The sequence below is a fragment of the Chelonia mydas genome, chromosome 13 (assembly GCF_015237465.2).
Source record: "Chelonia mydas isolate rCheMyd1 chromosome 13, rCheMyd1.pri.v2, whole genome shotgun sequence".
NCBI classification, from domain to species: domain Eukaryota; kingdom Metazoa; phylum Chordata; order Testudines; family Cheloniidae; genus Chelonia; species Chelonia mydas.
Window position 1 is genome coordinate 20,295,616 of NC_051253.2, and position 277,056 is coordinate 20,572,671.

Sequence of the window (277,056 nt, forward strand, 5' to 3'; positions counted from 1 at the left end):
TCTGAATTCTAAGTATTGTTATATTGCAACCTCCCAGCCAGTGTATTTATGTTTTCATCCAGTTTCTTTGTATGTATGCCATGAAACATAACTAGAACAAGCTTGTGTCCAGTCAAATCAAGGCTAGAACCAAGGGTGATGATGTCACGTCAGCTGAGGCAGGATAGGGAGAAGGGCAGGGGAGCTGCTGCAGCACACTGTGGCTGTGGGTTTTGTTAACATCAGTATCCACATTGACCAGGACTCTGGACTCTGGCTGGCCAATTGCCAGGCATCTTTGCTGCTGAGCACTGGAACAGGCTGCCTGGAGGGCTCAGAGAAGCTGCTACAGAAAGGACTGGAAAAGACTTGGCTCAGGATTCTTCAGTTCAGGCTCCTCTTTCCACAGGGGAAAGCGAGTAGCTGCTGCCAGGGGTTGGGTTTAGGGGAGTTTGCCAGGACAAGGGTGGCTCAGTCACCACCAATATTTAGGTAGCACCAGGGTGGCACAGGGCACTTAATGAAATGGACCAGACTGTGTTGTGTTAATACAGAGTCCTTACCCCAGAGATCCCTCTGTTGACCTTGGGCCCAAAGAGGCAGTCATGATAGAACAGGATGAGGCTTTCTTAGACTGCTTTAAAAATCTGCTCTGGTCCATAAAACACCCTCCCACCCCCGCCCCCAGGCTCACCAGACACAGCCCTGGATCCTGTCACTGTTTAGTGTAGCCCCGACATACCCCTGCTGCTGTGTTTACCTGTGAGGGTGCAGGTTTGTGCTCCTGTCACGTCCGATTGATTAAGTTGTGTACAAGGCGGCTCTGTAAGATGGGCTGGCGACAGGCCGGCTGACTGCTGCAGGGAGCGTAGAAGGGCCTGAGAGAGAGGGGAAGGGGAAAAGCAAATGCCTGTCTTTGAGTGGACAGAGATGGGCCCTGTTGGCTCAGCTGGACGAAGGGGCAGGAGGCTAGAGAGACCAGTCCTATTTGTGTGGGGACGGGTCCCTCCCAATTTGGCAGAAGGTGAAAAGGGGCCAGCTTGAGAGTGCCGTAGGCTAAAAAGCCCAGTTTAATCAACAGAGCAGGGACAACACAGAGAATGGCAGACCAGCCTCTGCCAGATCGCTCAGCCTCGCCTGCCAAGGGCAAGGCCCATTCAATCCTTCCCCCAGCAGAACCCGCCAGCAATGGGTCCACTTGGTTCCAGTTGTGGTGGCAAGTTGTTTTTGAGACGTGTCCACCTGGAACTGGACTGAGACCCACCAGCTCATCCCACATATGGAGACTAATTGTCACTGGGCCAATCTCCTGAGCAAAGGGGCTTTCTGGGTCCCTCTGGACACGAGAGACGCTCTCATTGATTTAAACAGAGGTTCTCATGCCCTCTCCAAAGGCAGGTACTCAGTCCTTCTGGATCAGACAAAGGCCTACAGTGGGGTGGAGGGAGAACACCAGGACCCTCCAGAGCCAATGAACAATGGTGCCAGCAGGGATCTGGAGTCAGATTTGTGACACGTGCGATTCAGGTATCTCAACTGAAAGGTGGGCTGGATGAAAGTGAGCAAGGAAATGTTCTCCTTGTTTGAATAAGGAGCCCAGGAACTGGCTGGACTTACTAGCCTTAGTATAAGACAAGTGCTCTGGTTTCCTAGGTAAACCCTCTGGAGGCTTCCGGAGAGCCGACTGGTGCTAAAAGAGCCACATCACCACAGGCAGAAAATCCACAGATTGGAGGCCCTACAAGGGCCTGGTGGAGCCGGAAAGGCCCAAACTAGTCCCAGGCGCCTGTTTCCAGAATCTGGGCTGCCCTTTATACATGACTGGAGCCATCTTTGTATGTAGTGTAGTTGTAGCCATGTCGGTCCCAGGATATTAGAGAGACAAAGTGGGCGAGGTAACATCTTTTATTGGACCAATTTCTGTTGGTGAGAGAGACAAGCTTTTGAGCCACACAGAACGCTCCTTCAAGGCTGGGAAAGATGCTCCCAGTATCACAGGGAAATGCGAGGCGGAACAGCCTTCTTTAGCAAACAAACACTTTTCTCCAGTTCACACCACTGAGCCCAGGAGTAGCCCTGCAATAAACTGCCTCCAAGAGCGTGGGATCTTCAGGGCAGGGTCTGGCTTTGTTCATGTCTCCTACTGCACCAAGAACATCCTCAGTGCTTGTCATCAGTAACAAGCCAGAGCATGCACACAGCACAGAGCTCGCAAATGACTCCACGCTTGAGAGCAACCCTTTAATAAGAAAGCAGGGTGCAGCCCCAGTACTCAGGATTGATCTTCAGTGACAAACCAGTGTGTGTCGCCCAGGGCTCAGCAGTAACCCTACAATAACAAATTAGGGAATGTATGCACAGTCTCGGGAAGTCTATTGCTGCACAAAGTCATATTGCAGTACCACGCTCTTATAAAGAGTGAATTGTTTTTTGGGAGTTTTTTGAAACTTTTTTTATTTGATCATCATTAATATGCATGGACTTTCCATACGAGTAGTAACAAATCTTTTTCATAACCTGTACTTTTATCTGTAAAAGACACATTTGTCTGTGGTCATCCACTTCTCATTATTTGTGCACTGATTTTGGTAACCATATATTATAAAACCGACCTTCTTCCTGGTATAAGTCTGTCATCTTTGCCCATTTGAAACACTTCCCGTACTCTATTTCTCCATGTCACTAATGTCTAACTCTCCCAGTTAATATTTCAGTGCACAAAGCATCAAATCATAGAAATGTAGGGCTGGAATGGACTTTGAGAGGTCCTCCGGTCCATCCCCTGTGCAGAGGCAGAAGCATGCTAACCTTCAGATTCTCTATGATTTCAAGAGCTGCTCAGCAGCAGCAGATCCTCACGGAAGGTCTTTTCAAAGTGATTTCTCGATGCACAAAGTGACTTTTATAAAATGTTGATTACTTTTTTTTTTTCAACTCACACCCAGTCGCCCAATCAGATACAGTTTAACTTCTTTCAGGCATGGGCCTAACTGGCATCAGCCAATTAGATGCTTCCTTTCATAAGACCTCCGTAATGCCTTTTGCAAACACATGGCACCTCACAGAACTATTGTGCGACATTTGGTTCCATAGCAACGGTTGGAATGCTCCATTTTGAAAGGGACGCTGTGAGGACAAATCATGTGGTTTTAAAATGCAGTTTCCTCCCCCGAGTTACTGCCACCAGAGGTTACTAGAACCGAGAGATTTTTGAAAATCGAATGTGGGCTTCTTTCTGCTTCTGCTGTTTGTTTTTCTTTTTGCCTTTCACTCAGCCAGGGAGGAGGAAAAAGACCAGGCCATGCCCCTTTGTGGTCTCAGATATTAGCACAACATTGGAAGGTGTGGTTGCACTCAGGGCAGGATATGTTTGAATTCAGGCAAAATAACACCTCGATCCGTAGGCGTCTACTTAGGTTGAATGATTCCTAAACTCCCTGGCATTGACCTCTAAGGTCAAACTGGGAGGGAACAGCCCTTTCCATTTCAATTTCTCCATCATCTCATTCACGCGTGAGACTGTAAGCTCTTCAGGGCACGGCCCTTGGAAATGCCCCAGGTGTTTTTGGGTGCTGTAAAAGTCATAAGATCATAATTTGGGAGCGATGTAAGTGGGGAAGGAGCTGTGAGGGGGGTGGGGGCAAGGTGGTGATGGCTTGGAGCAGGTGTGGGAGGCGCAGAGGGAGTGGGAAAGGGGCCAGAGGCAACATGTGGGTCGGTCACATGCCCCATCACCCCCAAACCTTTAAATTGCGGCCCCCCCACCATCACCATCAAGAGTTATGGGTCGTCTCTGTACCACTGTGCTGTTGCATCTAAGTATTGAGGCTCTTTAAAATTCCATTTGCCAGCTGGTCATTGATTATTGGCACTATGTACCTGCAAAATAGTTAGACTGCCAAGTCTTGGTAACACCACGACTTCCACTGCTCTCTGCTGATGCAAGTGGAAGCCACATTGAATGAGATGAGATTATCACCAGCTGCTGGTACTCAGGGCTTTACTGAGAATATACACTAGAAGGAATAACGTGCTCTGTGACATATAATGCCGCTAATCCCAAGAATGACCCTGCCCCTAAGTGGCCATGTCTGGGACAGTCCTTGTTCAGGCAAGGTGATGTGGCCTATCATGATCTGTGCAGACAAAAGCTTGCCAAGACTGGGCATTTGCTCTGACTCCCACCATCAGAACAGCTGCACCCATGTAAACCCATAGTGTAGCCAGGCAAAGCCCCTCATTTGCACTGGCAGAGCTTACCCTGGTTTCAAAGATGGCCACCAATGGCTGCAATGAGGGCAAATGCTTTGCCTAGACAAGGCCGCTGGTTCCCTTACAGCACTGCAGATTTTGATGAAGAGGTGGTAGCAGAAGCAATTAGGGGGTGCCCTGGGCTCAGCACATGAACAGCTGGGATCAAGTAAAAAAGTGAGATGGGGAGTAGAGGGGAGAGTCAGAGTGGCTGGGGAGGGATTGAGGTGGGTGTCTGTTCAGCAGCTGATTCTATTGCCATCCAGTGAACTGGTCACTGTCTAGAGGAGTAGCCCCTTTGCCAAGGCGAGCTGGTGGACTGCAGGTGTGTCCGTGTGGAAACTATTCCCCTTCCGCCTGCCCTTTTCCATTTCACCCTGGGTGGAAAATCAGCACCATTGACTTGCAAAGCATGCAGAAGAGAGCGATCTGAATGTGGCGGCAGGCGTAGGCTGCACACCGAGTGCTTATCTTGCCCCATCACGCACGCTCCAGGGTCAAACGAGTGTGCCCGGGTCCACACTTGGAAAAAGCTCCCTGCTGATTTCCTTTTCACTGTGACGTCATGGACACAGAACGAAACTGTTCCCAGAGCAGCTTGGGGCACTCGGTGGTTTGAGGGCCCAGGGACGCAGGGAGAGGGTTAGCCCAGCAGATGGCAGTAGACTACAAAACGAGCAGGGAGTTATTTATGTACTGGGGATTTTAAATATTACCCTTGGTTCAGGGGTTTAGCTAGGTGCATGCAGCAATTCATCGTCCACATTTCACTGACATTTCACCGGTGTTAACGTGCTTGCAACTGGAGCCATGGCTTGTCCCTCCCTCAGGAGAATGGCCAGTCCCTCTGCCCTCTTTTCCACTCCGGATTTGTAAACTCATTACATTCCCAGCTTTTCTTCTGACTGGGTCTCTTCACCTTTCCTCCTAGGTCCCCTCTTATAAGGGAACTATAGACAGGTCCAAGCTGGAAAACCAGATCCAAATCCCAGACTTTAGGATCCAGGTCCAAACTTCATGGCTCAGGCCCAGCTTTATCAAGAACAGAAACATCACTGCTTTCAAATGTTCATCTAATGTCAGACAGGGACCTGTATAGAGATTTAAACCTCCATAATGCACTTATTTGTGTAACACTCACATGGCATGGGGGAAGGTGGTATTCTTACCAACACTCCACCCCCACTGCTGATCAACTACTGACCTAAAGCAGGAAACTCTAGAGCCCTTATGCCAGTGAGTCACTGCAGATGTGATTTAGACATAATAAAAGCTGCTCCCTAAATCCTATTCATCTACGTGTTTAAATATGATATTTTATCATGCAACAGTGAGTTCTGCAGGTTAATTATGGTTCTACTAACAGCACTATCTTTCTCTTGGTGTCTTGGACTCTGTTTTAAATTTGGTGCAATTAATAGCCCTGTAGGGCAATGTGTCTGTAAAGATCCCAAACCTTCTCTCCTTTTGGTCCCTCTTCTTTGAATGCTCCGGTTTGTCTCTGGCTTTTTATTTTCAATGTGCGGCCCCAAACAGCGCAATGACTGACACCACCCCTGTGCCAAGTAGAGCAGAATAACTACCTGGTGTGGTGTACACATGATGCTCCTATTAATACAGCTCGATAGAGCATTTGCCCTTTTGGCAACAGCCTCCTGTTGATTCACATTCAATTCACCATCTGCAAGGAGGCAGCAGGTGTCCAGGGAGGTTCAGAGAGGCGCAACTCAGAAGGACGGGTTCCAAATGGGCAGAGGAAAGTTTTTAGACTGGACTCCAGGAAAAAAATGTCCTGACAAGAAGGGCCACGTGCACCCTGGGATGACAGAGAACACCAAGAACAAAGGCATTTAATTGATGGTTGCCTCATGCCCAAAGGCAACCTGCCTGATTTCCTCCCTCGGACTCTCCTAATCCCCATCATTACAGATGCCCAAGGCTCAGACTAGTCACCAGCTAACAGGGATAATGAAGCCAGCCCTGCTGTGATACTGGGGAGTGGACTGCGTGGCCTAGGGCAGGCTTCCGCTGACCCAAAGCATTCTCTGGTGAATGTTCCAGATAGAAACAGGCTGGCCTAATCTCCAGTTCCACTTCCTGTTAGCCAAGCTGCCCACATTCACGTCCCTGTGCCTCTCCAAGTACCCAGTCCCTTCTGACGATCTACCCTGAATGTGTTGACATCTCTCTTATACTGGGAGGGCCCAAAATTGCATGCAAGTTTCCTGAAATGGTCTGAGCAGGACTGCTGCTGCTCATCCCAGAGCTCAGCACATTGGTTATCATTTGTATTATGGTAGCACCGAGAGGCCCCAGCAGAGCTCAAGGTCCCATTGTGCTAGGTGTGATACAAACACCGTGAGAGATGGTCCCTGTCCCAAGGAGCTTACCATCCAAATAGGCAAGACAAAGCAAAGGTGAGAAGAGAAAGGGGCACAGAGAGAAGCAAGTGACTTGCTCAAGGTTACCCAGCAGGCCAGTGACACAGCCAGGCAGCCTGAGTCCCAGGCCAGTGCCTTACCATATTGCTCTCTTCCCTTTAGGTGACTGTGGAGGTAGGGAGAAGATGCGTGAGCACCCACGGGGCATGGCCAAGGGGTCTTAATTCCCTTTGCTTGCTGCTTCCCTTAAAACTTCCCAGCTCTGCCTGCAATTGGAAAGCTACACACATGAGCCTCCCCTTCTGCCACCCACCTCAGGGACGGGCCCTCTGCTATTTGTGTGGGAAGTGCTGACAGGAAATACATTGTTTCTCAATTCAGGAAAATACCATTCCCTCCAGCTGACTGTGGGGCTACAGGACTGATGCAGTGCCCGCACAAGGCCCTATTCTGCTCCTCTCATGTCCCTGTGCCTCTCCCCACTGAGATGCTATGGCCAGAGTGTAGCCAAAAGTCCTGAGACTGTGGAGGCCATTCCGCTCACACCCTATCCCCAAAGCTAGGCAACTGTTGGTGTTTGGGGGAGGCAGGGGGACTCTTTTCTACTATAGAATTACAGGCTGATAGGGAAGAGATCAGTAGCTCGGTGCTTTAGCTGGCCAGGGTGGAGGGTTGTTTCTGTGCTGGGGAGGAGAGGAGGATGTGTATTGGTTTGGCTGGTGTGACCTTAGTTTGCAAAGCCCTGGGCTGGCACTTGAGGTTAAGCACATGGGACCTGTGCTGGCAGCGGTAGCAGTCAGAGATCCCCAGCAGGAGCATTCAGCACAGGCCCTTCAGCTGCATAGCCAGTGCCATGGTGATGTCTACACTAAAGCCCTGGAAGGTTAGAGCCCCTCTGGCCCAGGGGCTGTTCAGAGGTCACATATTTAGCCTCCAGAACCTCCTTCCTCTTTGCCATCTCTGAGTCCATCTACACTTACTGCAGCACGTACAGACACTGTTTGCCCAAACAACATGGATATAAACAGCAGTGTAGATAGTGAGGCATGGCTTAGGTGAGTGTATATACTCCACAGGGCTCTCTGCATGCTTAAGCAGTGCCTCCCACATCTATGCTGTTCTCTTTAGAAGTGCAGTGGCCTGCTCCCTCCCCGCTCCAAGGAGCCTGTACCCACTACAGTGAAAGGCTCCAGCAGTGGGAAAGACTCTGGCAGCAGGAAAACAACACTCTGCCATCTCCCTGCTGTAGGAGCTTTTCCCCATGGCTGAAGCTTTTTGATGCAATGTATAGCTACACATCAAAGTGCCAAGTGTAGACACAGCCGACCTGTCCCTGCAGCGTTTAGCTATGCATGTAGTGCCTAAGTGTAGACATAGCTGCTACCCTCCTTCTCTGGAGGGGAAAGCCCAGCCTGGGTTCTCTTTGGGCCCAGGGCTAACTCAACTGCTCCTCTCTTGCTTGAGATCTCTGTTCCCAGGCAGCAGGGTCCTGGTAAATCTTCTGCCTGGAGCTGAAATCCTCTCTGCTGTGATCAGCAGCACATCCCTAGAGTCTCTGCCAGGTTTTCTTTTGACCCGTAAGGGCTTTTTGTTTTCACTTGAACTTTGTTACAAAAAGTCTCCTAGCTACCCTTTGGGTCTGGTCAAGCAATCTGTCTCCTCCCTCTGTGGAATGTCCCTGCAGCTCCCTGAGGGAGCCGCTCCCTCCCAGGGCCAGAGCTCACTCCCTTAAGGTAGAATGGCAGCCAGTTTCATCTGTCTCCAAGGGATGGTACTGGCTTCCCACCCCAACCTTTTCAGATTTCATCCCAATAATACTGGCTTTTGAAAACCTGCTCAGCCCAAGAGAAGGGACTGGCAGAGTGCAGTGACTGGACTGCAGCTCATTCACTCACGGAAGCAGAAATTGGGAGCAAAAAGAACAGTTCTGCTGCGGGTCTCTCATAACTCTGCCAATATCTATCCACCTAGTGCTGTCTACACAGGGACTTAGGTCTGGTTAGCTACGCTGCTGAGGAATGTGGATTTTTCACATCGATGAAGTTAAACTGACCTAATTTTCTAGCATAGATCAGGCCTCAAGTAGGGGCAGGTGTGCGTGTGTCCCACCTCCTGTTAGCTTACACAGAGCCGAGCCAACCCCACATGGTCAAAAATCATGAGTGACACCCAACTCCCCCCCCATCATGGTTAGCATAAAAATGAGATTTTAAACAAATTTTTGGTGCCCCCCCCCTTTTTTTTTTGGCCTTGAAGTGGCCCATGGGCATAGCCAGTCCTGCTGAATGCAATGCAGGCCTTGCATACACCAACACCATACCACTGGGAGTTAGGTGCCTACATTTTATTTATTTATTTTTAAGTGGGCCTTACCCTCTCAGTTTCCCCTGCTTTAGCAGTCAGGCACAATTCACTAGCAGTGTTGCAAGGATGAAAATAGATACAATACATGTTAATGGAAGCTCAAAAAGTACTAAGACAGTCAAAATAGAATATTGATTTACCTGAAGTTACATTGGCACAACTGGTGCGTAGACAAGCCCTTAGATGCCAAAATAGAAACATTTTTGAAAAATGGGACACCCCCCCCCCCCATGAGATATACAGTCATTTCACTTGTGTATATTTAGGGTCATCTGGGGAAGCACACTAACAGATTTTTCTTTTTGATTAAAAGAAGTTACCTTTAGCTCAGAATACAAGAGAGCTCATTAAGAGGATAAAAATAGTTATGCTGATTCCAATTGGTGGGGCAGATGGGCATGCCTCTGAACTTTGTCCTCCTTGCAGCTTTGTTTTTATGACAGGTTTCAGAGTAACAGCCGTGTTAGTCTGTATTCACAAAAAGAAAAGGAGTACTTATGGCACCTTAGAGACTAACCAATTTATTTGAGCATAAGCTGTCCTGAGCTACACCTCACTTCATCGGATGCATACTGTGGAAAGTGTAGAAGATCTTTTTATACACACAAAGCATGAAAAAATACCTCCCCCCACCCCACTCTCCTGCTGGTAATAGCTTATCTAAAGTGATCACTCGCCTTACAATGTGTATGATGGAAATGGCCCAACTTGATTATCATACACATTGTAAGGCGAGTGATCACTTTAGATAAGCTATTACCAGCAGGAGAGTGGGGTGGGGGGAGGTATTTTTTCATGCTTTGTGTGTATAAAAAGATCTTCTACACTTTCCACAGTATGCATCCGATGAAGTGAGCTGTAGCTCACGAAAGCTTATGCTCAAATAAATTGGTTAGTCTCTAAGGTGCCACAAGTACTCCTTTTCTTTGTTTTTATGTAAGTCAGAGCTGCCCAAAGCCATGTGACTTGGCTGGACTAGAATCTGGGAGGGTTTGGGGTTAGTAGTAGCTGAGTGAAGTGGGACTTTAAGATTTATTTTTAAGTGCACCGTATTTATACCACCTCATGTGCCAGCAGGTGAAATGACAAACTTACATCTCATAGGTCAGAGCTGTAGTATAATCAGCCTTTTTTCTAAAGTCTGTTATGCACAGAGTCCCTGTGCTGTAAACTCGGGAGGGCAGTGAATGCTGGAACTGAACAGTTGAGTCCGAAGAGGAGTTCTGCTACTCTGCTCAACAAGATGTTGCAAATTCAACCCAGTGGCTCAGAAAGCCCTTTCCCCAGAAACTGGGGAAACCGAGCAGAGCTCAGGTTCCTGATGTGGGCAAAAGCCACCAAGCTCCCTTAAATAAGAATGCAAATGTTTATTGTTTTCCAGTTTCATCTGTGGGAATATTGTGGTAGAAACTTTGGAAAGCTCAGGCAATTTCCTCAGCTCAGAAGAGGAAGTCTGGGCAGAAGAGCTTACTCAGAAAAGTAAATCCACCCACCCCTCATGACTGTAGCAAGAGGCAAATGAACACTGAGAACCTAGGAATAAATCAGCCTCAGTTCCCTCTGCAAACAGCAAGTCCCAGAGGAGTAAAGGTCAGACATGATTCAGAGAAGTTGGCTGATACATTGGCCTTATAGAAGAAGCAAATTGCTCAAGAGCCCAGTAGACAGGACATGAAACATTAGCAAACAATGAGGAATGAAGTAAACATTTCTGCTACAACCATGTAGGAGTCTGAATGTTTGAGCCCCATCCCATTTCCCTAGCCATCTGCTAATTCTGCCCACTAAGCACCTGGGGCAGGTGTTCTGCTTCTAACACCAGCTACAAGGGAATAAGACTCTCACATGGGCTCTAATCCAGAGAAATACAGCACCTCGTAGAAGGCTCGGCACTTTTCATAGCGAGCAGTCTTGCTGTACCCCCTGTGCCAGGCAGTTTTGCAGCTTTCCCTTACCATATGGTCATGGAGTAGCTGTGTTTAAGCAGCCTCACACTATTAGAAAGCAGGCAATGAAGTTCTGAGAGGCTGACTGGGTGCACTGGATCCTGAAGGCAACAGTAGCTCTGAGGTTCTGGTGTATACCTGGAGTTGCACCAGTTTAATTTCTATGTGTAGACAAGCACTTAGTGTGAATCTAAAGTGAACTCATTTGGATTAAGCTAATTTAGACTAAAGTGCTCATTCTGGAATAAGAGCATCCACACATGGAGTTATTCCAGAATAGCTGCTCCTGATTAACTCCTCATGTAGACAAGCTCTAAAAGTGTGGTTTTAAACCTATTCAGTTAGCTTGTCAGTAGACTTGCATGCAGTAAACCCACATAAACAGTTTTAAACCAGTGTGCATCTCCACACAACACTTTGCATGGATTTAAACTAGCTTACTCACAAATCTGAATCAGGTAAGGCCTAAGTGCCATGCGTCATTTATGTAAAAAAACCCCAAAAGAACGTTTTTAGAAAGTACCAGTTTATTTGATAAAGTACCAGTGGGGGAAAACCCAAACAAAAAAACAAACAAACAAAAAAAAGCACAATTACATGAGAGAATCTCTTCCAAACATCAAAAGAACGACAATTCATGTTTCACAGGTGGCACGGTCTGTAGACAACGGTTGCAAATGGGTTATTTCCATAACAGCAGAATTAAAAAAATATTAAGTTTCCACATATTAATTCATTCCAGAGCTAGGCCCTGGGATGGGCTGGTCTTTGAATTGAAAGGTACCCATTTAAAAAAAAAGAGTGGGGGGGAGAGACAGGACTTCTGCTAGAGACTTCATTGCAGGGGTTCTTAAGCTACAGGATCAAGCCTTAGCATGGAGTCCACAGAGAGGAGACCCCTTGCCCACAGCTATAGAACACAGAAGAGATCCTCTTCCTTACACCAGTCTAGAATCAGGTGTAACTGCACTGATTTCAGTTAAGTTATAACAGGTGCATAACTACAAATGGAAAGAGAATCAGGTCTAAAGTCTATGAAAAGATTCTCCAGGGCCTTCAGAACCAGTATAATTTTTATGAGCTACACTGTATGTAGTTGCCCCCACTCTCCACACACAAAAAGCCACCCCACAGTCAGCTATTCTGTAATCTTCATTGTATCTGGAAAGGTAGAGACTCAGATCTAGCAAGTAAGACTGATGCAACAGGACCAAGATAAGTGGGTGTTTTATATACCAATTCTGGAACTAGCCAAAGACTGCCAGAAAACCCTGTAGGACAGGAATGCATCTTCTATTCACTCTATGAATGTTTTGTGGAACTGGACCAACTCTGACAGAGGTAGGATCTGCTTAAATGATGCATTAAAACCCCTTAAAAAAAAGTTAACAGCAAGTGGCTTGAGGAAGTCAGTGTTCCCATACAGCCACCCTTAGCAAGAGACATGATCAAACAATATTTTAAATACTGAAAGCCATCCTTCTGAAGGCAAAAGGGACCAAAGGAGACTAGTTCAAAATCTCTTAAATAGCTTAGCCTATAAACTGAACAACAATTTTGCAAGAGAAAAGGTAAAGGTTACTTCCTTTGAACAGTGAGCTTCCAACTTTTGTTTGCAGCTCTACTGCAAATTAGAAGTGTCACTTTGAAATAAGGGGAAAGGATCTCAGCTCCACCTCCTGAATATGAAGGAGCAAGGCTGGCATTTTCAACACAGCAACTGTTTCTAATTCATGGAAGTTAATGTGATGGCCGCTGCATTCAGGGGGCACACAGAGCGTTAGTGACCTGGCTAGTTCAGCAACCATTAGCCTGACCCCCAGCTGTGATGAACAAAACAAGGAAAATATTACTGCATTCAACATAAACAAGACATTGCACAAAGAGCAGCATATAAACAGACCAATACGCCCTTCCCTTACACACAGTAAGGCTGCACAAGCCCCAGAACCTCTAGCCTTTTTATTCTTAACATTTGTACACTTTGCTGGAAAAAATATATATATATATATAAAATATATAGCTCTATAGGACTGATTACAATATATTACAGGATAAAAATTCCCATCTTTCCCTATAATATACTTTAATCATGTTTTAAGAATCCAATTTTGCATACAGAGTAATTCTAGCAGAAGTTATTGCCTTCAGTTTATAATTAAAAATTCACAGAATAAAGCTTAAATAGTTTTCACAATCATAAGAGATTCATTATATTAGTGTTTTATATATAAAAATGAAAAAATAACCAAAAAACCAAAACATGAGAAGGAACCATAAATAATCCTATAAAAATCAAATCAAAAAATTATGGAAAATCCCCATAAATATATCAATTGCATACAGTAGCTGCTATATAGAAAGGGAAACCTGTAACATACTGTAGCCAATCCTGCTTCAGTTCAGAATATGAATTGTATAAAACACAATATATACATCTAGAGAAATGCCCAGCCAAAGGAAACAAAGGATTTAAAAATTAAAAAAAAAAAAAAAAAAGTCTTAGGAATTTTTTAAAAAGTATGTTTTTTTTTATTTCAGTACTATTTCTACAAACATAACACATTAGGCTATTTTTCCTACTTAAAAAAATTATAAAATCCTACATTAAAAGGTAATTCTCCAACTTGTAAGAGGCTAGGTGCAGGGAAAGGTTAGTCTCAGAGTCAAGCAAGCCAAGAGGCTTTCCTGATTTTGCAGATTGTGACCCTACCAAGGGCCAAAAAGGAATAGGAAACTTCTCCCTAAGAGCCATTTAGGCCACATAGTTATTTCTCCCATGGGCCCTTTAGGGCATATGGGCATCCTGAGCCAAGGGCACAGCTACTCCCTGATAAGGCAATGGTACGCTGTAGTGTAAGAGATTCATAGATAATTCTCTATAAAATGCTTTATATGATTGGCCTGCTGCAGGACAGGCACAATACTACAGGGGAAATAGAATAAAAAACCTTCTACAAAACAAGGCAAATTGGAGAGTTGCACACCAGATGCAAACACACATGTATACACCCTCCCCTAAACCAAAAATAAGGAATTTGACAATCATTTGCACTCCCCCTCCCCCCAATATAGCCATGACAATGTTCCACTCCCAGATGCTTTACATTTGTTGTGCCCTTGTTAGTTTAGCAGGATGGAAGGGTCGCACAGAAAGATTTTTTTTTTTTTTTTAATCGCTTTGAAATTAGATCCAAGAGAGCATTTGTTGGAAGCATCTTAGCTTAGGTCCAAATGCTTTAACAATCAGTTTTTGTCCCTAGAGGGGCACAAGGTGCTGGTGGCTTTAAGCGTAGAATTCATTTGTAGGCGCTTTCTTGTAGATTGGTTTTTTGCCAAGATCATAACTGCCCTCATCCTTTTTCTTCATGCGATAGACCAACAGGAGGATCAGGAAGACAGCAAACAGCAGCCCAACTGCCCCACCTGCAATAAGAGCTGGAAGAGAATATGGAATGAATATAGCATTTAGGAGGAAACGGCTACCCTCACCAGTCATAAACCTATGAAATCTATCCCAGAGTTCCAGCATTTCAGGGCTTTCTACTGGCAGCTTCCATGTTGCTGAAAGTGACATTTTCAGTCCAAACAGCATCTAGAGACCAGAACTCACTTTCCACACAGTTTATCCATAATTAAAAAAAAAAAAAAACAGAGTTTAATAAAAAAGTTTCTTTTGATTAACACAGGAAAGAAGCTTCCCTAATACTCTGTGCCTCCCAGCTTACCTGAACAAAGCCAGCTGGCTCAGTTTCAAGTGACCTGTGGGTTGTGTGTTTTTGGTCATTCTTGCCCTCTAAAATATGGGAACAATCATACGACCCCATTTTTGGCATCCCCATTTCCCCTTCCTCCCTCATTTACAGTGTGGCTGATGAGTCACTAGACTTTGGGGACAGTGAAGTTACCTGCAAGGACTTCTGTTCTTTCAAAGAGGCTGCCATTGGCTGTGCTGGCCATGGAAATCTTGTTGGACGGATCCATTTTCTCAGCGGGCAAGACTTTACGTGGAGTTATTTCATTGTCTACCACCAGGTTTTCATCCACATCCTTTGTCCCCTTACCGGTATCTTCAGGGATATAGTTGTCACTCGAGAACTGAATAAAGCAGAGACAAACCACACCTGTCATGAGCAGCTACAAAACACTTCAAAACAGGAGAGACAGGACAGACACCATTTAATGGCAGGACAGTTGAAGTCATTCAAGAGTTCGGTGCATCGTAAGCACCTTATTCCGGTGGACTGGATATGGAAGCCAGTTTGGGGGGGGAGGGGGGGAGGGAGTGGGTTAAGGCAACAAGAGCTTTCACAGGCAGATACCACACAGAGAAGGGCTGTTGGGCTAGGTTTTTCTGAGAGTGCTCAAACACCACCTACCATAGGACTCTCTTCAGTGGTTGAAGCAATGTCATCTTCAGCATCTAGATAACATGCAAACATACAATACAGAATTAGTTTCCCTTTGCTTTCAGAGTGTTTTCCCAAAGCCCAGGCACACTCTATAGCAGCACTAGCTGCTATAGTCTAACTAGGGCTCTGCTTTGATTAAAGTGCCCTCTTATCTGTAAGTACTTTCACCAGTTAAATATAGTTTTGATTACACAAAGCCACATGATGCAAGCTCCAGATTACCTCATTCAGAGAAGAAATCTTCAGCTCCATCAAGTGGCTCTTGCTGCAGGGTACCAGGATTTGCTCAGAAAGCTAATATGCTCTTGTGTGCTATGCTGGCTTCAGGAGGGCACTCTTTTGAACACCCATCCCTAGAGGATAATTTGCTACGGTACTAACCACCAGATCTGCCTGAACATGCCACGTACTAATTTCAGAGCTTGTTCTTTACCTTTTGAGAACACAATGTGAACATAAAAAGGGAACAAGGAGCTGTTTAAACTAGTTTATGCTGGGAGTTTTGAAAGCCAAGAAGAGTTCTCTGAAAACATTGAATTAACTAGCTTTCACTACTACACTGGTTTTAGGGACAAAGCTGGAAGATTCAGAAATGCTGGGGCTGGAGGAAGATGAGATTTAACAAAACTAGTTAAACTTTACAGCCCCATGGTATTAGGGTGTGTGTGTGGGGGGGAATGATTTGAGTAATGCATTGTCTACCCATTGAAGATAGCATGTAATCTCATTACAGGGGTGACCTACTTGGATGCCCCTATAGAGAGGGAAGACAGAATGAGTCCCACATCATGGCATGGTGCCCTATTGCTGTTCCTATCAGTGTACTGCCTCCAAGCAAGCCTCCACATAGGAGATATTTGATTAGGCTGCTCTACTGATTCTTCTGAATGACTTGCTGAGCTTAGCTTTACAGACTGTGTAGCCCATTGCAAGTCCCGTTAAAAGCCTGTGAGACTCAGGGGACTATGTAGCTTTTCCAGGTCACAGCTACGAAGATGTCAGTCAGAGAAAGACTCCAATTTAAAGGCTATTTCTTTCTTGCCTACATACCATCATCTCCAGAACCAGAAAACCAGTCACTCTCCTTGCTCAAGTCAGGCCTGGGGTCACTGATATCTTCATCATCTGGCAAAGCTCCAGAAGAGAAATAGTCCTCTCCATACCTCTCTGGGTCCATGGTCTCAGTTTCTCTCACCTGAGAAGGGAAAACCAGCATTAGACAGCGGAGCCAGTACAGTAATATTTCACCATCTAACTGGTGAAGTTCAATTCAGCCCAGCTAAAAGCACCATCTTTACCTTCTTGAAAACAGCTGAATTCCCCTAGTATTTGAGAGCAGGAACCCAGATCAGCCTGAGTGGGGATTTCCAGAAGGACTATGGGTTCAGAAGGTTCCCATGAAGTGACTAGGGTCTGAATTTACTGAAAATAGCTTTCTGGGCAAGAGCTCATGGCAGAACTCCTTGAGGTAGAAGGGAGGAATAAAGTTCAGTGTGATAGGCAGGAGAGTAGTAGTGGGACTTATGCCTAAAGAATCTTTTCCAAGCCTGTGTCAAGAGCTAGATTGAGGTTTCAATGCTACAGTGAGAACCCAAACCCAGTATGTTTAATAGCATCATTATTTCATTTACAATTCAGATACTTTATCATACAAAAGGTTAAAACTGAGATTTGTTTGCTCCTCCCCCCCCCCATCTGTATATTCTGGGGAACAATACAAGGAGATCAAAAGCATTATAAACACTAACTCATTTGTATCAAGTGTCCCCTCAACAACACACACAATTCAAAAAGCAGATACCTTAGCAGTTCCCTTCTCAAAATAAAACCAGGATACTGGGATCTGACAAACAGTCAGACATGTGTATTAGCGTGGCAGCAGTAGCCCAGATAAGCCAGTCTGCAGGGGCATACAAAGGAGCCAAGCCAAAGAATTGGATGTTAAACTGCCTGACAATGGTTTAAATCAGACCCCATTTTTGCTTGTGCCTCTGAAGAGTAGGGGGTGAAGGCAGAAGATTTAGACCAAGATTATATAAGTTCCCATAACTATTCTGTATAACTCTAGTGACCCTTTAGGGCCAGTCCAGGCGAGGATTCCATAACTCTGAGATCATGGACCGTCCACACTTCCAAACTGGCAGAATCCAGTGTTTGCTGTGGAATTCCAGCAGCAATTCACAATTCCACAGCCATTAAGTCATTTGCTTGTTAAGAAATTTAACCCTTTCCTTATAGTTGGAAGTACAATGCAAACTGAATGGACAGCTGCTGCTGCCGCCACCACCACCAGTTTCACTAGCCTTGTTTTGCTAACGATTCCCATTGCTATCACCAGTTCTGCTCCACTAGCGATAGAAATGCTGGGAGCACTAGTGTGGCTGGTGGTGCCTAGCCACCTGTTACAAGCATGGAGATGCAGGGTTAACTGGAGAGGAGGGAAGTGGAGACTTGGGGGTGAGGAGGGGAACACAAAATATTGGTTCTCCACCAAAGCAGCTCACCCTCCCTTCCCCAAGATGGAATGCCACCTTATCTGGTAGCTACTGGAACCATTTAATCGGTGTTAAGTGCTCCCAGTGCTTCAAGGGGGTGGGGGGTGTTCAGAGAGCAGCCTGTCTGCTGCCTTGCCCCAGGCATGGTCCCACTGCAATAGAAGACCCGTGGCATTGCCACAGCTAGCCCTGCTCAACTTGTGGGGCACAGGCTGCAGAGCTAAAAACTGCAGCACAAGTATATCCATAAAAACTGTATTACAGTGCCAGATACAAGTGGTCTTTTCCCCTCACACCAACAATCCACTTCCACATCCGTAGATATTGCAGTTGCCCCAGCCACCAGGCTCTGCAATCAGGCTATGAGAAGCTTCTCCTCATCCTGAATTCGAGGGGCTAGAACAGTGACGCAATAGCTTTTCCGGCAGCTCTGGTTCATTCTACCCCTTCAGAGTCAAAAGGGACCAGAAAACACTCAACTGAGCATCCTGAAAAACCAAGAAGAGCCTGATTCTGCCAGACTCCTCACCTCCCATTATGCCCCAACTAAGACAGCTAGAAATACAGCCTGGAACAAATATTCCCAGCATCACTGGTCATTTATAGGACAACTTTTATACATTTATAGCGCCAACCTTAATTAGAAAGGAGGCATCTGAAGCTAGCCAAGACACCAGGGCTCCCTAAAATGGTACTGCAGCATAGGCCACAGCTGGAATGAGGAGGCTGCTGCTCCCATCCCAGACTGCGGATGTTTTATTAAGATACAGAAAGGGTTTGATTTCCATTTGCTACCAGGCCGCTATTCAGCAAGTCAGGGTGTGTCCCCCAGACAGTAGCTTTCATGTAGTGCAATGGCAACAGGTTGAGGAGGTTTTCCCTTGAAGAGCAAACAAATATTGACAGGTGTCAGTACTACATTACATCTTTGTGCCAGCTCACCCAGACTGTACACTCATGACTGGTGAATCACAACCATCAGGCAGACACAAAGCAAATGCCTAACAAGGGAGGCTCAACAGAGAAAACTAGGCTGGATCAGTGAGTCTGAAGGGACTGAGTAACCTGCCTTATTCGATCAAACCAAGGATGAGTAAGAATGGTAGACATTTGCTATTATTGGATACTTTGGAATACACCAGGTTCAGATATCACAGGGGGCTTATTCATCAAAATACACACTGTCTGCGTGTATGAGTAAGGGAGGTCCAATACTAACGAAGTTACTGACTCACAGCAGTAGATACGATTATATGGAGTTTTCCATGCCGTTGCTCATTTGGCCCTGGGCCCAGGAGAAAGTAAGTGGGAAGTTCACTCTCCATCTACAGTAACTTTCTGGAAAACATCCAGACAGCTACTGGGGGAGGTGAGCAGCAGCAGAGGGACCTACACTCCTACACACTTACTCTCAGAAGATTAATTGTGTATCCTTAGGGGCTGGGAGTTGAGACTATTTGAGGTACTGGGGTGCTGTTGGGCATCTCACTTCCTTCCTGTATGGGTAAATGTGGTGACATTCATTCCATGTTTCTCCCTACACAAACTCAAAACACACCCACGTAACAAGCAGGCACCTCCCTGGAGCTAGGTGTAAATCCCACCTTGCAGAGCATTCTGAATGGGAAGAGTTAACAGTGAAGCATCTGTGCTCTGTGCCGGGTGGATCTGGAACAGTGACATTCCTCACATACACACCTGCAAAGGGCACACAGGAGCAGTTCAGAGACTCCAATGGGGTTTGTGGGCTCAGGGAGAGGCTTAGTGCAATGTTACAGTTTCTTTTAATATTGTCTACTAGGGACATTGCATTTCTAAAGCAGGAGGAAAGTCTCCCCGCTTCCCCATATATATTCTACAGGCTTCCCTAGGAGGCAGTTTCCGGGTATGCAGACTCCCTCCCAAATGGGAATTTGTAGTCCATGGGGCGCAGAGTCAATAACACAGTGGTTTTCAACCTGTGGCCCATGTGACATCCTCAGGGCCATATAGGTAGTATTGGATGCAGCACACAACACGTTGGTAAATAGGGTGAGAACCACTTCCCCTTTTCAAAAATATCTGGCACTTGCCAAATGTCCTCCACAGCCGCATTCAGCCTAACACTTTTGGCAGTCACCAGCTGGAGGCTGGCATCGGATCGAAACTGCTTGTGGCCAGTTGTTCTGCCACCTGCTATTATTGTGCTGGAACTGCCTCAGGGCTGAGTCCAGCCACTCTTATGATGGGAGAAAGACTAAATGACTGTGCAGCCTCACCTACTTCTGGCAGCTGAAGTCAAGCCTTCCTGCTAATATGCTTTAGCAAATAGAATCCTTTGACTACAGAAGGATGTCGCTTCTGCTAAAGTCCAGCTCCAGGATTTCTTCTGGATGTTAAGCAGCTTTTACCCACAGTGACGTGAATGCCAAGTAAGATTAACAAACATCATTGGGGGGAGGGGAATAGAAGGGAGGAGAAAGAGGGCAGGAGCTTTCCCTGCTTAGCAGGAGCAAAAAAAGAGGCTTACTTCTTAGCTGCCAGCCAGAGTGTGTGCAGGTATGCATACTCTGCCTTTACCGTCACATGCTGCTTCAGTAGGATCCACGCAGGGGAAGTGAATGTTTAGGCACTACAGGGATTAGCACACTAGACGTGCCAAGATGCAGAGGTAGCAGCCTCCTGTGTATGGATCATTCATGTAGAAGAAGCCTATGGCTCCAGGCAGAGGAGCTGGCAGGGCTGCGATACCTGATCCCCTCTCCGGCTGAGGAGTCCGATTTCAGAGTGGCTTTGGCTCTATTTCAGAAACCCAGATCAGCACTAGCTGCTTCTCACAGTGAAGTCTGCTCACACTGCAGCACACAGAATTCCTATCTAACATGTGACTTTCCACAGCCACTGACTAGTTCTGAGAAGGAAAAACGGTAAACTCTAACCAAGCCTGCCTCCTCCAGCCCACACACCACTGCCATAGCTTATGTGCCCTTTCACAGCAGCCGAAAACAAGTAACATTCTCTAGGGCAAGGGCATGAAATGCACATGATCAACTTTTAGTGCTGGCCATTGTCTCTGATCAAACACACCAATGTTTGAATTCACTCCACGCTTCTTTGAAGCCTGGTAGAAAGTGAGTTGGACAGGGGTTGCACATGCCGAGTCCCAGGCATCTGAAGTGCAGGGAGCTCTTTACAGGGTTTCCAACAAGCCAGATAATGGAGCCCTATAATTTGCTTCAGAGTCTCTGCTTCCCAGCACTGTGTACACAAGCCCAGGAGTAAACAGGAGTGAGGTGAAAGTCAAAAGAACATGGACAAAAGAACATGGACCTGAGCCAAATTTGAGAGGGCGGGAAGTGACAAGAGAGGCAAATCAGCACTTAGTTAACTATTTGCACCCTGCAAAGACAGAGGTATGGGGAGTTGGTCTGACAGCTCCTTTGCAGATAATGTTTACTGATAGTAAAAATTCTGACAGGTTTCAGAGTAACAGCCGTGTTACTCTGTATTCGCAAAAAGAAAAGGAGTACTTGTGGCACCTTAGAGACTAACCAATTTATTTGAGCATAAGCTTCAGTTCACTGTAGCTCACGGAAGCTTATGCTCAAATAAATTGGTTAGTCTCTAAGGTGCCACAAGTACTCCTTTTCTTTTTAGTAAAAATTCTATTCTTAATTTCAACACCTAGGATATCAAGAACTGATTTTCATCAGAGAGACTCAACAGAATGTGTGTCTCACCTGCACATCCATTCATATGACCACTGGAAAGTGACTCAAACCCAGACAAGTCCTGCTGCAAGTTTCCCCTTCCGCACAGTGAATTTGAGAACGGTCACACAGGATCAGACTAGGGATCCATCTAGTCCAGTATTCTGTCTGACAGAGGAAGATGTGAGAAGTTCCATACTGGAACAGTCATGGACTAGCCTGCCCAAATGGGAAGTTTCTTCCAAATCTTGTCAGCAGTTGATTTGTGCTCTGAAGTAGTCATCCTGCTCAGTACAGTCAGTTGTTCACAATATAGATATCTAATTCTTTTGAATTCTACTTTGATCTTTGTGTCTCTCTTCTAGCAAGAAGTTCCACACGGTAATGGTGCATTGAGTGAAAATATTTCCTAGTTTTGAATTTGCCACCTTTCAGTTTCATTGAATGTCCTTTTGTTCTTGTGTTATGAGACATGGGGGAAGTTAGAAATTCCTGATCTACCTTCTCTATATACCATTCTATATGGAGAACCATCTTGTCCCCTCATTAAACTCAGTAGTCCTGATCTTTTCAGTCTCTTAATGCGGCACTGTTCCTCTAGTCATTTCCATTGCTATCCCTGAACACACACTGGTGTTCTGAGGTTTGAACACTGTACTCCAAGTGAGGGTATACCACTGATTTAAAATAATGGTATTGAATCTTTTCAGTATTCTTCTCCAGCCAATTCCTTGCTTCGTGTAGTTCTGCTGCACACTGAGCAGAAATTTTCCATTGAGCTGTCCACAGCAAGGCCTAGGGCTTTTAAGCTGTAACCACTCAAGGAAAAACTACTCACCCACAACTTAGTTGTAGGGAGGATTGTTGGATCCCCAGTTACCCAGACAGGCTGGAATGGTTTCGAGAATATGCTAAAGTTCGTCCAGCCAGTGAGTATTTGGGACTTCCTCCAAGATGCAGCTCATAGCCTAGAGACCTTCAGCGTGTGCACTTCTGGATTTAGGGAGTAGCACAGAGTCATTGTGGGCTATTGTATTAGTGGAGTATTCATGAAAGAGACAAGAGCCATTACAACATAGCCAACCTAAAACTCAATCATTTAGTATGCATCCGATGAAGTGAGCTGTGGCTCACGAAAGCTTATGCTCAAATAAATTGGTTAGTCTCTAAGGTGCCACAAGTACTCCTTTTCTTTTTGCGAATACAGACTAACAGAGCTGTTACTCTGAAACCTATCATTTAGTGTGTTTGTTGTTGGTGTCACTTCAGAGGCTTCAACTGGGCACTTGGAAAGGAGTGGCATGTGTTTATCTTGACACCAGAGCATCCTCCCATCCTCCCCAGGCATATACATAATGTCACATGCAGCAGAAGTCATATTACTAAAATGCACATCTAGATTTCAAGTTAAAGGATTCTTAGAATGGGGCTTACACAATACTGAAGTCAGCCCTAGAGTCTGTACTCTAAGAATCTGTGTTTAAAAGAAGCATGCCTATACGAAAGCCATCACAACTGACACTAATTAGCCCTCCTGCTGGATGTCTCAGCAGAGAGGCCAAGGACCAACTACTAGACCATGGAAAGTGAACTGTGTCAGCACCAGATGTAACCCCTCCAGGGCAGGGACGTGAGGCATACTGGTAGAGTACGTACATGTTGCTTCACTGCTTATGCTTGTGATGTGACTGACTGAAAGCTCCATGGCTGTCCTGACATTAGCACTGAATTCACTTAAATACTTCATTTCTGCCCCTTTGCCCTTAGTTCCAGGCCACCAAAGAGTTGTCATTCTTGTATCAGGCGATCCCAGAAACTAAGCCATTGTTGAAGTAATCTTGGCCAAAATGGATTTGTCCTACCATGGTACATGGCTGGGATCCAGCTTGTCAAACTAAGTGTAAACCACTGGAAATCTGATGCTATAACGGAAGTGCTGAGGCCAGCAAGCTGCAGACCATGTGCTAGGAGAGCTGTGAAAATAAGGTAGGCAAAAGAGCAAAAACTGTGATCTTAGAAACAAAGGAGCTAAGCCTGAGACAGGAGGGAATTTCCACCCACTGCCCTTTGTTCTATCTGATTTATTTACATGAGACTCCTGTCTATTCCTAGCTGTTGGAAGGGATTTTAAATAAATCTGTTCTTAAAAAAACAGCAACAACGAGGAGTCCTTGTGGCACCTTAGAGACTAACAAATTTATTTGGGCATAAGCTTTGTTAGTCTCTAAGGTGCCACAAGGACTCCTCGTTGTTTTTGCTGATACAGACTAACATGGCTACCACTCTAACTTTGTCGTAGACAGTTACTTTAACACGCACTCAAGAAGAGTCTTCCAGAGAACTCAGTGACCTTCAGATACCGAGCCTCAGACCATTTTAGCATATTTTACAATATCCACCAGACAGCTCTCTACTATAGATGCTTTGGAGTCACATCAGACTCAAAACACCTCCAAAACAAGAGCCACTTGTTCCCTTCTGGCTTCTCTAACACGGACGCACTGTAGCGCCACGGGGTATGCCACCATCCATCTGCCCCTTTAAAGCAGAGACAATATCCTCCTCTCCCATGAAGAGCTCTATTAGAAGGAAATTACTGCTTCAGAAGCAAGAGTTTCCAGAGACTTCTGTCTTATGTGACTGCTTACTACTGTGGAAAAAAGTTGGATAGTACCAAGCCAGTCACATATGACTGAACTCTACCTGTGAGGGGTCCTGCATGCTGAGGTAGTAGTTATCCCCATGTTAACAAGCATTTCTGTATGTGGTGAGCACAAAGGCCTGGTCTACACCTAAAATGTAGATTGACATAGTTATGTCGTTCAGGGGTGTGAAAAATGATGGAAAATGGTGGAAAAACCACTTCTATCACTGTAGAAAGGATCTGCAGTACAGCATTGCTGCTGTGCCACTGTAGCACCCAGAGAGTAGACAAGCCCAAATCTCACCAGCAGAAAATGGGTTGCTTCTTTTCCTAACTCCAAAACTCCTCCTCTTTAGATGCATAAACTCCTTAGCACAGACACTGAAGAAATCTCTTCTATGCCTGGGAGCAGAGCAAATAACCTTATTTCAATCTAGGTCACACCTTATATCAGCATTCCTCTGCATAACAAGTACTGTAACAAATCCACATTAGCTGGCTCACTGTGCCCTCTGATCATCTTTGGTGACTGCTTGCTAGTCAGCTTGCTCCAAATTATTGACAGGATAGATGGCCCCTTCTGGCTTTAGTGCCAAGGAAGAGAGTTTAATCAAGGCTTCCCTGCATGTGCATGCACTTAAATAGGCTGGAGCCTACTGAGCCAATTGTGCTAGGAGCTTTCAGAGACAAAGTGCTACTGTGCATTTCCTCCAATATACTTTAAAGTATCAAGTGATTGGTCATATTGATGAGCAGCAACAGCTCTCACTAGGCAAAACTACCTTTACACCCAAACTATCACATAACTACTTGGCTAGGGTGTCCTCAGGTCAACATAAATTGCCAAAATAAACCCAAAACTTTAGGTTAGATCCTGAAGCCTGTGCTGAGTAGGAAGTGGCAAGAGAGAACAGCAGGCCAGGATTTCTGCAGACAGTTACCGTCCAGCTGTCTGGGTGGCAGTGAGACTGGAGCAAGAAGAACAAGTCTGTCGGCAAGCATATTCTAGTTGTCTGAGACTGGGAGAGTCACTTTCAAATTACAGTGCAGTCCTTCTGCATTTCCACCTCGGGTTCCCTACCAAGAACCTTAGCAGGTAGATAGCGGTAAGAGTAGAATCACTTGTCATTCCTCCTATACATTCCTATTGTGATGTTTTAAATACTGTGGCAATGAGGGGCTTCCACCTACCCCTGCCATCAGACAACCCTGCAGTGAAAGGATAATCTCATAGCAATAGATTATAATGTACTAAGCAGAGAAGTCAATTTGCCATCACCAGTTCAGCAAGAGGGCTTTACTGTAGCCAGAACCCAAGGAGAGTGAGTTCCAATATGTAATCCAGAGCAAGCTCTAGGTACCATTGTATTCCAAGTTTCATGCTCTCTGGAATCAGTTAGCTTTTGACCCATGTGCATTTGCCTAACAGAGCCCACACTTATTTAAGACTAGGTGTGTGTGTCACTTAAAAACAAACAAACAAAAACAAACAAACAAACAAAAAAACCCTGAAGAAGATGTAAAGAGGAAGAGAAAGAATTGACTGGGAGGAATTTCTTGTTTAAATAATCTGATAATTAGCAAACAGAGCCATAAAAGAGGTTGTACAGTTCCCATGACAGACGGTCACATGCAGGGATCTATTTACAGCAAGTGGACTCATTAACTAGCATCATAAACTTTTCTGATGAACCAGCTATAGGTGTTTGGAATCTTAAGTATCTATTGGTTACAAAGTCTAATTTCAGCATCTTCACCACAGGGATCTACTCATGTTTTAAAGAGCGATTCAGTTAAGCAGCTCAAGGCAGGATAAATAAAGCCAGCCACTGACAGCCACAGTGTCCAAATTCAGAGTACGGGTGGGAAGAGTCCATTATGCCTGTTCTCCCAGGGAGGTGAAGGCACAATGGGTTCTCAACAGGAGATGATCCTCTTATCATGGGATTTTCATTCAAACATCAAAGTTTGGTATACAAAAGACCAGAGGCAAAGAATGCAATGTAATTTACCTGTTTTCCAAAATTTAGTCTTCTCCTTCCCTCACCCGAGGGAGGCATATGGAGATCCTTCCTAGAGCATAACTCAATCCTCCAACCATTTGCAGAATTGCTATGGTGTTTTTTTTGTGGTGGTGGTTTTGGGTTGTTTTTTTTTTTTTTTAAACTTTTTACATGTGTATTACATTACTAGCTTGTGTGTCTTGCACCTTTAAATTCCTTTGTAACAGTGTTAGCAAGATCAGACTTCAAAGAGAATAAGGCACACAGCAGAAGTTTTGGTGCCTTTCCTAGCTGGCCCAATACAGAGCTAAAATGGCCTGACAAGCAACTAATCTAGGCTTGCTTGTACAGTTGAGATCCTGATACTGCATCTTGAAAATGTTTCAATTCCCCACAATCTATGCAAGTTTAATCATATCAAGAGACTAGAGATTTAGGTTTGATTTACACTTAGCTATGTTAGTTTAGGAAGGTTTTGCTGGCATAGATGTGATTTAAAAAACAAATGTGTAGTTAAACCAGAAAAGCCTTTAAGCGTAGTTCAGAAAGGCTCCATTAAGGTCTTGTCCATGCCCAGGAAGCTAATGCCCACGTCTTAACTATTTCCAGATACTCACACCTTCCCAGAATCATGCAAGTCATGCAATCATGCTACTAAAGTTAAACATGCTTACAGCACCCCAGCATTCTAGGGCTTGGTTTTTTTCCCCCTCCTCCGACAAAGGAATATTTCAGCTTCTCTCACACACAAACACACACACCCTCCTTAACCCCCCATCTGGGTGCCAGGGTGTCTTTCTAAATGTATGCTAGCAATCTAGAAGACCATAACATTCTCTTATTCACCCCTTCTTTGGCTTCTGAAATCCATAGACCCCCAGCAATATCAAGGCATTTAGTTACCAGCATGCAATGACAAGGCCCATTAACAGTAGTAATGTTTATATGACAGTGTTTCTGATGCTTGACCTTTGTTTAGTAGAATTAGTGCCAAGACAGAGTGTATAAACAGCCTCCTGTATAAGAGGCTTCAGAGCATGAGAGAGAATATTCTAGATCCAGTGTGCATTTCTATTTGCAATAAAAATTTCTTTTCTTGGAAAAAATCCTCTCATAAATTAATTAGTAAATGAAGTCTCCTCCACCTACCACCACAAATAGAAACAGTCTTTTTAAATGAGCTCAGAAATAAAATTGGAATCCTTACCACCTTAAGAAAAGGTACCTGCTCTAACAAGACTGGGGACTCTAATCACAGTGCCAGGAGGGCTTGCTGTACTGACCAAATTCCTAATTCCATAAGGTCAGACAGGGAGAAGAAATCCCATTTAGGAGTTGCAGTTTAGCCTTACCAAATTTGAACAATGGTCCATCATGCGAGATATGGTTTGAGCATTGGCTTGCTAAACCCAGGGTTGTGAGTTCAATCCTTGTGGGGGCCATTTAGGGATCGGAGCAAAAATTGGGGATTGATCCTGCTTTGAGCAGGGGGTTGGACTAGATGACCTCCTGAGGTTCCTTCCAACCCTGATATTCTATGATTCCTCCCACCACACTATATCAGGTCACTGGTCCAATAATTCAGTCTCTGGTCATCAGAAGTAGCTAGACCCTGATGTTCTAGACTGAAAAAAAGAACTCATAATACATCTGTCCAGCTGTGATCGCCTTAGATACAAGGGGTCTTCACTGTGCCAAAAAGAAAAAAAAAGTGGGATGGGGGGGTGTTTAATTAAAGAATTGCTACCTCTCTAGAAAATTGCAGAACTGCAACATCAAGGAAAGTTTGAGTCACTGATTCTCAGAAGAGAAACAAAACTATTACACAAGTGCTGACAAGAGGTTTACAGAACCACAACAAACTTCTGTCTTAGAAAAAGTAATTTTCAGACTCCAGCAAGCTTCTGTTTTAGAAGTGTGACTTCCACAAGTCCAAATCAGAATGTAATCTCTATATTACTATTAGTAAGAAGTTCTTGGAGAAGTTCTGAGCAGAGGCAGCTATGGCTTTAATGATTCGCAAAAAGAAAAGGAGTACTTGTGGCACCTTAGAGACTAACAAATTTATTTGAGCATAAGCTTTTGTGAGCTACAGCTGACTTCATCGGATGCATTCAATGAAGTGAGCTGTAGCTCACGAAAGCTTATGCTCAAATAAATTTGTTAGTCTCTAAGGTGCCACAAGTACTCCTTTTCTTTTTGCGAATACAGATTAACACGGCTGCTACTCTGAAACCTTTAATGATTCAGCAACTCATCTGTATGACGAAAAGGCACTGGATTCTAAATGTGTAACTTAAGCTATGTATCTAACAAGAAGTGAAAATTCTCACCCACTCGGTCCTAACTGGAAATGGGAGTCTGAAGTATTTAATCCAATAAAAAGCCAAGGCAGCTGCATTCAAGTAGAATCTTTTATGGCCCAGCAATGCAATAACTTACCACATCTTGTGTTAAATATTTAGCACACTGCCCCCATCCCATTCACTAACAATGAACTCAGCCCTGCCTCACCACAACAGCTCTATTCTAGTGCAAATCATTTCACGCCTTAATCTAAAGGGCCTGCATTCCACCAGGTTTCAGCAAGCAGCCATTCGCTCACTGATAGAAACAGTTTAGAGGTCAGATATACTCACAGCTGGCCTACACAATTTTTGACTGCTTTAACTATATTGTAGTTAGGGAAGTGTACAACCCTCTATTGTTTGACACAGTTATAGCAGTAGAAGGATGATGACAGAAATAAGGTATACCATATAGTTTATTTCTGTCAGCACCTGTACACTGGTATAACTGTTTCAACCTAAGGGAGTCTACTTCCCTAACTACAATCCATTGCTAAACCAACATGGTTAAAGTGGTACCCAAAAGGAATAAAAATCTTTTTCAGATCAGTCAGGAAAGCAAGCCTCCTGTAGGGACAGGATAAAGCTAACATGAAGTCACATACATCTCTGCACTGCTGTGGTGAAGATATTTTCCAGTTTGGGGGAGTCCATTATATGCAGGGTTATGCACCAGAGAATTGCCCAGCAGTCAGTTACAACACAAAAATGTAATTCTACTCATCTAGGTGTGAAAACAGGGGCTACCTTGACAATAGGGGTCACTTATTTTACAGACACTATACCACACTATTCCCAGAGATGCAGTTCCAGCCCAAATCACACCAGGCATTTAGTGAGCACCATGTACAGAGCAAAACAAAGATTCTCCCATTTGAGGACAAGCCCTTTTTTTTTTTTTTTAAAGCAATAGAGAGAATCAAACCAAGTGAGGATTCAGAGTCAGCCAAGTGGATTCTAGCAGCAAGCAAGATTTCAGTAGCGTATTCAGCAGCAACAAGAGTTTGAAGTGAGGTAAAAACAGGCTGTGGGAATTCTGCAGAAGTCTGCACTGTGATGGCAGACAGACTCTCCTCCCCATTGTTAGGCTAGAAGTCAAGTTAATAGAGCTCAGCCTTACAGTTGAGAAATAGGGCAAAACAAGACACCAGACACTATGCAGGAACAGCAGGATAAGAGAGCAGAGTCATATCCTGAAATGGATTCAAGTCATGCACATTGGAAGGGCCTTGTCCTCTCTCCCCACCCAAAAACCAGAAAGAAGAGTCCATGGTATCCTAGCCATAAACAACAGTTTTCACAGCTGCTGGACTGGAGGTGGATTTCAGCAGACAAATAGTCCGCACATCTTTGCCAAGCCACTGCCAGCCACCTCAAGGGCCTGGTGCACTAGCAGTAATGTGGCAGAGGTAGAACGAGGTAGAGCATTAGGATAACAAACATGTTTAACTCCTTGTCTTCTTATACATCGTGGGTTTGGGAGTCTCTAATATTAGAATTCTCTGGAAAAAGTGAAGAGTTCAGCCCTGGGCTGCCTCCACTTGTTCAGAATGCAAGAGTTCTCTTGACCTCTTCTCAAATAGGGGACTCAGAAAGGTGACTTATGCAAGGGATTTGTTCCTCAGCTTCCATTGTGGAGACTACTTCATGAGAAAAAAGAAAAGGAGGACTTGTGGCACCTTAGAGACTAACCAATTTATTTGAGCATGAGCTTTCGTGAGCTACAGCTCACTTCATATGCATCCGATGAAGTGAGCTGTAGCTCACGAAAGCTCATGCTCAAATAAATTGGTTAGTCTCTAAGGTGCCACAAGTCCTCCTTTTCTTTTTGCGAATACAGACTAACACGGCTGTTACTCTGAATACTTCATGAGAGAAGTTCCTCTCAGGGACTCGTCTTGCCAATCCTTAGTTTCCAAAGGATTTCATTCTCTGGGACACAAGGAAGGGCTCTGGGGATTCCTGCTTAAAAGCTACCTATGAAGATCTTGTTCTTAGTATTCAGAGTACTGAACTGAGGGGACTATACAGATATCACTCCCACCCTATTGGGTGTAACCAATTTGCATATTAGAAACATTTCTGTGAAGTGCTAGAAACTAACCTTTTTTCATTTGTAGACCGCCTAAAAAATTTCAAATGGAGGTGCAGACCTCTTTGGAAATTCAACCTGTGGTCCAACAACCCCTACCATAAAAGTCTTAGACTAAAAACTGACTGAACAGAATTCAACTGTAAATGCTGCACATGCTCTGCATGGCATTTGCTGCACTGTGAAAAGGGCACTAAACTGTGGGCATCTATGGTAACGACAACACTTCTGATGGACCACAGGTTGAAAGTCACTAATCTATTCCCTCCAATACAGCTGCTAGTTTGAGAAGATGCATTAAAAAGCATTTGATTTAGTGACAAGAGCCATCATCTCCTCTTTTTCCTTCAAAACTCTGTTCCAGGTACATTAGTCTTTGTAATACAGTCTGCTGCTCTATGTTGGACAGGTAATGCTCTGGCCAAGTTAAAAATCACACCCTGGCTGAACACATCCACCCACTCCATGAGCCTCCCCAAGTCAGAAGGTGAAGCAGATGGAAAATAAAGTTATACATACAGATAGCAATATCTTGATTTGATTGGGAGGGACAGATGAGAAACTGGGCAAAGAGCAGAAAGAACAGGCCTCGGGGAATGATGGTAGCAGGACAAGCCAAACCGGTTTAAACATTAATAATGCAGCACTACTTTCCAAATACCATCATGAACAACAAAACATCAACTCAGCCAGTCAGATGCCCAGTGAGTTCTAGGAAGTGTTGACACTTTTTTGAAGCGTTAATAATAAAACAGACAGGTGCTGCAGCAGAAAAGCAGGGCCTACCTACCTGCTTCACTCAGACCCCTTCTCTCCCCTCACATCTCCCATTTAAAAGAGCTTGATTAGAGATACTCTGGATGTCATAAGTTCAGGACTAGTATATGAAATGATGCTACGATCTGGCATGCCAACCTCTAAAAGGCAGAAGCACAGCACCTCAAAGATTGATTCTACATACCTAAAACCAATGGAGCTCATAGGAACGGTCTCACATTTAAATATTACATCACGTTAACATGATCCAGTCTGTTACCTAACTAACAGAGCATAGAAATCATGCCTTGGAGCTTTCACGAATATTTTCAGTCCTTTTACATGTGGTAAGGCTGCCTCAGTGAGAGAAAACCTGGCTGCAGTGAGAGCCACATGGGGCATCACAAGCCACTTGAAAGAAGTAGAGCTTGCTCCAAAGAATTTCTGGCTCTTGCATTGTACAGGCTCTGTCGGAACATCACCATACAGGATCACGTAACCCTCAAGGCCCCGCCCTTACACAAACACAAAATAGACTCCATGTCCTGTGGAGTTCCAACAATATGTCTGCACCCTCTCCATATCTTGGGTGTACAAAAATTACAAGCCACATGCTGTGTAATCCAGCATGTTGTACCAACACTACAAAAAGGGACCCACTCCTCCCACACTAACCTAGATGCTGCATCACCAGAGACCACTCCTCAGTGGGGGTTAGGCCCATTACCAGCACTTCTACTAAAGTAAACTTGGTGGCGTAAATCAATTCAATATTGCAACACTAGAATACAGCCACACTAATTAAGCATAGGGCAATAAGTTGTATTGAGTGTACTGTAAACTCAGCAGGAGGAGTTATAGATGCAGCTACGCAGAAATGTTGTCTTTGGAGGCATCAGAACTCTTTAGGACACAGCCTACCAAACCCACAACCCATTATATTCCCCAAGCACACTAGGTTGCAATGTTAATTTCATACCAGATGTGGTCAGAGAGCATCCAAAAGCTGTACTGACCCAAGACGTCTTTGCCCAGACACTTCCTGCATTTTGGCCTGAGAGCTTTCTTGCTAAACCACTAGCATCTTGGATTGGAACTTCAGGACAGACTGAACAAAAAGTAATAAGTGGTGACCTACCTACAGAGCCTCAGGCTGCAAGTGAAACAACGTGGACGATTAAACCTAGTTTGGGGATACTCTAATCTCTTGCAATTGCCCCAGTCCCAATGCAATCCCTACTAACCAGTACCAAAGCAGGAGTCAGAGATGGATGCCTTCTGATTTGAGCATAGACACTTGTTAAAATAAAAGTTAAAAGCCAGAAACCCCTCTGAGTTACATACATGCCTGGTGTTTGTACAGGGTCCAGGATCATTTTGAAAGGTAGAGGGGGTCTAATGCCCATAAAAATGAGAGGTACCAGTAGAACTTCATTTAAAGATGCTTGTAAAACTTCGGGATTACATTTTACAGCACTCACTGTATCTGAGCACCATACAAGTTTAAAAAATCCCTCAGCATCATCATATTTTGAATTCCTTTCCATCCTCCTCAGACTTTTGATCTCCATACACCTTTGCTCCCCAATCCTAATCTATATCCTTGTTATGCAAATTCTATTCCCCCTCTTTCTTAAACTCTACAATTGCACCTCAAGCCTAACGTGCAGCATTCCTGTTAGCCCACTCCTGAGCCTCTTTGAGAACTACTGGGGTACAGACAAGCAAGAAGAGCAGGGCCCATCCAAGGGCACAGTAGTCACAGAGGCAGAATCAGAAGGGGAGAGCAAAGGCGTAAAGGAGCACAAAAGAAAGAGCATATATTGTGGTAGATTAATTGCAGAGTGAGAGGAAGGCTGTAAGGCATGGGTAAGGCAAATGCTGATAAAATAGAACCCGCAGGGCAAGCAGGTGGGTAGGTAAGAAAGTCGGGCCAACATCAGAAGAGGTATCACCTGATGGGAGGAGAAAAGAGGAAGATTTGTGAATAATCAGAAGGAGGTGGCACAGAGAAGGGAGAGGAAAGGAGTCTCTGACCCAGAAGAGGAAAAGAATGTGATAGGGATTGAGAAGAGAACAAGGAACTTGGTGTAGAGACAGGCAAGTGGTGAGCAAGATAGGAGTTTAGCCGGGGTGGGGTGGGGGGGAAAGAGTCAGTTAGACAGGAAAATGATATTTGGAAGCATAGCAGTGCACAGGCAGGCAGGCAGCAGATCCATTTGAATGGCAAGCCAAGTAAGTGTTAGTCAGTTAAAAGATAGAAATCCATCATCAATACATAAATAATGGTGAGTAGTTCAGTATCCATCAAGCCACACAGTCCTATCACCAGCATATTTTCAGATGGAAACCAGCTACTCTTCTCCTTCATCCCACTCCATTCAATACACAAGCTGTCAAAACCAGAGATAGTTTAAAACCACAAGACAGGGACAGCCTTAGATAGCTCTGCCCCTTTCACCTACCCAAAGTTTATGGAAGTTGGAAAAATCGTGGCCATATTTACTTCAAAGCCTGCTACCAAGTAGCATATTCCCTCCCTGGATAATAGATATATATTGCTTCAGGAGCAGGCACAAAATCATCTGGAAAAAAAGGCTGTTCTGTTCTCCCTCAGAAAAACCTGCTTCCCTCCTGATGGGAAAAGCCAGGTTTCTGCCACTAGCACATATAATATTAAGTCAGGTAAGGACAAAGTCACACAGAATATTTGGGGGAGCTAAACCTGGAGTCCTGGCTCCACAGCTAAAACATTCAGAAAGATGGCGGGGACGGTGACAGTAGAGAGAGGAATCAGGTAACCAGATGTCCCGATTTTATAGGGACAGTTCCGATTTTGGGTCTCTCTTATACAGGCTCCTATTACCCCCCACCAGATTTTTCCCACTTGCTGTCTGGTCATCCTGGGGAGGAATGGGATGTTTGAGCTCTGGTACAAGTCTGCATAACACGTCTCTTCCCCTCCAAGGCTGGTTATAATCCATTACTCCCCCTGAGGACGAGTTAGATCGAGTTCGAGATCATGAGGCGAGGATGGAATTGGAGCAATGCCGCTCTTACCCCAGCTGGAGTATGGGTGCGGGAAGCCTCTGGTGAGGGAAACTCAGCCGCTTACCTGGGTTTCCCCTCAGCAGCCCAGTATTCTCAGCCCGGGGAAATCGGGGGTTGGCACACGGTAAAGGAAAACCGCAGCTGCGGGGCGTGCCGTAGGAGGGGGATTTCAACAGGTCCCTGTGACAGGAGGCGACTGCCGCAGAGCCGGGCTTTGGGGCAGCCTTACTCATGCCCCAGCTATGAGGGCTGGGCACTATCTGCGCCATGTGCTGATGCTGGAGCCCGGGGGCGGCCGCAGGAGCAGGGGGGCAGGCACGAAGCAACGTCCGGCCAAGGGCTGTCGCTGTCCACCCCCGGGACGGGGCGGCCCTTTGCCCTACAGACCCACCCGTCAGCAAGGGACGGAGACAGGCAGAGACTCCGAGGAGAGCTGTCCCGCTTGCGGCCGGCCTGAGTGCGGCCGCTCCCCAGCCCTTCCCTGGCGACTGGCACCACCTGGGACACGGCGAGTCTCAGGAGGCCGAGCCGGCCCCGGCGCCCTGCAAAGAGCGGAGTCCGGGTCCGGACCCGGACCCGAGCCCGCCCCCTGCCCTCAAGCGGGCCCGAACGCGGCCCCCCTCGCTCGGGGCCCCGCGACGCCCCCCGGCGCAGGCACGGAGCCCGGACACCCCGCGGCGCGGGCGGGCACTCACCGACTCGGCAGCGCTGGCGGCCACCAGGAGAAGCAGAGCGGCGCAGAGCGCCCCGGGGTGCCTCGCTGACAGGCGCTGCATGGTGCTCGGGTGTGATAGTGGCGGTAGGATGATCAAGCGGCTAGCACAAGCCCCCCGGCCGCGCATTTTATAAGCGGCCCGGCCCCGCCTCAGCTGGCCCGGCCCCGGGGAGGCGGAGCCGCAGGCCCAAAGCGGGAGGGGAATGCCCGGAGCTGCTGGGAGTCCGGGACGTGCCGCTCTCCTAGTCCTCTCAGGAAGGCAGGGGCATTCCTGGGCTATGGGTAAACCGGCAGCCCCCTCTCACCACCATTCTCCTCACAGCCCCTTCCCCTTCTGCTCCCATACAATCCCCTTCCCAGTCCCTGGGGCGTGACGCCACCCTGTCCCCCCCACCTAACAGCCCCCTCCCCCATCTCCTGGGGCCGGACGCCACCCTGTCATCCCCCCCTCCACCTAACAGCCCCCTTCCCAACCTCCTGGGGCCCAGCACCATCCTGTCCCCCTCCTAACAACTCCCTCCCCAAGCTCCTGGGGCCTGACACCACTCTGTTCTCCCCCCTCCACCTAACTGCGCCCCCCCCCAGCCTTCTGGGGTGTGACATCCTCCTGTTCCCCCTTCCCAGCTCCTTCCCTGGTGCCCTGTATTCCAGCCCCTCACCACTCCCTACATTTTACCACCACTTTACAGCCCCTTTACATCCCCTTCCCAAATGCCCCCATGTGCAACTCTAACACTTCACCTTCACCCTTGAAGGCCCTGCCACCCCTTACACCCTGCTTCCTGAACTCCCCTCACGTTCCCACCATCCCCCTTACACCCCCAACCCAGTCCTATACCACCTTCCCATACACCCCCACCCTCTTACACCAATAAGAACTTTATGAACACATAGGAAGAGAGGGAAATGGTAAGTCAAATTTTGGGCCATGTTACCTTGACTCTCTTAAAAATCAAGGTATGAGAGAAACCAGCATATGAAAATACCATTCTAAATATGATTTTTTATATATATATATTTATAGCTATAGGATTTTTTTTTAAATCCTCCTCTTGTCCTCCCCTCCAGATTTGCCATTTCTGCCCATCTTCTCTGGGTCTCTCCTGTGGATTATAAATCCTTCTAGGTAACGCCTGGCTGTACTTCTGGGTGTTATACAATATTTATCCTACTATTGGCTATTAACAAATAATAGATTATTGCAAAAGGGGCCAATGGGAATTACTGTTAACAAAAGTGCACCATGAAATTAACAAAGACTGGTCACTTTAGTTTTCTGGAAAAAAATAAATTTTAAAATAAAATAAAGAAGGTTGTATTTTAAGGGTACCAAAAATATTCTACTGGACATTCTACTGAAACAAGCAGGGCACATGTTTTATGACAGGAACGAGGCCCTGATCCTGTAATCTGATTCATGCACTTGGACCCCTATGCCTGTGAGGAGCCCTGTTGATTTCAATAAGACACCACTCCAGTATAAGGGTCTGCCACAAGGATGTAATTACAGGATTCAGGCCAATATCTAAATCCAGAACAACATTACAATCAACACAGACCATGATGACAATGTTCTCTCCAACATTTAAGACTAAGCTGTGAAGGCTGGTGATGTTTCCAGGGCAAGTTTTCATAATCAGGCAATCTTTATGCAAAATAACTTCCAGGAAAATCTATTTTGCCCCTGAATACTGACTGCAACTACAACCAGCTTTTTAACACTGTGCTTAGATACTATGGTGCCTAGATACAATATCTTTGATAAACATGGAAATAATCTGTTACTCATGTATGATAGGAGCAAACAGATATTTTAATTTTTTTTCTGGAAGCTTCACAGTAAGGCATTTAAAATCCATATCTGTTTTTGATTAATGCAATAGAATTTTAAGGAATATTTCCAGCCTTCATGTCAGATATTTAAAAACAACAGAAGTGTTTCAATGTTGTTAATATCTGGGACAGGCAGCAATCCCGATCCTTCTATGAATCTCATGCAAGTGTATGGCTCTGCTTGCATGGAGCTCATTGCAGGACTGGGGTTTTAGGTAGCTTTTGTTTTTAATATTTTAAGCTGCAACAAATATTACCATAAATAAGTGGAATCCATAAAAGAACATTAATAGGTAATGTAGGTCCAAAAGGTAGGTTTTGTAACTTTTACATGAATACAAATGTTTGTTACATTTGATGAAAAAATGAAAATAGTTTTCTGTTTACATTTAAAACTGCCACTGCTGTTTTTGGAAACTGGGACATTACATCACTGTGTTCCTGAATGAGACCCTGAAAGCAAAACTGCTTGGTCTGTTTTCTGTATCTAAGCAGAGGCAAGTGCACAGACCAAATAGCCATCACAGATGGTAAAAAGAAAGACTTTTAAATATTTCAATTTTAATCAACTCAAGGTATTCATAACACAAGTAAGGGAATTTGTTTATGCTTTTTAACCTGACAAGGTCCCTTTACACAAGAACCTCAGCTCTTTGTAACCAAACTGATAAAATCTTTGGCTCAGGCTCAGTCATAAATATAGTGGGAAATGAGACTTGCCTGTAATGTGTTTTCCAACATTTAGAGTAAATTTGCATAAATCCAGTAATGACAGACTTCCTGAGCACATTTTGTAGATTATCTTTCCTCATTTTGAAATGTAAGTTTTCTCTCTACTGTCACAAAAAGAAACTGCATGTTAGGAAATACAACCCTAAAAATTTAACACTATGCTGTGAATTCATTTTGCCCTTCAAATGTCCATATTTTACTCTCACTAGAACAATGCAAGAGAAATCTTATGTACATGACACTCACTGAGATTGACAGGATAAAATGGGCACAGAGAGAATTAGTAATTGAAATTTTCTCTGCTGAAATCCACTACCATCAAGTAGCATAAAAAGTCACATCTCAATGTTGTGATTTGATCAGACTTTTGAATTACGACATTTTTAGGTATACATCAGCCCTTGTAAAATATAAGATTACAGCTTTCAAGGAAACTGCACAAAAGTCAGCTTGGCTCAGCCTCTGCTGTTCCAGTCCCATTACTTAATAATAACGCCCTGTTCATTAAATCTTAAAATCAAACCATAACTGGGTAAAAAAAAAAAAATCTTGAAAAGTTAATTAACTTGTAATTGTGAATCTGTGACAAAAACCATCCAGGAAGAGGAACTATGATTCCGGATAGATTTTAGTTCTAAAACCACATTTTTCTTTTGTCATATATAAAGCACAGACTTTGTTATCTTCGGGAGGCCACGCATAAAGCCAACAAAGACTAACTTCTAGTCAAATCCATCATAGTTCCTACTGGACTGGCCAGGGAAAGACAACTTCCAGCCAAGACTTGCTTAGCACAATTTCTAGGGTCCGAATTTTAAAAGAGCACAGGCCTGGATTTTGAAGTAGTCAGAACCCATTACTGAGTATTTTCAAAAAACCTCACACCTAACATGCATCCAGCATGCTGAGCTCTTTTGAAAATCTGACCACTTGCTTTGGTGCCTAAATGGGAGCTGAGCTCTTCTTAAAATCTGGCCTCAGTTGTGGATACTGAGCTTTTTGAAAATCTACCCTTTACTTTCTCCCTGCCAAGATCACCTTAGTGGTCTATTACTTCCTGCTTGACCAGGGGGTGGTGAATCCCAACAGTGACCAGTTCAGCAAGTAAGGCTTCCATCACCTGGTAAAACATGCCTAATGTATGTGTAGGCTAATAGGTCAGAGTATTAGTGTTTGTCTACACTGGCAATTTACAGCGCTGCAACTTTCTTGCTCAGTGGTGTGAAAAAACACCCCCCTGATCGCAGCAAGTTTCAGCACTGTAAAGCGCCAGTGTAAACAGTGCACCGGTGCTGATAGCTATGCCCCTTGTGGAGGTGGGTTTTTTAGAGTGCTGGGAGAGCTCTCTCCAAGCACTGTGCCGCGACCACACAAGCCACGTTAAAGCACTGCCGTGGCAGCACTTTAATATTGCCAGTGTAGACTAGCCCTTAGATAGCAAGCCATTACTAGGGAAAATTACTAGGGACTGAATTGGCCTGGTCAACACTGGTTCTCCACTTGTAATTCCCTTCTGTTCATGTGTCAGTATATTTATGCCTGCATCTGTAATTTTCACTCCGTACATCTGAAGTGGGGTTCTTTTTACCCATGAAAGCTTATGCCCAACTAAATCTGTTATTCTTTAAGGTGCCACCCGACTCCTCATTGTTTTTGTGGATACAAACTAACATGGCTACCCCTCTGATACTTATTACTAGGGAAACAATATTATCTCATATAGCCATTTCTTATCAAAAGAATCACTAGCTAACTAGGAAATTCTTAGTCCACACCAGTGATAGAGAAATGACTCTGAGAAGTGCAGGTGACCCTGGGTAATCTCCACTGAAACACATTCTCAGGGCATCTAATGTGTCCTGGGCACACTGCAACTTCTTCTCACATCTGCTGCTCTTCATGAGCCAGGGGTATAACCATAAAACTGGCTGCTGTTTAGGAAAATAAAGGATTTTGATTCAGGCGAAAATAACTGTCTCCCATCAGAAAGTGGCATTGTTTCTATGTGGCCTTATCTCCCAACCCACATTCCCTGAAAGCTGCCTCCTCCTTTAGCTGGGGCTAGGAGAAAGAAAGTATTTAAAATGTATTGTGAATTTCCCCCCAAATTTCTGCTTTTGAAGCTCACATTAGTCCTCTCTGTGGACTTGTCCTCCTCATCCTTCCTTAAAATCCTGGGGGCAAATTAGGTGCACATTTTCCCTTCTGTTCCCTGACATTTTCTCCAAATATGTGGAGAGAATGTAACAGTGAGTTATCCTCCTAACACAGAGTGGGAGCAAGTGTCTGGAGTCTGTACTCTTCTGCTTCCGAGGTGACTGCTGCTTGGTTGGCTCCTTCAACCACTGTCCAGTAGCCAGGCAAGTCTCGTGATTTATCAGGGATTCAAATTCTGTAACTCTCAGAAATCTCAGACAGTATCACATGGTTTTATGTCACAAGTTGAGTCAGAGAGCTGGTTGCTAAGAGTTCTAGCTGGGTTTTCTATAGTGAATTGATGGGAGATTATTATTATACAAGCATTTCTAAAGTCACCACTATCATAGTATTTGAGTGCTTCATTTTGTACTTAAAAACTGCGTAATTAAAGGGAAAGTCAGTCTGTAAAGACTGAAAACGAAATTAGGAAGTGGAAGTTAAAGTCTAGCCGTTGGCTTTCAGTTCCCACTGTACTGCAGAGCCAGAAACTGAAAACTAATGTGTACAAAGTACTAAATGAGGCAGTGCTGTGGCTTTCAATTCTCTGTGATATGCAGGCAGCAGAGAAACTATGTCAGACTCCATGTCAGAATCTGGGACTTTCCCACAGTCATTTTGTAAGATCTAGAAATTACATCAGAATCAAGCTATATCAAGGGCACTGAGCCAGGTTTTTGAAAATGGTGCAGTCATAAAGAGCTTCCTCTTCCTTGCACAAGCCTTTCTGAGGGAGGAGGGAAGCAGCTGGCTTCTGAGGGCGGAAACTTGTCAAGAGCTGAGCTTGCATCATTGCAGTGACGTTACCCAGAATGGTGAAGGAAAGGCAAGCATCAAGACTATACAAGGAACTTCCCAGCTGGGTCAATGGGAAAAACCAAGCGTCACGGGAGAATCTACCAGAGAGAATGAAACTTAATTTCTTATTACCAGGAACATTCCCCCCGCTCTCAAAGACCTTCTCACACCACAGAGACCTGGCCTTCTTCATCCTTCTCCATCTCACTTGGACCTAGAATTCCTCTGTTACCTCCTACATGCCGCAAAGACCTGGGATTCTTCCTCTCCCCTGTCCCACAGAGAACCTGAAGTGTCTCCACCATCTCACTGATGGGCATTAGCTAATGAACTAACTACTCATGGTCCACAGGAAATGAACAAATAGTGACGGGTAGGATAATTGAACTATTGAATTATTTTTATGTACAGCATCCAGGTTTCCTTTTGGCCTGACAGCTCAATATATTATTTAAATAAATATCACGCTATTCAGGAAGAGGACAAATAAAAAACTCTGGAAAAACTAGCAAAAAGAAAAGGAGGACTTGTGGCACCTTAGAGACTAACCAATTTATTTGAGCATGAGCTTTCGTGAGCTACAGCTCACTTCATCGGATGCATCCGATGAAGTGAGCTGTAGCTCACGAAAGCTCATGCTCAAATAAATTGGTTAGTCTCTAAGGTGCCACAAGTCCTCCTTTTCTTTTTGCGAATACAGACTAACACGGCTGTTACTCTGAAACCTGGAAAAACTAGGTCACTCACCTGACCAGAGAAAAACAAATTTAACTGGGGAATTTCCCATCGGGAGTAAATCACCTTCCCTAGGAAAATCCAGTATTCCATACTGCCTTGAATGCTTGGTACACCCTCTCTCATGAGGCTCCTTGTATTTAAGTCCTTGCTGAACACCCATTTCTGCTGCGATGCCTATGGGGAATCTAATGGACATATACTATCTACTCCTAGGTGCAGTCAAGCACAAACTGGACCTACATATATGTTGTACCCCTTTCTTCTAATCTCTGTCTGTTCTTTTGTCATACTTTAGAGTGGCAGGTACTTGAGCAGGAATTGTGACTTATTTCTGTTTAGAAAGTTCCTGTTGGAATTCCCCACTGGTAGTGCCCACTTCTTGGGCACTACCAGCAATAAATAATGAAAAGCCAGGAAGCTTCAAGTAACTGCTATATATCTCCATTTAACATTTCACAGTAAACCCGGTATAAATTCTTAAAGGCCATATTTACCCAAACACTGAGGATAGCGAGGGTAGTGGGAGGAAGCTGCCAGGTCCCCTCAATCATCATATGCAGGGCAGTGACTACCCAGGTCTGATGACAGCTTCCAAATGAACTTTTGGAATGTGGAAGATGATCAAAACAAGCCTTAAGAATCAAACCCCAGAATGGAGAGGGTGAGACTAGGATCTTAACTATAATGGGGACAATATTCTAAACCAAAATATAGCATTTACCTTCCCACATAGATTGGCTCAGCAGAATTACCTGGCGGATGGGATGCCATCAGTAGAGAGCATGATGGAATACTATGTCATCCAAGACAGCTCTGAGTATTGTAGATCACAAATCCAGCACAAAATCAAGATTTGACATTAAAATGTGTGCAGTACCCCTCCTCAGTTTGGTTATTTTGGGCCATTCAGATCAGCATGGAATTCTACATCTATAGTCCCTCAAGATATCTAAATCATTAGATGATATAGATATATATGTACACACACACAGTATGTGTCAGTCACCTTTAAGGAAAACTTGCTTTATTGAAACCAAACCACCAAATACATAACAAAAGATAACTGCCACCTAGTGACTACCTGGCAGTAGTGCACCAAGACAAATAGCTCCATAGCTCTCTGGTCAGAAATTCAGCCCCAAGTATAAGCAAACATTTCTGGAAAACTGAATTGTTTAAAATGTCCAAAGTGAGGAAAATTCCCACATTTCCTTGGGAAACTGTTCCACAGTCTGATACATCTCATTGACAGAAGATTTCCCTGAAATTCAGCCTCAATTTTCCCTTTCTTAATTCCATGTTATTAATCTTAGTTATAACCCAGTGTAACACATGGAACAGTTTACCTCCCTCATTGTTTTTCCCTTCAGATCTTGCAGACAGTTATTTTGTCACCATGTCCCATCTGTCTCCTGTTAGCCCTCCAGCTCCCTGATCGTTTTTGTAACGGTTCTTCAAACAACCTCCAGTTTGTCTATATCTCTGGTAACAAGGTGACCAGAACTGAATCAATAGTCCAGGTCTGGTCTTCCATCAGTAAGGAGAGGGGCTGCCTTGTCCACTTTGCCTTGTGACAGAATGCCTCTGTGAATGCATACAGAAATTGTACTTGCCTTTTAAACTTGTATTTATATCTAACTTGCTGTCCATTATCACCCTGGTACAGTATCACCTTTTGATTAAAAAAAACTAGAACAATACAAAATTAATATGGCACACATTAAATGGATTAAAAGCTGGCTAAATGATAGGTCTCAAAATGTAATTGTAAATGGGGAAATCATCAAGTAGCTGTGTTTCTAGTGTGGTCCCACAGGGATCAGTTTGTGCCTGTATGCTATTTAATATTTTTATCACTGACCTAGAAGAAAACATAAAATCATCTCTGAAAAAGATGGCAGATGACACAAAAATTGGGGGAGCAGCAAATAATGAAGAGGACAGGTTGCTGATACAGAACAATCTGGATCACGTGGCACAAACAAACAATATGTGTCTTAATATGGATGAATATAAATGTATACATCTAGGAACAAAGATGTATCTGGGAAGCAGCAATTTTGAAAAAAGATTTGGGGGTTGTGATGGATAATCAACTGAACATGAGCTCCCAGTAGTCGAAAGGATTAATGTGATCCTTGAATGCATAAATAGGGGAATCTCAAGTAGGCAAAGAGAGGTTATTTTACCTCTGCATTTGGCACTGGTACAACCACTGCTGGAATACTGGGTCCAGTTCTGGTGTCCACAATTTAAGAATGCTGTTGATGAACTGGAGAGGGTTCAGAAAAAAGCCTTGAGAATGATTAAAGGATTAGAAAATGTGCCAACAATGATAGATTCAAGGAGCTCAATCTAGTTAGTTTAACAGAGATGGTCAAGGGGTGACTTGATCACAGCCTGTAAGTACCTACATGGGGAACAAATATTTAATAATGGGTTCTTCAGTCTGGCAGAAAAAGGTATAACAAGATGTAATAGCTAGAAATTGAAGCTAGACAAAATAAGACAGTGAGAGTAATTAACCAATGGGACAACTTACTGAGCATGGTGGTGGATTCTCCATTGCTGACAATTTTTAAATCAAGATTGGAAGTTTTTTCTAAACGGTATTGCTCTAGGAATTATTTTGGGGAAGTTCTATGGTCTGTGTTATACAGGAGGTCAAAGATGATCACAGTAGGCCCTTCTGGCCTTGGACTCTACGAAGCCGTTGGTCTACCAAGGCTGCTAACTTGTAGGTCATCATTTGTTTGACCCTAATCATGTTACCAGCGAGGTCATTTCCCCTTGATTCTACCCCTCAGTTCCACCTTCTGATCCTGGGGAGCCTTGTCCGGGTCAACAGCCAGGACATCACTAAGATACCCCATGTCCCTCATGTTGGCAGCACCTGGGCTAGGCAGGTGAGGTCAGAAGGCCGCCATCCTCCTCCTGCAGAGTGTCAAAGTGAGCCCAGGCCTGATCGGCAGCCGGGGTCAGAGGTCACACCACCGTGCCCAGCGGAGCCGCACCGGAGCCAAAGTTCACAAGGTCACGCCTCATTTCGTACACAGCCCTGACGAGGTCAGAGGTCACCGGTTTCCCGATCCCTTGAGAGGGCGCCGAGCACTGTACGCTGCTGCCCATGCGCCGCGGCTGCCTGGTCGGAGAGGCCCCTCTAGGCCCGAGCGCCGTCTCCGTGGTATTTCCGGAAATCCGGTCCCGGTGATGCTGCTCTAGGCGTCGGGCGCTTTTTCTATGGTAACTGGCCGAGATGTTGGTGCCGCTCTAGGCGAGCGTTGCGGCCTCCGTGGTCCGTGCTGTTAAGCCGAGCCCGGCCTGGCTGTGAGGTGGCCTGTGCTGTCTCGTCCCGAGTGAGCCAGAGCGTCGCGCGGGGCTGAGCCGGGGGACTTTTTCCGGGTGGGGTTGGGTCGGGAATCGGAAGCTGCGGCTCGTGAGTGCGATGGGAGACTGGAGGGGGGGAGGGTTCGTGAGCTGAGAGAGATGCTGGCGGGGGAGGGTTCGTGAGCTGAGAGAGATGGGGGGGGCGGGAGGAGTTGATGAGGAAGATGCTTGGAGGGGGGGAGGGTTCGTGAGCTGAGAGAGATGGGGGGGCGGGAGGAGTTGATGAGGAAGATGCTTGGGGGGGGGGAGGGTTCGTGAGCTGAGAGAGATGTTGGCGGGGGAGGGTTCGTGAGCTGAGGGAGATCGGGGCGGGGGCGGGAGGAGTTGATGAGGAAGATGCTTGGAGGGGGGGAGGGTTCGTGAGCTGAGGGAGATGCTGGTGGGGGAGGGTTCGTGAGCTGAGGGAGATGGGGGGGCGGGAGGAATTGATGAGGAAGATGCTTTCGGGGGTTGGAAGAGGAGATGCTAAGGCGGATTGGGGGGGGAGGGCTCATGAGCTGAGGAAGATGCAGGGGGGAGGGGAGAAGAGGGTTGTGGGGGTTGGAGGAGGAGATGCTGGGGCGGGTGGGGGGGTTGGAGGGAGGGCAGGAGATGTTCTGGGTGGGTTGGAGGGGGGAAGGGTTGGTGAGCTGAGGGAGATGCTCCGGGCGGGTTGGCGGGGGAGGGTTCGTGAGCTGAGGAAGATGCAGGGGGGAGGGGAGAAGAGGGTTGTGGGGGTTGGAGGAGGAGATGCTGGGGCGGGTGGGGGGGTTGGAGGGAGGGCAGGAGATGTTCTGGGTGGGTTGGAGGGGGGAAGGGTTGGTGAGCTGAGGGAGATGCTCCGGGCGGGTTGGCGGGGGAGGGTTCGTGAGCTGAGGAAGATGCAGGGGGGAGGGGAGGAGATGGTTGTGGGGGTTCGAGGAGAGGTTCGTGAGCTGAGGGAGATCGGGGGGGGCGCGGGAGGAGTTGATGAGGAAGATGCTTGGGGGGGTTGGAGGAGGGGAGGAGATGTTCTGGGCTGGTTGGAGGGGGAGGGTTCATGAGCTGAGGGAGATGCTGGGGAAGGGGGGCTGACTCCGTGTCATAGCGGAGACTCCTTGGGGCTAGGCTCAGATGGGTGCCTGTGTGGCTGGGCCGAGGGAGTGAGCTGGACGCTGCTGTTGGCATTACCCCTGCCCTTCTCTTCTAGGTGCTGAGGAAATCACCCAGTGTCTCCTTTTGCGGCAGATGTGCATCAGCTTTCCCCTGGTTGTGTGTGAGCTGCCGTGGGAATGGCAGGACAGTTCCGTAGCTATGTCTGGGACCCTGTCCTCATTCTGACGCAGATTGTCCTCATGCAGGCAGTCTATTACAGCTCCTTGGGGCTCTGGCTAGCTCTGGTCGATAGCCTGGTGCAGAATAGCCCTTCTCTTGACCAGATTTTCAATTATGAGGTAAGAGTTTTTCCTTAGCTCGAGCATGGAGAAGGTCTCACAAATTCAGAGACTAAAACACTGCAGTCTTACTTGGAAATGCGGAGTCCTCAGACCACTTTGGATCTTGAGTCTCCTGCACCACTGAGCACAGAATTAGGGTGATTCCACAGTGGAAATCTGGGTTCAGTCTAACAAAAAATTCATGCATGAAAATATTTAGCTGCTGATTGTGGCTTCAGACCTAATCTTCTGGCAGTACCGTTGCTAGAAAGAGGACCACAGCAATCCATACAGCATTTCTATTTGCTGTGCGCACGCTGACAGTGCTTCCACAACTCAAACCTCACGTGCTCTGTGTGCTCCAGAAGAGTCAGTATCTCAGAGAGCAACTGAGATTTTACATTTAGTTATCACATGCAACAATCATGGGAATTCTCATAAGAGAGATCCCTGCTCTGAAACCTAACGAGAGCTTTGTTGCAGAGATGGGATCTAGTCTTATCATTGTTGTTCTCCAGACCCTCCTTAGACCTACAGGGCCAAACTCAGCCCTGAAATAAGTTTACTGAAGTCAGTGCAGTTCCATCCAGGGTGAATTTCTCCCTTGTGTGTTTTGACATACAAGCTCTAAAATTCCCAGATACCCAGGTGGAGTTAACCTTATAAATACAAATCCACAACTTAGCAACAACAAAAACATTTTATTTTCCTATCTTTGACTTTTTTGTTGTTTTTTAAAATCTAGAAATATTAGTTTGTGAGCTTTGTAGGTAGCAAATAAAATGGAACTGGGCCACTGGGAAGAGCCTGAGTTGAGTAGGGTCCTAGCTAAAGCAATTTTGAATTTATTTGGGTGTCTGTCTTATTTATAACCCTATATAGATCTTGGGATTCTCTACCCCACCTGGAAGACTTTCCATGATTGCTTTCATCCTCAATGCACTCACCTGGTAAGTCAGCTCTCCAGTGATCAGTTGTGAGATTTTGAGCTTCTGTTTATCCATACTGGGACTGGACATCTTCTATCTGGGATTAGCCATCATTGTCTTGAAATTAGAATTTAAAGCTGTGATGTTAGCGTGTGCTAGCTAACACCTTGTAAAGGCTACTGACTGTATACAAGACATACTGCCTTTAACACAGCAGGGAATCTAGGCTTTAACTCAACAAGTTTAGCACATGTTAAAGTCTACCCTGCTGCCTTGTCTATGCTAGACTTTTCAAATGTATTAGTACACAGTAGCTAACATGCTAACAACACAGCTTGTTACCCTGCTCTGGATGAGGCTCATACTGTGCTGATGGTAGGAATGTGGACTGGGTTCAGAACTAGCCGAAGCCTCTTACTCCGCCTGAAACGTGATATCTGAGTCTGGTGAACCTTGCAAACTCTGTGGGAAATTGTGTTTCTTGCAGTGTGAAGGGAAATGATGTAAGTGCCTCTGTTGCATATCCACAGTGTGAGCCTGGTGCTTTGTAAGTTAAATTTGTCCCAGTGAGAGAGTCTGTTTTTATTATTTTTTTGTTCATAGCACTTGCAGTGTGCTAGGTATCCTACACTTACAAAGCATACAGAGCCACAAGTTCCCTGCTTGAAGAGCTTTCAGGCTAATGGTAGACATGATGCAACAAGTGAAAGCTACAAACAATAGGTTGTGAAATAGGAGGATGGGCTATAAATGAAAACTGTAAAAACCAGATCACACATTTATGCGCATATTGTATCCCCAATTTCCTCCATTCCAATTTACTAAAATGCTCTTCTAGGGGAAAGTGCCCCCTTAGGACAGTCATCTTCTCCTGAGCCTTCCTTGCCATCCAGTCACTCTCTATTCTTTCTTCATACGTCAGTCCCAGGCACATCATCCTGTGAAGAGTTTTACATCTCTCTGGAACAATTGCCCTCTTTCCTTAGCACAAGTTTCTTATCACTCTGCATTGGTCCTGCTCTCAAAAGCTGTTCCTATTCCCTGCCCCTTTGCCAAGCTGTCCAAGCAGACAGCTGGTATTGTGTCTGATTATGTCTTGTGTGCTAGAACTAGCCCACAGTAGCAAGGATCTTGCCCCATAAGGTGCCAGCCAGGAGGTCATTTGGGCCTGGTGATTTGAGTGTCTCCTTGATCGTTCTTTTGTTTTAGGTAGAGGTGTGTGCATTAAGGTCACTTGAACTATGTTGTTGCAGAACAAATGTATCTTGTTCTTGTTGGCTGAGATCTGAGAATTCCTTCCATTTATCCATAATGACTCCTGAATGGGACAGTTGGCAATTAGGAGGTCTAAGCACAGGACTGGGAATGAGGAACCCCTGAGTTCTAATCCTGACTCTGATGCTGATTCTTCTGAACCCTCAACAAGTCATTTAACCTCACTGCCTCAGTTTCCCCATCTTTTAGCTGGGGATAAAATCTGTACCTGAGGTATTTTGTGAAAATTAATTAATATTTGTAAATAATTGTTTATCTATAAGGTGCTAAAAAGGTGCAAAGTATTTAGTCTCAGCCAGTGGCCAAAGAGTGTAGATACAATGCAGAGAGCCAGCCAGGAATTTTTAAACTAAAAGCTCATTCCTCTGCCATCACATAATTAAAATTCTACAAGCTACTTAAGTTTTACTGCAGTAACATTGAGCAAGGTCAGAATAGTCCTGACTTCAGAACAGTTAAGATTTATTTTTAATGGATAAATAATCAGTACAGATAATTCCTGGTGGCTGCTGCTAGATTCCTCGCTCTGTGGCCACTCCAGTTTAAGGCAGTTTGCATATAGTTACAGTTACATCTGTTTCTCCTTTCTTTTTGCAGTGCTTTGGGCTTGTTGTACTTTATCCGGCGAGGAAAGCAGTGTTTGGATTTCACAGTCACAGTTCACTTTTTCCATTTGCTGGGTTGCTGGATTTATAATGCACATTTTCCCACAGCTCTAACATGGTGGCTAGTGCATGTTGTGTGCACCGCACTCATGGCTGTGATTGGGGAGTATCTCTGTATGAGAACAGAACTCAAAGAAATCCCATTGAATTCAGTCCCCAAGTCCAGCGTATAAACTTGTTCTGGGGATGCGTTGCATCAGGCCATCGTTTCCAGCACCTCGGCAGTGACACAAATCAATGTCAGAAAACTTCATTAAATAAGCACAGCAGGTCTGTTTGGACTTTTTTAGATCTTGGTGGCTGCATGAGTGTGACGATCTCTGCTGTTGCCAGAAGATAGTGAACAAAGCAGAAGTTTTATTTTAATAACACAAGACATTTAACATGACTATTCTATGTGAGCCCTTTCACTATTCATTCGAGTGATACGGCCCAGGAAAAAGTCAGGCAACAAAACCTAGAGCATGAGAAGCAACTGGAATTTAACCCATGTGCAAGGTCTTTGGAGTGCACGTTGGAGCTGGGATGATCACACCTTCTGGGAGAAACGCACAGGGATTGACTAGGAGCTGCTTCTTACATCTTCTAATGCATTTTTCCTTTGGTTGGTTTTTGTTTTAAAATCAAGGAGCTAAACTGATGTAGTATTAAAAATAATTGTGTTTGTCTCAGTCACCAGTTGTGAACCTATAAGGCCTGTACGCTCATATGGGCTTGGTTATTGTTCCTGTGTTTAGTTCCTAGAGTAGGTGTAAGGCAACATATGTTGCTGGATTGAAGACACTTTTTTAACAAAATAGGAAAAATGGTATTAAGTTGCCTTCAGTGTGTTACAAGCCTTCTGGTGAGCTGAGCACTTTGAGCTACGCAATGAATGTCCACATCACAGCAATGGAGTAAGGTCTGGCCAGAAGGGAACACCAATGGTCACTTTCTAGGGTTTGTAAAACTTCCCACAATGAATGTTAAACACCACAATCCAGGAGCCAGTGAACATGAATCAGTTTATTCTCATCTTGCATGGAGGGTTGGCCATAACATTCACCAAACGTTGAATCTTACGTTGAGTTGGTTGAGGGGAGCTTTCTGCTGTGTGTTACAAGCACCATTTCATTATTCCCACTCTGTAGTAACCTGCGTCTTCCTACCAATCATCAGCTTCCAGTACTTACTCCTGCCTGAAGGCTGCCACCAAAGACTGGTTTCCAAAATTGGTAGGTGGACTTGCTGCAGGACGCCATACTTGGGACTGTTATTTGTCTCTTATTTTATTAACGAGATGGTGCCTTTGACTGATAGGCAATTTAAATAGAACCTCCCTTCTCATAAGGCACCGACCCCAGTATTCCCAATGAAAGGAGTAGGCCAAATGGTTTCCTAGAGTCCTGCATTCCAAGTGGTCAGACTTACCTCTAGTTGTGTAGTTTCCTCTAAGGGATGTTAAGTCTGTGCTGTCTGTGTGTCATTCTAATTTAGTGACAAACTATGATTTTAACGTTGAAATTCCTTTTTTCCTGTGTGGCTTGCTGCTGCCAATCTCCTTCCTTTGTACATTAATATTGGTGAACATTATTAGTTTGAATAAATTATATTTGCTAAATTAATGTGCAGTTTGTAAAGAATTGGAATTGCTGGGATGATTTGACGCAGAGTTTGATAAACTCTCTCTAAAATGGGTCTCTTGATTTTGTTATTTTGTTAATTTCAAAGCCAAATTTCAACTGTTCATCTCATATGTTCATATAAAGTGTTTTCATCCAGGATAAAATATTTGTTTGAAACTCTCCTGAGGTATTACGGAGTGGAGAGAATCTCTCTGTACTATCAGTGAACAGAATGCTGCTGATTTCATGAGCAGAGCATCATGGCATTCTGCGGGCTGCTGTCTCTTGATTTTCATCTGTACTGTGTGAGTAGGGACAATGTGAGACTTGAGCCTATCCTATTGGACCTTGATTGAATGCTGTCTGGAGAACACAAACTGTTTCTGTTTAAGCACAATTCTGCTAATTTATATTTTTCTCCTTACTACTTTGGGGGCATAGGGAGGGGAAGCATTTGTACGATGACAGGGTCCTAGTTTCCTCAGAGTTCAACTGCTCCCTGCTGCTCCAGTAAAGTCAGAATCTTCTATTTGGAGTTATTTGGAAAGGCTTGTAATGCATTCTGATTTAGGAAACCAAGAATCTGTTTCCATTAAATGATCCTAGGAAAGAAAGGAGGAAGGGAATATGCAAAACAATTGTGGTACAGCAGTCTTTCCCGAGGAAATAGTTTAGGCAGTTTTTTCCTAAATAGAGCAAAGAGCTCTTTAGAAGGCCTTTTCCTGCTGTTTACAGTGCAACACTGCGGTAGCTAACCAGCCTTAATCCCCCTTATCCTGTTTTACCTAGGCCAAAATTCTACTCCTTCCGGGTCTGTTTAGGGATGTGTCTGTTCCTTTAGGCATGTTCAATCCTGGGTGTGAATTACCATTTCTTCCAGGAGGTGGCACTGTTTCCTCTCCTAGAAAGGAAGGTAAGTGCCCAGATGCAGATTGGAACAGACAATGCTGTAGCCTTGGGTTGTCAAACTTTTTAGTGTAGATAACATATGAAGAGAGACTATCTCCCAGCCACCTCCCTTCTCATTCACAGGAGGATGAATTTCCCCTCTGAATATGATGACATCATAATACTGTACTTGCTTACAGGGAAATCTAATATCAGTACAATATGTAATAGCTAAAAATATCTCCTATTGCAGTTTAGCAGCTGAAAATAAGAAATGCTAGCACTATGTGACCATACGCTCTGAAGACCACCAGCAACTGCTGAACGGACCACAGTATGGGAACCTTTGCTGTAGCCTTATTAAACACCATCACTGCAGGCTCAGCTGACCTGGCATATGTTCAGAACAATTCTAATCCCATTCGTAGTGGTTTCAGGGCTGAAGCATGTAACCAGAATGATCTGTTACAATTTTCTCCAGTGTACATTATCCCATACAGTTTGTGAAGAGCCTGCTGCATATATGTGACCCCAACTTCAGTAGTAATCTCATTAAACCATAGTTATTAGTTCAGATCTAGGATGAATAAACTATCTTTCCACTCTTAGAATATTGGTAATTTGGGACAGTCCACATCCAAGTGAGCCTCTAGATGAAAGGCTGTTTGTGATATTCAACCTAATGTCTCCTTTCTGTCAGTACTAGTATGAGGGAAGGCTGAGTCCCATATGCACAAAGAACTGCAGGGTCTTGTAGGTTTGATTAGTGGGTCGGTAACATGCTGCCAGGAGAGTGACTTCACAATGGCTCTCAATCACATTTTTAACAGTCGATCTTCTTGAGGAAAATATCAGAGCCTCCTTGACTAGAATAGATATAAGGGAGAAGCAATGGAGGGCTGCAGTAGTCCCACTCATTAAAGAGGAAAGAGCTGCTGGCTACAGATACATATTTGTGAGACCACCTGATCTAAGTGTTACTGTTATGTTTCCCATTCTCGTTCTTATCTGGAAACAGTACCACTTATCTCTTTATGGACTAGACCAGCAATTCTCAGATTGTGGGTTGGGACTCCAGAGTGGTCCGGGGACCCATTTTAATAGGATTACCAGGGCCAGCATTAGACTTGCTGAGGCCCGGGATTAAAGCTGAAGCCCAGGCCCCAGAAGCCAAAACTTGAGGGCTTCAGCTCAGGGCAGTGGGGCTTCGGCTTTGCCTTCCTCTTCCCCCTGTCCCCCGGGAGGGGGGGTGTCATGTAATTTTTGTTGTCAGAAGGGGGTTGCAGTGCAATGAAGTTTGAGAACTGCTGGACTAGACCATGCTGCATTGGTATGGAATGCTGTAAAGTGGGATTTGAAATATGTTTGTTGACAGGTCTGGATTCTTTGCCTCTGAGCACTTGAATTTATACTATACGTCAGTGCCTTTTATAGGAAAATTCAGTGCCTATCTGTCCTTGGTTGAGGGGAGCAGAGTCTTTTTAAATCAAAAATTGAGTTGGAAACTCTGAGACCCTCCACTCCCATGTTCTAAAGCCTAATTTTCACTTACGCATAGTTGATGAATTCTCAGCAGTTCTTTGGCTTTGGAACTTTTACAACTCCACACCAGAGCAATGGTAGATGGTCTATTTCTTAATGAACCTTTTCTTTTGTACATTGGAGCTGAGGGGTTTTGCTCCCAGGGAGATTTTCTCCAACACCTGCTCCCTTTTGGTGGTTGCAGTAGTGTCAGCAAACTGGATATTTTAATCCAGGCTCTGTAAGGTTTGGCAGGAAGGAGGCTTTGCAGAGAGTACTTATTGTTAAGACATCATTCTGTCTTCTAGAACTGTTTAAAAGCTTGAAAGTTTAACATTTGGAAAGATACCGATCTGTTAAAGCAGCTAAGAAGAGGAAGCCTGTTAAAGCATGAGATAATTATCTACTCTAAACCATACTATTGCTTCCTTTAAAGCAGAATTAAATAGGTGTGGCCACAAAGCAGTCTCTACCTTGGCCGTTGGCACTGTCCAGCTACTCCAGCTTTCCCGCACAGGAGAATGTGTAGGGAATAGGCAGGGACACTGATAGTGGGGAGAGGAGAGAATGGAATGAAGCCACAGTCTGTACTGCATTTTGTATCAGAGCAGAAAGTAGAACCAAGCTGAATATAGAGTTGAGATTAGTTCATCTAATCCTACAATGATCCTTGTTAACCGCTTCACCTGCCAGCTACCATTGTGCCCAGTGCCAGAGATGTTTGTCTCCCTGAAATCCATATGCCACCATTAAGAGTGTGTTATTAATGTCTTCCTCATCAGCAAAATCTCTGAATGCCCCACTTGGAAGTGGAGTTTAAATACCTGCTTCTCCTCCCCTGAGCTGTTTAAGATTTCTTGGGAGCTGCCACTTCATTAATTTTGTAGAGGACTCCCTCCCTGCTGAAAATGAGAGCAGGGTTGCTTAGCAGTGCTGTGGTGAGCAGGTTGGTAAATAGTAACTCGGGCAGCAGGCAGAGTGCAAGAAGTTACACAGGAAGGAACTTGACTTGTCAAGGGTGGCACTAATGGACCTCTTGTCTGCAGTATCAGCAGAAAGACCAAAAGATGTTCCTTGCTGAAGGAGAAGCTTGCGTACATGCCTGTAATATACTTGGCTAAATCCCAAGGGCCAGCAGTGCCTCGCTGAGTGGCCCACTAAAGTCATTGTTCATACTCTAAAACATGTTCCCAGATTTGCAAATGTTGTTAGAACCTTTATACCTATTGTTTCTAATTCATACTTGCTGGTTTGAACCAATCTGTGGATGTGAGAGAGACTAACCATAAACACAGGCTTCTCATTTGGGATAACTAACAATTTCTTCCCTACTGTGGTAATGGGAATCCTCAGAACTGTGCAACTCATCCATACTGTACAATGCGAGCTGCTGCTTCCCGCTATTCAAAATGGAATGAGTGCCCTGCTCAATGGTCATGAGTGTCATAATAAAAGTATATACAATTAACGCTACAGAGAAAGTAGAGCAGGAGCTTCTGTTCTCCCTGTCTCGTAATACAAAAACAAGGGGACCTTCAATACCATTAAATGATGCAAAATTAAAAACTGATCAAAGGAAAGACCTTTTTACCCAGCGCATAATTAAACTGTGGAACTCATTGCCACAGGAAGTTGGTGAGACCAAGTAAATCGCAAGATTCAGAAACAGATTGGAGTAATATCAATGACAAGAGCATCCCTAGTTGTTATACTTAAAGCTAACAAACGTTTTGGAAAGGATATAAAACAATATGCTAAGGCGTTGAACCAATCTCCAACTATTAGGGATCAAGCTGAGACCTTCAATGGGCACAGATTATTCCACATCTGCCTACTGCAGATTTCTTGTACCTTCCTCTGAAGCATTTGGTACTGTCAAGGGATAGGTTACCGGACTAGATGGACCTTGGGTTTGATCCATTCTGGAAATTCCTGTTCTCTTTGAAATGCTATAATAGGTGTGGAAGAGCAGGCCTGCATTGATGCACATTACTGTCTTTGACCCCCTTGTTTGCCCAGGTGGGGCATCTAGGGTCCAGGAGATAGTTCTTAGTGCCCTGCTTTCAACTGCCAAATAATACAGTTGAGTTTTTCAACATATCCTGAAATCACTTGCAAGACTCTCCTAGTATTGAAAATATATTTAATGGCAGTGTTGAAGCCGTGACATGAACAACTATCTGGGCTGCGCAAGAAGAGACAGGGAGTGACTGTGCTATAGACCAAGAAAGCAGGACAAATGATTTCCAATTTGACAGGTTTAGGTTATACAATAGACATTATTTGATATTCTTGAATTACACAATCAGTCACAGTGCTGCTCACAGTACCTCCTGGGATACTTTTAAAGCAAAAGAGTTATTAGAAATCTTTACTTTGCCACTAGCCCAACCCTGCCCCTTTTCCCCATTACGTTTTTCCCTCTTGTTTCCTTATGAAAGGGATTTACACATACCGCAGGAGTCACTCAGGTAGCCAGGTGCATCTCACAAGAAACAGACACATCCGAGATTGTTCTGCAAGGGGAGGCTTCACCATCCCCACAGGGGAGGATTCTACTAGCAACATGACAAGGAATCCTTCCTGTCTTTGACGGGCTCAGTACATTCTTCCTGCATTTCAAAAACACCACCACCAATTGCTTCCTCCCGCCCATCACCACTGAAAAAACATCAAGAATTTGTCTGGCAGAAACAGGCAGCTGAATAAACAGATTCACTTCCAGTGACTATAGATAGAAAAGATTGCAAAAGAATCTAGTATTTAGCACTAATCCTGAATTTCTCCACAGTCCTTTGGCCCTCAGGCTACAGCCTCCGGCACTCTGCACCATCATTTGGAGCTGTGGGTGCACTTCCAGTTGAACTATGTCAAGTTATAGCAAGTGCTGAATTTATGATTAATCATGTAAGTCACTTAGAGACAGTGCAACCAAGGCGATGCTGCCAAGCTCTTCTGAAGCTCACAGATCTGGAATAATAAAATCAAGTGTCCATCAAGCACCATACACAGCATTTCTCAAAGATTTGGAAATACTACATTTCTGATCATAACTACACTTATGACACTGATAATACCTCTTCATTCCAATACTTTCAGAGCTGCTCCATTTACAAATTAAGCCAAGTGACCATCAGAGAGATGCTTAAGACAACAAAATTTGAAACTTTTGTCAAACTGAAGCTCTGGGAGCTATTGGGACTGCAGAGATCAAACAAGCTGCCTTGGAATTTGATTTTTCTAGATTCCTTTTTCAAAGTCTCCCAGATACTGGCTGCCTCCTTCTGGCATTCCCAAAGAGCAGTCATGGTGCACATGTGAAATTCATCCCAATACCTGTAGCCGAGGGAAGAAAGGAAGCTGTTAGTTCATTTAAAACACTACAGATCAGAAAGACCCAAGACAAAACCTTTCTCCCCACTAGAAACTCTCAATTCAATTGGCCCCAACATTTACGTTTGGTGCACTTGTTTGGCATGTGATGTCTATGTGTTCAGCATTGTATAATGCCTCAAGATACAGAAAGTCTTAGTCCTGAATTGCTTATAGTTTAAGGCCCCAATCCTGCAATGAGCTCCTCCAGTGAGAACTCCTATACCTCCTTGAGTTCAGTTGGATTCTGCACAGGCTTATGGCTCTACCTGCACTGAGAGAATATCAAGATCAAAGCCCTAAAGAGAGGCAGAAGCCAGATGCACTGGTAAATCTGAGGGAGACTGACCCAGTCGTGGTTTTTGTTAGTGGAATCATAGTGTTAGAAGGGACCGCAAGGGTGATCTAGTCCAACCCCCTGCCAAAATGCAGGATTAGTTGGATTTGGACCATCCAAGATAGATGGTGACCCAGTCTCCTTTTGAAAACCTCCAATGAAGGAGCTTCCACAACCTCCTTAGGCAGTCTGTTCCATTGTCCTACTCTTCTTACAGGAAGTTTAGTTTTCTACCTCCCTGCTCTGGCATCATTAATCCCCCTTTGTGGGTCTCTCAGAGCTCATTTGCTAAAAACTAAAACCCCAAACTTGTTGAAGTGTTTCTACGATTTTTTTGCAAGCCAATAAAATCTATTGTTTTTCATAAAGTGATGTCCCCCTTCAGTGCTTGGAATTCCAATTCTGAGTCCCTGAAAGTGAAACAGATTAAGAGCAAATGTCTGACTGACTTCATTGCTCTTCTTTGTCCAAGCTGAATGATGGGCACAATGTAATCACAGACTGGGGGTAAGGACACTGGCTCCTGAAAACTTTCAGTTCTCTAATCCGGTGTCTATACAGAATGAAGGAAGAGTCTACATTATTTTTTTTATGTGCCTCAGTTTATTTGCTTGATATTGTACCTGAGTGAAAGGAGTTAAATCAAAGGAGGCTGTTAATGAGGTGTGGGGTGAGGGGAAGAAACAGGAAATTAAACAATGACAAAAATAAGATACGCTAGAGAGAATACCAAGGGTCCTGGATAAAACTATGGAGAATGTATTGGAGAATGCCTCTTCCTGGCTCCAACTAGACCAGCAAGGTTTATTCTTCCTATGCTGGAACCTAGAATCAAAGGGGGTTCTAAAGCCTTAAAGACCCTGGCCTAGGGAGGAAGGAGGGGTGAGCAGGCAGCAGTGGCTGGGGAGGAATCTCTGACAGGGAGAGACAGAGGATGCTCAGGGGCTGTCTGTCGCTCCCAGTGCTGGAGTAGGGAGTTCTGGGCTGAGTGAAACTTACCCAACATTGGGAAGGTTAGTTAAGACCTATATGGGCCTTTTGTTGTTTTACCCCTTCTTTCGGCATACTGTGTGCCTTTGGTGAATGCATAATGCTGTTTTGAAGAAGCTGGTTTTGAGTCACTTTAATTGGCTGCTGTTACTGGCCTCTGGAGGAAAAGGGTTTACAGGGCCCAGATATAACTGACATGTCAATACAGTTGGGAAACTGGGGGCTCCCACCAGGAGATCCAGCCCAAGAATGGTTGGACTGTGGGGTTCCACCCTTTGAGAGAGGTGCAGGAAGCCAAGCCTGTCATCTGAAGGGTGCCCTCAAGAGGAACTGAAAGGGGTCCAAAGTGCATCTCGCCCTGTAACTGTGACAGTGTCATTTGTAGATAGGGTTGCCAACTGTCTAATCGCACAAACCCAAACACCCTTGCCCTACCCCCTGCCCTGCCCAAATGCCCCGCCCTGCCCTGCCCCTTCTACAAGGCCCAGCCCCCACTCACTCCAGCCCCACTCCCTCCATCACTCGCTTTCCCTCACCCTCACTCACTTTCACTGGGCTGGGGCACGGGGTTGGAGTGCAGGAGGGGGCTCCGGGTTGAGCCTGGGGAAGGGGGTTGAGGTGCAGGAGGGGGTGAGGGATGCAGCCTCTGGGAGGGAGTTTGGGTGCGGGAGGGTGCTCAAGGCTGGGGCAGGGGGTTGGAGTGTGGGCAGAGGTGCGGGCTCTAGGAGGGAGTTTGGGGGCAGGGGGTTAGGGTGCGGGAGGGGGTTCAGGGTGCGGACTCTGGGAGGGAGTTTGTGTGTGGGCTGGGGCAGGGGGTTGGGGTGCAGGTTCCGGCCAGGTGGTGCTTACCTTGGGTGGCTCCCGGAAGTGGCAGCATGTCCAGCAGCAGCTCCTAGACTCAGGGGCAGCCAGGCAGCTCTGCGCGGTGCATACTGCCCCTGACTGCAGGCACCGCCCCCGCAGCTCCCATTGGCCGTGGTCCCCGTTCACGGCCAATGGGAGCTGCGGAGTCAGCGCTCGGGGCGGATGCAGCACATGGAGACCCTCTGGCCACACATCCGCCTAGGAGCTGCTGCCAAACATGCTGGCCGTTTCTGGGAGTGGCCTGGAGCCAGGGCAGGTAGGGAGCCTGCCCTCGCCCCACTGCACTGCTGGACTTTTATCAGCCTAAACTCTCCCAGATTGGCTTCAGTAGCCTCTGGGAGATGAAGCCCAATTCCAGGAGACACCCAACCAAACCTGGAGGGTTGGCAACCCTATCTGTCGAAGAGGTGAAGAGAATTTTTCATAACACGTGGGGCCCAATTCTCAGTTACATTATGGCTCCTTTATGCCTCTTGGACAACATAAAGGAGTAGGGGAATGCCCCCCTGAGAAAACCCTCTGTGCAGAGAGCCTCGCAGGCCAGTACAGGGGATCTGTTCTGCAGGTCACTGCAGGTAAATAGGTACATCCACAGTCTCTTGAGCTATTAGACTGACGGTGAATTTTCCTCTGTCATTTTACTGGGTTTGCTGGCCATATTCTTCAAGGAGGGATTTGATGCACACATCTAGCTGTCCCATGTCAATCTGGGAGATTGAGCAGACCATCTGGCTGGGGTCAGCCCCCCAAGCATGGGAAGACATCTTTTTACTTTTGTCCAAACCTTCCTTTCCTGGAGATGACACTATTTCTTCTTGAAGTATGGACATTAGTGCTTTTCTTTTTTACTAGGATTTATGTCAGAACACCAGCTGCATAGAGTTCATTAAATAGAGCCAGTGTGGCAGAATAAATGTCCTGAGATCATAATCAGAAACATTGGTGCCAACCAAGGCAAGCTCTTGTGTTCATTAGAGCGCTGCACTCAGTACCCTGCAACAGCTGAACAGGGAAACACAGCTTGGTCAGGTAGGGGTTAAAAATGCTCTCTCTCTTCAGGCAAAAGATTAAGTGGGGCAGGGGAGAGAGAATGTCAACTTTTAGTGGTGGTTCTACTTTCAGCTGGGTGATCACAATTCTCACAATGCTTCACTCTTCACAGCCTCCATCTGTTCAGCCAGACAGGCTATGATCAAATGACTTGTCAGTGTTGGACTCTGGGGAAATACTGCACAAGCAGAACTGAAAAACAAATGCTGCTGATTTCATACTAGGCTGCCTTCCAAGGCATCAATTATTCTGATCTCCATATCTGTCACTGACCTGTGTACCTCACTCCTGGAGAGAACATGGCACAGGAGGGGCTTGAGAAAACCATCCTCCATCAGCGGAATTGTAGATGGCATAGGGAGAGTTAAGGGTTAAAGGCCAATAACTGCCCAGGATATTCTTTGACAGGAAAGGGGATCATTACTTTTTTCCTTCAATCACAATAGCCCTGGTTGTCTTGCAGGGTTGGCCATTCACCAGGACCTACGCAAGAATCCCTGGTAGTGTGGTCAGGATTCCGCTGCTACATAGCACTGTCCACAGTTCCAGTGTTTTACTGATTTTCTGTATTTGTTTTCAGCCCTGTGCCCTGTAACTTCCTAGAAAATCAGGCTTTATTGCAAATTGGAGCAGAAATCAGTTGTTTCTTTAGAAATGAAACAAACAAACTTTGTTTTTTAAAAACACTGAAAAGCTGGTCAGTAAAACAGTCAAATACAGGCAATTGTTTGCATCCACAAAAAGGTCAGTAGTATGATATGCTGTTGTGTGCTGCCAGGAAGAGATACAGGCTACGATTCACAGCATGATACATAGACTCCTCTGAAAGCCCCTTTAAAGGAACCTGGCCATTTTTTACTGCTAGCGAAGATGCCATTTGTCTTCTGTTCCCAATTCAAACCAGAATCTCTGCCCAGCATTATCAGTCCAGGAGGCTTTTCCTTCTAACCTTGCTGGAAGTTCTAATTTGTACATGGGATTCGCCATTAAGACATTTTTAAAATGGAAAATGTACAAAATTTTATATTTTCAAAATTAAATAGTTTGTTTAATGCCAGATGGACCCAGCACAAAACATTTTGGTTTGTCAAAACAAATTGAAACATTTCATTCAGTTTGACGTTAATCTGTGTCTGTTTGCGTTGCCGTGGTACGTCATGGGAGTTGCAGTTCAGGTGCTCCATGCCCCTTTTCTTCTCTATGGGCTGGGCTCCCTGGCTGGACAAGATCTCCTATGGTTAAGGCTGCATGTCTGTCATGGAAGTCAGGGACTCCGTTACTCTCCGTGACCTCCATGACTTCTGCAGCAGCTGGTGCTGGCTCAGGGGCTGCCCAGCTGGTCAGCCCCTGGGCCATCAGCAGCAGTCTGGGTGTGTGGGAGGGGGCTCAGGGCTGGGGCAGGGAGTTGGGGTGCAGGGCGTCACTTATCTGGAGGGGGTCCCCGGCTCCCACCAGCATGTCCATGTAGCTCCTAGGCCAAGGGGCCACGGGGCTCCGTGCTGACCGGGGCACCGCCCCCGAAGCTCCCATTGGCTGCAGTTCACGGCCAATGGGAGCTGCGCAGCTGGCACTTGTAGCGGGAGCAGCAGGCAGAGCCCCCCTGGCCGCCCCTACCTCTAGGAGCTGCAAGGACACGCGCAGCCAGGTAGGGAGCCTGTGAGCCCCACCAACCCTCCCCTCCCAGCACCAGCAGAGGTCCAGGGCCACGCGCTGCTGCCCACCACCCCCGAGCACCAGCAGGGGTCCCGGCCACCCCCCGATTACATGTGGCAGCCCCGGAATGTCCCCCCAGAGCACTGTGGCCCCACAGCCCAAGTTTTAGTTAGGGGTATATAGTATAAGTCAGGGAGAGGTCATGGGCTGTGAATTTATGTTTACTGACTGTGACCTGTCCATGACTTTTATTAAAAATACCTGTGACTAAAACGTAGCCTCACCCATGATGCACCAGTTCAACACAAAAGCAAGTGTGAAAATATTGGAATTTTCCATGGCATGGAAATTCTGATTTGTGACCAGCTTTACTGGCTTGGGCCTGATATTTCTCCTCCTCAGAGCTGGTCTGCATTAGAAAAGATGCACAGGTTCAACTAGATGGATTTAAAATCAGTCTCGTAAAACTGGCACAAACCTCAAATGTACACACACTTGAAACAGTTTAACCCTTGCCTAAGTTGGTATAGCTTAATTCCACACAAGCTAAAACCCACTTGGATTAAACTGGTTAGCGTGTGTCTACATTAAAGCTCTGCACTAGTTTAAGTAGATCAATTTAAAATTAATGTAGCTAAACCCGTGCAGCGTTACTAATCTATGAATTTCAGATTTGGTTCACACTACAGACCTAGGAAAGTTCATGTGTGCAATGGTGATGGGGAAGATATGTCAGAAAACAAGAGCACATAGGTCAGCTTTACATTACAGCATACACCTGGGAGTGGGGGAGTGTTTACTTCACACCTGGTGGCTGGATCAGGTTATATTATTGTGTAAAGCTGGGGCTGGAGGAAGGGTTACTCCAAAGATCCCCTAGGAAAATAGAAAGGCAGCTTTTTCTCCAGGGTACCTACTCTCTGGAACTCCAATCTGTTCCCTGAACCAACCCAGTAAAGTAAGAGTGTTTAACAAAGGTCTTTCCTCCTTTCTAATCCATTGGGAGGCCCAATGTTAGATTTCAGGACATTCCAATGAAGTGGTTAAAGCCAATAGAAACAGGAGGGCACAGCTCTCACTGACTAGCCAAAGAGGGTGGGGTTTGTGGGGGAGCACTGCTCACTCAATCCAGGGACAAGTGCGGGAGCTCCCCCTCTACTTTTAGCCTAGAGGAAGCTGTGTTCACCCTAATCCACCCCCCTGCACAGCTTCCACCTCCCCTTCCCCGTTACTATGTCCATTGTTACGTTGGTTATAAGGCAGCAGCCCTATCCCAGAAAAAGACCTTGTGAACTCAGTGGTGTCAGCTAAACAGACACCTCACCCCCTATGAAGCTGGAGATACATACATAAATATTGGCTCCTGGATTGCATTACTTCCCTTAGAGCTAGCTTAAATGATCCGTAACCCCTGTTACTTAAATCCGACGCTGACTTGTCTTGTGGCCGTGGCCATGGCCATATCACCTCCCTCCTCTGTGCTTCAGGTACACCTTCTGTAAACTGGGGATAGGGACTCTTCTCTGCATGGGGAAATGGAGTGGAGTGTGAAGCTAAAAGGTCAATGTTTGGGAATCACTCAGATCCCTGGGTAGAAGGTGACAGGAAGAAGAGAGAAGCAATCTGTACCCCTTTCTAAGCAATGCCCCCCTTTGCTCCACACAGCAATAGTGAGGTTGGCTTCTCTCCACCAGGGGCAAATGGATCCTGCACTCAGTGTCAGGGATCCTGCAGAGTGCTGGCAAGAATCTCCACTGGTGCTGGAATTCTGTTGTGTTCTCCTTTCCAATCACTTGGGCTGGTGGGCTTCTCAGCTCAGTCCCGGTATCTTTCTTCCCTGGCAAATTGTTGCCTGTTGCATCTCGTTCCTGTTCCGGTGCAAGGCTAGGAATTCATTTCCATTTTCAGCAGCCCCATCAATCCCACCGCTTGTCCCTTTCACTAACCCCTAACCCTGAGGTGTAAGAGAAATGCCTTCATTTGGATCCTGCCTGTCATTTCCACTCCTCCCCCTTCGCTTTTGATTCCTTATTAGTTCAGATGCTCTTACTCCTCTAATCTTCTTAGCACTCCTCCTTGGGCTCGAAGGTTTACACCTCCCCAGTGCATCTGTCTTTCCCTTGATTGCTTTCTGCATCTCCTTATTCCCCCCGTGGCCTTTTCACTCCTGTGGATTCATTGCTGGGGCTGCTCAGAACCCTCAGCCACCTTCATTTATCTCTGCCAACTTTTCATTTCCTCCTTGTGTCTCCCTTCCCTCACTTGCTTTAGCTCATTCTCTTTTAATCAGACCTTTCCCCGAACATGCTCTGTGGTGAACTCCAGCAACTTTACTATTTTACCCCCTTCCTTGTTTTCCCCTTGGTCCTGATTAGGTTATCACCCCTGGTAACTGAATGGCTCCTCCACCTTTCAAACTCAGCTGTGAAGCTCACCTGCTCATTGAGGGGCCTGAAATCAATGGACTTTCACCAGGAATGAATGGGGCCCTGAGCCTGCAGCAAGGACCCTTGAGTTCAGCTTGCTTTTAGGCTGCTGATACCTGATTAAATGCAGTTTGCAGGCTGGCTCCAACTGCTATTGTGTGCTTAGTCCTCGGCATGGTCTAGCCTGGCAGGATTTGCTTGACACCTTTCTTCCTGTGTGCCTCATGCAGCCCTAAAGGCTAGAGCTATGCTTAGTGGGGGCAGTTATCTCTATCTCCACCTACAGTAGCTGGGTGCAGGAGTCTTCTTCTCCACTGATCTCCTGAGGACAGGGAAAGAGTCATGATCAGGGATTGGCAAACTGTAGCCTTTTTCCCAGCTCCTGCCTGAGGTGGGAAGCAGGAGGGTGAGGAGAGCCGGCTTCTATTTGAAAGAAACCTTTTTTTTTTTTTTTTTTTTGTCAGAGAGAGCAAGTGGGGGCCTGGGAGGCTGAGTGGAAGGTGAGGTTAGAGCACAGTAACCCAGAGGGATGGATTACCTAAATCTTCAAGACCCCCATTCTGTCGCTAAAAATGCACAATAATAATAATACTACCCCAAACTACTCTCCATGGGTTTGTTGGATCATATTAAAGAAGTTCTGTATTAAAATCACAAATGAGTTTGATTCCCCATAGTTTAAATTCCAAGGTATTACTAATTAAGAGGTCTCTTGGTTTTTGGTACTGTTTCTCTCCCTCTATGTGTGAAACTTGCAAGCTGCTAATTGTGTTAGTACATTCTAAGACAGAGTCTGTTCTCAAAGCAATTCACAGAGAGAGAGACTCAAAGCAATACTCTAACAACAGAAACAGCACCCAGAGACTCCCCGCCCTTTTGTTGTATTAACAATTGTGATTAAAATAGAGATAGAGGATGTATGTGGATGGATGCTTGGTGTGGATAATAACTGAATGATCAGGGAGGTGCCAGCCTAAGAATCCAGTCTCCATCGGCTGAAGAAGGCATCAAGTGGAAATAACCAGAGGACCCCCCGGAGGGCAGACTGGAATCCACCCAACAGCCTCAAGAATGGGAGAACCAAAGAACAAGATAACATCTAGCAGCACGGAGCCGTCAGGAATGTGCTATCTGCTGATTGATTCAGCAACAGCATGATGAAGCAATTCCCATAGACTGGCATAGGAAGAAATTCCTATAAAAATAGACTCTAAAAAGTGAGAACTTTGGGGTCTGATTCTGCAAAGCAACTTCCAGGAGCAGCAGATGAGCATCTGCCAAGGCCCTGCTCCCTCCTCATGTCCAGGCCACCTGGCCAGTGGCTTGGCATGAGCAATTCTAAGGCTGGTAACTATGATAACAACCTTGCAGAACCTGTGTGTGTGTGTATGAATGTGTGAATAAATATGAGATTGAATGGAATGTTATAGCTGTAACTAACTGCTTACTATGATTCTTTCTGTATTCACAATAAATGTGGTATTTTGCCTTTTCCCCTTTAATAAGATCCTGCTGGTTTTTAATTTATTGGTATAACAGGTTGCGTCCTCAGCTTTGATTGTGAGTCCTTGGAGGGACTGCTCTGCAGTCTCTGTGGTGCTCTGCTGTCTCGACCTGCGTGACACTGTATGTGTGAGGGTGTGTGTCTGCCTGGGTGTGTGTTCTGCATCTCAGGAGGTTGGGGTGAGCACAGCAGTGTGTGCATTTGCCATGTGTTTGTAGGGAAGAAGGGCCAGAACTGGGGGGTTACTACTCACCCGCAAACAGTGTTCAGCCCCTGCACCTTATCCCTGTTGTCCTCCTCGTAGCTGGCCATGTTTTCCCCCATTTTTAAGACGCAGTCGGAGAAGCCTTGGTAAATGTTTTCACATTTAGTTTCTGTGGCCAGTGACCTGACCAAATACCCTATAAACCAAAAAGGGGATTTATGTAACAGCGTAGCAACCCAGCAAGGTCACCTCCCATAGACTTCCTCACAACTGCTAGCATGGGCTGTGGGAAAGGAGGCCACGTTCTCTGAAGGGCTACATACATGGAAACACCTGCATAAACCAGTGGGCAAACTGGGCGAGCTTACGGCAGCTATTTCATGGGCGCTGCCATCTTGTGCTTCACAGTCTCAGCATAAAACAAGCCTCTTGAGCCCTCATCACTGCAAAGAAACTTGTTTCAACACATGAACCATGTGTAAACAATGCAGTGATATGTGCCGGGGTTTGCAGGCAGCCTGCAGTAGTAGCTATGAAAAGGGGAACTGCTCATATTCATTGTGGTGGGACTTTAGCAGTGAAGCCTAACAATGATGATTTAAATAGCAATGTTGTTAACTCTTTCACTGCTGATCACAGCTGGAAAAAAAAGAGGGAGAATCATATTAGGAAGCTTGGCATAAGCTACAGCAACACCTCATTTTAGTGCTTTAGGTGGGCAGGGCTTGGTTTGTGGGAAGAGCTAGGGAGAGTGCCCTCCCCTACACAGATATCGTTCCATCCCTGGAATAAATGTGAAAAAAAGGAATCATTAACATTCTCTGCTCTGCTGGGAAGGGGACAAATGCACTTTTTAGCCCTTAGTAAACAGAGTCTCTTCTTGTTAAAAATCAGTGGACTCAGTGATGACACAAAGTGGGGATCTGTTCCCATTCCAGCCCCCAGTGAATCCCATTCTGCCCAAAGGGGGGATAGCAAGAAGAATGGCCAAGAATTCAAATCTGCACTGCCCCTTTTTTTGATCCCTGTGGGATATTTCCCAAGCCCTCTGTGCCCAGGATTTCAGGAAGAAGGTTTCTCATGGATGACTACTGAGATAAAGTTTGCAAACAACACAATAACTGGGGGTGTGGTAAATAATAAAGAGGACAGCTCTCTAATACAGAGCAATCTAGATCACTTGGTAAAATGGACGCAAGCAAACAGTATGCATGTGAATATGGCTAAATGTAAAGGTATTCATCTAGGAACAAAAAATGTAGGTCATACTTATAGGATGAGGGAATCTACTCTGAGAGGTCGCGACTGAAAAATATTTGGGGGGGTGTGGTGGATAATCAGCTGAACATGAGCTCCCAGTGTGACACCATGATCAAAAGGACTAATGCAATCCTTAGATGCATAAGAGTACAGAGGTTATTTTACCATTCTTTTTGTTAACTTAACAAATTGAGGATTAAGGGGTGACTTAATTAGTCTAATCTATAAGTACCAATATGAGGAACAAATATTTAATAATGGGCTCTTCTGTCTAGCAGAGAAAGGTCTAACAGGATCCAATGGCTGGAAGTTGTAGCTAGACCAATTCAGACAGGAAATAAGGCACACTTTTAACAGTGAGAGTAACTAACCATTGGGACCATTTACCAAGGTATGTGGTAGATTCTCCATCCCTGACCATTTTTTAATTGATTGGATGTTTTCCTAAAAGCTCTGCTCTGGGAACTCTTTAGGGGAAGTTCTCTGGTCTGTGCTATACAGGAGGTCAGATAATGATCCCAATGGTCCCTTCTGGCCTTGGAATCTAGGATTCATGGGAGCGAAGAGGCTGCTCTGGTGACAGATGCTTAGTTTATTGTGTCTCTATTGTGTGCCCGTCCCTCTGTGACCCGTGAGAGGAGATCCTATTCCTGGCTACCCAACCAGCCGGGCTCAGAGCCAATTGCAGTGCATGCAGAGGGGAATGGCATCCTCCGTGCCCAGTCCCATGGAAAGGGGACTTCCGTGCCCTAGCTCAGAGCGGCTGAAATGCAGCCAGCTCCGCACTCCACGGCAATTGCAACCCACTCACTCCCCCCGCAGGAAGGGCCCGGGGGAGGTTCCCGCCCCCTCTGCTCCCCTGCCCAGGATGGGCTCGGGTTTAAGATGGGAAGGGCCATCGGCTGCCCCCGGAGGTTGGGCCCGTCACATCCAAGGATGAGCTCGGGAAAGCTGCAGCCAGAGTTTGGGCAATGGATGTAACTCGCGGGCCACTCGTCCCCCTATCCCCCTCCCAGGCGGAAGCCGAGGGAAAAGCCGCCCCCGAGGTCATCCTGGGCTGGGGACGCCTCCGGGCTCCGGGCGCGCCGGGGCAGCCCCGCAGCTCAGCGCCAGGGGGCGCCACCCCGTCGGGGCGGTGCCGGCCCCTGGCTCGGCTGCCCCCCAGCGGGACCCTGCCCTATTGCTGGGGGCCCGGTCCCTGCCCTGGCTCCCCCGTGTCTCCTGGGCGACCCGGGCTGCCCGTTCCTTACCTAGCGTGAGGAGCAGCAGCACCGTGCCCAGCCTCTGGCCCATCGCCTCCTCCGGCGGCCTCGCTCCTCAGGGGCTCCGGCGCGGCTCCGTGCCCGGGGTCAGCGGCAGCCCCCCGCTGCCAGGGCAGTTCATGGTCCTGGAGACTCCGCGATCGCTCTTCCCGCTTCCCCGAGCCCCGCCCGGCTCCAGCTGCCTCTCAAGCCCTTTGCATTTCCCCGGGGGTTCTCCCCCTGGCCGCTCGGTCCCTGCAGTGTGGTGCCCCCGCCCCCCAGGGCAGCTTCCAGGGGGTTGGGGTACCCCGCGGGGAGTCCCCTTAACACCTAGCCATGGGAAGCCCCCTTCCTCCTGGTCCTGCAGAGCTGGGCGGCTCAGGCATCTGGAGAGTTCAGCTCCTTCCCCAACCCCTTCTCCTCCCCCAGCTCCCTGCCCCTCCCATAGCCCCGCCATCCCCACACCTGTCTCCGGATGGAGAGGAATAGCCAGAGCCCGTGTGAGCGCTGAGCTCAAGGGATGGGGCGGGGGTGTAGGAAATACTGGGGGGGGGTATTAATAGTCTCACGCACATACGCCCCCCAAAATCGATCCTGGGTGAAGCGCAGGTGGAAGTGGCTTCGTGCAGGTTCTGTAGAGAGGGACTTGGCATCAAAAGACCCTGGAAAGTGCATTAGTTCCCAGCCTTGGGCGTTCTTAACAATCCTCCCCCTTTCTTCTGCCCCTGCCCAGACTGATGTGGCCCCTCCTGGCGTCTCCAGCGGGTGGCATGTTGGGCTCTGGCTTCCAGAGGATGGGCAGCAGGAAACTTCTCTAAAGATCAGCACTGGGAGCCGCCTAAGAATGGTCCAGAGGAGAGACTCAGGAGAAAGGTATTGAATATAGAGGTCTTCTGTGGTCATGCGACCTAGCACTCGGGTATACACCCTTACAAACCTGGTGTAAGGTGTAACCTGGTGTACAAACACCTGGTGGCACACAGAAACACCCCCCATGTACACACATGCTGACACTCCCTTACAAACATACAGATCCCGTCTCTCTCTCACACACACACACACACAAACACTCCCCTACAAACATACAGATCCCATCTCTCTCTCTCTCTCACACACACACAAACACTCCCTTACAAACATACAGACCCCATCACACACACACATTCCCAAGCACACACACACACTCACACTCCCTTACAAACATACAGATCCCATTATGCACACACACTCCCAAACACACGCCCGCACACACAGAAACACCCGAGTCACGCACACCCACCCTACTTCTCCCTCCCATGCAGCCTTCCCCTCACGTTCACAGGTGGGCAAATGGGGCTTCATGCAGATTGTGGAAGGAATTTTTCGAGCCACCAACTGTTGTATGAAAGGAGAAGAGGAGCTCCCTGTAAACATGTGCAAAACCACTTCTGTCCTCCTTCAGATCTTTCCTTAAAACTCTCATTTGCCCTGATGCATACAACATATTTGACAAAAGTTAGGGTGCTGGTGTGCCGAGACCACTGCCTGCCATGCTGACCAGTATTGTAGGTCTCATTGTCCGTACCGCCCTGTCTGTCTGTATCCATCTGATGGCTCTCATTTTAGTCTTATATTGTAAGCTCTTTGGAGCAGGAACTTTTTGTACTGTGCTTGTACAGCACCAAGCACAATGGGATTCTGGCCCATGTTTGCAGCTCCTTGGTTGTACTGCAATACAAATACATAGAAACAGTAATAATTATGAACCGAAGAAATCTGAACACTCAGCAGCAGCAGGGAACTGCCATGTGAGGTTCTCAGTTAAGTATACAGGGCAGCAAAGCCAGAGGCAGGAAAGGGAGCTAGAGGGAGCAGCAGTGATTGAAGCATGGAGGTGGCAAGGGGTATAGGAGACTAAGGGCATGATCCGAAGGGAGTCTAGTGACTTCAACACACTTCAGGTCAGACCCTACTAGAAAAACCATCCGGGCTGATAACCTGCCACCTGATCTAGAATGACCAATGGACACAAGGATCAAACTCCAAACACACTGTGTGACCCAGCGTGCGCAGGCGGTGCCCACTCCAACCTCCACCTGAGGTGGCTTGTCTTTTTTCCTTAGGCTTGGCCACTCTTGGGTAACTTACCACGCCAATTGAATTGAATTGCAATGTAAAGTCTTAGCGCCACCTGCTGGCCTCTTCTCATATGTTTAATGTTGAAAGGGATTAGAAAATTGAGGAAATGCAAGTGCCCGTTTTCTATGGAGATTGTCACTGTTTTAAAAGCCTCTGCAAATGTTTATGTAAAACAAAAACAATGGAAGTGGGTCTGCACTCATAAGCAACCTACAGTAACAAACTTCTGCTTTCCCTTGATGCCAATAGCATGGGCTAGGCAGCTGTGACCACTGTTTATCATGCTGACCAGTACTGTTGCATTGTTTCCTTGGGCTCACCCTGTTTATCACATCCACCTGTTGTCTCTTGTCTTAAACTTAGATTCTAAACTCTTTGGGCAGGGACCACTTCTTTGTACAGCGCCTAGCACAAAGGGGCCCTGATCCATGGCTGGGGTCCCCAGGAGCTAACTCAATACAAACACAAACAAATAATAATTAATAATAAACTAGTGTGTGCAGCCCAGCCCTTATAAGCAACTCTACAATAACAAATTGTTTATGTATTTATTTGTTAAAAATGATTCTTTAGCACCCCAAGTTTTATACACAATCATTCATAATGATTCATAATTCATATATTCATAACTCAGTGATTTCTCAGGGTCTAGGTGATTTTCCTGGAGACCTGTGGGTTAGGTCCCAATCCTGAAAAAACTTATGCACATGCTTAACTTTATGCACTGTAAGTAGTTCCATTAACTTAATTGAAGTAAATGAGGTTAAGCACATGTGCTTAAAGTCTTCGCAGGATCAAGGCCTTAGCTGTTATCACAGAAATAAATCTTCCCGTGCTAAACCTGCCCACAGTTGTTTCCATCACCCTAACCTGTGTGTGTTGGGGGATTACACACCATTTTGCATATCTAGGGCCTGCTTCTGCATCTGCTCTTGCTTACATTAGGCTCTATTGATGTGAGTGGGGGTCACTTTCCAGTTACACTGGTGGAAATGAGAGCAGAATCTAACCTTTGCCCACACGAGCTCTTTCCTGCCCACTTTGATGACATCACTTGATGGTCTGGGAGTGTCACAGGTCAGCCTCTGTGACATCACATTGCTGTATGTTTCACTTGTTACTATAACCACATTAACCCTGCCTGTGACCAGTGTCAAGGCCTTCTGGAAGTTGAAGATGGACACAGGATTGTGTCGTTTTCTATTCCCTCCTGGATCTGTGGATTAGGGAAAATGAAAGTTCTTCGGGCCAAGGATGTCCCAGGAAATGCCCTTCCTCCTGACCCAGACTGAAGAACCCTCCGTGAATGGAGATCATAAAAATGACCTTCTGCTAGGACTGTTCGTTTAGGAGAAGGAACTCATTTGCTGGTAAACTATTGAGCTCCTCTTTGGGTTTCATTTAAAGGTAGCATAATGAGCTAAATCCATCCCTGAAATAATGCCACTGACTTTAGTGGAGTTACAAAGTTACAACGGGGATTAAAGTGACCTATTATAGTGAGTAGATGTTCAAGTGATTGTACAAAAGAGGCAAAATCAAATTCCTTGTCCACATGCAAGTATCCTCAATAACCAGAGTGTCCATTGCAGCCCACTCTTCAGAGATCTGCATTGCTGTGAATGCAAGTGAGGTGGAAACTACAGCTTTGGCCACCTTTGGCAAACTCAATCCAATCGGCTCCAACTTTGACACATGCCAGAGACACATTTCGTGTCTGAAGGATGCAGATTATTCCCTTTATTTGTAGAATTATGGATCAGTGCATCACTCAGCTGATCTTTCTCTTGAAACCTCATTTCAGTCTCTGCCCAGCTCAGAACATCTGCAAGCCCTGAAAGGAAAACAAACATCAGTGCTGTTTCTCTAGAGAGAAGTATCATCGAGTGCAGTGATTGGGGCTTCTCGAGGCTGAAACACCAACCCACAGCAAGAGGGTAGCTGTTTATCTGCCTTGGAATCTGCATGCTTCATGCTGGGACTGAGCTAATGTGGCTGATAATTATATACGTCATAATCCTATTAGTGTCGATGGGAATGATGGGACTTCATCAAAGGGGGGAAGGTCCTGTTAATGAGTGGTGACCTCCTCCATGGGGAAGGAATGTATTATGTTAGGCGCGATGTGTTACCCACAATCAAGGAGAACAGACTTCGAATGTGAGCCCTTCATGGCAGGGATTGTCTTTACTAGACTGGCAAAGTGCCCTGTGTATGTACGGTTCATAGAATCATAGAATATCAGGGTTGGAAGGGACTTCAGGAGGTCATCTAGTCCAACCCCTTGCTCAGAGCAGGACCAATCACCAACTAAATCATCCCAGCCAGGGATTTGTCAAGCCTGACCTTAAAAACCTCTCCGTTTTTTTTTCTTCCACCACCTCCCTAGGTAACGCATTCCAGTGTTTCACCACCCTCCTAGTGAAAAAGTTTTTCCTAATATCCAACCTAAACCTCCCCCATGCAACTTGAGACCATTACTCTTTGTTTTGTCATCTGGTACCACTGAGAACAGTCTAGATCCATCCTCTTTGGAACCCCTTTCAGGTAGTTGAAAGCAGCTATCAAAAAGTTGAAAGCAGTTATCATATATAATGAATACTCAGTTAAGAATAGGCCCAACTGGTGACCTGGATCAGGCACTGCTGTTATTGGGAATAACCTCATCAAAGAATTCATGGAGACACCTACAAGCTCTGCACTGGATTAACCCAATTTGTCCTGCCCCGTCTGTGCTGAGTGGCTGAGACAAAAGTGTCTAGCTATGGAAGGAAAACAGGAAAGTATTACAAGTGGCTTCGGGGCACAGGCTCTTGCTTGTATTGCTAGCATGGCTGGGTTCAAATCCCTCTGGCACCATGGCTGGGGGAGTGAAAATTCTAGGTGCTTCAATACTGTGGTGAGGAGTGGGGTATAAGAACCTATAGAAGAGGGGGCCCTGCATGCTAGTCCCCCTGCCGCTTGTTTTGCTGCTACATAGATGTTTCCAGGTTAGGTCCCTCATTCAATCTCCAGCTTCCCAGGGCCAGCAAGGACTAGGAATTGTGGCAGTGCCAAGGCAGCAAGGTGGGGGTGGGAAGCACCTCTGGCCATTGACAGGGTTTAGAAGGATCCAGCCTGGCTAGGGGAGAGAAAGTCGCAGTGACTCAATGTCTAGGAGAGAAAATTACAGGGGGATGCCAGAGATTTTCTCTTCAGTCGAAAGCCAGAGCCAGGAAGCTTACAGGGAGCAGACACTGTCACTCCTGGTACTGGATGGTGAGAGTGTGCTCCAGAGTCTCGCCACAGGACCGAGTGCAGCAGGGTTTGATCCATCGCTGGGTCGCAGGTCTACAGAGCACTTTGGGAGCTGGTACGTGGAGCCGCTTGGGCAGGCCTTCGAACCAGCACTTCTCATGTAGATCAGGAGGCTGGGTTTTCAAGGGCAGCTCAAGGTTACTCTGCACAGCTGCAGCATCTGTATCCATGTCCTCAGGATCGGTGACAGGATTAGCACCAGCATCTGTTTGAGGCTTGTCTGGGTCCTTGGAGGAGACACTTGTCCTAAAACGAAATCCAAAACAAAACACGATTGTTTTCCATTCCAGTCATCTGCAGATTCCAAAACAGCTTGTAAAACAGTCCTCTTAACCCAGCTCTCCTGGAACTGGCCACAGAGACAAGCCTTTTGACTGAGCATGCAGCCCACAGGGAATGGTAACGATCATTCTGGCAATAAGGTGCAGGAGTGAGAGAAGCCAAAAGGAAACATGCAGGGGCCATTCACACAAGACACCCCCCTCCCCAATACAAAAAGGAGGAGGAACAGTCTGAGTGGCTCAGAGACAGAGGGCAGGGTGCAAGCATTGAAAAGGAGTTACTGCAAAGAAAGAAGGATGTGGTCCTGCTAGATGGCTGGAGTGAGGGACCTGGCTACTTTGGTGTGTTGCCTCTCACGTGCCCAGACAAAGGGTTGAGGTGGGAACAATGACGTGAGTGAAAGGAAAACAATGTTTTAGAGATGATCACGATGATCCGGGCTGTGACTGCCCTCACGTACCTCCATTATTTCAAACACGTGGCATTTTCATCATGCTTTCTGTGTTCAGAGCAATGGACAGAAATTAACTAATTAATCTGGCTCACAGCACCCCATGAGTCCGGGAGAGAACTCATATGATCTTCCTTTGACAGACAGGGATACTGAGACAGAGAGCTGAAATGACTAGACAATTGAATTGTAGGACTGGAAGGGACCTCGGGAGGTCATCTAGTCAGTCTCTGCACTCATGGCAGGACTAAGTATTATCTAGACCAGAGGTTCTCAACCTTTTTCTTTCGGAGGCCCCCCTCAGCACGCTATAAAACCTCCACGGCCCATCTGTTGCTCAACTACTGATTTTCTGCCTATAAAAGCCAGGGCCAGCGTTAGGGAGCAGCAAACAGGGAAATTGCTTGTGGCCCCATACCACAGGTAGCCCCATGAAGCTAAGATGCTCAGGCTTTGGCTTCAGCCCCAGGTGGTGGGGCTCAGGGCCTCAGGCTTTACCCCATGCAGTGGGGCTTCCACTTTCTGCCCTGGGCCCCAGTGGCCCTGCTTGACGGACCCCCTGAAACCTGCTCGCAGCCCCCCAGGGGACCCCAGATCCCTGGTTGAGAACCACTGATTTAGACCATCCCTGACAGGTGTTTGTCTAATCTGCTCTTATAAATCTCCAATGATGGAGATTCCGCAACCTCTCTAGGCAATTTATTCCAGTGCTTAACCACCCTGACAATTAGGAAGTTTTTCCTAATGTCCAACCTAAACCACCCTTGCTGCAATTTAAGCCCATTGCTTCTTGTCCTATCCTCAGAGGTGAAGGAGAACAATTTTTCTCCCTCCTCCTTGTAACAACCTTTTAACAACTTGAAAACGGTTACCATGTCCCCTCTCAGTCTTCTCTTCTCCAAACTAAATAAACCCAATTTTTTCAATCTTCCCTCAGAGGTCATGTTTTCTAGACCTTTAATCCTTTTTGTTGCTCTTCTCTGGATTTTCTCCAATTTGTCCACATCTTTCCTGACATGTGGCACCCAGAACTGGACACAATACTCCAGCTGAGGCCTAATCAGCATGAAGTAGAGCAGAAGAATTAATTTTTGGGTCTTGCTTACAACACCTGCTAATACATCCCAGAATGAAATTTAGTTTTTTTGAAACATAGTTACACTGTTGACTCATATTTAGCTTGGGATCCACTATGATCCCCAGATCCCATTCCACAGTACTCCTTCCTAGGCAGTCATTTGCCATTTTGTATACTGATTGTTTCTTCCTATGTGGAGTACTTTGCATTTGTCCCTATTGAATTTCATCCTATTTACTTCAGACTATTTCTCCTGTTTGTCCAGATCATTCTGTTTCGGAATGCCTGATTTAGAAGGGGAAATAGCCCAAGGCCACCCCCTGAGTCAGTGGCAGAGCCAGGATTAGAACTTGGGACAGTCTGACTCCCAGCCTCTTCCCGACTGTCATCTCATCCTGCTTCAACAATTGTACCTCCCTTGTCCACCACCCAGCTCTCCAGACTCCAGCCTGTGCAGGATGGGCTGCTGCTGCTGCTGCCCTTGCCAAGCATACAAAGTACAAGCGCATCTCTCCCACCTCCAGGCAGCTCTCTTGCCTTAGGGTCGTTACAGGATACAGCTCAAAATTGCGTTCTTTGATTTGAAATTCCTCTGTTCCACTTCTGTAGGTCATATCTCCTCTAGTACCTTCGCTGATCACTCCAGCCCTCCGGCACTAGCCTCTTGGAGAAATCTGGGCATGACACCACTTCCCCCTTTTTAAATCAGGCATTTGGCAGCAGAAATCACAATGTCTGTGGCCCCATGGAATCATGGCTGAGAGGTGGCCTAAAATATTCTGAATGAGCTAATTTCACCATCTGCCACCTTTCACTTCCCCCATGCCCCCAGTCACACTTCCTGGCCCAGCCTGCAAAGACTCTCCATCTCACAATGTACTCTCACAAAGCTCACCATCATGTAACCATCCTCAGGTTCATGTATCGTGCCCATTAGACGGAGTCACAGGGACACAAAGAGCCTGGGATTCCGTTATACAGTGACTCACCCAGAGGGGGCAGCAGTGAGGGTGGGAGGCTCCTGGAATGCCAGTGACTTCCAGTAGCTGACAGCTAATGCACGTAGCCGGAGGATCCTGTGATCAGCGTTCTTCAGCAGCTTCAGCAGTGACAGCTTCTTGAGTATCTGCCAGATTGGGTACAATGGGAATGAAAGGCTGAAATACTTTATTGCCTTCCCTGATCTCATGAGGTTGTCACAGCCAGAGAAGGAAGCAGAAGCTACAAGCCAGTCACATCCTTTCCAGCCCCTTGGGCCAGCCTGTCAGACAGATCCCCAGTTGTGCATCCCTTCTGGGCCCTTGGCCCATAGAAGAAAGAGATGCTGAGATGTTGACGTGCACACCATTGCCCTCCCTTTAAATTCCAGCCAAGAACCAGGGAGAGTTTGAGACGAACAAACACACAAGTACTGGAAGACTCCATGCACTACAGCTCGGCCTGCAGAGGGGTAGGGAACAAGGTGCCTGACATGCACAGACCCCACACTACTGTCCAGTTTTACAGTGTCCACTGCCTCGTAGTGAGGGCGACACCTATCTACCAGGGGCTGGTACATGTAAAAAAAACAGGGTGGGTCCTTACTGTCTTTAGATGGTTCTTCTCTTGTTCCATGTCGCTCAGCTGACATGTTCCAGTCTCCCCATCTTCAGTCTGTGAAAGGGAAAGACCAGGCACACTTGAGGCAATAGATTTAAAACTAGAGTGGACAAAGCACTAGCAAATGCATTGTAGGGGACAATCCTGCCCTGTCCTCTGGGGGACCAGGGTCTAGATGGGACCTGATAGGTCTTTTTCTTATCTCTAATGTCTCTGAGCCTATGAGTCAGTGCCACATTTAAAAGGCCACTGCTGGATAACCCTAGTATGTGTTCAGCATCGCTTTCGACGTCTTTAAATCCATGGCCTTGCTGGGACTTTCCCCACTGGATGTGTTTGTTATTGCTTTAGTGGTTGAGCCCCACCAAGGTGCTCCGCATTATACAGAACACGTAGGAAAACCAGGTCCCAGCCCCAAAGGCCTCACAGTCTATATCATTCTAGTCTAAGGGCAAATTCTCTCTCCCCCCAACCAATTCAGTCCCTTTGCCAGTTTCAGAGGTTCAGGGAGGAGGATCACTACAACTCATCACAGGGTCTGAAGAAGGACTGACTGTACCTGGTGAATGAGGGCTTTCTTCTTCCCTGGGGCCTTCATTGTCATTCAGGGATCGTTCTGTAAGGGCTTTGATGAGAGGTTCTGTGGCAGACAGGCAAGATAGCTGAGAGGTACCTGGGAGCTCCCTCTCTCTGAAATGCCACTGGTCCTCCCTAGGGTCTGAGGTCTTGAGGTGATGTCAATTCAGACAGAGGCTGTGACCTCATTTATCTGTGACACCAGAAACCACATGTCAATATTGAGGGTGACAGGGCCTGCTGGGGAGTTGCAGATGGGGTGGGGGGTAATGCACACTGTGGGAAGAATAAAGAGAAGGATGTAACATCAGTAGTGAGGGATTCTATCTTCCCGAGATAGGAGAGTTTCCAATTTAACATAGGAAACCAAGAAATGGAACAGCACAGCAAACGTTCAGGGAAGGGGACTGGCAGTCAGGACTCCTGGGGTCCACTCCCAATCTACCATCAGCTCACTGTGTGACCTTGAGAAAGTCAGTCTGTGCCTTCGTTTCCTCACCCATAAAATGAGAATAGTCCTGAAGCTTTGTTAATTAATGTTTATAAAGCCGCTGAGATCCTGAGATGAAAGGGATTGTAGCAGTGCAAATTTAATTATTATTAAGAATAAATAAATAAATAACTATCAGGAGGTCTCATGATTCCTGGCACAATACCTGGGGCTCTGGATATTGCCGTAGAGAGCTGCTCTGGATATTGCTGCGGAGAGCTGTCCTTCTCATGGTGAGAAAAGTTGGGGAAATGTGAAAGGAACCGGCTTTGGATTTATTACATACAGAATGTTTCTGGTGTCCTCTCTCCTGAGCCAGTATTTGTGATACTAATAATTCATAATAAAGACGAATAGGTTTGAGGGAAGGGAAGTAAAAGTGTGTATAACAGAGCAATCTGCCCCTTTAATAGTCTAGGGGGGCAGGGAAAAAAGAGTACAAACCCTGTCCCAGAGAGAAGACCAGCAGGCAGGTGCTGGGAAGCAGTTGACACAGCTGATCAGCATCTCATGATTGGCCCACACTCTCAGCGGGACAACATAAAGGAGAACTCAACCCATGAAGAAGGGGGTGGCTAGGACTGATGTTTTCTTTAGTAACCAGAGCTGGCTGGTTGGCCCTGAGGAGCCTTCAGGGGTTGGAAAGGATCCTCCCTGGTAGCTACTGAAGCTCAGAGGACCCCAGTCTGAATGCTGTCTAGGCTGATGTTTGTATTATTTTTTGCACACCTTTCCCCTCCCCCCTTACTTTCTTTGTGAAGGTGATATAAACAGGGCTCTGAAGAAAGAAGCAGCAAACTAACCTGGGTGTGTGATTGTTTCTCCTCAGCTGGTGACTAGGGCCACAACGTAGAGTGGGTCTAAAGTGAGAGTCAAGTTCACAGACCTGAGCGTTGTGACTTACAGGCCTACTCCCAGCAGACTGGGGCATTCTGAGCTTCCAGAGCTCCTGGCCTGATTTCTTCGTGTCTATAGAGCAGTGATACTCACTCCTCAGTTGTTCAGGAGTCAAATTACCCAAAAGAGCCACAGGAGTGTGAATTCATTGCTTCATTTACTATAGTTCTATTTGTATTAAACAATATGATGGGAAATAGTGTGTGTATATATTCACCAGAGCAAATAAGCTAATAACTTAGTGCAAGTTGATAACTTAATTGGCTAATAACATAATAGAAGCATCCTGACTGGTTAATAACAGAGTGTTTTAATATCATGTCCTGCAAAGAGCCACAGGAGACTCATTAAAGAGCCACTTGGTCTCGTGAGCCACAGTCTGAGTATCACTGATCTAGAGTGTAGATGACTCCAGCTGTGATGTTGTGACTTGCTGACTGTAACCAGCACCAGCTACCTGGAGTGATCTGACACAGGGAGCTCCAAGTCCAGTAGAGACTGGCGAGGAACTGCCCTACAGACCTCTTTCTACAGCTCCTGTGTAAGCACACCTGGAATATCATGTCCAGTTCTGGGCTGCTCACTACTTGATAGAAGGGCATTTAGGGGCTGGAGGGGCTGATTTCTGGGAGAGGTAAGAAGAGCTAAACAAACTGTGGGATGATTCAGTGTCATACACAGGGGTGCACCTGAGATGAGTGGGATGAAATTCAGAAAAGGACAGTGTAGTCTGAATACCCGAGGCAAGCTTCCTGTCAAGGGGAATGATTAGAGCAGCAGTTCTCAGCCCCTGTGAAGCTACATTGCTCAGGCTTTGGCTGCAGCCCCAGGTGGCGGGGCTCAGGGCCCCGGACTTCAGCCCCATGCGGTGGGGCTTCAGCTTTCTGCCCTGGGCCCCAGCAAGTCTAATGCTGGCCCTGCTTGGTGACCCCCCCTGAAACCTGCTCATGGCCCCCCCAGATCCCTGGTTGAGAACCACTGGATTAGAACAGCTACCAGAGCAAAGGCTGTGAGTCTCATCACTTGGGGCATTTAACAATGGACTAACAAATCTACTGGCAGAGAACAATCTTGCACCTTTCCCCACCCCAGGAGAGAGTAGAGAGAATAGGCCTTCTCCATCTCCAGTTTCTACAAATATCAAATCGGTGCCCAGAAAGCAGGCAGGTGAAATCAAGCCTGGGATGCAAAGAACATGAGGGAAAGGAGGGAAACCTGCCAAAGAGAGAGAGAGAACACAAGGCAGGAAAGCTGAAACTGCATGTGCCTTTCAGTAGATTGATCTCCAAGAGAGTGGAGCTGCCCCAATGGGGCTGGAAACACAGAGCCCGTGATTAAATATACAGTACAAGGAGAGTGCTAGCTTCTCCTTTTAATACCAGGATGGCTAGCTGAACAAAGATTGTTACTATTGCTACTGTCCCTGTTACTCCTGGGGATGGTGGACCTGTGTGTGCGAGTGTGTGTGCCTGCAATGCTGCTGGGTTGAAGGCACTGTTGTATGTGGACATGGGTGTGAGTGTGTATTGACCTGTGTATGTATATGCATGTGTTTTAAAATGGGTATCTATATCCAGCAATGCATCTGCATCCATGTCAGCGTATTAGTAGCATGTCTCTGTGTGTAAAACACTGCTGTATTCAAAAGTGCTTTACCAGTGTGTGTATGTATCCCATGTGTGTATGTTTGTGTGTGCATGCAGGCACATGTACCTGTGTATGCATCTAGCAATGCTGCTCTGTTTGAAACTGCTGCTGGTATTTTCCTGTTCGAAGCTCTCCCTCTTTTCTCCCAACTCTCTCTGCCTCCGCCCTCCTTTCAGTGGGGTCAAAGTGTATGATCGATTAATCAGTACGGCATAGAAGAGACAGGCGCTGCAGCACAAAGGCTGAATTCTGCAGGTTTGGGGTGGAGGGGGACCCGGTTCTGCTTTAGATATGTCCTTTCAAGATAAACAAATCAGCAGCTCTGATCTCATCTGTGAAAGTTGCCTTGCTAACATGCTGCGTAAAGCTCGGAGGTGTTGGCACTGGGTCCCTGCACCTCAGGCCATGGGGCACTGTCCTGTTCGGTAGATGGGCAGTCAAGAAGGGATTGAAGTTCCTGCTTTGTTCGTGGGATCTCTGGATCAACCACTTCGAGAATTTGTGGAGCATTTTCTGATGCTTTTAACAATAGCTGGGGCAAAGGAAGGACAAATGCTCGCAGTGCAGACTCCACAGCTGAGTGGAACTAGCTGATGAGGAGGGTTATGAAGGAATCAAGGGGTCCCCCACCATCCATTTGGGAATCTGGCTCTGAGTTTCCTCTCCTTAGTGATTATGATAGTGTCCAGGGGACCATGTCTGGTGTCTGACTGTTCTTGAAAGTGATGTGGGCAGAGCACTGTAAAGCAGGTATGTACAAAGGCACAGCGGTGATGAACTCTCATGCTTCACAGTGTAGAGGGATTGGTTGGCAAGGGGTAGGGGGAAATCCCTATCAGTCCTGATATGCAGCATTGCAGAGTTGGTCAGGGACATCGAGTATACAGGCAGGATAGTGGACTAAATAGACCACCAGTGGCTGGCTCACAGACCGTCCTCTCTGCGTTTCAGTTCTTTGAATGTTTAAAATGAAGGGATTAGTGTACCCAGGGCAAGGACTGTCTTTTTGTTCTGTGTTTGTACAGCAGCTGGAACAATGGGCTCCTGGTCCATGACAAAGGCTGCAGGTGCTACAGTAATAATGTGTTTAACTGAGATGGACTAGGTGGCTCAGGGATTGAGGAAGGCAGCCCTTTTTATATAGACCATCAGTTCCTCACTAGCCCTGAGAAGTCACTGCCATCTGGTGGTTGATGATGGCCCCTGAGTGAAGGGACTTGGTGGCTCTGGGCAGCTGCCTACATCACAAAATCCATCCTCCCCTATGGCATAGGCTGGTGCTCTCAGCAGAGGAGAGGCTAAGGTGTGAAGGGGCCATGGACACAGAACTCATTTCTTATCCCTGTGGGCCATTCATGCAGAACAAAGATTACACCCATCCCCGGGTAACTGGTGCTGAATTCACACTTTAAAAATGTGAACTGAATGTTCATGCTGATGTGAAAACAGGGGGGAAATAAAAGCTCCTGAATGTCAGGGCTCTGGCTAGTCATTAGCCTTGATTTATTTGTTTAACATCAACAATGAGCTTAGCATTGTACCAACACCCTAATATAAAGACAGTCCCTGCCCCAAGCCTAAAAGACACACACAAGATGGGAAATCTAGCAGTAAGGAAGACTTATAATTGGGGGTGGAGGGCATTTTCAGATGTATCCAAGTGACTTAGGAGTACAGTTAGACCAGACAGAATGGCCTCTGGTTTGAGGGATGTGGGCTATGGCCAGGTGATGGTGGGGAAAACCTGACAAGTAGAGCAGGTAAGAAGAACCTGGCTGGAACAGTTTTCCAGCTGAAAATGCAATTCCATCAAAAATGAAACGCTTCATGAAATTGTATTGATTTTGCTGAAATTTCATTTAGGAAAATAAAATGGGTGGGGGAAGGAGAGGGAAATAGTTCAGATAGTGTTGAAACACTCCCACTTCAACATTTTCAGAATGAAACATTTTGATTTTTCTTTTTGAAATAACCTTTCCTTTTTATTTTTTAATTTGTTTTATATTCTATATTAGAATTATTGTCATACTATAAAATAAAGTCAAAATGAAACATTTTGATTTGAAATGAAACTGTTTTGGAATTCTCTTTTGCAGAAGATTTCAGATTTTGTTCAGAAAAAAAAAATTAGAAATCTCAAAATCCTCCATGAAACGGAATTTCTGTTCTCTGCAGAGCTCTACTGACAAGTCAAAGTGTCCTTTGCTCTGGTGGCCGTATTGCTTATTGTTTGGACCCCAAATAAAGCAGCTTGTCAGAGTCATAGAAAACAAAGTTCTCACGAGGGTAAAAACATTTCCCTTTCTCCACTTCACACCCACCAGGGGGCAGATGTTAACTGTGGAGTGCGAGGTGGCTCCTTGGCGGAGATGCATGGGACAGCATTTCAGGGGCAGTTGAGATGCCTAGTTCAACAACTTTCTGTTAGCTGAGCCCCAAGTCCCAAAACATCTACGCTTTAGGCACATTTTGCTGCCAGCAGAAGAGCGCGGGGGGGGGGGGGGGAGACAATAAAGATGCTACTTCCTGCTATGAGCCTCCTCCTCAGTTCTGGCAAACACTAACTAGGCCAGTGATGTATCTGTGCAGTGATTTTCACCTGCCCCAAGACAGGAGCTACCTGCTCTGAAACTTTAGCAGGTGACTTGCATGGGGGTTTGAACAGGTCAGAGTGGTGCATCCATCTAGTGAAGCAGCACAAACAGGAGACAGCCTAATTTACCCCATTGTATAACCTCCCATCACATCACTGACATTGCCTCAGAAGCCGCATTAATGGACCTGGAATCATCCACCATTTCCAGCCCTGCCATTGTCTCTGTGCTTCTCCTCCAAGCTTCCTAGCTCCACGTGAGACACGTTCACTTCACAGCAGCCATATTTCTTCAATAGATGGGAACTTTTCAGGCTCCCATCTATCCTGGACCAAAATCTCCCTTTTAAGGGACCTGCAAGATTGCAGGGATCAGAGATGGCATTTCAGCCTGGATGGGCTGCACTCTGGCTCAGCTGTAATTTGTTAGGAAAGAAACCCTGGACGTCCATGGCAAAAAGCCAATTTCCATCTTTACTCCTGCAACTTACTGAACAAATCAAGCCACATCTCATGTACAGCCTCTTACACATGGTGCTTGCAAAGAATAAGATCTATTTTCACTGCTTTATGATTCAGTGCCTGGCTGGGGCTTGTTCACCTTTCACTTGGCAGCTGATTTATTCCATAATCCTCCCACCCTGTCCCAGTGGTCAGGGACCTGAGTAACCTCCTGTTTTCTGCAAACCTATAATAGAAGAAAGAAACCTGAGCAGGAAATGCAGGAGGAACAAGTCACGTTGCATTTTATTCTGATGATCAGAGTGCTCAGATTACCAGCTTGCCTCAGGAGCTCTGGCAGGAACTGAACTTTGTGCCATGGTGATGGAAGAGCCATTTTCCCCCTAGGTTTGCAATGAGGGCTCGCAGCTGACCTGTGACTATGATATCATCTTAGTAATTTTGGGCACTAGTTACTGTGATGACCTGGAGAGAGACAGTTCAATTCAAGGAGATCTGATTGGCCCCGCAAGTGATGCTGGTGTAAAGAAAAGAGCCAGGCCCTTCAGGTACCTGTCAGAGAGAAGTAGGATTCCACCTGAGCAGGGCTACATGCTGTTGGCCCCTTGTGTCCATTCCTGATGGATTGCTGTGTAGTGCGATTCCACCTCTGCCTCTCTCCTTTCTCCCCAGGCCAGGCATTCATGGCCAAGAGCAGAGGGGACCAAGCTGGAACTTGCAGGGCTGGTTTACGTTAACTTAATTTGAGTAAAACTGATACTCAACAGGCAGTGGGGCTCTATGATAAAATGCCAGGATGCTTCAATGTATGCTACATGCAGGGGGCGATGTTGCTTAATTCTAAGAATTAAGATACTTTTTGCCATGGAAACAGTAAAGAGTGAGACAGCAGAGCAGTGCATGTTTGTTGTGTTGTTATTTATTATTTGCCAGATTATGCCTCTCGTATTCCCACTGAGTAGTATCTTAGTCTTCAATTAGCTCTAATGAAAATCAACAGGACTACTCAGACTAAGGGACTACTCACTGTGAATCAGGGTGGCAGAGTCTGGCCTTATATCTCACGTTAGTGACTGGTGCCAATTTAGAAAAAGAGCTGTGCTATAGCAGAGATCTGGGCTGAGGCCCTGGCCCTGGCCTCTAGCTCTCATAGCTGAGAGTGTATATCAGGGAGATCAGAAAGGAAGGTGTGGGACAGGAATTTGAGGAAGTGATGCTACTGGCTAAAACCCCTCATAATACTGATGGGGCAGTGCAAGAGGTTTTTGTACATTACCAATATACCTCAATCCAGATCTGCAGTGGCCCTCTTATTCTAACCTTGAGCCGCTCACAAACACTCTACTGGGACCCCATAATATTGACCTGCAGTCCCTCTGCTCTTCCAGTCCTGTGCCCCTACCAATGCTCTTTAATCCTGACCCCAGGCTATGGACAGAAATAGTCGTGGAACTCTGGGGTGGGTTTTGGAAGTGGATAAATAATCATGTGGGCTAAACTGAAACCTCAGAATTAATTTAACTTGCATCAGATGGAACCAGTGGCATCAGATCTGCACAAATAAACCTCCATGCATGAGCTGTGAATCATCTCCCTCCCTCAAACCAGCCTCCTAACATAGCAGGTTAACTACCATTGGTGGCAAGGGGTTTCTGTTACAACTACCATGTCAAGGGGCCAAAGTCAGGAGGGCAGCAAAGCAACAGTGTCCAAGTCAGGAACAGCTGATGCAAACAAGTCCAACCTCTCCACTTGTCTGATAATGTGGTGATGCAAACCCTCTGAGGCAGTTGGCTGGGTGGGACTGACACTGGTTGTGGGAAACTCCCTTTCATGCAGAGGAGGGAGAGCAAATCATGCTCTGAGGAGTTGTGAATCCTGGCTGTAATCAGATCCTGTCTGTCCAGAGCAGGGACTGGCACTACGGAGGGACTGAGTCACTCTGTGGAGACGGAGGAAGGAAATAGAGGCCCTGCTCCTGAGAGCTCTGCCATTGACTCCTCTAGGAGCAGAATCAAGCCTAGCATGTTTCAGTGATAGCCAAAGAGCTAATGAGGAAAACATGCTGGATATGAGGCTGACAGAGGCCTCTAAGGGAATCTATGTACTGGAGACGCAGGGAATCAGTTATGATAAGAATGGAGTCTGCAACCCATTGCCTGCTTGATGATCATATGAGCAGTGCATATAGAGAAGCATAAGACATTAATTATTAACATTAGCACCAAGTAGGCAGGGAGAGGCAGTTTTCCAGATGCGCCAGTTCTTGCGCTCTGTATATATGAGCTTTCTCCACAGCAATTGCAGCCTGTTGCACTGGGATGGAGGGAAGCTGATATCCTATCCACCCCCTTCTGCCATAAGTGCAGCAAGGATGCTGGCTTTTCCCAGCTGGTGTCATTTCTTTGGCTCCCTTTGCTGGCAGGCCTCAGGCTGCAGTGCTGAGTGCAACCCCAGCTCCATGCTGCGGCCCAGGGAGGGGTGAGAAAAGGGCCCTGACTTGCTTCCCCTGGGTCTCCCGGGCAGGTCACCTCTCCTCCCCCTGCTCCCAGTGCCATGGTTCACGGTGCCCCCTTACTGCACGGTTCCCCAGTGCCTGCCAGAGCCACTCAGCTCAGGGTGACACTGTGTCCCTGGCGAGAACCCATCCTGTGCAAACAGGGCCAGCCTGCCGGCGCTGCAGTGCCTGGAAGGGGGCAGAGGGTTTGCAGGGTCAGAGCTGAGAAGCTCGCCATAGACACCCCCCTTGCAGCCCGGTGCAGGCTGTCTTGGGTCCCGCCTGCACCTGCTTCCCAGCCGCCCTAACGGGGACCTCCGCATCTCCTGCTCCCTCTCCCGCCCCGCTGCCCCTGCAGCCACAGGCGATTGCCCGCGCGCTCCCTCGCAGGCAGCCCCCGCCCCAGGCTCCAGCGCCTGGCTTTGGTACAGCCAGCGGGAGCCCGCAGCCCGTGCGAGCCGCACTCCCACCCCCTTTGCGGATCACGCAGTTGGTACAGTCTGCCGAGCCCCAGCCAGCCCGGCCCGGGAGGCAGCCCCAGTTGCACTCTCGGCCGGGCCAGCCCCGCTGGAGCGCTGCCTGCCCTGCCTGGAGGGATGAGCAGCGTGCTCCGGGCTGCAGCGCCCCCTGCACCCGCCCAGCCCTGAGCGCGCCCTGGGCTGCCTGCAGCAGACAGCGCCCGCCCGCCCGTCCGCTGCTGGCCATGTCCGGACCCGGAGCTCACAGCCAGAGCAGGAGGCTGCCCTGTAAGTCCCGTCTCGGGAAGGCTGGTGCGGGGGTGGGTTATTTGTCCGGTGGCTTCCCAGCGAGGGTCCCCCCGGCTCGGTGGGTGGGATCACCCTGCCGCTGACTGTCCGGGAGCAGGCATGGAGGGACATGTGCAGGACCGGGCAGGAGGCGCCCGCTTCCCCTCCCGTGCAACGCCTGCTCCGGGCTCTAACGCTCCCCGCCGCAGGGACCCTCCCTGGCCCGGACAGCGCCCCGGGGTTGAGACCCACGTGAGGCTGAGGGCAGGCTCCTGATGCCCGCTGCACCGAGCGGGGCTTGGACCAGCCCCCTGTATCCCAGCTGCACCCCGGGCACAGTCACCACCGCCAGCCGGAGGCCAGTGCCCGCTCACCCAGGCGCGCAGACAGCAGCTGCCTCCCGCCTGGGCAGCCTCCCGCAGGAGGGGGGCACGCTGCTGCACTGCAGCTCTTACGTGGGCCCAGCTCAGGGGGACAGGGTCGCCATGGGTCACAGTCCTGGCAAAAAAAGAATTAAAACTGAGTCGGATCACTAAGGGTGCAAGTGCTGCCCTACCAGTGCATGACATTTATTGCAGCTGGGATTGTCATAAACAGCCCCCACCCCTGGGCTTTTTCCAGGCCACTTAAAACACGGAGTTTAGGGATTCACAATTATCTTGCAGTGGTCAACAGCCCAGAACAATCCTGACTATTGTACAGAAAGCGGCTGATTCACCCCCGTCCCCAAAGTGTCATATATCATGGGCACTGGCACTGGCCGTCACCCGTGACTCACACACACTTCCCGTCTGTTTCACACAACTTTCACCTACACCCACTCGCTCCTTCTCTCACACACTTACGTTGCACACCCACTCAGCCACACCTGGATCAGCCTTGCACTGTGTGCATCTCTCTCAGCCAAATGTTTGCTCTGTAAATTTAGTCAGACGAGCAATTTCTGCTCAGCCACATACCCGTGTTGTCTAGCCGCCTCCCTGCCTTCTGTCAGTCAGTCCCCTCTGTGTGTGCCTGTGTGTGCCCATGTACAGGGAGGTACTGACTGAGAGGGTAAGGGAGTGAGCTGTGTGTCTTGGGCTGACGGGGGGAGTTGGGCTTTTGTCCGTGTGGAAGTGCTAGCCCAGTGGGGCTGTGCTGCCCCATGCCTTGCCCCTGGCACACGGCTCTCTGAACCCTTTCCTTTTTTAGTGAATTCTTTAGCTCTGGCCCCGGCTATAGCAGCATAGACTCCACAGGCAGCAGCCGCAAAACGTGCTCTCAACAGGCACCAGGCAGAGCACCACCCACCAGTGGTCCCATGGACACTGCAGCCCTCTCCTCCCACGGGCATAGCCCTTCTCTGTCCTTCCCCAGACAATTCAGCCCATACTCCAGTGCCCTCCCACATCCCTCCACACACCCTATAGGGCTCTTCCGCCAGCGCCTTCCCACATCCCTCCACTAACCCCACGCCCTTCTACCAGCGCCTTCCCACATCCCTCCATGCACCCCAAACAACCCGCCCACCAGCTCCTCTCCGTCCCCTCCCCGTGCAGTGCACCTCTTCACCCGACCAAGCAGCAGCTCCCTCACCAAAGCCCTCAGCTCTACAATCCCTATTTCCTGGCTGCTCACCTCTGCACAGCCACCAACCCCCCTGCCTCCATCTTGCAGTCACCATGCACCAGCCTCCCCTGAAGTCTCTTTGCCCTTATGCCCCATGGTGATTGGCTCCTCCATCCTTTTCATCCTTCCATCCATTGTAATATCATTAGTAGTTCTACATGCTGAGATCCAGGCAGTCACATCCAGGGGAGGAATAGCTCAGTGGTTTGAGCATTGGCCTGCTAAACTCAGTGTTGTGAGTTCAATCCTTGAGGGGGCGATTTAGGGAACTGGGGCAAAAACTGGGGATTGGTCCTGCTTTGAGCAGGGCGTTGGACTAGATGACCTCCTGGGGTCCCTTCCAACTGTGATATTCTATGATCTCTCAAGCTGCTGGGTGGCAGGAAGGGCTGGCCCTATCCTGGCATGGATAGCTCTGTGCCCTCAGCTGGGGGCATTCCTTTTGGTGGGGGTGCAGGCTGCTTTCCTGTGAAGCACCAGGCACTGGCCTTTCCCAGAAGCTGGGCCCAGGGCTGGCTGGACCATTGTCTGATCCGGAACGGCAAATCTCTTCTTGTCACCTGTGGAACCTAAGGACAGGAGCAAACCCCTGAAGCAGCAAGTAACCCGGATAGAGAAGCTCCATGGAGCCGAGCAGACAGCGGGTCAGTGAAGGTCTCTGCACAGCCAGGCCAGCTCCAGGCCAAGCTAGGGAGGAGAGACGGGGTGGTATCCCAGCTCCTTTAACGAGTCTCTCTGCAGGACTTGGAAGAGCTCCGGTGTGTGGGGCAGAACATGGTGCCCAGGCTGCCTGCCCACGCAGCCCGCAGCAGCGAGCCTCCCAGCCCGGGTCGACAGACGCAGAATAGCAGGACTCACCTTAGCACTCTAAAAACAGCTGTGTGGGCAGCGCTTTGAAGTTGTGGCTTGGGCTGGAGCTCAGGCTGTAAAGCCCACCCCCATCCTTAGGCTTCAGAGCCCGAGCTCCAACTTCACAGCGCTGTCTACACCGCTATTGTTAGAGCACTAGCGCAAGCTCCTGTAGCCCGAGTCTGTCGACCTGGGCGGGGAGGTTCGCTGCCATGGGCTATGTAGACGTCCCCTGTGTGGCTTATGAGCCTCCCCACCTCCTCTTATCCTCCCTAATGCTCTCCTGGCTTTATCCTGCTCAGGGTTCTATGTCAAGTGAATCAGGCCCTGTAAATAGCAGGGTCTTGTGACGCGGACTCTCCTAGGGAGAGAGCTCTGGGCTGTGGGGATATTTTTAGTGTGGAGTCACGGAGGAGTTGAAGATTGGCTGGAATACCGTTCACGAAGAATCCATGTCAGAAACCAGGATCACAAGGTGCCACCTCCTCACCCTACTGACACTCTTGCTCTCCGCCCTCCTGTTTTTTCCTGCTCTGTCTCTGCTAAAACCACTTCCCTCCCTCTCCCCGCCTTCTGTGCACTCCCTCTCACCCAGCGGGTTTGGGTTTAACTTTTTCCTTTTGCCGCAATCAGAATCTGAGAGGGAGGCTGGGCAGAGAGTTTGTACAGGAGCATTCGGCAGGTTCCAGGCATCCAGTTTATGGTCAGCTCATTGCCACAGGCCTCTTCTAGGTCATTGCAAGGGTTCTGCTCTAGCTGCCTCTCCCCAAGACTGAAGGAAGTTGCAAATTCTTAGGGTGGCTTTACTCTTTATCCTGCAATGTTCTTGCTGAGAGGGGCTGAGACTGGAGTAGCTGCGAGCTCCCCAAAACGTCACTGCCCCGGCCTGTTCACTGTAATGCCCCCTTCTGGCAGGGGTTGGGAGTTCACCTCTATAGATAGGACTCCAATCAAAGGGAGCCCAGGGTACTGTGATTTCCTCCACCACTAGTGTGAACCGGGTCAGTGTGTCCCTGTTCCGGTTCACAGGACCTGGGGTGATGCTTTTGAGGGAATGCCCAGGCATGGCATGGCCAGATCGGGTGTGAAGCTGTGCTCCTTGGAGTTGTTCCCTAGAGAAATGATCCACACCCTGCAGAGTGTACCCCCTTCCCTCATTTATACTCTGTTAACCTCCCCTTTCCCCCTGACCGTACCCCATTAATGGCTTACTCTGTTTCTTTAATCTCTTGGGGAGTTTTCAAGGGATTTAAAGAGACATCAATAAAAGAAAACCCTCTCTCCATCTCCTCTTGGATTGTGCCTCCTTTAACAAGCCAGCCCGCCCCCCCCCTCACCCCCCCCCCCCCCCCCGCCATTCATACTGCCTGGTGCACAGAGTGGGGTTTGTACTAGGATCCAGCAGGACAATGGAAAATGACAAACGTGTCCACTCCCAGCGGAAACACGGCCAGACAAGCTGCCGTGTGCTCAGCTCTGAGCCCAAGAAATCAATGAAAAGATCTCACTGTGTCCCAAAGAATCCATTCAGCCATATCACCCCCAGGGCTCATGTCACCCTCAGTCGCTGGGAGCTACTCACAGCCAGCGCTCGGCACCATTCCCTGCTGGTGTGGAATAGCTGGGAGCTCCTTGCGGCTGGCACTCCTGCGCCGTTCACTGTTATGTTTCCTGCAGGAAGATGGGGAATAGAGGAGCTATGAGCACCTTCCATGTCTGGCCTTCCTGCAGTCACCCTACAGGGTCTCATGCTGAGAGACAGAGAATCCCAGCTGTGCAACCCAGCCAGCAAATCTGCCCTGTTTCTTTTAGTACCTCTTGCTAAGGCAGGGTGGCACTGGAGTCTCTGGAACCAGAACACCTCCCCTGGCTCCTTACATTGCTTCCTGCTGCTGGGAGAGGCTGGGACAGAAGAAACTGAGCAATGGCAGTAGAAGGAAATCCCCATATATGTTTCCTTCTCATGGGCCTGTGGTAGGCTGGCTCCTTTTCCTTCAGTCCCCACACTTGCATTCAGGTCCAGTTCTTCTGTAGGCTTTGGTGCCTAATGAGCAGCAAGAGCCGGAAGGATTTGAAGGCAGCAGGGAGCCTGGTGCCATTTCACACTCTTGGGAAGTGACAACCTGATGTGTTGGGGGGTCAGCGATCCAGGGAAGGCAGTGCTGTGTCCCAGCTGCGAATGTGCATAAGCCTCAGCCTGTTGGTTGAGTGCCTTGTAAGAAAGACCACCAGCAGGTATTTAAACCTCAGAATGAATTCCCTGCAGCGCACAGGGGCTGCATTGTGTGAGTGTGTGTGTCACTTGCTGGGAACATGCCATCCCGATGAGACAATCACAGCAACTGACAGCGAGGAAAATGTGACCATCAGTCACATGGCGAAGGGCAGAGACAGGGAATGTTACTCTCTTTTATTTCCTCCATGGCGGTTATTTAGCTGTAAATACATGAGCAGAGCTCTTGACCTCCTAGAGTGCCTGAGATACAGGAACAGAGCGAGGGGGAGGGGAGAGAGGGAGCTGAGATGAGGGAGTGGGAAGAAGGCTCCATCTCAGTTTCTCACTGTAGTCACCAGTCAGTCACCCCGCTGCACATCTTGCTTGATGCCTGCCTTAGTTACATAATGGTATTTCAGTGCCGGCTGCCTAGCTCGCTAAGAAAAGCTTGCCAAGGAATTTACAGACAAGTTTGCTAATACATCCAGGCACATCTTCCCCATTGAGGCTCTAGCACAACTCGTGAGTGAGAGTAACACACCAGCACCAACTGTTAGTGTACCAGCCCATGCCACCTCCCTGCATCTCCTCCTGGGGGCCTGGAACATCCCATGGTTGTAATTGTCATGTCTTGGGAGAGAGATGTATGACGTGTGCATTAACAGTGTAGAAAATTGCAGACTTAGGATGGCCTTATCCTTTATCCTGCAATGTTCTTGGAGAGAGGGGCTGAGACTGGAATAGCTGCGCGTTCCCCGCCCCATACAGACAGTGCCTCCTTCTGGCAGAGGTTGGAAGCTCACCTCTACAGACAGGGTTCAAATCAAAGGGAACCCAGGGCACTGTGCTTTCCTCCAACACTAGAGTGACTGGGGTCAGCGTGTCCCTGTTTCCACTGTGTCCCCTGTTCCACTGGAATAGGTGCACCGAGTAGATCACATGGTGCTTGTTGCTCTACGGAAAAGTGAAGTTGTAACACATTGGCTCTTGGGCCCCCAACGGCAGTGTTTTTGATCTCTTAGGTTCGTATTGATAGTGCAATAGTATCTAGGGACCCTGACTGAGGACAGGCCCTGCTGTGCTAGGCACTGTACAAACACATAGTAAGAGTCATGCTGTGGTTTTGGAACTCGCAGCACAAAGCGATGAACTAGAAGCCAGCCTGTGGTTGTGGACGCTGTTGATGCCAAGGATATGGGGAACGAGGGACCTTGGGATGAAGTGTGATGTGCAAGAACTTCCAGATCACCTTCTCCAAAGTGTCCCCAGCTCTCAGGGGTTTCACTATAGCTGCTTAATGCCCTCAGTACCTGAACCTTGACTTCTCCACACCATATTGTTGGTACTTGAATTTGCTGGCCACTTTCCCTGGGAAAATTGTGACAAGCCACTGGATGGTCCAGCCTGTTAGCCATGGATTCCAACAATGCTATAGCTGCAGCTTTCCTGGAGCAGTGGGAAGCTGGTGACTCTGCCCTGGTGGGAAAGCACAATAGGGCAGGCTCCATGCAGCTGGGCTGTGTCATTAGTAAGGCTAAGATTTGATCATGGTTATTTTTAGTAAAAGTCACAGACAGCTCACAGGCAATAAACAAAAATTCACGGAGCCGGTGACCTGTCTGTGACTTTACTAAAAATAACCTGGGGGCAGGGCTAGGTAGGGGGGAAGACTGAAGTCCCATGTGGGGGGACTGACAGGCCAAGCCCCCCGCAAGCTGGTCACAGCTGTGGGAAAGGGGTGCGTGGCCCTGGCTGCAGCTCCCACCAAGCCTCAGCTGCAGCCGGGGGTGGCACATGGCCCTGGGAAGCTGCGAGGGGGACGCACTGCCCCCGGCTGCAGCCCCTGCCAAGCCCAGAACACCGCAGGGTTTGGGCGCGTGGCCCCACCTGCAGCCCCAGCCAAGCCCACAGAGCTGGGGCATGCATCTCTGGCTGCAGCCTCCCGGGGGAAGGTGCGGGGCTGGGGCTGCAGGGTCCTGGTTCCAGCCAGCCCCTGTTTTAGGGCAGGGGCGCTCAGTCCCGCTTCCTGAAGCCCTAGACGTCACGGAAGTCCGGGAAAGTCACGGAATCCATGACTGCCGTGGCCTCCATAACTAAATTGTAGCCTTAGTCATTAGCTACCCTGCAGGGGCTGCCAAAGGGGCCCAGAGTTACCTCAATGCTAATTGAGGGAGACACAATCCTTCAGGGTTAACCTGTTCTTTGTGCAGCCCAGAGCTTTGTAATTAGACCACCCCAGTCTCCTCCCTTCCTCTGTGCCGTAGCTGTTCCCCCAGCCCTTCTCTGCCTCCCAGGCTTTCTCTGACACAGCTCTGGAGTTGCCAATGGATTAGCGAGTATGTGTGGGGGCGAAGGGGTGGGGGGTGGGGGCCTGGATTCTGTGTGGCCCTGCACCAGGATAAGGAGGAGAATGAGCTCCTGGCCACTGCAGCAGCAGATGGTGAGACCAGCAAGGAAAGTAAAATGGGCTTAATCTCGACATGTTGTTAAGGTGCTTTCAACATGGGGTTTAGTCTTTTGGCAAAGTGTGTGAGATCCTGGCTGCATGGGCACCTTGCCAACCCAGCCCTTGGCAATGGACAAGGAGACAGACAGCAGCAGGGGCTTGCACTGAGCTCTCGGGTTGCAGTAAGTGGGGAGGCCTAGATCTGTGCTGGGCATCTTGGAACCAGAACTTATGCCAGGCAGGTTGGAGCCTGGAAATGGGCCCAGCAGTTATGGGACAAGCAGAACCAGAAATGAATACAGAATCCCAGGGGAAATGTGCAGGTCACCAGGAGCCATAAGTCACACAGCATTGGCAGCTGGTTCCTGTTTGGTATATTTCAGATGGAGGAGTTTAGCCCTGCTGGGTTTCCCTGGGGCAGGTGTCTGGGCAGGGAGTTTAGCCCTGAGGGGTTTCCCTGGGGCAGGTGTTGGGGGGTGGGAGGGGAAGGAAGAAGAAGTTTGTTTCCTCTGGGGTCCTGTGTTATAACATTCTGGTCCTGATACAGACACGGCCCCTGCCAGCCAGGGTGGGGATCCCAGGCAATTGCTGCCCTTTGCTGGGATCCCCCCGCCCCCTCTTCCAGCAGCAGGAGGTGGGTTTGGTCAGTGCTAGGATGTCTGGGGACACGCTAGGATGTTTGTTTGGTTTCCTTGGTTTCTGCCCTGGCCGGCTGGGTTGTCACATTTTCCTTGCCTGGCCAAGAGCAGCAGAGACGGACCCTGGAATGAGACTCCAGTCTGGGAGCATCCAGGCAGCTGCTGGGATACACCAGCAAGGCCCAGTTTCTCAAAGGTATTTAGGCTCCTAAATTCCATTGAACTCAAACACCTTAGTGGTTCTGGGCCCAGGAAACCAATTGGCCAAGCTAGAAGGGCTGCTGGTTCTTTGCTCCTCTGGGTTCCTAAAGCAGGAGGGACAGAGACAGGCCCTGCTGTGCTTAGGAGGAACTGGCCCTCCATTGCCTTGTTCCCTGTGGAGGGCTCAGCCTTCTTCCCTCAGTGGCTCCTCATTGCTCTTGGGAGCAGAGTTAAACCATGGGAGGGATGAAAGAAATGCAAATGCAAAGATCCAGGCTGGCTGTGTGTGAAGGGGAGTGGGGCGAATGGAGGAGCCTGTTTGTGTGTGTGTGTGGTGAGGGGAGTGGGGACTGGGATTATAGACTGGTGTATGGAGGGGAGTGTTTGCAGGTGGGGGTGGGGGTGTTAATGCCATTTTTTTACTGTCACATTTCTCAGTCCAGTATCCCTGGCACTCAGGGTCAGTTCCTGTTCCTGGGAGAATTTCTGCTGTATTAATATTCAAAGGCAACTCTCTGATTAAGCCTTTGTTAGGCAGCAGGAAAACCAGTGTGAGACAGGCTGGAGCTGAGACTACCCCATATCACACACACCTGAGCTCTCTGGTTACACAGTCCTGAATGTTCAACATCTGGGATGCCATGTTTCTTCTCTGCCAAGAAAGGCAGGTGTGTCATCTAGTGCAGGGGTTCTTAAACTTCATTGTACCGCGACCCCTTTCTGACAACAAAATTACTACATGACCCCGGGGGTGGAGGGCCGGAGCCTGAGCCCTTTTGCCCCAGGTGGGGGAAGAGAGGGGGCTGGAGCCTGAGCCCCACTGCCCTGGGTGGCAGGGACAGTGGGCTGGAGCCCAAACCTTGGGACTTAGCAAGTCTAATGCTGGCCCTGGCGACCCCATTAAAATGGGGTTGCGACCCACTTCGGGGTCCCGACCCACAGTTTGAGAACCAGTGAATAGTGGTTAGAGCAGAGGTCTATGATTCAGGAGGACCTGGTTCTATTCCTGGCTCTAATACTGGGTGACCCTGGGTAAGTCACTTCTGCTTTCTGTGCCTCAGTTTCCCTCTCTGGAAAGTGGGGATAACAGAACATTAAGCCCCTCTCACAGAGGGGGTGAGCGTTAAAGTTTGTAGAGTGCTTTGAGAACCGTGGGAGAAAGGTGGTAAAGCCCAAAGCATGGGACGATCATTGCAGCTGTGGACACCAGGCTGGGCTGTATCACAGGAGAAGAGTCAGTAGCAGTGGCCCCCAGCACAGATTGCACTGCTGGAGCAAGCTCCATGGCTTGTAATACCTCTTCCATTGCTACCAAATCACAATGCACCCCCATAGGTAAAGTAGAGCAGGAGAGAAATACCTATCCTGCAGGACACTGACAGAAGGAATAGGGCGGACTTATGCAGCCCTTCTTGGCCTTGGCTGATCTCCCGTGCCCCATCTGGCTGCATCTAGCCTGTGCCTGATCTTCCATCTTGTTCCTCTACAGCTGACATGGAGCATGGGCAGCGGGGAATGGAGCCAGAGCAGATGCAGCAGCAGCTCAAATTACGTGACAGGCAGAAGTTCTTTGAGGAGGTTTTCCAGCATGATGTGGATTTCTTCTTCCCCATGTCCCACCTTCAGATAGAGCACAGAAGACGTAAGTGCCACCCACCTGGGGTTAGGGGGAGATGTTTGTCACACACAGAAGGGGATGGAAGGCAGTATGGAGGGGATGACCTGTTATTTAATGAGCCCTGAACAGGCCATAAAGATATAAAGATAAGGTCCCTGAATTGCTCACACTGTAAACAAGCCAGTAGGCTAGTCCCACATGCTGGCTTCCCCTGGCATCGCTTTCTCAGTGCTTCTGGTCCAGGGCTAATAGGTTCTCATCTGGCTGGCATTAGTGATGGCCCTCCCTGGTTTTCTGGCCCATGTCTCTGCAGCTCCGCTGGGCAGCATTTCCTCCATGGAGGTGAATGTGGACATGCTGGAGCAGATGGACATGATGGACCTTTCTGACCAGGACACCATGGACGTGTTTCTCAGCTGTGGGACAGAGGATAACAATGTTGCCGGTCTCCTGCCAGGTACATACACAACCCTCCCTGTTAGCTCCCTGCTGTCCCCGCAACCTTCACGCCAGCTGGTCAGTTCTTCGATCCAGTCCAAGCCCTGCTGTGACTCTCTCCAGTCCTAAAGGGCAACAAACTTGGGGCTTGGGCCTGTGGGGTTGGAAAAGTTCACACCAGCACGGCTCTGCTAATGCAGCTCCATTGGCGATACGGCCAATGGAGGCTGCCCTGCAGAAAGGGCACAGGCATTTTCAGCATCATGACATCTAACCTTAGGGAAGGATGCTGTTGTACAAACACCTGTCCCCTGTCTACACTACAGCCACCATTGCTGGGAGCAGAGAATTATGGATCCGTGATTTTCCAGGGCTGATATGCAGTCTTAGCTTTTTAGGGTTTGTAGGACTGAATTCTTGTCCCCCCAAACTGCTCTAGAGCAGCCCCTGCCCCGTCACACCCTGCCACACTCCTCACCACACTCACTTTCCCCTGGGTCCTGATTGCCCATGCTGAGCTCTCTGCACAAAATGTGGGGTGTGCCAAGACCCTGACTGTCTTGCATTGAGCTCCCTCTTGGGAGCGGTGTCAGCACCATGGTGGCCCTAGGCTGGGGCTCCCCACATGGGGAGTGGGGAGCCAGGCAGACCCAGTTACCCTGTGTTGAGCTCATTGCCTGGGGAGGGGAACCCCAATGGGGGAGGAGGAGTCATCAGGAGCCTGATCACCCCGTGCTGCACTCCTTGCAGTGACTCTGAGTATGAGTCACTCTGAGAATGAGTCAAGCCATTTAGCGGCAGATTCTTCTCTGTTTCAGTTAAACAGCCTCACACGTGAAGGCCCCAAGCTGGAATTTTACAAGCGAGACAGAAAAGGCTCCACTGCCAAAAATGGAGAAGGAATGTGAGGCACATGCCCTGCTGCCAAAGTCTGGGACTGGGGAAGGAGACCGGGCTCCAGCAGTAGCCTGGCTCGTGCTGGGGATCAAAGTCGGACTAGGGGACCGGTAGCTCAGCTTGTGCTGGAGGTCAGTGGGTCTGCAGCTCAGTCCTGCTTACGGCCAGCTCGTGTCTCTCGGCTCATGGACAATAAGAATGTTGAGCCCAGTAACTGCCACGCAAATCCCTCCTACCCCCCACCTCTCCTGACAGGGGTAGTTCCAGCCCATTGCCTCATCTCCTTTCCTCCTAAAGGGCCTAGAAACCTTTTGTGCCAGAGTCGCTGGCTCTGCTGAAATGGCGCCCTGCACATATGGAGCCCCTGCAATGGGCTGGGAAAGGGATGAAGGCACAGCCTGCCTGCGGAGGGGTACGGTGGAGGTGAAGGGGGCTGGGCACAAGGCCAGCAAAGATGCTAGCATGTTGTTTTTTTCTGCTAATCTTGCCTTTCTCCTTGGGCAGAGCCCAGCCACTACCAGGAGGAAATCACCCTGCAAGTGCCCAATGCGTCCGAGATCAAATCCCGGATCTCGTCCACATCCTCCGTCTCCACAGACCTGAACAGCCTGGACACCAGCGAGGAGGGGGCCGAGACGCCCGTGGTGCAGTCAGATGAGGAGGAGCCCCAGGAGGACAGCCCTGAAGCGCAGGCGGCCAGAAGCTAGCAGCAGGTTCCCTGCTCTCTCCTCATCCACCCTCCGCATGGACCTGCCAGCATCAGAGGAAGGAAGGCTGCTGGTTGTTTGACTCCTGCTCAGTACACCCCGAGCCGTCTCCCCATCCCAAGGAGCGGAGAGACGGCTTCCCCCAGTGCGTTCTTCAGTCAGCCACAGGAGAAGGAGAGTGGGGCAGAAACAGAGGGGTAGTGTAGTGCTTCAGACATTAACTCTTCAGGCTTTGCTACTAACTCTCCTGCTTCACTCACCTGAACTGCTACCCGAGCCATGGCCTCAGCTGTGCCCATTCCTGGCAAGGCCTCCCCGCAGGATTTCAGCCCCCCAGTCCCAGGGGGACCCCCAAAGGCAAATGTGTAACAAGAGCCTACAGAGAAATTACACTCCTGTCAAATAAGCCGTCAGGGTGGTGTGTGTTATTGGAGAACCACGAAAGCCCAGTGCTTGGTGGGGATGAGAGGCTGGCTAGGAAAGGGTTGCAGAAGGAGGACAAGGAGAGCCTTAGGGAGGGGAGACAGGCTTAAGGCATGGGATGAAGCAATTGCAGCCACACTACCAAGGACAAGACCTCAGTGGTAGATGAGTCAAAATTTCTCAGTCGCCGGAGAACAAGGGTCTTATCGTCATTCCCAGACCAGGCGCCAGCCCAATCCAGTGGCCATTCCTCTGCCCAACATAAATACAAGTGGCATAGTCCTCATTACCCACCCCTGAGGAGAACTATGGGGGTTAATGGGGCAAATCACCAACCCATCCCAATAATAATACTGAGCACTTCTATGGTGCTTTGCATTTTCAAAGGGCTTTGATTGCATTTGTGCTTACAGTGGAGACAGCCTGAGACAGCAGTGAGAATGTACTGATTCCCACACTAAACCCACAGGGCTGGTGGGCGTGGGAGCACTGTGATCTGTAACATGACCCCATGAGTGTGTTAATGCAATTCCCCATGAATTGTACGACCCTTCTAGCACTGCAGACTAGCCCCCTAAGCACAGCATACCCAGCACGGCTGCTGGAGCTCTGGCTTACAAGGACAGATTGTCACTTTGACTCCTCCTTGCTGGCTATTTGTCTTGCCCTCTTCCTACTCCCAGGAATGAGCATAGCCGTAGCCACACACAGATCCGGCTGCATCACCATTTTAGAGAGGTGTGCAACTGCCACCAACTGTTCAATATGGGAAAGCTTTGGCCACCAGGAGACTATGTAACAGAGAAAACAAAGTCACTGCTGTGATGAAAGTGGAGCAGCCTCAAGGAGAGGGAGTCTGGTACATAAATAACAGAGGCCGGGTATTGCTCTAGAGCCAGGCCATTTCCCAGGGGCACTCAGAGCTGCAGAATAGCTAGACACATACTAGTAGACGCTGTTGGACGCTGGCTGCAGCATTTACATCCCAGGTACCATCAAATGACAAGCCAGGTGCAGATGAGTCACATTCTGTCCACAATACTGCCTCATAAAGCATTCTCCAGAGAAAGAGGTTAAAGGGAAAAGAAAGGTCTGAAAAGAGGAAGTGACTCAGCAGATTGGCAACTCCCGAGAGATGGGGGCAGCACAAATGTAGTCCTAGCAATAAGCTAAACTCATGGAAAAATCCAAGAAGTGAATGACCACTGCTGAGCAAGGACTGCCCCCAGGACCCCGATTTCAGAGCCGGTTTGCAGCAGTCTGTGGACAGCGTGGTGCAGGGAGTTCCCTAAGCCCAGAGAATTTGTGTCCAGTGCCCCTGGCTATCCTGGCTCATGCATAGCTGAAGCATTCCAGCACTGCAAGTCTCCACTCCTGTGCTGAGAAGCTTGGCACGTTCATTACAGGAGTGCTCTTCCAGGCCTCAGCTGTTTAGGGATAGGGCTGGGCATACATTGTGAGTTTTGGGGTGTTGCTTGGGGCTGCATTGAGTTCTTGTTTGCGGCTTTGCAAGTCAGAATGGTGGCAGGTGTTCTCCAGCTGTTGGGTTTGGTTCAAAACATTCTCGAGCAAGACCTTCTGTTGTGCAGCATCTGCAGCTCCCATCCAATCTCCTAGGCCTGGAGTCCCTCACGTTCTCTTACAAAGTCCTGGCACGGCGCTCATGTGTCTAGATTCCCTATGGGCTTCTGAGCAAGCACTTGTTCCTGCAAGGTGTGGAGCACTCTGGCCCTGATGTAGAGAAGCATAAACATTTAAGCAGGTGGCTAGCCAATTGAAGTTAATGGGCTTACTCACAAGCATGTGTTTAACCTTAAACGTAAGTGTTTCACTGGATCAGAGCCAGCGTGCTCTGCACGTTGCAGGATCACGCGGAACTTCTCCTATACTCCCATCAGTACTTAGGGAGCACTTCCAACGTAGGTTTCAGAGTAACAGCCGTGTTAGTCTGTATTGGCAAAAAGAAAAGGAGTACTTGTGGCACCTTAGAGCTACAGCTCACGAAAGCTTATGCTCTAAGGTGCCACAAGTACTCCTTTTCTACTTCCAACATAGGAGACTTGTCTCTGAACATTTTGTGTGGATCATAGTATTCATTATTAAGGCTACGTTTTAGTCATGGGTATTTTTAGTAAAAGTCATGGACAGGTCCCGGGCAGTAAACAAAAATTCACGGCCTGTGACCTGTCCATGACTTTTACTATATTCCCCTAACTAAAACTTGGGACGGGGGCTGCTGGTGCTCGGGGTGGGGGTGGTCCAGGGGTGCCGTGGGTGCTGGGGGTGGGCAGCGATGCGCAGCCTGGGACCCCCCTGCTCATGCTGGGGGGGTTGAGGGTTGGGCTTGCAGGCTCCCTACCCAGCTCCGCATGTCCCTGCAGCTCCTAGGCGGCCGAGGGGCCAGGGAGCTCCGCACGCTGCTCCCGGCACTAGCGCTGGCTGTGCTGCTCCCATTGGCTAGGAACTGTAGCCAATGGGAGCTGCGGGGGCAGGACCTGCGGGCAAGGGCAGCGTGCGGAGCACCCTGGCTCTTCCATCGCCTAGGAGCTGCAGGGCCATGCCAGTTGGAGCCGGGGAGCCCTCCCACCCCAAGGTAAGCACCCCCCACTCCTCCCAACGCCTGTCTCTAGCCCTGAGCCCCCTCCCACACACCCAAACTGCTGCTGCTGGCCCAGGGGCTGCCCGGCTCGGGAAGCCCCTGAGCCAGCACCAGCTGCTGCAGAAGTCACAGAGAGTCATGGAATCCGTGACCGACGAGACAGACTCTCAGCCTTATTCATTATCTTTGTACATTTGGGAACTCTGGAATTCAGCATACGCCCCAGACATTGGAAATGGCAGAAATGATACAAGTTTGGACTGTGGTATTTTAGGAATGATTTTTTGCATACACAGCTACCGGGAAAAACAACAGCACTTTGTCTTGGTTGCTTGTCTGGCTGAGAGACTGAGCTATAAACTGATGTGCGTAGCTTTTATATCTAGTTAAGGATAAGCAGGGCAGGACCGGGGGTCCCTTGCACGGCTAGCTCTTTGCACTGTGTCTACCCTATAATATAAGATCCTGCTCTTTGGCATATGTTAAAGCTTTGCTGAAAGGCTGCACTGTGCTCCGGTAGGCAGGTCAGACTATTCTTAGTGAGATGCTAAACCTGCCCTGTGTGGTATAATCCATTAACTCTGAGGAGATTGCAATGTAGTCCTGAGGTTAATGGTTCAATAAAATTTCAGGTTCAAATGTGTGTCGTGTCTGCCCTCTAGTGGGGAATGTAATTAGACATTAGAAATGAGTGCAGGAATTAGACATGATTGCCTGCACAGCCCCTGTAGAAAATAAGAACTTGTTCTCGCAGAGTAGACCTGGTGAGATGTTGTTGTTTCACACTGGCACAGAGAGCAAAAACAACTGCCAGCACTTGTACAGTGCAACAAACTCAACATCCTAGCTCCACAAGAAATTAAATAACTGCTAACAAGCCTTTTAACCAAGCCCTTCAAACAAGAGAAAGTTTGCCAGGGTCAGAATCTGCTTTATCACTCCATCTGTTCAGTGCTGAGGGAAGTGGTCAGGCCCGCTGTCATCCATACTGACAGCTCCAGGATCAGATTTCAACAGACCTCAAAACCCAGGAACATGGTGCCTGGAGGATATTCATTAGACAAGTAATCCCAGTGCTAAACCACAGATATACTGGCCACAGCAGCAAGCAGTAGAATGTTAGAGACAGCAAGTGACAAAGGCCCTAAAAGCCCAAACACACTCCTGGAACTGGAATTTCCATGCCATCAGGTTCATGTAGAAGAATTTTATAAGAAAGCAAGGCGAAGTGGAGAGATCAGTACACCCTGCTCCCACTGATCTGCACTCAGTTACCGACACAGCTTTCAGAGGTGCTTGGCTGGATGTATATCCAGATTAATATTAAGGTAAACATGTCTATATAATATAAATCTTCCTGTTTCACAGCATACACCATGATTAGCTTTCAGTATTAGGAAGAAAATTCCTCTTTGGGCAAATTATTACATAACTGTCTATTGTGTGTTTTTAGCAACTTCTGCTAAAGTATCTATTACAGCGGAGGTGGGCAAACTACGGCCGATGGGCCACATCTGGCCCGCGGGACCGTCCTGCCCAGCCCTTGAGCTCCTGTCCCCCCCTCTCCGCAGCCATGCCGCCAACGCTCTGGGCGGTGGGGCTGTGAGCTCCTGCAGGGCAGTGCGTCTGGCTCCGGCCAGGTGTCGTGGTGCGGCTGCCGAACATGCTGCTCTGAGCGGCATGGTAAGGGGGCCAGGGCCAGGGGACTTGATAAGGGGCAGGGGGTCCTGAGCGGCATTCAGGGGACAGGGAGCAGTTGGATGGGGCGGAGGTTCTGGGGGGGGGCGGTTGGGGGAGAACGGAGGGGTTGGATAAGTGTGGGAGTCCCGGGGGGCCGGTCAGGGGGTGGAGTGTGGACAGGGGTCGGGGCAAGCAGGGAGCAGGGGGGGTTGGATAGAGGGTGGGGTCCTGGGGGGCAGTTAGGGGCTGGTGTTTCCAGGAGGGGGCGGTCAGGGGACAAGGAGCAGGGGGGTTGGATGGGTCAGAGGTTCTGAGGGGGGCAGGAAGTGGGAGGGGTCAGATAGAAGGCAGGGGCCAAGCTGTTTGGGGAGGCACGGCCTTTCCTACCCGGCCCTCCATACAGTTTTGCAGCCCTGATGTGGCCCTCGGGCCAAAAAGTTTGCCCACCCCTGTTCTACAGGCCAACGTCAGAGACAAGCCACTGGTTTAGATGGACCCCAGTTGGATCTGATATGATAATTCCTCTGTTCACAGAAATACTCATTTTCCCAGGATAATCCATGTTCTATCACCTTGAAAAACAGATGTTGATCTATATCCCCCCCCGCCCCCAAAAACCCCATATCTAAGAAAGGTGACAACTCCACAGGCCAGAGAAGTTGTCTTTGCAGTCAGAGAGTGGGGTACAGAGGCCTTCACCTCTAGGGTACAAGTTCCAGCTCGTGACCCTAGGTTAGGGCCACTAGCTAGCTTGGGGCAGGCCCCAGGGAACAGGATAAGGAGCATTCTGCACCCAAGGCACCGACCGCATCAGATCCAGTCCCAGAGCAGGTTGGAGGTGACCCAAAGGCCCCCCTCCGCCGCTGCCCCCTGGCCTGCGGGAGGCCAGCTGGCGGGCCGCGGTCCTGTCAGTTCTCGGTGCACATGTCCCATTGCAAGCAGCACGAAGCGGGCTCCCCGGCCCCGGGGCCGATCCGGCCAGAGCGGGGACTCCCCGCTGCGGAGAGCGGCGCGGCGCAGACCCGGAGCTGCCCCGGCGACGGGACCAGAGCTCCCAGCGACCCCCCCGTGTTGGTGTGTATGGGGGCGGGGGGGCTGCGAAAGGGACGAGCCACGTGGGTGCAACTCCCTGAGCCAGAGGCCAAGCCCAGGGGTTGCGGCGGCGGCGCGCGCGCCCCGCGACAGGCACGCGCCTGTGCCCCCCGCGGCCGCGCCGGACCCCGCCACGCGCGCCGCGGAACTCAGGGTCACCGCGGCAACGGGGACGCTGCTGGGGCGGGGCCGAACGAAAGCCCCGCCGCGTGTCTGCTCGAAGTCCCCGATCACGCCCCTCCACCCGCCCCCGCCAGGCTGTGCCGGAAGTGCCTCCCCATTGGGTGAGCGGGCCGGAAGCGGAAGTGCCGAGGATGGCGGGGGCTGCTGCGGCTGGGGTGCTGGGGCTCTTGCTGCTGCTGGGGTCTCCGGGCGGCTGTGGGGGCTCGACGGCGGCCCCCCGGGACAGCCTGCGCGAAGAGCTGCTGCTCAGCCCGCTCCCTTCCGGGGACCTCGCCGCCACCTTCCAGTTCCGGGCCCGCTGGGACTCGGAGCTGCACCGGGCGGGAGGTGAGAGCGGGGCCTGGGGGGGCGGGTCTGGAGTATGGTGAGCGAGCCCCGGGGCGGGGCTGGGGCTGATCCGTTACCGTCCTGCCTCAGTGGCTGGGGCCGCGCCGCGCCGGGGAGCCGCGGGGCGGGGTGAATGGTGGGCTGAGGCGGGGTGCAGGGCTGTGGGGGCGCTGGGTGGTACGGGCTGACTGGGCACACGACCTCCTGGCCTCGCCCTGCAGGTGTGCCGCTCACTCTGCTCCCCGCAGTCTCTCACTACAGGCTCTTCCCCAAGGCTCTGGGTCAGCTCCTCTCCAAGTACTTGGTGCGAGAGCTGCACCTGTCCCTCACCCAGGGCTTCTGGCGAACACGGACCTGGGGACAACCCTACTTGCAAGCTCCAGCCGGGGCCGAGCTCTGGGTCTGGTTCCAGGACTCTGTGACTGAGTAAGTGTCTCGGGTGGTACCACAATAACCATTCTAAAATAAAAGTATTACAGCTTGGAAATGCCCAAGCTTCACTCACCCAGTGGTGTGGCATTGGCCTCTTCCCAGCAGCCCAAGGGCCACACCTAACTGGCACCCAACGGACTATATTGCAGTTACTCAAGTTTTTAATACTGATCGGTAGCCTCTAAACATTGTGGGGTGATTCATCTGCTGGCATAAATGGGCATGCTTGGATATTATGGCAGTGAGGGCATAGAAATACCAATAAATAAACTGCATTGCATCTATTTATCTTATTGGTGAATTTGGCCCTATAGGTCCCAACATATAGTTCTCCATCATCTGCTGTCACCTATAGTCTGGCTGTTAGCTGCACTGTAGATTGGGCTGCAGTGTGGTCTCCCTTGGGTTAGAGAACTGCACTCACAAGGGAGAATTTGCAATGTTATAGATTTCTAGAAGAAAGTGTGGAATAAGTTGCTATTCTAAGGGTGCCAGGATCTGGCCTTGTGTTTGCAATGTACTGTGCACATCTGTGATGTTCTGTAAACAATATTTGTGTTTACTATTGGAGCAAGTGTAATTATTTTGTGGGCTGTACATTGACAAGATTCCATTTCTCCTCTTTCCACCCCAACCGCGATACCCTTGTAATCTGTGTGCTGTGAAATACCATCTATAGCTTACTTTCATGGACATCCTTCCAATGTCAGTGCTCAATAACCTAATTTCTGTCTGTCTGTCTCCCATGCCCTTGTTTTATTATTGTCTGGTTAAGACTCCAGTAGCGATATTTACACATTTATTAACAGCCCTCTCTTTGCAATGATCTATTCATTTATCAAATACGCTTTACAAACTTTTAATTTCAAATAGACCCCTATAGATTTGGGGGAGAGAGACAGTTGTGTAATTTGTTGCCTCTTATGTTTCTCATTCAGTGTTGATAAAGCCTGGAAAGAACTTAGTAACATCCTCTCAGGGATATTCTGTGCCTCTCTGAACTTCATAGATTCCACCAACACCGTCACTCCAACAGCATCATTCAAACCTCTGGGTTTGGCCAATGGTGAGGCAGGACCTGTATGGAAGGGCTGGCTTTGCTCTGTGGGGGAACGCTTATTGATTGTTGACGGTTCACTTCACTGTTGCTGTGGTACTGAGGGCAGGGTTTGGATGCAGGTCCTGGGAGAACTCTTGGGTTATGCTAACATCCTAAGTATAGGTCTTCTAAGTGAATTTGGAAGTGGTGAGGTATCAGAGAGCTCTAGAAACTGAAACCACCTATGTTCACAGGACTTACACAGCATGGGCAGCAGGCAGGCTAGATTCACCCCCACCAGGGTCTCATTCCTCACCTGAAGGGACCACTTTTAGGGGAAAGGGGGGGAATTTAAGTGCTCTGGCTCATTCGGTCCTCTTCTCTGAGACAAGAGGGTCAATTAGTGCCAGTTGTGATGATTATTGTGATGCGGATACCTGCACACTAGGAACTGGACGGAAATGTCAAACTAACTTCATACGGGCCGCTGGCAGTATGAAGCATCTTCTAGTCCCCACCAAACTCAGCTTGATTTGAACCAGTGACCTAAAGGCCCTCTGATAAGAACCTGAATAGAATAGCTTCCATACCTCAAGTTATTCAGGCCCTTCTGTGCAAAGAACTGTAGAAAGTAAGAGGACTGGAAGCTTGCAGGCTGTTCTTCCAGAAACTAGATCAGAGGGTTTTTTCCTTTATGTTGGAGATACACATAGCTGTCCCCTCAGATCCACTGTTTGATAAAGTGGCCGCGCAGTAGTCTCCTCCCTTTTCCACAGAGCTCATGGGATTCTAGACCCCTTCAGAGACTGATCAGCTTTGGGGAGTGAGGAGTGTTGCTTTGGTGCATGTGGTCAGACTAACACCCGGTTCCTAACCCTCCACTCCCCCATTCCAGTTACAGATCACCATCTCCTGAGATATGCCGTCTTGCCCCGGGAGGTCGTCTGTACTGAGAACCTCACGCCTTGGAAAAAGCTGCTACCATGCGGTTCAAAGGTGAGGGCAAATCCCAGGCTTTCCATTGCCTGATTAGGTCATAGCCAGAGTCTTTGGAGCGGGGTTCCCAAAGAGCAAATGTTTCTACATCGCTATAGCTCCCATTGGAGTCCCGCTCCGATCTCAGTAGGAGCAGGTGGAGTTGGGTTACTTGGTGAGCAGTGAAGCCTCTGCTGGGCTCTTTGAAAGTTTGAGGTGCCTGATAGCTTGTTGGTGGTTACCTATGTGGCTGGTGATTCAATCATGTTTTCTCTTTCACTGTCTGCAGGCTGGTCTTGCTGTTTTGCTGAAGGCAGAACGTTTGTTCCACACCAGTTACCACTCCCAGGCAGTGCATATCCGCCCCATCTGCAGGGTGAGTACCATCACTAGTGTCCAAAATCTGGTGAGCAGGGTGGCATTTCTGAACAAGTTGATAAGACCCTTCATGGGTCTTGTAATGAATGAACATGTAGACTGAACACTAAGAAGCATTTCCTAATCATTTGGGTTGTTAAACTGTACCAGACAAAGCCCTGGAGAATACACTGTAGGGAACAGCTCTGCCCTGGCCCTTGTGAAATAGGCTGGCTGGGACCTAATCCACACACATTTAACTCGTATGTTGTCCTTCTCCACTCTTATGAGTCCCATCTGGGCCTTGCAGTGTGTCTCATGACCCTTTTATAGCCCCATCTCCCTCTTCTGATGAGTCTTACCCTTCTGGAAGGTGGGTTTGTGTTGAACACAGTCTCTGGTTTGTCTTGTCCTCCAGGATGCTTCGTGTCTGAGTGTCTCTTGGGAACTTAGACAGACCCTCACCGTGGTCTTTGACACCTTCTCCATTGGTCAAGGAAAGAGAGGTATCTGGAATAACCTGTAGTATGTTGTGTTCTGTGGGCTTACTGAGCCTCATTCACTCACATCCTGGCTGACCTCTCTTTGTGTCTGTCTTCTCCAGACTGGTCCCTTTTTAAGATGTTCTCACGCACTGTCACTGAAGCTTGTCCTCTTGCATCTGAGAGCAAAATCTATGTTGATATTTCCAGTAAGACCCAGGTAACACTTTCTGTTCATTGTCCTGCCTAGTACCCTGACATAGCATCTTGTTAGAAGGAATTTGGATTCCCTGCAGCATTGTCTGCTGTCTCCAGTCGCACCAGAATGCAGAGATGGAACTGCCCTGGCATGCCGTCACCCAGAGCTCCCTGCAGGGATGGGATTCTTGATGAAAGGATTCCTATTGTGATTTGGGCGGATGTGTCTATTTATTGAAAGAGTAAAATTACTATAGTACTGTCCAGAAATGGAGATGCTGCAGTAGTGTTATGGAAGGTCCTGAGCTGGCCCTGTTCCAGGGGGAGCATTCCTAGACAGAGTACAGGCCAGTCACTTCCATGCAGGGGAATGCTAAGGACCGTCTTTCTGTCTACTGGTTAATGCAGGAGTTGCCTTTCCCTCCTATGTGCTCTGCTTACATTCGCAGGAGAATGAACTGCTGGAGGTGACCCCACCTCCACTGTCTGTGCATGAAGCATCTGTCCAAGGAGACAGGAGAACCTATGCAGTCTATGACTTACTGAGCCCCTTCCTCTTTAATGTGTCTCGCAGCCTCAACGTGCAGCTGAAATGGAAACGGCCCCAGGACAGCTGTGAGTGACTAGTGGCTTCATTTTACCTGCACAGTGCATAACTCCAGCTCCTCCCCGCCCAACCAGTTCTTAATATGCCAACCTGGAATGTGGATTCTCAGACTCCTGCTGCTGGTAGTCACTGTGTGGGCCTTGAGAAGGAGGAGAGGACTGCATGCTTCTTGCTGGGGAGAGACTTATAGCAGCAACATTCAGGAGACCCTTCCTGCATCCCACTCTGTGCCAGGGTGTGAGGCAGAATCTGCCCCCTGTCCCCTCTTCTGCTCCATGTGAGGTGGGAGGCAGTAGGAACCATGTGAAAGGGGAATGCCCCTGGCCTCTCAGCTCCTTGCTGGGTGGATAGCACTATTCTTGTGTTCAGAGTTACAGCTGGGCTTTGGTGTTACTAGCTCCTGTTTGATTTCCCTGTTGCAGTGGATCTGTCAACACCTGTGCTCCATGCTCAGCGCTATGTGAGTGGATATGGCCTGCAGACAGGAGAAATCAGCACCCTGATTTATAACACCCACCCATACCGGGCTTTCCCTGTGATACTACTGGAGACCGTGCCCTGGTACCTGAGACTCTACGTTCATACTTTGGTCATCACCACCAAGGGAAAGGAAAACAAACCAAGTAAGGAATACACACTGTGCAGACTCCCCTGGCCCCAGGGTCTCATTCCAGAGACCGGTCAGTCCCTGCCCAGGTTCCCAGGGATTCAGTGTGAGCTCCTTATATACACTGTGCTATTGTGGAAAGCTAACTTCAGAAACACACCCTCAAGTTTAGCACTAACAGCAGCGTCTGCTCAGGAGAGTCCCGGGGCTGGAATAACTGCAAGCCAGCATTGGGGTGTCTGAGCAGAGTTGTGTGTTCAGGAAACTTGCACATGTCAGTTCAGTTACAGCCTTGCTCTTATGAGCATTACACTTTAAGAGTAAAGGGGTTGGGTTGATAATGGACACACACAGAATAGTCTGTGGGTGTTCCATTATCCTCCATGGTGATGTGTAGCAGGGGTGGATGAGAACTTCTTCCCTTACAGTGGTGTCTGAGTAGATGGGGAGAGGCATCCTGGGTATTCATCACAGAGCCTCTCTCTGACATGAGAATCGTGTTGATCTTTGTGTGTCGTTTTGGGTTAGTGAAAACTGGTCAACTTGAGCATCTTTTGCTTTTTAATGTTGTCCCTGTGAATTACATGCTGAACCCTGACTGTCCAAAACAGAGCATAGCACAGTCCCTGCCCTGAGGAGCTCATGCTCTAAGTGGGGAGAGCAGAAGCCATATGGGAAGGGTTGTGTGAGGTGTGTGTCATCCTGTGCCCTCTCTTGTAGGGGAAAGTGGAGGCAACAGTATCTATCAGTGCCGTCTGTGTTAGTGGGGAAAGTTCCCAGCAGGGTGACAAGTGACTGTCTTTGGTGTTAGGTTATATCCATTACCAGCCGGCTCAGGACCGAAGGCGGCCCCATCTGCTGGAGATGTTGATCCAGCTCCCAGCAAACTCTGTCACCAAGATCACCATCCAGTTCGAGAGAGCCTTACTGAAGTGGACAGAGTATACCCCTGACCCCAACCACGGCTTTTATGTGAGGTAAAGCCATGTGCCCCTGCTATGGGGTAACTTACGTACTGTGGGCCAGACTTCTGCAGGGCTTTCCCTTTCTAGACCCATCACGGGTTCTGGGCCCAATGCCGCACATAACGCTGGGCTCCTGGTGTGTGTGTTGTTTGCCATTTGTTTTCTAGCATGACTGAAGACTGCATCTTTCAGACTCTCTTGCTGCTTTTGTCTCCTTAGTCCATCTGTCCTGAGTGCCCTGGTGCCAAGTGTCATAGCAATGAAGGCAGAGGATGCAGAGCAGAGTCCTCTCTTCATTTCGCTGTAAGTGCATCTTTTCTCTGGCCATGGGGGAAAGGGAGGGGTTGCTTGTTTTGGGCTGCAGTTCCTAGGCACTTGCTGCACACGGGTCTCACACGTGGTAGGGGCTAATCTACATTTGCCAGCACTCCGTTTCCTGTAGAGTTACTCAGTAGTCTTCTCAGTGACATGTTCAGAATCTGAGCCACGCACTCCACCCCTTAGGAGCCCATGTGAGGGGAATGGCCACTTCCTGGAGTGGGAGGAATGAGAAGGCCGCGTACAACCATCTCTGTGTGCTTGTTCTCATGCAGGGCAGCCACAGTTTCAATGTGAACCTGCAGAGTTTGTAGAGTGGCTTCCCCTGTAAGCCCTCCACTTGGTCTGGGATAGTCCTGTGCCCAAATGAATATTCCTCCTGTGTGTGCTTTTCCCTCGGGTGCTGTCAGCTTCTCCCAAGGGGCTCAGGTTCATGATGGGTCTTCAGAGATGACCAGGCAGGAGTGTCTAATGCTGGCTGGAGAGTGGGGCCCAGGTTCTAAGCGGGGTGTAACAAGTGCACCTTTGGGGTGACTGTCAGAGCCAGGTGGGCAGCATTGCTCACCATCACACTAGAAAGGATCCTGCTGGAATGTTTTGCATGGGATGATGTTCCCCACCCCCCCACTTCCATCTCCAGATTTCCTTCTTCCGATGGCTCCAGCTACTTTGTGCGTCTGTACACCGAGCCGCTGCTGGTGAACTTGCCAACGCCTGACTTCAGCATGCCATATAACGTCATCTGCCTGACCTGCACTGTGGTGGCTGTGTGCTACGGCTCCTTCTACAACCTACTGACCAGAACCTTCCATGTGGAAGAGCCAAGCAGGGGAGGCCTGGCCAAGCGACTGGCCAACATCATCCGCAAAGTCAGAGGGGTTCCACCCCTCTGAGAGAATCCAATGCAGCCAGTGCAGTGGGCATGTAATGTGGGCTTCAATGGGACGGCTACAGCCAGGGCTTGCAGGGAGACTGTGAGAGGACAGGAAAACATTGCTGCCTTATCTCCTGCTGCCTCATGTACCTCTGTTTCTTGAAGCCAAGAGGGCTGGGATAACTTCCACCAGTTAAGAGGCTGCTGGGAATTGTAGTCCCGAAGCTCCATGATCACAGAGAAGTGCAGAGCCAAGTGATCAGGAAAGAGGTGTGATAGTCCTGTTCTGAGGAGGGGTAATTTATGTTCTGTAAAAAGATACCAGAAATAAATCTGAGCTGTTCTGTAGGCCTGTGCTGTTCTTTTTTTGTAGCTGAAAGGCAGATGGTTCCAGCTTCTTCTGTCCCCTGGTTTAGCCTCCCACGTCAGCCCTGCCCCTGTAGGGACACTCATTCACACTCCTGACTCCTTTCCTGGGCCAGCTGTGTTGCTGGGCATCTCAGTTAAGTACTCTTACCCCCTTGCCTGGAAATATTCCACTTTAATGGCAGATCTGTTTTTGTTGCTCTGGCAACCACCATAAGTGAACAGTTGCCCACCCTTCTTGGTACTGACACTGCAGGAGTAGGTCAGCATAAAAGTTGCAGGGGCTGGAGTAAGCAGGGAACTCAAAGTCCAGCTGGAGAGTGAACATAGGGGAGTGTGGAGACAAAATTGAAGAACTGCACAAAGTTGCGTAGAGCACTGATCCTATCTACTCCAATATCTCACTGCCTGCCATTTTGAACCAGGCCATGAGTATGCCCCACATGCAGCAGTGGTCAGTGCCTGTCAGTGAGACTTCAGGAGAAGCTAACAATTCCTCATTGTGTCCCTTGCTGATGAGGCAATGCTGCACATAGATATAATAATTTTATTAAGATAATGTTGAAGTAAAAAGAAAACGGTACAGAGTTTAGGCATAAGTTTCTGGTTATCAGGGAATAAGGTACAGATTATCAAGGGGTGCGAAATTCGGTTTAGGAATGGGTGGCATAAGGAATACATAATCTGCAATCTCCCCGATTGGGGGTAAAAGTTTAACCGGTCAAAGTACAGACATTGAGATATGGGGGTATGTTGTCCATATAATGGCTATGTTCAGGTGTGGAGTATAGTATGGTTCCAGTTCATATGGTCCAATGGGAAAAGCCTCTCGGTCCCTTTCCCATAAGTCTTGCCTGACCCCTGCTTGAATCAGTTTACGTTCTGAAGTATGAGATTTAATTATATTTCACTTAGCATGGAGAACTGCAGTGAGGTGGTGGTGGTGGGGGGGGGGCTCTGTTCCCCAGGGGCTGAAAGATTTGACCTCTCCCAGAGCATGAGGACCAAATGGGTGCAAAGGTACAATGATCTGATTTGTGCACAGACAGCTCATGTGAACGTGTGAATGCAGATGTGTGCATCTTTCAGTTTTTGGCATTTGTTATCCAAGGCAAAGTACTGAAAAAGCTTTCCCAAATACTTCTTTGAAGTTTTCCATGTGTTTTCTTGGAGGTTGGATTCACTCCTTTGGTGTTCGCTTGCCAGGAGTATGATAACTGATCTGGAGTGTTGCTAAAACTGAATTTTAATGGAATCTTGGAGAATATTTGTGGAAAGAAAATGTAAGTGTAATTGTGGTGATTTACCCTGGATCCTGATTCCAAGAGTTGCTCTCGTCCAGTTGGAACAGAAATGTATCACTTGATGTGTAACTGATCTTGAATTTCCACAGTGATACTCGGAGAATCAGCAACAGACCAAAATTTATTCATAGAAAGAGAACAAAGTTATGAATGATTCATTTAGCTCTACACGGGAAGCAGGTTCTGATTTGCGACGTAGTGTTGGGTTTTATGCGGGGGAGGGCGGGTTGGGTCACATTCAGTAGCCTGCATTGGCCTGGAGACTTTCCTCTGGCAGCATGAAGCTGTTACTGTTACCTTTGTAGCCTCTCTTGTATAATCATCAGAGGACTTGAACGTAGAATTATAGAAATCTCTTGGGAACACTACCCTACAGGGGCCAACTTTGGGGTTGAGCTGGCAAAATTCTGAAGACAGAACAAAGAAGGGGGTTAACGAGAGACGCAACAGCCACAACCCCACATGGCCACAAGTCCTACACTCTGGTGCTCTGGTCTGGGGTTTGTGGCACCCCCCATCTCCCCATGCAGCAACAGGTATAGCAGTGGTAGGGCTGGAGCCTTGGCCTTACTTTGAGGTTTAGCCAGAAACTGTTTACAGCCTCTTCTCCCTGGGAATATTCTCTCCCGCAGCTGCTGTAGTGATGCTAAACAGACATTGAGGAGAGGAATCCTGCTCTAGTTGGAGCCAGGGCCATGAAAGTGCACAGCCCCTAAGTGGCAGAGCAAATAAGAGCTGGGAGTGGTGGATGGGTGGCATCATAGTACATTGAAGAGAACCAAACTTGGAGGCTGGTGATTTCTTCCTGCTCACAGTGACACGAAGGGACCTGCTAGGGGCCCACATCCATGTTTCCCTTTTCACCATAAATCCAGTTTAGTGACATGGAGGAAAATGATCAGGATTTCAGAGTGCTGAGCAGTCATCTGGAGCATACTGTGGAAACTGCAGAAGACATATACACATAGAGACCATGAAACAATACCTCCTCCCACCCCACTCTCCTGCTGGTAATAGCTTATCTAAAGTGATCATCAAGTTGGGCCATTTCCAGCACAAATCCAGGTTTTCTCACCCCCCCCCCCCCCCCCCCCAAACTGGATTTGTGCAGGAAATGGCCCACCTTGATTATCATACACATTGTGAAGAGAGTGGTCACTTTGGATGGGCTATTACCAACTGTAGCTCACGAAAGCTCATGCTCAAATGAATTGGTTAGTCTCTAAGGTGCCACAAGTACTCCTTTTCTAGAGAGGATCTGCATCTCCCCAGCCCAGATCTGGGATCAGTGTCGTTAGCAGGGCTTCCCATGAGCCTTGCCCAGTTCCTCAGGGGCTACTCCCTATGTCTGTCATTGCCAGGAATGTTTATCTGTTAAAAGACAGTATGTCCTTGCCAACTTTTTATCCTTTAAGAGTAACAAAAGAACAGCTGCACAGTGTTAGCCTAGAGCTCCATCTCCTCCTCCATGCTGTTTCCCAGTGGCCAGAACTAGCTGCTTTAGAGAAAGAAATGCTGCTGTGGGCAATTATTTCTTCCCAACTCTGAGCAATTGGAGGCATGAGGATTCAGATCCCTTATCTTTGTTGCCCTCTCTAGTGTAACTGAGGATGCTCTCATTATCCATGGGTCTGACACTGTTTTGTGTCCTTGAGATCTTGTGGCAATGAGTTCCATGGATTAAATATGGGGGGTTGAGGGGAGATGTCTTTATATCGGTTTTAAATAGATTGCCTTATTTCATTAACTGTCCCCTAGCAAAATGGAAAGATAAATAGGAGCACCTCCTGACCTTCTCTATACCTGTTGCTTATATTTTCCTCTGCCATGTTCCCTTTCCAAACTAGACAATCACAGTCTCTTCTGTCTCTCTATCTATGAAGTCTCTGCAGGCCTCTAGACATTTTTTGTACCTCTCTCAGAATTCCCTTTATTTCTGTTACTTCTGATTTCTAGAAATGGGGTGACCAGAACTGAACCCAGTATTCCATGTGAGGGTGAGCCACTTCTAACCTAATTGTAGTAGGAGTCTCTATCCCATCCTTTTTATCCGTTTAACAGTTTGTTTGCTTTTTTTCATTTGCTTATTGAGCAGAGGTCTTCACCAGCTCTGTTTTCTGAGTGACGCTTAAATCCCAGCAAAGTGCATGAATGGCTCAGATTATTCCTTGTAGTGTGCATCACTTTGCATTTGTCAGCAATTAATTTCATCTGCTTTCATGCTGCGTTCTCATTGTTCTCTCATCTTGACTAACCCAACTAGTTGTGCTATCTGGACTTCTTGCTACCTCCTTGCTCACTCTCTTTGCCAGATCATAATAATGATCCTAATGCAGATCCTTGGGCACTCTGCTATGTTGAAAACTGGCCATTTATCCCTACTCTGTTCTCTATTACTTAGTTTTTAATCCATGACCATACTTTGCCTGTCATCCCATGACTACTTTACTTCCTTAATAGGCTTTTGTGAGGGACTGTCAAAGGCTCCTTGAGTGCCCAGATAAACTATTCCAACCTGTTCTCCTTTATCCACTATTGTGTGATTATGCTTAAAAGAGTATAACAGATTGGAGAGGCACAGCGTTTTCTGGCAGTAGCAGTGCTGAACAAACTCTTGTGCAATTAAAGACACACAAGCCATGTGGCTCACCTTTTGTTCCAGATATGCAGCTTCCCATCAGCCTCTCTTTTTCTCATTTTTAAAAAGTAATATCTGGCCCTAGGGAGAGTAATTAGTAGCAAACAGTACATTTGTTTTGAAACCTGTCTGCTATATAGTGGCAGGTTTGAGGCCAGGCAGGGCCTCTTTAACGTCATGCACTACACTGCGGGCAGCATCTCTCTGGGTTGTGTACATCTACCCTAAATAACAGATTGTGTGCATTTCCCCTAAATTCAGCGTCCTGCCTCAGTGGCTTCCCCCATTTCTACAGAACCACAGCAAACACAGGTGAGAGAACATTACCAAGATTTCTTCACTGCTTCCATCCCAATGAAACCCCAGCAGCAGGACCAGATAGTATGAAAGTGTCAGTGTTTCACCACTGGAATACTCCCCCTGTGATGGATCTCATGAGATTCCAGATTCACTCAGCCTCTGCTTCTCTACCTCCTCTATTTAAGGCACCCTGCAAACTAAACCTGAAAACCTATCAAGTCCAGACTGAAATGCTGCAGTGCACCTTGTTGCTATTTTTCTTCCCATCAAGAAAACCCCGCTTGCCCTAGGCTACTGAGTCAGGAGAATTTTACAAGACCCACCTGGGATGTTTCACATTTGAAGGCTGGTGTCATCACTCGTCTAGGAGCATCATCCCACTCAATGCAGAAAAAGCATTAGTTGCCCACAACCATCGTTTCATTCTACTTTTCTTTCCTTTCCCTTCTCTCTATCCAAGTTTTAACTACGTCCATTTCTGCAGTGGCTCCTTCCAGCCACAAGGTGTCCCCAAAGCACTAAACTAGAAACTCGGAGGCCAAGACAGTAAGATTTTGTTAGGTTTCAGAGTAGCAGCCGTGTTAGTCTGTATTCACAAAAAGAAAAGGAGTACTTGTGGCACCTTAGAGACTAACCAATTCTCTAAGGTGCCACAAGTACTCCTTTTCTTTTTAAGATTTTGTTGTGTTTCCAGGACTATGTCCTGAGGTAACCCTGTTGTGGCATGCACAGATGACAGTGGCCAGGGATGATGGAACAATTTTTGAGAGAGGTGTTGAGAGCCATTGAACCAAACTGTAAACCCTGTATAGGACGGAAACCACTTCAAGCCAGGGGGTGCTGCAGTACCCCCCGTACCCCTAGTTCTAGCACCTATGGCAGTGACCAGCAACTGTCTACAGTAAAAGTGATGAAGGTGGTTAAATGGGCACAAGGAAATTATTAGAAGCAGATATTTGCAAAGACCAGTTTGTTGATGAAATCCAACCTGTGAGGGTGGAGAATAATGCAAAAGATAGGTAAAGGGACATGACCATCCAGATTAGAATTGAAAAACAGAAAGATTTTAAAAATCTAACACAACCACACAGCCTTAATTCTGTCCTTTATGGCAATGGGAACATCATGCTGCCTCCCCTGCCCCTAACAATAATGTGTCTTTCTTTATGCCCATCACAATTCCAGATCAGGGCCCCTATTAATGCAGTCCTACAGGACCCTCGGTGCAGCAGCTTTGACACAAGGATTGTCAACTCCTGGAGCCAGGGACTGTCTCTTTATTAGGCTTTGTAGAGTACAAAGGGTTCAGGAGTAATTGCAGCTAGCTGGCAGACATCATGCAGGGCACATAGAGCTGCCTCTCCTCTTCGTTTCAACCACACAATCACCATTCAAATGGCTAACAACCAGAGCTGTGCACTGAACGGAAATTTTGTTGTGTGAAGGATTTTGAAATTTTAAAATTTGTTTTCATTCTGATTCAAAATGTTCAGGTTTCAGTCTGTAATTCTCTGAAAATTGCCCCGAACCCCATTTCATTTTGGATTGATCAAAGGGCTTCATTTTGATTTTGATTTGCTATTAGTATCTTCTTTGTCCTCCTGTACCCTCAGGTGCCTAGACATTCACCAGTTTCTGCCATTTATTTCAGACTCGTGCTGGTCTGTTCAGGCTTCTGAGTGTCACGTTGATGAGTTTGGTTTCTTTCTCTAGGGTTCTGTGTTATGGTTCTCTAGGTTACCCGCATTTTCCTGGTGGTGTCCATATTATCGTTTCCCATGGAAGTCGTGTTGGTGGCATCCTTAAAGTGTGTCCTAAACAAGTCCATTATTGTTGTCTTACCCCACTCCCACAAGAGCGAGACTATAAGGTGCTGGCATCCCTAGGGGGCAGAGTTAAGGTTGTGTTGTGTGTTAAGCAGCAGCTTAACTGAGCACTTCCTGTGTTTGGTGAGCCTGTGGCTTGCTTTTTCCTGTCACACTACCGTCCCTTCTGGGGAGATCTTACCTGAACATTTCTTGGTTTGCTACTGTTTGAGCCTGGGGCTCTGAAGTCCCACGGTTCAGAAGGGGATAGAGAGGAGGCAGCCCTATTGTGACGCTGCAACCATCTTTGCACCATCTCAGTGAAGTTGTTAATGAATTCAGGCTGGTAGAGGGCTGTGGTTTCACACCCACTCACCTATGTATCATCTGTGCAAGCACAGGTGGGCAGATGTTACAGGTGAACACACGCATTCACCCTCTGACACTGCATTGCAACATGGAAGAAGAGCCCTGGCACAAGTTTAGGGCTATTGTAACCCACTAGTGAGCATGTGTTACAGGCCCTGGGTCAGACTAGCATCAACGGGCTGGTGAGCATGCCCCAGACCTTAGGTTGCAGGTGAGCACAAATAGTCTGTAAGGGGCCATGAGGATTCCTGAAGCCAGCTTGATCCCTACCTTTTTTCAGCACTGTTTCAAACACACTGTCCCATTTCTGGCAGCAGTTGCTGGGAGTGATGGAGCCAGTTCAGGTTTGTGGAGTTCCCCAGCCTTGCACAGAACCAGCAGGGAACTACCTAATTTGCCATTAGTCCCCAAATAGAGCTAAAGAGGATTCATAGCGGGACCTGTGATGTTAGTGCTGACAGCAGCATGGCTCCTACTGGGATAAGAGACCCGCATATGAGACAATAATGGAATATGTCATTTTGCATGGCACCACAGTAGCACAGCTGTAATTAAACTGACATTGATAACTACCTGCCGTATCGATTGGCAGAGGTCTCAGGTATGTAAATACAGACATCCTTGCTTTGTGCTGATGCCGAACAGCAGGTGTACAGACATTGATGGGGGAGGCTGGATCAAGTGCCTCCAATGCTTCCTTTTGGAGCGGGGAACCACATTAGAATATTGGCAATTTACCTGGGGGCAGTGAAACAGAGCTTCGTGCTCCACAAAGTCCTCTCTGTCCTTTCACCCCAGAGTCTCACTACGCCATGTTTATACTCAGGTCCTCTCAGAGGTCCAGAGAGGCCCAGGCCACTTCAAGCTTTGGAGGCCCCTAGCCATAATAAAAATAAAAAAGGTACCAAAAAAAGTGACAGGTTTCAGAGTAACAGCCATGTTAGTCTGTATTCGCAAAAAGAAAAGGAGTACTTGTGGCACCTTAGAGACTAACCAATTTATTTGAGCATAAGCTTTCGTGAGCTACAGCTCACTTCATCGGATGCATACGATGAAGTATGCATCCGATGAAGTGAGCTGTAGCTCACGAAAGCTTATGCTCAAATAAATTGGTTAGTCTCTAAGGTGCCACAAGTACTCATTTTCTTTTTGCAAAAATAGTGAGACTTTTTTTATTTAACAAATGCTTTTCTAGCCTTTTTCTGGTCAAATGCACTAATTATTGGGGAAAAATCTAGCTTTCGTGCAATGTCGCAATTGATATTAAGCATGGCGAGCCCATTCAAAAGCTCATAGTTGAACAGTGATAGCTCTTTACCTGCTTAAATTTGCAGCTCTAAGCTGAAAGAGTGTGTCACATTTTGGTCCGATAGGGATACGCATAAAAACAAATTTAGAAACGTATCAAATGCCAAAAAATTAACAAGTGTCTAAATTTGAGGCCCCCTTTGAGCTTGAGGCCTGGGCCAAGTGGTCCTCCTGCCCCTCCACCCCCCGATTGGCCCTGTCTATACTACAGCTCTGACCTCATCAGCAGCACACAGTTATCTGATAGAGACATCAGCACTCTAACATGGAGGTTTGTTTGCGATGTCACTAAGACAGCATAGTTATGAGTTTGTATCGGGAAACTGCACTACAGTCTAGGTCATATTAGGGTTTTGACTTGCATTACAGAAGCTCCTAACAGCCCTGTTATGTTCATAGCGTGCACACAAAGTGTTAGGAAACCCCCCTCCCCCAAATACCCTTCCTGGAAGGTTGCAACATAACACAACTTTATTTCTAAGAATCCAGAACTCTTCCCCACAACAACAAAACACAGAGAGAAAACAGGCTGTTCCCTAAGGCAGAGAGGCACCACTCGCCTCACCTTGCTCCAGATCGCACACTTCACAACAGAGCCCCCTTGCCTGCAAGCAGGGCCAGGAAACCCCTTAAAATGTAAAGTGAGAGCCTGTAATTGTAACACAGTTTTCATTACACCACAGGCCCTAACTGAGATCAGGACCCAACGTGCTAGGCACTGTACATACATGTAGTGAGAGAGAGTCCCTGCCCCAGAGCACATACACTCTAAATATCCGAGACCCACAAAAGGGTGGGGGAAAGGAAGTATTATTACCACCATTTATGGAGAACTGATCAACAGAAGATCAAGTGATTGCCCAAAGTCAAACAGGAACTCTCTGTGGTATTAGGGCTGACTTTAAGGGCTGAGCTTCCTAGACAGAGAGTCTGGGTAAGGCACTGTGAAGTTCTTGCTGTTATTCAACACCTGTGCATAGCAGAAAGTGCTACCATGCTGATTTGATACTGTTCGACCCCCCCCTTTGCACAGGTGTCAATGAAGACACAAGGTGCAATGCAGGGGACAGGAACACAGGGCTGCAGAGAGCCTGAAAGAGCAGTTGAAAGCACAGTGCCTGACCCTGAAAGAAACCTGAGGAGAGGTCAGGGATGCAGGCTGAAAAGAGTACCCTTGGTGCTGTGAACAAAAGAAGCTGTTTCCTTCTATTTGATTCCTTCTGCATTCAGAGACACAGGGCTTTGTACATTCTTTGTAAATAGACAAAACTGCTTCCAAGAAAATACATCACTGTCACCGATTTCTCCTCCTAACTGGAAAACCCTACTAGGTCCCCCTCCCCCCTCCGTGTTGGCTAGTTATTCAGGTCAAAGGGGCAACACTGGTTTCTCACAGTGTGATCAGACACGAATGACACATTGCAGTCATTAGAGTAGCAGCCGTGTTAGTCTGTATCCGCAAAAAGAACAGAAGGGCTTGTGGCACCTTAGAGACTAACAAATTTATTTGAGCATAAGCTTTCGTGAGCTACAGCTCACTTCATCGGATGCATTCAGTGGACTGCATCCAATGAAGAGAGCTGTAGCTCACGAAAGCTTATGCTCAAATAAATGTTAGTCTCTAAGGTGCCACAAGTCCTCCTTTTCACATTGCAGTCATGTTACAATGGAGGCTGCTACACAGAATGAGATATACATCAACAAACAACATTTCCACTACAGTACAAAGGCACAGGAAGCCTATAATTCTGGAAACATTAGCAATGTGTTCTCTACCTCTCTTTGCTATGCACATTATATGATGCTTCTCCACCACAGACAGATGACAAACCAGCCACGTGGCTCTCCAGTTGCTACCTAGCTCTGGAGATGGGTCAAAGCCATTAAAACTGAAGTGCAAGGGTGTTTGGTTCTAGTGTTTTCATTTAATCTGCTATGAAGATAAAGGTATAAGATAGTTATAATGACTTCTAAGACAGTTTAATGAACTGGGGGGCCTAATTCATGATTTTTGAATATTTGAAATTGGCAACACTGTCTCAGCTGGTGTAAATTGGTGTGCCTTCATTAAAGTCAATTAAGTTATGCCAATTTGCATCAACTGAGAATCCATCCCCATATCTATTATGCAAGCTATGCGACCATAGTCAACGCTCATATTTCTGGCTATAAACTATTTTGGATTTTTCCCATGTACTGCATTGCATGAGTGATATGAATTGTGTGTATGGGGGGTGGGGGTGGGAGGGATTGTGTATGAGGTTTTCTAAAGCCTGGAGATCCCTGGGGACAGGATATCAAGAGATGCTCCAGTTGAGCTGACTCGATATTAGCCACCAACACCGCACGCACGACTGCATGCTCCATTGCAGGGCATGCACAAGGGCAGCCTGCGGCCTCCAGCCTTCCAAAATCGGACCTTTAACATCCCTAGACAAATGTGTTTATTAATTTAAAAAAAATGCACCATTGCAATGGTGCTTGAGGAGGGTTATGCTGTAGTAACCCAGACACGCACAGAGATCTATTCAATTAACACAGCCATTTGAATGCCCCCAGCAGTCTCGCCCCCCGCCCTTGAGAGAGGCCAGCCTGCCCCAGCTCCCCGCCCCGGAGCAGGCTCCAGCGATCTCTGCAGCGCCCCCTGGGCCCTCGCACGCTGCAATATGCACGAGCCTGGAATCTCCAGGCGGCACTCAGTTGGGGCTGTCCGTAGCGGTGCCTGATCAAAATACGCCCAGACCATCGACAGGGGGCCAGGTTTCCCCGGGGAGCGCTGAGGAGGAGTAAAGGAGTGTGTTGACCACTGAGGGGGGCAAGGCCACCGGAGTGAGACGGCGCGGGATAGAGACAGGCAGTAGGAAAGGCAGCCCCAGAGGAGACCCCTCACTCGCGGGCAGAGAGCAGCAATCTCGGGCCTGTGGGAGTGACGGGCGCGGGCGCAGGCGCAGGGCAGAGCAGCAGCAACAAGACGGTCCGGGCCGCAGAGAGCGCCATGGCGGAGTGCGCAGGTAACGGGGTCGCGAGCGCCCGCCCGCCCGGGGGCTTCTGAGGTCTAGGGCCCCAGGGGGCCTCTCCTAGCCCGAGTGCGGCCCCCGGGCCGAGAGGAGGCAGCGCCCCCCCCCGCCGGCCCGGGGGAGGCAGGGTCCCCGCTGCAGGCGGGCGGAGGGGGGCCCTGTCCGGCCCTGTGCCTGGCCTCGCCGGGGCTCCGGGCCGGGGTCCCGCGGCGCGGCTCCCGTCACCCGCCCCGCCGTGCTGGCACCGTGGCTCGGCCTCCCAGAGCCGGCGAGAGGGTCTCCCTTTGCTCGAGGGCTGTGGTGAGTTCTGGAGCCCGGACCCCGCGGTGCCTCCCTTGCCGTGGGCTCTCCCGTGATATGTAACGGGGGGCGGGGCAGATTCCTGTTTTCTGCAACGGTCCACGTTAGAGGCTTTCCCCAGAACTGACGTGTGAAGTGCAAGTGTGGCCCACAGCTTGGCGAGGGGTTGGTCTCTGTGGAGAACACAGCAATGTGCTCTGGCAGATTATCCTTACGCAGAGAAGCGCAGCGTGAGGGGCTTGGCATGAGGCCTCTGTTGCCATTTCTCTGCTGATCCATTTGACTGATTTCGCTAGATAGAAATACTTTCCCATCTTTGGATCATCTGTCATCTAGTTCTTTTCTTATCCCCTTCATGTCCCTTGGGTCTGTAGATCTCCCTTATTCCACTTCTTGGCTTTCTATGGGTTTTTTTTTAAAACAAAAAACCACAAATAACTGTGCACACGTCTCTCATAAAAACTAGTCTGGGCTAAATTTGACAGTCACACAGCAGTAGCTCTGTTTCCTGTTTATGTATTACATCCAATTCCTTTGCTATTGCTGGACCATGCTTGTAACTTGGCTGTTCTTTAGGGTGATAAGGCAGTGCTGGTATGGCCCTTTGCACTGAACAAATATGTAGAAAATATGTTTTAATGATAACAGGCATATAATTCATTTCAGTGGATGATATGTTAATCCTGCTACTGAGGTGCAAGCATAGATGGATGACATGAAAAATGATTAAATGTGCAACTGTTTTGATGACTAATTTGATTTGATCTTTCTCCTTAAGATTGTGATAGGGAGACAGTACTGTCACCTGAAGCCCAATGGTGGGTTAATTATTTGTGTGGTAGTTCAGTGCGCTCTCAACATAATTTTTTTTAGTACTGCAATGATTATCTGTAACTTACAGTGGAAAAATTAAAATGCATTTGCTATTTTTTCCATGCTGTCATTCTCTTCTACGTATCTCAGTCTTCTCTCTCTCCTTTCAGAGTCAGGTAGATAGCATGAAGTGCCAATCTTAAGAACATAAGAATGGCCATACTGGGTCAGACCAGTGATCCATCTAGCCCAGTATTCTGTCTTCTGATGGTGGCTAGTGCCAGATGCTTCAGAGGGAATGAACAGAACAGGGCAATTTCAAGTGATACATCGCTTGTCATCCAGTCCCAGCTTCTGGCACTTGGGGGTTTAGGGACCCCATGGGATTGTGTCCCTGACCATCTTGGCTAATAGCCATTGATGGACCTATCCTCCATGAACTTCTCTAATTCTTTTTTGAACTCAGTTATGCTTTTGGGCTTCACAACACCCCATGGCAATGAGTTCCACATGTTGATACTGTTGTGTTGTGACATGTTTGTTTTAAACCTGCTGCCTATGTATTTCGTTGGGTGACCCCTAGTTATGTTATGTGAAGGGGTAAATAATACTTCCCTCTTCATTTTCTTCACACCATTCATGTTTTTATAGACTTCTATCATATTCCCCCCATCATCTTTTTTTCTAAGATGTACAGTCCCAGTCTTTTTAATCTCTCCTCTTATGAAAGCTGTTCCATACTCCTAATAATTTTTGTTGCCTTTCTCTGCACCTTTCCCACTTCTGATATATCTTTTTTTTGAAATGGGGTGACTAGAACTGCAGGCAGTATTCAAGATTGGGCATACTTTGGGTTTACATAGTGACATAATTATATTTTCTGTCTTCTTATCTGTCCCTTTCCTAATGGTTCCTAACATTCTGTTAGCTTGTTTGACTGCCACTGCATTGTGTGGGCATTTTCAGAGAACTATGCATGATGACTCTAAGATCTTTCTTGAGTGGTAACAGCTAATTTAGATTCCATTATTTTGTATGTATAGTTGGAATTATTTTATCCAGTGTGCATTTTTGCATTTATCAGCATTGAATTTCATCTGCCATTTTGTCACCCAGTTTTGTGAGATCCCTTTGTAACTCTTTGCAGTCAGCTTTGGACTTAACTGTCTTGAGTAATTTTGTATCGTTTGCATATCTTGCCACCTCACTGTTCGTCCCCTGTTCCAGATCACTTATGAATGTGTTGGAACATTACAGATCCTTGGGGGACCCTGCTATTTACCCTTCTCAACTTGTAAAAACTGACAATTTAGTCCTATCTTTTTTTTTTTAACCAGTTAGTGATCCATGAAAGAACCTTCCCTCTCATTCCATGACAGCTTAGTTTGCTTAAGAGCCTTTGGGACCTTGTCAACAGCTTTCTGAAAGCCAAAGTACACTGTATCCACTGGAAGAAGAAAAGGAGTACTTGTGGCACCTTAGAGACTAACAAATTTATTTGAGCATAAGCTTTCGTGAGCTATAGCTCACTTCATTGTATTCACTGGATCACCCTTGTGTACATATTTGTTGACTTCCTCAAAGAATTTTGATAGGTTGCTGGTTTTGGTAATTAAATATTCATGGTAAATAGGACCAATGGCCTGTGATGGGATATTAGATGGGGTGGGATCTGAGTTACCCAGGAAAGAATTTTCTGTAGTATCTGGCTGGTGAATCTTGCCCATATGCTCCGGGGTTAGCTGATCGCCATATTTGGGATCGTGAAGGAATTTTCCTCCAGGGCAGATTGGAAGAGGCCCTGGAGGTTTTTCGCCTTCCTCTGTAGCATGGGGCATGGGTCACTTGCTGGAGGATTCTCTGCTCCTTGATGTCTTTAAACCACGATTTGAGGACTTCAATAGCTCAGACATAGGTGAGAGGTTTTTCGCAGGAGTGGTGGGTGAAATTCCATGGCCTGCGTTGTGCAGGAGGTCAGACTAGATGATCATAATGGTCCCTTCTGACCTAAATATCTATGAATCTGTGACATGATTTCCTTTTGTAAAAGCCATGTTGATTTTTCCCCACCATATTATGTTCATCTGTATGTCTGATAATTCTATTCTTTACTAGTTTCAACCAGTTTGCCTGGTCCTGAAGTTAGGCTTATGGGCCTGTAATTGCCAGGATCGTCTCTGGAGCCTTTTTAAAAAATTGGTGTTATATTAACTATCCTCCAGTCATCTGGTACAGAGGCTTAAGTCGACCTATGTTAGATTGACTTAACAGCCACTGCAGTAGTTACTGCAGTGGCAGATGTCCACGGTACCCTCCTGTCCGCAGTGCTTGTCCTCACCAGGATCACTTCCACCGACTGAAGAGGGGCAGCGTGTGTGTGTGTGGGGGGGGCAGGGACAGCTCCACACTGGGAGCCCAGCTGTTCCCCAGGGCTTCTCGCCTCCACCCTCCTAGCTGGGGGCATTGGGCAGCCACCCAGGGCCTCTCGCCTCCAGCAGGTAGATCCGCACCGGGAGTCCATTTGGTTTCCATGCTCCCGGTGGGGAGCTGAGACCCTGGGGGGCAGCAGGGCTCCTGGCGGGGAGTTGACAGCAGCCTGATTGGGGAGGCCAGGTGTTGAATAACAGCCGACAGCCCATATATAAGGAATGCAATATTGCCCTAACTACACTGACATAAGCCCTACGCCTCTCAGTGTAGTAGGGCACTTACATCAGCCGGAGTAAGGCTGTAATGTAGGCACTGATATAGTTAGGTCGACGTAAGCTGCCTTATGTCGACCTAACTCTGTAGTGTGGACCATGTCTAATTCTTTCAGTAGAATTATTCATAAAAGGTAAAGAAATGTGGGGGTGGAGTTTTATTGCACCTGACAAAACAGAAATACCTGTAATCCAATGGTTTGAGTAGCTAGTGGCATGTTCTCTTTTTGGAGGGTTATGCTGGTTATGAAAACTACAGTTTCTCCTGTGTATAGATAGTACCAAAACTCTATTCATGCATGTTTTCTTTTTCGTTCTTCCTCACCCACTCAACATGGAGAAGCATAACTTCCTCCTAGCGTTGCTTCTCTCCTAACTAAGCACCTTGGATAGTGTGTGTGCCATTGAAATAGCCTATATTTTTGGTGTTGGGGAAGGTAATACTGGGCAGCTCTCTGTATTCTGTGATCTGAAACCTGCATTGAATATATGCTTTACTCTTTCTCCTGCTTAGAACAGAGTATGGCCGCATGTCTGTGCAGATGCACAATAAAAATGTTAGGAGTTTGAGAGCTCAGAGAAATGGAGTGTGTGATGGGGGTTGATCCTTGTTTGGAAACTAAACACTTTGAGTCTTGGTGGTAGATATTCCCTCTGGGAGAATGGAGGCAGGGACACCTATGGTCAGGATCAGCCAAAGAACACAAGTACTGCCCCCAGAAATCACTCATCTTCCAGGGATTGAAGAATTAAAAAAACAAAACAAAAAAATACACTTCCCCCAACAATGCCAAAAAAAGAGGGGGAGGGCCCCTTATGGAATGCCAGATAAGCCATTTTGCTACTGATTGGGCTAAAACTGAACCTGCTCCCTGAAACTTGTCACTTGTACTTCCTGGGTTCACTTTTAATTTTTTCTTGCAGTGGTTTGGGTGTCAGTGTATGCATTACTAGGATGTAGGCCCCATGTGTTTTGGGTGCTAAACTGTGTATGAGGACCGATTTAAGAACTGTTCTTAAACACGCTCTAGCCTCTATGGCCTGAGACAAAACCTTCTGTTAAAAGAAAAACCAGTGCTACGCAGAGATCTAATTTAGAATATGGTCCTGACAAGGCTTTTATTCCAGCCAAACTGTAGTAAAAAGAAACTGTATTGTAGGTAAGCTGTATAGGAAGGGATCTTATAGTGAGCCCCTGAAGTGACTTGATATAGTGAACACAGGGCAGGGAGTTAGTGACACAGTCAGGACTTTGGGCAAGTAACTTAGTCTCATTTTCCCCATCTGTAAAATGGGGAGAATGTTCTTACCCCTTGGGGGTGCTGTGTGAGAATGGATTGATGTTCATAATACGTTTTGAACATGTAAATCTGTATGTAAGTGCTTGATTGTGCAGTTCTGGCATGAATATATGTAAACTTTGCAGAATTAACTTGGGAGATCTCATTTACTCGAGACACCTGGTGCCTCAAAATTCCAGGGAGAGGTTTGGGTTTCTAAAAAGCTGAATAGTTGACCAGCTTCTTGCTGGTACATGAGTGATCTCTTGCTGTAAAGCCTTTCAACTGTCAAACTGGGTGTCAGCTTGACTACCATGTCTTGTGCAAGACTACCATATCTTGACTACCTTGACTACTAAAAGGGAGTTGCAGGGGGGTGTCACAAGGTTATTTTAGTGGGGTCACGGTATTGCCACCCTTACTTCTGTGCTGCCTTCAGAGCTGGGCAACCGGAGAGCGGTGGCTGTTGGCCAGGCGCCCAGCTCTGAAGGCAGTGCCCTGCCAGCAGCAGCGCAGAAGTAAGGGTGGCAATACCATACCATGCCATCCTTACTTCTGTGGTGCTGCTGGCAGCAGTTCTGCCTTCAGAGCTGAGCTCCTGGTCTGCAGCTGGCGCTCTCCAGCTGCCCACCTCTGAAGGCAGCACCACTCCCAGTAGCAGCACAGAAGTAAGGGTAGCAGTACTGCAGATCCCTCCCTACAATAACCTTGGAACCCCCCCCCCCCCCCAACTCCTTTTTGGGTCAGGACCCCTACAATTACACCTCCTTGAAATTTCAGATTTAAATAGCTGAAATCAAGAAATTTACGATTTTTAAAATCCTATGACTATGAAATTGACCAAAATGGACAGTGAATTTGGTAGGTCCCAGTTAGAGCTGCCTGGTGTCCTGGATAATGTGTATGAAGCAAAGGGGGAAAAGTTGCTGCTGGGGCAAAGGGTCGAGATGGAGTAGCTGTCTGCAGTGTTTGAGCAGCCAGATACAAGGAACTTATACGGCTCAGGGAGGCTTTGAAAGAGCATTTAAACAGCAAGCCACAGTAATGAGTTGTGGTGTACTGTGCTCTACCTGGCCCTGCTGTTTTGGGGCCTGTTAAGAATTGTGTGGCGCTTGGTGTACATCTGTGAATATACCACTGTCAGTGCACCTATGATATCAAATGCTATACATTTGATATTACACTGTTTGCCACTGATCCTATGAGTTGTTACACTGTACAGTAACAAGTGGGTGATTTCAGAACTGCTTGGCACTCTGCAGCATATATTCGTGAACTAATAAAAATGAATTATTTTCCAAATAATAGAATTTTATTCAGTAATAGAACCAGTGCAAAGAAAGGTCTGTGGAATTTAAAAGCAAATACATTAAAAACTTATGTTCTATTCCATTAATTTATTAACAATGTGAAAGAACATTCATGGCTATTTTACATCCACATACACTGATCTGTGAATGCCACAGTTGCTGTATGTGAAGCGTTGGTTGTCCTTTAATGTCACCCAGGTGGAATGTTTGGTAGGGAAGAGGCCCCTGAAAACACCTGGTATGTAGGGGTGTGTGCGTGCACATTGCAATTAAGTTCTCCATGGCCTGCAAAGGAGGTGAGCCCAAGATTGCTGAACCTGTAGGTCCACAAGAGTCTGCAGCATCTGTTTGCTGCCAGTGAAGCCCCATTATGTCCTGGTACATATCCCTCTCCTTTTCATGCTGGGACCCCTGGGCCTTTCTCTTGTCCACTCTTTCCTTCTCTGGGCTATCTGCAACATTCACGTTCCAGGCTCTTTGCTCATGATGTGACGCAGCACTGGCTTGGAGACTCTCCCTGAACGTATCTTCTTTTTCCTCCATATTTGGCTTAGGTGTTCAATGGGTGTGTAGGGGGAAACCCTCAAGGCTGCAATGGCAAAAGCTGCAGATAAAACACAGAGCTATAGTTCCAATGGAAAATGAAAGCTAAGATTAAGAATTCTTTCCTTGTTCACGCGATGTTTTAAACAAGACAGGTATATTGACACTTCTGCTTTGGAGTGCTTGGGCAAGCCACTGCTCTCAGGACCAGCCATGGTGAGTATGGCTCTCCGGTGGTGAGGAAAACAAGGAGGCAAATGCTTGGTTGTATGAAACTAAGAGTATAGGGTATTGGTACTGAATACTAGCACCATATTCCGCAGGCAGTGATGATTTTAGCTGATATTTCACTCCAGAAGGTAACAAAGGCACAGAAAGCACAAGTGATGGTGGTGTCCCAAAGTTGCCCAGGCCTGTGTGCTGCTAGTCTGTGTGCTGCAATGGTGCCTGCTGAAGTTAGCACTGACTAGTGTGGGAGAAGTGTCCTATGGTAGAGGAAGAAATAAGGCTGCCATCCTAGAAATGTTTGGGAGAGGATTGCAGAGTACCTCTGTCATAAATATAAAGGGAAGGGTAACCACCTTTCTGTATACAGTGCTATAAAATCCCTCCTGGCCAGAGGCAAGACCCTTTCACCTGTAAAGGGTTAAGAAGCTAAGGTAACCTCACTGGCACCTGACCCAAAATGACCAATGAGGGGACAAGATACTTTCAAATCTGGAGTGGGGGTGGGCGGGGATGGGAAACAAAGGGTTCTGTCTGTGTGATGCTTTTGTTGGGAACAAATCAGAAATGCAAGCCTTCCAACTCCTGTTAAATTAGTAAGTAATCTAGCTAGAAAATGCGTTAGATTTCCTTTTGTTTAAAGGCTGGTAAAATAAGCTGTGCTGGAGGGAATGTATATTCCTGCTTTTGTGACTTTTTGTAACTTAAGGTTTTGCCTAGAGGGATTCTCTGTGTTTTGAATCTGATTACCCTGTAAGGTATTTACTGTCCTGATTTTACAGAGGTGATTCTTTTACCTTTTTCTTTAATTAAAATTCTTCTTTTAAGAACCTGATTGATTTTTCATTGTTCTTAAGATCCAAGGGTTAGGGTCTGTGTTCACCTGTACCAATTGGTGAGGATTCTTATCAAGCCTTCCCCAGGAAAGGGGGTGTAGGGCTTGGGGGCATATTTTGGGGGAAGACGTCTCCAAGTGGTCTCTTTCCCTGTTCTTTGTTTAAAACTCTTGTTGGTGGCAGCGTACTGTTCAAGGACAAGGCAAAGTTTGTACCTTGAGGAAGTTTTTAACCTAAGCTGGTAAGGATAAGCTTATGGGGTCTTTCATGCAGGTCCCCACATCTGTACCCCAGAGTTCAGAGTGGGGACCTGCATGAAAGTTTCATCAAGAGAGTTGACAACCTCCATGGAAGTTTCATCAAGATCTCTCAGGAGGATTCAAGGGACATCTCTGTACATAAACAAAATGCTCTGCATAGCCCCCCGCCCCTTACCTAACTTTACAGGGGAATGAAAAACAAATAACAGCGCTACCTCTTTGTTGTACCACTACCTCTTCTAGTACTAGTAAATTAATGAAAAGTCAATGGCTGTGTCCTGTTAAGTTGGGGGTGTCATCACTGTAATGTACACACTTACACAACGTTCCTTCCCCTGTATCAGGCTCGCCCGTTCTCGACTGACTGGAGTGCGGTGGAGTCTCAAACAGGTCCTATCTTGTGGCATAGCAGGACCCCCATGTTGCATGTCCCCCATCATCTTTGCTGCTCATGCCAGGGCCTCATGGCTTGGGCTCCCAGAAAGTATCTGTGGTGGTGTGCCGGGTGATGGTGGGATCTCTGCCAAATATGGCTTGTAGCTCTTTGTAAAAATGACAGGTCTGCGGCTCGGCACCGGATTGACTGTTGACCTCTCTAGCCTTCTGATATGCCTGATTGTAGTTCCTTCCCTTTCACGTGGCACTACTGCTGGTCCCTGTTGTACCCCATCTCCTGAGCAATCTGCTCGTAGATGTCCACGTTTCTACGGTTGGTCCATAGCCGTGCTTGCAAAGCTCCTTCTCCCCACAGGCCCAGGAGATCCAATATCTCCTGTCTACTCCAAGTGGAAGTGTGCCTGGAGCACGTAGCCAGCCTGGTCAGCTGGGGAGTTTTATGCAACAATGGAGAGCTGCTGGGTGTGCCTGCCAACTGGAACAATCAAGAAAAGGCACTTCAGAAATTCACAGGGCTTTAAAGGGGAAGGGGAGACCTTCTGGTCTCCATGACTTGTGGGCAGTGGAGTTCACAATTGTGACCAGAGCAGTCAGTGTCAGTCATTGTGGGACAGCTGCTGAAGGACTGTTAGGGTCAACATAAGTAAAGCAGTGTTTATACTCACACTGTGTGGACCTCAGTACACTGACCATGGCTCAGCGCCCCTTATGGAGTTGGTGTTACTATGTTACTGTAACAAGACGCTTACATCGGTAGGAGACAAATTTTAAGTGTAGACACATGTGCAGCTAGGTTGATGCAAGGTAGCTTATGTTGACCTAACTTTGTAGTGTAGACCAGGCCTCAGTCTTGTTTGTTGCAAATTAAGCCCATTACTACTTGTCCTACCTCAAGTGGATATGGAGAACACCCTTTTATAACAACCCTTAATGTATTTGAAGATTATCAGGTGCTCTCTCAGCTTTCTTTTCTCAAGACTAAACATGCCCAGTTTTTTTAACCTTTTCTTATAGGTCAGGTTTTCTGGACCTTTCATAATTTTTGTTGCTCTCCTCTGGACTCACCAATTTGTCCTCTTTCCTAAAGTGTGGCGCCCATAATTGGACACAGTACTCAGCTGAGGCTCAGCCATGCTGAGAAGAGAGGAACAATTACCTCCTGTGTTTTCCACATCACACTCCTGTTAGAGGACCCCAGAATTTTAGCTTTTTTTCTCAGCTGCATCACGTTCATATTCAGTTTGTGGTCTGCTATAACCCCCAGATCTTTTTCAGCAGTACACTTAGCCTGTTGTTCCCATTTTGTAGTTGTGCTTTTGATCTTTTTTCTTCCTAAGTGTAGGACTGTACACTTGTCATTATTGAATTTAATTTAGTTGATTTCAGACCAATTCTCCAATTTGCCAACATCATTCTTCAAAATGCTTGCAACTCCTCCCATCTTGGTATCATCTTCAAATTTGATAAGTGTACTCTCCGCTCAATCATCCATGTCATTAATGAAATTGAGTGATACTGGACCTGGGACATACCCCGTGGGTCGCCACTAGATACATCCCCCAAATTTGACAGAGAACCATTGATAACTACACTTTGAGTACGGTTTTTCAGCTAGTTGTGATTTCCCTTATAGTTATTTCATCTAGACCACATTTCCCCTGTTTGCTTATGAGACTGTCATGTATGACTGTCAAAACCCTTACAAAAATCAAGATATATCACATCTACTGCTTCTCCCAATCCACCAGGCCAGTAACCTAGTCAAAGAAGGCAATTAGATTAATTTGGGAATAATTTGTTCTTGACAAATCCATGCTGGCTATTCCCATAACCCCATTATCCTCTTGGTGCTTAAATGTTGTTCATGGGAGCAAGTAGAAAGAATGTGAGCATGACTGGTGTGGATTCACTAATGAGCATGAGCGACTGTGGAAAACCATTTGTATTTGCTTAGCTCTGATGTGGTGGGTGGCTCAGACCCTGAGGGTATTGCAGGAACTCTAGGGTAGGAGACTCGAACGCGCTGCCTGGAGATCATAGAAAGGAACAGTGAATTGTTGAGTGCAGTGAGAATGTTAAGGCAGTTCTTTGTGCGCCTCTGACTCAGGGGTGTAAAGTTAAACTTAGTGATCCTAACGGCTGTGAAGGTTTCAGAGGAGTCACTGTTCCTTGAATGACTAACAAGACTGGCTGACAAACCAGATGAGAGTGACTATAAGGACTGCAATCTGTAAAGATGACAGTGCACCATCTTCGCCAAGGAGTCAATGAAAGATGAGTCAGAGGTGAATGAGATCAGCAGGTTTGGAAGAAGCAGAATGCCATTGTGAGAAGGGGAAGCACAGACAATGAAATGTTGGTGTATGGCAGTTAATAACTTGCTGTCAGTACCTGGCAATCTACTCCTCTTGGTCAAGAGCAGATAACTGTAGTTTCCTTGAGGAAAAAGAGAAAATCGGGCAGGGATTTGGTGTGCTTGCTGTGTCCCTGCCTCAGACTATTGCTTAAGAGTCTAGGCAGAGTTGGACAGTTCTAAAATACTCTTGTAAGTAGATAAGAAATTGTGTGTCAAAGACCACAAACAAAATAAGTATTTCACCTTTTAGTAAAAGAAAGGTGATATGGCTAAGATGACCAAAGTCCCCATGGGACACTCTCATAGCCGCATCGGACTTGAGTGGGTGGGGAAAAAGAGGTGGAAAAGACTATTTGTTACTATTAACAGCTGATCCACCAGCCAGGGAAGGTGGAATCCATGCCCAAGATTAATGCATAGTTCTAGTTCCTTTGCTCAGAGCTCTTTTATGTTTTGAATCTTGGTGTCTCAATAAAGCAACCCAATATAGTCTCACTACCCCTTAGGGTCGTATGTTAGCATTTATCTCTAGGACTTCACAGCCCTACCCAGCTGAGGTTTCTCTCCAGCCAGCTCCTGCTCCCTGTAGGTGTCTTCTTGTCATGCTTTCCACCTGACAGGTACAGAGACCGCCCCCTTCCTCTGGCTGCTTCTCGCCTAAGAGAGAGAAGCCTTATGAGTTTGCCTTTAGGCACGTAACTAGGAGCAAACATGTGACCTACAACTACAGCTCTCAGCCTTAAAGGGCACAACGGCTGTACCATGTGCTTCAATACACTGCAGTCCATTGGTGGAAATAGTGATTTTTGTGTATACTTTATATAACGGTTAAGCTTGTAACGTGCTTTGGGGGGTACATGAGGACAAAAGTTGCTATATAAGTAACAATAAGATTCATGTTGTGCATATGATATGGAGCAGTTTAGAAGGATTCAAGGAGAGCTGCAGAGCACTGACTTGCCACAATTGTTTTACTGCCTGCTATCATACCATATGTTTGAATAGATAGGAGTGAAAAGTGAGTGTCTGAGTAGGGAGAAGAGCAGTGACTTAGCTGCTCCACTCCCTGTGAGCTGTGCTACCAGCTCACTTCTGTGAACACTTACCCTGGGGAGGAACTAACTAATACTTAGCTTCTATAATGACGTTCATCTGAGGATCTCAACAGGCTTTACAAAGGTTAATAGCCCTTCTGCACCTCTGTCATATAGGTAAGTATTATCTTATTAACTAACTATGGCCCATGGACACAGCTGGAAGCAGGAATAAAAACTTGGGAGTCAGATTTCTGTTTCTTGGCTCTATCCACTAGAAAATACTGACATGTAAAACAAACAACTTAGTAATTGTGAGGCCTGAAAATAAGCTCATTAGTTTTACTGATAAAATAACCCCCACCTCCCTGCTCTCTGCTGGACAGTACTCTCTCTCCTCTCCACCACACCCTCCCAGGATCAGCACCTCATGCTTTCTCCAGGAATAATCTAAAACACTGATGATGTGCTGTCTGTTGGGATGGAGATGAATGGGCTGCCTCCTCTTTCATCACTATTAAAATGCACCCTCTCGCTGGTGGCATGGGGAGAATATTGCGTATGAGTCTGGAATCTGTTCCCAGCTGTTGCTGGAGGAGCAGGTACTCAAACATGGCTGGGAACTTCTTAATCTTTATTATGACTTCACTCTCTTTTGGCAGGAAACCATGTTCTTTGTGGGCGTGTTTTGGCTTTTTCATGCAGCCCCATCTTCCCTCCTCATCCCCGCTCCCCTAGCCAGGAAATCCCGTCCTTCTCTTCTAGTTTTAGCCAAGGGAATATGTTGTTTATCTTCCCAGCTTCTTTGTCCCACTAGTCCCCCTACAACTACAGTTTCTATTCCTGCCTGGCTCGGCTCAGCCCTTCTTCCCTCTGACACAAAGAGAGAACCATGCAGCTTAGTGTTTGAAGGAAGAAGGATCTTTAGGACAAGCCGTTATAAACCAAGAACGTGTTTACTCTGCATGATCATTAGAACCCCTTGCAATTCTCTAAGAGGAGGGGCTTGTCCTTTTGTCCTTGGTCACACGTTTCCCTTGCCCTTTTGTGCCTTGGCTGCCTGCCATCCCCTTCAGCTGTGCTGTATAAGTGTAGTTATGAAGCACTGTGTGATGAAAGGTGCTGTATAAATGCTCTCATTAGCCCTGTGGAGAGATCTGCTGCCTGTGCCTTTTTCCCTTTACCAGCACTGCACCTTGTGTGTATTGTTTCAGCAAGATACTGAGTCAGAACCAGGACTAGTACTCTAATCCTACCATTGACTTGCTATGTGATCTTGGGTAAGTCTCAGAATCCTCTTTCTCTATCCATTTCCCCTATCTGTAAACTGAAAATATATCCTCCTTTCTAAAGTACTTTGAGATCCTTGGATGTCAAATTCTATCTAGAGCTATGTATTCTAGCTTGAGCTGCTTAGATTGCTCACTGCGGCTGCTGCTGATCTGTTGAAGGGAGGAATGCAACTTAGTATTCTGGTTGGCCACCCTCTCCATTCAGATGCCTTCTCAAAACATGCTGCTTTCACATGGTTTTATTATGATAATCCAAGGAAGGAAATCCTATGTTTATGTATAAACACTGTCATTTTGAGATTGTCCCATATCTGATCCATCAGTGTATTTTTTCTGATCTGAATGTGTGTGTCTGGCTTAGACTGTCTCTGCCTGAAGGATTTACAGTCTTTCTCATTGAAGTGTAGTGTGCGTGCTGTCATCATTCAGAGTTTAGCTACACATGGCTTGAATTTCATGTTGCATGATTGGGATCTCTGCTGTCAGAATGCTGCATTAGAAGATGCATACTATGTTTGGAGTTGGGGGGACTTTTTAATGGACCCATGTGTGTGGAGAGGAGATGGTACATGGATGTGCTCAAGATGAGTGTTTCAACAATGTGTCCAAATGCCACAAAGGCATCTTTCTCTGATCTCCACCCCAGCTTTCGCTTTTCTAAGTTCTTAAGAAGTTGCTGAGAGAAACTGAGTTTCACTGTTGCTTTTTACCTCCTCCCCAAGGGCTTTCTTTGCAGTACCTGCATCTGTGTGAAATTGATTCTGGGTTTGCAGCTGCTGAGCAAAGGAATGACGAGCAGGACTGCAGAGCAGACTTGGTAGAATTCTCCCACTTTAGGTGCAGACAGGAAAGCAAGAAGCAACCTGGCAAAGGAGAGATTCCCATGATCCCATCCTCAGTTCAGATGTGAAGCTCTTATCAATCATCACAGTCCCTCTCACATGCCGTCAGCCTTATGCTGAACCATTTTTCCAGATGTGCCTATTAGACAGATGTGATTTCCCCTTTGGAAGCAAAATTAGATTCTGTTCCTTGTCTTCCATTACTTCCCACATAACCCCTGTGCGGTGATCTTCGTAAAGTGTACTTGCTGACACCACCTTCCAAATCTCTTTGGACAGTTTCAGCTGAGCATACACATTAGTAGGAAAACCAACCGCTCTAGTCTTTCCCCATGGAATCCTTTGCTTTCCCTCTAGCCTCCCACACTGCACGAAGGGACTGGGTTTTTTTATGACTTTGTTAGAATTTGAGCCAGTGACACAGATAACAGCTGGCCTTTGGGAAAGAGAAGCATTGACCAGGAAGTTAGACCAAATCCATCTCCTTGTCGATGCAGGCTTGCCTCCCTATTGTACATTTTTTAAAATGTTTTATCTAATGTTATGTACTAGTTGGTGGTGTTTCCACCATTTCCCCGGGAGACTGTAGTGCAGCCTGGGATCTCAGTGTGGGGAACTCCTAATACTAAACCACGTTAAAACAGTGCCGTGATTGTCAGTGTACAGTAGGTTGGGAGCAAATAAGTGACTCGGTGTATAAGGAGAATTGGTGTTGGCCTCTCTAGCACATTACTCTAATCCCAACTGTTTTTCTTTTTTCTTTTTAAAGCTTTATCTTCACGTTACAGAACAGTGTTGGGAATCCTGCTCACCTGAGGAGCTGCAGGAAAAAGTTCTAGGAGTGCTTCTGATTGCTGCTATCCCTGGGTCCCTGCCTGCCAGCCGCTATGTACTGCCTTCAGTGGTTACTGCCTGTCCTCCTCATTCCTAAGCCCCTCAACCCGGCTTTATGGTTCAGTCACTCAATGTTCATGGGCTTCTATCTGCTGAGTTTCCTCCTGGAGCGGAAGCCATGCACAATCTGTGCCTTGGTCTTCCTGGCAGCCTTGTTCCTCATCTGCTACAGCTGCTGGGGGAACTGCTTCTTGTATCACTGCAGTGGCTCCCAGCTGCCTGAGTCTGCTCATGATCCCAGTATAGTTGGTACCTAAAAGTTCCTCCAGCTTGCTGACAGCTCTGGTTTTGCTTTTAAAGAGGGGAGTGGGGGGTTGGGGGGAGGGAGGGCTTGCTAGGCATGTGACTGGACTACAAGCAGCCTGTTTTCTATAACGTGTGTGGACTACTGCGGCAAATTCCTGACCAGCCCTCCCACTTTGCATATGATATTTGATGTCAGTTGTTTACTGTGTGAATTCTGGCACTGCTACCTGCTTTTAGAAGCAGAAGAGTTTTATGTTTTCCCTTCCCTTATTTCTGGGAATGTACACTGGCCCTCCCCTCTGAGAAGTGGTGGAAGAAGGACCTGCCCAGCTGTTGCCTGGTGGTCATCTGTGTTCGTCTCTCAATTGTCTGTATAAGGCCACAGCTGTCTCTGTGGGAGCCTGGGCCCACCAGTTCTGCTGAAGCAGTTAGAAGAGTTTCCATGTTGCTGTTTGCGGGGAAGCTAGTCGTCTTTGCACTGCTGTTCAAGGGGACTTGCAACAGCTAACAGATGCACTTAGCTGAAAGCTGCTGGAGCCAGAGACTGCTGAGTCATCTCCTCCTGCTCATCATGCCAAATTGAAAACTGTGCGCAGCGCCAAGTGTTTTCTGAACTACTTGCATTCTCCCAGATCATAACTGAAAAAACTTTGAGTTGTCATGATGCTGCTTTTAAAGCGCTTCTCACAGGCATCAAAGCCTGCCTCTCTCTGCTGGATTTCCAGTTTACTGAGGTCTTGACTCTTTGGATACAAAGCATGCTCTGCTGTGGTGTTTGGGGTTGTTTTAATTTCACTGTTAGTTTAAAATTGTCAGCATTGCTAGCTGAAATGATGAGGAGAGAACAGGGAGGGAGGATTCAAAGTTTTTAGTAAGCATGATGTGGGGTGGTTCAAAATAGCAAATGGTTGTATCCATTTAACTGACAGTGTTTGCAGGCCGGGGCTGTCTGTGCATTTTCTTTTGTCCTAAGCAAAGCAGCCACTGGGAATGTGCAATGGAGGGAGGGAGCAATAAATGGATAGTGAGCAGTCCTGGGATCTCTATTCTCTCCTGGCAGGCTGGTTTGGGGGAGCCTAAGGGAGGTTTCCCTGGTGGCACTTGCTGTACTGCTTTCTTTCCTGCTCATCTGTTCCAATGCATAGCAGAAGCTCCCAGAGGGAATGGTGTTCCTTGCTGTGGCAAATGTTTGCTTGTGAGAAACTTAACCAGTTCTTGAAATACACTGGGTCTAAAAACTTTCAAAGTTATGTTCCTGTCTGCCATCCATTTGTCTCCACACAAGCATCTACTGGAGAACAGCAGAAATGGTTGCTGTTCTCTCACAGGACGTTAGAACTAAAACCAGCTGTGAAACTTCCAGACCATTGTATTGTTTGTTCACTGCACAGCTGTTAATGTTCAATAAAGCTTTATAAACTTTGGTCTATGGACTTGTGCCAGTTGTGATGCATTCACTAGCCCTGGACTAAGGCATCTGAATGAGTAATGTTTTCTGACCTTTTCTGCCCCACTCCACATTCTGTTCGCAAAACCTCCAAAAAAGTGGTTCAGGAGTCTACGCCAAGGTTTGTCGTGTGACACACAGCTCCCCGAACATTGGTGCTTTCCATTGATTGATGTTGATTCAGGTTGTAGGGTTTAAACTGTTTTACACGTGGCTTTGGGACCTCATCCAAGTTGCAGCCCTGAACTCTGCGTGCGTTTGCTTTGACCTGCCCTTAGAGCTTGAAATCTAATATTCAGGATATGGGGACATTAGCAAAAGTGAGACCTGTAATTCATGACATGCAGCACCACTGGTGGAAGTCGTAGTGAAGAGAGGTCTCTGGTACCTTCATTTGAAGAGTTTGATGACAAGTGGAGGCAATGCCTGAAACTACAGCCCCCCCCCCCGAGTACTTTCTGCATCATAGTGTCCATAGCTGTTACCGCCACTGGGGCTGTAGTGATAAGGGCCAATTTTGCCAATGTAGACTCAAGGTCAGTCAGCACTGTGGAGGCAACACAGCTTCCAGCAAGAGGGGTCAAAAAGTGTGGTGAGTGAGTGTGTTGGCACTGTCTCTTTAAAATATGATCCATTCCCCCACCAGGCTTGTCCAAAGGTTCAGTGTGGGGCTTTGAGTTATAGAGGTCTGGAGTCATAGTGCGGTAGTGTAGACTAGCCCTACATCAGTGCAGCTGCCGCGTATCTGGTGAAGACGCACTTTGCCCTTGGCATAATTACTCCACCTCCATGAGAGGCAGAAGCTATGGTGTCGGGACAACATAGTCATGATGCTCTCCCATCAACAGTGTGGTGGAGACACCGCTTTAAGTCTGTGTAACTTACGTCGCTCGGGGGGGAAGAGGTGGCTTTTTAAAACCCAGAGCCAGGTAAGTTATATCTACTTAAGTGGTAGTGTAGACAGGCCCATAGCAAAAGCTGAAATGAAACTAACTTTCAAAGCTTCAGTCTCTTCAAAAATGTAAAGGGGATGACATGAGTGAAATATACCTGGCCTCAGACATTCTGAAATTAATTGCAAAGCACTGAGACCCCTTCCTTTTCACCAGTTTAAAAGAGTCCATAGAAATTATACTTGCCTAACTTAAAAAAAAAATCTCAAAAGCAAGAGTGAGAACACTGCAGCAGTGAGTGCCTGTCTGAGTAAGGAGAGTTGTCTTCCAACTAAAAGTCTACAAGCATGGCAGGGAGATCTTAAAGTTGGTCATATAGCAGAGAGTAATGGACTTTGAGACAGGAGCCATGATGGCTCAGGGGATAAGGTAGAATAGCAGAGATGCTCTCAACAATGTGTTTGGTTCAGTTCAGGTCAGTATACTTATGAGCTGAGAGAAGTTCTGTGAGCTGTGTGACATGAGCTGTTGGTTCTTACCCAGGTTGCAAAAGGAGAAGTGTCCGTATCTCACATCCTTCACATTTGATACTGTTGTTGACAGCAGTCTCATCAAATAGGACAAGGAGACTGAAGTACTTTTGCTTCCTAAAGTGTGATCCCTTCCAGTTGAAAATCAAAGTATGTTGGCAAAGCACCAAGAAGGATTTTTCAAAATTGCTCACCTGTACCTGTCCGGTTACCAGAGGATTGCAGTTCTTGGAACCACCAGTCTGACACCTTTATAGTAATAACTTCACATACATGAAGCTAAGCTGCAAGGCTGCAGCATGGTTATGCCAGCACTACTAATTTAAAGTATCCTGCTGACTAACACAAGGTACCGGGGCCCTTCTCATTGGTGAGGTAAAAGAACCCTGCCACCATCACCTGTTCCATATGCAGATACTCCAAGGGGGCATAATGCATCTGTCCTCTGATTGCAGGACTGCGCTATTGCGTTCTCCTGCCATAATCTTATGCTAGCTCACTCATATCTAACTGGCCAAATGAAGACATAACACTGTTGCCCCAGGAGTTGTGTTCTGCTTAGTGAGTAAACCTTGATAGGAAACAGGCCTAGTACTAGTGAAATGCCTGCCGTTAGGCAGTTATGGTGTGAAGTGAATGCAAACCAATGCTTTTGCTCTGGAAATAATAATTATAGCTGTGACTGCATTAGACCATGTAACTTTTTTAAAAAAATACTTGGATGGTCTTTGCTAACTATGGCCAGTTTCACTCTGGGACTTATTTAAATATTTGTAAAGTTAAAGCCTTCTCTTGCACTAGAGCATGCACAGTCTTCAGGGCACACAAAATTTGGCCGTTGTTTTGCCATAACTCACTGCACAGCTGGTTCACAATAGTTCCTTCATACAATTTTGAATACAATAGCAGGTGAGACAGCTGTGAATTTCTTCATTCTAAGACTAGATTGGACTTGAATCAAATATTTAAAAATGAGGTTCTGACCATGCAGCACTAAAGATCTGTGTGTGCATGAGTTGGGGTGATGCTAAATTTATACTTTGAGTCCCAACCCAAAGCTGTTTACAGTTCTATATTCCTCCCTCAGGTACTTACAGGGTCCCCATTACCATAGTATCTCAGTCCTTTACAGTCTGTAGTGTACTTAGCCTCACCACATCCCTGTGAGGGTGTAGGGAAGTAGTATCCTTTTTTACAGATGGGACACCAAAGCACTAAGGCCCAGATCCTCAAAGATATTTAAATACCTAAATATCTGAGGATTTGGGCCTAAGTCAGGGTCACCTAGAAAATCTATAGCACACCAGAGAATTAAACCGGTGTCTTCAGAGTCCCATGCCCTAACCACTAGTCAGACCCTTTTTCCTCACTGTAGACCACCACCAAAGTCCAGCCATGGGTGGAGGGTCTACCAACCAGCCCACGACACTGTATAGAACAGTGAGGCTTGAGATACGGAGGATACCAACTCAAACCCCTAAACCATAGGGTCTTTCCTTTCTATACACAGCTGACCAGATCTGTGTAAGGGTTCTTCTGAATCCAGTAGCACTGCTCTAATTTAAGATGCCTATATGAAACCATTTTATTCAGATGGACAAGCTATTTTCCATATTCTCTTAAGAACTCCTTAGCTGCCAGTGAATGCCATATGCCAGGGAGAGCTGAAATGATAGACAAGGTAAGTCTCCCCCTCTCTCTGTGCCATATACTTGTATATATTGTCCATGTACACATGCATGCACGTGCTTCCCCCCCCACCCCGGAAACAAAAAAACAAACAAAAAACCCACGAGGCTAGCCCTGGAGACATGTATTGAGAGTTTATGGTTGTAGTACCATTCTAACATTGCAGTACACAACTGGGCCACTGTGTGGCAAACATTTTCTTTAATATTTGTATTTTGGATTATCATCCTTGTAGCCTTTAATTTTAATGTAAAGTTAATTTAATAATGTTGTATTACAACATTGTGAGTTTGGCTGTGGTTGCTACGGTTTCCAGGTCAGAAAGAAAGTCATTTTAGCTACTTGCTTCAGATTTAGAGTCACTGGGATCACAAAGACCAAGGATGGTGACCACACGCAGATTTCACAAGTACAAGGTCTAGTCTGTTTTACAAGTTTATTAAAGCTTCAATTAAAGTTATGATTACCCAAGCATAGAGAAAAGGAGTACTTGTGGCACCTTAGAGACTAACCAATGAAGTGAGCTGTAGCTCACGAAAGCTTATGCTCAAATAAATTGGTTAGTCTCTAAGATGCCACAAGTACTCCTTTCTCCAAGCATAACAGAATTCTGTGAAGACCTATGCACAAGTTACAAATCTAGTCATACTCACATCCTTAAGGATGTTCTAAGGTCTGATGGCTGGCTTGCCAATTGATCATCAGGAGGGGAATGTGTCCTGCTGAAGTTTTCCCATAGGGAACTCAATTTTCCCCTTCTGGGTACCCTCTTTTTCTAATGTGATTCTGAATATACCTCATTAGCATTTATGCACACAGTGCACTCTGCAGCTAGGGCATGTGTAGAAAAATGTGACTATGGATATCTTGTAAGCAAAAAGTTACTCTTTAATTTTCATAATACCACGACAACTTGCACTATGACCTTGTGCAAGTCTGTGCCCCAATTCACCACTATCTGTAAAACAGGGATAAATTATTTTACAGGAGCCTTGTCTGGCTTAATTCACCCCTTGGGCACCGTCTGGAGTTCCATGGATGGAAGGAGCTATAGCAGAGCAAGTGGTTTAGGACTTGCAATGTAAGGGTATGTCTACACTACGAAATTAGGTCGAATTTATAGAAGTCAGTTTTTTAGAAATCGTTTTTATATATTCGAGTGTGTGTGTCCCCACAGAAAATGCTCTAAGTGCATTAACTCGGCGGAGTGCTTCCACAGTACCGAGGCAAGTGTCGACTTCCGGAGTGTTGCACTGTGGGTAGCTATCCCACAGTTCCCGCAGTCTCTGCTGCCCATTGGAATTCTGGGTTGAGATCCCAATGCCTGATGGGGCTAAAACATTGTCGCGGGTGGTTCTGGGTACATATCGTCAGGCCCCCGTTCCCTCCCTCCCTCTGTGAAAGCAGCAGCAGACAATCGTTTTGCGCCTTTTTTCTTGAGTTAGCTGTGCAGACGCCATACCACGGCAAGCATGGAGCCCGCTCAGCTCACCGTATGTCTCCTGGGTGCTGGCAGATGTGGTACTGCATTGCTACACAGCAGCAGCAACCCATTGCCTTGTGGCAGCAGACGGTACAATAGGACTGGTAGCCGTCATCATCATGTCCGAGGTGCTCCTGGCCGCATCGGCCAGGAGTGCCTGGGCAGACATGGGTGCAGGGACTACATTAGAAGTGACTTGACCAGGTCATTCTCTTTAGTCCTGCAGTCAGTCCTATTGTACCATCTTCTGCCGACCAGCCATGGCTTGCAGTCCTTCTGTACCATCTGCTGCCAGCCAAAGATGTAAAAGATAGATGGAATGGCTCAAAAGAAGAAATAGACCAGATTTGTTTTGTACTCATTTGCTTCCCCCCCCACCGCTGTCTAGGGGACTCATTCCTCTAGGTCACACTGCAGTCACTCACAGAGAAGGTGCAGCGAGGTAAATCTAGCCATGTATCAATCAGAGGCCAGACTAACCTCCTTGTTCCAATAAGAACAATACTTAGGTGCACCATTTCTTATTGGAACCCTCCGTGAAGTCCTGCCTGAAATACTCCTTGATGTAAAGCCACCCCCTTTTTTTTACTTTAATTCCCTGTAAGCCATGTCGTCAGTCGCCCCTCCCTCCATCAGAGCAACGGCAGACAATCGTTCCGCACCTTTTCTCTGTGCGGACGCCATACCAAGGCAAGCATGGAGGCCGCTCAGCTCACTTTGGCAATTAGGAGCACATTAAACACCACACGCATTATCCAGCAGTATATGCAGCACCAGAACCTGGCAGAGCGATACCGGGCGAGGAGGCGACCTCAGCGCGGTCACGTGAGTGATCAGGACATGGACACATTTCTCTGAAAGCATGGGCCCTGCCAATGCATGCATCATGGTGCTAATGGGGCAGGTTCATGCGGTGGAACGTCGATTCTGGGCTCAGGAAACAAGCACAGACTGGTGGGACCGCATAGTGTTGCGGGTTTGGGACGATTCCCAGTGGCTGCGAAACTTTCGCATGCGTAGGGGCACTTTCATGGAACTTTGTGACTTGCTTTCCCCTGCCCTGAAGCGCATGAATACCAAGATGAGAGCAGCCCTCACAGTTGAGAAGCGAGTGGCGATAGCCCTGTGGAAGCTTGCAACGCCAGACAGTTTGTGGAGTAAGGAAATCGATTTTAAGAGCCCTTTAAGTCGAAAAAAGGGCTTCATCGTGTGGATGGGTGCAGGTTTACATCGATTTAACGCTGCTAAATTCGACCTAAAGTCCTAGTGTAGACCAGGGCTAAGACTATTGGCATGTGCTCCAGCAGCCTGCTAAGCACACAGTGAATAGGGAATCTTTAACCATTCCTTTACCCCCAAAGACGCTGGCGTGAACTTCATAGAGAAGCTGTGAGTTTTCCCTATGCTCTTCTTCCTAATCTCCACCAGCCACATTGCTTTCAATTTGATTGGGGGATTATATTGACAAGCTAATCTGCCCTTTGGCTCTGCTTGCAGTTGTGACTGGGGGTGCAGGAAATAGAGAATGGCAGGCAGCTACGTTGACTTGGGGCCAAAGTCCCAGGGGAGGAAAGAAACAGGAAGATTCTGGAAGGGGCAGTCTATAAGAGCATTGCTAGTTCACTTGCTTTCACTTTTCTGTTTTCGCTATGTTCTTCCAATGCAGAAAGCTAGTTTTCAAAGTGTAGCACAGTGGTGCGGCTTTGCTCATCCTGTCCCTATGGTGAGAGCCTGGTGAATGGACAGATCAAAACAACCCTAACTGCACTGCTCTCCTAGTAGCGACTATATTGATATTCCCCAGCAAGGGAAATCCAGACTGCTTTCACATGACAAGGCTCTAAGGGGCATTGCTAACAGTTGAGTTAAAATGGGTCTTAATGACAGGTAGGCCAATAAGTTAAGTGTTCTGGAATGGAGGTTGCAGCTGGAGAGAGATGACTTCGTGATTGAAGCAATTGCTTTACACTGTGCCCTGGTGTGAAGTCAGACCTCCATTTGATTCAGTGGAGTGACAAAGATATAACAGAGCAAAACTTGGATTATATTTCTTTTTCCCTTCCAGCCAGTTAAATTCTCTCTGTATTGCCCCCTGTACTTGTATCTTGCTGTGACTTTTGTGGTCTTGGGGGTCAGGATCAAGGTGAGAGGAGCTTGCATGGCACCTGGCTAGGTTGATGCTTCAGCCTCCATCTCCTCCACTCCAACGAGCATGAAATTCACCATTAATTTTTTTTAGAACAAACTGATTAATTCTTGTCTACTAGATCTTCTCCTTGAAATCTGTCCCTTTTAAGTAGGAGTGTTGCGGAGTCCTGCTTACTGCATCTGCTAAGAGTATTATCATGTTCAGCTCCTCTGTGAGAACCACTCATCCTGGCAGTCTCTTCTCTGAAATTGCTCAGCAGACTGGAAAGCTCGGCCGACATCTGCCCCCAAACACAAGTATTTTAAAGATAAATGGACTTGTGCTGAAAGGGGGAAAAAATCCAACTCTGAAATCCCAGGGTGTTATTCCAAAGCACCAGGGGCCACTAGGGGTGTGTGGTTATGGAGACATGAATTTCCCATTCTTGTGCTTTGCTCAGCAAAGCTGGCATCTCTACCACCAGAGAGACTGTTTCTCGTTAGTGAGTTATGACTAGCATCCTACCAAATTCACGGTCCATTATGGTCAATTTCACAGTCACAGGATTTTAAAAATCATAAATTTCATGATTTCAGATATTTAAATCTGAAATTTCATGTTGTTGTAACTGTAGGAGTCCTGACTCAAAAAGGGGTTGCAAGGTTATTGTAGGGGCATTGTGGTATTGCCACCCTTACTTCTATGCTGCCGGTGTTGCTTTCAGAGCTGGGGGCCCACCTAGTAGCCACCGCTCTCCAGCCACCGAGCTCGGAAAGCAGCACAGAAGTAAGGGTGGCAATACGGTGAACTCCCTACAATAACCTTGCGACCCTCCTCACAACCCCCTTTTGGGTTGGGACGCCCAGTTTGAGAAACACTGGTCTCCCTTGTGACATGTGTGTAGTATAGGGTAAAAGTACACACCAGATCAAATTTCACAGGGGAGACCAGATTTCACGGTTTGAGGCATTTTTCATGGCTGTGAATTTGGTAGGGCCCTAGCTATGACAGTGGCAACCTTTTGGCCTCCTGAGAAAGGCAGGTTTCATTCCTTGTCAGGCTACCTATTTGCCCTTTACTAATAAGCAGAAAAGAGATGCACAGCGGGCACTGAAAAGATACCTTCAAAAAGAGCTGAGGTGCTGTAACTTAGTAAATGGAACGGAACTGAACTCAGGAATGCGGGCTCCATGTTCCTGCTAACCAGGCTTGCAGCACAGCCATAGTGTTAACCAGTCTTTTAAAAATGCTTTCCTGCTACTGCTGCAAAAGTCAAAAGGCATCCCAGAATCCTCAGTGCAATCCATGATGCTTTCCTGGATATCCCCAGCCAAGCAAGTAGCACTGAGTAGCTCGTGAATGGGGTGAGAATTGCACAAGTATTAGTTGAAGAGTACTTCTGTACATCCTGCCTTAGGAAAGGTGGGACCACTCAATGAAGAAACCTGGGCAGAACTCAAGTTCCTTTTTCGCCCTGCCGGTCGCCTCTAAGGGTGGTATTTACACAGAGCTTTGGGGAAACTGAATCAGGGAATTAGAACTTTTGCCCGTCTACAAATCAGGCTCAATAGTATCAAACTGCTGATTTTATGAACTCAACTGTGCCACTTCTAATGCCATCCTTCCAAGAGTCAAGCACTAGTGGTAGATTGTAGAGGGAGGTTTCAAGTGGTCAGGCATCTCCTATGTATGTGGCTGACTTATGCATTAGCCTGTAATGTAGTTAATGCAAACTGTCAACTGGTTATGGGGCTTCTTCTGCCTGGTACGCTGTCTCGCTGCCATTGGATGAGAGTTCAGAATGTAGAGCGTGGAAGCGATAGTTTTGGCTTTCCTCTGCCCTCATTCTCCCTGTATTTGTGTAACTCCCAAATCCCATGCCTAGATTACAAAGAGATCAGGGGAGACGCAAGTGCATGAAACAAACAGTGAGATTAATTCCTTTAGGAGCCTACGTGTGTAATCCCCCAAGGCGCATCTACCAGTCCGAGTGAGGCTTAGCCAAAGCAAGTCTGGCAGCTATGAGGAATTTCTGCTGGGATCTCTCTAGCTGGGGGGAGGGGAAGGCAGAGTGGGGTGACTGGCTGCAGCTTGACAGAAGGATGTTGTGGGCCTGATTTACACCCACCTATGCTTCATACAGGGTTTCAACAGTATCCCAGCCCACTTGGTGATACATGCAACAGCCTCTCTTCTCCAGACTGCCCAGAGTCCAGCAATTCCATATGTTGTCCTGCCAGCTTAGCCATGGTTTCTGCCCCTCCCAAATCCAGCAGTCCTATGTGAGACCTCCGCAGACCTCTCAGTATCTCCCTTTACCTGGTAGGAGTTCCTTGCAGCAGAGAGAAGCAAATCCTCTGGGCTCCCGTGACTGTCCCCTTGGGAGATGGGCTGGATTGTGAGGCGAAGAATAGGTCTCCTTTGATTATTGATGTTGGTACATTTCCAGGGGGTGGGGTTGGAGCAGATCTCCCCTGTCTGGGGGGTGGCAGAACAGGACTCCTGGCTTCCTATCTGTACCAGCCTCTGGGATGGGCTAGGGGAGGTGTCACACCGAATGGGAAGCAAAATAAACTGCTTGGCTCCTTTTCAGTGCAGCAGCAACTTGGTCTAATTTCCTCTCCTCCTGGTCTGCTGCTGGAGTGGGGATTCTGGGATAGGTCATGCAGGTACCCTGGGGGCACTACTGGGGGAATCCAAGAAGGGAGTGCCCTTGGTCTAGCAGCCAGGTGCACCCAACAGAGGGCTGACGCTTCCAAGGAGCAGAGGAGGCCTTAATGTTTTTGGATGGATTGCAAAGTGGTCTTTTGCAGATTCCCAATCCCCAGCGGCACTAGTTCCTGCCCACCCTGCTCATGTCCCAGTGGACATGGCTGGCCTAGGGAGAAGTTAGGTTTGGGATGTATCCCAAGGCATCATCTCCCTACTGGACTCATTTTCCTTTAGAAATGGGAGCATTGGAGAGAGGTTGTAGCTGCGTAGCTCCTAGGATATCAGAGAGACAAACTCTCTCACCAACAAGAGTTGGTCCAATAAAAGATATTCCCCCACCCCCCTTGTTGCTCTAGAGCTGGAGAGATTCTGTTCAGTCCCTGCCCGCCTCCTGCTGCAACAGCAGAGCCCAGGCAGCAGACTGCATTCAGTCCTAGCAAGCAGCTCACCAGTTAGGTTTTCAAGGCACTTTGCAAGGGAAAGATGTAACAAAGAGCCCAGGGTTTCCTCCAGCGGTGCCCCCTCCAGCCCCTCGGTGCCCAGGGAGCGTTTGGACAGCTTCGTGTCAGTTTGAGCGCAGAGAAAATTTCTGCTATGGAAACACGCACAGACTGGCATCCCCATAGCATGGCCACTGTCCTCTTAGGAGCTGGGGGGTGGGGTGGGGGGTTACTGAAACAATCCCAGGAATTCTTGGGGAGCATTTGTGGAGGTATCACTCTGAATTTTGGCCTGCAGCTTTTGCCTCAATATTATGAGCCAGGCCCCTTTGCTCTCCCCCCACCCCACACAAGCATCACTAGCGGATATCTAGTGGAGGTGAGAGGTAACTAGAAGTGTGAGTACAACTGGCAGCCACATTTGGGTCATGTCCCCTGCTGCTGCTAGTGCCGGGTCACGTCAGGTGCTGCAGCCGGAGTGGGGAGGAGGTTGCTGTGACAGCAACATTTACTTTTTCACAGTGTGAGAAATTTCAGGATGACTCTGCTGCTGGCCGAGCCCCCTGGCACAGCTCCTTCCCCAAACTAGGAGAGGCAGGTGATGGCGAATGAGGAACCTAGTTCCTCGGTGCAGATCTTGGCTCATAGAAGTGGGGTTATGTCATCTCCTGTGTGACACTTGCTGGGCTGAGTCTACACGGATGGTGGCGTGTGGAGGATAGACCCTGTGTGCCCCCCAGCATAGGTATAAATAGCAGCGTAGAGGGTGAGGCACTGCTTAGGTGAGTGAAAAGGCTCCAGAACTTTGTGGTATACACCTTACATGGCTCTCTCCCCTGTCAAGCAGGGCCACTCATGGCTACAGTGCTATTTTTAGCAATGTAGTGTCCCGCTGCCCGCCCTTTGCCAAAGCCTTCCTCTGCCACATGTAGCCGTACCCTGCAGGGAGCATGGCCGCAGCCCGCTTTTCAGTGTGGTGCGTAGCTAGGTGCACGCTACACACCACCAGTGGAGACAAGGCCTTATAAGCAGCTTCAAGCCCAAAGGGCATTCTAGGCAGCACCCCTCTGGTAAGAAGAGCCATGCTTCATGATAAAACAACACTTGATTGTTCATATGCTCCATTAGGCTGGGACACTTCCTCATTCACTAGAAACAGAGGAGAGACTCCCCGGGCCCCCGGATTATTCTCTACCCAGCTGCACTGCACTCTGCCTAGTGTCCTTAACTGGATCAGTCCCCAGGCCAGATTCCCAGGAGAACTCAGCACTCCCCTTGTCACCAGAACAGGTGGCCAGACTTTCAGATGAGCCCAGCACAGCAGGTGCTGAACGCTCTTGAAGAATCTAGCCCCAGCTGAGGATGCTGTGAAGCACTTGCGCTGGCTATCCAGTTCAGATTAAGAACTGGGGACTTTTGTTTTTTAAATGGCACCTGCAGAAGGCATAGGTTTAAAAAAGCAGCCTTCAGCTCACCTAGTGAAGTGAGCCTAAACACTAGTTCGTACCCAGGGAGGTTGTGGAATCCCTCTCATTGGAGGCTTTTAAGAACATGTTGGACAAACCCAGCAGGCCTGGTCTAGGTTTACTTGGTCTTGCCTCAGTGCAGGGAGCTGGACTAGATGGTCTCAAGCTCCCTACCAGCCCCACCTGTCTAGGATTCCATAATGTAGTAAGAGGGCAAATGGAAATGGTTGGTGGTCGTTTTGCCCCACCCAGGGATGAATCAATGTATGTAATTAACCAGTCGTTCATTTAGCATTTCCTCCTTCGTTGGTGTTTGTTAGATCTGAGACATATATATTTTCTATAGACAGCTATGGAGCAGGGAGTCTCATCGATGCTTATGCCCAGATTTACAGAAGTGCACAGCAGCAACAGAAACTCTTCCCGACTCTTGAGGCCCATTAGAGCTGCTGAAGGCTGTTGAAAGCCTGACTGGTAGTGTGAGAGCAATATTGGCTGCTGCCCTTGTGCTACAGCTCTGGTGATGCTTGTTAACAGGCACAGTTAAAAGCTTCCAAAGCAAAATCCTATAACCACACCTAGTGAATTAGACGGCAAAAAGCCTCCTATGTAACGGTCTAAATGTCCTGGCTATGTGCCCCACATTCTCCCTGTAGTCACACAGCCCCTGTGCATAATCATTCCAAAAGGGAAAACTGAGGCCAGAAATCCTCTTTAGCTTTTGAGTAGAAACAAAGCTGCTAGTTAAGGAATCAGCCTGGATGTCAGAGGCTTACAGAAGACGGTTGCTGCTGAGAAATATTCCCTTTCATTTCATGAATTGCTTTAAGGGGAGGTATACTACAAAACATTAAACATTTAAAAAGACAAGACTGTCTCACTTACCAAACATAACAGATCAGAGAAGCAGACGGCAGGAGACAGGCCGCCGACGCTCAGAAAATTCATATTTGCAAACATACCAATTCCTCCATAGTTCACCACTGGGCCTTGTCATCAGGCATCAGTCTGCCCTTAAATGGACTTTTCCTATGGGTGGGCCTGGTATCAATTGTCCAATCTGTTTGATGCCCATCAGATCCCTTTTAATTACCATAATTAAGCAAGCCTGTCACTTATCAGATTGCTGATCAAGTGGATTCATGATCGCATGCCTTCCCGCTACACCCCCCACTAACAGCTAGTCTTTTTGCAATAAGGCTTTTGCCAGTTTCTACTTTTTGATTCACTTTCAAAAATCAAAGGAGCCTGGACTGACTTGGAGAGGACAGGCTGGCCACCCAGGGTAGAGCTGACCGTGTGGCTGCCAACCAGACACCAAACTGCCTTCCTCATAACACCATTTTAAAAAGATTACTGTTTTTATGAATAAGCTGGTTTCTGATTACACTTTTTTCCCTCACCCCAGGAGATGAGCAATGGATGGTCAGTAATAGGAACATAAGAGTGGCTGGAACAGATTGAATGCTGGGCCATCGAGTACAGTACCCACCTCAAAACCCATAGTCCATTAGGCTAGGTGTGCAATGTGCATCAGAGGTGAAATGAGTCTGTGTGTGCCTTCTAGGCGGGGCGGGGCGGGGGGGGGCTCAAAATTCTTAGACACAGGGGTCAGAATTAGTATCACCATATTATAATTGGTGATGCAGAGTCACAGGCTAAGTAACCTGCCCAGGATCTCAGAGTGAATTAGTGGCGGAGCCAGGTCTCCTAATGCTCAGTCCCCTGCTCTAATCATTAGAGAAAACTTCTCTTCACTTGTTTAGTTCTATGGGTTATTAGTGCTGATAAAATTACCCAGCCACTTTCTAAACCCTGCCCCAGTGGTTGACACAGACACCCTTTGTTGCAGCAGCCCTGGAACAGACACTGTGGTCTAAATGCAGCACTAAATTTGCAGTTTCCTAGCACAGTCCTAGGGGCTTGACGGACAGGGGTTCAGTGAAGCATGCACCTCCCTTTTTGTGTTGCAATATTGGCCCTGGGTGGGGTTGGGGTGAGAGAAGGATGGTGTGTGAAGGGAGTGGGGCAGGGGTGTGTGTGGGAAGGGTCGGGGGAGAGGCCACTGTCTCTGAGAGGTGGCTAATCCCTGTGATTGGAACTGGAGTCTCCCACAGCCTGGGTGAGTAGTCTACCCATAGGGGACAAAAGAGTGATTCACATTTAAGACAGCGCCCTGTTCAAAACCCTTCCTCTCACGGGTGGGATAGAACCAGGATATCCAACAGCTCAGCAGCGGAGCCTAACCACTATGCTACCTAGGGGTTCTCACACTCAAAACGTGCTTTGGCCTTTTAATAGTTTATTAAAGCGGAACAGAATCAACAGGCCAGACAGAAGGAAACCACTCTTCCAAGCCCTTCTCATCAGGCACAGGGAAGACTTGAACCAGGGTACTAACAGCCCAGGGGAGGGCCCTAACCACTGGGTGACAGAGTGCTTCTGACATTTACGTCTCAATTTGGCGAGTTAGTTAAGTGGAGCAGCTTCAACAAGAGAGCCTGAGGGAGCCCCACCTCAGAAAAACCTCAAAGTGCAGCAATTAAACCATTCACTTGAGCTGTAAGAGAACACTGCTTAAATCCCAGCCCCGCAAAGAGCAGGGGGCTTGACCCAAATGCTCCCATAGTCTAGGTGAGTACCCAAAATGCTGGACTATAGAGGGAGTCTTACACTCTCTGTGGCCCAATGAATGTGTAATTTTTTTTTTAATTAAAGAGAAACAGCTTCAATAAGAGATGAAGAACACCTGATATCAGCATACCCCTGCTGTCAGTGATTTGGGTATTCACGTGAATGAGTGCAGACCCTTAGTCACAGCCCTTCTCACCAAGCACAGGAGGAACTGAACCAGGATTTCCGCCCCCATCTCCCAAACCTTACCAAGGGCTAGAGAGGAGGCAGGGCCTAGGCTGAAGGGAATGGCAGCTAGTGTCAATTCTACCTTGTTCAGCATTGTCCCTGGCTGCAGACCAGTAGGAGGGAAGGTGGCAGGGGTGCTGGGATGTGCAAGGGGTGGTAATTCCCCAGGTCATCGCCCAGCTCTTGGCAGAAAATGTCAGCAGCTCCCGTCTGCCAGCCCCCATATCTCCCTGCTCCCAGCACTGCTGGCATCTCTCTTCCTGCCACAAAAATTGCCTTCCACTGGTCTCCCCTCTTGCTCTCTCCACTGTCTCTAGCTCCTGTCTCTCCTGTCCCTAGTGGCTGGGTTCCAACTCTTGGTCGCTCTGCAGTAACATTTCCCGCACACCCCCCTCCGCGCCCCCCACCCCCACCCCCCCCGGCCACCCTCGTGAGGCAGGATCCAAACTGCTGTTTCTCTTGCTAGAGCCACAAGATTTGCTTCCTCGTGGGAAAACAATTTCTTGTCTTGTAAATGGCTCCTGGTTTTTGACTGACTAGGCAAGTCGCCAGCAGCTGTAATTGACTCAGAAGGAGCCCAGGTAGTTAGCCCAGAAACTCCATAGAAAGAAGCCTCCAACAGCTTCCCATCCTACCCCCTAAGCCTTGACTGTCCAGCCCCACTTCCCCTACAGCCGCCACGCCGTCCCTTTCCATGAACTACCCAGTGAGGAGAGGCCTATAAACAAGAGACCCCCAGTACTAGCTGTTATAATGCGCAATGATTGTTGCGGAAATATTTCCGTGAGCCATTAAACTGTTACAATGGAAGCTGCAGGGAATCCCTGGCTGCCTTTCCAGGGTGAGAATTTTGCCAGGGATAGAATCGCAGGGCCCGGGCCCAGCAAGAATAACCTCACCCACAAAGTAAAAGAAGAGCTTTTTCAGTGGCTGGGGTCTGTTCAGCCCAATGTGGGAGACCACTGAGAAAGGAAGACGCATTTATGGATCTGGTTAAAGCCTCCAGCTGCCCCCTGGGGAGAGGTAGAGGGGCAGTTCTTTTACTTTGTGGTTGAGGTTATTCTTGCTGGGCCTGGGCCGTGCAATTCTATCCCTGGCGAGAGCAGCATGATCCAGTGCCTTGACTGTATTTTGGGTGCCACCGAGCAAAGGCAGGGCCGCAGCATAAGGAGAAAAGGGGAAGCTGCGATTCTTTGTTCAAAAATGGGATGGTTGCTTCAGACAGTTCCTCAGGCTCGAGGTCTCTAGCTCAGGGGAGAGAAAGCTCTGACATGTTTCCGTTGGCGGCCATGCCTGCCCGGGGGATTTCTTGACGTCCAGGTGCAGTGGTGCAGGCCCCTCATGGAGTGGCGATCAGATCCCAGCCCTTCCGCACTGTGGCCACTGACTGCACTGGGAGCAAAGCAGGCCTAGTACTGCTAGCAGCTCTCATGAGGGTTACCCCAGTTTGAAGCCGGGGAGAACTGCACCAGTGCAAACAGCCGCTTGGCCTGTCGGCACTAGGGCTTCACACTGGTGCAGTTGCAGTGATGGCTGTGACTGGCTCAGACTGGTGCCCTGGGGAAGTGGAAACTAGCTCGTGAGACATAGAGCCTTTCAAATCCACCGCCATCTCCACAGCTCATCCCCGCAAGCACCACTGGGAGGAGGGGCCGAGGACTGGACAGGCCGCAGAGCCTGGACGTCCATCTTATCCCCAGATGCTCCTCCTGAACACGGGTAAGGTGGGTAGAGTATGGGTCAGCTTGGGTTGCCACTGCCCAGGCTCCCCCAGCTCTGGGGCTGGAAAGGAGGGTCTCAGAATCAGGTCCCCAGGCTCCTCTCATTAGCCTGAAATTCACATGAGGGGGAAAAGAAAATATCAAATCTGCTAAAGGAAAAGCAACAAATAACCGACCTGGCAGCCATTCAGTGATTGCAGGGCTCCAAAAATAAAGGCAGGAGCCTGCAGCTAGCCACCTTCCCTGATGGCCCTGGCACAAGTGCGGGGATCTCGGTGTCCATAGCACAGAGTAGGCTGCGTGCTGCAAACACAAGGGGGATTGGCAGGGAAGCGGGATCGGGGCTAAGAGTTAGAATCTTGTTTTATTCATACAAAAAAGGCTGCAGTGACTGGAAGGAGCCTGTACAGTGCTAAGGAACTCATCATGAAAAGCCTTGTCTTGGCACGGGGCTTGGTCCCAATCCCAGCCATTAGCATAGATGTGTTAGATTTAATTATAATGCTAGTGGAATGCCTCAACTCGTCAGAGGAGTTTCCCCGATGGGTGGTCCTACTTCCCCTGCTAGATGTATTGGTGTGGCTGAGAAGGGACTGCAGAGAACAGGGTGCAAGCTAAGCACTTGGCAGGCACCAGAAAAGGTCTGTACAAGTCCCGCCATGGGAAACATCGCAGGCTGAACGGGAGGCAAAAGGTTGTGCTAGCTGGTGGGAGTGAAACCTGGACTGTCCCGCGAGGCAAGAGAGTGGAGCCTGTTGGTGGGTAAAAGATCCCACAGATTAACACAAACATCTAATCTTAAAGGACAGCGGATGAGAGGGGAGCAAAGGAAAACAGAAGGGAAGTCCAGGCAGTAGGGTGACGAGCACACACACCCCCTGGAGCAACCATCGCTGGGCTTGCTGCCTCATTATCTTGTCAGAAGGTAATTGGATCCCAGGGTTTATTGTACAATAGCATAGATTAGCTCACCGGCCATCCTGGGCCAGGGTAATCTTGTTACAGGATTACACAGCCACATGTGAGTCCCGCCCAACTGGCTGATGGTTTACAAAGGATCGCTCCTAGAGGGGGAAATGGCAGAGGGGAACTTTCTCTGCAACATCTTGGCAGACCTGTAGTTTTCACAAGAGTCTAATGCATCAGGAGCGTCCAGGGTCTCAGGCCCAGAGCACACGGCTGCAAATGGACTGCTCTGCACTGAGTACCACCAGCCTTTTCTGTCCTGCACAGACCACAAGTAAGGCTGCGAGTCAGTCACGGCTTCTGTGATTTTACGTAACCTCCGCAACTCCAGCCCCGGGGGGGCGGGGCTTGGGCTGCTGTGATTTATTGTTTACTGCCTGCATCCGGTCCCTGACTTTTACTAAAAATATACTTCACAAAAATCTTAGCTTTGGTGATGATCAGTCCCTGGCCACCAGGGGGCAGCAGGGGAGCAAACAGGGAGCACTGTATTAATGACACCTCGGCCCCTAACCAAATGGGGATTTTCACAACAAAGCAGAGCTCAGGACATGCCTTCCCTCATAGGTAGGGTTGCCAATTCCCGTATTCTCGTATTCCTGGAGGTTTTAGCACATGACAATTTTAAATTAACAATTAATCTTTAATTCCTGGACACTCCAGGCCAACCCTGGAGGGTTGGCAACCCTAAATTCATAGGCCTTAGGTCTCCCTTTCCAGTACATGCAAGAGGCACATGCACCAACAGCGCAAATCCAGAGGATGGCTCAGGGTATAAAGATCAGAGCTGAAATACCTTGAATCGCTAGAAATGTAAATGCCATCAGGGCTCATCCAGCTCCGTCTTCCCTGGCATTACTGTAAATTGCACTAGACTGATGAAGCAGTTGCATGTGGAGATTAAGGATCATCCAAACCAGGGTCAACTGCAAAGTTCATGTGTTTAGAGCAGTACCTGATCCCAACTGCTGCAAACTGATAAATTTTGCCGTTGATCCCGGTTTCTGAAGTCAATGTCTCCAGTCCCCTTTTCCATGCCAGGAAAATTCACATGCAGCTGTGATCAGGCTAGTGTGACTCTTATTATCTGGCAGGACAAAGCCACTAGATGCATGAGTTAATGTAGCAAGCTAAGTAGGACAGATCTGCTTGTGTACACCTTGTGTACATTACTTTGACATACATGTGACTTGCTGTCTTCAGTCAGCAGTCTTGTTGGGGTGCTACAGGGAGCAGCAGCTGGAGGTTAGCTGCAAACCAGTCATTCCTTCAGCTGCATTCTGTTGTGACATGGCCAGCAGGACGGCCTGCGCTCACCCACTGAAGAAGTAACACAGATGGGAAGAGATGCTAAAATAAGCAGCAAGAGCCTCTGGCACGAGCACATCAAGCATGTTGTGTTTATTTTAAAGGAAAACCAGCTCCATCCAAATGTGTCGGGGGAGGCAAGATTCCCCTATCAAGATCCAGCTTCTTTCCAAAGCTTCAGTATACACCCATGTCCCATTATCAGTTGTAAGAACTATAAATCAGTGAGGGATGTGATTATCTGCAGGCTGTGCATCCGGGATGAAGCAGCTACTAGTGTTAAGGTCCAGCTCCAACCTGCATTAACATTTAGATGACACAAAAAGAAACCAAGTTTTGTAGGAGCAGTGCTAGTCAGCCCTCTCCTTTTTCCTGTAGAGCAGCAAAAGGAATTGAGATTCAGTTTGCTGGTAGATCCAGCTGCTTTAATATTTGTATATAATAACCCAGCTCCACTGCTAGTAGACTCCAGGGACTTCACATCACCCTACGCACGGAGCTTGTCTATTATATGATAGAGCAGAGTTAATTTTTGCATGCCTTCTGGAAGCCCATTCCTAGCAGGGCAGAGGGATTCACTAAGGCTGTCCACTCCCCCAGGGCTCATTTGCAAGGAAGGAGTTCTTGTCTCAGCAGACTGTGATGGATTCCATAGGGCTGAGTGTCGCTGGCTAGAGACATGCTGTTGAGAAGGGCACTGGCTAGAGCGAATACTCTGATGGGCCGTGGTAGTATAATGCCTGGTAGAACTTGCTTCCTTGAAAATTTAAGCTGATGGAGTGGGGGGGAGGGGGGAGAGTAGGGGGGGAGGGGAATGAGGTTACCTAAAGAGAGCACTATTGTGGGCCAGAGGCCACCTACCCAAGTGGTGTAAAACATCCTAGCTCCATTAAAGTCAATAATAGGTATGCCAATGAGTGCCAGCTAAAGTCTGGCCCTAGATCTGTAAGAGGTGCTCAGATATTACAGGGCGGCGCTCATGTTTGTTACAGGACATGCACTGGCACAGAAAGCTACCCACTAGTGCACACACAAAAAGCCGATCTTTTCATTCATACACAAGATACAACGGTTTTTTTAGTGAGGTCTGTGTGTTTAATCAGACAAACTGCAAAGTATTTACACCAATATCAGAGTTTCAAAGAACCCCCGCCTCCCCCTCCACAAATCTGGGGACTTGAGGTTTTTCCAAAAAGTTTTATTATTAAAAAAAAAAAAAAAAAGGAGGGGGGGAAGAACTAGATAGTTAGACACTCAAAAGGCAGTGGGGTGGGGAGCAGGGAAGAGAGGCAGATCACCTTGTTCTCTGCATAGTCAGCAGCCGGAGATTTTACAAAACACTGTTAACAAGTTACAATAGCAGAAGAATACCTTGTACGGTGTTATTTATTTCCCTGAATCAATGCAAAAGAGCATCAGACTCATTAGGTAAAGAGATTCCTCTTCAGTTTATTGGCTTAAAAAGCAAAACTGGCAAAACACACTGGTGCGAGAGGACAGTCTCCCCATCCTGCTGCCTCCAGGGTATTAGTCGGTTCCAACAGCAGTATCCAGCCCTGAGACATGAGAGGACCTAGGGTCTGTCATGTCCACACACAGGAGGGTCACCCTGCTCTACCATACTCGAGATCATGCACAGTGGAGAAGGGTTTACTCTGAACCTGGGACAAAGAAAGAATTGAAGGAATCCTGCTCTATTCTTCTTCAAAGCTCGCCAAAGACAGGGAACGAGAGCATCCCGTGTTCACTTACATTATTAATCGTCATTATTGCTACACCAGCTGTGGTAAAATCAGACAGAGCTGGAAACAACCAGTGTTCAAGTCATTCTGTTCCCCCATCTTTCTTTGAAAAACGTACATATTGAAAAAAAGTCTTTTCGGTCTGTACAGCTGCCGTTGCCTCCCCTCCCCAGCTCTCGCCAGCCTGCTGGGCTTCAGCATATTCCAATTTTTGTTTCTGGAACAACGATTTCTTCTTGGTGGTAGGTGTGTAAAGTTATATCAATTATACAAGCATCACTGGCACAACACACGCTTAATGTCCCCCCGCCCCCCCATACACTTTCTCTGCATGTTAGAAACCTTACCAGAAATGGGGACGGGAACCTGATCTCGCTAGAAATGAGGATTTCTCCCCAACTGCTCAACGTAGGCAAAAAGACACAGAACCTGACAAAGGGAGCGAGAGTCCTGGCTCATGAATGCAGCAATCTTGCCACAGCAACTTTTATGCTGTGCAGAAAAACTAAAAGGTCCAAGTCCAAAATTCATTTAAAAGACTACAGAAAATTAACCTTCTTCCAACCAAGAAAGGTAGGAACTTTTCTTGGAGAGGAGTGGAAACTCAGCTTTTTCGAGAGAGAGGGAGAGAACCAGGTTTAATAAATAAGAGTGAGATGCAGGGCTGGGTTTGCGTTTTCATCAGTCCCATTTTCCCTGAGCTCCTAGGGGGGAAAAAAAAAGAAAAAAAAAGGCCTAAAAGGAAGATTCTTGTTTGGGTCACAGCATCTCTGGGAGAAAAGGAACCACCCCTTCCACCATGCCCAGGTTTGGAAGAGAATGGCCGTAAAGCTAGATTTCTAGCCGCACTTAAGGGGATAGGTTGGGAAGTCACAATGATCTCATCCCTCTGCACCTGCTTCTCCCCTGCTGGACTGGGAGGGTTTTATTCTGAGAGGCCAAGGCTGGGGCCACTTCAGTTAATGGGAGTTGTGTCCTGGATTTCCGTGGGGCCTGTACGTGGCTGCAAGAGCTCAGGAGAAGGCGGCTTCAAAAAGAGTCTACAAGCCAGGGTGGAGTCACACGCCACCTAATTTTCTGACCCTAATGATTTTTAATCACAAAGTCATACCAGCAATACAGACCAGATACGTGAGTTAAAGATGATCTATAAATAGCAGCACCGTTAGACTATCTCCCAAGGTTGCTTGCATTGTAGTATGACCAGGCAGAGGTAGAGGGGACTGAAGGACAGATCCCATTGAAGCCAACAGGAGTTTTGGCACAGATGGCTGCGGAAGGAGGATTTAGCTCACATGCAGCCAGTCATCTCCATGAATGCCCCATGACACTTCTCTCACCCCACTAGCTCCACCTGGGGGATTCACCACTGCTGCTAAGACATTTCTGCAACTTGCGACTGTGAGACACAAGGACCTGGCACATGGTGGTGGTTTGGCTCAATTGCCCTAAAGATGGGGAACAATCCCAACATTGGAAAAGCATTAGGGTCATGGAGGAAGAAAATGTATGGAAAAATACCAAACCCCATTTTGCTCCAGACCCCATCCTATAGGCTGGGGTGGTCAGGGAGGGGGGGCGGCACATCAGAATCAAATCACTTGCTTCCACTTCCAATGTCACGCATGGCTGTGCCTCCTGCTTTTCAAGGTTTTTTTTTTTTATCCCATGTGCTTCTGAGATTTCACTCACCCCAGCTGGCATTTCTGCAGGGGAAGGATTTGTGCCTGCCCAGCACTCCTTACAACTCCCCAGAAAAGAAGTTCTCCTCCGCATCAAGAACGGGCATCTGAGCCAGACCAAACCCAGCATTGGGCAGAATGGATCATTTCGAACCATGATGCCAGCCTACAATTCTGGAGTCATCTCAGCCATGTGCCAAAGCGCCCCACAGGACAGATGCCACCTAAAGGAAGCAATTAGGACAGCACCTGTTTGGGACAGCTAAACTCTTTGAATAATGCATGGACTAAATGGGCCACAAGTTGGGCTTAGAGCACGGTCCCTCAGTTGCCAAAGGGATTTGGTCCGTGGGGATTTTTGGCACACTGAAGAGCATCCAAAAATACAGACAAAAACGAGCGAGTGATGACAATAACCAAAGCCTTGCGGGCAAATGGCAAAGAATTCCAGTTACATCCAATTGCAGACACGAGCGTTACCTTAGAAAAAACACATGCAACTAATTCAACAGGCGACTCGAGGGCTATGTACAAAACCAGGCTTTTTTAAGAAGCCATTACCCCACAGAAAGCTGCTGGGCTTCCCCAGTTGAACAGCGTAACTTTGCTACAAAGAGGCAATTGAAATAGGGCTTCGGTAGCTGCTTGGGTTTTCTAGTTTGTTTAAAGAATCACCCGTTATGAGGGGAAGGCAGGAGCGAGATCGGTCATTGAAAACGGTCAAACTCAGAAGCATTTACAGCCCCTGTATGTGGCGTAGGAGAGGGCAGTCCTGCGGCCCCCTTCTGCCACCCCACCGAGCACCCTCCCTTCTAGAGGTTGGCCAAGCGCATCTCGGTCCTGCTCCAAGGACGGGCCCACACCACATGGGGCTTTATGACTGGAACTCATTTAGAATGAGGAAATCCTTAAGGACAGAGCAGGTGGGACCTCGCCTGGCGCATTTGGAGATCTGGGCCGAAGACCAGCCAGCTGTCTTGGCCAAGGATGGGGCAGTGTCTCTCGCGTTCTCTCCTGTCTTTGGCACAGCACCTGCCCATTAATGACACTTTGCCCACATGGGCACCATTTGCTATTCCACCCACCTCCCTGTCTCTCTCATTCGGACATTCCAGGTCCACCCCAAAGAGTGATAAAAGCAGCGTGGAGCCTTTCTTCTGCAGCCAAATGAGAAGTGGGCCTGCTGTTCCTTTGGCAGTGCTTTGGCCTCACCTCCAAAACGGGGGTGCACGCTGCCAGCACGCAGCTGCATTAGGGCACCCTACTGACAGGGATGGAGCCCCATGACATTCTGGAGTTAACGAGAGTTGAGGTTTCCTCCCTCCTTCCACCACTGAAGAGAGTGGTCCTTTTGCTTAGCACAGTCACTGAAAGGCCAGGCTCATTCTCCATTTTAACACTTCCCGCTGTAGATCTCAGCACAGCAGTCCTCCCTTGTCCATTTGGGACCAGTATCTGAGACACAGATCATTCATTTGCAGTGTTGTCCTAGAGTGCAACTAATGACCTGCATCCAAGTGCTGGGCCAGCCCAGCTCTTACTGCCCTGCATACAATCCATCCATCTGCCTGTCAGCTAAAAGCAGATGGAGAGTTGTCTCTTGACCCGTGGCTACTGTAATCTCTCCTGCACCATGACTAACTTGGCTGTAAATAGTCTATTAGCTTCTCTATCAGGGTAAGGGTCACCAGAAAACTCCCCTTGACAGCAGCTTGCAAACTTAAGTCTGCTGTTTATTCACAAGCCTGATGAAAAAGACAACCAGCCACTTGTGTGTTAGCTGCTGTCAAGGCAGCCTCTGCTACCTGGCTGCATAAATACAAGCATGGAAGCCACACATGCACCATCAGAGAGCGTTAACTGGGAGCAACAAGCTGTTTGCTGAAGAAAGTACATAGGATCCAATCCCACAGAGTGCTGTGCAACCTGAGCTCCCAAGGATTTCAGTGGGAAGTGAGGGCTCTTAGCACCTCACGGAATCAGGCCCTTCCTCCTCCTTTTCCCCACCAAGGCTTAGAATAAAGATTTTGCAGGATTTCTGCATTCAGGGGCCCAAGGCCAGCTTGCAGCAAGGGCACAACTAGGCCAGACACCAATACACAATGAGGCAAGGAGGTTGCTTCCCTACCTTACCATGCTGCACACAGAGCAGATACAAAGATCTCACCAGGATTCCAAAAGATCTCAGCTCCAGCTGCTGAAGCATGGGGTTGAGTGGAAGCCCTGAACTAGTGGTCTTCCCCATGGGAGCCCTTTCCCAGACCCTCACCTGCACCCAGAGAAAACAGCCATGGAAGCTGGGCTAAAGCAGGAGACTCCACAGTTTTAACTTTTAGGCAGGGTCTGGAGTTTAGGTGATGCCCCCTATAGCTCAAGACCTATTATGGAGTGAAGATGGAGGGGAAGGCCCCTCTGCTCTCAGGCAGAATGGAGACTTCACCTCTACCCCAAATGCATCCATAAGTAGTTCTTGAAACCATGCCCTCATGGAATGGGTGATGCTCTCCCAAGCTCAGCAGCCTGCGGAGGATAAGACAATGGGGCACAGCCAGGGCCCCAATTCCCTAGGTAAGCTAGCTCCACATCAGGCCTTGATTCAGACACAAAGAGCCCTTTGCTAGGCAGAGGCTTTCCTGACTGTGGCAGAGCTGGCATGAACACCAAAGTGTCCCAAGAGTGACCGACCCTGCTTCTCTGGCACTATAAACCTTGGAGTAAACTAAGATGCAACTGAATGAGTGGAATGAGGAGAGGTAGGGAGGGTCTGGCCAGGTGTTCTCCACATGTGCTGCTTAGGGTGCTGGCTGGAAGACCAGGGGTACTTCATTGAAGAATACCCCTCAAACAATAGGGGGTTGGCAGCAAGGGTAGGAAAAAAGAGGGGTATCCTGCCCCATTGGCATTTGCCTTAGTGTGTCTCTAAGAAGTAGTCATCTAGATTAAAGGTTCCCTTTGCTGGGTCAGATGAGACTGGAAGACAGAAACCTGCAGCTCATGATCTAACATGGTCCTGAAACAAGTCAGAAGTCACTAGCACCATGAGCAGCAACACTGAACCCCAGTGCAGCTGCATGTGCAACTCAGCCATGAAGTCCTTCTAGCTCTCCAGTAGAACCTCGCACAGGGAGAAAAAATCACCTCAAGAGCCTCCAGGTCTATATGGCACAGTCAGCATCCCTGATCCAAACTCACTTGTGCCTGGGACCTGCAGCAAAGCAAGGGGGCTGGTGCTGGTGTCTCAATGCCACAGCCCTGTACACCAGCAGGATGGGGCAGTGGAGACCGAGTCATGCGAGCACTGAAATGTGAATGTCCTCTCTGGAAGAGTCTCTCAGTCTGAAACCACAAACACTCCTGTAGCAAACTGCAGCCAAGTCTGCTCTGGGAACAGGCGTAGGGAGCAGAGAGGTATGGGGGAACCTTGTGCTGGTTTAAAAGAAAAAAAGAGAAAGGCTGGAAGCTGCGTGATTGGAGGTTGAAAGGTGTCCATCTGTAGCACTAGCATCCAGTCCCAGCAGATCCAAGCGTTCCAGTGAGGAAGTCTAGGTCATTGTTAGACAGAGGTTGTCTAATGCCTTTCATTGCACTTCAGAACTACTAGGAGGAAGACCCCTGAAGGTCCCTCCAGCTTCTGCACAAACCTTCCCTCCTGGGTTTCTTCTGGAAAGGCTCCTTCTCCAACCCCCAGTCACTGCACACAGCCAATTCCCTTCAGACTCATCTCCAGGTCAAATGACCACACTTTGTTAAACACAGACCATAAATCAGTAATTAGTGATCAGGAGAACCCAGCCCCCCTCCACCTTGCGGGGCTAAAAAGCACCTAGTGCCACCCTCTGGGAGAAGGGCTAGTCACCAGAACCAGACTCTGCAAGGAGTTCCTGAGATGCCGCGTGTCTTGTGACATGTGCGTGGACACACCAGGAGGAGAGCAAGGTCTTTGGCTCCAGGAGCCATCCTCACGTCTATAGGTTCTCGCCTGGCTGGTACTGGGGCTCTGTCGACGTGAAGTAGTCCTCCAAGAAAGCCTGCAGGTACTCGAAGGTGGGCCTTTCCTCTGGGTCCTTCCTCCAACACTGGCACATCAGATCGTGCAGCGATTCGGGGCACTCTGGAGGACAGGGCATCCGGTAGCCACGTTCCACCTGGTCCAGCACTTCCCGGTTAACCATACCTGATAGCCAAGAGCGGGAATAGTGAGACATACCAAGGCTAGCTGACTTGACTAAAATCATGTAGCTAGTCTGTGACAGAGCTAGGAACTGAACCTTGATCTTCTGCTAGCTAGATCTTCCTCAGCCCTAAATACAGCCAGTCACTCACTCCAAGCATGAATGGGAGGAGAACTTGATCCAAGGCAGGAGGTCTGGGGCTTCACTCAAGGCTCAGAGAACGTCTTCTTCCAAGTACAAGATCCCCTCACGTCTTTCCCACCATGGGGAAGGCCTCATTATCCACCTCCATCCCTAATCAGTGGCAGAAACCCCACAGCAAGTTTCTCCATTGAGGAGATGAGCCTAGGAGTCACCATGGCAACTTAGACAGAACACTACTCCATAGATCAGCTGGGATCTGCCACAGCCGGAGCGGATATCAGAGCCTGCAGTGGCCAGCGACTGCATAGGACCTCCTGGTGTCTACAGTCGGTACCAACTCTTACCTGGGTATGGCACTCTGCCCTTCGTGGTCAGCTCAGTCAAGAGGATTCCAAAGGACCAGACATCTGACTTGATCGTAAACCTGCCATACAAAGCAGCTTCCGGGGCTGTCCACTTAATCGGGAACTTGGCACCTAAGCAACAGAAATAGAAAATAAGATTCAGATGCAATCACCCTGTATGTCCACTAGAGGAGCCTACACATGGAAAACGGAGGGATAGTGACACCACAATGGGTGTGAGCTGAGAGCTACTCTAGGTGGGAGGTTTCACCAGCCGGACTTGCAGACCTCCGTTCAGAGGACTAGGCTACAGAACTAGCATTGGAGAAAAGTAATGCCTGCCCCATCTGCAGTCCGTGGCACTAGTGACGGTGATTGCTTCCCCTCTCACCCCTTACAGGGACAGCAAGCACCTTATTAAGTTTCACACTTAGGCGGGGACAGAGCCTGCATCAGGAGTAAGTCTGAAAAGCATAAGATGGGGTCCCAAGTCCCATTCCCTTCACTTTCCAATAGCACCAGCAGGGAAGGGTGGGCAGAAGCAGGTGAACGGGAGTTAAAGTGCTGGTTTAAAAGCACACAATATGGAGCAGCAGGGTCACACCATACACATCCGAGCACAGGAGTGAGACTGCAGACTCCTGAGAAGTGCTGGATCAAGAGCCCTGCAGAGCTGTGTCCCTCAACACCTGCAGTCTGGGCTGTAGCTGTGCAGACTCCCTCACCGGCTTGGGGCAAGGGATTACTTCAGCCTTCATGCCCTGTTTAAGTCCTTCGCACCCGTGCCAGTGGGGCAATCTATGCAGCGTGGGGGCCTGTCTGCAGGGAACCAGACAGGCCCACAAACAGTGGCTGGAAGGAAACAATTTTGAGTCATTCCTGAGCTGGGCTGGGCTGGACTTGAACCTAGGAGCACATACCAATGGCTTGTGCCACCTTGCACTCACCTGCCCTGCTCTGCAATGCTAAGCAGTTTGGGCCTCACTCATTTCCATTTTCCACAGCTTCCTTTGACACACGCACGTAAAGGCAATGCGCACCCTCCCACTCCCCATACCTTGCCTGGCTGTGTATTCATTGTCCTCAATCAGCCGGGCCAAGCCGAAGTCGGCTACCTTGCACACCAGGTTTTCCCCCACCAGGATGTTGGCAGCTCGGAGATCCCGATGGACGTAGTTCATCCTCTCCACATACGCCATTCCAGATGCGATCTGTAGCCCACACATGGGACAGTGCGCAGAGAATGTTAGATGCTACAGGACATGGTTTGCCCAAACACTAGACCTCACAACTGTGCTCGTGTGAATGCAGAGCTGCTTGCAGCTGTGCTCTGGGCATGGTAAACAGTTGGCACTCCAGCAGCATCCTGGGAGGCTCTGGCTGAGGTGGAATGGAGGTGCTAAAGTGGCAACCCAACATCAGCCCGGGGGCTGGGCCACACTGAGCTGATAGGACTTGGAAGGGGCTTGGAGTTATTTTGCAACACTTCGTCAGGCCAATGCAGGTTTGTGGCCATAAATAAGACACCGATGGGGGAGAAACAAAAGCCTGGCAGTGATGAGGGATTTTCTTTTCCGGGATTCTATGTGAAATACCGCACAGAGCCCCAGACTGGGGTCCTTTTCTATAGCAGCCAGGTCAGGGCAGTAAAACCTGATAGGACCGGTCCAGTGGCAGGAGCCAAGCTAGGGACGATAGCTGCTTTTTGTTCCCGTGTATGCACCATAGAATCAGGGCTACAGATCTAGCACAGGATCCCTCACAGTTTTCCGGAGTACATCTCTAATTTTGTGACCCTCCAGAGCCCTATAAATGTGCTTAGGGCAGGCTGCTATTGCGCTTTCACCACGGAGGTTGCCATAACACCAATAGCTGCTGGCAAAGACCCCAGAAGGTAGGCGATCCAAAGTCTAGCACTTTATGGTTCTGGCTGTGTCCTGACCAGTCAGTTCCCAGGCCTCACTTGAGAGCGCAATTGTGGCAGAGAAACAGAAAGGAGATAAGGGCAAGTGGGACAGAGGCCCTTCCATTCTGAACAGATTCTTCCTCTCTTCCCTGCCCACCCTGCCCCCATGGGATTGCTGGCTTTGGATCAGGTTACCCCCAAATTCAGAGGACAAGGACATCTGAGGCAGCGCCTCAAACTCTGGAGGACATTTCACTTTGGTGCTAGTAGATTCCTGTTGGCCTTGGATCGCACTCGTGAAGGCTAGTATGATGGCCCTGTCCTCTCTGGCAGCTGGAGCCCCACACCCTACGCAGACCAGGCCCGAAGTCCAAGGGCCACAGCAGCCAAGAAGATAAAAGGGAAATTCAAACTGCAGCTCTCCATTGAGCCAGACCCACCTGAGCTGCCATGTCCACCAGCTGGGGCAGCCGCAGATACTTGCCCATCTCCCCCTTCAGGAAATCCAGTAAGCTCCCTAGGGTGGAAAGGCACAACCATCAGCTGCAGTTAGGAAGGAGCAGACACCAGACTCTCGGCCACTTGATGGTGTTTGAGCAGAATAGCAAAGAGGTGTCCTCATGCAGCTGCCCTTGGAGTTAGGAGATGATGGGAAAGGGGTGGGGTGAGGAGTCTTGTGCTAAGCCAACCTGCAGCCACCTGGGATTTCATTGCTCTACATCCACTTGGAACGCCACGGCAACAGTAAGGACGGAATCCAAATCCTCCTGCTCCAAAAAGCACAGGCCCCTGCCTGCTGAGCTGAAGACCAATCTGTTAGCGGGATGGGGCCTATGACACATTGAGAAGCTCCGGTTGCATCCAGGAGAAGGCAGCAGAGTGGGAACATTGTGAGGCAGGAAGTTCCAGCCCAGAACTGCGTGTGGTTATTCCTCTCCTCACAACCTGTGCCCTCCCCCTCCCCAGTCAGCTCCCAAGCAGGCCGTCTCCTTACCCCTCTGCGCTCTAGTGGGCCCTAGCTCCCTTAACTCTATCCCTTCTAGTCGGGAACACTGCACATTGCCCATGGCAGGTGCCGCCGGTAAATCTCCAACACGCCTCCTATGGAGGAATGGGTAAGGCTGCTCAGCTGGCTAGGTCTCCACCTCCGCCCACTAGGATCCGGCTTTCCATGTATGGGAGCACTATGGAATCAGTTTTAGGGGAGAGATTCCTTCCATTTCCCTCAGGTGGCTGCATCTCGCTGCTGCCGGTGGCCAGTGCAGCGTGCCCTACGTGCTTCTCTCTGCTCACACAGTAGGTTCAGTTTCAAATAGGAAGCAGTTCCTCAGTTATCAGAGCCTATGACTGCCCCAGCCCTATCCCCTGGGTGCCAGGCACTCACCTTTGCTCATGTACTCCGTTACAATGTAAATGGGCTCCTCTGACACCACCGCATACAGCTGAACCAGCTTCTCATGACGGAGTTTCTTCATTACCTGGGCCTCCTGCAGAAATGCCTCTGGAGACATGGTGCCGGGTTTCAGAGTCTTTATGGCCACCCGGGTGGTGCCATTCCAGGTCCCTGGAGCAGAAACCAGAGACAGTTTATGAAGCAGCCCCTGGCGGATTAGGCGCTGCCTTTACAGGCGCTCACCTAGCACCCTGCCTTCAGGGGCGTGGTGCCCAGCACCCAGTCACCCCGGCACAGCCGGATTATGCCATGACACACTATCAACAGGATGTGCAGGGATGATGCTGCACCAGGCGTGGAATCCCAAGTGCATGAGCCTGACTAGCACAGGGAGAGCTGCAGACTTCACCGCGCCCCACCCGACTTCTGACACATCAGCATTCCTTGAGCACTGAGCATTGGCCACAATCCACGGGTCTCTGCCGGTGCTAGAAGTTATTCCCTCCCATCCCATTTATACGGCCTGTTTGGTGGGCAGAGACGCTCCCTCAGAGCGCCCTGGGGGGCACTTTCAGCGCTGGGGAAGCTTTGCATCACTTTAATGAGCACCCCTACTCCCACCCAGGTGGGAGACACCAGCCAGGAAGGAGAGATTACTCAAATCGCTGCAAGGAATAACGAAGGCTGAAATGCCTATTCTCTCATCCAGCCCTGGCTGTCAGAAATCCAGCTGGCTCATTAAGAAGTCAAGATGAGCAGACACTCCATGGCTCAGGCACCTGCTGCCGCTGCCGTAGGCGTGTGTGTTTGGAGGAATCCTTACCCATCCACACTTCTCCAAAGCAGCCTTGCCCCAGTTTCACCTCCAGTCGCAGAGACTCCCTTGGGATTTCCCAAGCATCCTTAGCAAGTCCTTGAGTTTGGGGCTTGGCAGTTGGGCACACGTTTGTGAGACGGTGGCACAAGCCATCAGCATGTTCTGGCAAGGGGGAAGATAGACAGGCATCGGGGGAGTTTAGATAGACGGCATCTTCACCGGAAGTCCTGCCAGCCTCAAAAGCGGCAGAGTCTGTTCTGATCATCATCCCCTCCCTTACTTAAAATCCCATTATTTGGCTCTTCTCCATTTTATTTCAGTGGGAAGGGTGCCTGGGACCCTTTTGCCTAGAGTGCTACAATCCATGTGGAAGACAACATCCCCTGCCCACTTCAAATGGAGCCTGCCATTCACTGCTTACCTGCTAGGCATTTAGGCCATAGGTCTCTAGGGGGTTGTTCTCTGCATTGCAGATGGGAGGGAGAAAACGGTCTTCCTTCCTTGATAATTTCCCTCTTAACATCTAGTATCCGTCTCCCCTGCTGAGATGCGCCATCTCCTTAGGAGACAAGGGCTAGAGGGGAGGGAGCCTCGCGTTTACTCCTTCTATCTAAAATCACCAAGTCTCCTGGCATCCTGTATGTTTTCAGGGAAGTGGAAACAGACCTTTGGCTTCTTTTTTGATTGCTCGACCTGCCAAAATAAAGGCCCAGGCCTCTCACCCCTACCACAATGCAGCCCTGGGGCTTTCTACACTGGGGATTTTTTTATTGGCAAAGTTACCCATCATTGCTAACAATGGTGCAGCTGCGTCAGTGGTAGCTTGGACGGAAGCACTAAGATAGAAGAGATCAGCAGCCCAGTCTAAAAAACCTGATCAGAGCAAGTCTAGAGTGACACAGTGTTGAATACCAGAAGCTGCAGGAGCCTTGTCCACACTAGGGTCCCACCACTGCAGCCACTTAGGGAGCTGCACCAATCTTCTCCCCCCTCCCCATTGCCAAGAGGAGACAGACAGAGCCTCAATTCACATGCAAGGCCTACATCTCTGTGCCTCCGTACACCCCCCTCGGATGTCTCTATCTCCTTCTCCCACTCTCAATGCTGTGCTTTTACCAGGCTGTTCCACAGGCCCCATACGCTCGCCCTAACCTCCAGCAGCCCCTCTCCCCTCCTTCAAACCCAGCTCTTGGGGCAATACACCCTCTCCTCCATCATTACTAACCCACAGGCCCTGGTTTTCCTGAGTGGCTGTCCCAGGCCTGGCTACACTTTACTTTGCATAGGCCATAAAGGAATGCAGGGCAGGGAATGGGTTCAGCTGCATTCTGTACAAATGCAGGGCGCAAACACTGATTTCTCGACACCTACTGGAGTAATACGCCACCAGTTGCTGCAGGTTGTTGAACTGCGTGCGAGAGGTGATGTAGAAGCCACCGCTGTCCAGCTTGCGGATCTTGTAGTGTTTCACGTTGAGCCCCTTGGCGTTGTCAAAGTCAGAGACCGAGAGGCAGTAGGCACCTGTTGGGAGAGCAAGTGCACCTCAGTCCTCCTGCCCTGGTTATGCCCGGGCCCTTGAGGGAACACTCCAAGAGCAGTGGGAAAAATGACTGAGTAGGGTGCATTAAAAGCGCATGTCTCGTTCCTCTGAGGTTTATAGGAAGGGAATGGTGGGGTCGGGGCCTGGGCAGGGGCACTCATGCTCTTTAGAGACGTAACTCGGTTGATGTGTCATCCTAAGACTGGGACAAGTTGAACAACTCTAAGGTAGCCAGTGTGACAGAGAAAGATGAGGGGAGAACCAATGCAAACAACTATTGGTTGTTACAGCGGCACGTTGCTTTCTCCCTGGTGCTGTACGGCCGCAGGGCATGGGAATACACACAGCCTTGCGGACAGTCCCATCCCGCTGGGAAGCCTTGATCCTGTGTCCCTGGAAGAGATTCTGGACATGCCAGTGCAACAGGACAGCAACTTCACAGCAGGACCATGGGGAGGGTTGGGGGAAATCGAAGTGTAGAGGCACCATGTCCTTTGAACAAAGCAGCAGGCAAGGCCAGCTCCAGTTGTGGCCTCCAGTTATGTTTGCTCATGCAGTGAGGCTGTCAAGCGCCATAAGCTAACCAGTGTGGGATCAAGAGAATACTTGGAGATGGGAGACGGCCACAGAACACCTAGACACTAAGGCAGTGATGCTGGTGATTTACTGCCCTGTCAGTGCCAAGCCAGTGTCCCAGCGTGGTGCTAGGATGCACTGTGGGGCTTGTCAGAGATGTCATGGATGAAACATAAGACCTGGCATTACGCCACCACAGGAGATCCAACGGCAGTATAAGATGGGTTTATTCACCCTCAGTGTCTTGGGAGAAGTGTCAATTCGTGTGTTTACATTCCACCTCCCTAAATTCCCCCCTGCAGTTTCTCCTGGATACTGTTCCCTCACTTCCAGCAGTACTATACAGCAGTTGAGGAAAGGTGTTCCCAGATAGCACATTCCACCTCAGAGACAGCTGACAAGATCACACGTATCCATCACACCTACTCATATACGTGTACCCCTGACTACTTCTCTGGCCCATACAGCACGTAATCTTTGTGGATTGGCTTAACAAGGCAGCAAAATGAGAGTGGAGGGAAAGAAACGTGAAATGAGTAGCACCAAAATGAGGAGTACACAAAAGGGCAGGCACAAAAACCAGCCACTTCCCTTGAAATGGGGACATTGCTCTTCAGTGGAACGTACAGGGAGATGCACACTATTTTGGTGAGGTGTCTAGGATCAGCTAGCCCTGCCATCACCTCCCTGTGGGGAAGTGAGAGTGAGAGGAAAAAGGTGCCTCCCTGTGTGATTCCTGGATGCGGTATGAATAGGAAGAGTCCCGGCTGGCTTACAGGAGCAAAGCCGCGAGGGGAAACAGCTGGCAAAAGGGAACATGACCTCTGGAGTCTTGCTGGTTGGGTTGGCAACAGGGCAAGCAGCCATGGGAGAGGAGCGAAGATGAATGCACGACTGGGGAAGGCTCCAGATAACAACAAAAGCAACAAAGGAGGAATCTGCCTCGGCAGGAACCAGCCGAGTCCCAATCACCAAAGAGGGGAATAGTTGGATTGTGGGAGCTGGAAGGCTGGGCAGGAGAGCGAGCAACCGGAGGGCTCCAAGCCCCCCCCTTCTGAGAGGAAGTGAGAATGTGCTGCGCTGCCATAGTACCTCGGATGGGTCATTGCTAGAAACGAGTGTGACAGACCCCTCAGGCTAAAAATCATGTTTAAAGCCAATCTCAATTTTCTTCATCAGCTTCTCAAAGGAAGGGCCCAGATTAATTCCCAAACCCCAGCCCCCTCCAGCTTTGGAGGGCATTGGATTCTGGAGCTCAGTGGGGGCTCCAGCTCAGCTCTTCATGCACCGGCCCAGCACTGCCATGTTTAGGCTGCCAACGCTTCAGGGAATGGCTGGTGCTTTATTCATATAAACTGTTTTCACTGGAATTAAAAAAAAAAAAAAAAGATCATGCTGATTCTAAGAATTATTGAAGTGTTTTCAGGAGCTCCCAGACCTCCATTTAGGGCCAAAATTTGACCAGTGTCCTGTTCATTAACAGAAGCGCCAACCCAAGTGTTCAAAAATGATGACTCAGCCCCCCCCCGCAAGCCATAACATTTTTAAAAATAAAAAGAACCAAAAATCTATATGCTTTCTGATTCTTGAACCTTTGGGGGTGGGTGGACAGGTGGAATGGAGAGGAATCACATTTTCCAGTTTTTCTCCACAACCAGGAAGGGCTAATAAAACCACAAATGTTTAAACAAAAAAACAACACCACATGACTCCAGGAGCTGGAGCTTCATTGTGAGTCTTGCAAGGGTGGGGCCTCAGGGCAGAGCAAGGGTGGAGTGCCCACCCAGACAGGAGGAAGTCAGTGTCTGCGTTTCTTCTCACGCACTCCTACAAACAAGTCTGTGAATTAATCAAGCTCTTATGGCTCCTATGGCCTGAGAGGGGAGAGTGTGCACGTGTTATTTCTATTTTTATATGTCGGGGGCAAACGGGGGCTCCACCAGCACCCAGGATAGATGCGGGCACTCTAGGCAGGCAAGCAGGGTCAGTCCTGGCAAGGGAGCGGTTTGGACTCATTTCAGGGCAAAGAGGCCTCCACACACAAAAATAAAATTCGTAACTTGCATGACCTAGTGAGCTACTGGCAACCTGCTCAACAGACTTGTGCCATTGTGGAGCATCGAAAATCCGCCTCAGCACAAATTCAAACCAAGACGAGGCTCAAGCAGTGAAGTGTTCCAGACTTCCTCTTTTTATTGGTTTAAATGGATTTTTTGCAGCAAGAGTCAGACAGACAGACTCCCTAGAGCAGGGGTGGGCACACTACGGCCCACGGGCTGGATCCGGCCCCTCAGGGCTTTGGATCTGGCCTGTGGGATTGCCCCCCGTGGTCCCTGGGGCTCCCGGAGCGGAGCGGCACAGCATGGGGCCATGGCAGGCAGGCAGGCAGGCAGGAAGCCTGCCCTGGCCCTAGTGCGCGCCACTGCCACCCTGGAGCCGCTTTAGGTAAGTGGCGCCGGGTCGGAGCCCGAACCCCTCCTGCACCCTGCCCCCCAACTCCCTGCCCTAAGCCCCCTGCTGCACCCTGCACCCAACCCCCTGCCCTGAGTCCCCGCCGCACCCCTCCTGCACCCCAACCCTGCCCTGAGCCCTCCCCTGCACCCCAACTCCCTGCCCTGAGCCCCATCACACCCTGTACCCCAACCCCCTGCCCTGAGCCCCCTCCTCTGCCCCAATCCCTTGCCTGCACACTGCACCCCCTCCCACACCCCGCACTCTCTCCTGCACCCCAAACCCCTGCCCCGGACCTGCATACAATTTCCCCACCCAGATGTGGCCCGCAGCCCAAAAAGTTTGCCCACCCCTGCCCTAGAGCCCTGGCCAAATCCTTATTTGGGTGGTGACCCTCTGTTCACATAGGTTCACCCGGTCATTGAAGTGGGGGAAGTTAGTCTGAACTTCCCCTCCTGAACATGCTTTCCTGGAACTTGGGAGATGCAGAGCCAGGAACTGAGCTGCCACAGACATCTCATGTGACCTTGATCAACTCCTTGGGCCTCAGTTCTGACTCTGCAAAATGGGGATAATCTCCCTTCTTCTAATTCTTTAAAGGCTAAGCTCTCGTGGGGAAGGACTGCCTTCCCATGTTGTTTGTACAATGCCTGCCATAGAGCCCTTGGGCAAGACTTGGGCAAGATCTCGAGGTACTACAAGCATGATGACTGCGTAGTACTGCCACCTTCCACCCCAGAGATGAGTGCACAACAGAGGAGGGGGAAGTGAGCCTGCTACACGTAGGCTGACTTGGGCTACGATGCGAAGAAAAGCCATGGAGATGTTGCAGCTCTGGCAGGAGATCGGGCTTTGAAGCCTAGGGATGGGGGTAGCTCCAGCCCACGTCTACACAGTTAATTTTTAATTCAGTGACCTGACCCCCCACGAGCCAGAGTCTGACCCAGGCTCTGAGACTCTCTGCGTAGACTCACGCTAGCTCTCGCTGAGCTAGCTGCAGGAGCACAAGCAGCAACGGGCAGTGGCATGGGCTAGCTGCGAGGGGGACAAACCCGCTCCGGACCCCATGGGTACGTACTCAGGGCAGCTCGCCCGGGTTTCCACAGCTACACTACTACTCCTAGCGCACTAGCTCAAGGAGAGCCAGGCTGAGCATGTCGACGCGAGCTGGGAATCACGCGCCCAGCTCCAAGCACGGACGGAGCCTACACCTGAAGCACATGGAACTCCATCTAGATGGGAGGTTGCTACGTAAGTTACTATATACCCCTTTTATAGCAGTCCTAAACTTCACCATCCCACCCACCATCTTCAGAACATCTCACGTCAGCATGCAGAGAGCTGTTTGGGGCCTTGGATTGCACGCTCCAAACCAGCTTGGAGACAGCACCAGAATCCACTCATGTCAGAGACACAACATTCAGCCCCCCCTCCCCAGTTATCTTAACTAAATACCCCACCCCCAAGTCTCAATCTCTGTCTGACTCAGAGCAATTATGCTGCTTGCACTGAGCGCACCCAGGTCAGAGCAAGGCTGATGAAATCTTAGCAAGCACAAGCATGCAGGGCAGATATAATTCACAGCCAGGCTCTCTGCCGATGCAGAGGCCACTGCTGCCCGGGTATAGGCTAGCCTGCTCCGCCCCGCAGCCAGGTCCTCACACAGTCTCCATGAAGCAGCTCAAACTCAACAGCCCCTGGCACTATAGGAAGGAGGAAACGGCAGAGTTCCCTGTTGCCATTGGTTACCCAGCTATTCCCAGCTCAGTGACCCAGTTTCTGCACAGTTCTCCCGGAGGGGAAAAAAAAATAAAAGAGGCGAGCACAAGATCGGAGACTGTTTACACCAGACTTTTCAATCCCACCCAGCTCTCAGCCAATCGGCTGGGGAAAGAGTTGGGGGAACCACCCATTGGAACAGGCTGGCTGAGCAGGGACAGATTAAAAGCGCAAGGGTTAAAAGCAAGGAGGTCACCGATTAAGGGTCACCTTGGTACAGGACAAGGATTCTGGGTGTACTGCAGACAGGCTGCCCCTCCAGGCATAGGATAGGGGGCACTTTAGGGGTTGTGCGCACAGAGAAGTGGGCGCCTCTCAGCAACTCCAGCTAGCATCTCCTCATTCCATCTTTGTGAGAGGAAGCGCAGAGCCTGGGGAGACGCCTGGATCCAGCAGACTGGCCACCCCACTGCCTTGTGCCTCCAGATCCTGACAGGAGCACCGTATAGGGATGGTTCTCCAAGACTTAACCACCCCATAGGCCTTCATCATGGACCTAAGTGCCTGCCGGGGATCCAGTTACCTTTGGTGGTTTCACTCTCCCTGACCAGGAAGGTTCCTCGGGGGTTCTCAGAATTGAGCAGGAGCCGCTCCGACTCTCGGCGAGTGATCTTGCCAAAATACCACCTGGAAGAGCAAGCAACAGATCAGCACAAGGAAAACCCCCTGGACTTAGACCCTCTTCATTAGTGCTACCACGTTTTAAAGAGGGATGCCCCAACATCCCCTCCCCCACAGCACTGATTGCTAGAACCAAGGGTTGCATTAACAGCCAGAGGCATTCGTCAGAGTTCTCAAATCCCAACGGCCAGGGATCTATTGGGAAAGATATAATTAGGTAAACAGCAAAAGCCTCTCCCCTCCCGCCCCTCCAAAGCAATTCTGTGTCATAGGCAGTCACTTGTCTTTTTTAATTCAAGTGTCCCCCAGGCATCCCAGCCCAGTGTTACTCCAAGAACTCTGCCCCCCCCCAGATGTGGAGCAGAAAGTGGGTGTTATTTTCACAGCACAGTGCAGGCTGCATGAGCGCCTGCAGCAGTGTTCAGATGGGAGTCTGTGTGATTTGGGGTTAGCCCTGTCAAGCCTTCCAGCATGGTGCATGCAACCCGTCAGGGTAGATTTACATAAAAATTAGTGGTGCAGCTGATTGCACATGCCTAGTTTGCACAGACCACGAGCGTGATTGCATACACAAATAGGGCCACTGCGGGTGCAAATGTGCCTATTGGCATGCTGCCCCTAATTTGCATAAGCAAATTAGTCAACATCTTGCATATGCAATTAAATGCCTATTTGGTCCAGGAAAAAAAAAAAAATCAGATCCTTTAGGGCCACATCTACTACACAGGCCAACCCTGGGCAGTTGCTCAAGACAGATTTCACTGTATATGGCACGAAAACATATCTAGTCTTAACATTTGGCTTTGAGCATGCCTGAGGAAAACAACAAAATGTTTAACAGAGTGGCAACCTCAGAAAGCCCACAAAGGCCTTTAGGAGGCTACAAAACATGTCTGAAAAAAATATACTTGGCAGGCTGTTTGCATTGTTCTTTTAAACCGTCTAAAAAGATTTCAATTACTCTTCAGCCTGGATGGAGTCTGAGGGTGCGACATAGTTACTGGGGATGTAGCCCGTTTGTCCTGTCGTGAGGGAGTGAGCCAGCCACCAGTCTCCTTCCCTGGAAGAGAAATAAAGAGAGACAGACATTCAAAAAGAGGAACTTCTCTAGCATCTGTCAATCAAGAGTGGACTCCCTGGGCTGGAGGTATTGCCAACAGACAACCCAGCCCTTTCAGGGAGGTCACTAGCACCAGGGTTATTTCCAAGCTAGTTCTTCGGGATTGTTTTGCTTAGGTCACTGTTGGGTGCCCACAGCTTTACTGAACTGGGAGATGTTCAGAGACCCAAAGCTACAATCAGATTGGATTGAAACTGGATTTAGAGTCAACAGGTCAAGGGACAAGCTCTCGAAGGTTCAGGGCGAGTTAGTTCAGGTTGGGGGCTGGGTGCTGTGAGCCCTACTATATGTCCACCTTCCCATGTTTCCTGCGGTCATTACTAGGGTTGCCAAGTCTCCAGGATTGTCCTGGAGTCTCCAAGAATTAAAGATGAATCTTTTTAATTAAAGATTGTTGTGTGATGAAACCTCCAGGAATACGTCCAACCAAAACTGGCAACCCTACATTACAGATGAGCAGAGGAATTTGTTAGGCCACAGAAAGCATCACTCTTTGCTCTCAATATTATTTTTACCATCGACTACAACCGCTCCCCACGACAGTCACTAGAAATTCACCTTGAAATACCCTCTCCAAGGGACCATTAGAACCCCTGGGGGCAATAGCCAAGCTGGCAGGGGAACTAATAACGGAGCTTTGCTCACAAAGGGCTGAGTCTGAGGTGCCGAGCACCTGCAATTCCCATCAACACGGGCAGGGGAGGGGGCATTTATAGTTGCTCAGCACCTTGATTTGGCCCTTGTTCTTTTGGGCTTGGATTTACTGCACCAAACAAGAGGCAGAGTGCAGAACCCTCAACAGGCAGAGCTTTGGAAAGGGGTCTGTCCCTCCACAGCCACAAGAATCTAAGCATTTGCTTGGATATAGTCACTGACCATCATGACAGCCATGGCACCAAGTGCTCTAGGAAATATATTGGCAACAAGGGTCAAATTGCTCCAGTATCAGGGCACCCTAAGTTAATTCAGAAATGCCATTTGATCAAAGATTCCAGTGCGGATACCACGTTGATCCCATAAGGCATGCGATGGCCACGGTCACTGTGCGATCACTCTCACATACACACTCCACAGGTGATAGCCTTTTAAATAAGGAAACTCCTTACTTAAAAAGGCACATCAGATACCCATTGAAAATACCTTTGGAGCCATCTAAATTTGAACCAAGTCTGTCTGAAGTGTGAAGCATTGGAAATCCCAGAGAGCAGAAAGAACAGGGAAGCAGAGAAGGAAAAGAAAAAGAAAAAGAAAAAAGCAGAATGACTGTGATAATAAAAAAAAAAGCGTGCCAGAAAAGACGGCCAAACAAAGGAGACTTGTTTGTTAAATGCAAATCACATAAAAGCAACAAGGAGGAAGAGAGGAAAAAAGGGGAGGGACAGAGCGTGAAAAATAAATGATTGAGGCATGAACGTCACTTAGCAGGGCTTGAATGGCACTGCCATTTATTTTGGCGGCAAAACTCCTTTTGAATTCAGTGGGGAAAGGACGGTCATGATTGGCGTCAGGTTTCATGTAATCTCTCCCTATCACTGATCCTGTATGAGGTGCTTACATGATTGGGTGAGGGGCTCTCCCAGCAGAAGTGGATCCAGGCACAGGTGCCGACTCTGTTCTGTGGGGAGAACCCACGGAAAAAAATAGAGCGTGCTCAGCACCCACCAGCCACAGCTGTTTGGCACAAGATTGGCAGATGGGGAAGGGCGGAGAATAGCAAGCTGGGGCCAGGAAAAAGCGGACCGAGGGCAGGGATGGAGCAGGGGATGTGGCCTCGTGGGAGGGGCCGGAGCAGCCCTGGGGAAAAGTAAAAGTCGGTGCCTATGGATCCATGCTTCAGTATTGGGCTGCACAGGGAGCTCAGAGCTACTGCGGTGTTATCCCAGGAGTCACTTTAAGAAGCTGTCTCGGAGCTCAGTTATTCATGTGGCCGTGCACAAGTTGCTGGTGCAGCCCTGGTGAGATGCAGTACCCTAAGCTGTATGTGAAGTGAGCAAGAGGGAAGAGGTGAGGAACAGGCTCCTGCTCCATGTGGTACGCGCTCCTCTCTCTCTAAAGAACTAACCCTGAAAGCACTCCAAATGTCAAGGTGGTTTGGAATGTCTTTATCTTGCAGAATTTCACAAGTGAAGCCACGGCTGCTGGGTAGACAAACCCCCCATGTGGATTTGAGAATACATTTCCTCAGAACAGAGGTGTCTCAGACTCCACCAAGCTGTTTCATAGACTGCGATGACAGCACGAACTCCCCCAAAAGACCACCTCCCTGCACTTTGAAAGGAACGAGTGTGTGTACCCCTAACACAGTGTATACACAGATCAGATGGCACATGGCAGCCTTGGAAAATGGACAGGAAACTTTTCCAATCCAGACACAAAGCTCAAATATTCCTAACTGCATGGGCAAAAGTGCATCATTTGCCCATGGGATTATGCATAGCCATTTACACGTACAATTACTGCTATAGTGCACACAGGCTTACTGACTAGATGTAGAAGTTGTTAAAATCTATTTTAAAAAGTGTACTTGCTCATCTACACCAGAAGGATGGATCCTGCCCATAAAAGTGTTACTTGCCGCAAGTACAATTTTACAAGGCTGGAATTTGAGATGAGTCTATATAGATTGTTCTGGTTCATCACTGTAGTGTCTAAGCACATCTAGGGGCTCTGAGATGGATAACGGGATAGTCAAGCCCACCATCTTGTCACAATAAAGTACGGCCGTCATTTCCATTAGCAGCGATCTCTTGGGATGAGCAGACTGGTGAAGTGAGAAAACAAATCCAGGGCAACGACTTTGTCGCACCAGTTCCCAGATTTTCACTGGGGTGTCTCGGGGGATTCTTGTAAGTGGGTCACAAGCAGAAAGGAATGCCTGAAGACTGGGGAAGTTTTGTTCTATGGGAGATGGCAGTCACATATTACAGAGACTGTTCTATCAGAGTCAGATGGGAGGGAGGAAGGAAGAGCCTGCGTCTAATTTACTGTGACTGCAGGATAAACAAATCTACAAAGAACTCTGCAGATTCCTGATAAGGGTCTTGAGATACTTTACCAGAGGATTCATATTTTCAGAACAAATAAATAAATATTTAGTTTCAAATAAATGGATAACTTCAGGGGTTTTTTAAAGGCACATTTTAAGAGATGGTCTGAGCTTAACAAAAAGACACCCAACCACACATCTTCCAGATTTGAACTCTCTGCCTCAAACCCTGGGGAAATTCAGATCCCCTGCTAGTCCCTCCCTGCACAATGGCCTAACCCAAAACCTGGATCCAGACCCCTCAGCCTTTGGTAGCTCAGGCCATCTCATGACCCATTTTACAGGTGTTTTCACTCTGTATAATGGGGAAATATTGTGCACCTGCAGATGCACCAATACTGCCCCATTAGCAAGCACATCTATTTAGAAGGCTAATGTAGTGCATGCTGCCCAATGAGATCTTGGGCAAGTCACTTTCTCTCTGTGCCCCACCTGCAAAATGGGGAGATTAGCACTGCCCTGTCTCTCAGGGGTGTGGCATACACATACACTGAAGGTTGTGAGGGGCTTAGATAACACTGGAATGGGGGCCAAATAAGTACCTAAGATAGATACCAACAGTGCATTCTGGGAAACTCAGGTCAACTATGCCATCCTGCCTCAGCAGAGGCTACAGTGCCAGAGGAGATGCATGTAGAGCAAGACAGGGGACAATGCACTTTGGGAGCTCTTTCTAAAGAGAGCTGGGAGGCCCAGGCAAACTGCTTACACACCCATGATCGGGATCCTGTCTCCGCTGCAACACTAGGACGTTGGCAGATGGTGGCATCCTACCAAACTGTTGCCTAAGTAGGTAGGTATGCTGCCAGTGGGCCACTCTGAAGAGAGATCCCTCTCCATGGAAAGGCATGGGGAATAGCTCAAGGGATTCCACAGCTCCTCCTATGCTAAGCTGATGTGCCAGCCATGGGTCCGTGCTGTACTGAATCCATTACAGAGGGGACGGAGACTGGGGAACAAGGATGAACAAGAGCTGGCTGAAAAGAGAAACTGAGACGGGAAATTCTGAGCTTTCAAAATTTGGTTTCATCCCACATTGGGACAAACAAACCAACCCACCCCAAAATCTGATTTTTAACTCCCCATGAAACAAAAATATCCCAAAATGTTTAATTTTGATAAAGGTTGAAATATGTTTTTTATTGTTTCAATTATATGATAGTTTGAGTAAAAATGATTAAATCTAAATAAAATATTTAGATAATGTTTTTTGACAGGGAAACTAACAAAAAACACCACATTTTGCAAGAGTGATTCGATTTCATTGACTCAGCATTTTCCAATGGAGAACTGTTCCGTCAGATAAATTTTTGACCAGCTCTAACAAATGAGCAGGGTAAACCTCAATCTTTCCAGCCTGGCCAATGTGACAGGAATGTCCAGCTTTGCTGTCTGTCTGTCTGTCACGGAGACAACGATGTCAAGTGATTCTAGCTGTATCAAGGTTCCTTAACCGGGCCCCTGTCCCAGGTTACGCCTTGGGTACGCTGCAGCCAAGATTCCCAGAAGTGACTTCTCCTCATGAAGGCCTCAATGTTTGAGACAGATCAGAGGCGTGACTTTTCAGGAAGTGCTGAGCTCCCACCCTCTGAAACCTTTACAAACGTCTTCCTCCCCCCTCCCTCCAAAAATGGAGGCAGCCGAAGTCCCTAGCCACTTTTGGAAATCTTGGCCTGCTAATTTAAGCTGCCTTGTAACCAGGTTCGGGATGACAGTGCCATCAGTTATAGCCATGGTACAGAATGGGGCCTGAGTCTCAGAGACCTGCAGCTGAACTGTGAGGTGCTGGCGATCCTGATCGGTGGGTTTGGTTCAGCTCACTATACAGTTAGATTGGAAGCTCCTTGGGGCAGGGGCTCTGTTTGTTGTGTGTTTGTACAGCACCTAGCACAACAGGTCCATGGAGAGGGCTCCTAGGTGCTATGAGAACACAAATTATTCTGGCAGTTCTGAACCAGGGCGGATTTCTAACCACATCAAGTTTGGGAGATCCAATTATTCATATGGGGGTGGGGGTTGTTTGGGGGCCATCTCTACAGTGCGTATCATGACCGTTTTAAATGGTCCAGTCAGCCCTGACATTAGCCTCTCATTGGGGTGTGAGAAGTAGAGCGGGGCAGCTCTCGTTACCAAGTTGCTGTGCTATTCCCCAGTGACTTTGACGGACCCGCACACCTTTTATATGAGCTTTGGCTATAGGCCGCCAAAGCTCAGGAGGCAGAGGAGAAGCCTTGCCACTTACCACCTTCCCAGCTTTGCAAAGGTGTAGTCACCTCCTGGCTCGCCACCTGAGTCCCTCCTCTTTAACCGAAGGATGGGAGACACTTGGCTGTTTCATTCCACAGAGGTCCACGCAATAGTTCTCTCTCACTCCAAGCCTATGGCTCCTTCTCAAGTTTAACTGAGTCAAAACAAGATCAGCGACTCCAGAAGAAAAGTGCTGAAGACACCAAGCTCTGTGTGGTTTTGAAGCAAACCCATAAACCAACTCAGATTGACTCAAAACCAGGCGTGGGCGGGAGTTTGTAACCTACCTCAACCAGAAGCATTTCCTGAGAGGTTACATGACTCTAGTTCCAATACCAAAGGGCCTGGATGTATCGCTAGGCAGGATTTTCCATCTGCCACATATTTCTCTAATGATACTTCGCAAAAGGAAAACAAAATGACTAGGTTTTGGGCTAACTGCATTCAGAACATGTGGCTAGAATGCCAGCTCCACTGCGTGGTCAGCGAGAACGCATGACAAGGTGGGTGGTTATCCCAGGAATGTCTGCACATCTCAGTGTGTTAGGCAGAAGATTAAGTGTTTTCAATCATTCAACACGTGTAGGTTAGTCACTCCCAGGGGTGAAAGTGAGCCAGTACGGGCCGATACTGTGTACCGGTAAGAACCCGCACCACATTAAAGTGCTGCCCTTTTGCCTCCCCTGTCGGTGGCCCTGCTGGTAGGAGGCGGAGGGGGGAGGGAAGGGGCAGCGATGTTAAAGCTTTAACGTCGCTGCCCCTTCCCCCACCCCGTCAGCAGCCCTGCCAGTAGCGTCCGTACCAGCAGGGCCGCCTACAGGGGAGGCAAAAGTGGCAGGGACATTAAAGCGTTGCCACGGCAAAGGGCCTTGCAGCGCTTTAACGTCCCTGCCCCTTTTGCCCCCCCGGCCGCCGACGGGCGGGGGGGGGGCCCAAAGGGAGCAGCTACCTTGGGGCCGGCGATTTAAAAGGGCCCAGGGCTCCAGACGCTGCTACTGCGGCAGAGGCATCCGGAGCCCCGGGCCCTTTAAATCAACACGGGAGCCCCGGGCAGCACGGGCCAGGCAGCCCCTTCCACCGGAGGCCCCGCCCCTTCTGGGGGCTGGAGCCACCCCAGCCCTGCACTGGTAAGTGTCCTCAGTTACTTTCACCCCTGGTCACTCTCCTAACAGCACTGCATGAAGCTGCTTTCTAAAGATGGTTTTTTCCTCTGATAAAGTGAAGGTCGCAGCAATGCGGTTACACTGGATACTGTGGGGTATGTAGCTTGAAACGGAGGTCTTTTCTCCTGCGTAGTGCACCTTAGGATTTCCAAGCACTCTACCTGCCCTGCAGAGATAGCCATATTGTTCTCAGAGTCCCTGCAGCATGTACAAAGGAGACACACATACTTTGGAATAGTGAGCAAATGTAATTCAGATGGAAAGCAGAGTTGCCTTTTGTGCACGGGAGTGGGGGGAACCTCCCACAGATATTTGCACAATCCAAAATCCCCAATAGGCAGATTCCTCCTTTTAGAGTACTCATTAGAAACCAAAGCTAGCGTTAGTACAAAATTAAGATTCCAAAAGTCAAACGTTCAAAAAGGGGTCAGGAAACTCCCAAAGTTGAGGTTTCTTCTGCAACACTGAACTTAGCCACTTCACACATTAGAGAGATTTTATGGCTTGAGTTAATAACCAAAAACACATAGGAGTTGGGAACTGAAAAATTCCATTTGGGCAACACTACACAAGTAACATAGCAGTAGAAACCTCACAATCAGGGAGTTATCGGGCCTGCCAGTGCTTGATGTTGCAATCTTTAAGTGTTCCCTTCACATTTTAAATTTCCTTAGTTTTAAGAAAGTGGCAGGGGAAAGTGTAAGAACCCAGACAGATGTGTCTCCCACAGCACAGCCTTTGCCAGAAGAGCATGCATATTCCTTGATGCATGGCTATTTGGCCGGTGCACCGTAAGAGCTCTGAAATGTATCTATTGATAAGCTTGTCTGTGCATGCACACTTGTTAAAAAGTACACACTTGGTTCCAACGAAGAACAAATTCAACACCTCTCCTACTGCAGCCCTTTGCATTATCCTACTTCCAACTGCATGCAACATGCAGCGTAAAGAGCTGGCAAGAATGCCACTGGGGGAGCTGAGGAGATCAAGGGGTGCAGCACCAAGAATTTCAGAGAGGCAGGGTGGAAGCAGTCCCCACTCTGTCCTGCCTGCATCCCCCATTGCCATTAGAAAGATTGGTGCACTGGTGGCTTGGATGAATGGGAGAAACAAAAAAGGGGGAGAGAAAACAAACAGGCAGGAAGTGCTTTGTTGGGAAGGGATGAGGGAAGAAGGTGCCAGACCTGGATGAGAAGAGGGGACTGAATTCACACCACCACAGTATTGGCACACAGATCTAGGCAGGGCTATTTAGTAGTTAGAAGATGAACCTATAAAAGCTCCACTGGAGGGAAGAACAAAACAAAGGGATCCAAGTGTAACTGCGACCAGGGACCATAAATGGACCACGAAGCAACCCCCTCCCCAGCTGCCCTTTAGCCCACCCGGGAAGGAAGTTGGCTTTAAACAAAAAAGTAAAAACAGATACACACCTGACATCCACTTTTCTCCTAAATGAAAGCATGTTGTGCAGGAGAGAAAGAGACAGGGCTTAGATTAGAGGTACCGCACGGGCGCTGGCGCTGCTGAACTGGGAAAGAAGTGTGCGTGGAGAGATCTCACAAGGCAATCAAAAAGGATTTGAGATCCTGTGGCCTCAATTGAGGCTGTCAGCCAGAAGCAGGCAAGCACAATAAACCCCGAGAGGTGTGATTTATTTAAAGACTGGGGAGGCTAATGCCACTAGGCAGAGGAGAGATTTGGCAGCCAAGGGGCACCACGAGTAACAGGACAATACTTCCCAATGGGGGTTTGTTTTGGGGAGTGGTGGCAGGGCAGGCAGGGTGGAAGCCAGTTCTGGTTCACCCTAGAGCCTGGCCCCAACACTAGGTCAAACTAAAGGTGATCCTGACGATGCATCTTTCAATAAGAACCTCTAGGTCTGGCTCACCCCAGGAAGCACCTAACCTTTCGCTCTGCCACAGACACCTTAGATGCTCCGAGCAGCCAGAGAAACAACCAACAATCCCTCTCCACAGCATCAACAGCAGAGGGCTGTTTCCTAGCTTACGGAGGGGAACTGTGAAGTGGTCCGAGCACAGAACTCGGAGCCAGGGACTCCCGAGTCAGACGCCTGCTCCCTCTGTGGCCCTGGGCACGTCACTTAACCTCTGTGTATCTCGCTTCGAGGGGACTGCAGTGACTTTAGTGATAGTTCTAAGGGGAGACGCCACTTGCATTCGACCAGGGGGCCCTTTGCATGCTCGCTGCTTGCCTCCCGGTGCTGCCCAGCACCTTTTTGCTGTTCCTCTCCTGGACCTTCCCAGAGCTCAGACTGCCCGAACATCTCACAGCTCAAGATAGGCTTCCTCTAGCTCCAGAGCACCAACCCCGCCCTAGCACTGGGGAGAGTAGGCCAGATGCAGGACCCAGCTCTAGTAAGAGAGGGGGACTAACTCAGTAACCCCCAGGATTTCCCAAATGCCTCATTCTGCTGCCCAGCTCCCGCAGCGCAGGCTGCCGGGGTTAATGCAGTTCCCTTGGCACCTAAACCCCGCACGGCGTCACATCAAGACACAGGGGGCTTCACAATCTTCCCAGTGGATCCTCCGGTAGGGCGAGCAGGTGTCTGTTACCCACTTCCATGGGAGATCCTCTCTATGGACCGTAGGATGCCTGTCAAACCATCTGAGGTGCATTCACTGCCTCTGCCCCGAGATACACATCACATCCAGTGCTCAAGGGGTGGGCAGGACGCTGGGGACTGGGACCCGGCGGCACCATTATGTCACAGAGCAGGGGAGAACCCACCACATGACTCCAGTCACAGGTATGCTCCTTAGAGCAGGTCAGCTTCCCTTCACTACCTCCTTGAAGGGAGGGACTGGAGCCTCTCTAGCGCTCTGGGCAGAGCTGCAGGGAACCATACCCAGCCCTCCCCAGTCCTGGGGCGGAGGGTTAGGGAGGTAAGAAGGGAGGCTGCTTGAATGGGGCAAGTTGGAGGATCCCACTAGCTGCCCCTCACCACCTAGTGCTGCATGGGCTGCTCCATGGCCCCGAAGCTCCCTATCTGGCAGCAGCCCCAGAGGCAGGAACAGCAGCTTGTGGTACTCTTGATAAATCCCCTGGGTCTAGCTCAGGGGCCCTTCGCTGGCACAGGAGGCACAGCCCACCCCTCTGCAGCTGGACAGGCAGACAGCCACACCACCAGGCTTTGGGAAGGGAAGGATCCCAGAGGAACCACGTGCAAACCCCAGGCAACAGACATGACCAGCCAGGGCTTAAACATAGAAGAAAGAGGAGAAGCAAGAGGGAGAAGAGCAGTTTTGAGGCAGGAACGTTACTAGCGGGGCTCCCCTGAGCAGGAAGGGTCAGAACCTCTCCAAGGGAGATGCCAGCCCACGCAACAGAGGTGTCCCCAGCCCAGCGAGCAGGCAGACGCACTTACGTGTTGTTGACAATTTGGAGGCGCTCCCCTTTCTTGAAGGAAAGGTCTGTTTCCGTCCGTGACTCGTAGTCGTAGAGGGCCACAAAGGTGGTGACTCCGCCTGAAACAGACCCAAACTCATCCTGTTAGCCACGCTCCCGCTCCAGGAGGCATTTGCTCCCCCATGGCAATTAGCCATGAGCCGTGCTCGGCACAGCCTCTGCTTTCCTCATGGCATTTGCAAAGCTGGATTCTCCACTGCAGCCTTCCTCACAGCTGGCAAAAATGGCACCGACCCGTCATACGGCCCCCACCAGCCTAAGGCTCAGGGTCCAGCACTCCCCCGAGACAGTTCTTCCTCATCTAGCACATGGCTCCCTTCTAACACCCTCCCTCCCCCAGAACCTCCAGCTGCTCCTCCCGCTCTGGCAGGTCAGAGCTGATGTCATACTGACCAGCTAAAGCCCCCGAGCGCTGCGGGGACGTGACTGTGTCGGACGTATTGAAGCCTCCGAAGAGCTTCGGCTCAGCAGCCATGCTCCCGAAGGAGCGGTTGGGGGTCCGATGGGGGTCAGGGACAGGCGTCTTGCTGGGCGTTTGAGAGGAAGGGTAGCCGCCATGGTGGGCATTCTCGGCAGATTCCAGGCTGCGTCTCCTCTGGCTGGGGTCTTTGGGTTTGCTCTTGCTGCTCCCCATGGTCCAAAACTGGAGGAGAAGACAGTGGGGTTAAGCAGATCCCTGTGGTCTGGGTGACACGAACGTCTGCCCGCTAGGGTCTGGACAGACTCCTCCAGACCCCTTGTGTACTGGCCAACCAACCACTGTTCAGCTGGTAAACCTCCCATCACGACCACCCAGGGATGGGCTCCACCTCATTATATTCAGGTACCGTCTCCCACTTCCCTGTATTACCTAGTGAAATAGACTCAATGCACTTAGTAAGCGATATTCCAAGTACCAAAGAGAAGCACACTCAATAGCATTGCAGTAGAATGAATTATGCAGAGCACGTGCCTTTCACAAGTAACCAACTAGACAGACTAGCCTAGCCACAAAGATCAGGTCCAGAGTCCAGGAGCGTTCCGACTCCTATGTACTACATGGAGATCATTCTTCACCCGACACTGCCAAGCAGCCATCTCTAGGGGGGATGATGCATCAGCAAACACAGAAGAACGCTACAGAAGATCCAATTTCACACTGCAGCAGGCACTTCAACTAAGCTGAACGTACTTACCAGAGTTCAAATTTGGCCCGTGCAATAATAGGACTAGGCACCCCAGGAATTCTATGGGAAATTTAAGGCCTACAAGCAATCAGGACCTCAGGTAGAGGATCCGAAGACCGTTTGCCCTAGCTCAGCTAAGGGAAAAAACAAGTGCTGGGCTCCAACATTAGACAGCTCTGAACTCCGCTGTTCCCCTCGGACCACCCCCACTCAGCGTGAAGTGTTCAGACACCAACTCCCTTGTGGGCCCACTTTCCCGAGTGCATCCCCTCATACACATGCCCAGCAGAGGGCCTGCAGGTCCCATCATGGTTGTGCATTACTCTTTGGGAAAACTGGACATCGGGAGCAGATTCAGAATGGTCAGCTGATGTCTAAGGTTCACCATTTCCTTTGGGGGCAGGTAGGATAGCCAGCACCCATTGCTCATAGGGTACCAGACAGGCACTGGGGAGGTGCGTCTCTAAATCCTAGAGCCATTCAAGATGTGCTACCACCATTGGCTTCCAAAATAAGCCTTTTCCATAATCCTCCTTTTCTTTTTGTGGGAGAGGAAAGTCAAAGGAGTACTAGTGGCACCTTAGAGACTAACCAATTTATTTGAGCATAAGCTTTCGATGAAGTGAGCTATAGCTCACGAAAGCTTATGCTCAAATAAATTGGTTAGTCTCTAAGGTGCCACAAGTACTCCTTTTCTTTTTGCGAATACAGACTAACACGGCTGCTACTCTGAAACCTCTCCCACAAAGGTCGTCTGAACAGCAAGGAAGTTTCCGTTTCAGAGAGGCAGCCCAGCATTCTGAAAGCAGGACTCACAAGACCACGGAGGCGTCACTGGCACTTCACCAGGATGACAGCCACCTCACATTGCAACAGCCGCCTTGTGATCCGACAAGAAAGTTACGTGGGACACAGCAGAGGGAGGTAATCGCATCCAGCAGGAGACTGTTACATACAAACGCTACATTCAGTGTCCCTATTAGGGGACAGGCAGGAGCAGGCTAGAACAATTTGTATGATGGGGGTTCTGAGAGCCATTGAACCAAACTGTAAACCCTGTATATGATGGAAACCACTTCAAGCCAGGGGGTGTGGCAGCACCCCCAGCGCTTTTTGTTCCAGCACCTATGGGCAGGAAGAGAGGAGTCAGATCATCTTACACAAGTTATAACCACATCAGAAATTCACACACAACTGCTGGATCATCACTGGAAAGATGGGATTTTAAACATCCCTAAAGATTGTGGGAGACACCCTACTACCCATAAGTAGCCCATAGGATGCAACAGTTGAGTATTAACACACATACTGTGTGCAGATGTGGTCGCCGCATCTCAAAGATATATTGGAATTGGAAAAGGTTCAGAAAAGGGCAACAAAAATGATTAGGGGTATGGAACAGCTGCCATATGAGGAGAGATTAAATAGACTGGGACTTTTCAGCTTGGAAAAAAGAGACAACTGGGGGGCGGGGGGATATCCTTGAGGTCTATAAAATCATGACTGGTGTGGTGAAAGTAAATAAGGAAGAGTTATTTAATCCTTCTCATAGCACAAGAACTAGGGGTCACCAAATGAAATTAATAAGCAGTAGGTTTAAAACAAACAAAAGGAAATATTTTTTTTCACACAATGCACAGTCAACCTGTGGAACTCCTTGCCAGAGGATGTTGTGAAGGCCAAGACTATAACAGGGTTCAAAAAAGAACTAGATGAATTCATGGAGGATAGGTCCATCAATGGCTATTAGCCAGGATGGGCAGGGATGGTATCCCTAGCCTCTGTTTGCCAGAAGATGGGTATGGGCAACAAGGAACGGATCACTTGATGATTACCTATTCTGTTCATTCCCTCTGGGGCACCTGTCATTGGCCACTGTCAGAAGACAGGATACTAGGCTAGATGGACCTTTGGTCTGACCCAGTATGGCCATTCTCATATTCTTATGCAACACACACAGAGTTCCGATTCTGAGCATTTTAGGTAGTTAGTAGTTAAGCTCCTTGTGTGTGTGTGTGTGTGTGTGTGTGTGTGTGTGTGTGTGTGTGTGTGTGTGTGTGTGATTATATTATTATATATATATTAAAAAAAAAACATTTTTCAACTCAAGATCACATTCTATAAATACGTTCTAAATAGCGATATACATGAAAGAAGGGAATTATTTGTGGTCTCTGAAGATGGCAGGATACATAGCAATGTCCTGAAGCTACAGAAGGAAGTATTTAGGCTAGTTCATTTTGGGGGAGAGGGGCAGTTCTTAATAAGTTGAGCAGTTGTGCAAGGGCCAGAGAAGATGGCAGATACACGTGTGGGGCAGAAATCTGAGAGCAGGTTAGATGAAGCAGTGCAGGAGGAAGTTGCAAGGGATTCTGCAAAATGCACGGGGCCAGGTTGGAAGCCCAGAATGATCTTTTCTGAGCAAACTTCTCTCTGACAGAAGCTTAAAGGGTGTGAGCCAACAAGTTCAAATCTACATTGTGATGGTCATATCAAGACAGAGAAATTAGATAAAAACAAAATACTCTGGCTGGAAGGTTGCAACGTAACACTACTTTATTTCTTAGAATTCAGAAATAACGCACAAGAACCCAAACAGAGAAAACGGGCTGCTCCCTCAAGGTAGCCACGCACAACTCACTGCACCTTGCTTTAAAACAGACTGATGCCAATCAGCTGCACTTTTGAGTCACATGCTTTGTTACAGAGCTCCCTAACCTGCAAGCAGGGTCAGGAACCCTGTCCATCTCCCTTCTCTTAAAGTGACAGCTTGCAATTCCAGCGCTGTCTGGAATACACCACACACCTATACAGAGCCAAGGAGGCTCTGAGACAGTGTTCCAGTTGAGGAACCTCATCTCCACTTATGATTTCTGCAAAGTGGGATCAGATAGGCGTGGGCGTATGGGCCTTTGCTTTAGGGAGCTACCTACCCCTTAAATGGAAAATCCTTCCTCCTAATGGAATGAGTTCTGCTTCTGTAAGCCCCATGTCTTTATTATTAGATCTTGTCTTCAGAATAAACTCCTTTGTTTCTGAAAAAGCTGAGGTCGTCTGCTCACTTCCAACCTCTAGATCCAGGGAGCATAATTGTTTTTCTACAAAACCAAAAGCCACTCACTTACACATTATTAACCTTTACTATCCTGAATAGCTTTCAGTGGAGCTTTACTATCCTGAATGGATTTCAGTGGAGCTAATCAGGGTAGTAAAGTGGAGCGTACATGTAAACATTTGCAGGATCGGGGCCCTCATCAATAGATAAAGAACCAGGAGTCAGGAGACCAGAGTTTTCTTTTGGACTCAGACACTGGGAGACCTTGGGCAGGTCACTTCCCCTCCCCATCTGGGAAGTGAGGGTAGTATTTCTTTACTTCAGACATTAAGCTGTGCAAAGTGCTTGGACCCCTCAGGCTGAAGGCACAACAGGAACACAAAACAGAATCCTTGGGGAGGCCAAGAGACTTCCGTGGCAATGGCATCTCACAAGGGAGGCAAAGTCATGGCTTGCCTGTGCATGGAGGAAAAACAGGAGCCAGAGACCAAGGGTCTTTTAAAAATAAGGGTCTTTTAAAAATAAATCATGCAGAAGAGCAATACAGAAAATATGATCTAGGAGACTGCTGTTCCTCATGCTCTGGAATACTTGTTAATAACAATCAGACAGGGAAAGGCAGAAACATTCCCTCTTGCCCCCAGTTCAGCCTTTTATTTTTTCCCACCTTTGTCTCAGGTGATTCAGGTCTCCCGCCACTTGTTCCCATTACTAGATTCTGCCCTGCTAAATTCCATCTATGCACAAAGGGAGGAGGAGACACGCGCAATGCAGAACAAGGACTAACCACACGGCTCGTTTTCCACCATTACATGGGCAGTCACAGTACCCAAGTCAGCTCAGAATTTCCCCTGGAAACAACACTTCCCCAAACGGAAAAAGACGGAGTCTCGTAACATGGTCTGTGCATAAGAGCAGGGATTTTTCCTAATCATTCTGAGTCACTTTCTTTTGGCCTGGTGAGCGAGCAAGCGAGCATCTGAAAGACAGACATAATGGGCCTAACTTAACCGCGCCGTAATGCAATGCAGTGTCCCTTTTCAGAGTCCCACAAGAGCCTAGTGTCAGAGTATTTCACTAGGACTTCCCCAGATCAGTGTGTAGTGGTAGGAGAAGACAGACAATGGGCCAAATTCTTTCTTCCTCTGCTGAAATCACTTACACTAGCAGTGAACTTGGCCCAGAGAGAATGACTCCTGGGAAAGACAATGGGCAACGGGAGTAGGAGGTGGGACTGACACTGTACTGCTCACACAGCAATTGGTTCCCCACAGGCGCTCATGGGTACAACATCACCACAACTCATTGAAATGGGCTTCAGAAAAGGGCCAGGCTTTTTACATGAGTAAGACCCGCCCCTGCAGTTACACTAGTTAAAATACAGTTGAACAGGACCAATCATCCCCTCACTTCAGGAGCCAACCTCCCACCTTGTGTCAGAGAACTGGTGTATGGTGGGGGGGGGTGGGGGGGCGTGGAGAGGGGAAAGAGGCAGGCCTTCGTCTAAAGCACCCAGCAATGGCCACTCCGACATGGCTAGACCCACGGTTACTTGTCACCTCTGGAGACACTTTCTGATCTGCTTAGGCCCCAAACAGGCAGCAGGAGTTTTGATGCCCTTGTTTCAGACTCCTGGGCGTGTTTCTCCCCCACCCCATCCATTCACAAGTGGGGCACGCTACAGCAACCCTACTCTCAAGAGAGTCCTTGTCCATCTTCAGGGACTTCATTGGGAGAGAGGAGTCCCGAACTTTCCCTTCCCCCACCCACTTTGAACCACTGCCCCACGTCACGAGCCCCGCCGGCAGGCTCCAGCTGAGAAAGCCGCCATGCTGGGCTGGCGTACCTTGGAGCCTATGTCGGGAAGTCGCCTAGGAGAGCAAGAAGCTAGCTGCAGCCCACTAGCCAGTGTGGAAGGGTATCCGGCGTCTCCAAGTCAGGGACTATCCAGGCCAAGAGTCTAGGACACAAATTAGCCTCTAGAGGGAGGGCTCCACCCCGAGCACCTTTCACAAGTGCACAGTTTGTGCCTTGGCTTAGAGTCCTGAGTGCTGGAAACCCCCATCCCTCCACGGGTTTACCCCTTTGAAAAAGGGGTCCCACAGACTCGTGCTGAACCACACCCGGCACTGCTTTGATGAGGCCTAATTTGGCCTCGCGCTCATGTGGGCTTCTAGGGCTTTGGCTGCAGAGACAGGACGCACAGACCAAAAAAGGAAGTGTCGTAGGGCTCTGCCTTTCGTTCTACTGCTTGACTGGAGAGAGGGAAACAACGGCACATACGGGGCCACTGGCCAGGAGGCACAGAAGAAAAGTCAGTCAGACAGCAGGCTCAGAATGGGGCAGAATTCAGTGGTGTGGTGGGGGAGAGGTGAACAGCTCAGACCTGTCCTGGGTCCTTCTTCCTTTACTTACACTGCATACTTCCCAAGGTCTCCTCTGTCCCGTGTTCGATCCCATCCCCCATGCCACCAGCTCAGCTCCCCTTACACTGGCCACCCCTACCGATCCAACAGCAGGTCCTCTCCTGGAGCCCAGCCTCCCCTGGCAACCCAAACTAGGAGGAGGGGCGACAGAGAGAAGGACTGAATGGCAAGTTCACTCAGGTGTGCTTTTTATAATGCCCGATTTGTAAGTCCTATATGAGGGGCAGGCAGCTAGCCCACCCTCCCATCCCCCATTCCTCTCCTCCCAGGAAACCTCCACCAGTTACACCCTGTAGGAGCACAGCATAGATAGGGAAGGGCCATCGGATCAAAGTACCAGCAGCAATTGATACAGTGAGCCTCAACATTCCTTGGATGCCCACTGGCTTCTTAGTAGGCCCAGGGCCCACTGCAAGGTGGTACCCCAACGTCACTCTCCCCTGCTGGAGATGCTGCCAAAAACATTTTTCTTCCTCCCCTCCCTGTGCGAAATAGAAGTCATGCTGAGTCATCGAATCAACCTTTGGAGAAAGAGCTGTGCCTCTGAAAGAGCGAGAGGCAACGCCCACCCTCCAGCTAATGGTGGCCCACCAAGAGCTGGCTGTGGGCAATCAGTAGCCACACTGGCAGAAACCTGACTGCCAACAGCTGGAGGTAGCCACGCTTCCACGCTCAGGCAAGGACAGGGTTAAAATTCCAACCTCTGCCTACAATCCAGGAGGAAGCAGCAGCAGTGTTGTGAAAGCCAGCTGTACAAGGAGATCTCCAGCCACCCCCTCCTGATAAAACCAGGAGGGTCAATGCCTATTCGTTAGTCTAGCAAAGGAATTTGTATTGCTAAAGAGTGGCACAGGGGAGGCCTGGGGGAAAGGAGTTATTAATGACCTGTCCGGGAATGTGCTGTGTGCAAAGGTCTTGGGGGGGGACGTGGGGGGGGGTGACGGAGAGATCCAGACACACTCTGCCAGGCGGGGGAGAGAAAGAATGAGCCACGAAAGAGAAGGGAGTAAAGACAGGTTGCAGGGAGGAAGGAGAGAATACAGCTAGTTGAATCTACTGCCCAGTTAGCCTACAGCCTCCCGGAGGCTGGCTTCTCTGCTACCTCCCACAGCTAGTTCCAGCTCTTCTAGCCTTGTTAAATGAGTTACTGGGCTTAAAGGAAGCTACCAAGCTGAGAAGCTTGTAATATCAGCCCCAGCAGGAAACAGATATTGGACACTTCCCTGGGGAGCCTTTAGTCCTAGCCACAAGATCAGAACTGTGCCAACTTCAGTGTGGTTGCAGCTAAACATGGCTGCTTTCACCTCATGAGAGAGGCCTTTTGCCTCGTGAGCCCGGCGGGAGACAAACATCTGCACAGCACCACGGTCTCTGCACTGGTATCTAGTACAGTTTTCCAGGCTCCCACTATGCTACGAAGGAGACCTGCTTGGATAACTGGAAGCTGCAAACATGGGTCCAAGCCTCAGGTGCAAGAAGGAAGCTGCCTAAATCATCATCCCCAAAGCCGTTACTACAGCCTACCTGTATTGTGGTAGCACCTTGGAGCCCCAATCCTGACGCAGGAGCCCAGTGCACACTGCACCGTACCACATATGAACAAAAAGATGGTCCCTACCCCAGAGAATTACAGCCTGTCTCATATGGGTTCCAAACCACGTGCAGAGCCATACAATAAGGAAACAGAAAAGCAGATTGTGTGGGGAGAGAGGGAACAAAGTGTTGTCACTTTTCAGGAGAGGGACCAGAATCTGTTGACTTGTACATTTCCTGCCTCTCACGCCCATCCTCCCCCAAAACAAAAACCCTCTTGCTTTTCACATCATTTCCCCCAGTTTAAAAAAACAAAACAAACAATGGTAGCGCTACATTGTCATGGGGAAAAACGTATTTGTGGTTCCAGTTCACATCTGGTTTGTGAGCAATTAGGATCTCACAGAATCTTTAACGTGAAAGTCCCCCATCCCCTCTCCATACAAAGGTGAAGTGCAAAAGCGGCCAGCATTCCCAAACGCTTGCTCCTGGCTGATTAGACACGGTAGAATAAGGCAGGCTTTTCCGCAGCTGGATTAGCACAGAAGGCAAGTTCAGGCCTGCTGGAGCTCTCTGATGGTTTCAGCTCAAGGGAAGAAATCACAATGGATGAGTTTGAGGCCATTGGTGGGATGAGTTTAAGGCCTCAGCTGTGTGTCCAACAGGCCAGTTAGAACTAAAAGCATCATGCCCAGTTTAGCACAGTCAGTCGTGTCTGCTCTGGAAGCGCCAGCTGTTTTGAAGACAAACCAAACCAATAGCTGCACTTTTCTCCACACAGCTTCCATAGGGCAGCAGCCCATTGCACTCGGCACCGAACCACACATATTACCCTGGCAGGACCGGGTTATGTGCGTCATTCCCATGCATGCTGCACTGTACCTGAGCTGGGACCTAGCTAAAGTCCACCCTGCTAAAGGTGCCTATTGCCTCGGGATCTAAGTGACTCTAAGTAGAAGATTTCACTTTCACTTTGTGATCTGTTGAATAGTCACTGCAGAACTCTCAGACCCTCTTCTCCCCTCTGCCCAAAAAGGAAAAGGGTCTTACCTCAATGTGTCCAGCTACAGCCTTTCTACAGGGGTGGAGTGGCCGTATGTGAAGTCACCTCAGCTCTTCAGGAATCTGAGACACAAATAAAGTGAAAGGTTACCACAGAGTTCTCAACATGCTGCTCACTGCATGCCCCATAGGCAGTGATGCTGCCTGGGCACCTTCCCAACACAGATAGCCCCATGCTTGCAGCTTTCAGTACTCCAGCTTGAGATCAGTTTCACACCTCCTCCCTCCACCCCCGCCCTCCCATGAAGGGGGGCTTCCCATCAGCCTCCCCATCTGGCCAAGAGGAGCTTATGGGAAGGGCTAATCAAAGCCAGGGAGGCTGTGATCTCCACCCTCCTCACCTTCCCCAAGAACTTTCTAGCTTGGTGGGTCTCTGAAGTCCACAACTGCCAGCCAACTTCTGCCTCTCTGATCGGTCATGTGTAAAGAGGGGATGATTCTCTGCTCCACTTCATCAAGATCAACAGGGTAAGGAAGGGGAGGTTGTCTGTGGCAGCCCAGGGCTATCCAACGCGAGCGTCTGCCTGAATGGGTGTCTGCATCGTCACCAGTGTAAGAAACTGCTCCCTGCGTGAGCCAGGTGGGCCAGCGCAGTATCCAGAGCTGCTGGGTCTCTTCAGAGGAACTGTGGGTTTCATCTCAGAGGGTTTAGACACAGATCCGACCCCACCCCGCAACTAGCCTGCACAGAGCAGCCTGAGCAGCCCTGTGCACGGAGGCAGGTTTCCTACTGGGCAGGCTGGGCAAGGACATCATAGTGCTTGTGAGAGATGCCGCAAGTCCTGGCCCCAGAGAGAGCACAAGTAGCAGCAGAGCAGATAGGCCCAATATGCCATCCAAAACCCCTGGGTGAACTGGAGGCTCAGGTCTTAACTGGTTTCTACCACCTAGGTTCCATTTGTTGACCATGCTCAGGCTCTTGGACCCCTTTCGGCTGAATTTATTCTAGTTTGAAAGCAAATCCTTTCAGAAGTGTCACCAGTACTCTCACAGACATGGTGTGTGTCCAATCTCATAATTTCCACAAAGGTCACTCCCTGGAGTAGTCATTAGTTGGAGTTCCACTTTCAGAGAGTTATTCCTCTAACCCTCACCCCCCAACAGGGGCACAAAGAGTTTAAAAAAAAAAAATCCACAAGTCACTCATTTTGTACTTCTATAGCAGCTTTCAGAAGATCTCAAAGCACCACACACATCTTCAATCCACGGGAGAGGAGGGGGGATATACAGAGAATATTTAAGCTACCCTGAAATGCAGCCACTTCTGGGGTGAACACAGCAGCTATAACAATGCTCAACAATTTAAAACTTAGTGCAACAACACTACCTATATGAAAATTCAGGGGAAACTCAGACTATAACTACTGAATTTGGGGTTTAGCTAGGGCAACATCCTTACTCAAAGTGCTATGGGATCTTTTGTCATGAGAAAATGGCCAGGCCCATGATTTCACATTTCATCCAAATGACAAAACCTGTATAAAAAAAGCTAGTGTAGACAAAGCCAGGAAGTGCCATTGATGTTAGCGATGGCGAGTGCATTAGAATAGATCAGTCACTGGTGTATTTAACTTGGCTCAGAGCTGGGCTCAATACCAGTGGCTGCCTGTACGTTTTACCTGGGAACTCCCACTAGCAGAGCTGCACAGGTCAAAGGTTTTAGAAAGAATCAGTGTAGACAAGGACGAAATGAGAGCACACAGTGATCCTGAGCATCTAAGATTGCCTTTGAGATCTTCCATCAAAGACCTGACCCAGCCCCCGCTTAGCTGGAGAATTAACAGGATCCCAAGACAAGGGGGTATGGCAAAGGCTAAAGTCGTGGGATTTTTGTTTTTGTTTTTTAATATTCTGTTGCGCTGGGGTGGATATGAAAAAAAAAAGGATTTTATTGCCAGGATCTATGCAGACCCAGCCAACCAAGCATCTCCTCCCCGTCCCACTGGGGGTATTTTGGCTGGCAGTTTGAGTACATTGGTTAACATGCTGCAGATGCTCTACAGTGCAGTTTGATATCTCTCCCTTCTCCCTGCTAATAAGTTTTGACACTATTTTTAGTGAGGTTGATTAGGATAACAAGCAGCATTTGATTGACAGCTCTCTAAGACAGAACAGTTTGCAATTTGTACTTGACTAATATTTGCTAGAAATAATTGCACAGCAGGATGCATGGATTTCAAGTTAGTGTCTCAACTCAGGATTGCAGTACATACAAATAAGATTCCCTTCCCACATCCATACTCCACTGCAGTTGACAGGTCTTCGGAGGCTACATCCCTTGGCTCTGTCTGATTCCGTTAGAGCCACAGCGAAGTTCTGGAAAGGGAAACTTCCTAGTTGCACTTTTTTTGGCTGATGCTTAGTATTTTATTTTTAAAGACAGTATTAGAGTTTCACTGTATTTAGCAAGATGGTTGACTAGTCTGAATCACATTACAAAAAACCCTCATGGCTTGAGCTGATCAGCGTGTCGGATCAGATGACGTGCCACCAGTGAATGAGGTGATATTAAAAAAATTCCACCAAGACACCGAAGAAAAAGCATCCATGGGAAAAGAGATGGATTACAGGTCTGGTCGGGAAGATAGGCAAGGTAGTAACAATTCAGGCACTGGACTAGCACTCTAAAGATTTGGAGTGAAGTCCTAGCCCCACTGAAGTCAGTTGGTCCAGGATTTCATCCTGGGTTCTATACCCATCTCTGCCACTGACCTGCTGTGTGACCTCTGGCAAGTTACTTCCCCTCAGTTTCATACCCTCCTACCCTGTGTCTCTTGTCTGGATTGGTAACTCTTTGGGGCAGGAGCTGCCCCGCACCAAGTCCATTCAGTGCCTCTAGGTGCTCCTGTGGTACACAATATTACTAAGGGTGGGAGGATGGCAAAGGAAGGAAAGAAGTTACAGGAGACAATATTGAAAACCCTAGACGAGCTGTACAACACCTCCCACCCCAGCACTGCTGAAGCCTCTATATGAGTACATAAGTATTGCCTACATTAGCTTTCCATGGTCTCTCTTTGTTTGACATCAGCCACAGTGGGAAGTGTTTGCGAAGTCTGTCTAGCATAGACCAGGTTAATCATGTTCTGGAAGCAGACACCCTTAGTGCCTCTAATTCCTGGGTCAGGTGGGCTCACTCCAGGGCAGATGGTAACACCTTTTCAGAATTTACCTCTTACTAGCATTGCACTGTCCACTCTTTACAGGTCAGGTTGGAGGTGTGGAAACAAATTTTTGCACCATCCTGTCTGGGGATTTCGAGAAATTATGGACTCTTCTTTAGGCTCAGAGGAAGCCAGTGTACAGAATATTGCTTCGTGTATCTATGGTGCCAAGTGACAAAAGCCCATCCCAAGATCTCAAAGCACTGGAAAGTTCCCCCTCCCCCTTTTTTTTTAAAAACAGAAGGGGAAACATAGGCAGTGAAATGACTTGCCCAAGGTCACACACTACATCAATGGCAGAGTTGGGTTCAGATCAGCACCCACGGCCCTTGAATTCCGGCCCAGCAGCTGTCCACCAGACCATGCCACAGATGTAAGTTGGTGTATGTTGAACTTGAAAGACCTCCATTCTAATTAGGGATGGTGGATAGGCAGAGCAATACTAACAAGTAATGCACGCACGTCCCTAGCACCTTCCACCCAAGGATCTTAAGCACTTCAAACTAGCGGATTAGTCACCACCACCAGGTTTAAGCACGATCCACATTTTACACAGAAATCTGCCGAGGCACAGACAGGTTAAGAGACTTGCCCAATATCCCAGTAAAGCAGTGATGGGGCCGGGATTAGAACAGGCAGTAGCCCAACTTGAGTCTTGTGCTCTAACCAGACAGACAACCATGCTACCGCCCTGCCTGGCATTAAGACATCAGAGCCTGCTCTGCCCATCTTTACTCTGCCAAACAGTGGCAGCTTGCAATCCCCTATTCAAGAGGCTTAAAATGGCCAGCTCCCATAGACACTGTTGGAGGGGCAGTAGGGAAGCGAGATACCAAGTAGCGAAGGAGTTCGTGATCCATGAGAATTGCCCTTTCCTTGGAGCTTTGTAGCATTTTCCAGCAGCCAAGAGGAACATTTCCCTAACGTCCAGTTCCAGGTTTTCACCACAGCTCTTCCCTCCATCCACTACCCTCCGCCCACCCCAAGCTGTGGCACTGATTAAGACCAAACAGGGGGGAGGGAGCTGGAGGGGGAAGCAATGGATAAGCTGAGACATGCAATTCCTGCCCTCAGGAGACAGACCAAGACAGATCTTAGCAAATGGCCTCCAACCCCCCCCAAAAGCAATTAAAAACAAGGCACTCAGCTGCGTAGTTCAGCTTGGTTCAGATCATGGTGCTTAGACAGCACTTCCTCCTGCCCTCCTCCTGGCTTCATCCATGGCAAATCTGGAAGGCTGTGGGGTTGTTAATTGAATGAGCCACAGGACGTGAAAAGAAAGCGTTGGCATATGGAGAGTAAAAATTAACTGTCCGGGAACGCCTCCAGACCTGGCCAGCGCTGCTTCCACTCCTTTGGATCGGCCAGCCCAGAGGCCCCGGAGCGGCTGGCGTTTCGGTTTGTGCTCTGCATCCCATCTGCAAGCCCATCACCGCATTTGTTCTAGAGAGATTCCGTACACGTGGCACGGAGCTTCCCGCCAAGGAGATGGACGCACCGAGCTAGCGCCTGTATTGTGCACTCCCCTCCGACAGGCTATGGGAGCAACGGTTATAGCCCCAGGAAGGAGAAATGGTGGAGAGGGTGAGAAAAAGAGCACTTTGAAGTGAAGGTCTCACTAGCAAATCCATGGCCATTAGCTAGGTGCATTGTGGTAGCACTTAGGAGCCTCAGTCATGGTCCAGGACCTGCACAAACATGAACAAGGCAGTCTCCACCCCAGAGAGCTTGCAAGAGACCCCAGGCGGATGCAGACACAGCGGAACCTAGAAGTTCTGGTGTGCAGCATGCTGATAACGGTCACCAGTGGGGTCAAAGCTTCCTGCTCCAAAGCAGTGCCCCTGCCGCCTGAACCTAGGGGAATCTCCACTAGCTGGTAACAGAATGGGGCCTATGGCACAGTCAAGAGGGCAGCAGTCTGCACTCACACACTACAGCATGTATTCATCATGGGGCGAGAAGCTGGCTAGGTGCCTACGGGTCTCATCTGGTGCCTCCTACAGAGCCCACAGGGAAGAGAGAATTTCCCGCACAAGTTGAGAGCCACCCCACGGTGGGGCAATGAAAGGGAGAGTCTCCCAGCAGTTTATACTGACCCAGGATCTCCTGCCCTGAATTTCCCCTGGAGCTGCTACCCCAGGAGTTGAAAAGGGGCAAGAGAATGACCCCAGTGACTTACATCTCCCTTGGCAGAGTGACACTTCACCAGCTGCAGCCCGAGGAAATCCAGCTGCATTGAAGCCAGCCTGTCTCCTTGAGAAAGACTCGCCCTCCCACCACCGCTCCCAAGTAGAGAGGCTCCTTGTACCCAAATATCTCAAGGCCAGAGTGCTATCAGTGTGGCTTTTACAGCTTTCCAGACTGGTGGTGGAGGGGAAACCGTCTCCTTTCCAGAAGGGCTAAGGAGGAGAGAGAGAGACAGACCATGTTACCAGACCAAGATCTGGAGATACCACATTCTTGTTTCTGTTACAGGAAAGCAGAGGCCTTGGGAAATAGTGTCATCAAAGCAAAAGTCCCAAAGCACTAGGAATGGTGGGGATCAGGCCCCATAAAGGATGGGATCATGCTCCTCCCTTTGGGGTACCGTACCTAGAGCAGCGTGCTAAGAGGCCAGGGGCGTGAATCCTAGCACTAGTATGCGGATCCTATGCATAACATGAAAATCCTCTCTCCTCATTACTGGCAAGTGCAACCCGTGCCTTCAGCCTGTGCAGAACAGAAGCTTTCTGCTAACCAATAGTCCATGTTTCTAGCCCCCCAAGGGTTGCCAGGGACACTTTATATATGGGAGCCAAGTGTGAACGAAGGTAGCATTGCCTTCCTGAATCAGCAGATAAGCAGCTCTAGTGCCTCTGCTGCAGCCTGGGAAAGCTCGGAGCGGCAGCAGAGTGAAACCTTACCAATGTCTTGCTGTTGTCATGGCTGCTATTCAGAAGAACCCTGTAGGCAAAGGGTCAGTTCCACTTGAAACTAAACACCCAGCAGTAGCTAAAGCAGGCACTGGAGAGGACCTCTAAAATGCCACGGCTTTAGCAAAGACACTGCCTATTACAGCAGCCGGGGAGTGCGAAATAGAGATGGAGAAACCCTCTGCCCTCCCCAGTGCTGAGGAGATCAGGGAATGAGACCACCCTCAACCTTTCCAGTTGTTGGGAGACAGTGGGCAGAGAGGAAGTTTTTAAGTTAGCACACACTTGCTAGCCCCAAAGAGGATGGAGCCCCCAGTCAGGGTCCAGGGCCAGCACCCTGGTGAGAACTGCAGCATCTCCAGAAGTGAAAGTAAGCCGGTATGCCCCGGTACAGCGTACCAGTAAGAGCCGGTGCGCCGTACCGGGACTGTCTTTCCCAGAGGGCAATTTAAAGCCCTGGGGTAGCAGCGGCGGCGGCGCTGTGGCGGAGATTTAAAGGGCCCCAGAGCTCCAGCCCCCACTACCCTCCCCCACCGGGTCCCTTTAAATCCCCACCTTAGGCCTGCTTCCCGAGCCCTGGGGTAGCAGTGGCAGGGATTTAAATGGCCCTGGAGCTCCAGCCCCCGCTCCCGCCCCAGCCCTTTAAACCCCCGCCGCCACTACCCCAGGACTCGGGGAGCAGGGCTCAGGCAGGGATTTAAAGGGCTCAGGGCTCCAGCAGCTGCTACCACAGCAGAGCCCCAGGCCCTTTAAAGCTGTGCCAGAGCCCAGAGCCCCGGGGTAGCGGTGGCAGCCAGGAGCCCCCAGGGCTTCTCAGTGATTTAAAGGGCCTGGGGCGCCACTGCGGTAGCGGCAGCCTGAGCCCTTTAAATCGCACCCTGAGCCCCGGGGCTCCCAGCCGCCTCTGCAGCTGGTAGCTCGGGGGTGATTTAAAGGGCCCCGGGCTCCCAGCCACCACTACCACAGCTAGAGCCCTGGCCCTTTAAATCAAGATTTAAGGGGCCTGGGGATTTAAGGCCACGCCTCTTCCAGTTGAGGCCTCTTCTTGTTGAGGCCACGCCCCCTGCTCAGGACTCCAGCATACCGGTAAGTCCTCTAACTTACTTTCACCCCTGAGCATCTCCCTCTTGCCCACAGCTTTTTTGTGAGGGGATGGAGAGAAAAGAGAGACTTCTCACAAGGGCAGCGATTGCCTCTGGATAGAGCTGGCTGGGAATTTGACAAACTCCTCTTCACTGAAAAGTGTCAATTCTTCCACACTGAAATTGACCCTGTTTCACAAACAAACCATCAGGTGACTTGGAAACTTTTTGGAAAGGAAAACGTCAGAATGGGAGGCTTTGACAGACAGCTTGGTTTTCTAGTCAATGACTCTTCATTTTGAAACTTCAGTAAATAAGACTAAAAAATAAAAGCAGAGATGTTTTTATTGATCCAAATTAAAAGCTTATTTTTGGATTTTCAGTGTGAGGTTGAGAGTTTTTGTCTAAAATTTGAATGGTTTCAGATATCTCAAGATGTTCTCAGGATGGGAAAATAATTTCTAGCCCAGCTCTACCCCTGTACAGTAGGCTCTGGCTAATAGGAGTAGCTTCAGCTCTTTGGTTAACTGATGTCTGGGAAGTTTTGAGCACTGATCAGATGGCTGTAATGCTAAAGTCACATGCTGTAATACTAAAATCTCCACATCCCTGGGATGGGAGATGCGGAAAGAGAACAGTGTGCATGACTACTAGCTAGGCCCTGTTCAGAGCCTAATTCTGAAGGCAAGTACAGACAGTCAAACTGAGACAGGCTTTCTCCTTCAATGGTTTGCAATACCAGAGGTTAATAAATGCACCTGCCTCATGCCAGATTAAGAAGGGAGTTTTTAGGCTGGCAAGAGGGACAGAAGGGACTATGGCTATGTCACACTACAAGCGCTATGTAGACATTTCCTACACCGCAGAAGGAGGTTTTTACTGTCACTGTAAGTAATCCAGCTCCCTCAGTGGCCATGGCTAGATGAGTGGAAGAATTCTTCCACTGATCTAGCCACATCTATGCTGGGGTCCCGGGGCAGCATAGCTCTGGCTCTCTGGGGTGTGAATTTCCCCACCCCAAGGAACGACATAGCTAGGTTGATCTAAATTTTAAGTGTAATCCAGGTCTCCATGGAAGAGCGAGTGAAAGTACAAGTCTTACACATCAGAGTCTGAGGCAACAGATTGGGGGCAGGGCGGCGGGGCGGGGGGGGGAAAAATGGTATTTCTCACCCACACTCTCAGCGTGCAGGAACTATGCAAGAGAGAGTTCCAAATGTTGCTTGGCTGATCTCTTCTGTTCCATCCCTAAATCTTGAACTTTTGCCTGTTTGGGTCTCAGTCTTCACAGAAGAGGCCAGAAGAGAGAATTGCCTGGAGCAACTCTAGCCTGTCAAAGTGGACAGTGTGTAATTAAAGGGCAGGATTTCCGATTACAGGTTGGCATGGTGCCAATCCCCCCAGTGTAGCTCTTGCAACATCCAAGGCAGTGGCTCCAAGGCAACAGACATTTTTAGGTCTTCTGGTCTTGCAGGCCATTTGTTAGGGGGAAGTGTTGCAACTGGAAACTTGCTCTCCTGTTCCAGGATGCAGTTGGGGTTAACAGCTTTCAGCGTCAGTCCCTAACATTTCAGGGTCTCTCACCTGCCATGAAGACATCCGAGTGCTTGGAGTCAAAGACATTGGATGGTTCTCAACCAAATGCTTGTATCTAAGCTGCTGCCAAGACCTTTGGGCAAGTTTAGATCCACACTTTGCAGCCCATAACCAGGGGAAGGGCCATCACAGTAAGAGACAAAACCACATGATAGGTCAAAGGGTTCTCATGCCAGAGTCATCTGTAGAGTGGGTTGTTCCCAACCTCTCGCGCATCATCATGATGGCTAGCTCAGTCCAACAGGAAGGATAGGCCAATAGTTAATTTGCTGCCTGGGTCTTGGGAGACCTGGTTCAATTACCTGCTCCACCACAGACTTCCTATGTAGCCTTGGACAAGTCATTTAGTCTCGGTGCCTCAGTTTCCCAAAATGGGGGGGGACTAGCACTGCCCTGCCTCCCGGGGGTATTGTGGGGATAACCGCATTATAGATTGCGAGGCCCTCAGGTACTTTGGTGATAGAGGCCACGCAAGTACCATAGATAGAAGATCACATTGCCTCACTAGGCACACGGGGCTGATGAGACTCCACTCTGACCTTGTCAGCTGACTGGCAGGGATGCAAATCTGTGCCAAGAAACATTACAAACCACGTCATGATGTTCACAGCATGGCCAACCCCAGGCATTCAAAAAATTCATGAGTCAGGCCCCAAAATACCACAAGGTGTTTAGAGGAAAAATTGCTTCTTTCTCTTTGCACACTACAGGCTTAGACCCGAAGGCACTCAGGGCACATACCAGCTTTTCTCCAAAACCATAACGGGCTAGAAACTTTATTTTTCAAATGCAAAGTGATTCGGGGAGACTCTGCTGACTCCAGGAGCTAGGGCTTAAAGAACACACCAAACATTACAAGGCTCACAAAGCCGCAAGGGTGGGCAACAGGGAGTTAAACAGCCAGCTTCCTTATGAACCCCACCATTCCCTGTGCTGCTGCCTGGAGCTAGAGCTCTGCTTTCGGTAATGTTCAGCAGTTACCCAGCGAAGATGCGAGTGAAGGAACCCCATTCATTACTCATTCCTGGCAATGCAGCTTTCCTCCCCCATCCCTCTTAATCCAGCTAAAATTTCTCCAAGATAAAACAAATAGACAGGGTGGGGGAATATGGTAAATTACGCTCCTGGAGCTGTCTCACCTCCCACAAGACCCAAACTAGTGTATTAAAGACCCAGCCCCACCCACCAGTCCTGTCAGCTCCTGTTAAATTTAAAACCATCTTAATGAAAGCTACATAGCCAAACCTAGCAGGGGCCAATGGGTCATGGAATGGAAAGGGATAATTAAAATTAAACAAGCAAATTCACTCCATCCCCTTCCCCACGGAGGGAGAAAGAGGGGCATTCAGAAATGGGAAGGAATTAAATGCCTTAAAAAAATAAGACTGAAGATTGAATCAAGAGTTTTGTATGCTTTATCTGACTAAGCAAACCGTGAGTACAAACACACACAAATCTGCATAATCAGGCAGCAACAGATTGGAATCTTCCTCTATTGCATGAGCAGGTGTCGTCTTTGTAGGTTCTGGGCCAATCCTGGCAATTATTTTGGCTTGTCAAGTAAGTTATGAAACTACTTGCCTGGGCAGGCAGGGTTCCATGTAAGTTATCTGTAAACACCCAGCACTGACTGCAGTTGGCAGAGGCCCAAGTGAAAACAAGAGGCAGGGAAACATGCACTATCCTAGTCTGGAGGAGGGCTCCTTTCCCAGCAGGAATTTGTGGAATGAGAGTCCCAAAGCATGGGCCAGGTGCGTAAGACTCAGAGGGAGAGGAAAGGGCTTTGAGGGGCTCATAGGAATTTTATTGTATGCAATATTGCCAAGCCCATACAAGCAAAGATTATTAGCTCAGACCCTAAAGGTCATGACATTTAAAAAACCTGGGGGTTGCTTTCTGCTTTTTGAGCCCTTAGGGGTTAGAATCCTAGTAGGGACGGCAAGGGGCATCTAGTCTAACCCCCTGCCAAGTTGCAGGATTTGTTGTGTCTAAACCATTCAAGACAGATGGCTATTCAGCCTCTTTTTGAAAATCTCCAGTGAAGGAGCTTCCATAACTTCCCTAGGCAGTTTGTTCCAGGGTTATGTTTTGAGCTTTACTCCACAACCGTGCAGGCTAGAATTTTTAGGGGTTTGGGGGGAAGAGGCAGGAATACAAGATTCTCATATCCCAGGACTCCAGGAGCTGGGTGTTTTTTGTTGGTTTGTTTGTTTGTGTTTAAGAGCTGTACAAGCCCCAGCCACCCAGAGAAGGGCTGTGCACACCTGGGAAGCAAGGATAAAGGGGACAGCTGGAGCCCCGCCATCGCATTCCCTCCCCGCCCCCCCAAAAAAACTAGTCGGGGGAGAGGGGAAGAAATATCTTCAGCCTCTCACTCGAGGTAGGGGGCAGCATCACTCCCTGTCACAGTGGCAGGGCAGCTGACGCAGGCCCGGGTTACAGTGACAGCCGTCTGTCAGTGCCTCTGTTTCTCTCCCCCCTGGCTCCCAGCCCTGGGAAGGGATCTGGCAGCTGCAGATACAGGGGAGGGACCAATCGGCTCTCTTGCTGAGCCACAACGTCTGCTTGCAAAAATCCCAGACGTAGCCTCTTATTTGAAAAAGCCACCCAGCCAGAGGATCAAAAAAGAGACAATGTCCAGGAAAACCCGTATGTCCAGTAACCCTACTCAAGCCCTTTATGTCTGAAAAAAATCAAGCCCCTTTACAAGGAACCTGAAGTTGGGCCCCCAAAGTCATTTTTGAAAATTTAGGCCAGGGGTTATAAACCCCACAAGTGCCAAGGAGGGTCACGTAACCAGGGAAGCTGCTGTACTGTGCACAGCTGTTTGGAGAGCTCACAACTACTACACTCGGAGCAGAACGCTCGGCGAGAGAACTTGTCAGGATTGGCGAACACCGAGTACACACCCTGGCACACCAGTGCCTTTCTCCTATGTTAAACACAGCATTACGTGCCATCTTGATGTTTGAGACATAATCTTGAGTGACGAGTGACTGATTCCCACCTCAGACACCTGACTCACCAGCTTTTTAAAAACAGGCCTTGCCCAGACTTGCTGATTCCTCCTTGTACTTCATGCTGCAATCAGCAACAGGGGTAAAAAAAAAAGATAGTGGGTAAATACAATTGACCCCAAAACTCTGGGGCAGAGGGGAACCACCCCCTACCCCCAGATTATTCCCAGTGGTGGAGAAAGCCAGACGGACATTAATGCTACCCCAGCTCAGTCAACACACCTTTGTAACAGGCCCATCCCCATCCCTGGGCAGAGCTAGCCAGTCTCACTACACTGGAGATCCAGTTACATTAGGAAAATTATGTGTTGCGGACAATGGTTGTCAGCCACCGACACCCTGCTTACCCATCCCCTCAGGCGGGTGCTGAAAGCAGCCTCTAAATTGCTACTGTAGACATAATCAATCCGTTCTCAGAGAGCATTCACCGCCGCCACCACACAAAGTCCATTGAAGAGTGCACAGAGATCGAGCCCATCCACGCTAGCCCCCGCAAGGAGAGCCTTTGCTAATGAACAGTCAACACCAAGCTACTTTTCTAGCACAGGCAGGGCATGAAGCCACTGGGGTTGGCTTGAGGCAGAGAACCACTGTGCACTAAGGAAGCCTTCCCTTTCATGTTGGTCTTACTCAGGGATTTGAATTCAGATCTGTAGAAGCAGGAGGCTAGTGTATCAGCCTTGTTTATCCAGTCCCACCCAAGGAGAGAGACCGATATTCCGCAGTCCTGTATAGTCACCACACAGACCATGGTTCTTCCCTCTGACCCGCAGCGACCGTTTGCCTCCTTTGTCTTTTGGTAGGCTTGCCCGAGCTCCTTAACTTTCACGCAGCACTGCTGTGTCTCCCTGCTATAGCCTCTGTCCAACACGCCCCGAGAGATTTTGGCAAATATATTTGCATTTCTTCTTTTCGATCAGAGTTTTGCCTGCATGGATTCTTCTCCCCATACAGCGATCAGATCCAGTGTCTCCCTTGAGCTCCAGCATGGACCGAGTTTGATATTCTGGGACTGCATGGTCACCTATGCTGCTGAGTTCGCCATGCTGACCAAACAGGAAATGAAATTCAAAAGTTCCCGGGGCTTTTCCTGTGCACCTGGCTAGTGCATTGGAGTCAAAAGTGCTGTCCAGAGTGGTCACAATGGAGGACTCTGGGATAGCTCCCGGAGGCCAATACCATCGATCTGCGTCCGCACTACCCCCAATTCGACCCAGCAAGGTCGATTTTAGGCGCTACTCCCCTCGTCAGGGAGATGTACAGAAGTCGATTTTAAGAGCCCTTTAGGTCGACGGAACGGGGTTGGTTGTGTGGATGGGGTCATTTTAAAATGACCTAACGCAGCTAAATTTGACCTAACCCCATAGTGTAGACCAGGCCTCAGTCAATACCACCCACACCTTTAGAAGCAGCCCTCTTGCCACTGTGAAGTGCATACATGCAGATTAGAGACCACAGGAGATTCCATGACAGCTAGAAAACAAGCCTTCCTGGAATTGCTTCCAACATACCCAAGTACCTCCAACCCTCACTTAGAGCAGTCACGGAGTCTCTCCCCCTCCTCATAAGAGCCACCATACTGGTCGGACCAGCGGTCCTTCTAGCTCAGTATCCTGCCTTCTGACAAAGGCTCATGCCAGATGTTTCAGAGGGAATGAACAGAACAGGGCAATTGAGTGACCCATCCCATCATCCAGTCCCAGTTTTGACAGTCAGAGGCTAGAGACGCTCAGACTGTGGGATTGAATCCCTGAGCATCTTGGCTAGTAGCCATTGATGGACCTATCCTCCGTGAACTTATCTAATTCTCTTTTGAGCCCCTTGGCCTTCATAACACCCCATGGCAATGAGTTCCACAGTTTGACTGTGTGTTGCAGGGAGAAGTACTTCCTTATGTTTGTTTTAAGCCTGCTGCCTATTAATTTCACCAGGTGACCCCTGGTTCTTGTGTTATGTGAAGGGGTAAATAACACTTCCCTATTCACTTTCTCTGCACCAGTCATGGTTTTATAGACCTCTATCATATTTCCCCCACCACCCCAACCCCCTTAGTTATCACTTTTCCAAGCTGAACAGTCTCTGTCTTTTTAATCTCTCCTCACAGGGAAGCTGTCCCATACCAGTAAGTCATTTGTTGCCCTTCTCTGTACCTTTAATAATTCCAATATATCTTTCTGAGATGGGGCAACCAGAAACACATGCAATATTCATGATATGGGTATACCATGGATTTACACAGTGGCATTATGATATTTTGTGTCTTATTAGCTATCCCTTTCCCAATGGTTCCTAACATCGTTAGCTTGTTTGACTGCCACTGTACGTTGTGGATAGTTCTCTGAAAATATCCACTCAATGACTCCAAGATCTCTTTATTGAGCGGTAACAGTTAAATTAGACGCCATTAGTTTGTATGTATAGTTGGAATTATGTTTTCCCAATGTGTATTACTTTGCACTTATCAACATTGAATTTCATCTGCCGTTTTGTCGCCCAGTCTCCCACTTTAGTGAGATCCCTTTGTAACTCTTCATAGTCAGCTTTGGACATGGCTATCTTGAATAACTTTGCCACCTCACGGTTCATAAATGATCTGGAAAAGAGGTGAATATGGTGAACAGCACTGGTCCCAGTACAGATCCTTTGGGGACTCTGCTATTTACCTCTCCATTGTGAAAACTGACCATTTAGTCCTGCCCTTTGTTTCCGGTCTTTAACGGGATGGTGATTGGTGAGAGGACTTCCCCTCTTATCCCATGACTGCTTAGTTTGCTTAAGAGCCTTTGGTGAGGAACCTTGTAAGGCTTTCTGAAAGTTCAGGTATGCTATATCCACTGGATCACCCTTGTCCACATGCTTGATGATTCCCTGAAAGAATTCTAATAGATTGGTGACGCACAATTTCCCTTTACAAAAGCCATGTTGACTCTTCCGACACATCATGTTCATCTGTGTGTCTGATAAATCTGTTTTTCACTGTAGTTTCAGTCAATTTGTTTAGCACTGAAGTTAGGCTTACCAGCTTGTAACTGCCAGGATCGCCTCTGGAGCCTTTAAAAAAAAAAAAAAAACAAAAAAAACCCCACAATATTACATTAGCTATCCTCCAATCATCTGGTACAGAGACTGATTTAAGTGATAGGTTACAGTAGTTGTGCAATTTCGTATGTGAAATTGGGTGAATCCCACCTAGTCCTGGTGACTTATTACTGTTGAATTTCTCTCCTTTCAACAGAGTTCAGAGAGACGGATGGAACACTGGTGCTAAAGAGCAATGAATAGTGGAAGCTGGGCACTTGTGCCACTCAATGGCTCTTTGTGTGCGCTCAACAAGGGGCTTGAAGAGGGAAGATTTGATGCAATGGTTTTTGAAGGGGGAAGAGAGGCCCCTAGGGTCTCTATGAGCCAAGGTGCCAAGACTGAGCCCCTCATACTCTGTAGAGGATTGAGTCAGTGATCACTAAAGGGAATCCAAGGAGCTGGCTGTTGCCTAGACAGAGCTGCCTCCTTGCTCCCGGGTTTGCAGGGAAAGAAGCCATGAACTCTGCCCGATTTCAGTTCTACCAGGTCAGGCAACACTAACGCATTTTCCCAGCAAACAGCCAGGCTACACTGAAACGGCCCCCTGGGTGTTTCCCAGAGACTGTGTTTCCCTCCAGGGGGCTGTGTGCTGGCAAAGCAGTCTATGTGTAACACTGATAGACCCCGGTTGTCGGCGGGTGGGATCGAACCTAGGACCTCTGGAGCTATATGCATGAGCCTCTATTACATGAGCTAAAAGCCATACGGCCCTTAGGTAAGGCTGTAGAGCAGACTCACTCTCTCTAAGTGGTCTCATGGGCCAGAACACCACACCCAGCATGTGTGTGGGTTACATATGCGAAGTGCACGCAGCCGTGCAAGTTCTTTGCAGACACCAGCTAATCTAACCCACACAACACCCACATATGTGAGCCAGACACAACTAGATGCCACCTAGGTGAGGAAGATTAAGAGTAGGTGACGAGGTCTGCAATAGAAGGAGGAGAGAGAAGAGGCTTTGCAGGGTGAGACAGTTACTAGGCATGGATTTTTGGAGGGTAGGGAAGGCGGGGAGGGGGAATTTCCCCCATCATCAAGCCAAGCAGTCTTTGGGCTTGAACCAGGAAGGCTGTAAAGTCACAAGCTTTGCTCAGAGTTCCAGGTCTCGACACACAACTGAACAATTTCAGCACAAAGCCAGGTGAAACTCAGCCACTTTGGCCAAGCCAGGAGTCGTTTCAGGGTCTGAAGTGAAATCTGCCAGCCTGCCCAGTGATCCACAAGGATCTGAGTTTCACCTGCCTCACGACATTTTAAAGCAGACCCAGTTTCCTGCATTTCACTATGAAAACATTTTGCAGGGCTCTCTGCAAAGCCCAGCTGCCTAGGAACAGCTGACGGGCCAGCAAAGCTATCTTTAAAGAGCATCATCTCAGGAGACAGGCTTTAATAGCCAGGAGCGGGAAGCTATAAAGCTGTCTAAGAGCAGCTCTGGAATGCCAGGAACAGAAGCGGCCCATTCAGACCACCAGAGAGCACAGACGCCAGATGAAAAGCAGTGGGCCCTGCACTCAGGATCCTCTAATATGTAGCTATGTTTAGAAAAACCTCCATTTTGTTCTTGTTTCTCTTCTAGCCATTTCCTTTCCCCAGTTTTTGCCTTCCTAATAATGAGCTCCCATTCCCCATGTCTTCACTCCTCCAGGGCCTACCCAGCTCCTGTCACACCTCAAGCAGATGGTGCATGCCAGTAATGCCAAGGGTGCCACAAGCTTTCCAGGAAGAACAAGAGTGTGACTGGAAAACACACACAAACCTAGAGGAAAAGCAGGAAATGTGACCTGGGACCTTTAGCCCCAATGACATGTTGGCTACTGCAGGTCATTAGTCTAGTGCCTGAGGGGAGGGTTGAGGGCAGATGGCTTTAGAGCCTTTGTAATTGAGATTTGCATACCCAGTTGGTGGTGATTTGGACAGAGGAGGTGTCTCACCTCTGCTCCAAGTTCCAACCCTGTCACATTAGGTGAAAGAGCTAGAGAAGCATCAGTGGGCTCGAAACAGTCTCTGATCTGGCTAGGCAAGGATTCCCCCAGTGCAAGAGCTGCAGTGGACAGCCTTCCAAGGATGTCCTTGCAAGCCTTGGCCTCGGGAACTGCAGCACTGTTGAGATTCTGAGCAGCTGAGTCCTTAGGGCAGTCCAGGAGTAGTCCACACCGCACACAGGACACCCCTCTTTCTCAGATACCAATGGGCACTCTTGTTGGCAGGGTTAGAGGCCACAGGTAGGCTAGGTTCTGGATTTGGGGCTTTCCTCTCCCCTAGGCAGTCCTTATAGGGCAGGGCTAAGGTGCACAGATGGGTTGTGTCTGGGGAGGGAGCCCTCCCAGCACCTGTTCAAAGAGAAAACCACAGATCTCAGGACTCAGATTTTGGCACTCTGTTCCCTTTAGAAAAGTGGTTCTCAAGCTTATTTGATCGGGCTCCCCTGTGTCTGCAGTCATTTAGCCCCTCCCCCCAAAGTACATATACCCCCACCCAGCTCTGAAGGCAGTGCCATGCCAGCGCCCCGTTGCCACCCTTACTTCTGCGCTGCTGCTGCCACCCTGGGGCAGATACCCGAAGCCCCTCCACCTCCCGGTGAGGGACGGTGGGGCTCTGGCTGTCCCATTTATCCTGGCCTCCCAGGTGTGCAAAGTCCTTCTGTATAAACCCCGGACACCCAGAGCTCCTAAAAAAAAACAAACAAACCCATGCATACACCTTATGCCTCCCTGGATACATTCGAGTGCCTCCCTTGAGAGGCCCACCCCATAGTCTGAGAACAGCTGTTTTAGAAGAAGGAATCTCCTGGTCACCATTCACACCAGACAGAGCATACTTCCTTGATGAGGCGCCCCATCTCCCTCTCCCCAGAGCGGAGAAGTGGCAAAGATAGCAGACCCAGGTTTTGGCACTTTCCACCAGCAGGCCCATCAGCTTTTCCAGCCCTTGTGTAAACATGCCCATCAGCAGGCTCTGGAACCACGCCCAGGGCACCTTTAGAAAGTCTGTCCACTCAAGGTCAAGAGAGGAAAGAAGAACATCAGTGCAAGCTTTGAGTTGAATACTGGTCCTCATGGCACATGGGGAAACTGCTGAAGCCCCAATGAGTTGTGACTGTATTTTACATGCTTGAGTGAGGTCACAGACATTCATCTGAAGTGGTGAGAGGGCTGGGGAGCAAATCCAGATGCAAGTTCCAAGCAAAGTGAGTTCAGTCATCTCAGCCCAGCCCACAGCAGACACCCCCTACCCCCCCATACTTCACCAGCCAAAATGGGGTTATGCAAGATCCAGGGACCTTTCCTTCCTGCCACTTCCCCAGTCCTTCAGGTCAGGGGGCCGCCTGCAAGCAAGACAGCACAGGGAAGTGTGCACTGCAGCTCAGTCAGCTGCACCACCAGGCCTGGGGATTTCAAAATAAAACAGAAGCACTTTCAGTTTCTGGCCATGGAAGTCCCTTCTCTGCCAGCGGCACTAGTATGCCAAGCAAGAATCTCACACGTGTGTGAAAAGCCAAGAGAATAACTCCATTCAATGCAACCCACATCATTTTTGCTGGTGTCCACTGATGATGATTAGCATAACAATCATCTCACTGCACTCTAGTGCTCCCCCCATCTGTATCCAGGTGCTGTCTCGTCTTAGGCGCAGGCTGTCAGCTCTCTGGGGGCAGAAACGGTCTTTTTGTTCTGTGCTAGGTACTGTACAGACACAAGGGGGTTCCGATCCCCAGTTAGTGCCTCTTGGTGGTACTGTAACAATATTCCCTCCCTAGGAAGGGTGTTCAATTGCAGAGATCTCTTCTGCCCCCTTGCTCCTCCCAGGGAGCTGTGTGAACTGCGAAGCCCGAGAGCTTATAGCAGCCAGCCACACATTGAAATCAAACCCTGAATCACCTTGATCCGACACACGAGTGTAACTCTCTGGCGCTGGTAAAAAGTGACCTCATTTACTCCGTGCAGGCAGACCAGCTTCTCTCTAATTCACCAGTTCAAGCCTTCTTATCCCTCCCCTTTCATTTTAATGAAGCTTTTGTTGAGTGGAATGCATTCAGAGGGCAGGAAAGAGCTCCTTGAAGGCTGCACTTGATATTTTGAGGCCCTCATAGACAAGCTCTGTGGAGGAATCCTGCTGTGAGCAATCTGGAGCATCTCCTCCCGCTGAAGGGCCGGACAATAGGGCTTTCTTTCCCCTTGTTTACTGCAGAAGATTAAAAGAAAAGGGGGGGAGGGACCCACTCTGTCCTTCCCCTCCTCCCAGCATGCGGGCTTTGATCTCTGAGCTGGAATACAGAATTGAAAGGCAGGCCATAACGCTATTAAGGTGCACAGCTCAGCTAAACCCAGATTTCACTCATGCCACCTTAGAGATCCCCTCTCCCCCATTAATGGTAGCCATCATTGCTGCTTTCTTGGCAAGGGTTCCCATAACTCCTCCTCCACCCCCTAAGGGAACCCCCATCCAGCAGGCTTGGCACAGCCTCATTTACACTCACTCTCAGGAAGGCAGAGAGACTAGAGCACAAGCCCGTTCGCCTGGCCTGGCAAGCCAACCAAAAGCAGCATGGTGAGCTCACCCCATGCAGTTGCGCCCCAGGAAAATTCTGACCAGCTCACTTCCAGCAAGTCAGAGTCATTAAGAGATGGAAGAGCCCTAATGGAGCAAGCTAGCCCCTTCCTTGAAGAGGGCGTCTCCACTAGCAAGTTGATGCTTAGCCAGCTGAAATAAATAAGTCCCATGTACTTCTAGCATGCTGCATGTTTAAAGCCCTTCGCAAACAAACTGTCTTCACAGCCCTCCTGTGAGGCAGGTGAATACGGCACCATCCTCCTTTCACAGATGGGGGAAGAGGTTCGTGGCCTGGCTTAGGACCGGGCTGAGCACCTGCAGAGACTCACCATGGACCATACTGAGCCAACAGCAGCGTTGGAACAAGAAGCCCGACTCTCCATGCCCTGGCCTTGTGCTCCGAACACTGGACTACGCTCCCTCACAGAATGCCACCTCGAAGCTCCAGCCATCCCTGAACCTGGGGTCTTTCGAGGTTCACTCCATTCTTTCCATTAGGTTTTTATGCCACACCCATCGCTATGGCACCCGATTCCCTTCGGCCCCCACTCGTTTCCATGGGGATCCCGCTGGGTGACCAAAGCCCTAGTTGAACTAACAATATTCCCCCTCCCCCAAAGCCCATGGAATCTACAGGGAGGCTCCAAGGGGCCTGTGCTCTTTAGTGCAAAAGCAATTTAGCCGCTTGCTCCTTGGGCATTTCATGGTTCTCTTTGCTAGAGCCCTGTGCACAAATTCATCTCTCCCTTTGCTCCAGCCTCGGAAGGGTCCAGTGCTTGATTCCCCTCCCCCCACCCCCGAATCCGCTTTCTCTCTTCCCCTCTCAGGAGTCAGGGTCAGAAAGGCTGGAGGGGCCTGCGAGGTGCTGCTGAGAGCCGGGTCAGGAATGGATCCACCCTTGGAGCTCACCTTGACCTGCTGCATAGGCAAATGGAGCTCGACTGTCAGTGGTAAATTAAAGCTCTCAATGCACAGAGGGACACTTTGCTGACTAGCCCTGCTTGGCAGCTGGCACCTTCTGTTTCCCTTCGGTTTGCTGTGGGGAGCAGCTGCGCTGCTGCACCCGTTCCTGCGCCTCTAGCAGTGTTCTCTTGCCCTCGTGTTGTATTTCCGCTGGTGACTCGCCCTTCCTCATCCCGTGGCCGCCAGCGACAAGGTGTATCACTCCTGTTTGGAGCCCGCTCTCGCTCTCTCTCTGCCCATGTCAGCACAAAGCTGCTCAGAGCTCCCTTCGATTCCTGCTAGTTGGCATCTGCGATGCGAGATCTTGACCCTATGAACAGAAAACCTTCTCCAGTGGGGAATCTGGTAGGGTTCAGAAGTCGCCTGTCTCTGCGGTGACCTCTATTTGGCTCGGTCACCTGCTAATGGCGAATGCAGCGCAGCACCTTTGAGATTCTTTGAGTGCTTTCTGCTGATGGGTGGCCTTGTAATCCTTATACAGAGGGGGAAACTGAGGCAGCGAGGTCACTTATCTGGGCCAAGGCCACACAGCAGGAGAGGCAAATAGAGACGTGACTTGCATTAAACCCACATGACACAGAGGATAGAGTGCTCCGAGAACAACTTCCCTATAGAATGGAATAGCTAATAACCATATGTCCTTTTGGGATCATCTTTATCTCCGCTATCAGGTTTTGAAGAGTAAGTCCTATAGATCCCTATTGTCTTAATCCCTATTAAATTCTATAGGGCCCTTCCATAAGGAATCAGCACACTTGTGATGTGTGTGCTCCCCCATCTCTGCATGCATGCCTCTAAGAGCTGGAGTTGCCAGCAGAGGATTTTGAAGCCTGCAGGAGTTCCTCTCCTTGTCAGACTGGCCCGGCTGGTTTCTGGTATGGAAATGCTTGGGCAGTGACATGGCCGGGTTCTTCCTCCCCCTCAAAGGATTCTCCTGCCTGGCTGAGCTGGTATCCTTGCTCTGGCACAAGGCTTTCAAGAATACGAAGTGGCTCCAATGATCTCTGGTGTGTCATTCCTTCTTGGCGCTTCACCTCTGCTCGAACAGGTAGAGAGCAGCACTTTGGCTGCCCGCGGGTAATACCGTGGCTGAGTCACTTCCGCCCTCATTCGGAGTGTGTGCTCTCCACAGCTCTCAGGTGTAGGGAGGCATCTCAGACTGAAAGCAGATGCTTCCCCTGTGGGTTCCTGTCACTAGCTCTGGGAGAGAGCTTGCCAGCATGTGAGTCTCAGCTCTGTCGAAGCAGCTGCAAGTGGAATTTGCTTCTCTCCTACAGCTGGGAACTAGTTAGCACTGGAAGGAAGTTTCTGCCTCAGGAACAGAAATCCACTCCACTCCGCCTAGAAATCAGACTCCAGTTGCTAGGTTGCTCAGGTCAAGCTATAGTGTTGCATCTCCATGGGCCACATCACCACCCTAAGAATGGGATGGCTGTATTTGGTTCTAGGCCCTGGCAAGCTGCCAATATTGCCCCTTACCCTGGGCAAAACTGGGCTCTAGATGGACCATTGGTCTCGTCTGACCCACTATGGCCGTTCTTATCTACATCTAGTGCCTGATTCTTCAGTGTCTCTTCTATCCTATACATCCCTAGCCTCCAGAACACATCAGAGGAGCCAATATCGTACCCAAGCGTAACTAACAGACAATTCTGGCAACTGATATGGGTGCAGTGCAGATTTGAATGGCAATGCAGTGCAGCACAGAGACCACCTAGTACCCTTAAGTGGCCACTGACTCTTTGCATAGTGATAGCAGAGAGAATACAGATCCTCCTGCTTCAAGAGGACAGGCCTCTGCCACTGAAATGAGGAGGAGAATCTCCACTAGCTGGTGGTAGTGTGAAGTCTATGGTACAGCTTCGCATATCCAGTTCAGACCAGTACAGGGCAGTGGTACACAGGCATAAACCAGCCAGTTTCAAATCAATATTGTACATGCAGAGAGAGAGAGAAAGGGAATCAGATCTAGGTGTTTGCAGGGGTGCTGGAACTAGGGGTGTTGCCGCATCCCCTGACTGGAAAAATACAGAGTTTACAGTTTGGTTCAATGGCTCTCAGCACCCTCATTGTACAAATTGTTCCAGCACCACTGGGTGTTTGTGTACAAAACTACATAAGCCAAGAATCCCCTGGCTGCAGTCTTCAAGGGGGTTCCAGGCATGCAAGTGGCTGGGTAAAAGTGAACATCTTGCCCCTGATCTCATGGTAATATGGAGGTAACATTACAACACAGACAACACAATGATTGCCTGTTTCAAGGCTGGAGCTAGTGAAATCAACTTGAGGAGCAGCATGAGCCAGTGGGTAGGGCAAGGAGACCCAAGTTTTATTCCCAGTACTGCCACCAGCCAGCTGTGCAACCTTCGGCCTTTCTCAGATGCTGCTTCTACGTTGCTTGTCTTGTTGATTTGGACAGTACGCTCTTTGGGATTGTCACATATGTATTTGTACAGCACCAAGCATAGAAGACCTGATCTTAGCTGGGGCCTCTAGTCTCTGTTTTGCATCGTGTTTGTTGCCTGTATTTCCCTGCATGTGCAGTATTTACTCCCTCAGACTCTGTATCAGGGAGAGATCTTTTCATATATTGCAACAATAGCACAGATGGACTTGTCTGAGCTAGCTTTCCTGCCCTGGTGGTGAATTGTTTGTTACCGAGACAGCACAAACTCAGGTGCATAGGCCATCCTGGCCCACCAGCACCTGCATCTCTAGCAGATCATGAGCAAATCAACATCCTGCTTGCATCAGATTCCTCAGAGCTGCTCTGGCTTAGAGAGCCTTGGGAGGCAAGAAGGCAGCGAAGGCTGTACCAGAGCATGACCAGGCCAACCTCAGAGTAAGAGACAGTCGGAAAAGCTGAGAGTTCGTTTCTTTTCCACCCCATCCCTCCTCCAAGATAGGTCAGCTCTATGCATTTCCCAAATGCAAGACACTCAGGGCTACGGTGCCAGCCACAGCCATGAGTCAGCCAGTAGATGCTGTGGCAGGACCTACAGGGGATCCAGAGGTTCCAGCAGCACAGGGCTGCCTGGAACTGAAGAGAGGGGAGGGTTTCTCTGAGTGAAGTGAACATCACTTAGCCAGGACAGCTTTCACCAAACTAGCAATGGCAGCAGCTTGCTACATAGGGGCTGGCAACATGCTGGAACCTGTGGGGTGATGAGAGTTGCAGTGACAGGCTACAGACATGGCCTCTCTCCCTGACAGTCCCGGTATTTACGGCTTTCTGCACTAATCGGGACATGCTGTGGCACGCTCACTGGCTAACAGGGCACCGGCGTGGGTGAGGAGTTTGTTAGACCACTCCCTCCATTGTGTCTCCTTCCATTTCTGCTGCCTTCGTTCATGGTGTCCTTTGTGCCCAGCACAGCCACACCTGCACCTCTTGGGCTTCCAAAAAACCCCTGCTAACCCATGAAGCCGTGCAAGGAGAAGGGCCACCGCCCATCCTGTTTGCTATGGCAGAGCAGGCACCGCAGGGCCGGGACTGGCTCTTTGATCTCTGTGCAGCACCATGCACATCCTCTGCAGCCACTCTCCACAGCCTGGAAGCTCTACTGTGCTCTCTGAAGAGAGAAAACTCCCTCCCCCCATGCACACCTCACAATATCAGCCAGTCTCCCAAGGGTTAATACTGCTGCCTCAGTTCCCCCCTCCAGTCTGCAGCTGAGTGACAATGGCTCCTGGCAGGCCAGGAGTTGAGCTGCTCAAGCACTCAGAGGGAGGGCTGTGAATGCATTAAGATTCCCATCCCTCCTAGATTATGCCCTGGCATCACTGATGAGCTCTAATGAGAGCACTTTGCCGCCAGCGCTGCTGAAGGTGAACAAGGGCACCCAGGACTGTTTTGGTGCAGGGCAGACAAAGAGCAGCGTTCACTGGCGTTTCTCAAATACCTACAACAAACATTAATGCCAGTGGGGCTTCCCAGTCAGACCGCTAAAGTGCAGTTAAAATGAACCCTTATGGAGAAGTCTATACAAGGGCATAGGATTTTTAAGCCAGCCTATAATCGGGATCCAGTTTCCTCTCAGAGTCCACAGGATGGTTCTGGCTCATTTCTGTAGAGCCCTATTGGGTCAATCTCAATCCCCATCACAATCAAGGGGATTTCTCCTTAAGGGAAGGGCCTAACTTATTGCAATCCCCTCCAAGGCTCAGGAATGGGAGGAGGGGTGCAACATGAAAGGCAGGCGTGTCAAACGCAGAGACGTCTGCTCAGCCACTGCAAACAGGGTCAAACCTGCCCTCCTTACGTGGCTGTTAGTACCCAACTCCGCAGCAAGAACAGTGCCAGATCTGCACCAGACTTTACAGAGAGGCAGCCGGGCAGCACAGCCTGGGAGATGCACGCCCTGAATCTCAGGAGCTGGCCGAGAAGCATACAGCTATTTCCCTCATGCGGCAGGGTCCCCTGCCATAGGAAGAGGTCACAGAGCTTCCCCAGCGTTACTTCTTCCCATCTCCCAAGGCTCAGCAAGTCGGCCCCCTCTAGACCTCTGCCAGGACATGCCTTCTTCTTTGACTCCACGCACTGCTCTGAAGTCACATGCCTTGGCAGCTGCACCACCTGTGCTCATCTCACCCAACGATCAGACATTTATCAAACCAGAGTGGCAGTGAGAGGGCCCCCTCCCGGGCCCTGTATTTCCACTCTGCCTGCTTTAGAACTCAATTGCCCATGACACTGGAGCATGAACCTAATCCCGCTTACAAGGGCTCTCCTAGCCCCACACACTCACTCAGCCCCCTCCAGGCTGGACATCAGCCACCAGCACAGACCTTTGTCTGGTCAAACCGGTCTGAGGCTCTGCTGGGGGGAAGAGGTGGGAGGTGTCCATATAAATCAGATTGGCTCCAGAGAGGTGTAGCAGAACAAGGCTACAAGCAGCAAGCAGGCTGTACCCACAGGAAACCCTCAGTCCCACTTGCTTGGGGCTGTCATTTGCCATCAGAGGCTTCCAGGGCTTCTGCAGCGTCAGAGGGTTGCACAGAGGATCCTGGTGCAAGGCTGGAATAGGCAGAGGAGGACAACACTGCACATGGCTGTGTTCCAGCCCCAGTCACCTCAGTACCACTATCCACCCTCACTCATTCTTTGCTGTAGTCCCAGGTCTTATGAGTAGAACAGATTCCATCCCCCGCACAGACGTTATGGAAGCACCCTATGCAATGCCAAGCATTTCTAGAGCTTCGTCAGTAGGCATCGAAGTACTTCTGAGACGGCAGGTACTAGCCATATTTCACAGATGGGGAAATGAGACACAAAGTGAAGTTAAGTGACTTGGCCACAGTCACAAACACAAGCAGTGACATAGCCAGGAATTAGAAGCAAGGTCTCCTGGTCCAGTGTCCCATCTTCCTACAATCATTTTCTGGGGGAAGTGAGATTCAAGCCCACCAGCAGGAATTCTACAACAGACAAATGCTCAAGGGCTGTAGCTGTTTCTATAAAGTCAATTGGTTTCCTGCCTATTAGAGTTTTTCCTGTTGCATTTCCCTGACACACAGCCAGCCAAGGCTCAAAGCACCCAGTACTCAGACTTTAAGGTCAGAAGGGACCATCATGATCATCTAGTCTGACCTTCTGCACATTGCAGACCACAGAACCTTGCCCACCCACTCCTATAACAGACCCCTAACCTCTGGCTGAGTTACTGAAATCCTCAAATCATGGTTTATAGACTTCAAGTTACACAGAATCCACGATTTACACCTGTGCCACATGCTGCAGAGGAAGGAGGAAAACCCCAGGGCCGAACATGAGAGAACAGGAATAAAGCAGGGCAGGGACAGAGGCATATGGGTTTCACTTCTAATGCATGTTTCATGTTGTACAGGCCCAGTTTCATGCTGGCCTGCATGAGGAGAGGGCATAGCCTCGCACAGCAGAACGGAGAATGATTCCACAGTTTGCAGACGTCAAGGACACATTTCTGCACTCCCCACGTTTTGATTCACAAGAGTTTCAGAGTCTGACAAATGCAAAGTAAAACTCATTTGCAGCTGCCTCAGTTCATTGCTTCTACATTCCAGCCACAGACCAGCAGTCATGCAGTGTCAGTGAGAAACCACAAGCTGAGAAGGAGACATGCAGTGTGGAAGCTATTTCTGTAGCGTGCAGTCAGGTTTTCGCCCATTTGTCTGCACAGCACAGCAAACCTCAGGCCAGTAAAGTTTACAGTCACGGAAATGAGACCATAATAGGTCAAACATGAGACAGGGCTGAGAAATTTAGAGCCAGCCTCCAGAATTTTCCTACAGTATTAGAGGAAAATCAGGGAGTAAATATTGCACAACAGAAGTCACAAGCAAGAAGAGAAAATGACCCAGCAAAACCTAAGCGGGAGACAAACTCAGTATCACAAGAGATCAGAACTTTCACTTTTGTCAACCCCAAAACAAGCTCCTCCCACAAGGATATCTGAGCACTAGCATGCCTCTTATTGAGAGAAGAGCTGACATTTTCCTTTGCAGTTCCCCTTGGACAGGACACCAGGAGCCAGCTACCATACTTGCCTTGGGGAGAACCATTTACATTATGGAATCTGTAACCTGCAAGGTTAGGGCATAGAGGCAAGTTGGACTAATCTTTACTGAACAAGTCCCTGGAGCTAGCCAATCTGGAGAGTGCCCATAACATACATGGCACCAGGGAAAGGAACATCTTTCCTCCCCTCAAAATAACATCAGGGCCCCATCTTCAGTTCAGTTAGGATTTAGAACAGCTATTCAGGATCCCTCAAGCCCCAGAATCTCCGTCTGCCTCCTACCCCAATTCATCCCAGAGTGGGAACAGCAGCAAGAACTAGTTGGCTAAGACTGGTCATACAGGAGCAGTGGTAATGACAGCTATCTCAGTGCATCTTGTCATGAAACCAAGGGAGATCTGAGCTGAGACATTCAGACCCTCAGACTTCAAGGGGGGGGGGGGGGGTTCAAATTGGAGACCCAGTGTTTTCTCCTCCATATGCTCTATGGCATTGTGTTTCCTCTCCATATGCTGTTGCCCCACAGCAACCCCGTCCACAACTGGTCCGAAGAAACAACCTCAAACAATCGTCACGGACAGCTATTCCAGTTCCAGGCTTCCTCAGTTTCTGGCCACTCACTTGGGATAGGTCTCAGGCTCCCCAAGACCAGTGGTGAAGAGGAAGGAGCACCAATGTCCTGCATGCAGGATTAGTTTAACCAGACTCCCGTTTGGAGCAGAAGTCTCCCCAAGCACGATGTTTTGTAGGTCCCTCCACAGGATAGCTGGTCACCTAAATGCCTGATCCTGCAGGGCACTGGGACCCTCCCAACTAGGAGCTCTGCTCCCATTGACTTCAGTGGAAGTTGAGGGTGCTGAGCAGCTTGGCTCCCTGGGGCATTGGGACCCCATTCTGCAGAGGCCTCAATAAAAATGGACACCTGGTTTTCTCTTTCTAGAATCACAGTTCACTGCATTGGCCCCACCACATGGGGTGGCCACATCCCTGCTTTACGCTAAGCCAGCAACACAGTAACATTTGCAGCATCACACCCTGGGAGCCAGGAATCTGCCTGGTTTAATTAAAGAGATTTGGCAAATGGAACAAGAGCCAGACAGGAAGCAAGCACCGGCCAGCTGGTTCTCCCAAAGGGGATATTCATCCTTAGCCTTTATCTGCAAAGCACTTCACAAACATTAATGAATTAAGTCTCACCATGCCTCTGGATCATCCCCATATTACTCATCGGGAAGCTGAGGGCAGAGAGGTTATAAATGGCCTCAAGGGAATTTGGTGGCAGAGCTGGATTTACACCCCAGGAGTTTCTGTTTCCCAGCCTTGTGCTCAGACCATGCTCTCTCAAAATACCTCCCAGAATGTGTTTTCAAACCACATTTTGAACGTTAGAATCTGCAGCCCAGTCAGTTTGCGGCACAGAGTAAAGGCCCGATCCTGAAATAAGATCTTCACCACATCGGCTGCGCCTGTGCAGTCTCAGCTGAAGGTAATGGAGCTCTGCCTATTGCAGGATTAGGGCCTTGATGTAGGTCTGGGCATCTAGGTAAAACCCCTGGGAAAATGCGGCGAAGAGCAGCAACTAGATGACATGCAGCTGCATTTCAGAGTTGAATCTCAACTAATTTCTCCCTCCCACACAAAAGAAAGAAATCTACATGTGATTTTACTACAGTGCCCCAGGCTTACTCTTCTCTTCTAGGGAGAGCTCGGAGGCTTCTAGTTATTTTGTGGTTCTGTGCCATTTAAAAAAATTAAAGACAAGAGTAATTATTTTTGTAAAGTTTGGTTTAAATAGCACCACATGCTTTAAAATTTTTGCTCCCAGGCAGACTTTTGCTAGCAAATTTCAGCCTGGAGGGATTTTTGTTTTGTTTTGTTTAGCTAAATGACCCAAAGTTATAAGTCTCAGAAAACAGGGCTTTATTGGAATGGAAACATTGACAATTTTAACTAGAGCAGCATGAATAGCATTAGCAGAGACAGTTATTTCCATGTTAAGTGATTTAAGCTCATATTTCATTTACAAGCATCAACTTAAATGAATCTGCCTCTTCCCTGTTAAAAACAAACAAACAAAAACACAGCAACTTGGGTGGAGGTACCTCATGTGCTTTCTTCACTGAGCACGGAGGGGAAGGTTGGGGTGGCAAAACGGGCAAGGCGGGGCGGGGAAGAACTTTTTTCACTCTGGGATGTTCTGCACCGGAGTAAGTGAAATGCGTCGGAAGAATATCCAACTGGGTTCTATGAAACGAGACACTGCATGTTGAGGAAGTGAGGTCATATGGGAAATTGTTCCATGAGATAAAAAGGAACATGTTAAAAATCAGGCCATAAGACAGACAGTACAGGAAACAATAGTGCTTTAGATAGGCTTTCAAACATCCCCAGAATGCCAAAAATACAGACCTTTATAGAAACGACACTGCCTTTTTGTGTTAAGCACTCAGAGGAAGCAGACTAAGGAACTGAAGTCGTCCACTTCAGTCTACGGTTCGCCCCAAACTCAAAACATTATTTGCATTTGTGGGTAGTTAAGAGAGACTTGGGCCCAGTGGTTCTATTCTAGATCATGTTCAGAGAGTTTTACCAATGACTTCAAAGTCCAGGCTTAATCCCATCATTAGCCCTAGCTCCCGCCAGGAACAGTGCCATCAGAGACTGGGCAGCTCTCAGCCATCCCCCTCCAGCCACACTTCTGCCAATACACAAACGGGCAGCAACAGCCACAGCTTCTCCAGCTCCAGCTGCCATGGAGCAGGTTTCATTCTGCTATTCAGAGGCTGCTCAATCAAGTCCAACTGGGGAGCCACTGTGGTAAGTGGACAAATGCCCACTAAGGCCTGGTCGGGCCCACCTGGGAACAAGCGAGGCTTCAGGCGTCAAGTGCCGCTGTGGCAGCGACAACAGCATCACTTTCACATGCTATTACATTTCAACACGTGTCCACCAGCAAAGGCCACCTCTCTTGTACTAAAGCGTGTGGTGACTGTGCCTATTAAACGCAGATTTCCTTTCACACGCTTAGACCTTTGAACATACACCCCTTCCTGTGTAACCAGGCTACAGAAATTAATGAAGCCGCTCCTCTGGTTTGTCTCACCAGCCACGCTTCCCATGCACGTTGGTCATTTCTAACTGCATACCCCCTTTCCAGGTCTCAAAAGAGAAACTTTAACCTCCAGGTGTGTATCTAGGTACTTGCTGGGCCCCCACCACCAGCATGCCTCAAAAGCAGCTCTAAAACTTGATGAGCTCCCCAGGTAACTCTCCTGATTCTGCACAGCACCCTGGAATTTTGCAAGCCCACCGTGCCTGCCTAGTGTAAGGCAATCCATGGGCAGGGCATACCATATCTTTCTCTTAAGTCCAGCACATGGCCACACACAAATCAGCCTCCTAAAATGTCAGGTTGATCCACTATTTCAGCAGCAGCCACAGACTAAGTGGAACTGCAAGAGAAATTCCCTTACCTGCCTCCCTTGCTCACAACTTGGAAGCAGATTCCAACTCCAACTGCCCATAGTTCAAAGCGGTTTGGCTCAGGCCATCTTTTTGTTTAACATCCATAATCATTAAAGGCCTGAGTGCAGAGCGGCCAAAACTCTCATCAGGCTGGATCCTCAGATGGTGAAACTGGTATAGCTCCATTGACTTCAATGTCTCCAGGGTTCTAGCCCTGCTTGTTTTTGGGATCTTGGTGAGTCTGTCACTATAGACCAGCTAAGGATCCGGCCCATTGACTAACAAGTTGTTGGTGCTGAGCAATTCTCGGGACCAAGTCCCCAAACTTAAACATGACATATTTATATTTAATTGCCACTGCTTTGTCTTCTTCTTCTGCACCTCCCCCAATCAAAGGTAATGGCATTGGGATCATCAGACATCCCATACAGCTTTGGGGGGCCCCCCTTCAGCAAAGGTGAACTTCATAATGTACTTGAGTGCTTTGATGAATGAGGGCCATAGACATTTATAGAGCTATCACCTGCTGAAGGGGAACTCCAGGCTTGGCAGATAGGACATGAATGGCTTTCCAATACAGTATTTGAAAAGAAATTAAAAAACAAGAACTTTGGTTGCTTCTATACTGAAGAAGTTGGTAAGTGGTTACCTGCACTGGTATGGACCACCATGAAGGCTGTGGTGTAGACAGGATGCAGGCATTTCACCATCATGTCCCCTAATCTAGCTCACAGAGTAGCTGCAAGACATGTCTGCATTCTGTCCATGCTACAGCTTCCACTCTTGGAAACACTGGGGCAGGTGTGTGTGTTGGTGGTGCGAGGGGGAGGCAGAAGGGGGAACCACCAACAAGCTTTGCATGCTTTCCCAGTGTAGGCAAGGTCTTAGACAGCACTTCTTGGAGGTTCTCAAGTTGTTTTACTAGTGTGGGTCAGGTTTGTTATCGCCCCCACCAGCAGCACTTTGTAGGTGGCACAAAGTGCCTCACCCACGATCCCATAGCAAGCAGGGCTAGAATCCTGGAGACTTCCAAGCACAGCAGCCAGGTTGAGTTCTCCACCCTGCAGCTCCCACACACAAGCCCAGCATGACGGGGAGCATTCAGAAAGCTAACACTCACTGGCAGCAGACAGGCCTGCCCAAAAAGAAAGCCAACCCACACACCTCCAGGTGAGCATTTGCCACATGAGCCAAGAGTAGCTACCTGCTTCAAGCCAGCAGAGGCAAACTTTACCAGGGATTTGTTGCATTCTGGGATGACCTAAAATACCCTTCACAGTCTGGTGGGTCATCTGCCATTTAGCTGTTTTGAGGAACAGATAAAATAGTTAGCCACCTCTTTTGGGGAAGGAGAACACACACACACACACACACACACACACCACAATCACTGACCATCTTGTTTCTTTATGAATGTAGACTACTGGGTGGCTGTTCCTAGTCTATTCTAGTACAAAGAGACTGTGTGAGACAATTCTGGGTTCCCAGTGCAGCCTATTCCCCCAAGGGCAGTCAGTCACCACAGGACAAGAAACTAACAGAATGGGCTTCTAAAGCCCTAGGTTTTATAAAAATGGAAACCTATTTGGGAGGGCTTAGCATCTGCTGGTCTCTAGGTAAAAATACCCCCAACAGAGCTACGGTAAGTCATTGCACAAGTACTCTGGGATGGGGAGGGGAAGAAATGGGGGAGCCAAGGGAGTGATCCACAGGAAGAGACAGGAGCAGGTTCTCATTCGTTTTTTGCAGAAAGCCATACAGAAGTTCACTGGTAGACACCACACAGTACCAGGAACATCCAACAGAAGAGGCACCTCACGCCTTGCCAGTGCCAAGATGTATTAAGCACCTCCTGACTGCCCCTTCCATTGGGTCCACTAACACATCTTCTTCCAGCAGGTACAAATAAGCAAACCAAGATCACAGCTGGAATTCTTACAGTGTCTCAGAATGATAAAGCAGAGCATGTGCACCACCCACATCCCATACTCTCAGGATAGCTGGGGAGTAAAACAACAACAACAAAAGCCAATTGAAGTTTGCCAGCTCTGACCCCAGGTGTTTGGCTTCAGAAGAAGGACCTAGGACTCTGTGTAGCTCGAAAGCTTATCTCTTTCGCCAACAGAAGGTGGTCCAATAAAATATATTACCTCCCCCACCTTGTGTACCTAGGACTACAGTGGTTAGCAGGCAGCAACTGATTAGTACAGACATGGTCTGAATTATAAAACCTAGCGTATTACTTTCTTTTTTATATAGGTGTTCTACCAACCTGAAGAAGCAGAAGTTACAGGGCTGGTAAGTAATAAACGGCTTCCCAGTCTTCCATAAAATAAACACTAGTTAAGACAGGACCAGGTTAGAAGGACAGAGGGAGAAAGAAAGAAAGAGTGAGGAGCAGAGATTCTCCTACACTCCCTGAAGTGATGTAAACATACAAACCCCCAAAGAGCAGCTGCGTGGTTTAAAAAAGAAAAAAATCCCACTGAAATTAATATTTAAACAAATAGTAAACGCGAAATGGATCAGAAGACATCAAAGCAACCGAGTTATTAATATTTCATATTTTGGCCTACATACAGCTCCTGCTCCCCCCCGCCCCGGCTTCCCCCAGTGATTTGATTAAATGAACTACAGAAAGTCTTCAGCTAGACAGACAAGCCCCGACGTTTCAGTCAGCCCTACACCACCACCACAAAAGAAAGTGAGGGGGCTCTGAACAAGTCACACACACACCCCGGCCGCATCACCCTCCCTTTCCAGCCCCACCAGACAATACCTTTCGCGTTTAGCTGCTTCAGCTAGTTCGTCCTCAGCCGAAAGGAGGCAGCCCCCCGGTGCCACACACAGGCAGGAATCGCTGCGGTTTGTTGTTCAGAGGCGAAGTGTAACGCGCCTACACGACCCCAGCAAACCCCCCCCCCAATACCACCGCGGCGGGAGCTGAACAAAGCTCCGGGTCCGCTTCATCCCCGGGTTAGTCAAGATCCCCGAGCGGATCACCGGGCAGCCGCTACCGCACAGCGGGCTGCAGCCGGGCGGTTTCTTACCTTCTCTCTCCGCGGGAAAAACACCCCGAGCCCGGCGGCTCCCTCGCTCCGCTCCGCTCCTTCCCCCCGCATGCAAAGCCCTGGGCGGCTCGCAGGCTCCCGGGCCCCAGCGGTTACAGGACTCGCCCGCGCCGCTGCGAGACACCATCGCGGAGCGGCCGAGAGCCGGGCAGCCGCGCCGGGGGCACACGGCTCATGGTTGACGCGCCCAGACAGACACAAAAAACCCGGCTCTGGCTTTGTCTCTCTCGGGGGGCGGGGGAAGGGGCGGAATTAACCCCCTCGGCGGCTCAGTCCCCCAGCCCCTGCCCGGTGCGGCTGCGGCGCTAGCAAATGGCCAGAGAGACGGCTCGTAACTCGGAGCCGTGATGTCAGCAGCGGTTCACGCCCGCCTGCGGCTGAGACACCTTCTCCCCACAGTGATTCATGCCGCTGCCTGCTTGGATTTAGCATCGGGGGCCAGGCGAGGCCACCGCTGTAGCCCTCCCCCCGCTCGGGCTCTCACGGCCGGGGCGGCTCCTGGCCCTGGCCCTGGCCCCTGGCTCTCCTCCTCCTCTCGCTGCTGCTTCTGCGGCTACCACCCCCAAACGTTAGCATCGATTCTTATTTATTTGCAAATGCTCCCCTCCCCCAACCCACCCCAAAAGGGGGAATATGGCAGCAAACCGGAAACAGATTAAGGAAAAAGAACCAGCCCTTCCCCCTTGATATTTTCTTCTTCTTCTTTTTTAATAAGGAAAAAAAAGGGCTCCGGGCGCTCTGCCAGCGGCTGGAAACTGGCAACGTCCCGAGCGAAGCCGCGACGTTTGCAAGACAGGGCTTGACGTCGCTTTTCTATGTGAAGAATACGGAGCTCCGGTCCCCAGCCCCATCCGCAGCTAGATGGGTGGCGGGGCTGGAGCTGCAGCGGCTAAGAGGCTCGGAGCAGCCCGCCGCGCTGGGGCGAGCTCCGCACAGCCCCCAGCGCAGCTGCATCTCTCCTGGCTCTCCAGGGCTGGAGGGAAACCCCGGGACTGCTCGCCTCCCAGGGTCCCCAGAGTCCAAGTATTATTGTTGTTTATTTATTGTACTCCCGTAGCAACTAGGAGACCCCGTCATCATGGACCGGGGCCCTCATTGCACTCAGAGCTGGAAAAACAGAACAAAAAGACTGTCCCTGCCCCAAAGAGCTTCCCTGGTGAATATGAGCTGTGCCAGACTAAACCCATGCAGGAGGCCTGTGTGTTTGCCAATGTGCTTGCCTCTAAGTAGCCTTTTAGAGCACAAATAAAGAGTTGTGTTTAAAAAAAAAAAAATCCAGCCTGCCTGCAGATGAGTCCCTATCATTCCCTAAGATGTGTAGGGGCACCCAAGTAATTACTGAGCTAATCCTGTGTCCCAAAAGTGCTTCCTGTGGGGGTATTCCTGGGCTTTCTGTGGCACCCATCTGAGCCCATCACAAGCAGTAATGAGAAGGCCTGGAATTGTTATTATAAGGCCTCAAACAAGTTTAGGGTCTAGAGACAGTCCTTTCCTCTAAGAGTTTGCAATTGACACAGATAAGGCTGACAAGGGAGGAGAAATGAAGACAAAGAAGGAAAGTGACTTGTCCAAGGTCACACAGCAGAGCGGGTCTAGAACCCCTAACTCCCAGTTCTATGATGTAGTTACTAGATCATGCTACCTCCCCTGAAAGGGCCTCAGCTACCTGTTCCCCAAAAAGGTGTGGGTGGAGGTTCTGCTTAGACTTTTACATTAGCATTCCAAATGGTATCTGGTTTTTAACACAGAAGGGCAACTGGAGAACTACGCTGTTGACGATATCCCATAAAACTGGAACCTGATTAATGGAGAAGAGAAGTGATTTTCATGCAGTCTGTTTAAAATTCTTTGGCTTTTATTATTTATTTTATTAATTAACTCTGACACCAAAAAACAGTTGGAAGAAAAGCTCTTTTGTTACTTACTCCAGCCCTTTCAGTTAAGAACTGAGAGAGATCTAAAGCCATGTCTGCATCCTCCAAGAAAGACCTTCAACAAAAGAGGGAAAACCAGCTTTGATGCTCCTGATATTTCTAAAGTAAAAATCAAAACCTCTCCTCTAGAAACTAGCATGGAAAAATAAACAACCTTTCAGGCCTTCTTGATGCAAGATAGAGAAATGGAAAAGAAGACCAGCCCTAACTGTATGTTATTTTGCAGCTACCTTTAAGGTAGCCAGGGAGTCTAACCGCACCATATTTGAAGCAGTAGTAATGGTACATATGAGTGATCTCTAAGACCACTGCTTTAATAGTCTTGTAAGTCTCGCTCTGTCTCCACTTTATTCTCTTTCCCCACTCACCTGGGATCAGGATTTAAAGAACCTGGAGACCTCATTGCATCCCAGGAGGCTGTGGTCTATCAGTTAAAGGTCGAGCTATCTTTGTGACTCCACAGGGGGAAATCATAAATTGCTCCATAACGAAATTCACAGGCTTGAGTAAACACTGAGACTGCATTCCCCTCTCTGCCCACGTGGCCCCTTCAGGTCACTGTTTGTGGAGGTTGGTAAATCACTGGTGGGAAAGACCCCTGCAGACAGGCAAACCAACTTCCTCTTGGCCCTGGAGAAATGGCCTTTTTGGACTCAGGCAGAAGCATTCAGTAGATCAACATGAGGAAGTGCAGGGCTGAATGTACAGTGAGAACAGAAGTGGAATTGAAATAGGATTCCACCCACACAGCTTAATACCTTTTCTCTTTTAAATGCCCATGCAATCTTCTCAAAGAGGGAAATTTTTCAGCATCTCACCCCAGCCACTAATTGGCACTAATTTATAGATGCAAATTTGCCCAGCTGAGGGTATGGCAACCATGAGGTCTCCCACACAAGCCAAAACATGGACACATCAAACTATTATTTATATGCACTTTGAGAAAGATACTTGGATTGACAGAGCAGGAGTCCAGATTCCTCTCGTTCTATACAGAAGAACAGATACAGCTCAGGAGAGTAAGCTTTTTCCCTGATAACTTGTCTTTGTGCCTTGCTACTGACCTGGACATACTGTTGTTATTGAGGATCCTGGGAGCTCTTTGAATTCAAGCACTGACATTACAATGATGGTATCTACCTACTTTACTGAGCATGTCTCTGCTGCATGAGTATCTATACAGTGCTGACTAACCCCTCCTTCAACAGTTCCCTCCAATCTTTTCCTGTCATATCCAAGGAAGAAATTGGGTCCAGTACTTAAACCACACTTGTAGATTTTCTTGAACCATTAAATCAAAGGCAGAATAAAACAATCTACTGTCTGTAGCAAACAGCACCTCATGTCAGGAAATCCCATGGAACTCTGAAGTAGTTTGATTTTTAAAAATCACAGTACTTCAGGCAGGAGCTGACACTTGGAGAAAGTTGGAAACGTTAAAGCATTCCATATACCTCCATGGCTGATTTTTTTCTTTTTCTTTATTGAAAAAGCATTTCCTGTGACACAGCAGGAGGCTTACAAGCCTGTGAGTCACAAGGAACAAGGAGTCATACCGAAAGCTAATTCCATTATCTGAGTGCCCAGCACATAGTCACTTGGAGCTACGAGCAGCTGTTCATTTGATAAGTTCCTTATCAGTTTATCATTGGAGCACGCTGTCCGCAATCTCAGTTAATAGTTTTTGATCATGGCCATACCGAAGACAGGCCCCCGCCTTTTCACTGGCGAGGGCTGGCTCCCTTACATGGCCTTTAACTCCTGGATGTCTACTAGGCACCGTTGCACAGGTAATATTTAGTTACTGCCTAGCTCACAGAGTTGCTGTGAGGACCAGAGCCATAAAGCAATTTGAACATGAGAAGCACTGCGCAAGTGTGCTTATTACTGGATAGCAACTGTTACTTTGCTACCTGAAAGCCAACCAACAACCAGATTTATAAAGAGTATTGGGTTGGGGTTTTTTTGGCTAGGATCATATATGCTGTGCTAATTCCAGCCAACACCTCCCCTAGTTCACTGATGCAGGAGTTGATGACCAGGGGTTCCTTTATCTTTTGGTGACAGACTGTTAGGCTACTATCGGTGCCACTAGCAAGTATGAAAGTTAGGCGCTGTGAGATCTGAATGATGAATTCTTGGCTGTAGGTTAAGTCCGGCCATTTTTAAGGACCAGATTGGGAGTCCCCGTCTTCTCACTGCTCAGACATGTAGTTCCAATGAAGTCAATGGGAGCAAGTAACTGCTCGTCAGCAAGAGTGAGGGATTCACCCTCAGGCCCAATATGAAGTGGAGTTTGTACAGTCAGGTCTTTTAAGGGATGCTGATCCAATGTAATGGAGAGCCCTTTGGATAGATGAATTTTATTTTCTCTTTTGTAGCCAAATCTGTTACTATAGGGTGTGTTGTCATCACAAAACTCTCCACTTCTGGGAGCTGTTCAGTGTTGCTCAAAGGAGAATAGCAAAGGGTTCTTCTGTCCCATTTAACATGCAATAACCCAGTTTATGTTATGATGAGGGTGATGACGTGTAGACTTAAACATTTGCAAATATATACATTCTGAAATCAATCCACTCCTCCTTCTCTGACCTGCTAAAGCTCCGATTCAGGAACACAACATAGGCACAAGAGCACTTAAACACAAAGCATTGATATTAATGGAACTTAAGCATGTGCTTAAAGCTAAGCATGTGCTTCGGTGCGTTCCTGAATCAGTCTCAAGTGCAGTGGCTGTCCCTTGGAGCTGTTCATGCCCCTGCTAGCACCGAATGTCAAGCATTTTTCTTTGCTTTCCATCCTGCTCAAAATATTTTTCTTGGTCCTTTTAAAATCTAAACATAGATTCTGTTACTAATTGGGGACCCTCAGCTCTTATTTGAACTTTTTTTATTCTCAAGTGATTCTTCTGTTCACCTTTATCTGGTGCCAATAAAATTCACAGTTGCGAAAGCCTAAGGAGGGGAAATTGGGCATACTGAGAGGTTTAAATTGACACAGAAAAGAGGCACTTTCAACTTGAATGTAAAAACCAAACCACCAGACTATCTAATTGAAAACAATTCCACTTTCTGACAGGTCCCACTTATAAGAGCATGTCCTGATTTTTTTGTTAATAATTTCTTTAAAAACGTGTAAGTATTTTTTTTGCTCCCCTGCTGGTGTTTATACAAGTCTTTTCGGCAAGAGAGAAACTGATGAAGCGTGAAACTGACTATACACAAAGTGCTGTCAACTGCACAAAATAAACAAGCAGAAAACTACAGAAAAATATATGTATTCTAATGTACTTCTGTTTTCTCCTCCTAGGTGTTACTTATAACCACTAATTGTAGGTGAATATATTTTTCTGACAGAAATTTGAGTGGCAAGGTGAAACGGCCATTTAACATTCATCTAAACAGGTTTTCATCACTTATTTTTAAGGCCTCTGTTTGACCTGAAGAGCATAGCATCTCTCTTATACACACTACACCTAAGAACCATGCTCTTTCCATGCAGGAGGAGCCCTCAAGATCAGGAGTGAACTAGAGAGCATAGATATGCGAGCTTTCTTCACTCATTGTATAAAGTGAGTAAGAGGAAGCCCTCAGTGAGTCCTGAGCTCTCAATCCATAGCTGTGGATTTACACAGTGCATCTATTCTACTCGAGCCAGATTAATTTTTAAGCATCTTGGCAAATTTTAAAGCTTTGGTCGTGTGGTTCCAGTTCCTTGGGCCGGTTGTGTTTTGCTCAGTGCAAAGTCCAGACAGCTCTGCACAAATTGTGATGATTATTTAGAGTGTGATAGTGTCCGAGATGCTGGGCAGACATTGAGATAGACACAGTCCTTGCCCCGAGGAGTTTACACTCTACAGCCCTGATCCTACAAAGACTCATGCACATGCTTCACTTTTAGCCCATGAGTAGTTCTACGGAAGCCAAGCTGAGCTGGTGAGTAGCTGGGCTTGTCTACATGGGAAATTGACTGGACTAGCTTCTGCGGAACATGCTCCACAATTTCTCAGTGTGAACTCTTATTCTGTTCAGTTTCCTCACATGGACATGAGCTATGTTTGCAGGCTGAGGGCTTAAAAAGACAAAGGACAAGGGATTACAACACAGAAGCAAAGGGCTCAAGGAGATGGTTGATATACACTTGTTAGTTCCCTTTTTACTTTTGTATATAATACAGAAATAAAGCATCCCCCATGACCCTGTACTTCACCTTTATTGGTTTGCTGCTGTCTTGCAGGCATTGCAGTAGAAATGGGTCTTTAAGAGCAAAGTGAATGATGAGGTGGCGGTGGCTGTGTGGGGCACCTCCGGAAGGCGTAGGATGAAGGAGGCTATCCTGAGCTTCAGTGGCATGACAGCCCACGGTGCTCTTTCTAATGTCATTAGCAGTACTTACAGGTGGGAAAGCAGTAAGGGCCATTACCCTCAACAATGATGTTTCACCCGGCAATATCAATTAGAGCCGGTGGAAAATTTTCCAGTGGAACATTTTCCATCAGAAAATCCTGAATCCACAAAATCGAAATGTTTTGTGAGCCTGTCGATTTCACTGACATTTTTTGATGGGAAAGTATCAAAACATTTTGTTTCACTAAGGCCAAACCAATTAATCTGGTCTTTTCCCTGACACCTTACAATAGCATATACACGTCAAAATCATAGTCAAACATAAACATTTCCATCGAATCAAAATGAAATATTGCAGCTTGCACAAAATTCAGAGATTTTGATTTTTTCTATCCTAATTTGAGACAAAATCAAGCCCACGAAAGCTTATGCTCTAATAAATTTGTTAGTCTCTAAGGTGCCACAAGCACGCCTTTTCTTTTTGCGGATACAGACTAACACGGCTGCTACTCTGAAACCTGTCAGAATTTCCTGTGGACCAGAAGTTTTATTATTTATTTATTTATTTATTTTGACCAGCTTTAATATTGCTAGAGAAGAGCAATACCAGAGCCTCAAGAAATGTTATGGGCCAGATCTTCACCCCTTCTGGCTGATTTGCGAACAGTGCGGCTCAGGAGTCCTCTGGTGCTGGAATTGCAGGGTGGCACAAAGATGGGGAAGCCAGCCTCCATGACCTTCACCTCCAGCATAATGGATGTGTCTAGAGTGCACTGAGCTCCGGCAATCCTCAGACAGCAGAGCCATCCGAGGCATGGTTCCTATCAGTACAGTGCTGCTCTAAGTTATGGTAGTGGCTGTGTCAGGGAGCAAGAGAGTGGGTTAAAGCCAACATCCCTCCCATGCTGGGTATTGTGCTAAATGCAGAACAGGCAGGATGTTGCCCCAGAACTATTGTATATTGCTCCTTCGAGCTGGGGATGGGTTGAGGAGACTAGATTCTGGTTCTGTAAAATTGAAACCAGGTGTGGTTTGGATCCATGGCTACCTTCATCTGAGCTACAGTTTGGGGTGGAGGGAGGAGATATATCATTCCAGCTTTGCCCCATTGCTCTTCTGAACCCAGCACAAATATCACACATCTGAATTGGTGAATAATCCATGCATCTCCCCACAAGAGTTTTTGTCAAGGGACAAACAGACGTGTATTTCAGCCACTCAAACCAGTCAGATCCAAGGGATTGGGAGTAACGGCGCCACAGGGAACACAGCCTCAGGGAACTTTCTCTACACAAACCCCAATAGCAACAGTAGATCCTTGCTGCGATAACATCCATCAATTAATAGATGAGCTGATTAAACAGTTGCCCTCTGAAAGGAGGAGAAATGTGTGATAAAAGGCCCCATACACAAGACTCAGCTCTGTGACTGAACCAGCTCCAGCAAAGTGCCCAAATAACAACAGGAAGTTGTCCGCGTTAGGACTTGAGTCAGCAGTCGTCTAGTCACAGAGTTAGGGAGCAGCTTTGTACTCTAACTGCACAGTGATCTCACAGGATTCATTGCACTGAATTCTGCTGGTAGACTGAGGGTATGTTGTAAGACAGGAGGTTAGAATGGACCTCACAGCAGCTGGGAGCCAGAAGGCAGTAGTAATGTAAGCAGGAGAGAGGCATGGCCTAGGCACAAGTCTTGGAGCCAGGAACTCCTGGGTGCTAATTCCCACTTGGACAATGACTCTGTAATTGGGGGGAAATCCTAATTTCCTTCTTTGACAAGGTTACTGATGGGGGGAACGCAGGAGATGGGCTATAGCTTGATTTTAGTAAGGCTTTTGACACAGTCTCACATGACATTCTCATAAGCAAACATGGTCTAGATTAAATTACTAAAAGGTGGGTGCCAAACTGGTTGAAAGACCGTCCTCAAAAGGTATTTATCAATGGTTCGCTGTCCAACTGGGAGGCTGTATCTAGTGGGGTCCCACAGGAGTCTGTCCTGGGTTCAGTACCATTCAGTATTTTCATTAATGACTTGGATAATGGAGAATATGCTTCTAAAACTTGCGGATGCCACAAAGCTAGGAGGATTTGCAAACATAGTGGAAGACAGGCTTAGAATTCAAAATGACTTTGACAACGTGGAGAATTGGTCTGAACGCAACAAGAAGAAATTCAATAAAGACAATGCAAAATGCTATACTCAGGATGGAAAAATCAACTGCACAGCAGTAAAACAGGGAGTAACTGGCTAGGCGGCACTACTGCTGAGAAGGATCTGGGGGTCAGAGTGGCTCACAAATTGAATATGAGCCAACAATGTGGTGCAGCAGCGAATATCGTTCTAGGCTGCATTAACAGGAGTGTCGTATGAAGACACAGGAGGTAATTGTCCCGCTCTACTTGGCATTGATGAGGCCTCAGCTGGAGTACAATGTCCAATTCTGGGACACACTTTAAGAAGAGGTGGACAAATTGGACACAGTCCAGAGGAGAGCAACAAATATGCTGAAAGGTTTAGAAAATCTGACCGATGAGAAAAGGTTTAAAAGAACTGGGCATGTTTAGTCTTGAGAAAAGAAGATGGGGAGAGGGGGTCTGATAGTCTGTAAATATGTTAAGGGCTTTTATAAAGAGGACAGTGATCAATTGTTCTCCATGGCAACTAAAGGTAAGACACAAAGTAATCAGCTTAATCTGCAGCAAAGACAATTTCTGTTAGATATTTGGAAAAAGCTTCTAACTACAACGGTATTTAAGCTCTGGAATAGGCTTCCAAGGGAGGTTGTGGAATTCCCATCTTTGAAGGTTTTTAAGGACAGGTTAGACAAACACCTGTCAAGGATGGTCTAGGTATACTTGGTCCTTCATCAGTGCAGGGACCTGGACTAGAATCAGTATTTCTCAGCACTGGGTCCATGGACCAGCATTGGTCCTGTAGCTCTCCCTGACAGTTTATGAAGGCAGCAATCCGGTCCCTGATATCAAAAGGTTGAGAAACACTGGTTTAGATGACCTCTTAAGGTCTCTTCCAGCTCTAATATCTATGAGTCTATGAAGTCACTTAGCTTCCCTGTGCCCCAGTTAGTGAAACTGGGGTGCTGATACCCCCTCACAGTGGGGGCATGAGGCTTAATGAGCTATTTGGACAGCACTTTGACAATGGAAAGTGCTAGTTATCATAAGGGCATTTAGGATCAATGGGACTACTTGCAAATTCAGGTACCACTCAGCATGAATAGGGATGGCACAATCTGGCTCTCAGAGTAAAGTCCTGGCTAAGCAATAACCGTGAGTTGGAGGATGGTAGTGGGAACATAACAGTTAACGTATATTGGATGGGTGGAGACATCAAGAGGGGGAGAGGAGTTAATTAGGATAATGCAAGGAAGGTTAAACTAGGAGGAATGGCATGAAACTGGGATTCAAAATGGAGGTGAATATCAGGGAAACTTTGAGCTGGTGGGAGGTATTAGACTGTAAAACAGTCTCCCGAGGGAAGAACTTGGAGCCCCATCACTTTTGGGACATTTCAGTCTAGATGGTGGTCAAAATATTAGCAATGTACAATAGGGAATGATTCAGCAGTGGCCCCTGGAAGAGACAAGATCACTAACCTGGTCTTTTCCCTGTCTGCTTTCTTGTGTCTCCTCATTTCCTCATGTGCATCACCTCCAGGCCTAGCACATCCCAGCATTTGAGTCATATTTTTACATTCCTAGCAGCAGAAATGTAGGCGGGGAAATAATCCCAGGCCATACCTTTTGATAGGGAAGGGGGCGGATCTGGGCAGACATCAGTCTTCTTCGAAGATGGTTCCAGGCAGTTCATTTCCTATCAGTGGGGAAGCTCACCAGGGTGTATCTGAGGCGAACAGAAGTGTGTGCATTAAAATGAAAGTAAATTAGGTCTGAATAAGATTAATAGGGATTTAATTGAACTGTGCGAACAGAGACTTCGGTCATGAGCTACTTATTAGCCAGCCTCAAGGGATTGTGCTACTTGTACTGGAGAAGTACAAGGATGTATTGTTGGTGTAATACCTGCGTTCAAAAGGACAGCAACCGCTGCAGCTCTCAAATGAGGGGAGGAAGCTAGGATGGATTTGCTCTAATACAACCAAATGGCAAATAAAAAACAATCCCAACTCACAAATGTATTTCTACAAAACACAGACCTGCCCGATGGAGTGAAAGGAACTCAGCAACCACAATTAACTGAGGGCATCCAGCTGCCACTTCCTGGGCTTTGGGCTGCCAGGACACTCTGGTGCTGACTAGGGCTCTGCGCAGAGATCGATATTGGGATTCAGGCTTTTGGACCAATATTCCTATCTGAAGGCAGGCTCTAAAAGTTTCCTTTACATAAAACAACAGTGACTTAGTCAGGTCTTCAGATCTCTTTGGGAGGGTAACGACAAACCCACCACAAGGAAAGACTTCAGGGATTAAAGGATTTACCACATAAATGCAGTTGTTCTTTGTACCCTTTCTCTTAGCTTTTCTGCTGAGGATTTGAGCGGTGATGGTCACCAGAACCTTGCCTGAACTACCTATTTCCATCCAACTCAATGAACCGCCATCAGCCAGTACTATACTTCAGCCACTATTAAAGTAGTCTAGATTCAAACCAGGGACCTAGAGACAAAAATCCCCATTATCAATCTACTCAGCCATCCGATCCCAGCCAGTATCATTAACAAGCAGTATTTCAATCATTACTACACCTTCCCTAGAGCTCTCAGAGCAAAAATATCCCATGAGACACAAATTAATTTAGTCATGGTATCGTTTCCTTTCTCGAGGGGAATGTATATTAAAGGACCGTTTGCCATCTTTCAAAAGGAGCCCAACACAAACATCTACAGTACCTTACAGTATCAATTAACGAATTCCTTACAGGTGAGGGGATCTGAGCAGCTTTTTTCTAACAGTCAGACCATTCTTATGACAAACATTATTTATGCCCCTACCCACTCACTCCCAAATCAATGGCTATTTTCACACTGAATGCTCAAGAGGAGGCAGCAAAGTCTAAAAAGTCCGTCACTGCATTTTCCCAGTTATCTTTATTACATACACAGTTCAAGAGTTTAAAGAAGTTAAAATACAACACATATTGTATTACTCATCTGTGAGCAGAGACTCTACGTTTAGCTAATCAGAGGGCTGAACTACATTACCCTAAGGAATAGACTGGAACCTCATCTATTTTTAAAAAACAACCAACTAAATATTCACGATTCCTGTTTACCGAAGAGTGACTAAAATTCGGACTGGCGATAAAATGATGGGTTGACATGGAGGCCTGTCATTTCAGGGCAATGGCCATACAATCCCCATTAACTAGCATGCTATTTAGGATGCAACACAGCCTCTGCCTTTCCGGCTATGTGCATGTTACCACCAAATACTTTGTGCTTCTGTTATAACAAATCAAAAAACCCATCAAATCACAAGAAGCGGGACTGCTTCATTGGGCTAGGACACATGACCAGTGCTGATCTGTCCTCATTTTAAAAAGAATGGCAAACCCTAACTGCACCTACACTGGGACAGCAACAATTATTTTCATTCCCTTGGAGTCTCTGGGCAGGAATATGGAGCAAAACAAGGAACTCGTGGCCTACAAAGATCACTGTTCTCTATCATCTGTTTCATAACATTTCTTTGCTGCATCGAGAGATCATTCTAGCTCTGGAGTTGGGGTAGAGGGTGGGTGGGGTCTTCTTTTGTCTATTAGTGTTTCATTCGGTACTGTTGAAAACTGTCTGTAGAACAAATGAAGAGTGAATTCACAGAAGGATTCTCCAAGTCAGGTTTTAACCACCACTAATGTGCTTCCAGCAACCAATGACAGTGACATTCTGTGTAAGCAGGGAGGCAGAGCATCTGGGACAGTACCTACAGCACAGCTGAGACGTGATCAGAAGTTTGAGTCAGACCCCTCTGAGTCCAAAAAAACCCCAGAAACACAAAAAGGAACAGACGGTTCAGTCTCTCTCTTCAGCAGTGGTAATCTGTAGAAGTGCAAACATATTGTTTTGCTTACATTGTAGACCAAATGCAGTGTAATATCTGATACCCACTCACAGGCATCAGTCCTGCAACTGGATCCATCCTGTGTCCATTAACATCAGTAAGATGCAGCATAGTGGCAGGGATCTGCCCACGTGGATCTGACTGCAGGACTGAGGCATTAATCAATAGAACACTTTCCTTCAAAGCAGATCCTAGTGCTGCTCTGAATTCTGAGTGCATTTAAGCAGTGGTTCTCATATTAATGACCCACTAGTGATCAAACAAGCTGGCATGTGAGCTCTCATCAGGGGGTAGTGCTGCCCTATTGAGGCTCTGCTGCTGTATCACCATGTATGTTTCTAATCCTTTCCAGCCACATTTAAATCTAACATTAGGTCTCTGGCCTCAAAGTGAGAGCCTGGAGGTGCATGGCTATACAGCAACAGACATCATCATCTGTGCTGTGTTTCATAGCGAGCTTATTGTCCTGTGGATTTTGCATTGCCTCCTTTCCCCAGGGCAGGATAATAGCTGACTTCAGAAGGAGTTCAGTGAGAGGAGACACAGGATACCATGCTAGGCAAAGCTGCATGCACACCCAAAATTCGCCTAAGAGCATTATAGATGGAAGGTCTGATAGAATGATTTCCATGCTTTGCTAGCAGCAGAACGTGGTACATAGAGTTTCTGTTTGTTGTGGGCAGACAGTTTGCAAAACTCCTAACCTCTCTGCTGCTGCTTCCTATAATGGAACATCTCTGTATTTTTAAGAGCCCAGTAATCACCTAGTCCTTGCATTTTTTCAGCCCTTCTGACCACAGAAAGTTGAGGTTTCCATATTTTTTTCTTTCAGGTTGGAAGCAGAGGGGAAAGGTGTTTCCATGACTAGAGTGGCTGAAGAAAGCAGTCCCAGAGTGGTAGCGATAGGGGCAAGTGAAAGCCCTGAGCTGGGCGACTCTGGACTCAGGGTAGTTATTACCTAAGGAGAATTTTTTTTTTAAAACGTAACAAAGCCATTACTACTAAGCCATAAAATGCAGTGATGTATTTTACATGTAACAACAATACAAGTGAATACAAAACCGGGTGGTGTGATGTCCTTGATCCATCGGCCTTTAAAAGAATGACGTAGAAAAAGGTATCCTCAGTGGCACAACACATGCCCCCCATTCCATGCCTTCACTTCACATCCCAGCCCGCATGGAGGAGATGCAAATGTAAGCTTTCCCTCCCCATCGGAGGTGAGATGATCCATGCTGACTAGGACAGTTAAATTAACCATCTGGCTGTGTGCAGTCCACTTGTCTTTAATGCTCCTTTACAATGCTCCTTTTATCTCTTCTTCTTGGTTTCCTTCTTGGGTTTCTTGCTCAGCTGCGGAGCAGCCACCTTCGGCTTCTTCACCACCTCTGAACTTTTAGACTCAAAATTGTCAGAGTCCTACAACAGTCAATTAAGAAAGGAACAGTCAGTAATGTTTTCAGGCATGAGATGTGTATTTCACATCTCATCCCAGTTCAGAATCTGAATATCTATACCAAAAGGAGCAAGCAACTAATGTAAGGCCTTGTCAACACACACATCGCACCCGTTGGTTTAAACCTAGTCACATCGGTTTAAACATGCAGTCTGTAAATTACTGATGCAAGCTAACCCCTTGTTATCCAGATTTAATTTGATTTAGGAGTATCTATCTTGTTTCTTATGCTGGTTTAAAATCATACACTGTTACTGATGCAACTCTGGGTATAGACCAGACCTCAGAAGCCAAGCAGAACCACATTCCATTACCAGTGAATTTGTTATGCCCTTTAGGGAAGACTCGGAGGAGGAAGAACAAAAGGTACCTGTGACGGAGGGCAGGAAACAGAGAAGTGAAAATAAAAAAAATTCCAAATGGGAAGAACAGAAAAAGAATTCTGAAATCAGCTGAACATGTGCTGAAACATTCAGCAGGGATTTTGCAAAAAGAAAAACATCATGATGCATCAGACAACCCCCACTCCTCCAAAAAAACAAAAACAAACCAGCAGCAGGAATTTAAAGCTCAGAGTTTGTAATCAAGCCCCCAGATCTAGGAGAGAAGTTAGAGACAAAGCTCTCTTCACCTGGACTAAGGATAGCTTAGAGACATCCCAATCTCTTCCTTCAAGGGAGATGATAGATAACATTTCTATTATGGGAACCAAACTCTAGTCATCTTGGAAAAATGCAAGGGAGCAGAGCCAGTCTCATCCCAGAAGGCACACACATGCAGATTGCCTCGTTTCATTAGATGAGTTTGGACATAAATATTGCTTATGCTTCTACGTTTCTATCAATCAATATGTGCCAACTGGAAAAGGACACACAAAAATGGCAGAGAAAGATGTGTTGGTTTTAAGCTTCCAAGAGAGAGTTACAGATAATGCAGGGGGAGGGGAGTAGCTGACAGTATCCTCTTAATCAATGAGCTTGGTTCAAATGTTTCTCAAGTTACAATGAGCTTGGTTCAAATGGTTCTCAAGTTGCTGCGCTATTACTATCCATATCTGTGTGGCCTTCCAAGGGAGGAGTCTTGGCTGGCTTGCTGAAGGATGTAATCGGTGCATGGGGAGCTGGGAAACAGTACAGCAATACTGTGGAGAAATAGAGCACTAGGCAGCTCCTATTCAGGGACACAGAGTTCACCGCTGCCATACGATGATCACTGCTGCCTTCTAATGTTCAAAGCAAGGTAGTCTTCAAAGCCTGAAGCCTCCTCAAGTGCGGGAGGCTGTTCTGAATTCTACACAGACTCAAGCAGTTGGTGTCACTCCCATGACCAGAAGACATTTATTCTTGTTTATTAGCTTGTAAATTGATCATATGGGACTTGTCTGCAGCTTCTCTAAGAGGGCAGAATATGTGTGTTGAAAATTTAACCACAGCATGCACACACCAAGGGATGGTTCCTTAAGCATTACAACTCTCATTCAGTGCCTGGCTTTCAGCTCCTTATGACAAAGTGTGAACTCTCCTTATTGTTCACTTTCAAAGTTCAGGCCATTAAACGTTCCCCCCCAAACATAACAGGATCAAGAAAATGAAAGAAACCACATCTCCCTTCAAGCTGCAGCTCACTCTCACACACACACAAACACACCTTGAGCAGGTTCGGCATCTTCCATCTTAGAAATATATCTAAAGATACTTTACATTCAATGTATTATTGCGGCGTTCCAGGCTTCAGACACACGAAGTAGAGTTAATATTGTGATAAAGATACCCCTCATCCTTTCACAACAAGAATCAGATTTTCTAAACCAGGGGTTGGCAACCTTTGAGAAGTGGTGTGCCAAGTCTTCATTTATTTACTGTAATTTAAGGTTTTGCATGCCAGGGGCCGGCGGCTGGAACCCCAGACTGGCAGTGGGCTGAGCGGGGCCGGCAGATGGAACCCCAGACCGACAGTGGGGGCAGCAGACAGAACCCCAGATCGGCAGCAGACTGAGCTGCTCAGCCCGCTGCCAACTCGGGGTTCCGTCCATCCAGGCTGGCAGCGGGCTGAGTGGGGCCGGCGGCCGGGACCCCGGCTGGCAGCAGAGTGCCACTAAAAATCAGCTCGCATGCCACCTTTGGCACATGTGCCGCAGGTTGCCAACCCCTGTTCTAAACAGATCTATTACCAGCAGTAAAGAGAATAAAACTTCTCAGGTTAAGTTGTTCCTGTAAATACTGGCCTCCACCCTACACATCAAGACAAATACATATATATAAAATCACTATGTATTGCAGTCTGATTGCCATCAGGAAAAGTTGGTGTAACGACTAAAGACCCTACAAATACATGGGTTACCAAGTGCATTTGAATCTTGTTCTATCAGAACAGCCAGTTGGACTTTCATCACTCCAGTTTAGCCCATATTTTACATTTTAACTCCATCTCAGGTTTGCTTTGTGCCCTGTAGTTTACATTTTCATCCCCCACTTGTGCGGACTACAGCCAGGTGGCCTTCCACATGTCTGCACAGAGGTGGGAGTCAGTCCTGAGAGCTGTATTGCTGGTGCCAGCAAACACCGGGAAATTCAGCTGTATCACATGCAGCGCTACCCTTTATCAAGGATTATGAAAAGGCAGACTCTACCGAGGGTACGCCTTGATTGGCTTCTTGACCAACAGGGTAAAGAATGGACAAGACCAATACTAACATGGCAATGTAGATTTGAGACTGAAGTCACCCCTTTGTCTGTGTGCTGGAAGAAACTGGGAGCAATGCAGAGGCAAGGACACTTAGCCCACATGAAAAGTGCTGCTCCCTTGTGCTGATGCTCAGAGAAGCCCTGGCAGGCTCAGCTGTTCCCACCTTCTGTGGCTGGGGAGTGGGTTGCAGTGATGTGGGACTGTTAAGGCGGAAGAGAGGGAAAGGGATCCTCGCAGAAAAGACCGGAAATGCACTGAACTACAGAATTACTGATCAACCATTAGGTTCTGGCTACCACGACTCGATTGTGCCCACTCATGCTGGCACTCCAGAGAGCAACTTACTGTCTTATGGGACTTTGAAATTGGGAGGATTATGGCCAGGACACAGATCAGCTGGAAAATGGCTCCAAAAAAGAGTCCATAGCGCAGCATGTTCTCCATGAATGTGGGCTCTGGGACTTCAGGGGGAGAGAAATCCAGCTCGGCAGCCATGGCAGAAGCTCCTTCCTCCTTCATGAACACTCTCAAGAAGTCAGTTTCTACAGTGAAATAATGACAGAAGATTGTTTATTTTGAGGCATAGTTTCTAGAATTCAGTCAACTTTATTTTCCATTAAAAAACAACCTCACAGAATAAATGATGCTGGTGCCTCTAAAGGCGTTGTCATGCTTCAGAGTCAATAACAAGGAGGGGACTGAAACTCACACTTCAGACGCCTTAATCTTTTGCAAGCTGCTGACTAGAATAGCCTTCTGATGACCAGAATAGCTTGCTTATGGGTGGGAGGAGGCTAAATAAATTGCCACATATGTGCTGGCCATACAGTGATAGCGGGAAAGCAATGAGCAAGTATATATTTACCCCTGAAACGGAACATGTGATTGGACATTTATTACTACTTACATTTTGCATCACAGGAGAGCGTGCAGGTCTCAACCATGAACACAGCCCCATTGTACTAGACACTGTACATACACATAGCAAAACAGTCCATGCCCTGAAAAGCGTACTAGCTAAATAGACAACACAGAGTATTATTATCCCCATTTGACAGATAGGCCCTGATCCAGCAAAGCACTTAACATGTGAGTTGACCCATAAAGTCAGTGGGACTACTCACATGCTTAAGTGCTTGGCTGAACTGAGACCTCTGTGACTTGTCCAAGGTCACACAGGAAGATTGTGGTGGAGATGGGAATCGATCTCCTGAATCCCAGCTGGGTGCTTAAACCACAAGACCATTCTTCCTCTCCTTCTTAAATTTTATTCCAAATCATTTACTAATGGAGAAGCCTATTCATTTTGTGAATCAGGGAAACAGCTTTCTATAATAATGATTAAGTCTCTTGCCAGAATTGCTTGATAAATTCAGAGGCTGCACCTGCCATGGTAGTCACAAGAGTGAAGCTTAAGTGATATGAGATGCTATCAGCACCCTGAGAGGCATGCTCACAGTTTTCCTATTTCTACTCGGCAGAGCTGATTTAACAAGACATCCCGTTATGCTGACATACAACATTAAAGGGGCAAGGTCAACTTAAAAGGTTCCCATGTCCATAGACATGTGCAGGATCAGGGTCGAAAACAGCAGGACCGGTGATTTATTGACTTGTGCACACAACATTTTCCTGTCCCCAATGTTAAGGCAGTTTGTTTGCGGGATTTTGCTATAGGTGTGTTTCAGTTAGATAGTTATCCCCAAAGCAACCTCTGTGTTTGTCTGACTGGGAGAGATATGACAAAAGAGTAAATGGCTTCTTTAAACTCTGTTTAAAATACAATAGGCCAGTCCTTCAACTGGATCTGCCCTCAGAGCAGGGCTGATGGGGCTCTACACAGGCACCTATGCAGATCCAAATGCAGGACTAAGTCCAAGGTGGTGTCAAGCAAGCATGCTCAGAAGTAATTTTTTTCAACTTTCTTATTTTAAAATCTCCACCCAAACCAAGCAAAGTCAGCAATTCTTAGTGAAGAACTGAAGCAGGGAAAATTTTAAACTTCAGTTATTTTGTTATCTGGCTTTGTTTAAAAAAGAAAAAAGAAGTTAGAACTTTTTTTTTTTTAAAGATTGTATTCCCTGCCCTCATCCTTCTCATCAAATTGAAAAACAGCAAAAAGGATTTTTGCTCAAGCTTTCAACAAACAACAATAACTTTTTTTATTTTTAAACACACTTCCACTAACCCCCACTGATACGTCAACCTACCAAAAATATACGTGCAAAAATAAACCAAAAAAGGGAACTGATACATACAGTGTGAAAATAGAGAACTCCTGATCTCATACAGCACAAATCTCCCTTCCATCCCTACTTATCTATTTCATATCTCATTGTGGCTTAGGGAAGTTTTCTAAAAATTTCCCCGGGGTGTTAGCGGCATCAGGAGCCCGAGTGTAGAAAGCGTATCAGCTGCCACCACCATTTTAAGCACTGTGCCACTAGATTTGCTCACAGCAGATCTAATTTATACAGTTAAAAAAATAAAAAAATAAAAAAAAATCCCACCACAGAAAAGTTTTCTAGTGTAGATAAGGCTCCTCCATCTAACATAAAGCCCAAACCTGCAAACATTTACGTTTACACATGCATTTAACTTTACACACATTAGTACTCGCAGAGGGTCTAAGTTAAATACACGTATAAGTCTTTGCAGGATCCGGGCCTTACTGCTTGGCAGAACGCTTCCAGCCCTTTGTCTTCACTGCAAAAAAAGTGAGTCTTTACACCAAATGTAAAGCCTTTACTTTACACCAAGTCTTTACCTCAGTGTAAAATCCTAGTGAAGACAAGGCACAGGTAGTTTTTATCTCAAAACGCTAGTCAAGCTAAACCCAAGCGAGCCGTGGGGTTGACTTCAACTAGCTACATCAAGTAGCTACATCAAGGTAAAAACTAGCTGTGCCTTGTCTCATAAGAACGGCCATACCGGTCAGACCAAAGGTCCATCTAACCCAGTATCCTGTCTTCAGACATTGGCCAATGTCAAGTGCCCCAGAGGGAATGAACAGAACAGGTCATCATCAAGCGATCCACTCCCTGTTGCCCATTCTCAGCCTCTGGCAAACAGAGGCTAGGGACACCATCCCTGCCCATCCTGGCTAATAGCTTATCCTCCATGAACTTGTCTCCACTAGGATTTTACATCAAGCTAGCTATCTCAATGTAAAAACACACTATTTTTGGAGAAGCGAAGACATAGGCACAGAGTTGTAACCCTGAAGCTAACAAGGAACTAGTCACAGTAGTGGATACCATGGGCTTAATCTGGCACCCATTGAAGTCAATGGAAGGTGTAACAATTGACTTCACTGAGTGCAGGATCAGGCCCTGTGCCCAGTGGTTAACAGTTTTCAGGATCAGGGCCACAGGTTATAAGCTCTACAGAGGAGGGAATGAATTTGACTGTCATTTTATGATGTTTGTACAGTGCCTAAAATAAGGGGGAGGAGGACAATTCCTCATTTGGGGCCTACCACAATATAGCTATACAGCACCACGCACACCAAAACCACTCAGAAACAATGCATCATAAATCCATCTATGGGTAAAGACAAAGAATGACAGTGTCAGAGATAAAGGTGAATGTTTCCAGTGATCTGGCCAGATCTGGGTATCTGAAGCTAGTCAGTAGGCCCCTCAATAGAAACAGCCTGAATTTCAAGGGTGTTGGGAGCCAGCAGCTTCCATTGGCTTCCATGGGATTTCAAGATGCTCCGCTCTTCTGAAAATGAGACCACTTCTATTTACAGCTATGGGTTTAGGGGCCTAACTTTAGGTACCCATGTTTGACAGTTTTGGCCTGGGACTTTAATGGAAACAGCTAAGCAGCCTTATAGCTGAGTGACATCCTTCACGTTCAGGGTGTCTATTCAGTCTTTGATAAAGTCGGTTAAGAGGATACCTGGTCCCAGGCAGATTATAAAGAAGAAACGAAGCAAGGGGATTCATTTGGAGCATGTTTTCAATTGTGAGCCATGCACGGGGTGGGCGGGACGATTCCCATTAACCTGATGAGACTTCTCCTGTCTATAATAAAAAAAGGGGAGACATTTTCCATTCCCCCAATCCCTACTTTAAAAACAAAAATCACTTCCTGATTTAGCTGTGGTGACTCAGACCCCTTCCTTATTCCGTTCTCCTGCCAGGCACAGCGCTCTCCTCTGCACCCCCAGCTGCACAAAAACCTTTCTGAGCATCCTGAGTTTGTATCTCACCCTCCCAACCTGTCCTGAGCACCCCCACCATCCCTACACTGATCCTCTGACCCCTGTCCCATCCTCTGAGCCCCCCATTCCTACCCTGATCCTCTGACCCCCATCCCATCCTCTGAGCCCCCCTCATCCCTACCCTGATTCTCTGACCCCCGTCCCATCCTCTGAGCCCCCCTCATCCCTACCCTGATCCTCTGACCCCCGTCCCATCCTCTGAGCCCCCCTCATCCCCACCCCGATCCTCTGAGCCCATCCCATCCTCTGAGCCCCCCTCATCCCTACCCCAATCCTCTGAGCCTCCCCATTCCTACCCCGATCCTCTGAGCCTATCCCATCCTCTGAGCCCCCCTCATCCCTACCCCGATCCTCTGACCCCCATCCCATCCTCTGAGCCCCCCTCATCCCTACCCCGATCCTCTGACCCCCGTCCCATCCTCTGAGCCCCCCCCATCCCTACCCTGATCCTCTGACCCCCGTCCCATCCTCTGAGCCCCCTTCATCCCTACCCTGATCCTCTAAGCCCCCTCATCCCCACCCCGATCCTCTGACCCCCGTCCAATCCTCTGAGCCCCCCCTCATCCCCACCCCGATCCTCTGAGCCCCCCCATTCCTACCCCGATCCTCTGAGCCTATCCCATCCTCTGAGCCCCCCCTCATCCCCACCCCGATCCTCTGACCCCCGTCCCATCCTCTGAGCCCCCCCTCATCCCTATCCCGATCCTCTGACCCCCGTCCCATCCTCTCAGCCCCCCCTCATCCCCACCCCGATCCTCTGACCCCCGTCCCATCCTCTGAGCCCCTTCCCACTCCCCCTCCCCCGATCCTCCACCCCCGCGCCTCTCACCTCCCGCGCCAGCGGCCAGGCCTCGCCGCCCGGGAAGTGATTCCTCCCAGCGCCGCAGGAAGCGCTTCCTCCCTCCCCTCCCGTAGCAACCAGCTCCGGGCCGGCGTTGCTAGGGACCTCCCACACCCCGCCGCGCCGCATGTGACCCTTCCCCCGCCCCCCGCCGCGAGCCTTGTTGGCGTTTAACCGCTGTGTGCCCCTGCAGCCCCCTGGGGGGAGCGGGGCCGCGCGCTCAGCGCACAGACCCCGGCCGGTCCTTACCCCGGGCCCGGCGCTGCAGGGTGGAGCTGGGCCCGTGCTGCCGCGCTCAGAGCCCGAGCCCCGGGTGTCACGTACAGGGGTCGGACTCAGCTGGGGCCCCCGATCCTGCAGCCAGCCCCCCAGGGGGCAAGGGCGGGGTTGTGTGCGCCAGTGCTATTCCAAGAGTGGGGTGTTTTAAAATGAGATATTAGAGCCTGCTCTCTCCTCCACCCTTGTCCTGGCCCTCGACGTCCCGCAGACTCAGGCACTGTTGCAGGGGTGGCTCCTTTAAGTGGGGCTGGCGGAGCCCCATCCCACTGCCCCCCATTCTCCACCTATCAGACTGGGGCAGGTGGAGCTCAGGGCTTCTGCCCTGTTGGGATGGGGGGGGGGGTCATGGGGCTTCAGCCCCAGGGCAGGCACCTGCTGGGGCTCGGGGCTTCAGCAGAAGTGGGGCTGAAGCCCCAAATCCCAGCAGGCGCGCCCCGCATGGCTGAAGTCTCGAGCCGTGGCAGGTGCACCCAGCTCTCGAGCTTCTGCAGATTATCGTATGTGACTCAGAGGGTGAGTAAGTTTGGCCACCCCTGTACTATGGTGACGAGGACACCAGAGAACCGGAATAGAACAAAGGGTTTAACTCTGTCCCATAAACATACTATGCGAAATCTAAGTGGGGTCCTAATTATCCCCCCCCTTCCCTTCATTTTGGGGTTATTTTTCTTTCTTCCTACTCCTAATTCCTGGTCCCTCCTTTTTCTTCCTTCTCATAGGTTTGCTCAGGTGATGCTGCAGCCTGTCTCCTTTAGATTTATCATCTCCACCCGCTTGTTCCGCTTCTGCAATCTCTTATCTCACCCTCAAAATATTTAGCTGTCATTTAAGTTTATTTCTACTGTTTGCTTCAGTGGCCTCAGGCAATTTATTCCAGATGTGTCTTGTTCTGTATATAATCGGCACCCTGTTTAATGTTACTTTCCTGATTTTCAGAAAGCAGGTGGTTTTGGAAACCCCTTCTAGTCTGGCTCTGTCTTATATCAAACCCTTTCATAATTCTGAATACGCAGGTAAAGTCACTTTGAAGTCCCTCTCCTTCTTCACATTCAAATAGGACCACTATCTCAAGACTTCTCTTTTCAACCATGCATTCAGCCTGAACGCTGTACATTGGGGCCAGCTGTGGAGCAATAACATCCAGAAGGGCATGCTTCCAAATACCAGGTCCAAAATAGCTTGTGATTCTGTTGTCTGTATTCAACAAACTGCCTAAGGAAGAAATCTTGTACAGTGCTGCCTCCTCAATCTACATGTTCCCCTCAAGATTGGTACGTTATCTAAATATATATGAATAATTAACACAGGCCACCCTCCCATCTATGATCAATCACCTGACTTTTCCCTTTTCACAGGCTTCTTTTACCTATAATTTTCCTGAGCTTGTCTCCTTAAAGTGCTTTGGCACAACCATTATGAATTGCACATCAGTCTGTGCTGCGTCCAAGGAATCTCTCTGTCATTTAGCTGCCCAGATTCAGGGCCCAATCATGAAAGGAAAGGGGGGAAAAAAACAACAACTTTTTCACTTCTTTGTCACGTATAAAAAGTCTGAAAGATTTTTCTTTTCCTCCCTATTTTTTACCTTTGAAATATTAGTAATGTCAAATCTAGTTTTCCTTGTTTTGGTTTTTTTTCCTTCTGAGAACTCACTGACTATCCTAAATGGGTGTGGGGAGTTTTCTGAGCCCTGTGAAGGGTCAGACAACTGAGTCTGTAATAAATGACTGCTTGTCAAGTGTTTTGAGTTCAATAGGTGTTAGTAAAAACAGCCAAATAAAAATCACTTCCTCCCTCATGTAACAGGTTTCACTTATTTGGTACCTGAGATGTCATAGTCCTACTAGTTCTCTGGTTTTCCATAGAGATATCCATGTTAAAAAGGGTATATAGGACACCTGGATGTATAATGTGAAAAACATTCAGGAAAAAAACCCCTACCTTAGAAACAATTCTGGGAACTGACATCATCCATGGCTGCTTACATTTAGAGTTGAACTGGGGAGGGCAGTGAGATCTGCCACTACTGGCCCAAAACACTGAATTAAAAAAATCGTCTCCGGGACCGAGAAATCCTTTTACCAATAATTCTGTGGAAATGGAGATCAAGGAATGTCCTGGCAAAGGTGGCCAGATGACATTCCTGACTGAGAAAAGACTCAGGGTCAGGTTGTTAGCTGGTGTAAAGATACCTAATCTATTGAATTCAATAGAGCTCTGCAGATTTACACCACCTGAGAATCTGGCCCTCAGAATCAGAAATTTCTGGCTAAAGGGAGCAAAATACACTATTGTTTGCTTATGTTCAGCCTGATGCAAACAGGTATTACAGGCAAAAGGTCTTTTTTCCAAAAAAGAATTCAACTAGATGTTTTGAAATATCAAATGGAAGTCAACGTGACTCAGAAAACCAAAGTTTACCTTTCCAGGTCTTGCATTTATAACAAGAATCCCCGCTCTGGATTTATATAATCCCTTTCATCCAAGGATTTGAAAGCCGCATAAAAACTAAAACTCACAACTAGATGATTATCCCAATTCTACCAGTGGAGAAACTCAGACACAGGAACTTGTTTATTCAAGGCCTAAATCCCATTTTTAAAAGTGAGTTATGCCCACAGGACCCTACATCTCATTAAAAGTCAGTAGGACTTGGGCTCCTCAAAACCTAAGAGCCAGCTCCTCAAAGATATTTAGGTACCTGACTCCCCACTGATTTCAACTGGGAGTTGACACCTAAATACCTTTGATTGAGGATCTGGGTCTAAGTCACTTTTGGAAATAGGATTTAGGCTCCTAAATTCACTTAGGTACTTCTAGAAACTTTAACCTGGATCTCCTGCCCTAACAATTTCCATGGGATCTTCATGTTCCCATATCAACTTAATACCATCAGAGCTCTCTCTGGTAACAGCATTTCAGATGCCTGTAGAGGGAGATCTCTGAGCAGAGGCAGCTATATACAGCTTCCACACTTTATACCAATGTCTGCTTCTCCTCCCCCAGCATTTTGCCATGGCAAAATATCAAGACAACAGCTGCAGGTTTTGGAAAGGCCCCATCCACTCCGTAAGCTAGCAGCCTGACAACCACTAAACACTTCAGTAGAAACCCAGACATTGAATAGAACCCACCAATTGAAGTGTATTTTAAAAATATAGAAAAAGGAGGGCATTTATCAGATTGAATATACTGTGTGAATGATGGCTTAGCAAAGTCTTGGGAGATTTGAGAGGATTCTCTGTCCATAAACTTGACTTTTACTTTTCAGACATTTAAATAGCACCTTTCATCTGAGGCTCTCAAAGCACAGCTGCTACTCTGAAACCTTTCCAAAGGTGGGTATTCAGATCTGCATTTTTACAGATGGGGAAACTGAGGCACAACACGGTTATGCCAACATCTTGAAAAACAGCCTTTGATTTGGGAGGGGGATCTATTTCTGGTTCCCTAGCCTGAGACCTTTGGGGCCTGATTTTTAAACAGGCTGAGTACCCACAGCTCCCATTGACTTTCAGTTTGTATATGAGGTTGTCAGTGCCTCTGAAAACCACAATCTGAGGCCTTTCAATCTGGGTTCCCAAAATCTGAGAAACACAAAATCAGAGGCCAGTTTTGAAAACATGGGCAAGGTTACAGAGCAAGAGGAGCTCAAATCTCCTAGCTCCCAGTCCAGTGCTGGACTATGACCTGTCAGCTTTTTGGAAAATTATCTCTCAAAATTGCAATAAGAATGAAAAAAGAAAAGGAGTGCTTGTGGCACCTTAGAGACTAACAAATTTATTTGAGCATAAGCTTTTGTGAGCTACAGCTCATTTCAACGGCTGCATTCAGTGGAAAATACAGTGGGGAGATGAAGTGAGCTGTAGCTCACTAAAGCTTATGCTCAAATAAATTTGTTAGTCTCTAAGGTGCCACAAGTCCTCCTTTTCTTTTTGTGAATACAGACTATCACGGCTGCTATTCTGAAACCTGTCAATAAGAAAGAAGAGTCAAGTACAATTCTTGATCATCTGAGAAGCATTGCCAGGAGCTGAATTTTCTCTCCTTCCCTGAGGAGGAGTCATGCAATGCAATGCAATGAGTCATTTTGAGAGGCTGAAATACAGAACTGACTGTAGAATACTGACATCTGCTGGCCAATGCTGGGGGCATTTCAGCCACCTGCTGGTGAAACATTTCTGTGGTTCCATCAGAAAATAAACAGAACCAGACAGGCACAAGCGCTAAAAATGGCATCTCGCTCACACTGCCACATCAGGGCTCCTGACAGATTCACATCATGCAGGCTGGTGCCACTTGCTCTATTGTAGTCTAAGTGATATCTTAACGTGTGAAGATTAAGCAGGCTTTTCAATGTATGAGACAGTCCTTCGTTTTGCTAGCCCCTTCTTTTACTTTTTGCATGCCACCAATTTATTCTGTCTGGTTTTAATCTGGTACATTGCTTCACATTCATGATTACAAACGCAAAGTATATGGCCAAGAGCTTGGCTGCTTCTCTTCCATGGTGACCCTTTTCTCAGGAGATTATTTTCTTGAATAGTTGTATTCAGTGTGCTCCAACCCCAGATTCATCACAGGAAATATGCTGGTGTTCTAAGCATCAAATCTGGAGATTCCAAGGATCCACAGCCATCAAATCCTGGCCCTTTATCCTTCCAAAGTAGAGAACCGTCCTGTACAATTTACCAAGGATTTTTTTTAATTAAAAAAAATACATCCTGCTTGCTGTGCTTAGACATTACAGATTCTATGGCTCCTCTGGAAGAACAGAGGATGTTTCCCAATGGCCCTCACCAATATTTCTTTTCCCTCCTTTTGTTCTTGTGTGCTGGGTTGTTGCCATGTCCCGTCCCCCACCAAGAAGTGCCGCATTGCTACATTCCAATGGCTTGTGAAGAACTTTAGGCTCCCTTGGATTAAAGGTAGTATATAAATACCAATTCATTAGAAATACAATTAAATTCTTGATGATGTGCAATAGCTCTACCATTTGTACTCGCATGTAAGATGAGAAATGGATGCTAAAATAGGTCTCCCAGTCAGCTTAATGGGTGCTTTTTAGGCTAACAAGTCATTTGTGGTAACCTAATTGCCTCACTAACTGATGAAAAGAAAAACCACATGGGGTTTGGAAAGTCCTGAGGTGCTGCATAGGGGGTAATGGGGATCAGAGGAGACATGAGCCAACTGCCACATTCAGGAAAGCTTTGGGGAGGCTGGAGAAAAGGCTAGGACAGCTGGAGATAGCAACAAGGTCCAGGGAAGTTTTTTCTGGCCTTTTAGCTGAATACCCAATGGAGTTAGTTTTAACATCACTAAATGCAGGGGGAGGGGAAGGTCATCTACCACGCAGGTAAAATAATCTGGGAGCATATATGGTACATAGGGAGTGGACAGCAACTATTTTTTTAAAACATGGCATGAAGGACGTAAGTGGCAAGGCTTAGAGGGAATCAATATCTAGGGAATTGCATCAGGATTTTCAGGCTCTGCCCTTTGTCAATGAAGGACAGGAAATAGAACGTAATAGCAGCAGGTGTCTGCCTCACACTGTGGGCCACAATCAGACTAGGTGTAAGCAAATGCAACTTCAAACTTCAGCAGAATTTCAGTCAGAAAGGGGACCAGATCCTCTACCAGTGTAAACTGGTGTAGAACCATTAACTTCAATGGACCTGAGCCAATTTACACCAGCTGAGCTGGCCCATTGTGTTCAGGAAGTAATATATCCCATAACACCCACCTAGCCCTGACTGCTGAATTATGGGAGGTAACTTGCCATGTCAATTACATTGTGCTCTGGGGTTGGCTGTAACTCTAATGAAATGAACGAGATCAAGAGAAAGAGAGAGGTGGGGCAAGAGGGGAAAAGTTTTAGGTACAAATGAAATCATATGACTGCAGACATACACCATACAACTCTCTCTAAAACTACTTATCAGGAAAAAAATACATTAATACCTCTGTTACATTTAATGGCCAAATTTTCACCCACTGAAACAAAAGGAAAAGCTCCTGTTGACTTCAGTGCTTGCAGGATTGATTCCTAAACCCCTTAAGCAGGGGTTTTCCTATAGGTCTGTGCGGTGCCAGATCCGCCTTTGCCACTATTTTAGTTAAACACTAAAACAGTGATCATAAAATGCTCTCAGAGATGAGCATCCACTGACTGCAGCAGGGATGAATGCAGGTCAGGCTCTGAACCAGATCACACCCCTTCATAGGCTGTGGTGGATTAAGGCGAAATGCACAGATCCTTGAGATCCAAGCCCCTGTTTGGATAAGCCCCAGCTCAGGAGCAAAGCCAGAACTTCAGGCAACAATACAGATCACAGCCAGTTGCGTCCAGGCACCTACTGCAGCCTGCAGTGTCTGGCCAGAGGGTAAGACCAAGGATTCAGGAAAGGGTGTTTAGGCTGACTCCTTTCAGTTCTAGGAACATGGAAGGGATTCTGAGTACAAGCTGGGACAGGAAGTGCGGTAATATAAGAGCGACTGCGTTTATATTGTTTGTTTAAAGACACCTAAACGGCATGAAGAGAACATGCTCAGAGACCCTGTATGTTTGTTTTACTTTGTTTGGAACCTGTACATGAATCTGAAATCTTGAGGGGGTTGCTTATTGCTTAACTTGGGCTCCCAGCTGGGTCCAGCTGTGCAGAATAAGACAATGGGATTTTTAAAACCTTCCTTGGAAAGCAGTTGGGATCTGAAATAAGAACAGAGGCTAAGCCCCCAATCCGAAATGCTTGGTGGATAACTAATAGTACGGCAGTTAAACAGATAACACCCTTCATAAGCATGGATTCTCCTTGTGCAGACGGGCAGCGTACAAGTCAGTTATCTGCAGCAGCTTGGTCTCAGGCAATAGGCAAGGCTGATATGAAACTCCCTCATAAAATAGAATGGTTGAGAAGCACAAATAAATACCCTGAGACAGCTGATAACTGCTCCAGAGTGGTACAGGGCTTAACAAAATAGTGATTCGTGTGAGAGACAGGGATGCGTAGCACCAATTCACAGCCGGGAAAAAACAATTTGTGCTGAAAAATTGGTGCTACCAGCCTCACCCATGAAAGAGCAGGAGGTTGTGTTTCGGAAACGCTGGCCATGAAGGTAGAGCTGAACGATCCCATTGCAGTGCTGAAAGACAGCACACAGCTGCGTGGCCCAGCACGTTGATTTTTAAAGCTCCGCTGTGTGGTATTCAGAACATTTCCCTTATTTGGTGTTAAGACAACAGGAATATCTATATCCAAATGTCTGATTTGCACAGCAGACCTTTTCCTCCTGAACAGGTTTGAGTGGAGACTTCTTTAACTCAGATCTGGAATAAAGAGAATAATTCTTCCTGGGGCTCTTCCCACAGTTGCTGTGCACCTGAATCACATTTTAAGAAATATTTTTATTTTCATAGATCCCAAGGCCAGAAGGGACCATGATGATAGTCTGGTTTGATCTCCTGTCTAACACAGGCCAGAGAACTTCCCCAAAATAATTCCTAGAGCAGAGCTTTTAGAAAAACCATCCAGTCTTGATTTAAAAATTGTCAGGGATAGAGAGTCCACCACATACCCTGGTAAATTGTTCCAATGGTTAATTACTCTCACTTAAAAAATGTGTGCCTTATTTCCTGTCTGAATTTGTCTATCTTCAACTTCCAGCCATTGGATCATGTTAGACCTTTCTTTGCTACACTGAAGAGCCCATTATTAAATATTTGTTTCCCTTATAGCTACTTACAGACTGTAATCAAATCACCACTTAACCTTCTCTTTAGCTTAACAAAGAGAATGAGCTCCTTGCGTTTATCACTACAGGGCATGTTTTCTAATCCTTTAATCATTCTCATGGCTCTTCTCTGAACCCTCTCCAATTTATCAACATCTTTCTTGAACTGTGAACACCAGAACTGGACACAGCATTCCAGCAGCGGTCGCACCAATGCCAAATACAGAGGTAAAATAAACTCTCTACTCCATCTTGAGATTCCCATGTTTAATTATCAGGTTCGCATTTGTCCTTTTGGCCACATCATCACACTGGGAGCTCGTGTTCAGCTGATTATCCACCAAACCCCCAAATCTTTTTCAGAGTCCCTGTTTCTCAGGATAGTCTCCCTCATCTTATAAGTATGGCCTGCATTCTTTGTTCCTAGACGTAGACATTTACACTAAGTCATATTAAAACACCGTTTGTGTGCTCCCAGCTTACCAAGCAACCCAGATTGCTCTGAATCAGTGACCTGTCCTCTTGATTATTTACCACTTTTCTTCTATGGCATTAATAAAATGTTAAGTAGCCTAGGGCCAGGAAGGGATCCCAGCAGGACCCCACTAGGAACACCCCTTCAATGATGATTCCCCATTTACAATTACATTTTGAGACCTATCAGCCAGCTTTTAATCCATTTAATGTATCCCATGTTAATTTTGTATCTTTTTTTTTTTTAATCAAAAAGTCATACAGTACCAAGTCAAAAGCCTTACAGAAGTGCAAGTATATTACATAGATCCCCTTTGGGACAGATCCTGTTTAGGCCATGGGAGCCTTTCACTGATTTCACTGGGAGTTGGATTGGGCCCATGTCATCGGTTTGACCGCTGTAGGGATGGAAGCATTATGTTTATCTACAGAGCAGGTACAGCCCAGGCAGTGGCAATGCAAGCTTCCCTCACACCACCCTGCCAATGTGCATCAACCCTGACAGAGGGGACGCCTCTAAGAGCGACAGAGGAGTTTAGTCCTTGCCCTCTACCATGGCTGCAAGAGAAGACTGAGGATTAGTGTCTATTGGGATGGTGTGTTTTGAGAGGAGGCTGCTGAGCCACTAGGAAAGAGACCACTGAGTAGAGTTAGGCCAACACTGAATGCTTTTGAAAATCCCCTCCTTCCATACCAGAGACGACCAAGTGGGACATCTTGTCCTGCATCCTGTCTGACAGTAGCCAGAACACAGCTGCTCCAGAGGTGCAAGAAACTCTGCAGGAGGCAGCGCTGGGATAACCTGCCCCATAGAAAGTTTCCTCCTAACACCCAAAATAGCTGGAGGTTGGCTTATGGTCTGAAGAAGGAGGGGTTAGATTCCTTCCAATCTTTTGGTAGTAACACTTTTCTAGTCTGGGTTCACGCTGGTCGTGGAGGAAGGAAAGTCTTGTTACCAGCCCCCAGAGCCATCCAGTTCCCTCCAAAATGAGGCTTCATAAAAAGCATTTCCCTAACAGTTCCTACAGGAATGGAACAGGCCACCGGAGACCAAAATGGAGGGATGACATGGCAAATGGAGCAGGACCTCTGATTTTTTTTTACAGTGCACATGCACAGAGCAAGGTTCTCCAGAAAGATGCTTTGCTTGCCTGGCGTGAGGCTGTGATGTTTGCGAGGGACTGAAGCATGAACTGCCCTGCTAACGACAGCAGGTGCCAACAACAAAGGAGAAGGAGGAAAAACCTGATAATCGGGAGGAAAAGAAAAAGGCCAAGAGATACCTTCCTACAAAGGCAGCAGGAGAGAATATTAATGGTTAACTTTCCCCCATTGTGGGTTACAAGGAAAAATGACATTTTAAAGGGAAGAGAAGTTTACCTTGTAAAGCAAATTGGTCATTCATTGTGCCAAATTATTGTTGTTATTCTATATCTGTAAGATAAAGGGAAAGCATGCAAATCATCCTCAAAGTACAGGCATAAACCTCCCCCCCCCCTTACCTCCCACCTCCCTGCCTGCAGCCTCATCCGCAAAAAGAGGGGATGCTAAACACAGCCCTTGAACAACTGGAGGGTAATTGATCCTCTGACGTTGAGAAGCCCACAGAACTCCTAAGGGAGCACAGGTATAAAAAGAGAAGGTGCACCTCTCGCAGCAGCAGGACGACTGCCACGGTAGTTGGGGACATCTGAACAAGTCTTGGTCCCAGTCCACTGGGACCCTGCACAGGTAAAGAACTAAGGAGGAAGGAACCCAGTCCAGTTCGTTGAAGCAACAAAAGCTATCAAGAGAGCGAGACAGAAAGAAGTTGTATTTTTAACAGGGAAAGGAAATCACATAGAGAGCTGGAAAGATCTCATTTCCTCAGGGAACGGTAAGTTTGATCCTTTGCATGTGTGTTTTAACAAGATACTTGCTATTTGGAAACTGGGGACAATTCAATTACACTAAAACACAATCAGATTTGGCATTTATCAGCAGCCTCAGTACTAATCTCAAAAGGCTTTGTAGCTTAAGTTATAGACTGAAACAATTATTAGTAACTGAAGTGTCTGATACATGTAAATCTACAAAGTAATGTTATAGAACAGCTTTGCAAAACAGTTTGGAAATTTATGAGCCCAGGCGCAGAATCTGCTCCCTGCTCTTACAACATTGATGAAAGCCACCACAAAACCAATAATTTACTCATCCATTAATAACTATTTAGTTGAGCCAACCAAAGGGATGAATAGAAATTTGAAAGACTTACGGGCAACACAAATCCAATTACAGGATAGCAGAGGAAGCAATTGGAAATATCTTTGTACTTTTAATTGCAAGATTGTACGGTATAAAAGTCAACTTTATCAGACTGCAGGAGTGATTAAGGTTTCATTGCATCCCCACAGCAGTATTTTCAGGACTGATTAGACACGTATCCCAGACACAGTAAGGAACAAAAGGAGTGATCGAGCTAATCGATCCATCAGTATTTTCACAAACACTGCAACATTGAAATTGCATGAGGGGGTGTTGGGAGGGTGTTGTGCTTTATCTTTTACTATCACATTAAATGCTTTTCATCTTAAAATTTATTAATTCCCCTGCCCCCCACTGCTAGAATGGAAAGCAGAGAAGTGAAATTAACCCTCCAGGGCTGTCAACTTGGCCATGTTCAGAGTGTGAAACTTGAACATTCTTCTGTTCACCCTCTGAAATAATGCCCACACTTGTGAAGGCGAGCAGGACTTCAGGTTCAGTATCCTTTGTGTATGGGGTGGGAGAAAGATCAAAGGGGAGAGGACCAAGGGGACAGAAATGAAGGGATGAGAGAGAGAGAGAGAGAGAGAGAGAATGGAAGAGTGGAGAGGGGAAAGAGAAGATAAGGAAGGTAAAAACAGATGAGGAGAGAAAAAGGAAAATCAAAAAGCTTCTTTAAGAAACTAATAGGGTCAGAGAGGTGCAGAATAAAGATTTCAAAAGGGATGAAAACAGTCTGGAGGAACACCTGGCACTGAAAAAAGAGGAGCTGGATATAGAGTGAAAGTCGAGATAATTGTGTGTGGCGGGGTGTCTTACCCTAGGAATACAAATGGGAAGGAAGGGAAAAGCGAAGGGCTATATTCTCCCCTGGTTGCACTTGTGCAACCCCATTGCCATGCTCTCACGGTGGTTTGGCTGTTCATAATATAAAGAACATTGATTGACACTGTCCCAGACTTGGGTGCTAACGCTCCTTTTGGAGTGTATAGATCACCCTCATTTTTTTTATCAGAAGTGGATGGATATAATTTAGGATTCATGTTGGGGTATCAGGGAGGGAGGCATGCTTCCTCCAGAAAACAGCAGTGTAAACCTAAAACCAAAAGTCTTATAATTCTGTCCCACAGGAGTAAGTCCCTGATTCGGTTCCCTGGCATTCTGAGGGTCTTCATGGGGCTGACATGATGGTTTCTAAGAGGCAAGAATTCTTTGGAAGGTGGATTTAGTCCCCTCTTTTGCCAACAGTCAGCTCTGTTCTAAAGTTAGGTCAAGCTGCTTCACTTCCAAAAGAACAACAGATGGAAACAGTGCTGAAGGCTGACCCAGCCTGCAGGTTTGAAGTGTAAGCAGCTGTAAACTGGGAAACCAGAAAGCAGGCTGAGGAACTGTTTACAGTAATGAATAGTGCCATCCTGCTCCCTGGGAGTCTGATTCTGCGCTCACTGAAGTCAGTGGGGGCTTAACTTTGGGGCAAGGACTGTCTTTGTGTTCTCTGTTTACACAGCACCTGCCACAATGTGTTCTGGTTCATAACTTGGACTCCGACACTACAATAATAAACAAACATCAATAGCAGAGTGATCAGATCCTATGCCCGGAATACCTTCCTACTCATTTTTCCCCAAACAACTTTCCTCTCCTCATTCAAATAGCTCCTTAAAACACAACTCGTCCATGAGGATCTTCACCCCTTTGTGTCTATCAAAAGCACAAATACACCCAACGCTGCTGTGCGTCATCACCGTGTTCTCAGATTTCAATGTTGAGCACCTTGGCCCAGGGATCGTATCTGTGCAGTGCCACATGCACTGATGGCACTCCATCAATGATCCACAGTAGCAACAATGCCCTGTCCTTAGGGCTAGACAAACCTGCCTGTGCTGGTCAGATATGCAGCCCAGCCTTGCAGACCTGGATCACGTTCACACACCTCTCCACTGAATCTTCGCGGTTCACTCTCCTTCGCCCACACAGTCCTTGGTATTATTTTGCATTTCCATTTCGTCTCTCATCCCTTATCATTTCCATGTGCAGTTAGATTCCTTCTCCTTCACTGTCAGCCTCCTGCTGCCGGTTTGATCCTTTCAGGCACTCGAAGAGAGGAAGGATGCCTTTGTGCCTATGGCACAGGGACTGGAGACCTGGGGTCTATCCCCGAATTTGTAGCAGGTGATAAACAAGCCATTTAGGGCTTGACAGAGGCATCTAGGTGCTGCAGCCTGTTGTGGGCAGCACAGAGGAGTATAGCCCGGTTGGAGCTCTACAGGAAGTTGTGCCAGAGCTAGCACAGTATGTCCCGGAGGGCAGGAGGAACTCTGCTGCTGCTCCACCCATGGAAAGGGCACAGCATCCTCTCCTCCTGCAGATGCCAGTGCAGAGACAGGAATAGCCCCATTCCTCAAATCCTCCTGCTCCTCACTGGTCATTGTGTCTCTTTCTACATACAGCTCTGCACCTTCTTTCATTCCTCTGCTTGGAACAACTTCCCCCTCCCCGTGTGCCATGCACCCTCCTTGTTCTTCTTCAGATCCCTTTTCACTCACAACAGCTCTTTACCTGTATTTTCTTGCTGACAATCACTCCAGGCTCTCTTGTGTCTTGGACGAATACCCTCCATATGAGATCTGTCCCAGTGAGCCTGAAAGCTTCTGAAGTCAGGACTGTGGCTTCTTATGCACTTTGCCGGCTGTTGTCTATGCTCACAGCTCTAGAAATAAATATGTATTTGTATTTTTACTAAACTACAATAAAATAGCAACCATCTGGTATTCTGGAGCCCTGGGCAACAGATTAAACACACACACAAGTGCATAAAAAGACCTGTCAGTTACTTCTGATCAAATAAAATAACCCAACAACACTGTAACTAAATTAATCAACTTCCCCCACAGAATTCCCACCAATGCCACAAGCCAGCTCTACCCAACCTGTGATTGACACCTAATTAGTTTTGTTTTTGTTTTCTTCAAAAAAATTAAGCATTTTTCCATTTGGAATATTTTTGACAACAAATTTCCATCCAAATGATAACATTTTGCAAACATTTTCATTTTGATCACAAAGGTACTTTTCACCGGAAAAAAGATTTGATGGAAATTTTTCTACCAGCTCTAATTTCCACAAATAAAAGCACAGAGTTCAGTTCACTTTGGTCCATGGACTTGGATTATTCTTCTTCCCAAGTATCCAGACAGCTGCTAAACAATCATGAAAGTGTTCACCTATCCTGAAACATTCATAAGAACGGCCATACTGGGTCAGACCAAAGGTCCATCTAGCCCAGTATCCTGTCTGCCGACAGTGGCCAATGCCAGGTGCCCCAGAAGGAATGAACAGAACAGGTAATCATCAAGTGATCCGTCCCCTGTCGCCCATTCCCAGCTTCTGGCAAACAGAGGCTAGGGACACCATCCCTGCCCATACTGGCTTTGGTGAGGGACCTTGTCAAAGGCTTTCTAAAAATCTAAATACACTATATCCACCAGATCCCCTTGTCCACATGGAATGTTATCGCTCCAGAAATATGTTACTTGTTTTCCCGTGTCAGGTGTTGCAGTCATCCATTATGGGAGGAGAACCACATACTATGCAACTAAGATGACCAACTGCACAACACAAGTAGTGTGTCGGCAGATGCTAGGCTTATGAGCTAGAACCCAGGACACCTTCCTAATTCTGCCTGTGACCTTGGGTGAATCACTCTACTTACCAGGGCCTCCTTTACCCCCTTCCACCCTTTGTCCATCTTGTCTGTTTAGCCTGTAAGCTCTTTGGGGCAGGGACTGTCTCTCACTGTGTTTATACAACGCTTGATGCAAAGGAGCTCCAATCTCAGTTGGGGCCCCTAGGTGCTCCTGTAATCCAAACAGCTCCTCAGAGGGTGAAAGTTATTTGTGCAAACTATCAGGCAAATATTTACAAAGAGCAAATCCATTCAGAGGAAAATCAGGATTGGGTTCACTAGCCCGAAAAAAGAGCCCAGCTCCTAACAAAGTAGTTCAAGCAGTTCTAATTAGGACAATCCCACACTCCCTGCTTCCGGTCTCTGACTCGTCTGCGTAAAACATGCTCCAGAGGAGGCTGGTGAGAGTGGAAGGGCCTGGCGCGAGGGAAGTATGTTCTGATCCCAGCTCACAGGCAGGGGTTATGGATTCCAGGCCGGCGTTTGTATCACCCTCAGCATTCCTGGAAATGGGCTCTAGAGTCTGGCCATCAGTCACCAAAGGCAGGGAATCAACTTGCTGGGACAGCGTTCCAGGCAGAGACAGGCATTGGAAGAGGCTTCTTTGTTGAGACGGTGGCTGTTAATTGGATATTTATATGATAAATACCATGCAATGCCAAGACACTGACATGCCGAGTCCGCTGTCTTGCAAGGTGAAGTATGTCGGGTATTATAAATATAGGCTGCACAGGGTGATTTCTCTCCCATTGATGCCGATGACACAGGGATGCAACGATTTGAGTCTGACTGAGAAAATGGAGATGTAGCTGAGAGCTCCCATGCACATTCAAGAAGCTTTCTCCCAACTCACTGGCAGTGGTGTGCTCAGAGCCCCCAAATGCTGTGAGCGAGGTCAGGAGACACTGTCTGTTACCATCACTGATTTGGATTTCTCTTGATTTCAGGTCACTCCAGAAGGGTGAAGGATGCTGCACAGGGCCATCTTCCTCCTGTTCCTCCATTTAGTCATGTGCTCCATCTCTTCTCCTCTCTATCCAGCTCTCAGGTAGGCTCAAGCCCCTTAACTTCCTGCCTGCCCAAAGATTTCCCCCCATCCCTCTGACTTCACTCCTATTCTCTGGCCTGGGCATTTTGTGGATTTTTGTACCAGGCTCATGACACTGCAGGCAGGATTTTCCAAGTCCCCCCACCCCCAGCTCTGACAGCACATCCCATGCTGTCCGGCAAAGCCCTCTGCTTTTTCAGTCTCCCCACCACCACAAGCTGTGGCAGTTCTTAATCCTGAGTAGCAACATCCTCTGCTATTTCAGTCCAGGGCTCCAGGGCCCCCAGGCAACTCTGTCAGCTCACCTCACTCCTGACCTGCGGCACCCAGCGCTATTTCTGTCCTGATCTCTGCCCCTTGCCTGTAGCCCTGTCAGCTCACCTCAGTCCTGACCCACACCTCCTCCTGCTGTTTCCATCTGGAGCGCCTCCCACACATGGCTCTGGCAGTTCAAGTCAGTCGTGACCTGCAGCACCCCCTGGTATGCCGGGGCTGAACGTCTTCTGTGCCAACCCTGCAGGCTGTGCCAAGTTGTCTTGTTTAAACATTACTTTATGCTTCAGTGAGAACAAGCTTTTCCGCCTCCGCATTCCTCTGGCTGGGACGAGAAAGCGGAGCCTGCAATGTCTCCATGAGCAGCTTTACATGGCTATTATGGGACCCACAGCTTTCTGATTCATCTGGGTCCTTGGCTCACTGAAGACGCACGGCACAATGTAGAGTCCAGTATTCACACCCTGCCCACTCTTTGTTGATAGGCGTGCAGTCAGGAGGTGGTATAATGGACCCTACTGGTTTGCTGTCATTGTTAACATACCTTGTGTCTGACAACATGAAGTGTAAACATAAGGCTTTTGAGGAGAAAACTGGATGCAGTCAAAACAAGGGACAGCCAGGGTCGAACGCCCCAAACAGTTTTAAAGCTAAATATGTAAGTTCAGGGCTGGTGATAGCAGCCAGGGAAGTAGCCCTGGAGCCTAAGTCCTCTGTTTACTCACAGAACAAGTACATGAACGACAGCACAAGCAGCTTACCCACTCACTGCCACAGCAACAGACCCCAGGTCGACCTAGAGACCCCTCCTCTACTGGCAACAGCAGAGTTCAGGCTCCACTGAGATGGCCAACTGGGGAACCAATGGGGTAGCAATAGACACTTGCTTGTACGGTGCTCCGATACCACAGGGCTGGGTGCAGGATAAAAATCCAGATAGAGCCAGTGGACAATGCCTAGAATCACAAGCTCCTACATATGAGCCAAAATGTCATCAGATAGTAATTGTTTTTTGTTGCTACCAAGCCATGCTGGATTTGAACTGGTGACCTAGAGTGGACTCTCTATAGTTCATTAGCAGTTCCCCAAGTCATCAGGCAACATCTCTCTCTCACTCCTCTGACATTATTAAGGTTGCGAAGTCAAGCATTCAAAAGTTAGGGTTGCCAGTGTAGCTTTAACTTGGCCCCACTGTGCGTATTCATTAAGTGCTCACAAACTATTTTTTCCATGTTTCCATTTTTTTCTTCCTCCTATGGGCTTGCTGTCTAAGTCTCGATTGCTGTTCCCCCTACTCCCAACCTCTTCCACTCCTCCCACCCGGTCCCTTTGCCCAGCCAGTCCAAGTTCTCCCCCACACCAAACTCCTTGTCAGGGCCGTCTCTGCTACCCCTGTTGAGCCCCTACACTGGTTCCTAGTCCCAGTCCAAAGCCAGTGCCAGACTTCATCCATCTAGTCTCAGTCCCTGCCCCCATGTCCTCCACTGGTTCTCAGTCTCAATCTCCTTGCCCAGCTAGTCCATTTGTCTCCCCTACTCTCTTGCCCCAATCTACTCCGTCCCCCACCCCCAGTCTGGCTTTTGTCCCTTCTGCATTTGAATTGGACAGCTTCTTCCTCTGTGCTGGCTGGATGCCAGCACGGGGATCACTGAAAGCACACGAGAGATGGACTCCCTGCTCTCAGTCCCAGTGCCTGGCTGCACCCCAGCACCTGGGAGCAGCCATTACAGGAAAGGGAAAGTCCTTCTGAGCCCCCCATAGCCCTGGGCTGAAACAGGCTCAGCGCTCGCCAACACTTAAAATGCTACAGGGCACAGCTGCGCCATTGCAGCTGCTCTGCTGCAGTGCTTCAGTGTAGACACTTCCTACAGCGATGGGAGGGGTTCTCCCATTGGCGCAGGCAACTCTTCTCCCTGTGAGGTGGTAGCCAGGTGGATGGAAGAATTCTTCCATCGACCTAGCACTGCCTACACAGGGACTTAGCTCAGCTTAACTATCCACTCAGGGGTGTGGATTTTTCACACCTCTGACTGATGTAGTTAAACCAACCTAATTTTCTAGTGTAGACCAGGCCTCACTCTCTCTGTGGGGATGGCACATGGGCAGTCTGGTCATACACAGGAGCAGCGAGGGGCTGGAGCGTGCTTAGTGAGGACAATCTTTGGTGATTTTAGTTGCTCAAATCAAAGATGTCTCTGATCATTTCCAAACCCCTGTTTTTCAAATGCTTATAACTTGGCCAACTTTGAGTGGATTTTTACGGGAAGGCAAAAGACACATCCTTGACACAAAGGCCACCCCCTTGCCAAATTTTGAGTCCCTGCTCCAAAGTACAGGGTTGCTAGGACACTTTAAAGGAAAGGTCTCACAAATTTTTTTTACACAGGATAACCACATTTTGCCCTAGCCTCTTCCTTGGAAATAGCTGAATTATTTTGGATAAATTTTTCAAAAAAAAATTGGCTATGTTTTGCGTGGGTATGTTGGCATTTTGGAGAGGGGGAACTGTCTGCTGCTTTGTGCCTGGGACTTCTGTGCTTCTAATCTCGAAAGGTGCCTAGCATATTGGTATAAGTAGCATCTAGGCAGCTTCCAGATCTGGAGGACAGTAATAGAAAGACAACCTGTGCCATCTCCCTGAGACGGGGAAGGGAAGAAAAGAGAGAATACAAGCCATACCGAGGTGAACCCAGCAAGTGCTACTTAAGGACTGCTGGTGGTTGGCCCAGTGGAGAAGGCTATGGTGATGGTGAGGGTGGGGGAGATGGTGAGGATTGCAGTTTGGCTGTGCTCAGTGCGGCTGGCTCATTCTTACAGGTACAATCCACTGCCCATCTCTAGCAAGGCAGTGAGCATTCAGCTACAGGACGGCAGTCCTGTGCAGAGCAACAATCTCTCTGTGGAGGAGCAGCAGCAAGAGGAGGAGGGTTTTCTAGCCAACCCCGCTGAAAAGAGGTAGGTGCCTCATTCTACAATCCCAACACACAAAGGGAGCCTCAGTTAACTTCTTCCTACACTGCAGCCCATGAGGGAAACAGCAAGAGGATTTGAGGGCACTTGAGGGTATTTTGCAGAAATTACCAGTGAGGATTGGGTTCTAGGTCTGATTGAAGTTTTTCCAGCCAAACTGTTTTTTGATGGAAAATTGGGTTTTTGATTAAAGTAAGTTTTTTGCAAAATTATCTGCTTTCTGTAGGAGATATTAAAAACCCAAACATTTGAAAATTGAAAAGCTTTCACCTGAAAATGGAAAAGTTTCATAGATTCACAGATATTAAGGTCAGAAGGGACCATTATGATCATCTAGTCTGACCTCCTGCACAATGCAGGCCACAGAATCTCACCCACCCACTCCTGCAATAAACCTCTCACCTATGTCTGAGCTATTGAAGTCCTCAAATCATGGTTTAAAGACTTCAAGGTGCAGAGAATCCTCCAGCAAGCGACCTGTGCCCCATGCTAAAGAGGAAGGCGAAAAATCCCCAGGGCCTCTTCCAATCTGCCCTGGAGGAAAATTCCTTCCCGACCCCAAATATGGCGATCAGCTGAACTTTGAGCATGTGGGCAAGATTCACCAGCCAGATACCCAGGAAAGAATTCTCTGTAGTAACTCAGATCCCACCCCATCTAACATCCCATCACAGGCCATTAGGCCTACTTACCATGAATAGTTAAAGATCAATTAATTGCCAAAATCATGTTATTCCATTCAATTTGGAAAGGCAGCTAAGGTGCCTCCTGGGAGTTGTAGTAGGGCTGCCTCTTGGTCTCATTCTCTACTGGACAACATACATCTCCCATGATGCACTGTGGTGACTCAGCAAGAAAGGAGATCATGGTGCATTATGGGAGATTTAGCTCAGCCACCAAGACCTGCCCACAGAAAAGAAAGGGGGCATAATGCACCTAAACGACAACTCCCACGAGACACTGCAGCACCATTTCCATAGAAATGTCCAGTCACCTTTTTTTTTTTTTTTTTTTTTTGGCAGGGAGGGGGCGGTTTTGGCCAAGGTTTTTCAGGTTTTAATATTTTGCCAAAAAGTCTAACCATTTTCCAGCCACCTTCATTGATTTCTGTAGTGGTTTAACACACAGGAATCAAACTGAAAACAGCCATGTTCTGTGGCTCCCTGGACTGTGGCAACTTAGGTCAGGAACAGAATAATTTTAAGTCCAATTGAAGCCATAGAGGGAAGGGTAGGTAGGAAGCGTGTAATCATGCACACAGGAATTTGATCAAGATGCTTGGAATTATCACCCCAACTCTTGCCAGAAGTCCTACTGTTTTTACTGAACTGATGTGAGCAACAGCACAGTTGCACATTCCTGCTGATAGAGATCACCAGCGGCACAGAGCTCGCTTCCAGCACGCTGCCTCACTGATCCAGTGCTAATGCAGGCAGATCTGAAAGTGCCGGTATCTTCCTTAAAAGGTCTCCCCCGCCTGGTGCTGACTCGACAAAACCCTGCTGTAGCAGATGAAGTCTGTGCTCATAGCCAGACAACGTGTAGTTAGCAGGCTGCGTATTCTCTCCACTCTTTGAAGGCTGTCTCCCTACACCTGAGTCACTCACCTGGGGAAGGGGTTAACTCTTCCAACCTTTCCAAAGAGACAGTTATTGACTGATAGCAAAATGAGGCAAGATCAATACTCCTTTCCTGCCCTATTTCATGCAAGCAGCAATTCTGCAGCGCTCCAGGCATCTCTGGGAATTGTGGCAGCATCTGTTCACCTCCAAAACATTCACAAATTTATCCTCACAGCACCCCCATCAGGCACGGAAGTATAGTTAGTCCTGTTTAACCAAGTGGGGGAACTGAGGCAGACAAGAGCCATGGGGTTGGGTTGGTGGATTCATCCCTGTCCTGGTGCAGAGCCAGGATGTGGGGACTAAGGGGGAAGCTTGCACCTCCCCTCTCCTGAGGCTTTTGGGACCCAGATCCCAGTGAACATTAGAGAACCTCTGAGGGCTTCTCTGAAACTCATGTCCCAGCTGCACTCACTCCTAACGGTCCCATGGCATTGCTGGGGAATAGCCAGGGCATAAGAACATCCTTGCCACCCCCAGCTAGGGGGTGGCTAGGATGGCTGAACTTCCCCAGCCCAGCCTCCTCCCTGCCCCCCCCCTCCCCCACACACAAACTTTTAGGCCCTTTACAACATTTTTTATTTAAATGTGAAGCCACTTTTCCCCAGCAGTTCCTGATCGGTTGGTAGATTTTTCCTGCTGTTTCCATGTCAGGACTTTTTAAAAAACAATTGCTTTACTGCTGGAGAAAAAAAAAAAAAAAAGTCAGATACTGGGATTCTGGGATGGTTGTTTGCCCCTTAATCAGCTCCTCTCTCAGCACTATCAGATGTGAACTTTTTTTGGTATTTTTGAAGTTGATTTCTTACCAAAAGGGTGGATTATCCAGGGTGTTTTATGCATCCGGCATCTGTCTCTCATCTTTAGGATGCAGCGCCATGCTGATGCCATATTCACTGACCACTACCGGAAGGTCCTGGGGCAGATCTCTGCCCGGAAGATCTTACAAACCATTATAGGCAAACGGCTGGGGTAAGACCACTTTTCCTGTTTGTCTATTGTTACTGGGTTGGGACTTTGCGTGTCACACCAGGCAATTTCTTCCATGCACACGGCTCAAGAAGAAACCTTTCCATCCAGTCTGATGGAATCATCATCTCTCCTAGTCACATTAATTTCTCACTGTTTCACCAGTACAAGAACAAGCCTCTTCCCCTTTGGTCTAAAAGAGCCCTGCATCCCCATATTTTGTAATGATCCCCACAATCACAGTTTTCTTTGGGCATTGTATTTAATCCTTTCCTTCCCAACCTATTAGCTTCAGGGTTATTCTTAACCTCCACCGCCTTAGGAACCAGCTAGAACCTTTGTGTGAAACATTAACTGCTATCGCTCACTGAAAGAAAGAAACTTGGCTTCACCCTGCCCCAAAGCAGGGAGGTGGGGGAACTCAAAATCCACATTGCTGCTCCCCCAGCTTTGACCACATACACTAGTGTTGCTAACAAGACAGGAGACACTTGTCAACTGCAGCTCATCATTGGTCTCCCACTCGACCAACCCCATTCCTACTCAAGAGACTGAGCAATGAGCTCAGTTATTTCATCTTAGCAATGGATGGGCAAATGATTTGCAAATCAGAAGTAAGATGCTGCAGCAACCTGATCCATCAGGCAATAGCTAAGCCATCCCTGCAAGTGCAGCAGGTTCCCCATCCTTCCAGCAAGAGATGGAGAAACTGTTTGTAAAAAACCTGTCTGCAGAGAGCCATTCTAGCAGCCCATTCTTGTTCTTTGCATAACCGAAGCAGCGAACGCAGCCCAGGAGAAGGGGAGCATGAATTTTTGACCAGACGTCAGTCTGAGAGCATCTTGATGGACAGCCGCTACCACCAGCAGATGGTATTAAGGAATTTCTTGGGAGCCATATTGCAGAATCAAAGGTAGGTAGAAAGCTTTACCCTGAAATGTAGGGCCCTATATTCCTAACCCCATTTCAGTCAACAGGAGTTTTGCTGTACACTTCAATGGGAGCGGGAATAGGTCCTTATTCCTATCTGACTTATGCGAGTGAAAAGATGGCAGTAGGTAATATTCCTCCAGTACATTCCTGGTCAGAATAAAGCTTCTACTGTGCATCAAAGCCTGCATCTTTCTTTCCAATGGTAAGCATGGCACAGCTGCATTGGGGGAAACTTGGATGGAGCCTCCCCTCTACAGCATGGCTGATACTAGTCCTGTACCTCATCAACTTGTCTCTTCTCCCAACTCTATTTTCTGAGAGCAATCACAATAGTGAGTTGCTTTCTACACAGAATTATTTCAGAATCTACCCAGCTCTCTCCTCTTATTCAGGCCTCAGGATGTCAACAGTGAGCATGTAGAGGACTTTACCAACACCCTGGCCAAGCTCATGAAACTGTAAATCTCTCTCCTTTCTCCCCACTGTGCTCTGGTGAGTACCAATCCCTAGCTGCTGAGCTCTGTGCAACATCCTGCTTTTGCCAGTGCTCTGTAGTGGAAAAAGAAAGGCTTAAGACAAGCGTTACTGTGCAGATAGATGATTAAGCTTCTATCTCAGCACGGACAGTGCCCACTGAAGGCAATGAGTGGTGAGTTCTTGTGTACGAAAACATGGATTTAGAGCCTAACTTTAGTTTGAAAATGATGGCCATGAAGACTGGTACTTTTTAGAAGAACTGTTTCAAAATCAACTGCATCCATGAATGGAGGGCTACAGCAAACTTGGGCACCCTCCTTACCCACCTCGCTTCCCTTCAATTCTTTCGCCTGACTTACTTATGTCTGACTCTTGCAGCCAAGTGATGACAGCTCTGGCGAGCCTGTGATTGACGTAACACACATTTGTTATGTCTTTACTCACAAACAGCTGCCTCATAATTTTCTTTTTTTCCCTTCCGCACAGGAGTCATTCACAGATCATGGACCCGGCTGTAAACAACCCACAGCAGCAAAGAGAAGATCCTGGACACGAACAGCTGTAATTCATGCATATCCTTCTTGGAACCTAGAGACATTTCCTAAAGGAATAAGATTGTTTTAAAAGTTACTATGCCCAGGTTAATTTTAATCAGTCCTTAAATTAATTTCTCCCTACTTCCTTTCAGGTGTACTTGACCAAACAGATCTCTCACTGTTATCTGCTACTGGTCTGTACCCTGGATAGGGCTACTCAATCCTGTGCACACCTCGCCCAGGGTAGAGATTTGATTATCTACAATCGCAACATAAAATTTTTGAATCAAATGCTATCGAAAAATCTGCTGAGTTACCGCTCTGTCTGAAAGTTTGTTCACTCAATAAACATGCAGGCTACTAAAAACTACTTTCTGGTATCCACGTAGATTTAGTCTATACATTGATTTGACTCTTCCCCCTTATGGATACACGTCCAGTGGAGATCAGACCAAGCATTACATGACTGCACACTAATGAACAATTTATTTTTTCTTTAAAAAACATACACATGCACAATGTACTGGAAACAGCACTGGCCTCAAACATGGCTATTTTGTCCTGTCCAGAACTCTTGCAGCAGGGTTGAACTTACCAGCAAGCCCAGCCTGGGGTTGGTTTGGTATAAATGAGACTCCTGTGCATCATCAGAGGGGAATTTCAGATTATACTGGTCAATATATTTTAACTTTCATGATGGAACATTATTAATTCTACTCCTAACTCCATTGCAACATTATTTCCCACATTTAGGGTGATGTCTGTAGTACTCCTCACTGCCCTTTAGAAGGGGAAATATTTTAGTATGTTCCCCAGTGCCACAAAACCCCTCTCTACAGTGTCCGAGAGGCAGAACAAGAACATTATTCTGTTTCCTACTCTGGCATCATGACACTCCTACTACTACTACACGTGTAACAGTTATGCCTTCAGATGATATGTAAATAATTCCGGGTGGGTTTCGCTTTTCCATCATCGCAGCAGAAATAAAAGTTGTTCTGAATAAACCTGTCCAACAGCAAGTCAAGATTTCTCCTTGTCTCTTGAGATGTGCCTGTTTCTTGGTCATGAGCTACATTTTCTGTCCAATGCCCATTAAGGACCCAGTGTTTGCCAACTGGTTTTGCAGAGGCTAATTCTAACAGCTGTGCTAGACTATTAAAAGTGCACATGGTGGTATCTGCACTTGCCAACTCTAGGCACAGGTATAATTTTGCACATACGAGTGGAGATGAGGTCTTTGTAGAGGTCTCTCATTATATTAGACCTTTACTGAGGTCAAACTTGGGTTGGAGAATCTTCTCTCTGCTCTTCTTCATGGCCCTCTGCTCAGCACAGTTCATGAGGTGACATATGAAAATGGGGTCCAGCCTACATGCCTGAAAGCGAATGTTTATATCACACATCGTGGACACGAAGAGCTAAATATCTGAAACTGGCTTCAACTCGGCCTCTAGTTTTGTGGGAACAATTTTTCCCTTCCAACTAATAGCAGCCACATTCCACTGTGGGCATTAATGGCAGACAGCTAAATTATCACCCACATGTGCAATCAAGGACGTAGGAAGCTAAAGCCTATCAATCATCAGCTCCCAGTTATGGATGTAACTGATGGTGGATGCAAGTTTACATGTCCCATCTATAAATGTAGACTGAGGACCACCCTGATCCTTGGTGTAGTTCCATGTAAGTCAGTTGAGGTACTATGGAGTGTTTCCTTGAGCCATCCTGCCCTGTGGTAGCTGGGTGTCTCCTGGACCCTTGGCCCTACAGCTGCAGCAACAGGCGACAGCTGCAAGAAGGGAAACTGAAGAGTTCAGGCAGAGTACTAACATTAAACAAACCATATATATTTTCAAAACAGAGAAAAGGTGTCTCTAAAAAAA

General features: G+C 48.0%; 10 protein-coding genes and 1 long non-coding RNA gene across 25 annotated transcripts; 5 read left to right on the top strand and 6 right to left on the bottom strand.

Moving 5' to 3' along the window:
* Positions 1–11,430: 11,430 nt before the first annotated feature.
* On the bottom strand, positions 11,431–44,187 carry SDC4 (syndecan 4). Of its 2 annotated transcripts, none has more exons than XM_037915262.2 (5): positions 43,966–44,187; positions 16,384–16,528; positions 15,301–15,344; positions 14,830–15,019; positions 11,431–14,359 (listed from the first exon to the last, which is right to left on the bottom strand). In XM_037915262.2, exons 1-5 carry the CDS (start codon positions 43,987–43,989, stop codon positions 14,208–14,210), a joined length of 555 nt encoding a protein of 184 aa, XP_037771190.1. In that variant the 5' UTR covers positions 43,990–44,187; the 3' UTR covers positions 11,431–14,207. The 2 variants fall into 2 exon arrangements, with proteins under 2 accessions (XP_037771190.1, XP_037771189.1); XM_037915261.2 differs by lacking the exon at positions 43,966–44,187 and adding an exon at positions 35,107–35,363.
* A 341-nt stretch (positions 44,188–44,528) lies between these two features.
* On the top strand, positions 44,529–96,296 carry SYS1 (SYS1 golgi trafficking protein). 4 transcript variants are annotated; one of them, XM_027819561.3, is made up of 4 exons: positions 44,529–44,666; positions 45,979–46,222; positions 47,087–47,154; positions 49,006–50,673. In XM_027819561.3, the coding sequence occupies exons 2-4, from the start codon at positions 46,061–46,063 to the stop codon at positions 49,244–49,246; spliced, it is 471 nt and encodes a 156-aa protein (XP_027675362.1). In that variant the 5' UTR covers positions 44,529–44,666; positions 45,979–46,060; the 3' UTR covers positions 49,247–50,673. The 4 variants fall into 4 exon arrangements, with proteins under 4 accessions (XP_027675362.1, XP_043383402.1, XP_027675364.1 ...); XM_043527467.1 differs by lacking the exon at positions 49,006–50,673 and adding an exon at positions 96,168–96,296 and having other exon boundaries at positions 44,635–44,779; XM_027819563.3 differs by having other exon boundaries at positions 44,643–44,859.
* Positions 46,159–101,999, top strand: DBNDD2 (dysbindin domain containing 2). 4 transcript variants are annotated; one of them, XM_043527466.1, is made up of 5 exons: positions 46,159–46,222; positions 47,087–47,154; positions 96,168–96,320; positions 96,610–96,753; positions 98,136–100,969. In XM_043527466.1, the coding sequence occupies exons 2-5, from the start codon at positions 47,142–47,144 to the stop codon at positions 98,336–98,338; spliced, it is 513 nt and encodes a 170-aa protein (XP_043383401.1). In that variant the 5' UTR covers positions 46,159–46,222; positions 47,087–47,141; the 3' UTR covers positions 98,339–100,969. The 4 variants fall into 4 exon arrangements, 3 of the variants coding, with proteins under 3 accessions (XP_043383401.1, XP_037771192.1, XP_037771191.1); XR_006285534.1 differs by lacking the exons at positions 46,159–46,222; positions 47,087–47,154 and adding an exon at positions 86,475–86,721 and having other exon boundaries at positions 98,136–100,684; positions 100,817–100,967; XM_037915264.2 differs by lacking the exons at positions 46,159–46,222; positions 47,087–47,154 and adding an exon at positions 68,726–68,861.
* On the bottom strand, positions 55,508–68,370 carry LOC102945037 (neuritin-like). Its single transcript, XM_037915265.2, has 3 exons — positions 67,998–68,370; positions 65,536–65,683; positions 55,508–56,422 (listed from the first exon to the last, which is right to left on the bottom strand). The coding sequence occupies exons 1-3, from the start codon at positions 68,038–68,040 to the stop codon at positions 56,197–56,199; spliced, it is 417 nt and encodes a 138-aa protein (XP_037771193.1). The 5' UTR covers positions 68,041–68,370; the 3' UTR covers positions 55,508–56,196.
* TP53TG5 (TP53 target 5) lies at positions 70,664–78,340 on the bottom strand. The gene is made up of 6 exons (XM_043527465.1): positions 78,046–78,340; positions 77,373–77,582; positions 76,799–76,867; positions 76,204–76,340; positions 73,331–73,649; positions 70,664–71,940 (listed from the first exon to the last, which is right to left on the bottom strand). Exons 2-5 carry the CDS (start codon positions 77,415–77,417, stop codon positions 73,346–73,348), a joined length of 555 nt encoding a protein of 184 aa, XP_043383400.1. The 5' UTR covers positions 77,418–77,582; positions 78,046–78,340; the 3' UTR covers positions 70,664–71,940; positions 73,331–73,345.
* A 2,385-nt stretch (positions 102,000–104,384) lies between the features above and the next one.
* PIGT (phosphatidylinositol glycan anchor biosynthesis class T) lies at positions 104,385–111,844 on the top strand. 2 transcript variants are annotated; one of them, XM_037915895.2, is made up of 12 exons: positions 104,385–104,642; positions 104,891–105,068; positions 106,013–106,140; positions 107,009–107,109; positions 107,378–107,464; positions 107,864–107,951; positions 108,050–108,147; positions 108,575–108,740; positions 109,155–109,355; positions 110,151–110,316; positions 110,524–110,607; positions 111,263–111,844. In XM_037915895.2, the coding sequence occupies exons 1-12, from the start codon at positions 104,447–104,449 to the stop codon at positions 111,513–111,515; spliced, it is 1,746 nt and encodes a 581-aa protein (XP_037771823.1). In that variant the 5' UTR covers positions 104,385–104,446; the 3' UTR covers positions 111,516–111,844. The 2 variants fall into 2 exon arrangements, with proteins under 2 accessions (XP_037771823.1, XP_037771822.1); XM_037915894.2 differs by having other exon boundaries at positions 104,394–104,642; positions 104,864–105,068.
* Positions 111,845–122,391: 10,547 nt separating this feature from the next.
* Positions 122,392–139,361, top strand: LOC102940372 (BLCAP apoptosis inducing factor). 2 transcript variants are annotated; one of them, XM_037915723.2, is made up of 2 exons: positions 122,392–122,597; positions 137,562–139,361. In XM_037915723.2, exon 2 carries the CDS (start codon positions 137,680–137,682, stop codon positions 137,941–137,943), a length of 264 nt encoding a protein of 87 aa, XP_037771651.1. In that variant the 5' UTR covers positions 122,392–122,597; positions 137,562–137,679; the 3' UTR covers positions 137,944–139,361. The 2 variants fall into 2 exon arrangements, with proteins under 2 accessions (XP_037771651.1, XP_027675385.1); XM_027819584.3 differs by lacking the exon at positions 122,392–122,597 and adding an exon at positions 122,679–122,903.
* Positions 139,362–159,006: 19,645 nt separating this feature from the next.
* Positions 159,007–230,956, bottom strand: SRC (SRC proto-oncogene, non-receptor tyrosine kinase). Of its 4 annotated transcripts, none has more exons than XM_037915446.2 (14): positions 230,370–230,904; positions 196,980–197,054; positions 188,143–188,392; positions 187,709–187,808; positions 185,754–185,771; positions 177,706–177,804; positions 176,647–176,750; positions 171,149–171,298; positions 169,784–169,939; positions 168,952–169,131; positions 168,008–168,084; positions 166,719–166,872; positions 165,662–165,793; positions 159,007–165,175 (listed from the first exon to the last, which is right to left on the bottom strand). In XM_037915446.2, the coding sequence occupies exons 3-14, from the start codon at positions 188,381–188,383 to the stop codon at positions 164,967–164,969; spliced, it is 1,620 nt and encodes a 539-aa protein (XP_037771374.1). In that variant the 5' UTR covers positions 188,384–188,392; positions 196,980–197,054; positions 230,370–230,904; the 3' UTR covers positions 159,007–164,966. The 4 variants fall into 4 exon arrangements, with proteins under 4 accessions (XP_037771374.1, XP_043382708.1, XP_043382707.1 ...); XM_043526773.1 differs by lacking the exon at positions 230,370–230,904 and adding an exon at positions 230,099–230,120; XM_043526772.1 differs by lacking the exon at positions 230,370–230,904 and adding an exon at positions 202,335–202,534.
* A 12,763-nt stretch (positions 230,957–243,719) lies between these two features.
* On the bottom strand, positions 243,720–252,102 carry MANBAL (mannosidase beta like). Of its 2 annotated transcripts, XM_037915975.2 has the most exons (4): positions 251,912–252,102; positions 250,758–250,882; positions 247,197–247,393; positions 243,720–244,129 (listed from the first exon to the last, which is right to left on the bottom strand). In XM_037915975.2, the coding sequence occupies exons 3-4, from the start codon at positions 247,368–247,370 to the stop codon at positions 244,022–244,024; spliced, it is 282 nt and encodes a 93-aa protein (XP_037771903.1). In that variant the 5' UTR covers positions 247,371–247,393; positions 250,758–250,882; positions 251,912–252,102; the 3' UTR covers positions 243,720–244,021. The 2 variants fall into 2 exon arrangements, with proteins under 2 accessions (XP_037771903.1, XP_037771902.1); XM_037915974.2 differs by lacking the exon at positions 250,758–250,882 and having other exon boundaries at positions 251,912–252,039.
* A 4,543-nt stretch (positions 252,103–256,645) lies between these two features.
* On the bottom strand, positions 256,646–275,213 carry LOC122462760. The gene is made up of 3 exons (XR_006285505.1): positions 274,994–275,213; positions 265,217–265,367; positions 256,646–257,118 (listed from the first exon to the last, which is right to left on the bottom strand). It is a non-coding gene; the product is annotated as an uncharacterized LOC122462760 (long non-coding RNA).
* Positions 262,049–275,253, top strand: GHRH (growth hormone releasing hormone). Of its 2 annotated transcripts, none has more exons than XM_007057187.3 (7): positions 262,049–262,289; positions 267,290–267,390; positions 270,481–270,618; positions 273,123–273,227; positions 274,006–274,137; positions 274,550–274,649; positions 275,121–275,253. In XM_007057187.3, exons 2-6 carry the CDS (start codon positions 267,311–267,313, stop codon positions 274,617–274,619), a joined length of 525 nt encoding a protein of 174 aa, XP_007057249.1. In that variant the 5' UTR covers positions 262,049–262,289; positions 267,290–267,310; the 3' UTR covers positions 274,620–274,649; positions 275,121–275,253. The 2 variants fall into 2 exon arrangements, with proteins under 2 accessions (XP_007057249.1, XP_037771663.1); XM_037915735.2 differs by having other exon boundaries at positions 262,051–262,289; positions 274,003–274,137; positions 275,121–275,252.
* The last annotated feature ends 1,803 nt before the right edge of the window (positions 275,254–277,056 follow it).

Coding starts and splice junctions, on each gene's coding strand:
- SDC4 (XM_037915261.2), bottom strand. CDS start 35,253: ATGCGCGGCCGGGGGGCTTGTGCTAGCCGCTTGATCATCCTACCGCCA. Junction 15,345..16,383: donor TTCTGGTTCTGGAGATGATG/GTATGTAGGCAA, acceptor CATGTTATCTAG/ATGCTGAAGATGACATTGCT. Junction 14,360..14,829: donor AAGAACAGAAGTCCTTGCAG/GTAACTTCACTG, acceptor ATTCTCTTCCAG/CTCTTATTGCAGGTGGGGCA.
- SYS1 (XM_027819561.3), top strand. CDS start 46,061: ATGGCAGGACAGTTCCGTAGCTATGTCTGGGACCCTGTCCTCATTCTG. Junction 46,223..47,086: donor ACCAGATTTTCAATTATGAG/GTAAGAGTTTTT, acceptor AACCCTATATAG/ATCTTGGGATTCTCTACCCC. Junction 47,155..49,005: donor ATCCTCAATGCACTCACCTG/GTAAGTCAGCTC, acceptor TTCTTTTTGCAG/TGCTTTGGGCTTGTTGTACT.
- LOC102945037 (XM_037915265.2), bottom strand. CDS start 68,040: ATGGGCCAGAGGCTGGGCACGGTGCTGCTGCTCCTCACGCTAG. Junction 65,684..67,997: donor GCTGCTGCTCCTCACGCTAG/GTAAGGAACGGG, acceptor TTTGGTTTATAG/GGTATTTGGTCAGGTCACTG. Junction 56,423..65,535: donor GGGCTGAACACTGTTTGCGG/GTGAGTAGTAAC, acceptor CCTCGGCTACAG/GTATTGGGATGAATTTCACA.
- TP53TG5 (XM_043527465.1), bottom strand. CDS start 77,417: ATGACAATGAAGGCCCCAGGGAAGAAGAAAGCCCTCATTCACCAG. Junction 76,868..77,372: donor AGAAAGCCCTCATTCACCAG/GTACAGTCAGTC, acceptor TCCCTTTCACAG/ACTGAAGATGGGGAGACTGG. Junction 76,341..76,798: donor AGAAGAACCATCTAAAGACA/GTAAGGACCCAC, acceptor CCAATCTGGCAG/ATACTCAAGAAGCTGTCACT.
- DBNDD2 (XM_037915263.2), top strand. CDS start 86,679: ATGTCCGGACCCGGAGCTCACAGCCAGAGCAGGAGGCTGCCCT. Junction 86,722..96,167: donor CCAGAGCAGGAGGCTGCCCT/GTAAGTCCCGTC, acceptor GTTCCTCTACAG/CTGACATGGAGCATGGGCAG. Junction 96,321..96,609: donor TCAGATAGAGCACAGAAGAC/GTAAGTGCCACC, acceptor ATGTCTCTGCAG/CTCCGCTGGGCAGCATTTCC.
- PIGT (XM_037915894.2), top strand. CDS start 104,447: ATGGCGGGGGCTGCTGCGGCTGGGGTGCTGGGGCTCTTGCTGCTGCTG. Junction 107,952..108,049: donor CATTGGTCAAGGAAAGAGAG/GTATCTGGAATA, acceptor TGTCTTCTCCAG/ACTGGTCCCTTTTTAAGATG. Junction 108,148..108,574: donor ATATTTCCAGTAAGACCCAG/GTAACACTTTCT, acceptor TTACATTCGCAG/GAGAATGAACTGCTGGAGGT.
- LOC102940372 (XM_037915723.2), top strand. CDS start 137,680: ATGTACTGCCTTCAGTGGTTACTGCCTGTCCTCCTCATTCCTAAGCCC.
- SRC (XM_037915446.2), bottom strand. CDS start 188,383: ATGGGGAGCAGCAAGAGCAAACCCAAAGACCCCAGCCAGAGGAGACGC. Junction 176,751..177,705: donor GACTCCATCCAGGCTGAAGA/GTAATTGAAATC, acceptor TTGCTCTTCCAG/GTGGTATTTTGGCAAGATCA. Junction 165,176..165,661: donor GGGCAGAGTGCCATACCCAG/GTAAGAGTTGGT, acceptor CTTGGCTATCAG/GTATGGTTAACCGGGAAGTG.
- MANBAL (XM_037915975.2), bottom strand. CDS start 247,370: ATGAAGGAGGAAGGAGCTTCTGCCATGGCTGCCGAGCTGGATTTCTCT. Junction 244,130..247,196: donor TTTCAAAGTCCCATAAGACA/GTAAGTTGCTCT, acceptor TGACTGTTGTAG/GACTCTGACAATTTTGAGTC.
- GHRH (XM_037915735.2), top strand. CDS start 267,311: ATGCTGCACAGGGCCATCTTCCTCCTGTTCCTCCATTTAGTCATGTGC. Junction 273,228..274,002: donor ATTATAGGCAAACGGCTGGG/GTAAGACCACTT, acceptor GCATAACCGAAG/CAGCGAACGCAGCCCAGGAG. Junction 274,138..274,549: donor GCCATATTGCAGAATCAAAG/GTAGGTAGAAAG, acceptor CCTCTTATTCAG/GCCTCAGGATGTCAACAGTG.